Source organism: Cibotium barometz, chromosome 6 (genome assembly GCF_041138505.1).
Source record: "Cibotium barometz isolate CiBa-2024 chromosome 6, ASM4113850v1, whole genome shotgun sequence".
In the NCBI taxonomy this organism is placed as follows: domain Eukaryota; kingdom Viridiplantae; phylum Streptophyta; class Polypodiopsida; order Cyatheales; family Cibotiaceae; genus Cibotium; species Cibotium barometz.
In genome coordinates this window covers 23398144-23686501 of record NC_141051.1, presented here as the reverse complement: position 1 = coordinate 23686501, position 288358 = coordinate 23398144, and the positions used below count along the sequence as shown (strand labels likewise).

The 288358-nt window shown below is 40.5% G+C and overlaps 2 protein-coding genes across 2 annotated transcripts; one reads left to right on the top strand and one right to left on the bottom strand.

Moving 5' to 3' along the window:
* Nucleotides 1–178648: 178648 nt before the first annotated feature.
* LOC147637539 (uncharacterized) lies at nucleotides 178649–179699 on the bottom strand. The gene is made up of 3 exons (XM_086798990.1): nucleotides 179379–179699; nucleotides 179102–179301; nucleotides 178649–179009 (listed from the first exon to the last, which is right to left on the bottom strand). The coding sequence occupies exons 1-3, from the start codon at nucleotides 179655–179657 to the stop codon at nucleotides 178649–178651; spliced, it is 840 nt and encodes a 279-aa protein (XP_086655116.1). The 5' UTR covers nucleotides 179658–179699.
* A 37163-nt stretch (nucleotides 179700–216862) lies between these two features.
* Nucleotides 216863–217555, top strand: LOC147637538 (ethylene-responsive transcription factor ERF037-like). The gene has a single exon (XM_086798989.1). It carries the CDS (start codon nucleotides 216863–216865, stop codon nucleotides 217553–217555), a length of 693 nt encoding a protein of 230 aa, XP_086655115.1.
* The last annotated feature ends 70803 nt before the right edge of the window (nucleotides 217556–288358 follow it).

The window sequence follows — 288358 nt, the reverse complement described above, 5'->3', positions numbered from 1 at the left end:
TCAAGTCATTAGCTCTGTGATAGAGGAAGTGGGTGCCAAAAATGTAGTCCAAGTCGTCATGGACAATGCAAAAAATTGTAAAAATGCATCCAGAATCCTACAGCGACAATATCCACATATTTTTCCGGTAGGCTGTAATACTCATAGTTTGAATCTTGTATTAAAAGATTGGTATAAATCTGATGATACCAAATGGTTTTCCTCAATCGTCGACACTGCTCGCCAGCTTGTGAAATTCATGCTCAAGAGACAGAGAGTTTTAGATATGTTTCGACCTCGCATGTCAGTTATGTTAAAGCTTCCAGTGGAGACTAGGTTTTGCACTCACTTTTACACTTTTGAGTCTCTTCTTAGAAATAAAGATGCAGTTTGTGAAACATTTACATGCATGGCATTTCATGACTGGGAGAACACTCAACTTGAAAAAGTGAAAGAGAAAATCAAAGTCTTGAAGGGAGCACTTACGAGAAGAAGTTGGTGGAACAGTGTGATGGATGCATACCATGTAATGATGCCTGTTATGTATGCTGTACAAAGTCTTGATCAAAGAGCGCCTAATCTCGGAAAAGCATGGATGCAATGGTGGACTGTCTAGCGGAGTTTGGAGTGTCCTGAGAAATTAGAGCATTCAGTGGTGGAAAAGCAATGGCGTGTACCATTCTCCAGTAGACAAAGAAAAGTTCTGTTGAAGTACTTTCATGCTAGATGGATTGGAGCGCATTCACCACTGCACAGTGCTGCTTACATGTTAGATCCTGAATATTGGAATATGGATTTGATGTCCAACGTTGAGGTGGTGCAAGATTTTTATAAAGTGGTAAACACTTTCTATAATAATGATGATGATCGTGTACAGTGCATAAAGGAGATGACCTCATTTCGGTTGAAAGAGGGTTTATTTTCCAACTCCCTTGTTCAACAAATGGCTAAAGAGCAACCTGCATGGAAGTGGTGGATGATGAATGGTGGTGAGCATTATGCTTTATTGCGCAACCTTGCGATGAAGGTTCTAAGTTAGTGCTCTTCAAACTCAGGCTCAGAAAGAAACTGGAGCATGTATAAATATATTCATAGTACTATTCGCAATCGACTTCTTGCGGATCGAGCAGATAAACTTGTTTACATGTACTGCAATGAAAAGATCTTGCGAGACATCGAAAGCGAAGAGTATGAAGAAGATATGCCTAGATGGATGTACAATTGTGAAGATGTAGTAGACGAGAACTTTGATGTTGGACGTACGTTGTGCACCACCCTTGAGATAGAAGACAATTTAGACATTGACTTAGATGAGCTTAATTTAGCAGACGAGAGAGTAAACGGTGAAAGAATTTTGGAGCAAGATACTGACATAGAGGAAGAAGTCACTTCATTAATTTAATAAAAAGTACTCGTACAAATGATCATATTTGGAGAAATTATCAATACAAAAGTAGAATTTGTTTTTCTTAGCTCTCATCTTGAAATAAATTGCGAATTGCACTAGGAGTTGCATCTAAAGGTCCTGGTGGTTTATATTCGCTAGCCATGCCGAACACTGTATAAATACCTTGATTTATTGGGACACTGCACAATGCACATGTGGAAGTATTTTGCATTTGTCTCACTAAACATATTAAGTGGTAATAGTGTCCACATGGTAGTATATACTGGCCGCTCCACCCATCGAATACTTTGTAACATACACGACATTGGGGGGTGGAGGAACTTGTAGCCTCAGCAGAAACTCCCACAAGATCAGGATGTATCAAAAAATGAGAGATGTGGTTTCCTTGGCGCACAGGAGCAATACGTGAGGAGATGCTCTGCACATCTTGGCTGATCTTTGTTAGCTGCTCTTGAATCCCTCTATTGGCCGGGGGAGGAGTTGACGCTTGAGTTAATCGGTCAGCTTCTTTCTCCTTCTCTGCTAGCTGTGCCCCTAAGCTTTCTTTGACCTGGTTTAACTCCAGTCCAGCGCCCTCCACCATGAGAGCAAGTTCTTCTCTTGTGAATGTCACTGTCTCTTCACGTATGTCGTGGGTGTTGACAGTGGCCTCTCTGGAGGCGAAGTCTACTGGAGTTTCTAGGATAAAGTGAGCATATAGCATTTTAGCAAAATAGAGTGGAGCGTCGGCGTTATGGAGAGGACGACCGTACACCTCCAAGAAAATGCGCTCGACATTAGTTTTGATATCATTGTGAGTGCAACGAGAAATCTTCCATCTTCCCTTCTTAATCTCGCCATCTGGACATGGCCATATTTCCTTTATCATCTCTGTGGTTACGCGTTTGTTTATGTCTTTCCATTGGGCATAAGTTGGATTTGTCCATTTCGATAACCTGCATGCTGTTCTTGTAGCTTCGCGGGCTGTCAGGCCATGTGCAAGGGCCTTCATTCGCTCGTATGCCTTCTTGGCTAACTCCTGATGCTCGTTCGCTTGCGCCTGCTCCATATCTGCATGAACGTAAATGACTTTAGGATTTTAATGAACTGTAAAGATCAACGTAAGATAAATTGACCATTACTCTCAAAATCTTGAAGTCAAACACTACGAGAGGAGATATGTATTGCAAAGACTCGATGAGAAATATCCACTTGACTCCAAAAACACTTCAAACAATGCTCGCACATCAAATTTTGAAGAGAAAACATAAACTTAAACACCACAAGAGGAGAGAGATGTTGCAAAGACTCAATGAAGAGAGAAACAAAATTTTGAAACATTGGACACATCAAATTTTGAAGAGAGAAACAAAATGCCATTCCTGAAACTTAATCTCTTGATACTGTATCATTACAAAGTTGGGGTGAATGCCACCGATAGCTCTACAAGAGGACGTTGTGCCCTCGTAGGGTCAGTATTTAGTGATCTAAAAAATTCAACTACTTGCAAAATTGATTTTCGCTCATCGCGATTAGGCAGAAACATCCAATTTTTGACTCTATGAATAATAGTATCCATGGTAACTTTGTCATGGGAACTATTATCCATCCACAACTCTTGCACTTTCTGCCAAAAGTCATATAAAGTTTGTAATAAATATCCCAAGGCAAAAACATCAGATGCAGGAGTGTATGCATCTGCCAAAAATGGATCATAAAGCTTTGGGGCTATCCACGGCCGTTTATTTCGCTCTCTGTCTGCGTGGGAGACTGCCTGTGCCACCTTCTCGGGGTTCTTGTCTGCTTCAAAAACAAAATTGAGAGACACCCGTTTTTTGGGCACTCTCAGCAGCAACCCCCAATCGATAATACCTATACGTGGCTTTAGCTCTTTTGTATAATCCAACACTACATTGAAAGGATGTAGGTCGGTATGTACAATACCTGCCATATGTGCTGCCGCTACACCTTCCACCAGGGCATGCATAATATGTGGCATGTTTATTACTACCTCTTTTATTTTTGAAAGTTCTAGATGACCTAAAGGGATATTATCAGGCGGGGGTTGTCTCCATCCTCGATCCAAACGAAAAATGGCGGTGGTGAACTCACTGAATCTGAAGGGAACCTTCAGAAGAGTATCACCAAGAGCGCCGCCATTATAGTACGGGAAAATTGTGATCCATGGAGCCTCTTTTGTAAAGGCAATGCATCGGACAATCGATGGATGTAGCACTTGCATACCCTGCTCTGCCTGGAAGCTCTCGAACTTCGCGCTGCCTTCTCCTTTGTAGTGCTTTCCGCAAAAAGTGATGTGCTCCGGTAAAAATGATATACCTTTAATTGCATACTCTTTTACTGTTCCAAACACACCGGAGCCTATTGTTCATCCTTCGTGAAGAGCTTCGTGCGGGATGCCAATAAGATGTGTGCACATAGAATTGTAGATGGTACGATTAATGACACCTGTACCACTTGCATCTTCCTGATTGGACGTTGCAGCGACGTCCTGGGCAATGCGCACTCTTTTGGGGAGGGACTCTGCATCCAACGCCTTTATGCGCTTGCTCTTGGCTCTTTGCTCGCTCCATACAACGTCCCATAACTGTAGACGTTGCATATTGGCTTCAGGCGGGGCAGCATCTCTAAGATCACTGCATGCTACGCGCATGCTCCCCAAAATGGTTCGTGTTATGTGCTGATGGTTGAAATTTGCTATCTTCTGTCTATCTAGCAGCTCAGCGTTGCCTCCGACACTGTGCATTTTCCCATATTTGGTCTATGAGATCTTGCATGAGTATCTCAGACTCATTGATCTTTTTGACGACATCATCAGTACATTGTGATACTGTGATGACCGCTTCAACGCGAATTGCTCGCAGAACAATTTTGCGCTCTTCGGGAGAAAGCATGTTGATCGTCTTCGTAAATCTAGCAAATAACACTAAACACAAAAAAACAGAATATCAAACATTACTGAAATAAACATCAAGCAGACGTGAGAGAACAGCAACAAGTATATCAATATCGTCAATGTTCATACAAAAACGGAATATCAAATAATTTTAATGAACTCAACATCATCCAATACATCATCAAACGTGAGAAAACAGCAATAAGTGTATCATTACTTATCAATGATCAAACAAAAACAGAATATATCAAACAACATTACTGAACTCAACATCATGCAATACATTATCGAACGTGAGACAACCGCAACAAGCGCATTATTACTTACGAAGTGTATACATTATCGAATGAGAGAGAGAGAGAGAGAGGGGGAGGAAGAGAGAGAGGTGTGACAGATAGAGAGAGGAAACATTAAATGATATTTTTTATAGTTTTGTGAGTTCCTAAAGAGAGAAAAATAATGTTTTGTAATCCTAAAGCACTCCTCATCTACATACCTATCGTGATAGAGAGAGATGTGAAGTGTATCATGAGAGAGAGAGAGAAAGAGTTGTGAAGTGTATCATTGCGAGAGAGAGAGAGAGAATTGTGAAGTGTATCATGAGAGAGAGAGAGAGAGAGAGGAGAGGAAGAGAGAGTTGTGACAGATAGAGAGAAGAAACATTAAATGACATTTTTAATGTTTTTGTGAGTTCCTAAAGAGAAAAATAATGTATTGTTTTAATTTTTAAGTAAATAGAGGGAGAAAAAAGAAATTATTAAGAATTATGTATATTTTAAGAGAAATAAAAAAAATCATTATCTACACATCTATCGTGTTGTGAAGTGAATCATGAGAGAGATAGAGAAAGAGTTGTGAAGTGTATCATGAGAGAGAGGGGGGTAAGAAGAGAGAGATTCATATTTTTCGAGTTACGAATCACGATATTATAAAATAAAACGTTTAGACAATATGATGTAAACTTTGATCCATGAAATACTAATGCCGCGTTAGCAACCAAGTATCGCATGGATCAAACACAATAAAAACAATACAAGTCAAATCAAACAAATTTACGACATTTATTCGACCGCGTTAACGATCATATGCCGAAATACGCAAGCAAATTTACGACACTTTTTTGACTGCGTTAACGATCAAATGCCGCAATATGCAAAAAACATTTTATGCACTAGCGGACGACACCAACTTGCCGTGTTAACGACAAAATGCCGCCCGATTCTATGGGAATACCAATAGGATACGAACATACACTGGCCACGTTACCGACCATATGTCCGCATTTGACAAAGGGAAGGGAAGGGAAGGTGACATCGCCATAACGATACTATGCTTGCCGCGTTACCGACTAGTACCGCTACGGCGTGTCATACTTACCATAGGACACAGACTAGCCGCATTACCGACTAAGTGCCCCAGGGTAAGCACCATTCCGAAGAATGGCCTTACACACACACCAGTCGTGTGGCGGGCCACCCAAATCCTGCCGCGCATTGCGACAATGGGCGGCTGCCCGCACGAACTCACCCACACACACATCTCTCGTGTGGCGGACCACCCACATCCTGCCGCGCATTGCGACAGTGGGCGGCTGCCCGCACGAACACACCCACATACACACACACACACACAAGTTTTCATTACCTGTGTATGCTGTCAGCAATGAAATCCCAAAGGGCCCCCCGGGCCCATATATATAGAAAATTGTACCCCACCGGGCTATATGACGACCCCGCAGGGACCCGCCGGGCTTTGATTTATCCCGGCGGGCCCGCCGGGTATAGCAAAAGCCCGGCGGGATTTTTCCCGGTTACCAGGTCGCTTGCCACCGGCTTTTTTGAGAACATGTTAATAACATGTTCACACATGTTATTAACAAAAAAAATTTTGTGATCACGTGAATATAAAATCAGAGCTACTAGTCAGAGGCCAAAATGGTCGATTTTGACTTCGGACAACCAAGTCCAAAGTCAAAGAGCTCGATGTTAGTTTTTCGATGAGCCTTAGAGCATCTTCATCAGATATACGATTTAGGATATACGGGCCTCTAAACAGGGGTTTTTTGGCCGACAGATCCCTTTTCACACCGACGGACTTCAAGGGTTGTATAAATTTTATATTTTATTTATTTATTTTTTTCAACGAAATGCTAGTTTCGTGAAATTGCACAAAATGGTTCACGCCGTGAACCGGACTTCACAAAATATTAAATTCGATAAAAAAAAGGTTCTGTGAACTCTAGTTCCGTGAAGTTGTAGAAAATGGTTCACACCATGAACCGGACTTCACGGAATATTAAATTCAATTAAAAAAAAGGTTCCGTGAACTCTAGTTCCGTGAAGTTGTAGAAAATGGTTCACGCTGTGAATCGGACTTCACGGAATATTAAATTCATTTTTTTTTCACGTGCGGTTCCCTAGGACGTAAACCTTTTGGGCGTGAACTCAGGTTCTATGAAGTTGCAGAAAATGGTTCACGCCATGAATCGGACTTCATGGAATATTAAATTCGATTTAAAAAAAAAGGTTCCGTGAACCTTTTGGGCATGAACTTAGAACTTAGGTTCTGTGAAGTTGCAAAAAATGGTTCATGCCGTGAACCAGATCCGCTTCACGGAATATTAAATTCGATTAAAAAAAAGGTTTCGTGAACCTTTTGGGTGTGAACTTAGGTCCCGTGAAGTTGCAGAAAATGGTTCACGCCGTGAACCGGACTTCATGGAATATTAAATTTGATTATTTTATTTTATTTTATTTTTTGCACGGTTCCTAAGGATAAATCTTTTGGGTGTGAACTCAGGTTCCGTGAAGTTGTAGAAAATGGTTCACATCATGAACCACAGACTTCACAGAATATTAAATTCGAATTGTTTTTTGGAGTCTAGTGGGAAATACGAATTTTCTTTTTTGGGAGGGATATTTTTTGAATTTAAAATGAAAAGGATATGGGCATTTTTTCAAAAAGGTAAGTGGGAATAAAAAAAGTCAACCTTTTAATGACACCCCTTACACCCTTCAATGACTCCCAAAATCGACAAATTGATAACTCATGAGCATCTACTCATTGAATGCTCATGAGCATTCAATGACTCCCAAAATAGACAAATTGATAACTCATGAGCATCTACTCATTGAATGCTCATTAGCCTTAATGAGTTATGTAAAAAAGTGATTAAGGATTAATTCAAGATACCAAGGAGTCTAATTAACCACTAATCCCTAATTAATTCACACGATTGAACACATAATTGGATAGAGCAAGGGAATGCTAATCTTTGTGCATCAACAACTATTTAAATTAATCTAAAATAAGGGATAAATTAGACTCTTAATTATGGTCTCCCCTTTTAAGGCAAAATTAAGCAAAGAGAGTCAAATTTCTCCAATTGATGTGATTAGATGTTTTGATGCATCTAGATGCTCTCAAAACACTAATTTCGACTACTCATATGATCAATTTAAACACCAATTAACATATTTTCTATTTTTTGGCCTCTTGAACAAGATTAATCACCCTTAATGACAAAAACCAAACCATTAAGAGAAATTAGTCAAATTCAAGGATTTTTTGATGGTTTTAAGAAATTTTTGGAGAGATTAAGCTACTCCTAATGCTTGCTAACACTCTAATCTAAAAAATTTCAACAACAAAAATATAATTAAACTAAAATTAATGATCTTAAATTTATGTTTAACACTGAAGAGAGCTAACATTCACTAAAAAATTAATGATCTTAAATCTATGTTTAACACTGAAGAGAGCTAACATTCACTAAAAATTGCATTCTATTGCATTGTTTGATGCAATGGATGCAAACTAAGCCTAATACAAACTATGTGTAAGCCCTAAGAACATGAAAAACCGCAAAAACAACAAAGTAATCTAAAAATTAAGCAAAAAACATTCTTTTCAAAAACAAAAAAGAGAGCTATTCTACACCAAATCTCACATAAATCACCATCAAATCCATATCTTTTTCATAGGAAACCATTAATAAAGATAATGGGCGATGGGTAGTATGTAGATTAGAGGAAAAACGATGGAAAAAGCCAAGGGATGGTTCCCCGGCAACAACGGCGCCAAAAATGTTATGGCTCATCCTAACACTCCTTGAAACACATCCAAAAAGAAATTACCCTGGTGAACCACATATGTCGTGAGTGAGGATATTTCCAATGGTCGAGCTTGTAACCCTTGAGGTCTCCAAGCTCTACAACTCCTTGAGAAGCAATTCCACCGTGCCTCCTGCGAGCGTTGTCACACCGTTGCATTGCACTATGGGTACTCGTCCCTTCTCTCACCTCACTTCACTCACACACACTCACTAGCATACTCAATTGCACAATGGGAGAGTCTCTTGTATTATGAGAGAAATTCACTTATATACATGGCCATAAGTGTTCACACTCACTTAAACTGTGGCCAGTCGAGCACTTTAGGCTCATAAGAGGCCTAATGCAATTATAATGACTACTCTCATAATATATCCATGAAGTACATCACTTAGGACTTCATCCTAACTTGTTACCACATGCTCTTGAAGCGGGAATGGTCATAAATACTCCATCACACCATTACGGGCGCTCATCCAAGTTGTAGCTTTAGATACTATTGCTTCATATCTTGAATGTGTGACCCTTTGGTGTATCTACCATGACTCCTTGATGTAAGATAATGTTGGTAGCTCTTGTTAGCCGTAGAACTAGGTAAACATGTGGGCAAAAAAGAAACGAAAGCACCGGCAATGCACCGCTTGATACTTCTTCAATTGCATGATAAAATTTATAGCTTTGTTGAAGTGAAAGAAAATAAAGCTAAATGAAAACGAATTCTATGGTCAAAGGAAGAAGAAGACTTGCTTGTACGTTTGATCATCTCGCCAACATTGAAATGACTGCAAATGTGATATCTAACATTTTCTTGGAATTTTCTACCTCTTCATTGCATAGCTTAAGATTTGACGAGCTACACAGTGTACAGGTAATTAGAGGTTTAGGCGATCCTATGGTTCATTGAGGTTATAGTGATACACTCCTTCTGTTTTCTAAAGTGTGCAAGTGGGTCCTATACCTCATCCATTTGAAAATGAGTAAGGATGTGCTTTATAAGGAATATAGTTTTAAAATCTTGTATGTGATTGCAAAAAAGGCAGATTTAATGAAGCTTATGAGAAAACAAGGGGCCTATTTCCATCTTACTATATATGAAGGGAGAAGAGTTGGTTGACTTTTCTTTGTGCCACTGTGTTATCTTGGACACACTAATGAGCATGGTGAGTGAGCGACGACTGACTAGCGAGCCTACATATTGGACGATCGATACATCATGGCCTCAGTTGCTGCAATGGTCATCCAAAAGGTAAACTCTCTCTCTCTCTCTCTCTCTCTCTCTCTGTGTGTGTGCTAATTTTTATGCATGTTTTCAAGTTTTGAAACCTCAACAGAGGGGGGGGGGAGAGAGAGAGAGAGAGAGAGAGAGAGAGAGAGAGAGAGAGAGAGAGAGAGAGAGAGGAAGGAGAGAGAGAACAAAAAATAGAGATTTAAATGAAAGGAAGCCCTAGTAGCCCTCTCTTTTAGTCAAAAGGCTTTGGAACACATAGGATTGGTGCGGCATTTGAGGTGATTTCCCACATCTCGGCCAAACATTCTGAGGTGATTTCCCACATCTCAGCCAAACATTCTGAGTCTTATTGCACGACAGGTCAAAAGTGAGTGGGTGCCCATGGAAGCACTTCCAAAACCTTCCTAATCATCATGACCTTTCTAGCATGTTTATCTAGTAGAGGGTTCCCATAGGTACTCTTACAAAACCATCCCAATCATGACCATGAAAATTTTCTTTGTGCATGTTCATGTGCTTCCTACACTCTCCTTTATGTGTGTAGGTTGGAAAATCGATGGGGTGGTGGAAGACAGAGGAGTAGCAACATTGTAGTGCAGACACGTACAAGGAGAAGGGTGTGAGAAGGGAAGCGTCATCTCTTTGGTTACTCCACTTTGTTTTTGGATTGCACAACCTTCCTCTTTGTTTTTGTTTGGTGGATAGTTTATAAATAGCACGTTGCCATAGTTTTGTTAATAAAGGTGATTTTCCACCCCAAAAAAAAAGAACATTAGCATTTCCTACATTAGTAATAGTGGTTGGGCCAACTTGGAAAAGGATTTTTTTTAATTTTCTCCACGTTTTGTTTTATACAAAAAAACTACTAAGGGGGTAGCATTACAAGAAATGCAACCCAAAAAGGTTGTGTGCGTGTTCGTATATATTTATATACATACATATGTATATATATATGTATGCATATTTATGCATATGTATGATCATAAATAAGTAATAGATTATATATTTGACTGTGTGTTTATCTGTTTAATACAATGGTTCTCTAACCAAATTATATATATATATATTCAAATTTTAAGCCAAATAATCCTTTCAATAATGTTAATAAACTCATTTCCTTAACCTTTTTTTGTTTTAATGTCAACCAACTCATTTCTTAACCTTTTTTAATTTTTGATATATCTTTATAGCACTGAAAACAACCAAAAACAATCTCCACCTTAGTTCAAATTTTAGTTCTTCACATATAAGGCATAAATATTTGTGTGTGTGTGTGTGAGAGAGAGAGAGAGAGAGAGAGAGAGAGAGAGAGAGAGAGAGAGAGAGAGAGAGAGAGAGAGAGAGAGAGAGCTTCATATTTCACATTGAGAGATTTCTTCATATTTTACATTAACAATAACTTAAAGAATTTAAGACGGCCTACCTTTTGTACTGAATGTAAGGGATAACATGTAAAATAAAGTAAAGAATGTTTTGGAAATGGACCAAAGAAAAATGAGATTATATTAGAAGAGGAGTTTTTACAAGGGAAGTAACATGGAAAAATGATTGTGATGTAGAGTTTGAGATCGAGGTGGTTGAGTGATTGGCTAGATTGTGTTTCTTGTCGCTGATGGGTACGCTTATAAGAAGCGGTGAAGGGGGAGGGGGGTGGGAAATTGCAGGGGGTGATGAATGGTAGGCCGAATTGAGTGTAGCAGAATGAATTTTATAAGGAAGGTGCTAATTCGTTTGGTATGAGCATGTAGAGAATTGAATGACCTGACCAATAACAGTAGTTGGTTCCAAATTTTGCATTCATGCTCTTATTATTTGTCCATATGTGGTCTAAAGTTGATTGGTGCAATGTGGCAATGTAATGTGTTGTGTCATGTTGTGAGTAGTCAAGAAAGATGTGAGAGATGCATATGTATTTGTTGGCTTTAGTGCGTCAATGATGAAATCACCGATGAGGACAATTTGGTGTTGCATGCTGAATTTTTGGAAAATGACTTGTAGTAGTCAATGAAGAGCGCGAGGAGATGAGGTCAGTGATCGGTAAATTGTTGCTATTTGAAAGTGTTTGTTGGTATGGAAAATGACTTGTAGTAGTCAATGAAGAGCACGAGGAGATGAGGTCAGTGATCGGTAAATTGTTGCTATTTGAAAGTGTTTGTTGGTATGGTCAATGAAATCAGCAGCAAGTGCCAAGATGTTGTTTTGTTCTTGCCTATGGGATCATTGCACTTTCAAAACTGGATCGTAATAAATTGCAAGATCGTGGGCACCGGTTGAGGTGATCACATTGAAATTTCCAAGCTTGATTCTTTCACCGTGCATGCAATCTTGTTTCTTGGAAGCATAGAATGTGTGATGACATCAACGATTTGTCGCAAAGTATGTTGTCTTTGTGTTGTCTTAAGGAGACTGTGTTCAAGGATTGGGTGATTGTGTGCGAGTCTTTGAAAAGGTCTAACTGATTCTAGAAGCATTCCCATCTTCTTTCGGCTTGGAAACATTGAGTCTCTAGCCGAACGCTCTCATCAATCTTTATGTGTGTGTCTTGTATGGGTTCTAACAAGAATAAGTTGTTTGGGTCTTTGATTCTTGAGAGAGCTGTGTACACCAATCCATGGCCATGGATTTTTTTTGGACTAAATTCCAACTTTCCATCATGAGCCCTTGAGACCTGTGTATCATCCTTGCTAATGCAAGCTGTATTGGGAATTGCTTTCTTGTGATTATATTCAAAGCATTTTTACAGGTCTATTTGGAATTCTTTTGCAACTATATGCAATGGTGTCCATGTATACGAGGTATTGCATGTGTGTATAAGTGTCTTGACTTGTACCTCGATTTTTTGTCCTATTTGTTGAGAGGAGAACTTGATCCAAACAAGTGGGGTTGAATATTGCAAGTTTGAGCTCATGAAATTTCCCTCCGCACCATTCACAAGCCCGTCTCCAATGTCATGGTTTTCGGCACATAACTCAATGGTCATATTTGGCTTCAATTGGAGGACTTAGTGGAGTCTTGCGATTGCTTGAGGCTCATGTGGTATTTGTACTTTTCTACTGCATGTTTGGTGTCATATAACGATTGCCACAAGGAGACGAGGCTCTCCTAAATTTTGATGATACACTTTGTCATTATGCTTATTTTTGTCGTCATTGGTGTAGAAGAGGTGGGCTATATCATTTTGTTAAGGAGGTGCTCTGCAAAATGTAGCATTTAGGTAATGTAAGTCCATGTCTGCATGAGTGCTTGTTCTTATTCTATTGAGAATGTTTATGAAGGTTGGATCATGTTGTCTCATAGTGGTTTTTATCTCGTAGCACCTTGGTGTTGTTTGCCAATATGTGGGTGTGAATGCTTCTAGCAATTGTGATTATGGCTTGAAAATCCACGAATCACGAACCAGACTTGCTTGGAAAAGATCACCACCACACATAATGACATCAACACCACCAAATGATTTATCGTGCATGTGCTTGATACAATGTAATCAATTATCAGCAAGGCTGAGAGTTCTAGATCCAATGAGGGAAATCTCATCAAATACAACTAGTTTGAGATTCTTGTAATGTGTGGACAAGATATCTAGTTTTTCTGTGGATAGACTTGCAAGTGTATTTGTGAGTAATGGTAAGTGTAATGCTGAATGTATTGTTCTTCCACCTATGCTGAATGTATTGTTCTTCCACCTATGTTGAATGTATTGTTCTTCCACCTATGTTGAATGCAGCCTTTCCCATGTAGGCCATAAGCAGGGTTGTTGGGGACTTAACATCATCCCCTGCTGAATAGACTTAGTGTAATGCCGCAAAAGACCTTGTACAATGAGCAACAGTGTGAATGTCTTTCTTGTGCTGCCTACTCCGCCAATCAAGAAAAGATTGAGGGATTTTGTTGGTTGTGGCCTCTTTCGGAGCATGACATCATTGAAGATTAATCACTCCTCATCATTTAGTTTTTGGAGCTGTTCATAAAATGTTGCATTGGGCATGAAGATGTAGGTTTTTGGGACTCTAAGGTCTTTTTTTTTGGGGTGGGTTTGGAACATCAAGTGCAATGTCATAGTGCTCTCTTTCATTTTCTGTGCTAGGGTGTTTAGAAGAGGTTTAGAATTTGAGCTGGATGCTTTTGAACAAGACCTGCTGCATTCATTCTCATCTTGTATTGTTGATGGCTTGTTATACTTTTGCATGTTGCTAAGAATAATGTTAACATTTGAGGTGTAGACATCATGCCAAGACCCATAACCGTCGAAGCTTGAGAGCTCATTATTTTGGAATGGGAAGAAAAGCAAGTATTGCTCTCGATAGTGATTCTCGGGGACTCTTTCCTTGTTGTAGTTTATGTACCACACTATTCTTGGTTTCTTTTGTATTTTGTGTGTTCTTCAGGTTGTGTCAAAGAGTGTCAAGAAATTTGCAAGGCATATGTTGGAGAGATGTGAAGTTCTTCTAGTGTATTTCTTAATCGAGTCAAGGAAAAATATTTCAGTGCTATCCTCTAGCAAGCATTCTTCTCTTTGAAGTCAGGAGAAGTGTGCAATGTCTCAAAGTCTCTATAGCCTATCTTAGAGGCCAAAATTTGCTCTATATTGGGGTCGCAGGTGATATCTCTTGTTGTGAGGCTAGAACCTTTCAATTTGCCTTTGCGTAGTCGAACCCAAATTGATGATAGCACTTTGTTGACCATGATTTTCACAGTTTTGAAGAATAAAATTTTTAATGTTTAAAGCAAACTGTCTATCACTATGCGTCAACTCCCATTTTGTTGTCAATTGGTAGTTTTTCATTGCGTACTGATGGTAAGCATAGTTCTTCACAATGTGTATCCTTGAATAGACTCAAAGGTGGAAAGCCTTCACATGGCATAACGTGAATCATTGAATCATTCATGTCTACAACTTGATGTGAAGAGTAGAGTCCATGGATAAGGTAATCAGAAAAGGGCTCGTCATCTTGCCCACCATCAATGTGTTCATCATTGTGAAGTTCGTTATTTTCAAGGCTTTGTTCAATGGCTATCATGTGTGTGCCAACCAATTATTATTGAGGGAAACGTTGTTCGCACAATAAAGAGGTTAGGGAGTAATGCATTCAAGGCTAACATTGTTATTAGAGGGCCAATAGAGCCACTCATGTACGAATGATTGTAGGACAACTTTCCCTTGATTCCAACCAATATGGATCCTTCAAACTCAAGAAAGCGTGGAAGGACACATTGAACTCTCTCTAGATCGGCCATCACATAGACTATTGTGCCACACAACCCTAGTTGTCCATTGTGTGTGAGGCATTGCCCTAATGAGAATTTGCTGGTTTTTGAGTATCCATGCCTACATTAATCTATTTGTTAATTACCCACTAATTACATCTTAATTATTTGCTAATCACTTTGTTAATGATGTTGATTCTAGTGTTTGATCCACCATAGCTCATCACAATGCTCAAATTTTAACATGGTATCAGAGCCATGCCTAGAATCCATCAGATTTATGAGCCCATTATCTAATTAATTAGGATTAGATAATTAGGAAATAATCAAAATTTTAGTTATTTTTCACTTCTTCTCTGTACCCCCAGCCAGTGGAGGAGTCCATTCACCTTGCACACTCACAATTAGGGCAAACCCTTCTAGCATATGGTAGCCACTTCAATGCTCTTCAAGCCCATCAACTCCACGCAGCAAACCGTCGAAGCGTTTAGGAGAATTCGTGATTTTTGCTGGCGCCTTTTTTCTGAGCTGTTTTTGACATTACTACTTCCACAGATCAAAGGTCTCTAATTCCTCCTAGCCCAAGGTGTTTTCAAGCAATCCCAACTTGGTCCATTCAAGGGTGAAGGGGAACAGTTAGAAAAAACAGTGGAAAATAGATCGAGGCAATGGAAGAATATTTTGATGTAACCAGTTATAATGAGAGGAGCAAGATGGCTCTCACTAGATTAAAAATTGTGGAAACATCCAGAGTCGCATGGAGGAACCATTGCGAGCAAACCGTCTCGACCGAAATACCCAGACCTGTCAGATCTTAAAGCTTACCTCAGGAAGAGGTTCTATCCTCTGGGGGCTTCCTGGAAACCAAAATGAATGAGTTCTTGGAATTGAAGCAGGATAGCCGGACAATTGAAGAATACCATCAGGCATTTTCCCTTCTCCTCAAATATTCTCCACTTTTGGATAAAGAGCAGCTGATGCCCAAATTCATTCGAGGGATGAACGAGCCATTGGACACTTTGGTGAAAAATGCCAAACATGTCTCAATGGGGTTGATGCTATTAGAATGGCTAAGGACTTTGCGAAAGCATTTGTTGTCAAGGTCCCACCAAAGCCTGCACCCTCAAACTTTAAAAGGTTCCAAACCCCGGGAAGTGCTTCAAACTTTCCCTTAGAGAGAACAGGTGTTTTGGGTGTCAGGGTTTTGGTCACCAGCTTAAAGACTACCTGACTCCTACCATGTCAAGAGGACAGGGAAGTCAAGGACCCAGAGTGCAGAGACCAGCCCCTTCATATTAGTCAAATCACCGTCTCGCCAAAATCAGGGCAATCCCAGGAAGAATCCAGCTCAACCATCTGCCTCTATTCAAAGTAATCTCAGAACTCCCTCCCAGAACTGGGGTAACCAAAGAGAAAGAGTTTCGCCCCAATCTGCAGCAGCCAAAGCAGTTATTACGATAGCAGAAGTAGTGGAAGAGAAAAGAGGTCAGATTTATGCCGCAATTGAGAACCAAGGGCCAAATCATCAATTCTCTTTCATCCATACTCCAGATGAGTATAAGGGTAAGCCATTTAAGCTTTTGATTGATTCAGGCAATACTCATTCATTTATTTCCCCAAGATGCTTGCGTAAGCTAGTCTTAGATCAGTAATCAGGGAAACCGATGCAAGTTGAATTGGCCAGTGGGAAGATTCTTTTCACTCACCATGAGACAGATCGTATTCAGTTTAATCTAGATGGGAATGTTATGAGTGCTAGTTCAGAGTCCTACCTTTGGGAGTTTTTGAATGGATTGGCTCCACAAAAATCAAGCTAACATTCACTGTCACAATGGAACCATTTCCTTCTGTGACCTTCACGGGAACAAAGTTTAAGGAACTTGAATTTCCTGATCCCCAGATCTGCAATTAGTAAAAGCTTCTAAGTTACTGAAAGGACTTAGAAAGAAGCAGCTCATTTATGTTGTCAAAATGAATCTGGTAGACACAAAGTTAAAAGCTAAAGAACCATAATGGTTAAGTGAGTATAATGATTTATTCCCAGTAGAGTTAACAGAGATGCCTCCAATTCGGGAAGTAGATCATGTGATAGAATTGACCCCCGGAGGAGCTCAGCTAGTAGCCTAGCGCACGTACAAAATGCTAGTCCCTGAAGCCATTGAACTCTATAGTTTGGATTTTCACATGTGTGGGTCTGTAAACATCCTGCCCACGTGTATATGGTTCACGTGAAGTCGTATGAGGCCACTTCATATGAAGTCATACTGTCACATGTCAATGCAATGGTCAATTATATTGCCATGTGTCTGCGTACTAACTTACACATGTCGAGGTACTGCCATGTGTCCACTGGTCGGCTAGTCGTACTGCCATGGGTCTACGTAGTACTGACTTGTACATGTGTCAAGGTACTGCCACGTGTCCCACTGGCTAGCTAGTCATACTGCCACGTGGAACTCATAAGTTTGCCAAGAGTAGTAAAAAAAGGGTGAGCCAACATTTTTCAAAGTTCTTTACCACATTCAAGTAAGATCAAATACCCAACATGTGGTACATTATGGAATTGTACCTATGTTTTGGCCTTTTTAATGTCAAAATATACTACATGGAAGGACGACACGATATGAAGAATCTAGTTATAACATATTGCACTTATCGCGTCGTCTTTCCATATGTTATATTTATATAAGCTCTTAAGATGTCTGACCTTTTTAATGTCTTTTTTTTAATAGGTGTATACACGATAGATGATCAAGAGAATATTTGTATTACCGTGTGACTATTGCTCCATCCTCATCTTGCAAAAAGATACACCTTATTTAGCATGATGACTGCTTATAATAAATTGATGTTGATAATAGTGATAATATTTTTGTTAGGTTTAAACTAACCTGGTCTTGAAGAATTACATTGTATCATTGTGTGTGCCGATAGAATGTGTTGAAGAGCTCTCGTAATGCATTTGTTTTTGTTTTCCCACCACCATGTCGAGTTCTACAAAAATAGTTGATATACGGGCAACATACTGTGATTTCTCCATGCCTTGAGTGTTCCATGTAGCAAGAGGCCCTTGGTTCTTCATAAAATATGGGCTATGCGCAAACAAAATATGCTTCACAAAAAGGAAAAAAGAAAATATTAATAGTCAATCGATATATGATTAATTAGTCAATAAATGAATTACATGAATATCTTACCAAGTAGAAGGTTATGTCCAAACCTTGCCCTTAACCCAAGAGGTGTATCTTTTAGTTTGGGTTTTTTGGAGTGCATGTTCCTCTAATATTTTGTTATTTTGTCTAAGCTCTGTCACCTCTAACTCATTTACATGTTGAGTTTGTGATAGCACAATGTTTTCAAGTCCTTTAATAGATTGTTTGTGCACACCAAGCATAGTTTCAGCCATGTGTTTGAGTTCGTGCTTGGTTTTTATCGCGTGAAAATGAGAAATAAGGCACCTTTGGCTATTTATAGTTAAAATTTAAAGTTTGGCCTTTTCATGCTAGAAAAAAAAATTACAGTTTGCAAAAATATTAAGATTTCAAAATTTACATAAAGATTGGTTAAAAAAGAGCCTGCTACAAAATTACAAGCATGTCATCTAATCTAAAATGTTATGTCTTCATTTTTTGCCCCTCTTGTGACATTTACTTCATGTTGATCGAGTCCATCTCCTTGTTGACTTGAAAGCTTGTCATTGCCTTCACCTCGATCCTGAAACTCTTACCCCTCACACGCATCAAATCAGAGGCTATTTTCCCATATACTCAGTTCATCTTCAAGCTCTTCCACATGCCTACTATGTGTTGGTAGGGCTATGCACCTTACTGCTCTGCTGAAAATTCAAGGTCCCCCATTTGCCATGATTCTGAGACCATGGTTGTCCCCTCCTTACGCTTTCCCAATCTGTAAAAATATAGAAAGTGGCTCAATAACCAGAAAGTGTAAGGGTTAACTCTAGACATGTAGTGGAATCAGATATACCTTTCTTCTCATCAACTTGAAACTTGACTCTTCCACATTGTCAAATCCCATGATGCTAAAGTGTTGACGCAGGTCTGCTAGGCTCCAATGCTTGCTTGCTGCCACTCGCTCATGGAATTGGCATGGAATTGAACATGTGCACAAAAACATGTAAAGGACAAAACCAATTTAGCCCTACTGACCTAGATGCCTTTGAAAACTTAAGTGATGTCTTGATATCACTTACCATCTTAAACTTTAAGCATAAGATGGTCCAAGCATCAGGTTTGGGCCATTTGGGATTGTTAAGAGGGGGGTTGGGGATCTCTTCTAGCTTGCCAAATAAACTTGGTTTTTTATCTACAAAATATGAGTGAGAAAAGAAAAAGATATTGTTCTGTACAAGATCACTTGGGCTTTAAGATACAAACATTGCCTCTCCAATGGATGCATGCATAGCATAGAAAACTCCAGTGAGGCTTTAGAGTGGTTGTTCCTCAACATAATTAGAGGGGAAAATATTTGCAGCAGAGAGACATAAGAAAATGGAGAATTATAAGAAAATTTGAAACAAAAAATCCAATATTAGCATGTTGTTAAAGCTGTGTTTATGTTACACTGACAATTTGAAGGAAACCTTGGTTGTTGGCCTTGAATGTACAGGTCTCCAAGGGTATACACATGTTGCACTATGGCAACCAGTCCTTCCTTCTTAGTATGCTTGAAGCCTTGTAGCCGCCCCTTCTAATGATGTAGCATATTCCCTAGTTGACGCACTCGATGTGGTCCCTTAGAGCTTGGCTGCATGTAGACCCAAGCCCCAACCCTGAATCTTGTTGGAGCCCAAACTCCATTCTCATCTCTTGTGTTATGTAGTACAAGCTCTTCCACCTTCTCCCTAGGTCTTCTCACATTACTGGAAGAGGCCATGGTGGTAAGAAAAGAGAAGAAGGGAAAAGAAAAGCTTGTTCTACAATAGAAGAGTGGAGAGGAGAGAAAGTTCAGGGTTTTCAGTGCAGCAATGGAAATCTTAAAAGAGGGTTAGAGTTTGAGAATAGGCTTCCTGAACCTAGAGTAGACTAAAGAGGGATAGAGTTTCTGCAGTAATGGAGAGGGAGGGAGCTTGAGAGAGAGAGAGAGAGAGAGAGGGAGCTTGACAGAGAGAGAGAGAGAGGGAGATTGAGAGAGAGAGAGAGATTGAGAGAGAGAGAGAGAGAGAGAGAGAGAGAGAGAGAGAGAGAGAGAGAGAGAGAGAGAGAGAGGGAGAGGGAGCTTGAGAGAGAGAGAGAGAGAGAGAGAGAGAGAGAGAGAGAGATTGAGAGGGAGGGAGCTTGAGAAGGAGGGAGAGCTTGAGAGGGAGGGAGATTGAGAAGGAGGGAGAGCTTGAGAGGGATGGAGTTTCTGCAGCAATGGAGAGCTTAGAAAAGGAACAAAGAGGGAGAGGGAGCTTGAGACTGAGGGAGTTTGACAAGGAGGGAGAGCTTGAGAGGTATGGAGTTTCTGCAGCAAAAATGGAGAGCTTAGAAGAGGAAGAAAGAGGTTCAAAATGAGCTTTCCAAACCTAGAGTATGTTGGGGGGAAGTTTGAGAGGGAAAACACACTTTTGGGAAAAACTTAAAAATTTTCAATTTTTAGGGTTTTTCATCTGCGCTATTCTAGGTGGGGGGACCTCTAAGTTTGGGCCCAAGAGGTAGGGGGAAAAGAGTAGTAATTAGGCCCCATTAGCAAACCAAAGCCTAGGCCCCCTAGGGTCAAAGAAGTCAAAAATGTGCACCCAGCCCTCTTCCTATTGGTCCATTCCTAATCAAAAGTTAATCCAAGAGGCCCTCTTTGGATCCAAAAATTTCCTAATGGAACTAAACTATCCTTCACCTGATTAAACCAGAAAGAAGGAAAACTATTACAGACTTAACTTGAAGAAATCAACGCATTTTTCTTAACCAAAATCAAGCACAGCCGCCGTTTATCTAATCATTAGAGAAGTCTTGAGGTTTTTATTTAACTACTCGAGTTCTAATGCGTATTCCTATTATTCAGTTTCATTATTAAAACTCCAACCATTGGAATCGGTAGAACTAGACAAATACTCACCCGCCCATAATTGAATGCCTTTCTTAACTTTTGCTTTCGAATACGGATACCCACACTCCTCTTTAAAACTTTAACTTATAAAACAATCCATTGACAAATAGTTATTGGTTACAGATGTCATAATTTAAAATTTTGATCAGTCCCTTGTTTCTCAAAAAATAGTATCACTCTGGACTCTCCGTTGTTGAGACCAGCTGGTCACCAACGAGATCCATTTTCAGATTACAATAATCATTCGTTCATCATACATAGCTTCCACGACATATGCACGGGTGTCCTAGGCATCGCGAGCCCGAGCATCGCCTGGTCAGAACCCTCCAGGATCCTCCTTAGGTGTCCTGGCACTTCACTCAGGGACTGCTTCGTCGGCCCTCGTCCATCGTACAGGAAGATCATACAGGAAGCGCACCATTTTAACCGTATCGAGGCTGGTCAAGACCTGGGCAAGCTTTGCGCATGAGCTATCCTTTGAATACTCCCCTCCGCCAGCTGTTGCAACCGACCTTCCCTTAGAAAAACACATACCAAATGCTCCCTCCAGAATTCTGGTGTAAGACAGTCCTTTAAGAAAACAGGGTTTCTATGCAAGTTTTTAGTTTGATTTTCTTTTGAATATAATGAGTACATCTTAAACCAGTATCCCCAAAACTTCTTGATCGAATTTCTAAATTTCATAAAACAGAATTCCTCGAATTCTGTAACCTTGATCCACAGATCAGTTCAAAGGTCTCAAACTTAGTTTCAGATTTGGCGGGAGATTTGAGAGTATTTTCCACAACTAGCCACATCTTCTTTTCTCGAAACTGACGAGAGAGTTTGGTCTTGGTCATAGTCTGATTCAGGGTTCGAGTCTGATAAGATTTTTCCTGAACTATCTTTCACGAAAAGAGGTGATATTTCAGTTACTATTTTACTGAATTTAATTCATTGAATATTCACTTAGCTGATTTATAAGTTAATCACGAATTTCGATGAGGAATAAACTTATCATTTATTTGAATATTTCAACTTCAATAGATTTTCTGAATTTTCTCTTTACAATCCCAGTGAATATAAAACAAAAGAAATTTCTCTCTTAGAGTATTTACTTATTCATTTATCAAATACTCATAGAAATTAAACATAGAATTAAAGAGAATTCTAATTTTGATATAAAAATTCTTTATGCATCTATTTATGCATAAAAATCAACGTCAATGGGAATGACACTTTTATATAAAAGAAAATCCTTTTATGCATCTATTTATGAATAAAATAATTTTTAATAGGAATAACACTTTTAGAATAAATAGAATTTCTTTATGCATCTATTTATGCATAAAAATCAATTTTTATAGGAATAATGCTTTTATAACAAAAAAATTCTTTATGCATCTTTCTATGCATAAAATTTAAATTCAATGAAAATAACACTTTTAGAATAAAAAAAATTCTAATATGCATATTTCTATGCATAGAAATTAAATTCAATGAAAATAACACTTTCATAATAAAAAAATTTCCATTATGCATCTTTTTATGCATAGAAATTAAATTCAATGAAAATAAAACTTTAATAATAAAAAATTTTTCATTATGCATCTTTCTATGCATAGAAATTAAATTCAATGAAAATAACACTTTTATAAATTTTTTTTTCATTATGCACATAGAAATTAAATTCAATGAAAATAACACTTTTATAATAAAAATTTCCATATATGCATCTTTTTAGGCATAGAAATTAAATTCAATGAAAATAACACGTTTATAATTAAAAAAAATTTCCATTATGCATCTTTCTATGCATAGAAATTAAATTCAATGAAAATAACACTTTTATAATAAAAAAATTTCCATTATGCATCTCTCTATGCATAGAAATTAAATTCAATGAAAATAGTAACTTTTATGATTTTAAAAAAATTCATTATGCATCTTTCTATGCATAGAAATTAAATTAAATTAAATAATTAATATCAGTGATATCCATGCATATTCATAGGTGAATATGTACAAGGAGTAAACTAGAATATTTCTTTTAGAATGCACAAACGGTGGGAATTACTCTTTTAGAATAACATAAAATAAACTTTCTTTTCCATAAAATTTGTTGTTCTGTCATATTTGCCCATAATTTTAGAAATTTGTACGGCCGTATTTCTGTATGAGTATTTTTGTATGAGTCACTCAGTCTGTATGTGAGTACTCTTGTTGGAAGAGACTCATTGAGTCCTTGGGCCACCCCCTTCCTAGACTAGTTAGTATGTCCAAGGTGTGGGCATCCAGGAAAGGGTTGGTACTTTGTGGGAATGTTAGGTAAGGGACCAAAGCCGGGGTGTAAAACCCGATGACACACTTGGTATAGGCATAGCCAATGGTATTGGGAGGTGCATTTGTGAAATAGATCTTAATGGCTCGAAGATGTCAGCCATTGGGTTTAGTCCTTGTGTGATCCCTGGCAATCCCTTTATCGTGGCCATGTTGGAGTATATAAATGCTTCTTAATGAGCAACCACAAATTTTTCTTTTCTTTTTATATTCTCCCACAGCCTGTTTACAGCCTCAAGAGGCTTGGTGTACTCTTTGTTTTAGATCAAACGGATGTCCGTTCACCCTAAATAGCTTAGGCGCTACACACGTGAACCTTAGAGATAATTTTCCAAAAAAAGCGTATGATAGTAACTTCCCAGATGGAAGAGGAGGTCCTAAAACCTATTTTCCATCATTGTCTCAAGATGAAAAAAATTTTCGAGAAAATTTTCCCTGTTTCGCAGCACATTTTTTAGGATGTTTCAAAATGAATTTTGAAAAACTCTGTATGAGGGAGTTGTAGTATTTTGGAGTACTACAACTTTGTTTCCGTGAGTCGTCTGTGATTTTATCGATTAGACCTTCAAAAAGTAGCCAGAATATGACTCGTCGTTGTTTTCACGTTTTTAACGATTTTTTGTTATTTTTGGGTTGTTTTTTACCTCGATTTTCGGGTCGAATTTTGAGGCTGCTAGTCAGAGGCCAAAATGGTTGATTTTGACTTCAGACAAGCATGTCCTAAGTCGAAGAGCTCGATGTTAGTTTTTTGATGAGCCCTAGAGCGCCTTCATTGGATATACGATTTAGGAGATACGGGGCTCCAAACAGGGTTTTTTTTGGCTGACAGATCCCTTTTCACGCGACGGACTTTAAGGGCTGTATAAATTTTATATTTTATTTATTTATTTTTTTTGACATGAATGCTAGTTCCGTGAAATTGCAAAAAATGGTTCACACCGCCGTGAACCGGACTTCACGGAATATTAAATTTGATTTAAAAGAAAAGGTTCCGTTAAGTTGTAGAAAATGGTCCATGCCGTGAACCGGGACTTCACAGAATATTAAATTTGATTTAAAAAAAAAGATTCCATGAACTCTAGTTCTGTGAAGTTACAGAAAATGGTTCACGCCATGAACCAAACTTCACAAAATATTAAATTGAATTTTTTTCACTCGCGGTTCCCTAGGACGTAAACCTTTTGGGCGTGAACTCAGGTTCTGTGAAGTTGCAAAAAATGGTTCATGCCATGAACCGGACTTCACGGAATATTGAATTCGATTTAAAAAAAAAGGTTCCGTGAACCTTTTGGGTGTGAACTTAGGTTCTGTGAAGTTGCAAAAAATGGTTCATGCTGTGAACTCCGCTTCAAGGGGAATATTAAATTCGATTTTTTAAAAAGAGGTTTCGTGAACCTTTTGGGCGTGAACTCAAGTTTCGTGAAGTTACAGAAAATTATTCACACCGTGAACCGGACTTCACGAAATATTAAATTTAATTTTTTTATTATATATATATATTTTTGCACGATTCTCAAGGACGAATCTTTTGGGTGTGAACTCAGGTTCCGTGAAGTTGTAGAAAATGGTTCATGTCGTGAACCACAGACTTTACGGAATATTAAATTCGAAATTTTTTTTCGAGTCTAGTGGGAAATACGAATTTTCCTTTTTGGGGGGAGTATTTTTTGAATTTAAAAATGAAAAGGATATGAGCATTTTCCCAAAAAGGTAAGTGGAAATCAAAAAAGTCAACCTTTTAATAATGACACCCCTTAAAAAAAGTCAACCTTTTAATAATGACACCCCTTACACCCTTCATAAATGACTCCCAAAATCGACAAATTGATAACTCATGAGCATCTACTCATTGAATGTTCATTAGCCTTAATGAGTTATGTAAAAAAGTGATTAAGGATTAATCCAAGATTAATTCTTTCACTAATCTTTTTCTCTTTTACACTAATCAAGAACTCTAATTAACCACTAATCTTTAATTAATTCACACAATTGAGCACATCATTCGATAGAGCAAGGGAATGCTAATCTTTGTGCATCAACAACTGTTTAAATTAATCTAAAATAGGGGATTAATTAGACTCTTAATTATGGTCTCCCCTTTCAAGGTAAAATTAAGTAAAGAGAGAGTCAAATTTCTCCAATTGATGTGATTAGGTGTTTTGATGCATCTAGATGCTCTCAAAACACTCAAAAATTTGACTACTCATATGATCAATTTAGACACCAGTTAACATATTTTTTATTTTTTGGCCACTTCAACAAGATTAATCATCCTTAATGACAAAAACCAGTCCATTAAGAGAAATTAGTCAAATTCAAGGATTTTTTGATGGTTTTAAGAATTTTTGCGAGAGATTAAGCTACTCCTAATGCTTGCTAACACTCTAATCCAAAAAATTTCAACAACAAACACATAATTAAACTAAAATTAATGATCTTAAATCTATGTTTAACACTAAAGAGAGCTAACATTCACTAAAAATTACATTCTATTGCATTGTTTTTGATGCAATGGATGCAAACTAAGCCCAATACAAACTATGTGCAAGCCCTAAGAACATGAAAAACCACAAAAACAACAAAGTAATCTAAAAATTAAACAAAAAACATTCTTTTCAAAAATAAAAAAGAGAGCTATTCTACACCAAATCTCACACAAATCACCATCAAATCCATATCTTTTTCATGGAAAACCATTAATAAAGATAATGGGCAATATGTAGATTAGAGGAAAAGTGATGGAAAAAGCCAAGGGATGGTTCCTTGGCAACGGTGCCAAAAATGTTATGGCTCACCCTAACCCTCCTTTGAAACACATCCAAAAGGAAATTGTCTGGTGAACCGCAACTGTCGTGAGGATCTTTTCAATGGTCGAGCTCTTCACTTGCAACTCAAGGCTACAATGCATCTATTGAAAGTGTCAAAAACTTGAACCAAATTGAGGCTCATATGATATTGATCAGAATACCTTTTTGCACAAATTTGTGAGCTCACACACAATGGACAGAGCTGGGGTTTTGTGGCACAATAGTCAATGTGATGACCGATCTAGAGAGAGTTCAATGTGTCCGTCCACGCTTTCTTGAGTTTGAAGGATCCATATTGGTTGGAATCAAGGGAAAGTTGTACATGAGTGGCTCTGTTGGCCCTCTAAGAACAATGTTAGCCTTTAATGCATTACTCCCTACACCACTTTATTGTGCGAACAACGTTTCCCTCAACAATAATTGGTTGGCACACATGATAGCCCTTGAACGAAGCCTTGAAAATAATGAACTTCACAATGATGAACACATTGACGGGCAAGATGATGAGCCCTTTGTGATTACCTTGTCCATGGACTCTACTCTTACATCAAGTTGTAGGCATGAATGATTCAATGATTCACGTTATGCCATGTGAAGGCTTTCCACCTTTGAGTCTATTCAAGAATTCACATTGTGAAGAACTATGCTTACCATTAGTATGCAATGAAAAACTACCACCTGACAACAAAATGGGAGTTGACACATAGTGATAGACGGTTTGCTTTAAACATTAAAAATTTATTCTTCAAAACTATGAAAATCATGGTCAACAAAGTGCTATCATCAATTTGGGTTCGACTATGAAAAGGCAAATTGAAAGGTTCTAGCCTCACAACAAGAGATATCACCTACGACACCAATATAGAGCAAATTTTGGCCTCTAAGATAGGCTATAGAGACTTTGACACATTGCGCACTTCTCCTGACTTCAAAGAGAAGAATGCATGCCAGAGGATAGCACTAAAATATTTTTCCTTGACTCGATTCAAAAGTACACTAGAAGAACTTCACATCTCTCCAACATATGCCTTGCAAATTTCCTGACACTCTTTGACGCAACCTGAAGAACACACAAAATACGAAAGAAACCAAGAATAGTGTGGTACATAAACTACAACAAGGAAAGAGACCCTGAGAATCACTACCGAGAGCAATGCTTGCTTTTCTTCCCATTCCAAAATAATGAGCTCTCAAGCTTCGACGGTCATGGGTCTTGGCATGATGTCTACACCTCAAATGTTGACATTATTCTTAGCAACATGCAAAAGTATAACAAGCCATCAACAATACAAGATGAGAATGAATGTAGAAGGTCTTGTTCAAAAGCATCCAGCTCAAATTCTAAACACCCTAGCACAGAAAATGAAAGAGAGCACTATGACATTGCACTTGATGTTCCAAACCCACCCAAAAAAAAGACCTTAGAGTCCCAAAAACCTACATCTTCATGCCCAATGCAACATTTTATGAACAGCTCCAAAAACTAAATGATGAGGAGTGATTAATCTTCAATGATGTCATGCTTCGAAAGAGGCCACAACCAACAAAATCCCTCAATCTTTTCTTGACTGCTGTGGTGGAGCAGGCATGGGAAGACATTCACACTATTGCTCATTGTACAAGGTCTTTTGCGGCATTACACTAAGTCCATTCAGGACGATGTTGAGTCCCCAACAACCCTGCTTATGGCCTATATAGGAAAGGCTGCATTCAACATAGGTGGAAGAACAATACATTCAGCATTGCACTTACCATTACTCACAAATACACTTGCAAGTCTATCCACAGAAAAACTAGATATCTTGTCCACACATTACAAGAGTCTCAAACTGGTTGTATTTGATGAGATTTCCCTCATTGGATCTAGAACTCTCAGCCTTGCTGATAATTGATTATGTTGTATCAAGCACATGTATGATAAACCATTTGGTGCCGTTGATGTCATTATGTGTGGTGATATTTTCCAAGCAAGTCTGGTTCGTGATTCATGGATCTTCAAGCCACAATCACAATTGCTAGAAGAAATCGCACCCACATATTGGCAAACAACACCAAAGTGCTACGGGATAAAAACCACTATGACACAACATGATCCAACCTTCATAAACATTCTCAATAGAATAGGAACAAGCACTCATGCAGACATGGAATTACATTATCTAAATGCTACGTTTTGCAGAGTACCTTCTCAACAAAATGATATAGCCCACCTCTTCTACACCAATGACGACAAAAATTTAGCATAATGACAAAGTGTATCATCAAAATTTAGCATCAAAATTTAGGAAGCCTCATATCCTTGTGGCAATCGACATATGACACCAAACATGTAGTAGAAAAGTACAAATACCACATGAGCCTCAAGCACTCGCAAGACTCCACTAAGTCCTCCAATTGAAGCCAAATATGACCATTGAGTTATGTGCCGAAAACCATGACATTGCAGACGGGCTTGTGAATGGTGCGGAGGGAAATTTCATGAGCTCAAACTTGCAAGATTCAACCCCACTTGTTTGGATCAAGTTCTCCTTTCAACAAATAGGACAAAAAATTGAGGTACAAGTCAAGACACTTATACACACATGCAATACCTTGTACATGGACACCATTGCATATAGTTGCAAAAGAATTCCAAATAGGTAAAAATGCTTTGAATACAATCACAAGAAAGCAATTCCCAATACAGCCTACATTAGCAAGGACGATACACAGGTCTCAAGGGCTCACGATGGAAAGTTGGAATTTAGTCCAAAAAAAAATCCATGGACATGGATTGGTGTACACAGCTCTCTCAAGAATCAAAGACCCAAACAACTTATCTTGTTAGAACCCATACAAGACACACACATAAAGTTTGATGAGAGCGTCCGGCTAGAGACTCAATGTTTGCAACAGTCTCCTTAAGACAGCACAAAGACAACATACTTTGCGACAAATCGTTGATGTCATCACGCATTCTATGCTTCCAAGAAACAAGATTGCATGCAGGTGAAAGAATCAAGCTTGGAAATTTCAATGTGATCACCTCAAACCGGTGCCCACGGTCTTGCAATTTATTACGATCCAGTTTTGAAAGTGCAATGATCCCATAGACAAGAACAAGACAACATCGTGGCACTTGCTGCTCATTTCATTAACCATACCAACAAACACTTTCAAATAGCACGATCACTGACCTCATCTCCTTGCGCTCTTCATCGACTACTACAAGTCATCTTCCAAAAATTCAGCATGCAACACCAAATTGTCCTCATCGGTGATTTCAACATTGACACACTAAAGCCAACAAATACATATGCATCTCTCACATCTTTCTTGACTACTCACAACATGACACAACACATTACATTGCCAACCACATTGCACCAATCAACTATAGACCACATATGGACAAATAATAAGAGCATGAATGCAAACTATGGAACCAACTACTGTTACTGGTGAAATCATTCAATTCTCTACATGCTCACACCAAATGAATTAGCACCTCCCTTGTAAACTTCATCCTGCTACACTCGATTCGGCCTACCATTCATCACCCCTTGCAATTTCCCACCCCTCCCCCTTCATCGCTTCTTATAAGCGTACCCATCAGCCTCCAACAACAATCCTACAAGAAACACAATCTAGCCAATCACTCAACCACTATACATCACAATCCTTTTTCCATGTAACTTCCCTTGTAAAAACTCCTCTTCTAATATAATCTCATTTTTCTTTTGTCCATTTCCAAAACATTCTTTGCTTTATTTTACATGTTATCCCTTACATTCAGTACAAATGGTAGGCCGTCTTAAATTCTTTAAGTTATTGTTAATGTAAAATATGAAGAAATCTCTCAATGTGAAATATGAAGGTCTCTCTCTCTCTCTCTCTCTCTCTCTCTCTCTCTCTCTCTCTGTCTCTCTCTCGCTCTCTCTCTCTCTCTCTCTCACACACACACACACACACACACACACACACACACACACAAATATTTACGCCTTATATGTGAAGAACTAAAATTTGAACTAAGGTGGAGATTGTTTTTGGCTGTTTTCAGTACTATAAAGATATATCAAAAATTAAAAAAGGTTAAGAAATGAAACAAAAAAAGGTTAAGGAAATGAGTTTATTAACATTATTGAAAGGATTATTTTGGCTTAAAATTTGAATATATATATATATATATATATATGAAAATAGTAGGTCTTGGTCTAGGACTCTAAAGTAAAGAAGCCCCTTTGAAATCCCACTCTCTATTTAACTTATATCTCTCCTTACTCTTTCCCCTATAATGCCTACCTTTCTCTCTCTCTCTCTCTCTCTCTCTCTCTCTCTCTCTCTCTCTCTCTCTCTCGTGTGTGTGTGTGTGTGTGCATGTGCATATTCATTTTTCTTACATTCTTTCTTGAGATCCCAATCAGTTCCTCATTATATTTTTTTCTATCTCCTCAATCCTACATTTTTTAAAGAATCTTTTCATGGTTCAATAGTTACTAATGGATGATTTTAAATTCTAGCTTGTGCAAATAATTGTTAATACAATTTTGTTAGAGAACCATTGTATTCAAACACGAAAACACCATCTTTTTCATCATGAGCATGTCTTAAACAGATAAACACACAGTCAAATATATAATCTGTTACTTATTTGTGATCATACATATGCATAAATATGTAAACATATATATATACGTATGTATGTATATAAATATATACGAACACACACATAACCTTTTTGGGTTGCATTTCTTGTAATGCTATCCCCTTAGCAGTTTTTTTTTGTATAAAACAAAACTTGAAGAAAATTAAAAAAATCCTTTTCCAGGTTGGCCCAACCACTATTACTAATGTAGGAAATGCTAATGTTCTTTTTTTTTTGGGTGGATGTGCTATTTATAAACTATCCAAAAACAAAGAGGAAGGTTGTGCAATCCAAAAACAAAGTGGAGTAACCAAAGAGATGACGCTTCCCTTCTCACACCCTTCTCCTTGTATGTGTCTGCGCTACAATGTTGCTACTCCGCTGTCTTCCACAACCCCATCGATTTTCCAACCTACACACATAAAGGAGAGTGTAGGAAGCACATGAACATGCACAAATAAAATTTTCATGGTCATGATTGGGATGGTTTTGTAAGAGTACGTATGGGAACCCTCTACTAGATGAACATGCTAGAAAGGTCATGATTCGGAAGGTTTTGGAAGTGCTTCCATGGGCGCCCACTCGCTTTTGACCTGTCTTGCAATAAGACTCATAATGTTTGGCGGAGATGTGGGAAATCACCTCAATTGCTGCACCAATCCTATGTGTCCCAAAGCCCTTTGACTAAAAGAGAGGGCTACTAGGGCTTCCTTTCGTTTAAATCTCTATTTTTTGTTCTCTCTCTCTCTCTCTCTCTCTCCCCTCTGTTGAGGTTTCAAAACTTGAAAACACGCATAAAAATTAGCACAAAGAGAGAGAGAGAGAGAGTTTTTACCTTTTGGATAACCATTGCAGCAGCTGAGGCCATGATGTATCGGTCGTCTACTATGTAGGCTCGCTAGTCGTCGCTCGCTCACCATGCTCATTAGTGTGTCCAAGATAACACGGTGGGACTTCATACCAGCTATAGTGCAGTTGACAATCTTGGAACGCTTCATGTCAAACTGTGCATCGCTTGATCTCCCTACTATTTTTTGGAGCTCTCATGGAGGCAAGTAACGAAGTCATGGAGGCTTGTATATCGGCCATGCTCTCCACCTTGAACAAATTATTCATGGCTAAGTCACCACTCGGTAATGTACCGAGATCACTCTCATGGAGGCAAGTAACGAAGTCATGGAGGCTTGTATATCGGCCATGCTCTCCACCTTGAACAAATTATTCATGGCTAAGTCACCACTTGGTAATGTACCGAGATCACTCTCTAAAATGGCTAAGCCCGCCATGCTCTCGCATTGCAGTCAGGTAACGAAACCCCTCTCTCTCTCTCTCTCTCTCTCTCTCTCTCTCTCTCTGTGAATTTGCAAGTGGACTGCATCGTGTGGCCAGACTTCTCTTCGCCATCCAAAGCATCCTTAAGGCTGTAGAGGGGCATCCTTCAATGCTGCGAAGGATCTCCTTCTCCTTCACATTTTCTACCTCTCTTGTAGTAGTAACACACTTTATTTGGGCACCCAAAATTCCCTCTCTCCTTCGCGTGCGTGATAAAATTCTCTCTCTCCTTCGTGTGCGTGATAGGGGTTTTAGGGTTTTGATTTTCAAATGGGCGCGGTCTTCTGTGGACTCATTAATAGGCATTACAGGGTTTTGATTTTCAAATGGACGAGGTAAGGAGAGTGTAGGAAGCACATGAACATGCACAAAGAAATTTTTCATGGTCATGATTGGGATGGTTTTGTAAGAGTACCTATGGGAACCCTCTACTAGATGAACATGGTAGAAAGGTCATGATTCGGAAGGTTTTGGAAGTGCTTCCATGGGCGCCCACTCGCTTTTGACCTGTCTTGCAATAAGACTCATAATGTTTGGCGGAGATGTGGGAAATCACCTCAATTGCTGCACCAATCCTATGTGTCCCAAAGCCTTTTGACTAAAAGAGAGGGCTACTAGGGCTTCCTTTCGTTTAAATCTCTATTTTTTGTTCTCTCTCTCTCTCCCTCTCTCTCTCTCCCTCCCCTCTCCTCTGTTGAGGTTTCAAAACTTGAAAACACACATAAAAATCAGCACACAGAGAGAGAGAGTGTGTTTACCTTTTAGATGACCATTGCAGTAGAGCTGAGGCCGTGATGTATCGGTCGTCTAATATGTAGGCTCGCTAGTCACTCGCTCACCATGCTCATTAGTGTGTTCAAGATAACACGGTGGGACTTCATACCACTTATAGTGCAGTTGACAATCTTGGAACGCTTCACGTCAAACTGTGCATCGCTTGATTCCCCTACTATTTTATGGAGCTCTCATGGAGGCAAGTAACGAAGTCATGGAGGCTTGGATATCGGCCATGCTCTCCACCTTGAACAAATTTTTCATGGCTAAGTCACCACTTGGTAATGTACCGGTATCACTCTCTAAAATGGCTAAGCCCGCCATGCTCTCGCACTGCGTAATGAAACCTCTCTCTCTCTCTCTCTCTCTCTCTCTCTCTCTCTCTCTCTCTCTCTCTCTCTCTCTCTCTCTCTCTCTCTCTCTCTCTTTGGATTTGCAAGTGGACTGCATCGCGTGGCCAGTACTTTAGCGAGGCATTGGTGGCCTGCATGAGCGGCACGGGCGATCGTTTGTACACGACTGCATATCCAATAACATGCCATCGGTGGCCAAACTTCTCTTCGCCAACCACATCATCCTTAAGGCTGCAAAGGGGAATCCTTCAATGCTGCGAAGGATGTCCTTCTCCTTCACATTTTCTACCTCTCTTGTAGTAGTAACACACTTCATTTGGGCACCCAAAATTCCCTCTCTCCTTCGCGTGCGCGATAAAATTCCCTCTCCTTCGCGTGCGTGATAGGGATTTTAGGGTTTTGATTTTCAAATGGGCGCGGTCTTCTGTGGACACAATAATGGGAATTACAGGGTTTTGATTTTCAAATGGACGAGGTTTGCAGGGCAGTAATCAGGACTCTCCTCTGTCTAGCCACTTCAGTCCAGTGGCTCTATCCTCTGTCTCTCTCTCTCTCATCCTCACTCTCTTTCTCTCTTCATTAATGAGTATGCAATGCCTCTCTGGAAGCGTTTCGACGTCTCTCTCTCTTTTTCTCGTTTTTAGGCTATCACTCTCTTTTTTTCTCTTTTCCTCTCCATTAAAAAGTAAAATGTCTCTTTGATTTCTTGGACAATGCCTCTTGCTCTATCTATTTTTTTTCTATGATTTAAAAAAAAGTAGTTTAGCGAGGGGAGCCTATAGGGAGAAGATAGGAGATGCCTAAAAATGAAGACATGTGGCACAAAGAAAAGTCAACCAACTCTTCTCACTTCATATATAGTAAGATGGAAATAGGCCCCTTGTTTTCTCATAAGCTTCATTAAATCTGCCTTTTTTGCAATCACATACAAGATTTTAAAATTATATTCCTTATAAAGCACATCCTTACTCATTTTCAAATGGATGAGGTATAGGACCCACTTGCACACTTTAGAAAACAGAAGGAGTGTATGTTCACATATAACCTCTATGAACCATAGGATCGCCTGAATCTCTAATTACCTGTACACCTGTGTAGCTCGTCAAATGAGCTAAAATGATTCTTTGTGTACAATGCAAACCGATTATGTTATACTTTGGAATATCATGAGAAAAGGGAACGAAGATATAAATAGTTATTTGTTTTATTTAAAAAATGTACCAAGTATTTTTCTTCTTTATGAGTCTATATCTAGTCCATTGGAGAAGCCAATAATACCTTGCCACCAAAAAACATTAATTGCTATCCAAAGCTCATAAAGATATGTTAACTTGGGTTGCATTTTACACCCATTTCATTGATCTGAAAGATTTCCATTGGAGGAGAGCCCTTGGATATGCAAAGAGCCTTTTATGGAAGAACAAACAAGGTAACATGCCATGCTCTTTCTTGGCATGGGAAAAGGTTTGTAGGCCCAAGAGGGCAAGCATGCAAGGTATCTTGGATATGGAGGCACATGCCATCGCTAGGTTGGTGAGGCTGTTAGGGGGAGCTTTCTTTGTCAGTCTCAGCCATGGGCTATTATGCTTGAGGAACTCATCGAGTTCATGAATCTAAGGTGTCATGGCAAGTGGAATGGGCTCACGTGACCTGGATAGACAAGATTTTCTCCCATACGATGGTTCGTTGCAAAGGCATGCCTTATGCTAGGTTTTTAGTGAATGATTCGAAGGGGAGCATGAAACATCTAGATAAGTTGCAAGGATCATCAAGGTTTACACGAGACTCCCTTCTAACATATAATGTATGGTGGTTGCCCTTGTTTAACCCCCCTATCACTCCTCAATACCCAGTAAGCCAGAAGATAGTAATCGGGGGGGATCAGATAGGTGGTGGCTTTTGGGCTGGTCCCTTTCTTGGCTAGAGGAATGCCAATCGCTAAGCCGTGATGTTTGGAGTAGTATAGAGGGTTGACAAGGATTCCTTGAGGCAAGTGCTTAGTAAATTGACTTTGACTTCTCTACAAATCAACACAACCTTTTCAACGATCATATGGATGATTCGGGTTGGGTTGATGGAGTCCCCTTAGGGGTGAAAAAACCAAGGACATTTATTGCTAATGTAAGGAAAGAAGAATTTCCTAGAATTTAATAAGATATGGAGAGTCAAATGGGGTGATAAATGTTGGATAGCTAGATGTAGGAGACTTTGGGAGAGCTTCCTTCACACGCCAAAACATTTTAATGGAGGGTTTTAGTAGGGGCATTTGCTGCTCATTTCATTGACCATACCAACAAACACATTCAAATAGCAACAATTTACCGATCACACTGACCTCATCTCCTCGTGGTCTTCATCGACTACTACAAGTCATCTTCCAAAAATTCAGCATGCAACACTAAATTGTCCTCATCGTTGATTTCAACATTGACGCACTAAAGCCAACAAATACATATGCATTTCTCACATCTTTCTTGACTACTCACAACATGACACAACAAATTACATTGCCAACCACATTGCACCAATCAACTATAGACCACATATGGACAAATAATAAGAGCATGAATGCAAACTTTGGAACCAACTACTGTTATTGGTCAAATCATTCAATTCTCTACATGCTCACACCAAACGAAGCTCTCTCTCTCTCTCTCTCTCACACACACACACACACACACACACACACACACACACACACACACACAAATATTTATGCCTCATATGTGAAGAACTAAAATTTGAACTAATAGTTCCTCATTATATTTTTTTCTATCTCCTCAGTCCTACATTTTTTAAAGAATATTTTCATGGTTCAATAGTTACTAATGGATGATTTTAAATTCTAGCTTGTGCAAATAATTGTTAATACAATTTTGTTAGAGAACCATTGTATTCAAACACGAAAACACCACCTTTTTCATCATGAGCATATCTTAAACAGATAAACACACAGTCAAATATATAATCTGTTACTTATTTGTGATCATACATATGCATAAATATGCAAACATATATATATATGTATGTATGTATATAAATATATACGAACACACACATAACCTTTTTGGGTTGCATTTGCTACCCCCTTGGCAGTTTTTTTTTTATAAAACAAAATGTGGAGAAAATTAAAAAATTCCTTTTCCAGGTTGGCCCAACCACTATTACTAATGTAGGAAATGCTAATGTTCTTTTTTTTTTTGGGTGGATGTGCTATTTATAAACTATCCAAAAGCAAAGTGGAGTAACCAAAGAGATGACGCTTCCCTTCTCACACCCTTCTCCTTGTATGTGTCTGCGCTACAATGTTGCTACTCCTCTGTCTTCCACCACCCCATCGATTTTCCAACCTACACACATAAAGGAGAGTCTAGGAAGCACATGAACATGCACAAAGAAAATTTTCATGGTCATGATTGGGATGGTTTTGTAAGAGTACCTATGGGAACCCTCTACTAGATGAACATGCTAGAAAGGTCATGATTCGGAAGGTTTTGGAAGTGCTTCCATGGGCGCCCACTCGCTTTTGACCTGTCTGGCAATAAGACTCATAATGTTTGGCCGAGATGTGGGAAATCACCTCAAATGCTGCACCAATCCTATGTGTCCCAAAGCCTTTTGACTAAAAGAGAGGGCTACTAGAGCTTCCTTTCGTTTAAATCTTTATTTCTCTCTCTCTCTCTCTCTCTCTCTCTCTCTCTCTCTCTCTCTCTCTCTCTCTCCCCTCTGTTGAGGTTTCAAAACTTGAAAACACGCATAAAAATTAGCACAGAGAGAGAGAGAGAGAGAGAGTGTTTACCTTTTGGATGACCATTGCAGCAGCTGAGGCCATGATGTATCGGTCGTCGAATATGTAGGCTTGCTAGTCAGTCGTCGCTCGCTCACCATGCTCATTAGTGTGTCCAAGATAATACGGTGGGACTTCATACCAGTTATACTGCAGTTGACAATCTTGGAACGCTTCACGTGAAACTGTGCATCGCTTGATTCCCCTACTATTTTATGGAGCTCTCATGGAGGCAAGTAACGAAGTCATAGAGGCTTGGATATCGGCCATGCTCTCCACCTTGAACAAATTTTTCATGGCTAAGTCACCACTTGGTAATGTACCGTGATCACTCTCTAAAATGGCTAAGCCCGCCATGCTCTCGCACTGCAGGTAACGAAACACCTCTCTCTCTCTCTCTCTCTCTCTCTCTCTCTCTCTCTCTCTCTCTCTCTCTTTTTGGATATGCAAGTGGACTGCATCGTGTGGCCAGTACTTTAGCGAGGCATTAGTGGCCCGCATGAGCGGCACGGGTGACCGTTTGTACACGACTGCATATCCAATAACATGCCATCGGTGGCCAAACTTCTCTTCGCCAACCAAAGCATCCTTAAGGCTGCAGAGGGGCATCTTCAATTCTGCGAAGGATCTCCTTCTCCTTCACATTTTCTACCTCTCTTGTAGTAGTAACACACTTCATTTGGGCACCCAAAATTCCCTCTCTCCTTCGCGTGCGTGATAGGGGTTTTAGGGTTTTGATTTTCAAATGGGCGCGGTCTTCAGTGGACCCATTAATGGGCATTACAGGGTTTTGATTTTCAAATGGACGAGGTTTGCAGGGTAGGAATCAGGACTCTCCTCTGTCTAGTCACTTCAGTCCAGTGGCTCTATCCTCTATCTCTCTCTCTCTCTCATCCTCACTCTCTTTCTCTCTTCATTAATGAGTATGCAATGCCTTTCTGGAAGAGTTTCTACGTCTCTTTCTCTTTTTCTCGTTTCTAGGCTATCACTCTCTTTTTTTCTCTTTTCCTCTCCATTAAAAAGTAAAATGTCTCTTTGATTTCTTGGACAATGCCTCTTGCTCTATCTATTTTTTTTCTATGATTAAAAAAAAAGTAGTTTAGCGAGGGGAGCCTATAGGGAGAAGATAGGAGATGCCTAAAAATGAAGACATGTGGCACAAAGAAAAGTCAACCAACTCTTCTCCCTTCATATATAGTAAGATGGAAATATGCCCCTTGTTTTCTCATAAGCTTCATTAAATCTGCCTTTTTTGCAATCACATACAAGATTTTAAAATTATATTCCTTATAAAGCACATCCTTACTCATTTTCAAATGGATGAGGTACAGGACCCACTTGCATACTTTAGAAAACAAAAGGAGTGTGTGTTCACTATAACATCAATGAACCATAGGATCGCCTAAATCTCTAATTACTTATACACCTGTGTAGCTCGTCAAGTGAAGTAAAATGTTTCTTTGTGTACAATGCAAACCGATTATGTTATACTTTGGAATATCATGAGAAGGGAAAGAAGATATAAATAGTTATTTGTTTTATTTAAAAAATATAACAAGTATTTTACTTCTTTATTATGAGTCTATATCTAGTCCATTGGAGAAGCCAATAATACCTTGCTGCCAAAGAACATTAATTGCTATCCAAAGCTCATAAAGATATGTTAACTTGGGTTGCATTTTTACACCCGTTTCATTGATTTGAAAGATTTTCATTGGAGGAGAACCCTTGGATATGCAAAGACCCTTTTATGGAAGAACAAACAAGGTAACATGCCATGCTCTTTCATGGCATGGGAAAAGGTTTATAGGCCTAAGAGGGCAAGCATGCAAGGTATCTTGGATATGGAGACACATACCATTGCTAGGTTGGTGAGGTTATTAGGGGAATCTTTCTTTGTCAGTCTCAGCCATGGGCTATTATGCTTAAGGAACTCATCGAGTTCATGAATCTAAGGTGTCATGGCAAGTGGAATGGGCTCACGTGATGTGGATAGACAAGATTTTCTCCCATACCATGGTTCTTTGCAAAGGCATGCCTTATGCTAGTTTTTTAGTGAATGATTGGAAGGGGAGCATGAAACATCTAGATAAGTTCCAAGGATCACATCAAGGTTTACAGGAGACTCCCTTCTAACATATAATGTGTGGTGGTTGCCCTTGTTTAACCCCCCTATCACTCCTCAATACCCAGTCAGCCAGAAGATAGTAATCGGGCGGGATCAGATAGGTGCCCGACTTTTGGGATGGTCCCTTTCTTGGCTAGAGGAATGCCAATCACTAAGCCATGATGTTTGGAGTATAGAGGGTTGACAAGGATTCCTTGAGGCAAGTTCTTGGTAAATTGACTTTGACTTCCCTGCAAATCAACACAACCTTTTCAACGATCATATGGATCAAGGATTCGGGTTGGGTTGATGGAGTCCCCTTAGGGGTGAAAAAACCAAGGACATTTATTGCTAATGTAAGGAAATAAGAATTTCCTAGAATTTAATAAGATATGGAGAGTCAAATAGGGTGATAAATGTTGGATAGCTAGATGTAGGAGACTTTGGGAGAGCTTCCTTTGCACGCGAAAACATTTTAATGGAGGGTTTTAGTAGGGGCATTCGAGTATCATAGTTTCAGGTAAGAAATTTGGCCTCAAGAGTCTCCCCAAGAAGGCGCAAGGCAAGGAGGGAGGACCGCTGGCAGTGTAGGGTTCACAGAGGGAAGCAATGATCTCTTTAGGTTCATCAAGTTCACCTGTTTGATAGAGGTTTGGACTTCCACAAATCTACTACTACATGAGGGTGTTAGGGATCAAGGCATAAATTTCCAGAGGGTAATATTCCAGGTAAAGGGTAATATTCAAGGGCTGATATACAAGTAAACCAGTGGAGTTTGGAGTCAATGGGAACTTAGGTGAGAAGGGTGTTGGATTAGAGTCACGTTAGAGATGGGTTCTAATTTTGGACACACACACACACACACACACACACACACACACACACACACACACACACACACACACACACACACACACACACACCCACACACACGCACGCACACCCACACCCACACACACACACATGCCAAAAATGAAAAAAAAGGGCCACGTAAGGATTGGATTAAGTTTCTTAATAAAAGTCATTTAACTAAAATAGTAGAGACAAAAAGCTATATTAAATGCCTCTTTTTCACCTATATTTAGAGGGTAGTGTCTTTAATACGTTGACCATCATCTTCCATTACTGGCTCCTAAATAATTCCAGCTCATTGTTGAGTAGGCTATGATAGCATCATGCTGGGGTTGATGGCCTCCCATGGAAAGATCATTAGCTTGGGTTTTATTATGATTACTGGTTTTTATCCTTACCACCCTTTCTTCCAATAGACGATAGGAACAGTTGCTTTCCCAAGTGAGGGTGATAAAAGTAAATGAGAGGGTATTCTCCTAATTGAACAAATGAAATAGTTTTAAAGTTGATGGTGTCATTATAATTTCATCAAGCATGCTAGTGCATAGCATACACATTAGTGTTTGCATAGTTCACCCATTTGGTTCTCAATCAAGAAAAGAATAACCTTGATGCCTCAAAGGTTTTTTAATAGACAGCCCTGTCCATCCGCCGCTAGGCATTGGTTCAAATGGACAAGATCCCCTGCCCACCTTATTTAGCATGTGACTGTTTATAATAAATTGATGTTTATAATAGTGATAATATTTTTGTTAGGTTTACACTAACCTGGTCTTGAAGAATTACATTGTATCATTGTGTTTGCCTCTGATAGAATGTGTTGAAGAGCTCTCGTAATGCATTTGTTTTTGTTTTCCCACCACCATGTCGAGTTCTACAAAAATAGTCGATATACGGGCAACATAGTGTGATTTCTCCAGGCCTTGAGTGTTCCATGTAGCAAGAGGCCCTTGGTTCTCATAAAGTATGGGCTATGCGCAAATAAAATATGCTTCACAAAAAGGAAAAAAGAAAATATTAATAGTTGATCGATCTATGATTAATTAGTAAAAAAAGGAATTACATGGATCAAAATATCTTACCAAGTAGAAGGTTATGTCCTTATTCCCCCATGCAGCAACAATTGTTTTTACAAGAGTGTCGATTGTTGTTTTAAACTAACTTGCATAATCTCCTTCAGCGCTTTTCTTATGTAATTACAGTTTTATAAAATTGTCTAACTCTTTCCAAACACTCACGCAAAGATTTACCATCATTGGATCACTAGATTGGTTAGTTGTGTGCTCACATACATTCCCATACTGCTAGAACCTGTGTGTTCTCTCATAGTCCCTTTGGCTCCTCCCATTGACACATCTATCAAGGGATGCAAGATAACATGAAGTACGAAACTCAAGCTTATTTTGGAACCCCCAAAAGTAAGCATGTACAATGAGCCCATACTTTCTAGTGATGAAGCACAAGTCCAACCCTAGAGAATAACCCTGGCATAATTTTGAAAATAGATTCGATCCAGTGTTACCAACGGCGGCAGGCCTAGGGTTCAAACCTTGGCAACTATAATAAATAATCTCTATTACAGAAAGGGATTAAATTTGGGGGCACTGAAAATGTATGTGTGAATGAGCACGCGTTTGTGTGTGTGCGTGTGTGTGTGTGTGTGTGTGTGTGAGAGAGAGAGAGAGAGAGAGAGAGAGAGAGAGGTGGGAGGGGGGCTTTTGGGTTGGACAAAGGAGGTGGATGCCGCCACACCTAGAGCTAGGTTTTTCGTTCAAGTTTTGAAAAGTTGATGCTACCAGTGCACGGCTAGCATCTCTGATTCATAACGTGTCATTTAGTCCCGTGGAGAAACCCTAGTAGAGGCCCACTAGTACGTGAGAATCTTGAGGGATGGCTTGGAGCCCCCTCATCGACAAATGTGGGGTTGTGGAGGATGCACAGGTGACGATCAATTTAATAATAATAATTCAAAATGTTGCCACTTGGAAGCTAGAACGTAATGGTTGGGGAGGGAGGGGAAATGCCATGTCCACTTTCTCAATCGAACATAGCCGGACGTGAAAGGAAAAAAACGTGAAGAAAATGGCCCAGGCCCAAAAAAGAAACATAGCAAAGGGGAGTTGGAGATGCTCTTCTTCAACATCTACCTTGGAGTTGGCTGATGTGCTGTGGGGCTGTCGCCAATGTGCGCCCCATTTTTGGTATGCCACATGCCATTGCAGAATGAATTATCGAGCACAAGCTTCCATCTGCTATATCGGTAATTGTTTTTCCTATGGCTATGATCAAGGTGTGGATTTGCCTATGACTTTGAGTGAATAGAAAATGATCTTTTGTTTGTAACCTTGCAAATTAATTATTGTGCATGCAACATAAGAAGTAGAATGATTTCTCTTCGAGATCGAGATTAAAGAACAATGTGGAAAGCTATAGCAGGCAATCCAAACCAATAGGGATGCTAATAAATTTAAATTTAAACCAACTGCTCTACTTGCAAAAGCACTCTCATTCCCCTACTGCTCTACCTGGCTCTACTTGCATGATCGGACAACTACATGGCATCGTTAGATATGTAAAACAGTGTCCGACCATGGGGTTTTTGGAATGCATCCTGTGGAAATAGATGTCGACCCTCTGAATCATCAAACATTACCACATGATTTTGTAACTACTTTACCTTTGGATCATGATTTGATGTGTGCTACATGGCGCTTGATAATTACAAGTGAAACTACTATACGTGATTGAGAATTGCCAATGCCAGATTGATGTAATCACGTAAAGTAGGCATTAATGTGCATGAAAATATTTGGGTTGAGAGCAAAAAGTGTACACAAAAATATAAAAAAATATATGAGCTTTATTCAGCATATATATAGTTGGGATTTTCACATGTGTGGTCTGTAAACATCCTGCCCACGTGTATACGGTTCATGTGAAGTCGTATGTGGCCAGTTCATATGAAGTCATACTGTCATATGAACTCATACTGTCACATGTCAATGCAATGGTCAATTATATTGCCATGTGTCTACGTACTGACTTACACATGTCGAGGTACTGCCATGTGTCCATTGGTCGGCTAGTCGTACTGCCATGGGTCTACGTACTGACTTACATGTGTCAAGGTACTGCCATGTGTCCCACTGGCTAGCTAGTCATACTGCCACGTGGAACTCGTAAGTTTGCCAAGAGTAGTATAAAAAGGGGTGAGCCAACATTTTTCAAAGTTCTTTACCACATTCAAGTAAGATCAAATACCCAACATGTGGTACATTATGGAATTGTACCTATGTTTTGGCCTTTTTAATGTCAAAATATACTACATGGAAGGACGGCGCGATATGAAGAATCCAATTATAACATATTGCACTTATCGTGTCGTCTTTCCATATGTTATATTTATATAAACTCTTAAGATGTCTGACCTTTTTAATGTCCATTTTTTTTAATAGGTGTATACATGATAGATGATGAAGAGATTCTAGTCTTGGAAGAAACAAATGCAGAAAGACTTTTCGGTGAATCCACAGTCGCTCTCACTAAACCGACTTGAATGTGAATGGTAGTTCAGATTAAGTCTTATTTACAAGCAACAAGTGTAGAAAGTAGGAGACTATTGCCTTGGGTTGATATAGCATATGCTTTATGAAGTTGCTTTGTACTTCATTCATCCAGATAAGATTGACTAATCTTCAATCGTTTGATATAGAAGCAAGTAACAATTTCATTGAAGCACTAAGGGCACTGTCTTAAAAAAGCTAAAGAATAGGAAAGGACTCTTGCAATAAAAGAATAATTTGAAGATGTTCAAGACATACCTTGGATATGATAAGCTCCAACATAATGCGGAAGATATTATGTTGCTAGAGAAGCAAGAAGCAATATGCATATTTGGATATGGTCCAAGGTTATAGGGGATCAAGGGCAAGGTATTCTTTATGTTATGCAACTATGCTAAGGCAATTCTTAATCTAAATACCCGTGCTCTTGGAGACTATGCACGCCAAAACTTGCTTCAATATAGAGGCAAGCTACCAAAGGAAGACAACTTTGAAGAGGAGAGTGTGTTGTCCAAGGAGAAGAGTGTTCCGCCCAAGGAAGACAATCCCGAAGATGAGGAGAAGAAGGGAAAACAGGAGAAGAGAAGGAAAAGAAGATGACTATTTTAAAGGAACATGAGAACTTATATTAGCAAAACTTGTACTACTTGTATTTATAATTTTTTGCTTGATTACATAGTGTACGCTACTAATTTGGTGCTGCAAGCCTAATGTTAACATTTTATAATATTTGTAGCACCGTGTGACTATTGCTCCATCCTCATCCTGCAAACACTAAGGAATGATAGTAATCTCCTAAGACGGTGATGGTTACCCCATAAGAATTAAGGCATTGATCTGAAGGTACCCTCACTAATAACCCAGAGTCCTATGAGGATCCTATGTAGGGATAGTTATCCAGAGTCCTACGAGGATCCTATATAGTGATAGTTAGCTTCTTGGTGTTTTTGTGTTTTTATTTTTTATTTTTTATTTTTTTATTATTGGTTTCTTCTTCTGATTCTTTTTTGGGTTTATTTTTCACCTATGATTGAGTTAACGTCACTAAAATATAAGTGGGAGTACTTCACATACTGCATCAGCATAATTTAAGGTCACTCACTCACGATGGGCAAGTAGGAACATTACTAAATATAAGAAAGAATATGACCTTAAAGTTTCCCTAAGTGGAACTTAGAAATAAATTTTTACCCAATCATATAGCCTTTTAGTTATATGAATGCATGTAATGATGTGCAAGAATAATTTCAAAGTTGAGAGTGAGTTAGGATACACCTGAGCAAGTGGTATTATACGGTCCATATTGAGGTTGAACATCCACTACAAGTTGTAAATCTGGATCTGGTCACACGATTTCACCTAATAACCTTTAAATCAAACTCATCATATATCCATAGTTTGTAATTGTGCTCCAATTTGACTTGACTAGGTTGATTTTCCCCCTCATTTGGGTTTACTTCATCTATATATGTTTGTCCTTTGGTATACTAGGCAATGGTCTAAGTGCATCCTCACTATGATATGGCATGGGTACTATAGGTAAGTAAGCTAAGTAGCTACCATGAACTAGGTTATCAACAAGGAAAGCACCCACCATGCTCCATAAGGAACAAGGAGTCGATAACATTACAAGAAATGATGTACAAGAAATGATGGTGTAAATCCATAAGTTCTTGCTCCATAAGGGACAAGGAGTCGATAACATTACAAGAAATGATGGTGTAAATCCATAAGTTCTTGCCCTCCTCTCGTGCTCTACAAGTTATTCCTTGTAGTTCTATCTTGGTAATGTCCTCCCACTAGGTGATGTACACTCATGTGATTTGTTGTGGTGTGTCTCCTACCATGGACTGCAATAGTCCTATCCAATAGCGCACCTAAAATAAGTTCAACAGTGCCCACCCTCACTCTCTCTCCCTCCCCTCTCCTCTGTTGAGGTTTCAAAACTTGAAAACACGCATAAAAATCAGCACAGAGAGAGAGAGAGTGTGTTTACCTTTTAGATGACCATTGCAGTAGAGCTGAGGCCATGATGTATCGGTCGTCTAATATGTAGGCTCGCTAGTCACTCGCTCACCATGCTCATTAGTGTGTCCAAGATAACACAGTGGGACTTCATACCACTTATAGTGCAGTTGACAATCTTGGAATGCTTCACGTCAAACTGTGCATCGCTTGATTCCCCTACTATTTTATGGAGCTCTCATGGAGGCAAGTAACGAAGTCATGGAGGCTTGGATATCGGCCATGCTCTCCACCTTGAACAAATTTTTCATGGCTAAGTCACCACTTGGTAATGTACCGGGATCACTCTCTAAAATGGCTAAGCCCGCCATGCTCTCGCACTGCGTAATGAAACCTCTCTCTCTCTCTCTCTCTCTCTCTCTCTCTCTCTCTCTCTCTCTCTCTCTCTCTCTCTCTCTCTCGATTTGCAAGTGGACTACATCGCGTGGCCAGTACTTTAGCGAGGCATTGGTGGCCCGCATGAGCGGCACGGGCGATCGTTTGTACACGACTGCATATCCAATAACATGCCATCGGTGGCCAAACTTCTCTTCGCCAACCACATCATCCTTAAGGCTGCAAAGGGGCATCCTTCAATGCTGCGAAGGATGTCCTTCTCCTTCACATTTTCTACCTCTCTTGTAGTAGTAACACACTTCATTTGGGCACCCAGAATTCCCTCTCTCCTTCGCGTGCGTGATAAAATTCCCTCTCTCCTTCGCGTTGTCGTGACGTGGGCGGTGTCGCTGGGAAAGTACGAGACTTCTTGCTGTGAGAGTGGCTTCCAAAATCCCAGCAAGGAAACAAAATAGATAGCTCCTCAAGGAGCGTAAGACATCACCATTTTTGTTGACATGTACATGTGCCAATTCACTTCAAAACATTTCCAAATTCAGCTTGATGATTGCACACAAATTGTGTACCAAGTGCTTGTCCCTTTCCAAGCATAGATTCACTGGCTCCTCTTTCCAAATCCCTCAAACCAATCACATGTAGGCATAACATAACCTTCAAATATTTCCAACATACATGTGACCATTTACATTCCATACATCCAGTGTCATCAATTCCATCATCTCATGATGTTCTTTATCACCTGAAAGCCTGCCTTTAAATTCCAACAACTCACAAACAAAAGACGATATATGGCATAACTATAACATGCTCACATGATTTTAAGAAATTCCATGACTTGCATTCCAGATCCACTAGGGTAGAAACAAAATCAAATTTACCAGAATCCTTGTTGCATTTTCTGATACTTTGATTCCACGTATTTTGATGCATTAATATCACAACTCTTCATATCAAGTCCTTCTTGATTTACAAAACCTTTAAAGGTTTATTGACTTTTACGATTTTTCAAATCGTAGGTAGGTAGGATAGTGAAATAAAGTAAAATTAAATCATCACTTATCTGAAGGTAGCAAGGCGATTTTCACTTGATTTTTATTAACTCCCATACAACGCTTCGCTGCAGGCCGTGAAGGGCAGAAAACATGTATTTGTTGAAAATCCCATCACACTGGATAACACTCAATTAGCTCTTTAATTCTAACTCCTACATGCCATGAACAGTAATGGCCTCCTCGATTTTATTCACTCTGGTTAGTTGGCGGACTGGTTCGCTCTTTTTTCTGCAGACCCCTTTCTGATATGCGCTCCCCCCCCACACTCTGGTTTTTCCTTACTTTCCCGCAAGGAGTTCGGCGAACCATCACCTTTTGCAGCTATCTTCACGCATTTCCCCTCTTCGAAAATACTCATGCGCCACCTTTCCTTTTTTATTGCTTTCGATTATTTCTCCTTTTTGATGCCACGCAAGCTGTCCTCGTAATATCTCTTATTATAATCTACATTCAGTAAGGTATGTGATGCTCCTAACATTGGCATCAAGGCAAGCTTTCCAATACAAGGTTGATCATCCAATTGTGTCTCCCGCATCCGATAAAGACTTCGGCACTCTAATGCTCCATTGGATCTCCATTGCTCTTGATGCCTCCATGGTTTATAGTGTCATCATATCGACCATGTGATTTGTAGAATCCCCCAATTGTTCACTCAAATATATCTCCATGTCTTCGTAAATGCATTCCCTTGTGCATTGGCATGCCCTCATGTTTGCACTCCCATAAGAGGTATTCACTGACATCGATACCATAAAGAAGATACCATGAGGTCCGAGTAACAACAGAACCATCACCACCACACTCACATACAAAAGCTTCGAGACCTGACTCAGCCTCAGCTCATCTTATTGAACCTCATCTACAATATGAACATATGTACATGGCATCATATAATGACTCGTCATAGCACTTAACCCCATGCATCTAGATTTGCATTTGATAGTCTCATATGCATGGTTTCACACCATAGACGTCGTGCCATGGCACGACATCCACCCCCTCTAAACCTGCACATCCTCTGGTATGTGCCAAATCATCATCAAGATCCACATATAACTGGATGTCGTCTTCATCTTCTACATTGTTAGGAAAATCATTCTCTTCCTCTTCGGCCATATCCATGTTTTCACTATCAAGCCTCTCATCCTGAGTTCCCTGTGAATCAAAAGGATTTCTGTCAAGCCTTCTTTTAAACACCTTGATCCTTTTGCCTGCTACAAGATTCTTTATCTCTGTTCCATCAAGCTCACACAGGGTATACGTGGCATTTCCATGCACATGCTTGACAATGTAAGGGCCAAACCATCTTTTTGTAAATTTTCTTTGAACAGTGAACTGGTTGTCAAGGCTACTATCATACATTAGGACCCAATCACCTTCTTCAATAGGTTTTGGCTGGAGTCTGTGTCTTCTATCAAATCTTTCTTTATTTTTCAACCTTGCATCTTTCAAGCGAGCTTTAGCAAGCTCTACATCTTCAAGCCTCCTCTCCAACTGCCTTATTCGCAATGCAAGGAGGTCTTCCCTGCTCAATCCTTCCATCCAGGGCAATACATTCCAAGTTGGAACTACTTCTTCAACTGGCATTATTGGCTTCTGACCATACATTAATTCTGCAGGCATGTATCCTGTCACTGAGCTATGAGTTGTACGATCAGCCCACAAAGCATATGGTAGCAGCCTTGGCCACTCTCGCATTCTTTCTCTGCATGCCTTAGCCAAAGCTTTAATGATTGGAGGATGTCCTTGCTCACTTTTACCATTGCCCTCAGGATTGTAAGCACATGTTAGAGGGACAGTTTGATGCCAATTCTAGAGAAGAATTCCCTTGCTTCTTCAACATCTAGCTCACCCCTATCAGCTGTTACTTTCCCAACACAACCATACCGACAAATCACATCTTCCAAGAGAAATTTGCATACTGTTTCTGTACTCTTTGTTCTAAGAGCACGCCCTTCTACCTGATTTGTCAAATCTTCTCTTGCAAGTGCTATGTACCGCATCTGCCAAATTCCAAAAGGCATTGTAACTAGATCCACTACCCATTTGTAGTGCATGGCAGGTGGGTAGGTTGGTTGCAAGCCATCACGATGCCGCACATTTGAGTACATTTGGCATACCATGCATGTTTCCACATATTGGGAAATATCCTTGTACATTCCTTTCCACCAATATTTTTCCTTTATTTTGGTAAAGGTGGCCCACACACTTCGATGTCCAGCCCAGAGACTCTCATGGAATTCTTTCACAAGCTTCCCTTGAGTCTCTTTATCACATATGACTCTCTGTGGCATAGCATTCCTTTGCTTAGGATGCTTCCAGAGGTACCCATCCTTTAGAAAATAACCATATGCTTTTCTGCGGATCCTCTTAAATTCTGAGTCAGACCAATTTTCTTGTCTTGTCAGAGTGCTCAAGTATTGACCAATAAGCAACCAATCTCCTTCATACATTTCCTCAGTAAAAGACTCAAGTGCATTTGATAGGCAAATATGGTCCCCCTTTGCATATGCAGTAGTGTAGAACTTTGTACCCACATCATCAATGTCACTAATCATCTCTTTTTCATCTTCATACCTGGCTCTTGATAGCATATCTGCAACTGGATTATCTTTTCCCGCAATATGCTCAAACTCAGGATTTAGTGACTTGATATAGGCAATCCACCTAAGCATAGCAATATCTGGAGTGGTACAACTTGCTATCATCCCAAGAAGTGGCAAGCAATCAGTTTCCACAAGTACAGATGCCCCAATAAGATATTCTTTTTCACATTTTAGAGCAGTGACTATTCCCCATAACTCTCTCTTGATCTGTGGATACTTTCGTTGTCGAAAGCTTAATACCTTTGCTCCAAATCTGATTACATACCTGTGATCATCCTCATCATCTTGCCCTACTGCCCATTCTATCCCAGTAGGACTAGTGTCAACTGTAACAATCACAGGCCTACCACACTCATAATCTGCCTTCCTTAGAGTAGGTGATGATTGAAGCAGATATTTCAGCTTCCGCATAGCTTTAGTATGTGCTACATTCCACAAAAATTTTTGATTTTTCCTCAAGAGTTGATAAAGAGGATCTGCTACATGCGCATAATGTGGGATCCAAATAACATAAAAGACACATGCGCCAAGAAATCTCCTCAGCTCTGTAACATTAATGCATATCTCTTTCATTCTTTGTATTGCATCTATCTTGGCCGGACAAGGTCGGCGTCCATTAGTACTACAAAGATGTCCCACTATTAGCACTTCACCAACCCCAAACACTGATTTCAGTCCAGACAAAGTAAGATTCACTTCTTCAAGCCTGGATAGAATCATATCACAATCCTTTATATGATTTGCCACAAACTTGCGGCACCCCTTTGAATCCAAATCCCCATCTTTGTCTTTCTCATCACAGCCTTTTATTGGCACATCATCCAGAAATGGCATAGTTATTTGTGGTATGAAGTCTCGTAAGACTTTATTCATTCCATTCATCATATGTGCCACTGAGTTGGTGGCTCCCTGTGGTAAGGTACACATCCTTACTAATCCCAAAGGAGTTCTCATTGTGGTCAAGTCCCTGCTTTGTATATCCATCTGGAACTGATCATATCCCGAATACAGATCACCCATAGAGTATATAGCTTTCCCTGCAAATGCTTCTGCAAACTCATCCACAATCGGACCTGCTCCCACATTCTTGATTGTGACTTTGTTTACAGGTTGCATGTCTTGAATAAAGCGCAATGTCCCATTTTTCTTTGGCACAGTAAACCATCTGTTGGAATATGGAGCGCATGATGGCTCCAAGATTCCCATCCTGATCTTTTCTTTTAGTAATTCCATCAGCTTTGGCAAGAGAGCCTTTGGTATTGGAATTGGCCGCAGATTCCAGGGCACATGTGGAACAGTAAAGATCACCATTGGTGCTATTACACTTGGATCAACACAGCCTATTTCATGCGGCTGAAAAGCAAAGGCTTTCCCATGTTTTACAAGCATCTCCTCAAAGCATTCCCTTTCAACTGGCAACAGAAAATCCCTTTCACCAATCTTCAGCTCTTTTAAAGTTTCCTGTGTAAACTTATGCCCAATTTTCTTCAGATCTCTGAGAGTTGGTTGCATAGAAGCTTCATCTATCTTCTCCTTGCTTCCTGGTGGCAAAGGCAAGGCAACTGGTTTCACCTTCTTTGCAACTGTTTTGTACTTTGTATCAACATGAGCATCCATCTCACAATTCATGTTTTTACATTCCACCCCCTCAAATTCCCGGATTATATCATACATCTCCACAGATGACACCTCTATCATCTCATTTCCACCTTGTAAGCATGCTCTTCCCATATCAAAAAGCACATCCATAGTATCTACAAATGACACCTCATCAAGCACCCCTGAAATAAACTCATTCTTCTCCAAAAGACCACACTGCTCAAGACTTTTTTGTTCATTTTGTACATGTCTACACATGCCACGCTTCAAATCCTTGCTTTTTACAAAGACCAGTGACCCATAGCTAGAGAATCCCTGAAAATTTGCTGAAAAGTTATTTACATTGATTGAGTCCTGCGAGAACTCATTTTTCCTTGTACCATTGGAATCCCGCTTTACAATTGGCACCTGGCCAAAATCCCTCATCTCCCTGTAATTCATGAATTCTCTATTTATCTTTGGGAGTGACTGTGCTCGAAGAGACTCACAATTCCTTTCATGGTTAATGCAAACTGTCAAGAACTGAACAGCTTTCTTGCCATCTTTACTCCTTATTCTTGCATATGCCGAGCCATCATCCAAAACCTTTGTTTCCATCCTTACAGCTGTAATGTAGGGTTGCCCAAGGATGAGGGGATACGATGACATCTCCTGAACAAAGAAGTTCTGATCATCTTTCACATCCCCTATAGTTACCCTTACATTTGGACATGCTGCATAGAGCTCTCCAGATGAGTTATTAGCTGCTTTAATCATCCACCCATGATCTACATCCATTGGCCACTTACATTTGTTGTAGAGATTTTTAGCCATAAGATTTATTTCAGACCCATGATCGATTAGAGCAACATATGGCTCTTCCAAATCACCTATCTTGACAAGGGTTTCAGTGGTTGCTCTTGCCCAGTGGCTCCTGGAGTAATGACTCTTTGTAAGAACTTCTTTTTCATCATCCTCTTCCACAAAGCGCACTTGTCGTGCCCCATCAGCAGAGTGATTACATTCCACCACATTTTCTCTCTCTTCCTTTTGCTGTACCTATACTCCATGAGTCTTGGAAGTGCTTGCCTCCCTTTGTGATGGAATAGATTCAATTATGGACTGCCTTTTCCTTCGTATAATATCAATTATCTCATCATGAAATTCTTTCTTTGCAATCCCCAAGACTTGTGTAAATTCCACCCTGCTGTTTAGAATCCTCTCTTCAAGCACCTTTTTGAGATCTGTTGCAGCTTCAATATCAGATTGAAGCTTCTAGAGTGGACTTTTCCCTTTACCCTTCTCCTTCTCATGCTTCATTTTTGCTGGCACTTCTTCCATTGATACTTCCTGTGGAGGTTTGCTATGCAGTGGAGGCATATGTGATGGCCCAGGATCCTTCTTTTCACTTCCACGTGTAACTCTTTTTGATGGCCCTCCTTCCTCATTTTCCCTTTTACGCTTCTCCTCTACCTGTGCCTCATTATTTTGGCATTTAGCAATGTAGGCATGAACAGATAAAGAATCCACAGGCTCCTCCCAGTCTCAAGACGTATACAGTCACCTGCCTCATGTAAAGCTTGCTTTGACACCTTCTTTGACGCAATTAATTCCATTGTTGATGGCCAAAAATTTTCATTCTCATAATCTTCATCATTCTCAGATCCTTGCTTTGATTGACCAGCCTTTAATCCATAGGTTGCTGCCTCAACCATAGAGATGGCATGACTAGCAGCCATATCCTCAACCAGCTTTTTCATCCCTCCTTTCCCAAAATTTGTACTCAATGGAAGACCAGTCTCTGTAAGGTGGATTTTTCCATCTTTGAAAAACACAAGTTGATTTTTAAGGGCTTCTTTATAGGTAGCACAATCTTTCTTTGCATGTTCTGGGTCATCACACCATATGCATCTGTATGTAAACCCTTCTTTGCTTTGAGGCCTTTGCATAGAGGCCTGCCCTAATGGTAGCCCCTTTTCTTCAATCCTGGACATCTTCAATTTTAGGTCTCGCATACCCTTAATAAGCTCATCCATCGGCCCTTCTACCTTTGGGATTGTAGCAGCTGGTTTTGGTAGATTCTCAGGGATAACAGCAGTCATAGGAGTTGCCGAGCTCATCACCATTTTATCCCTCCTTCGCTGCCGCTTTGCTAGCATGGTGATCGCATCCTCAACATCATTCCAATCACTCTTTAGTCCCTGCTCTGTATCCTTATCCTCAAGGAGAATTTCCAGTTTCTCTTGGAGATCTTTCCCAGCTGCTTGTAAGAAGAGCTCTGTTTTTTCTCTGTCCAAAGTTGTGCGCTCTATCCTTGACAGCTGGGCATAGCGCTTCTCAAACTCTCTTAGCAGCTCTGTGGTGGCAGAAATTCCCATTTTGGGTTTTGTGACCCATTCCAAGAAAGTTCGTTTGGTCACTCGCTCGGAATCCTCCATGAAATATTCGTCCTTTAAAGCAAGCTTAAACTCCTCCCAATTTTTGCCACCATGTGCTGTCTGCAATCCTCTTATGCGCTCTCTTATTTCAGGAACACATACTAGCTCAAAGCTTCTAACCATATCCTCCTCAGTCACCCTGTTTAGCTCCATTTCCTTTATGTAATTGCGCAGGTACTTTGTGATATTCTTTCCATCAAATTGATCCACCTTTTTCACAATTGATTGCAGTGCTTTGGTCGTGGAAATTTGTCCCCTCTCAGCAGCTTGCTGCTGTTGCATGTACATAGTAAACATCTGAAACATCTGCATAACTCCGGGGTCAAAATGAACCCCCTGACCCTCAGAATTCTCAGCCATAGCTTCCCTGTATATTTCACCACTCTCACCCTAGCAGTTTCACGTCGGGTTCACCAAAGAGCTGTCGTGACGTGGGCGGTGTCGCTGGGAAAGTACGAGACTTCTTGCTGTGAGAGTGGCTTCCAAAATCCCAGCAAGGAAACAAAATAGATAGCTCCTCAAGGAGCGTAAGACATCACCATTTTTGTTGACATGTACATGTGCCAATTCACTTCAAAACATTTCCAAATTCAGCTTGATGATTGCACACAAATTGTGTACCAAGTGCTTGTCCCTTTCCAAGCATAGATTCACTGGCTCCTCTTTCCAAATCCCTCAAACCAATCACATGTAGGCATAACATAACCTTCAAATATTTCCAACATACATGTGACCATTTACATTCCATACATCCAGTGTCATCAATTCCATCATCTCATGATGTTCTTTATCACCTGAAAGCCTGCCTTTAAATTCCAACAACTCACAAACAAAAGACGATATATGGCATAACTATAACATGCTCACATGATTTTAAGCAATTCCATGACTTGCATTCCAGATCCACTAGGGTAGAAACAAAATCAAATTTACCAGAATCCTTGCTGCATTTTCTGATACTTTGATTCCACGTATTTTGATGCATTAATATCACAACTCTTCATATCAAGTCCTTCTTGATTTACAAAACCTTTAAAGGTTTATTGACTTTTACGATTTTTCAAATCGTAGGTAGGTAGGATAGTGAAATAAAGTAAAATTAAATCATCACTTATCTGAAGGTAGCAAGGCGATTCTCACTTGATTTTTATTAACTCCCATACGACGCTTCGCTGCAGGCCGCGAAGGGCAGAAAACATGTATTTGTTGAAAATCCCATCACTGGATAACACTCAATTAGCTCTTTAATTCTAACTCCTACATGCCATGAACAGTAATGGCCTCCTCGATTTTATTCACTCTGGTTAGTTGGCGGACTGGTTCGCTCTTTTTTCTGCAGACCCCTTTCTGATATGCGCTCCCCCCCACACTCTGGTTTTTCCTTACTTTCCCGCAAGGAGTTCGGCGCCCCATCACCTTTTGCAGCTATCTTCACGCATTTCCCCTCTTCGAAAATACTCATGCGCCACCTTTCCTTTTTTATTGCTTTCGATTATTTCTCCTTTTTGATGCCACACAAGCTGTTCTCATAATATCTCTTATTATAATCTACATTCAGTAAGGTATGTGATGCTCCTAACATTGGCATCAAGGCAAGCTTTCCAATACAAGGTTGATCATCCAATTGTGTCTCTCGCATCCGATAAAGACTTCGGCACTCTAATGCTCCATTGGATCTCCATTGCTCTTGATGCCTCCATGGTTTATAGTGTCATCATATCGACCATGTGATTTGTAGAATCCCCCAATTGTTCACTCAAATATATCTCCATGTCTTCGAAAATGCATTCCCTTGTGCATTGGCATGCCCTCATGTTTGCACTCCCATAAGAGGTATTCACTGACTCAGCCCATCGATACCATAAAGAAGATACCATGAGGTCCGAGTAACAGCAGAACCATCACCACCACACTCACATACAAAAGCTTCGAGACCTGACTCAGCCGCAGCTCATCTTATTGAACCTCATCTACAATATGAACATATGTACATGGCATCATATAATGACTCGTCATAGCACTTAACCCCATGCATCTAGATTTGCATTTGATAGTCTCATATGCATGGTTTCACACCATAGACGTGCCATGGCACGACAGCGTGCGTGATAGGGATTTTAGGGTTTTGATTTTCAAATGGGCGCGATCTTCTGTGGACACAATAATGGGAATTACAGGGTTTTGATTTTCAAATGGACGAGGTTTTCAGGGCAGTAATCAGGACTCTCCTCTGTCTAGTCACTTCAGTCTAGTGGCTCTATCCTCTGTCTCTCTCTCTCTCATCCTCACTCTCTTTCTCTCTTCATTAATGAGTATGCAATGCCTCTCTGGAAGCGTTTCGACGTCTCTCTCTCTTTTTCTCGTTTTTAGGCTATCACTCTCTTTTTTTCTCTTTTCCTCTCCATTAAAAAGTAAAATGTCTCTTTGATTTCTTGGACAATGCCTCTTGCTCTATCTATTTTTTTTCTATGATTTTAAAAAAAGTAGTTTAGTGAGGGGAGCCTATAGGGAGAAGATAGGAGATGCCTAAAAATGAAGACATGTGGCACAAAGAAAAGTCAACCAACTCTTCTCACTTCATATATAGTAAGATGGAAATAGGCCCCTTGTTTTCTCATAAGCTTCATTAAATCTGCCTTTTTTGCAATCACATACAAGATTTTAAAATTATATTCCTTATAAAGCACATCCTTACTCATTTTCAAATGGATGAGGTATAGGACCCACTTGCACACTTTAGAAAACAGAAGGAGTGTATGTTCACATATAACCTCTATGAACCATAGGATCACCTGAATCTCTAATTACCTGTACACCTGTGTAGCTCGTCAAATGAGCTAAAATGATTCTTTGTGTACAATGCAAACCGATTATGTTATACTTTGGAATATCATGAGAAAAGGGAATGAAGATATAAATAGTTATTTGTTTTATTTAAAAAATGTACCAAGTATTTTTCTTCTTTATGAGTCTATATCCAGTCCATTGGAGAAGCCAATAATACCTTGCCACCAAAAAACATTAATTGCTATCCAAAGCTCATAAAGATATGTTAACTTGGGTTGCATTTTACACCCATTTCATTGATCTGAAAGATTTCCATTGGTGGAGGAGAGCCCTTGGATATGCAAAGACCCTTTTATGGAAGAACAAACAAGGTAACATGCCATGCTCTTTCTTGGCATGGGAAAAGGTTTGTAGGCCCAAGAGGGCAAGCATGCAAGGTATCTTGGATATGGAGGCACATGCCATCGCTAGGTTGGTGAGGCTGTTAGGGGGAGCTTTCTTTGTCAGTCTCAGCCATGGGCTATTATGCTTGAGGAACTCATCGAGTTCATGAATCTAAGGTGTCATGGCAAGTGGAATGGGCTCACGTCACCTGGATAGACAAGATTTTCTCCCATACTATGGTTCTTTGCAAAGGCATGCCTTATGCTAGGTTTTTAGTGAATGATTCGAAGGGGAGCATGAAACATCTAGATAAGTTGCAAGGATCATCAAGGTTTACAGGAGTCTCCCTTCTAACATATAATGTATGGTGGTTGCCCTTGTTTAACCCCCCTATCACTCCTCAATACCCAGTAAGCCAGAAGATAGTAATCGGGGGGGATCAGATAGGTGGTGGCTTTTGGGCTGGTCCCTTTCTTGGCTAGAGGAATGCCAATCGCTAAGCCGTGATGTTTGGAGTAGTATAGAGGGTTGACAAGGATTCCTTGAGGCAAGTGCTTAGTAAATTGACTTTGACTTCTCTACAAATCAACACAACCTTTTCAACGATCATATGGATGATTCGGGTTGGGTTGATGGAGTCCCCTTAGGGGTGAAAAAACCAAGGACATTTATTGCTAATGTAAGGAAAGAAGAATTTCCTAGAATTTAATAAGATATGGAGAGTCAAATGGGGTGATAAATGTTGGATAGCTAGATGTAGGAGACTTTGGGAGAGCTTCCTTCACACACCAAAACATTTTAATGGAGGGTTTTAGTAGGGGCATTTGCTGCTCATTTCATTGACCATACCAACAAACACATTCAAATAGCAACAATTTACCGATCACACTGACCTCATCTCCTCGTGGTCTTCATCGACTACTACAAGTCATCTTCCAAAAATTCAGCATGCAACACTAAATTGTCCTCATCGTTGATTTCAACATTGATGCACTAAAGCCAACAAATACATATGCATTTCTCACATCTTTCTTGACTACTCACAACATGACACAACAAATTACATTGCCAACTGTCAGGCGTTTTTCTGAGTGGTCTTTCGGGCTCGTGTACATATAAATGCGTGGCGTGTGTAAGAATTTGGCCGTGAAATGCCTGGCCAGGTGTTCAGTGTGGATGGATTTGGTTTTGGGCTGGTTGCAGGCTTGTCCGGTGAACGGTTTGCTGGGTTGATTTAAGCTACTCGGTCGTCTTGAAGTGTGTGGGCGTCCCAAAGAAATGCATGGGCACTAGCCGGTTTGTTTGAAGGTGTGATAGCATCGGGGCAATTAAAGATGGCATTTGAAGAGGTGCATGAGCAAATAAAGATTTAAGGGGCTATGTGTCATGGGTATTGGTGTGAAAAGGTTGGGGTGGCCGTCTCTTAGGTAAAATGAAATATATATAATATTATATGGCCAAAAAGGTAACGTGGGCGTGGAGCGCTGAAGGGCTGCCAACGCAGCGTTCCAGAAGCTAGCGAGCTGGTGGAGTCGGCGCTGCAGAAGAAAAGGGAGGCCGTCGTACTGAGTAAGGGGGGCTCTCTAGTGCAACTGGGGGGTTCCCAGGCGAGCTGCAGTTTCGAGCCAGAGGGGGCGCAGCTGTGGTGGCCGTCGTGTAGCAGCTGGAGACGCTGTTGTGGAGAGGCTGACGGGCTAGAGAAGCCAGTGGCTATGGAGCGCAGCTGGTCAGCGCAGAAGTGTGGGAGCCTCCCAGGTGAAATGACAGATGGTGTAAGGCCATCGTGTACAGAAAGCTGAAGTGAAACGCAGCTGGTCAAGGAAACTGGCGGCTTGCAGAGAGCAAGAGGGCGCAGCCAGGTGAGCGCTGTGGCGTGGCCAAGTCGCCTTGGGGTGTGGCTGGTGTAGAGGCTGCCTATGAGCAAGACAAGCGCAGTTGACTCTTGTGAGTGGATAGAGCCAAGGGAAGAGCTGCAGCTAAGGCAGACTGGCTAACAGTGTTTGAGAGAAGCAAAGAGGCAGAAGAGCTGCCTTGATGAGGAAAACCGTGTGGGCTGTAAGTGAGGAGGGCTTGCGTGTTGGAGAAGGCAGAGGCTGGTGGGGCGCTGCCTGTAGATAAGAGAGCGGGTGCTGGCATCAAAGGGAGCTGCTAGCGAGGACAAAAGGGATGCAGATAAGCTGCAAGTGACAGGTTGGCTGGTGTGGGCCGCCTAGAAGACAGGACAGAGGACAGAGTGGGTGCCGAGTGAAGCACAGAGAGATTAAGTGTTGCTGCTTGGTGGTGGGCCGGTAGCAGGGCAGATAAGCTGCCTGGGTTTGTTGCGGGCTGACAGAGGATCAGCACAGAGACAGAGAGAGAGAAAGAGATGATGGTGAGCTGCTGCTGACGACACATGCAGAGGTGATGGGTCGCAGAGGACTCGAGGGTTAGCTGGTGTGGGCGCCTTCTGGAGCGAGAGTGGCCGGGTTCATTCTGATGTGATTGGTACAGCAGGCAGGCGAGTTATGTGGTGATCAGGGATGTGGTGTATCCTCGGCTGACAGGCCTGAGTGAGTGTTTGGTGGGTTGTGTGAGTAAAGCTTCTGTGTCGGGAGAAGCTTGTATGAAATTGTGATTTGGAATATATTGCTGGGTGTTTATCTTTGTCTATGGTGCCCCTGTTTTTGGCTGTCTGTCTGGCGTGGGTTGGGTGGTGAGTGCGAGAATTGTTCCAGCCGGTGGCTGGTGGTGCCCCCGTTCGTGTGTGTTATTCCAAGTTTGCGAGGTGGAAGGGCTGTAGAGGCAGGCTTTTCTTTCTTTTTTTCACCTCACATCTTTCTGGTGCCCCCACTGAGGATTTCTCAAGGATTGTGTCAGCTGAGGAGTGGCTCTGGCGTTGTTCTTTGCCTAGAAGGGCGTGTGTTCCACTGAGGAGAGCTCAGGGATCGTACAGGTTGTCATGATGTGGTCTTATCCGGAGTTTCATGGCCGGAAGGGAGAAGATGTGTGTGACTTTTTGGAGCAGATGGAGCTGGCATGCATTAGCAACCATGTGACGGATGAAGAGCAGGTTTTGAGATTGATGAAGATTTTCTTGAAGGGAGATGCCCGAAGTTGGCTGAAGGGTTTTGAAGCACAGGATGCTAGTGTCTTGACCTTGGACAGGTTGAAAGAAGGCCTTTTGGAGCGTTTTCAGCAAGTGGAGGATCCTAATGTGCTTTGGCAGGAGCTGAGCGTCTTGAGACAGGTACATGGGCAATCACTGGACGATTTTGTGAAGGTATTTACATGTTCGTGGAGTAAGTGGTGTATGACATTGAAGCAGGAAGTTCCTCCAATGTTTCTGAAGAAGAGTTTGTTCATTGATGGTCTGTTACCCCATTTGAGAGTCAGGGTTGAGTTGAAGAATCCCAGGTCATTTGATGATGCTGTTAGGGTTGCTAGGGAAAAGGAAGGCAAGGTTTTAAAGCAGATGGAGATGGGTATTTATCCATATGAAGGTGTTGTGTCTGTGAGGGATAAGCAGGTGAATTTGGTTGAGGTGGGTAAGAGTCCTATGCAAAGTCTGATTAGACAGGAGCCTCAAAGGCCGAGACAGGTGCAAAGGGGTATGTTCTATTTGCCTTCTGATTTTTTTCCAAAGTCTTTAAAGCATGTGCAGGTGGATGAGAAGCAGGTGAAGGAGACTGTTGCAGATGAGAAGTTGCCAGTAGATTCTTCTTTGGATGGGGAGGTCATGGCTGTACATGACAGTGATTTGGATGATATGCATGCACAGGGAAGCAAAGAGGATGATGTCTTGGGATTGGCTGATGATAAGAAGGAAGAGGAGCTGGATACAAGATGCTTTGAAGATGGTTCTTTGTCGGATTCTACAAGGGAGGAGGATGGGGTAGAGACTTCTGATGAAGTGAGAACGGTTTGTGATGCGGATGTGGAGAGCGTGGAGGAAGATCCTATCATTATGGATTTTCTGGGACAATTGGATGATGATATGGTACCTGCAATGAATGGAATGGATGTTCTTCCATTGGATGCATTAGGTGCTGAGGAGTCTTTGGACGATGATACCAGGGGGGTTGGCAGCACTGAAGAAGGTATGCATGAAGATTTGGCTGATGAAGAGCGTTGTGAGGAGAGTAGTGTGCCTGAGGATGATATCTGGGAAATTGCTAGCCTGGATGAGCAGGAGCCAGAGATAGAGATGGATGCAGATATGGCTGAGAGTGTAGCAAAGGCTACTTTACGTATTGCTGAAATGCTGAAGGCAAAGTGCATGGATAACAAGGGTTTTGAACCGGTTGAACTGAATGATTGTGGAGAGATGCCTGAAGTACAAGAGCTGGAAGTGCTGGTGGACACTCCCATTGGAGAGGATCTGGATTTTGGTGTGGAGAAGGGTCAAGATGCTGGAACCTGGCCTTCACAGGTGTTGATGGATGGGATGCTTAATGCTGGAATGCCACGGGTTTTGAAGACAAGGAGGTTTGTTGTGGGTGAAGTGGACGTGAATGATTTTCTGATGCATATGGTGGATGTTTGGTGTGCAGTGATACAGCCATGGTGTTTGATGGATGCTGGGGAATGGGATGGTGAATTGCTGTTTCCTTTTGATCCTGGTGGATAGCTATTGGACTATGCTGAATGCTGCTGAGCATGAATGCTCTAGCAGATGGGGGGGTGGCAAAGTATGTCAGGCGTTTTTCTGAGTGGTCTTTCGGGCTCGTGTACATATAAATGCGTGGCGTGTGTAAGAATTTGGCCGTGAAATGCCTGGCCAGGTGTTCAGTGTGGATGGATTTGGTTTTGGGCTGGTTGCAGGCTTGTCCGGTGAACGGTTTGCTGGGTTGATTTAAGCTACTCGGTCGTCTTGAAGTGTGTGGGCGTCCCAAAGAAATGCATGGGCACTAGCCGGTTTGTTTGAAGGTGTGATAGCATCGGGGCAATTAAAGATGGCATTTGAAGAGGTGCATGAGCAAATAAAGATTTAAGGGGCTATGTGTCATGGGTATTGGTGTGAAAAGGTTGGGGTGGCCGTCTCTTAGGTAAAATGAAATATATATAATATTATATGGCCAAAAAGGTAACGTGAGCGTGGAGCGCTGAAGGGCTGCCAACGCAGCGTTCCAGAAGCTAGCGAGCTGGTGGAGTCGGCGCTGCAGAAGAAAAGGGAGGCCGTCGTACTGAGTAAGGGGGGCTCTCTAGTGCAACTGGGGGGTTCCCAGGCGAGCTGCAGTTTCGAGCCAGAGGGGGCGCAGCTGTGGTGGCCGTCGTGTAGCAGCTGGAGACGCTGTTGTGGAGAGGCTGACGGGCTAGAGAAGCCAGTGGCTATGGAGCGCAGCTGGTCAGCGCAGAAGTGTGGGAGCCTCCCAGGTGAAATGACAGATGGTGTAAGGCCATCGTGTACAGAAAGCTGAAGTGAAACGCAGCTGGTCAAGGAAACTGGCGGCTTGCAGAGAGCAAGAGGGCGCAGCCAGGTGAGCGCTGTGGCGTGGCCAAGTCGCCTTGGGGTGTGGCTGGTGTAGAGGCTGCCTATGAGCAAGACAAGCGCAGTTGACTCTTGTGAGTGGATAGAGCCAAGGGAAGAGCTGCAGCTAAGGCAGACTGGCTAACAGTGTTTGAGAGAAGCAAAGAGGCAGAAGAGCTGCCTTGATGAGGAAAACCGTGTGGGCTGTAAGTGAGGAGGGCTTGCGTGTTGGAGAAGGCAGAGGCTGGTGGGGCGCTGCCTGTAGATAAGAGAGCGGGTGCTGGCATCAAAGGGAGCTGCTAGCGAGGACAAAAGGGATGCAGATAAGCTGCAAGTGACAGGTTGGCTGGTGTGGGCCGCCTAGAAGACAGGACAGAGGACAGAGTGGGTGCCGAGTGAAGCACAGAGAGATTAAGTGTTGCTGCTTGGTGGTGGGCCGGTAGCAGGGCAGATAAGCTGCCTGGGTTTGTTGCGGGCTGACAGAGGATCAGCACAGAGACAGAGAGAGAGAAAGAGATGATGGTGAGCTGCTGCTGACGACACATGCAGAGGTGATGGGTCGCAGAGGACTCGAGGGTTAGCTGGTGTGGGCGCCTTCTGGAGCGAGAGTGGCCGGGTTCATTCTGATGTGATTGGTACAGCAGGCAGGCGAGTTATGTGGTGATCAGGGATGTGGTGTATCCTCGGCTGACAGGCCTGAGTGAGTGTTTGGTGGGTTGTGTGAGTAAAGCTTCTGTGTCGGGAGAAGCTTGTATGAAATTGTGATTTGGAATATATTGCTGGGTGTTTATCTTTGTCTATGGTGCCCCTGTTTTTGGCTGTCTGTCTGGCGTGGGTTGGGTGGTGAGTGCGAGAATTGTTCCAGCCGGTGGCTGGTGGTGCCCCCGTTCGTGTGTGTTATTCCAAGTTTGCGAGGTGGAAGGGCTGTAGAGGCAGGCTTTTCTTTCTTTTTTTCACCTCACACCAACCACATTGCACCAATCAACTATAGACCACATATGGACAAATAATAAGAGCATGAATGCAAACTTTGGAACCAACTACTGTTACTGGTCAAATCATTCAATTCTCTACATGCTCACACCAAACGAAGCTCTCTCTCTCTCTCTCTCTCTCTCTCTCTCTCTCTCTCTCTCTCTCTCACACACACACACACACACACACACACACACACACACACACACACAAATATTTACGCCTCATATGTGAAGAACTAAAATTTGAACTAACAGTTCCTCATTATATTTTTTTCTATCTCCTCACTCCTACATTTTTTAAAGAATCTTTTCATGGTTCAATAGTTACTAATGGATGATTTTAAATTCTAGCTTGTGCAAATAATTGTTAATACAATTTTGTTAGAGAACCATTGTATTCAAACACGAAAACACCATCTTTTTCATCATGAGCATATCTTAAACAGATAAACACACAATCAAATATATAATCTGTTACTTATTTGTGATCATACATATGCATAAATATGCAAACATATATATATATATGTATGTATGTATATAAATATATACGAACACACACATAACCTTTTTGGGTTGCATTTCTTGTAATGCTACCCCCTTAGCAGTTTTTTTTTGTATAAAACAAAACGTGGAGAAAATTAAAAAATTCCTTTTCCAGGTTAGCCCAACCACTATTACTAATGTAGGAAATGCTAATGTTCTTTTTTTTTTTTTGGGTGGATGTGCTATTTATAAACTATCCAAAAACAAAGAGGAAGGTTGTGCAATCCAAAAACAAAGTGGAGTAACCAAAGAGATGACGCTTCCCTTCTCACACCCTTCTCCTTGTATGTGTCTGCGCTACAATGTTGCTACTCCTCTGTCTTCCACCACCCCATCGATTTTCCAACCTACACACATAAAGGAGAGTGTAGGAAGCACATGAACATGCACAAAGAAAATTTTCATGGTCATGATTGGGATGGTTTTGTAAGAGTACCTATGGGAACCCTCTACTAGATGAACATGCTAGAAAGGTCATGATTCGGAAGGTTTTGGAAGTGCTTCCATGGGCGCCCACTCGCTTTTGACCTGTCTGGCAATAAGACTCATAATGTTTGGCCGAGATGTGGGAAATCACCTCAAATGCTGCACCAATCCTATGTGTCCCAAAGCCTTTTGACTAAAAGAGAGGGCTACTAGAGCTTCCTTTCGTTTAAATCTTTATTTCTCTCTCTCTCTCTCTCTCTCTCTCTCTCTCTCTCTCTCTCTCTCTCTCTCTCTCTCTCTCTCTCTCTCTCTCTCCCCCTCTTTTGAGGTTTCAAAACTTGAAAACACGCATAAAAATTAGCACAGAGAGAGAGAGAGAGTGTTTACCTTTTGGATGACCATTGCAGCAGCTGAGGCCATGATGTATCGGTCGTCGAATATGTAGGCTTGCTAGTCAGTCTCGTCGCTCGCTCACCATGCTCATTAGTGTGTCCAAGATAATACGGTGGGACTTCATACCAGTTATACTGCAGTTGACAATCTTGGAACGCTTCACGTGAAACTGTGCATCGCTTGATTCCCCTACTATTTTATGGAGCTCTCATGGAGGCAAGTAACGGAGTCATGGAGGCGAACAAATTTTTCATGGCTAAGTCACCACTTGGTAATGTACCGGGATCACTCTCTAAAATGGCTAAGCCCGCCATGCTCTCGCACTGCAGGTAACGAAACACCTCTCTCTCTCTCTCTCTCCTCTCTCTCTCTCTTTGGATTTGCAAGTGGACTGCATCGTGTGGCCAGTACTTTAGCGAGGCATTAGTGGCCCGCATGAGCGGCACGGGCGACCGTTTGTACACAACTGCATATCCAATAACATGCCATCGGTTGCCAAACTTCTCTTCGCCAACCAAAGTATCCTTAAGGCTGCAGAGGGGCATCCTTCAATGCTGCGAAGGATCTCCTTCTCCTTCACATTTTCTACCTCTCTTGTAGTAGTAACACACTTCATTTGGGCACCCAAAATTCCCTCTCTCCTTCGCATGCGTGATAGGGGTTTTAGGGTTTTGATTTTCAAATGGGCGCGGTCTTCTGTGGACCCATTAATGGGCATTACAGGGTTTTGATTTTCAAATGGACGAGGTTTGCAGGGTAGGAATCAGGACTCTCCTCTGTCTAGTCACTTCATTCCAGTGGCTCTATCCTCTGTCTCTCTCTCTCTCTCATCCTCACTCTCTTTCTCTCTTCATTAATGAGTATGCAATGCCTTTCTGGAAGCGTTTCGACGTCTCTCTCTCTTTTTCTCGTTTCTAGGCTATCACTCTCTTTTTTTCTCTTTTCCTCTCCATTAAAAAGTAAAATGTCTCTTTGATTTCTTGGACAATGCCTCTTGCTCTATCTATTTTTTTCTATGATTTAAAAAAAAGTAGTTTAGCGAGGGGAGCCTATAGAGAGAAGATAGGAGATGCCTAAAAATGAAGACATGTGGCACAAAGAAAAGTCAACCAACTCTTCTCCCTTCATATATAGTAAGATGGAAATATGCCCCTTGTTTTCTCATAAGCTTCATTAAATCTGCCTTTTTTGCAATCACATACAAGATTTTAAAATTATATTCCTTATAAAGCACATCCTTACTCATTTTCAAATGGATGAGGTACAGGACCCACTTGCATACTTTAGAAAACAATCACTATAACGTCAATGAACCATAGGATCGCCTAAATCTCTAATTACTTGTACACCTGTGTAGCTCGTCAAGTGAAGTAAAATGTTTCTTTGTGTACAATGCAAACCGATTATGTTATACTTTGGAATATCATGAGAAGGGAAAGAAGATATAAATAGTTATTTGTTTTATTTAAAAAATATAACAAGTATTTTACTTCTTTATTATGAGTCTATATCTAGTCCATTGGAGAAGCCAATAATACCTTGCTGCCAAAGAACATTAATTGCTATCCAAAGCTCATAAAGATATGTTAACTTGGGTTGCATTTTTACACCCGTTTCATTGATTTGAAAGATTTTCATTGGAGGAGAACCCTTGGATATGCAAAGACCCTTTTATGGAAGAACAAACAAGGTAACATGCCATGCTCTTTCATGGCATGGGAAAAGGTTTATAGGCCTAAGAGGGCAAGCATGCAAGGTATCTTGGATATGGAGACACATACCATTGCTAGGTTGGTGAGGTTATTAGGGGAATCTTTCTTTGTCAGTCTCAGCCATGGGCTATTATGCTTAAGGAACTCATCGAGTTCATGAATCTAAGGTGTCATGGCAAGTGGAATGGGCTCACGTGATGTGGATAGACAAGATTTTCTCCCATACCATGGTTCTTTGCAAAGGCATGCCTTATGCTAGTTTTTTAGTGAATGATTGGAAGGGGAGCATGAAACATCTAGATAAGTTCCAAGGATCACATCAAGGTTTACAGGAGACTCCCTTCTAACATATAATGTGTGGTGGTTGCCCTTGTTTAACCCCCCTATCACTCCTCAATACCCAGTCAGCCAGAAGATAGTAATCGGGCGGGATCAGATAGGTGCCCGACTTTTGGGATGGTCCCTTTCTTGGCTAGAGGAATGCCAATCACTAAGCCATGATGTTTGGAGTATAGAGGGTTGACAAGGATTCCTTGAGGCAAGTTCTTGGTAAATTGACTTTGACTTCCCTGCAAATCAACACAACCTTTTCAACGATCATATGGATCAAGGATTCGGGTTGGGTTGATGGAGTCCCCTTAGGGGTGAAAAAACCAAGGACATTTATTGCTAATGTAAGGAAATAAGAATTTCCTAGAATTTAATAAGATATGGAGAGTCAAATAGGGTGATAAATGTTGGATAGCTAGATGTAGGAGACTTTGGGAGAGCTTCCTTTGCACGCGAAAACATTTTAATGGAGGGTTTTAGTAGGGGCATTCGAGTATCATAGTTTCAGGTAAGAAATTTGGCCTCAAGAGTCTCCCCAAGAAGGCGCAAGGCAAGGAGGGAGGACCGCTGGCAGTGTAGGGTTCACAGAGGGAAGCAATGATCTCTTTAGGTTCATCAAGTTCACCTGTTTGATAGAGGTTTGGACTTCCACAAATCTACTACTACATGAGGGTGTTAGGGATCAAGGCATAAATTTCCAGAGGGTAATATTCCAGGTAAAGGGTAATATTCAAGGGCTGATATACAAGTAAACCAGTGGAGTTTGGAGTCAATGGGAACTTAGGTGAGAAGGGTGTTGGATTAGAGTCACGTTAGAGATGGGTTCTAATTTTGGACACACACACACACACACACACACACACACACACACACACACACACACACACACACACCCACACACACGCACGCACACCCACACCCACACACACACACATGCCAAAAATGAAAAAAAAGGGCCACGTAAGGATTGGATTAAGTTTCTTAATAAAAGTCATTTAACTAAAATAGTAGAGACAAAAAGCTATATTAAATGCCTCTTTTTCACCTATATTTAGAGGGTAGTGTCTTTAATACGTTGACCATCATCTTCCATTACTGGCTCCTAAATAATTCCAGCTCATTGTTGAGTAGGCTATGATAGCATCATGCTGGGGTTGATGGCCTCCCATGGAAAGATCATTAGCTTGGGTTTTATTATGATTACTGGTTTTTATCCTTACCACCCTTTCTTCCAATAGACGATAGGAACAGTTGCTTTCCCAAGTGAGGGTGATAAAAGTAAATGAGAGGGTATTCTCCTAATTGAACAAATGAAATAGTTTTAAAGTTGATGGTGCCATTATAATTTCATCAAGCATGCTAGTGCATAGCATACACATTAGTGTTTGCATAATTCACCCATTTGGTTCTCAATCAAGAAAAGAATAACCTTGACAGCCCTGTCCATCCGCTAGGCAGTGGTTCAAATGGACAAGATCCCCTGCCCACCTTATTTAGCATGTGACTGTTTATAATAAATTGATGTTTATAATAGTGATAATATTTTTGTTAGGTTTAGACTAACCTGGTCTTGAAGAATTACATTGTATCATTGTGTTTGCCTCTGATAGAATGTGTTGAAGAGCTCTCGTAATGCATTTGTTTTTGTTTTCCCACCACCATGTCGAGTTCTACAAAAATAGTCGATATACGGGCAACATAGTGTGATTTCTCCATGCCTTGAGTGTTCCATGTAGCAAGAGGCCCTTGGTTCTCATAAAGTATGGGCTATGCGCAAATAAAATATGCTTCACAAAAAGGAAAAAAGAAAATATTAATAGTTGATCGATCTATGATTAATTAGTAAAAAAAGGAATTACATGGATCAAAATATCTTACCAAGTAGAAGGTTATGTCCTTATTCCCCCATGCAGCAACAATTGTTTTTACAAGAGTGTCGATTGTTGTTTTAAACTAACTTGCATAATCTCCTTCAGTGCTTTGCTTATGTAATTACAGTTTTATAAAATTGTCTAACTCTTTCCAAACACTCACGCAAAGATTTACCATCATTGGATCACTAGATTGGTTAGTTGTGTGCTCACATACATTCCCATACTGCTAGAACCTGTGTGTTCTCTCATAGTCCCTTTGGCTCCTCCCATTGACACATCTATCAAGGGATGCAAGATAACATGAAGTACGAAACTCAAGCTTATTTTGGAACCCCCAAAAGTAAGCATGTACAATGAGCCCATACTTTCTAGTGATGAAGCACAAGTCCAACCCTAGAGAATAACCCTGGCATAATTTTGAAAATAGATTCGATCCAGTGTTACCAACGGCAGGCCTAGGGTTCAAACCTTGGCAACTAAATATAATAAATAATCTCTATTACAGAAAGGGATTAAATTTGGGGGCACTGAAAATGTATGTGTGAATGAGCACGCGTTTGTGTGTGTGTGTGTGTGTGTGTTTGTGTGTGTGTGTGTGAGAGAGAGAGAGAGAGAGAGAGAGAGAGAGAGAGAGAGAGAGAGAGAGAGAGAGAGAGAGAGAGAGAGAGGTGGGAGGGGGGCTTTTGGGTTGGACAAAGGAGGTGGATGCCGCCACACCTAGAGCTAGGTTTTTCATTCAAGTTTTGAAAAGTTGATGCTACCAGTGCACGGCTAGCATCTCTGATTCATAATGTGTCATTTAGTCCCGTGGAGAAACCCTGGTAGAGGCCCACTAGTACATGAGAATCTTGAGGGATGGCTTGGAGTCCGATATGTTTGTCGGCATAGCCCCCCTCATCGACAAATGTGGGGTTGTGGAGGATGCACAGGTGACGATCAATTTAATAATAATAATTCAAAATGTTGCCACTTGGAAGCTAGAACGTAATGGTTGGGGAGGGAGGGGAAATGCCATGTCCACTTTCTCAATTGAACATAGCCGGACGTGAAAGGAAAAAAATGTGAAGAAAATGGCCCAGGCCCAAAAAAGAAACATAGCAAAGGGGAGTTGGAGATGCTCTTCTTCAACATCTACCTTGGAGTTGGCTGATGTGCTGTGGGGCTGTCGCCAATGTGCGCCCCCTTTTTGGTATGCCACATGCCATTGCAGAATGAATTATCGAGAACAAGCTTCCATCTGCTATATCGGTAATTGTTTTTCCTATGGCTATGATCAAGGTGTGGATTTGCCTATGACTTTGAGTGAATAGAAAATGATCTTTTGTTTGTAACCTTGCAAATTAATTATTGTGCATGCAACATAAGAAGTAGGATGATTTCTCTTCGAGATCGAGATTAAAGAACAATGTGGAAAGCTATAGCAGGCAATCCAGACCAATAGGGATGCTAATAAATTTAAATTTAAACCAACTGCTCTACTTGCAAAAGCACTCTCATTCCCCTACTGCTCTACTTGGCTCTACTTGCATGATCGGACAACTACATGGCATCGTTAGATATGTCAAACAGTGTCCGAACATGGGGTTTTTGGAATGCATCCTGTGGAAATAGATGTCGACCCTCTGAATCATCAAACATTACCACATGATTTTGTAACTACTTTACCTTTGGATCATGATTTGATGTGTGCTACATGGCGCTTGATAATTACAAGTGAAACTACTATACGTGATTGAGAATTGCCAATGCCAGATTGATGTAATCACATAAAGTAGGCATTAATGTGCATGAAAATATTTGGGGTTGAGAGCAAAAAGTGTACACAAAAATGTACAACCCCCTTCTCATCATGGAGCATGTAGAAATTATCTCAAAATTCAATGGTGATGGTTTTTTACATGGCAAAGTAACACCATATACTTACTTATACGTAAGGGTCTTTGACACCTAACTCTATGAAAAGAGTGAAAATTTTTGAAGGAACAATCAATAAACATCTTCACTTCCAAGATGCTATCATTGTGGAAAACTGGGTCACATAAAGAGAACAGATGTTGCAAGATGCACAACACACACGTTGGGTACACTCTCTCCCATTTGCTTGATGGCTCATGCTTTCAAGCAATTGTATTTAGATATATTATGAGCTTTATTCAGCATATATATAGTTGGGATTTTCACATGTGTGGTCTGTAAACATCCTGCCCACGTGTATACGGTTCACGTGAAGTCGTTTGTGGCCAGTTCATATGAAGTCATGCTGTCATATGAACTCATACTGTCACATGTCAATGCAATGGTCAATTATATTGCCATGTGTCTACGTACTGACTTACACATGTCGAGGTACTGCCATGTGTCCATTGGTCGGCTAGTCGTACTGCCATGGGTCTACGTACTGACTTACACGTGTCAAGGTACTGCCATGTGTCCCACTGGCTAGCTAGTCATACTGCCACGTGGAACTCGTAAGTTTGCCAAGAGTAGTATAAAAAGGGGTGAGCCAACATTTTTCAAAGTTCTTTACCACATTCAAGTAAGATCAAATACCCAACATGTGGTACATTATGGAATTGTACCTATGTTTTGGCCTTTTTAATGTCAAAATATACTACATGGAAGGACGGCGTGATATGAAGAATCCAATTATAACATATTGCACTTATCGTGTCGTCTTTCCATATGTTATATTTATATAAACTCTTAAGATGTTTGACCTTTTTAATGTCCATTTTTTTTAATAGGTGTATACATGATAGATGATGAAGAGATTCTAGTCTTGGAAGAAACAAATGCAGAAAGACTTTTCGGTGACTCCACAGTCGCTCTCACTAAACCGACTTGAATGTGAATGGTAGTTCAGATTAAGTCTTATTTACAAGCAACAAGTGTAGAAAGTAGGAGACTATTGCCTTGGGTTGATATAGCATATGCTTTATGAAGTTGCTTTGTACTTCATTCATCCAGATAAGATTGACTAATCTTCAATCGTTTGATATAGAAGCAAGTAACAATTTCATTGAAGCACTAAGGGCACTGTCTTAAAAAAGCTAAAGAATAGGAAAGGACTCTTGCGATAAAAGAATAATTTGAAGATGTTCAAGACATACCTTGGATATGATAAGCTCCAACACGGAAGATATTATGTTGCTAGAGAAGCAAGAAGCAATATGCATATTTGGATATGGTCCAAGGTTATAGGGGATCAAGGGCAAGGTATTTTTTATGTTATGCAACTATGCTAAGGCAATTCTTAATCTAAATACCCGTGCTCTTGGAGACTACGCACGCCAAAACTTGCTTCAATATAGAGGCAAGCTACCAAAGGAAGACAACTTTGAAGAGGAGAGTGTGTTGTCCAAGGAGAAGAGTGTTCCGCCCAAGGAAGACAATCCCGAAGATGAGGAGAAGAAGGGAAAACAGGAGAAGAGAAGGAAAAGAAGATGACTATTTTAAAGGAACATGAGAACTTATATTAGCAAAACTTGTACTACTTGTATTTATAATTTTTTGCTTGATTACATAGTGTAGGCTAACATTTTATAATATTTGTAGCACCGTGTGACTATTGCTCCATCCTCATCCTGCAAACACTAAGGAATGATAGTAATCTCCTAAGACGGTGATGGTTACCCCATAAGAATTAAGGCATTGATCTGAAGGTACCCTCACTAATAACCCAGAGTCCTATGAGGATCCTATGTAGGGATAGTTATCCAGAGTCCTACGAGGATCCTATATAGTGATAGTTAGCTTCTTGGTGTTTTTGTGTTTTTATTTTTTATTTTTTATTTTTTTATTATTGGTTTCTTCTTCTGATTCTTTTTTGGGTTTATTTTTCACCTACGATTGAGTTAACGTCACTAAAATATAAGTGGGAGTACTTCACATACTGCATCAGCATAATTTAAGGTCACTCACTCACGATGGGCAAGTAGGAACATTACTAAATATAAGAAAGAATATGACCTTAAAGTTTCCCTAAGTGGAACTTAGAAATAAATTTTTACCCAATCATATAGCCTTTTAGTTATATGAATGCATGTAATGATGTGCAAGAATAATTTCAAAGTTGAGAGTGAGTTAGGATACACCTGAGCAAGTGGTATTATACGGTCCATATTGAGGTTGAACATCCACTACAAGTTGTAAATCTGGATCTGGTCACACGATTTCACCTAATAACCTTTAAATCAAACTCATCATATATCCATAGTTTGTAATTGTGCTCCAATTTGACTTGACTAGGTTGATTTTCCCCCTCATTTGGGTTTACTTCATATATATATGTTTGTCCTTTGGTATACTAGGCAATGGTCTAAGTGCATCCTCACTATGATATGGCATGGGTACTATAGGTAAGTAAGCTAAGTAGCTACCATGAACTAGGTTATCAACAAGGAAAGCACCCACCATGCTCCATAAGGAACAAGGAGTCGATAACATTGCAAGAAATGATGGTGTAAATCCATAAGTTCTTGCTCCATAAGGGACAAGGAGTCGATAACATTACAAGAAATGATGGTGTAAATCCATAAGTTCTTGCCCTCCTCTCGTGCTCTACAAGTTATTCCTTGTAGTTCTATCTTGGTAATGTCCTCCCACTAGGTGATGTACACTCATGTGATCTTGTTGTTGTGGTGTGTCTCCTACCATGGACTGCAATAGTCCTATCCAATAGCGCACCTAAAATAAGTTCAACAGTGCCAACATAACTGGGACACTACATACCACATGCGATGCTCAGAGGTAAAACATGGTGGTGCAAGGGGATGGAATAGTAGGTGGAATAGGTCCACAAAGGAGGATCCACAACAGTGCCAACATAACTGGGACACTACATACCACATGCGATGCTCAGAGGTAAAACATGGTGGTGCAAGGGGATGGAATAGTAGGTGGAAGGGGTCCACAAAGGAGGATCCACAACATCTCTCCCCTAGTGGTAACGTGAGTGGATTTGGAAAGGAGGAATCCTTAGCTTCCCTTGATAGTACCGTTCTTCCAAAAAATCCAGGTCCAAGATAGGGTCACTTGTATCAATCCATGAAAAGTTCATGCTCACGGTCTGTAGTTATAGTATATTCTTACTTCATTCTTTTGTTTTTGACATGTTCTCTTTCTCATTATCTTTAAAAAAAATAAAAATTTACAAGGTTAGTTGGATTTTTAGTATATGTATAGGTGCTATATTATTGTACATGTTAGTGTAAGCTATATTGTCATAGGATAGCTTTTTCCACAGGCTTCCTCTTTATATGTACATGAGCTTTTTAGTATATATGTATAGGTGCTATATTATTGTACATGTTGGTGCTATATTGTCATACGATAGCTTTTTCCACAGGCTTCCTCTTGATATGTACATGAACTTTGTCAGAAAGTAGGGAGAAAAATGTGAAGGGTAAAAGTAATGATATTAGCATAAGTCCACCCCTTCTTGCTTTCTATTATACCTTGACCTTGCGGAAAGTATTGTAGGTTTTCTGTAACTCTCCCTTCCATCTGTGCTCCATCAGTGATTGTTGGTAGGAGCACCCTTTGTTACTTGTTGTGGCATGTCACTTTCCAATTGTCATGGGGTGGCAAAGGGCTATCATAAGACTGGATGGAGCTTATGGAATCTTAGAGAGGTGTTGACATTGATGCAAGAACTTGTTGAGTAGCAGGCCTTTTCTCAAGTACTGGGTTCTCTTGAAGTACTTTTAAAAAAGGGAGGTTGAGTAGGCATTGAAGAACTTGTAGAGGCCTCATGGGAACTAGAGGATTTATTGGATTCTCCTTTTCTTAAGGGGCATGCCATCTTTTGAACAGCTTTTGAAATCTAAATCTTGTGGGATGTTGGCAATGGAGGTATATCAACTTGTTTTCCCTTGTCTTCTTTGGCATTAGGGTTGGTAGAGAGACTGTTGATTGGCCAATTGTTGTGTCTATGATTGTTGAGGCATTAGGTAAAATATGGACTCTCATTTTTGCCCCTTAAGGATTTCCACACCTTCTCTCTCTAGAGAAATGGGCTTATGGTGAAATTTTTGCAAATCAAATCAAAAGTTGGCGAAGATTACACAATTGGAATCTCCTCATCGAGACCTTTCCAATGATATATAGTATGATGGAAAATTTTGATTATTCAAGAAGTCCCCAAATTGGTGATGACATGGCATCATGCCATATCATCAACCAATTTGGGGACTTCTTGAATATTCAAAATTGGTTATCATGCTATATATCATTGGAAAGATCTCGAAGAGTAGATTCCAAATTTCCAAACTCCATTCACTTTTCAGTTTATTTGCAAAAATTTCATAATGAGCCCATTTTTCTAGAGAGAGGAGGTGTGGAAATCCTTAAGGGGAAAAAATGAGAGTCCATATTTTGCCTAATGCTATAGACATGTGCATCTTCTTCAACACCCAAATCCATGTCTTACCCTTGTAGTAGCCTTGAGCTTTAAGAAGACGAGTTGGAATCCATCGAGATGTAACCTGTGGTTTGGATTTATTTTTGTTGCAAACGAGTCCTTCAAAGTGGAGAGGCTTTAGGGACCCACTTAAGTGTAGGTTGTGGCTTTCTATGCTGATTCCCTAGTGGTAGTTGGTTTGGTATGGAGGTAGATGCAAATGTGGAGCTTGAAGATAAAGAACCTTCTGGTAGTGAAGTGGATGTCCATGGGGAGGGCACGATATGGGATCGTGTCAATGTTGAGGCTTTGTTATTTGCAACATTCAAATGCTTGTTGTTGCTGATTGGAGGCAATGTTCGTGGATTGTAAAAGTGTAGCGTTAGAATGTTTTGCCATTGTGACACTCGTTGTTGGGCCGAGCCAATTCCACATTGAGCCGCTATCATTCAGGTCCATCCAAGAACGACATGTTCTTTTAAAGTTCTTAGGCATGACTAAAATTCTAACAAACCAAGTTCCCGTTATCACCATAGATGATAGTTCTAAGCAAACCAAGTACTTTGGTAATTTTGGAACTTATACCCTCTATTCTCATGTTTGACTTTTCAAGTTGAGGTTTAACCAACTAATTCCCTGTAGCAAAGGGGAGTAGATTGTGACTAGCACCTGTGTCAAGCTTATCATTATAAAACACTTTACAATACTAGGAGCTAGGCAACTTAATGGGTTTTTGAGAGCTGGAATGTGATTCTCCATGTTTTCGATTACCTCTCCAACATAAGCTTGTGCAATAGTTCTAAGGTTTTCTTCTCAATGTTATTGAAGTTGGGCTCATCTTTCCCTTGCCTCCTTTTGGGATTGGATTTTCTTTTGAGAGACCCTTTCCTTGGTGGCTTTCTTTGTTGAGATATCGAGCTCATCTAGTGAGGCGGTGGACACTGATGACCCGCCTGGGGGGGATAGGTCCCACACTTACACCACTGGCATGGTTGCTGAGATCATGGGTGATATGCGGCCAGTGGGATGACAGGCTCTGTGACAGCCATTCTTGAGACTGGCATAGTTATAGCGCCAACTCATTTAGTTGGGTTCACACTATAGAGAACCCTAGTATGTATTTGGTTGAGTACCTTTTCATATTGTGTGTACTCTTATCTTTGTATATGGTGTGTTGAGTGTTGTGTGAAGAAGAAGAGGATTTTCAGTCTCTCACCTTGTGTGTTTTCTTTTAGGGTTTTGTGAGTGTGTGTGTGCTTGCAAGAGCTCAAGCTCTCTTCTCCCCTGCATCTTTTCATTCTTGTCATGAGAATCACGTAAGAATTTTTTGGTAAGAGTTCCATAGTATTTTTCAAACTTACTACCATTAAGGAAACTGACAGTTTTAACTCCGTCAAGAGTCTCAACACGTATACTCAACACGTATAGTACCTCGTGGAGTAACTTCACAAACCATAAATGGTCCCTTTCTAGTACATTTAAGCTTCTCCTTCTCAATGTGGACCCCATACACAAGTACAAGATCTCCTACCTCAGTCTCCTTATCCTTGAGATTTTGGTAAAACCACTTCTTTCTTTGGTCCTTTTTTGTCAGCATGTTTTGAACTACAATTTGTCTTTTCTCTGTAATTTGTTCTAAAATAAATAACCAGTCAGCCAAGTCATTACCATCAAGCTTTCCGCTTACAACTACCCTTAAGCTAGGGGTCATGAAATCAAGACATTCCTATCTCAAGTCCATACACCATCTGAAATGGTGTTCATCCAATTGCAGCTTTGTATGATGTGCAAATAGGCCCATAAAGCTTAGACTCCTAGCTAGTGCATCGAGCCTCAATATTCTTTATCAATATGGAAATAAGAACCTTGTTGGTGCTCTCTACTTGGCCATTTTCCTGTAGGTAATATGGCATTGACTTACGGCAGCACGGTGAGTGATCATGAATGTGTTAGTGAGATTTTTTATTACATTGAAATGCTTACCTTGATCACTCTCACTAGCTCAAATGGACATCCAAAGCAGGTAATGACGTTCTCATAGATACACTTAGGAGTCTCCATGGCTGCTTTTTGTTAAGCTCTTTCTTAAACCCATTTGGTTATATAATCTCTGGAAACAATGTTGAAGCGTGCTTAAGTGCCACGTGCAGTAGGACTAATAGGGCCAATGAAATATAAGAACCATTTTTCAAAAGTTTACTTGACTTTGATAGGATGCAGTGGCATCATGTCCTTCTTTTGTGGCTTTGCATAATGTTGGCACTCGTCACATCCCTTGACCAAATAGTGCATAATCTTTAAATGGCATAGGCCACCAATACCCCGATTGGAGTATTCTTCTTGTTATAACGTGGCATGTAAAGTGTCCACCACGAAATACCCCTTGGTGTGCTTGTTTAATGATGTATAAGCATTCATCCTCCCTCAAGAAGCGTCATAACATGTCATTCTCACCTCATCTATAAAAAGTTCTAGCAATAAATTGGTAAGGTGCACTCTCTTTTAGCAAATTTCTTGCTAAATCTTTCCTCAATTTCTTTTCTTTCTTCTGGTGGAAAACGATTAGCTAAAAAGTTAACAATTCTCTCACTCCATTCATGAATAGTCTCAACCTTGAATAGTGTAGCATTCGATAACTTGTCATCAACCCCAATTGGTGCTTTGCCATTGGGTATGCAAGAAATAATCTGCCAATGGGGCTGGCATGTTTCTTGCTAGGCCTCACAACCATTGTAGAATCGAACTAAAAAATAATCAATAACCACCTTGTGATCCTTCTCATGGAGCATTGTTTGTTTACTAGATACAAAAAGGCTTGATGATCAACAGAGAAAATACATTTGTTAGCAAGAAGGTAATGCCAAAATTTCTTTACAGTATAAACCATTGATAACCCTTCTTGGTTAGTGGTGGTGTGATTGATTTTAGCTTCACCGAGTTGCCAACTTGCAAAACTAATATGATAGTCCAATTTGTGCTCCCCTAGCTATGCTAGGACACATCCAATTGCGAAATTAGAGGCATCAATGTGTACATGAAAGATGAGATCCCAGTTAGGTGTTTAAAAGATTGGAGCACTGGACAAGGCTTCCTTCAGTGCATCATAAGCTTGTTGACACTCCTCAGTCCATTTAAATACAATCAATAGCTTGTACAAAGGACAAGCTATTTTTGCATAAAAAAGAATAAACCGATGGTAGTAGCCAACATGGCCCATGAATCTTTGGTAGTTTTTTGGTGGGGGTAATTCCAAGATGACCTTGACTTTGATCTCATCAGTGGGGAAATCCAATTTTTGGACACTATATGCCCAAGAATAACTTTGTGTTTCACCCAAAATTGGCATTTATAAGGATTTAAGGATATGCAATAAAATTGACATCTTTCAAACACCCTTTCTAGGCATGCTAGGTGATCTTTACAAGACCAATGAATGCACAAATCATCCAATAAAGCTTTGGGAAACATTCTCAACAAGTCCTTAAAAGCACTATTCATAAGTCTTTCAAATGTGACTCGTAACGATTAGATCAAATGGTATAACTCTGTAAGCATATACACCATGCTTAGTGACAAAGGTTGTTTTGGCTTGGTCCTTAGGTGCGATCAAAATTTGATTATAGCTTGAGTATCCATCCAAAAAGATATAAGCCTCCTTGCTCGCAACTCGTTCGATCACATGTTCTGAATATGGCAAGGGATAGTGATCCTTGTGTGTGGCAACATTCACTTTCTTGTTGAGATCAACGCACACTCTACGTTTTCCATTCTTCTTGGACACAACCACAATGTGTGAGACCCATTCTGAGTGTTCAATCTCAAAGATGAATCCACACTCAATGATTTTATCGATCTCTTCCTTAACAATGCTTGCATATTTGGAATTCATTAGGTAGGGTTGCTATTGGATGGGTTTAGCTTCAAGTACCATGGATATGGTGTGTTGTACCACCTCTACAACAACTCCCTTCATATCGTGGTATGTCCATGAAAAGCAATACCATTACTCCTTCAGGAGATCTACCAGTTTAGCCTCTTCGCGAGACTTATTTAAGTCCTTGGCTATGTAGTTAGGCTTAGGAGCGTCTCCTAGTTCAGCCAAGTCTACTTCCTTGACCTCTGCAGGCCCATTATAGACTCCTCAACTCTGATTTATGGGGTTATGTTCGGCATTATTAAACACTAGCTTGTGTTCCTCTATGGTGTATTAATTGTAATGCTCAATGCTGGATGCAAGTTAGGCTCATTTTTCAGCAACTTCAGCTACAATCTTATCCTCTCGATCGTTCCTTTTGTGCAAGTTCATGATTTTGTTTCCTTCTAGCTAAGGGACTCGATTTTGATTCATCAGAGACTTCTACCTTAGCTCTATCGATTGGGGTGGTGTATAGTACTTGACCTTTTGTAACTCCTCTTCTCAATCGTCTATAAAAATTTGATGTAAGTCAACTGCACCCATGTACTAGAGCCATTAGAGGCAATAGTTATTCTTTCTTGCAACCTTTTATGAAGACTCACTGCATAGCATTTACATCTCTGCCATCTTCAAAGATGCTCCTTGGCATCTTAACAAAAGTTGTCCCTTTCTTCATATTGGGAATCTGTAAACAGAGTTGGAGCTATCCGCTCACCACTATTCGTGCTTCAGCTTATGTCATCCCATGTGGACTCAAGCTCACTATAACAATTCCCCTCAGTAGTATGAGAAGGTAGAGCACGAATCATTTGTAGGGGCATGACCTTAGGGAGCTCCTCCTCATCACCATTCGGAGGTGTAACCCATGTAGATCCTCTAGCTCTCTAGCTATCAATTGTAACCATCATATGTATCCAATTTAGATCATGTTTAGGCTCAATAGCTTGTTTTTTAGCATTTTTATAAGGTGGGTCCTTCCCTACATCGGTCTCTTCTCTGCAAAGCATAGGAGTATTGAAAAGGGTTTGAATGGATGATAGTATCAAATCTCTCATCGAATATCCACCACTAACCATTTGATGTACGTGACTAGCACCAGGTCTACTTTAAGGATTGAGTCATCAAATTGTAGGTAGACATGGTTTTTGGACCAATCATGGACCCTTTTATCTTCCCGCATAAATCCTCTCCCTAAGATCATTTTATAAGAATCGAGTTGCATGGAAAATTCCATGACAAATGAACATATGTCTCATCCGATGTTTCAACACCTTGATCTTAAGATTGTATAACATCCCCATTGGTTTCATAATAGTACCATTAACCATTTCTACCACACAATGTCTACTTGACTTCAAGCCAGGGTTCAAGCTAGGGTTCAGCCATTTTTCCCAACATTTTTTGGTGATTATACTGAGTTCCACACCACCATCGAGGACTCCCATTACTGTGATGCCCTTGGCAGCGGGCGATGGTGACTCTGTAATAGTAATGCGTTGGATTCATCACCTTCAAAATATTAACCCAATTTATTCAATGGAATTTTGACCATTGATTTGGTGTACTCATCCTCTACTTGGGTTCTTGTGAGTTTCTACAAATGGTGGTAGTCCTATGTTGAGTTCTCCATTTAAAAGAGCTTTCAATGCTCTGAAGAGTTTGAGATCTCCACACAAGTATGTAGTCATTGTCGTTTTTGTTTCAAAAGCCATGAACAATAAATATTAGGGATGTTCAAGGGAGTACCATCACCTCTCTACCATATGAGGGTGCCACCTCTTGAATGGGTTCACGATTCTCATACTCAAACATTCTCTTAAAGAGTTGAGAATCCATGCTTGGGACAAGTGTGTTCTCACTGACCTCAAGGATGACACTAGGTACATCCAAGGGTTTCTGGGTTACGATTGGCCTTAGGTTATTTGGATGCACAATGTCAAAGATGTTCACTTGTTTTGGTCTTGGTTCTAACTCTCTCTCATGAGTATGTGTGACCATATCCCTGAGCTCATAAAGCTGTTCCAACTATTTTACAGGGTTAGTATATGAACTAAGTTTCTCTTTTATTGGTTTCTTAGGGGCTTGAATACCTTTCTTTTTGGCCTCTTTAGTTTTTGTTTGAGTGTCTCTAGCTTGCTCAGAACGAGCATGTGTGTCCACCACTGAATCTAAATCCTCATGAATATCATTCATGTAGATTGGTTCGTCAGCAGAGCAGGTGTTTCCAAGTTCACTTGTTTTATTTTCTTCGTTCTCCCGCCTTTTATATAGATTTCTTTATTCTATGACCCCTCTTATTTTTGGATCCTCATACTGAAGTAGCTTTGTTTTCTACTTTCTTTTCCACAACATGTGTGTTTTGAGCCATGAGCCTCATTATTCCATTTAGAGACAGGTTACGATTTCTCAAATTTCATCTCTAAGTTTGTCCACCCACTCCAATCATGTTGAGAGGTGTGATGGTAGGACCATTCTGTTGATTTACAACCACCACTTTCATTGGGCAATATTTGATCCAATGATCTCTGCCACAATGATTACAAGTTGCAGGTATCATGATGGAAGATGCAACTTTAGTTTCTAATGGGACACTTAGAGACTCGGTGTGGTCCCTTACAATGATAGCAATGAAGAGGCATTCTCTTGAGAGTAGAGTTGATGTCTCGACCTCTTCCTACTTGCAACTAGCTAGTATACTGGTTTGACTTCACCTCTTGCATTTGACTATATGGTAGTCAAGAAAAAGCTACATGGAGTCCAGTGACATGTGAGGAACTGTCCAAGTCAACCTCATAGTCTAAACACTCAAAAGCTTTCTCGAAACCTATTTAATTCAATGGTGTGATCCTAGAGGGTGGAATTTAAGGTTCCAAAATTGGTGGAGGTAATGACACATTCTATGCATTGTAAATCTCACTTGCTAGGTTGTTGTGTCGTTTGATCAGCATTGGTTGATGTTCCTGTAGAGCATTATGGCTTGTGGTGGCTAAAGCCAACTATTGAGGACTACAAGCATTAGAAAGGGTTTGTATGCAACATTGTGAAGCCTTATGACCATAACATCCACAAAAAGTACAATTACCATTATAGTGTGCCCTTAGGACTAGACAATCACTGATCGAATGTCCTTGTTGGAAGATTGAGCACCATTGAAGCTCTCTCCTTGGGTACATATGTACGTTTTCTGGGGCTCTATTGGCCTTCATTCCCTCTTGGAGTGCCTTCATGAAATATGTGAAATTCATCTCCGCTAAAGTTTTGCCTTTAGCAAAGGGGTTTAGATGTAGAAGTGTTATGTCCCATAACTGCGGAAGTAATAGATTTAGAACCCAATTCTTTAGCTCCTTTGACCATTAGACTATCTTCTAATTGGATGGCATTTGTTGTGACTTCATCCCATGTAGTGATCCCTTTTTAAGCCATTATAGATCATTTCATGGTTACGAACATGGATGAATCTATCCAAAAATTGATTACTCTAATAGCGTCCATGTGGAAGGCAATGAGAGTTCAAATGCTTGAGATGGCTAATGAAATCTCTTACCGACTCCTCTTCTTCCCTCTCAGCTTTATGTAGATGTGAAGCTAAACCCCATAAGACTCCTTTACACACAAATTTCTTCAAGAACAATCTCCTAAGAGTGATGAAGTTCAAGCGTTCATGGACCTTGAGAGTTCAATACCAATCCCAGTTTTACCGAGCTAATGTTAGACTAAAGGCACTAGTCTTGGAAACCTCATTTTGTTCTCCTAGAGCCTCCTCACACACTTAAATCAAATACTTCCAAATGTCTCCTAGGATCACCGTGTCCAATGAATTTACGAGTTAGCTTGGCTATCTAGGTAGCCTTTCCATGGCTATGTTGATCACAATCTCTCACAATAGGCACTATGCCACTCTGCATGCTACCACTCTTCCTAAGGCATGTGAAAAAGCAACTGGGTCTATGGGTAAAACTGGTGCTAGCATAACATGAGCATTGATAGGAGTAGGTGGAGGTGCAACATGTGGCACTACATGAAGATGCATTGGTGTAAACCCTGGTGGGGGTAGATGTGCTACATAAGATATGTGTCGTATTGGCACCCCAATAGGTGCTTTAGTCATGTGGCCATTAGGCGTAGTCGATCGCACAATACACACTCACTCTAGGGAAGGGATGTTTCATGGGTGTAGTAGAATGAGATGTGACCCTCTAGGAATGGTAATACTAGATATGTTAGGCATAGGGGCTCCATGTGTGAAGTGGTATTGGTTACCATGGTGGTAACCATGGGCATGTGGCTTAAAGGTTATTTTGCAACAGTCATAGGTGCCATAGTTGGTGGTGTGGTGCTTGTTACTAGATGAGGCAATATACTAGTATTGTCTTGGGTGGGGGAAGTTCTAGGATCTAATAAGGTGAAGCTCATGCTGGAGTCCCTGTAGCATGGCCTTGTTGGTTAGAAGATGTGGGTTGGCATGGTATAGCCGGGTGATGCTATAAAAGTAGGAGCCACTAGGCTCATAGGAGGTGTTACCATTTTGCTCATTGTGGGTATTCTTTCTTTGGATGTCCCGGCTTGCACCATAGATCTGTGGATCCTTTCATGTTCAATGACCCTATGTATGTAATCACAGAAATACCTTGCAATTGTTCCTCCTCTATTGCGGCCCCAGATATTGATTGGACAATCCCTTCCCAACTAACACCATAAGCCTAGCTGGCAAAATCCACAGGAGTCTATGATGATGCATCATACTCCCAATCATTTTTGAGAAGATATTGATTAATAATCAAGTTGTAAGCCTAGCTCTTTCCTCCAGGTAGAGGCAATTTTATTGCTTATGTTGAGACTGTACTTGCGTAGTTCTACCTTGGGACTCGTTTTGGAAGTACCCGACTGTTTGGGCTACTAATCGTGTTGTTGTGCCAATTGTAAAATTTCTTTATCCTTTGCTCTAGTAGCCTACACTTCTAATGTCCTATCATCAAGTATAAGTACTTATGCAGGGGGTGGTTCCATGGTCACAAGTGTAGAAAGAGTTGTATGGAGGGGTAATGATGAGAGTACAAGAAATGTCTCTCTGGAGTTTACCTAAAAACTTCTTCATCATATGATCTATATGTAGTAATATTTGGTTCAGAGGTAGCGGTTGAGGCCGAACCTCTGAGGTAGCTAGTTACGCTGTCAAATAGACTGGTAGCTGGTGAGAGGCTTGTTTAGGGTTCTCACTTCTTGGGAATGGGGATCCTTACAGTGACTCAAATCTGATGAAGTATCACTGGCTGCTGGTGCAAGTCCTTGTACAATGTTGAATTGGGTTCCGACCAAAAGTCCTAAGCATAGTGTAGGTTGGTATGCGCCTAGCTCGATAGATGCGCTATCGTCTAAATAGGCTTCTAATACATGCCCAGATCATAGATGCATGTGCATATAGGGTGTGGGAAGGTCGTGCAAATACCTTGGATAAAAACATTTTTTTATTTTTTATTTTTTAAAGTATTTTTTGATTTTTTTTTGGAATATCGAAAGTTTTTTCAAAACACATTTCTAGTGTTTCTTAACCTCTCTGGCCCAAAAAATAGTATACTTTTGTTGGGTCAGTCAAACGGTACGGGCGCTGGCTCCCATTCTTAAGGAAGCACCTTAACTATGTAAAAATGTAAAATTTTGGGGTGTCACACAAGTTGCGTCAACACGATCATAATAGCCTAAAATATATATTAGCTAAGTTTGTGCGTGTGCTTTTCAAAAAAATTATAAACTCATTTTGTTAACCCTCGAACCTTTTCTTTTCCTTTTTTTCTTTTTCTTTTTATTTTTTTCTTTTTATGTTTTTCGGTTTACTTTTTAGAGTTTCAGTTTTTTGTTTTACGGAAAAGGGGTTTTCCTAGAATCTTCGACTTGGGACTAGCATAAAAGCCTACATGCATTAAATGCGGACAACCACTTAAAACAGAGTTTTGTACTTTTTTGGCTAGTGGCCTAAAAGCTTGCACACATTAAATGCGGCCAGCCAATCAAGATGTCTCAAATTAAAGAGGGGATTAAGCATAATTACCTCACGTTAATTACACTAATGCAAAAATGCAAAATGTGTAGAAAACACAAATTTCTATGTGTTGCAAATCCTCCCCTAATTTCTAATTTCTAATACGTATGTATACACAGTCACACACATGCATATGGAGGGTGTGTGTGTGTGTGTGTGTGTGTGTGTGAGAGAGAGAGAGAGAGAGAGAGAGAGAGAGAGAGAGAGAGTTTCTATGTGTGTGAGAAAGTGTGTATGTGAGGTGCACGTGTATGTGTGTGAGAGGGTTGTGTATGTGCGCATGATAAGAGACATAGAGAAAATGCATGTGAGAGACACACACAAATATATGTATGTGAGAGCATCATACATAGACACATGCACACGTATAGGCATGCACACAAGCATACATACACGTGTACACAAATACACACGCATATACAAACATGCACACATGCATACACACACGTGTACATAAATACACACAATCACACACACACACACACACACACACACACACACACACACACATAGATACACACACACTCACTCACACTTGCACACCAGTCATACACTTGTATACACACATACATATGTATGTATATATGCATACAAGTAAAAACTGCATATCATAGAACATGCAAGTTACCTACTTATATTCACCTAAGTAACTATGAATCTATACTTTTCAACCTTGGTCATTTTGATCTTTCACACCTTTCTTCTTGTTTTTTGGGTTAAACATGTGTGTGTGTGTGCACCATGTGTGTACATAAAGAAAAAGTGTAAGGACTAATTAAATATTATCACACTTCATAATATTCTATTTACTATCTCAAATTGGGGCATTTGTTGAGGTCAAATACAAGGGCATCATGCTTAGTCCATGCCTCTTTCAGTGCCTTCTCTAGTGTAAGTACAAGAAGGCAGATAAGTAGTGACCATGGCTAGATCAAGAATTTTGCCATAATATTTGTTGATGAAGTTCTTCATACAGAGAGTGGCATCTCTATGGTGGAAGTGGTGTAGGCCTTCTCTAGTGTAAGTTTAATAAGCTTGAAGAAGTGGCAAATAGCGATCATGGCTAGATTAAGCACTTTGCCATAGTATTTGTCGATGAAGTTCTTCACATAGAGAGTGGCATCTCTGTGGTGGTAAGTGGTGTAGGCCCTTCAAAGTATGGGTAATTATATGAGTGGCTAAGCTTTTTTATTTGCTTTGGTCCGAGACCACTAGCGCAAAGGCTCAAAATGTACATGGAATCAATCATGACCTCCCTTGGTGTGCCTATGTAGATCTCCCAATCCTTGGGATCCTTAAGATATGGTTTTTGTCATTATCACTACAATCCCATGTGGTCATCTCCCATGATATCATTATCACTACAATCCCATGTGGTCATCTCCTATGTAGATCTCCCAATCCTTGGGATCCTTAAGATATGGTTTTTGTCATTATCACTACAATCCCATGTGGTCATCTCCCAAGATGGCATAGCCCCTTTAAACTTATTTTTATGTGCTTGGGGTGATATGCCTTCCACTTAATAAAGAGCTTTTGCATGTACTAGTTTAGGAGATATATCTCGATGGTATCACGAGTGTTAAGATTGTTATGACAATAGTTGCCTTGAGAGATTAACTCCCAAGGGTGCAGAGGCTATGTTAGTTGTTGTTCATCATAAAGTAGAAGAAACATGATTGGATTAGCATGAGGAGGTTGTTGGTCTTCTTCAGTGGAAATGGTGGCTCCTGAGATTCAGAGCTCTTACACTTCATGTATGAGTGGCTAGTTGATCTTACCAATTAATTATTTCACTTGTTGGGGTAGGTCGAGGAATGTGGACTCAAATTCCATAGCATGATTGGATTAGCATGAGGAGGTTGTTGGTCTTCTTTAGTGGAAATGGTGGCTCCTGAGATTCAGAGCTCTTGCACTTCACTTATGAGTGGCTAGTTGATCTCACCAATTAATTATTTCACTTGTTGGGGTAGGTCAAGGAATGTGGACTCAAATTCCATAGCATCCCTTGAGTTAATTCCCTCGAGTCAATGGTATAGAAAAATATTAGGGGCTAGCTGGTGTAAAGGAGTAGAGGGTGGAGGGTTGGTGGTATGAGATGGAGTTTAGATTAGGAGGGAGGTGGTGGAGGAGGTGGAGGAGGAGGAGGAGGAGGAGGAGGAGGAGGAGGAGGAGGAGGAAAACCTTGCTAAGCTGGTGCATCTAAAGGGGAGGGTTCGTCATCAATATCTTTAGGAGCCTTTTCCTATTTGTATTGATCCTTTAATAATCTTTGGCTTTGTCGTTCTTTTTTTCATCTTCTTCTTATTTGTTTTTTTCTTCTTCTCCAACCTCATCTTTGTTGTAAATGTAGGCCATGAAGGCCCTGCTTCCTTGACTTCTCTTTTAGATAATTCCTTGGGAATACACCACATTGTCTTCTCAATGGTGGCATTGTCAATCCAATTGATGTGCTAAATGTGCTTATATATTATTTGGTAGAGCCTTAGGATGCCAGTAGAAGGATATTGGGTTTGTCTAGTGCTACAATAGATGTAAGTGTCTAATGCAGTGCCTGATATGTTTGCATGACAAACTCTAGAGAGGCTCCATAAAAAGTGGGATGGGTTGGGAAAAGCATTGATGAAGGTAGATCTCGCCTTCAACAAAAGCATTGGAATGGGTGAGGAGACCATGTACCATTCTTCATTATAGCATCATATTCACTTTGCATTGCAGCCAACCAATTTTTTGATTTTTGTGCCTCATCAAATGAAAGAGGTTCTTCCTCTTCACACATACTAGACACAGCCAAAGCATAACAATCTGATGCATAAGAGGCATGCTGAAAACCTGAACGAGTACGACTAGACATAGGTGCATCAATTTTACTATCACGCAAGGTTTGCACCAGCCATTTAGGCATACCTCTAGCCTGCTCATTTTCAGCCCTATCCTCATAGATTACATCCTGTAAATCTGCATCAGAAATAGGATGATCTATGATGTCATTTGAAATCTACATAGGCTGAATATTTGCCTCATTAGGACTTACATTTGAATTCTCACCTGTAAACAAAGGCAACAGCGTATCAAATACATCCCGTGAGCTCACACCTGTCTCTTTGGTACATGATAACAAAGGCTGTACAGCATCTTCCACAAAAACAACATCTCGACTAATCAAGATACGCTTTGACTACGGATGATACAATATGTAACCCTTTCTCTCAGCACTGTAACCAACAAAATGCATTTGACAGCCTTATCATCCAATTTTTTGCGTTGTTGCACAGGCACTAAAGCATAGGCCAAGCAACTAAAGACACGCAAGTGACTAATAGAAGGCTTCCTGCCATGCCAAGCTTCGTATGGAGTAATAGACTGCAAGGCCTTATTGGGACACCTGTTGAGTACATATGCAGCACACATGACAGCCTCAAGCCAAAATGCATGTGGCAAAGCTTGGCTCTTGACCATACATCGTGCCATCTCCATAAGTGACCTGCTTTTTCTCTCAGCAACACCATTTTGCTGAGGGGTATACGGCACTGTACATTGGTGTTTTATCCCACGACTAGCCAGAAATGCATCAAACTCTTTAGACATGTACTCCCCCCTGCCCTCACACCCGCGGTGCTGTGCCCTCACACCCCGGTGCCGTGCCCTCACACCTCCGAGCCGTGCCCGAACATCGATCAGAACGGAGGGTGCCCACACTACAATTGGATACATTTTCAACCATAAGCAAAAACTGTTTGAAGCACAAAAACACTTCGGACTTTGCCTTTAGTGGATATACCCATGCATGCCTTGAGTAATCATCAATGAAAGTCACGAAGTACGTGTTTACCAAATGACGGAGTTTGCATAGGCCCACATACATCACTATGTACAAGTTGCAATTTGCGAGTGGCCCGCACAGAACCATCCTTTGGAAATGCAGAACGCTGCATTTTGCCCAAAATACAGCCTTCACAAACATGTTTCAATGGTGCCTCAAGAGGGGGCAATGAAGCAACCATATCAAATTTCTGCAAACGCAGCAAACTAGCAAAGTTCAGATGACCAAAACGAGCATGCCATAGTTTTGCATCTGAAACTGCCTTTTTATCAAAAACTGCATTTGCTGAATCTTCCACACACTTGTCATAAGAATTGAGCCTATACAACCCACGAAACAAGGTGCCAGATACAATAATCGTATCACCAGAAGTCAAATCATGAACAGTACATCTGTCATCCACAAATTTGACTACAAGTCCAAGTCTAGCAAGTGCAGAGACAGATAATAGATTCTTTTTTATCCCTGGCACATACAAAGCATCTGAAAGTGTGAAAGCACTGCCATTTGCAGCAGTAAGCATAATTTTACCAATGCCCTTCACTGGGTAAGAAGCATTATTGGCACATGTGACAGTATTTTCACCATTAGGGACAGTTTCAAGAGAAGTGAACATATCACGATACGAGGTAATGTGCTTTGTAGCACCACTATCAAAATACCATACATGAGAGTCAATAGAAACTACCAAACATGCATCATGTACAGATGGGTCATACTGGCAATACACGCTAAACGCCCATTCTGTATCCTGCACAACATTTGCAGAATCTGAATTTGTAGAAGCATCCGCTATTGTGGCTGCGTTTCTCTTTCTTCTTTGCCTCTTTAGCCTTTAGCTTAGGGCAATTCTTAATGACATGATCATTTGCCTTACAATAGTTGCACCTGATCTTTTTCTTGCCTTTATCAAGAGCCTTCTCAGACTTATTGTTGCTACCTATGGAAGGAGAAGAAGTTGTAGACCTATTAATAGGAGAAGAAACAGTGGAAGGGGCTGCCTTACCACTTCTTCTCTGCTGGGCAACAATAAATGCCTGATCAACTGCACGCTGCCTAGTCCTGTTTTGCCTGGACTACGCTTCTTGTAAGAGCTTGTTGACTAAAGTATCATACTTGACAACATCCGGTCTGTCCTCAGTGACAAGTCTCCACGTGGAAGCAAAAGTCTGATATGACTCAGGTAAAGCATCAAGAACAGTCTGTACAAGAGAATGATCAGATATACTCACCTGCAGAAATCAACTGTTCCTTGAGATCTTTAATCTCAGCAAGAAAAACATTCATGTCATCATCTTCCTGCATAATCTTCGATTCTAACTCTTTACGCAGGTAAGAGATTTTTGCCTCGTTGACCTGCATACAAACCAGCTAGAATATCCCAAGCCTGTTTTGCTGTTTTAGCTGAATGAATATGTGGGGTGATGTTACGTTTGACAGAAAGTGCAATCAAGGCATGAGCCTGCGCATCTTTACCATCCCAATGAGCTTGTTCAGTAGTGGGTAAAACAGCAGCAACAGTAGAGCTGCTAGAACCTGCAAATCCTCAACAAATCCTACATCCACAGAACCTGGACGTACATCCATACCTTGCACAATGTTCCACACTCCTTTTGCAACCAAAACATGCTTCATCATGTATGCCCAAAGTGGGTAGTTGCTGTCTCCATCCAGTTTATCATCAGCAGATAACATGCGAAATACATCATTGCTGTTATCAGCCATGGCCATTAACTGAAACTGATGCAAAAGCTACCTGTAATGAAGTAAAGACTGAACAGAAAACAACTCGTGCTATGTAGCACGGTCCACAATAGAATACGTATGCCTATTTTGCAGAAAATTGCACTGTCAAAATTTCTGCAGAAAATGACGAAAACACATGTGCAGAACTTGAAGTGCAAAAACGGAGCCCGAAACGACCTCAGATTGCGATTTCTGAGAATGCCAAGCCCTATGGGCTTATTTGCAGAGTTTAGGGACCTGCAAGTGCTCGTGAAAGCTCACCTCAATCGGAGAACATGAGTCGGAGGGTGCCGGCGGTGTAGCCCTGGGAGCCGATGCCTGCTCTGATACCAATTGTTGGAATTAGGGTTGCAGGAAAGCACACAAAGCTTGGAGAAGAAGAAGCAAGAATGCACACAACACAAAGTGTATTAGATTGTGTCAATGTACAAAAGATAAGTTAGCCCTAGAATGATGGGCGTGTATACAAGCCGGGGGAAAAAACCTCCTAAAGAGGGAAAAAGTGCCGCGGCGGTCCTAAGTGTGTTCACACACATCACTGCCTATATATATGGCAACAAATCTAAGGCCTAAGCATGTACCAGTCTGGCCTCCCTCAAGAAGTTCATCATTTCACTACAAATTTGTGATGATAGTGGAACAATAATATCTTTAATTCGGTTTTTTGTAAAACTCCCATGGGGCTTATAGATCCATTGGCCATCTTCACTATAATATCCATTCATTTTAGAGCTAGTTCACCCTATTTTTCTGAGCATCTCTTGGTGTTAATGCGCACACCTTCTCCACCATCTAATATCATATTAGTTTCCTAGTACCTGTTGTGATAGATAGGGATGGCTCCATTTCTATCATCATTCTCAAAATAATGCCCTAGCTGGTTTACTAGGATTTTTATGAATTTGGGGGTATCACTCTCTTCCCTCAAATGCTATTAGGTTTCGATTATTGGTTTATTTCCTGGTTTCACCCATGGTTCTATAGTTCCTTCAACCCATTCTTTTACATCTCTCCATAGGGTAGGATTGTTATGAAGCGGGCATAATAGGCATTTTTTCCTCTCATGATAAGAATGTTGTCAAACTTGCTACATCTCATTGTTCGTAAGTGACTTTGCTATCCCTTACCACGTGTTTGATCCCATTTTTCATATCGAGGAGTATACACCTCTTCTATTGTTTAAAACATTCACTTCATGAGGTCATTCTCTGACTCATTCAGGGAGTTAAGCCCTTTATTGTTAAATTATCTCTGAAATATCCAATTCCCTTTTCTTTCTTCTCTAGGGTACATGTGGTTTCAAGGGTTTATTTATTATTTAGGTTTTCCTCACTTTTTACTTGGGCTTCCCGAAGCAATCCCTTAGTTGTTTCAAGTTTTTCAAGTTTTTTTCCACGTTAGGATATTCTCCCACACCTTTTGGTGTTGTTGGCCTTTTTAAGGCCATTTGTTTAGGGACAACTTGTATAGGGGCATGCTTTCTTGACTCGAACCCATTGATCTTGTTTCTATTGTCCCTTTATTAGAATCATCTTGGATTAGGACCATTGACTCACCCTTGCCTTATCCTTTTTGGTCTTCTTCTCCTACCAAGATAGGAATCAGTGGACTGGTGAACATCCACCTTGTCTTTGTTAATCTAGTGGGCCTTATCAGTTCTCACATTACCATTGTGGGGGGTTGGCTATGTTGATAGAGAGTAGAGTTGGTCTAGCTACTGGCACTTAATGCTAGCATGGGCTAAGCACCATATCTACACATGGATATCTTATGATTTCCAAGTCATTTACAATGTGTATAATAGAGCAATGTTCTAGGTCATAGATGTGGGCATTCATTGCTTGTATCATTATGCATATTGAACACCAAACTAACTCCCTTCTTGTGGTTAAAGGCATTCACTGCTTGTATCATTATGTCTACATATTGAACATTAGACTAACTCCCTTCTTGGATAAATGTATGCATTGTTGAGAGGTTCCTTACCTCTTTTTAGATTGTATAATAGAGCAATGTTCTAGGTTATAGATGTGGGGTTCATTTCTTGTATCATTCTGTTTGCATATTGAACATCAGACTAACTCCCTGCTTAGAGAAAGGTATGCATTGCTGAGAGGTTCTCTAGCTATCTTTTTAACAATTATTGTATGTCCCTAGTATTTGAGTTAGGATGATTTGACACTTGGTATAGTGCAGCTGAATATGGAGTCTTGTTTTCCTCAAGATGGGGTAATTCTAACATGTTATTCTCAAATTATATGGACAATTTGTAGCATGTATGCAATGTGGCTAGTTTACACGAGAGCAGATAGTCATGCATTGTAGGGTCTCGTACTCCTTGTGAAAGTATGATAATAATGGATCATCTTTGAGACTCTCCCAAAGCTTTCACCAAGAGTTCTAGTTCTTAAGGTGAGAGACTTAATCCCTCAATGACTTATGCTCTTGTTGCTTGATGTTGTACAGATGTTCCACTGGGCTCCCCACTTATCACCGCCACTTCTAGAAAAGCTCGGCACAAAGACATTCTTATGCCTTGTGAAATTAACTTTATCTTCTAGCTTGAGCATCTTATACCACGGTGGATGTGCCTTCCCACCTAATACTAGGGAAAAATAATGGATCTTGGTGAGCTCATTGATGTGTTCACATGTTTCACAAATGGACTCAAAGAATTCCAAATGTTGGATGGGATCTCCATCTCCACTGAACCTTTGCATTAATTTAGCTATATGATACATCTTCATGGGGTTCTGCCTTGAGGCACGAGTGTGAGGGATTTAACAATTATCTGGGGTAGTTGTAGAAGTTAAGGCTGGGACTAGCTCATAGGGTGGTTCAATGAAATATACATTTTCTCTCCCTCTTCCTCTCCCTCGTCTTATATGGATCTCTCTATGATGCTCTTCTGTTTCCGAGTTTGTGGGGAAGGGTGAGATTTCAGTATTCATTACTTCTCACCCTTCGGAAAATGTATGTATACAATTGTTCTTTGTGTTCTTCCACTTTTTTTGAGATGGGTTCTACTACCCCAACTTAGTCAACCTTTGGTTCCTCCTAGATTGGCTCTAGAGGGGGCATTTTCTGTGCCAATGCTTGTTTCTAGTAGGGATTGGGCATGTGACCTAGCCTCTGATATTTCCATCTCTAGAACATTTGGCTCTAGGATCGGCCCTCTTTCTTTGTGTCTTTGTTTAGATAGTTCCCTTCTAGTATCCAATTCTTATTTTGATTAGTTATAAATCTATAAATTTTTGGGCCTCCTTGAACATCTCTACTTCAATCTTTTCTCTTGTGGGGAAAAGGTTTCTTTAGTTCCAGTGATACTCTCTGCATCCCTGTTAATTCTTGAAGTGTAAGAGATTGGCTCTTTATAATATGGTTAAAGGTTTCCCTTTGGACAAAAAGTCTGAAGAGGAGGTGCTACCTGCACCATTCTCTCTCTATTGGGAGTCTTGAAATGTTGCTCATTGCATGACCCTCATCGATAGAGTGAGCCTCTTGATCTACATTCGGCTATATCCCAAATCACCCTTTAGTAATATTCAATGGTGTAGAGGGAGTGAAAATGCTCTCCTCCACTCACTCATTAACTATATGAGTGTCGTCCATGGACTCTTCACTACTAGTCTTCCTTGAATACAGACCTCTAAATAAACACACTTTGTTACGATTTTTTTTTGAAAAAAGAACAAAAGCTCACACATTGGTTTTTCACGTAAAAAAGTAATGTGCTAAAAAAACCAAAAAAATTAAAACCAAGGTAATGGGTATGCCTTCCTCTAGGTTTCCCAAGTACTCACACACCACTCCCTTCACCAAAAATGACACAGAATTGTCAATTTACCAAACATTCCATCATTCTGCTGAAACCTTATCCACATACGACCCATAAAAAAAATTAATGGAACTGAAAATAATGATCGTTAAAACATGTAAGGAAGGAGTAAAGAACTCAAAGGAGTTGGAAGAAGCAAGATAGCACTCCCTGACACTGGTGCAAAAATATTAAAGCTCATTTATAGCCTCACCGCCAGAACTCTACCATTCTAGAAAATGTGAAATAAACAACAATTAGCTGAGGTCTTCTGTGAGGTTAATCTCATATTGAAGGAGAGAGAGTGTTAGTGTAGATAAGAACAATGTTAGTGTTTGAGGAAGGGGACTTACCTTGTTTCTGTCTTCGAATTCATAGCCTGCAAGCTTCACTAGTGTGTTTCTAGCTCCAAGTTCCTGTGCTTTCCTTCTTTTTATCACCACCAAGAAGATACTCCGCGTCCCTGTAAACAAGAACTCACCTCTCTCGCTAACACTCACTCTCACACAATAAGCAAGAGGCACATGTAGCAAGAATCATACACTTTACTCATCTCACTCACTCTCACACAATAAGCAAGAGGCACATGTACCAAGAGTCATACACTTTACTCACCTCTCTCACTCTCACTCGCTCTTACACAATAAGCAAGAGCCACATGTACCAAGAGTCATACACTTTACTCTCAACTCTCTCTCTCTCTCTCTCTCTCTCTCTCTCTCTCTCTCTCTCAATAAGATAAGAGTAAGTATACAAGCACAACTTAATTTGGACAAAATGGGGATCCTAATATACTTAGCTTGGTCATTTGTCAGCTTTTCTTATAATATATACATTTATAGAGTGTCATTTACATAACACCTATTTGGCTACTCCTGTGTATAGTAGGAAGTGCCTTTGTTAAGCCGTTAACACCCATATAAATGAAGCTCAAGTGCTACTCTAATCTCGAACAAGATCATGGCTTGATATAAATTTTGTATAAGCGTTCTATTGGCTATAATAGGCATTGATAATAGGAGTACGCCAATGGAACCAACATTTTATTTACTCCATGTAAGTAGAAAAGTAAAGCTGCTTGAAGTGTCATGCCAAGAAAATCCTCTACGCCACATCCACGAGTCAATAATAAATGCTCAAAAGCAAAGGCTATTATGTCCCTCTCGGCCTATAATACCACATAAACATGTTGTAGTCACACCTTGGGCTATCTAAACATAAGGAACGTTCTCGTAAGGCCAAATAATCTATCATAGCCCATATGCTATAGATGATGTGTATAGTGATACTCTCATTGTCGTGAAACAAGTGGTGAGTGTATGTTGTGTTTGTGCCTATCAATGTTTCATATTGGGATTAATTATAGAGAAGGGTAATTAATTGAAACAACTAATATGTTTACGTTTGTGAGATAGGTGATGAGTAGTGTGTGTCGCACATGGAGGATCTTGTCTATATTATCTTGGAAATATTATTATTTCGTATTATTTTGTTGGCCACGTGCCAAATGATTGTATGCACAACTATTATTAGCTCCTTGGGCTCTTTATTGAATACAATTCTCAAAATACTCATGTCATAGAAGTGGGAGCTACACGCATGAGGGGGGAGATTGCACCCAATAGTGTGTGGGATGGTGATGTTGCTCTATTTCTCTTGTTTTTATGCTATGCTATGCTCTATTATATCAACACAGTGGTATCAAAACTATGGCTACTTACACTTGAACAATCTCACAAAAATCCAAAGGGTAAAGAAGACAAAGACTCAAGAACTCATGGACAAAGCTTAGAAGGTTCATAAGAAATTTCTCAGCCCCACTGGATCTAGAATTGGATCAAGAAATGAGGTTTTAAGCCCCTTTTATGTAGAAAACCATTCTTTTTAAAGAAAATCCACCCTTCTTCTTCCTAAAACCTTTCTTAGTCGGTTATGTGCGTCGATAATAATTAGCTCGTTATAGAGGAGAATTGTAAAAATCGAATATAGATATGTACACATATATATACTAGTACTCAACCTGTGTGTGTAGCTATGGTATGTAAAAGACATTAAGAAGCAAAACGGAGGAATGGAAGCCAAAATACAAAGGGTCAAATGAAGAATCGAAGCCGAAATACAAAGGGTCAAATTGATGCGATTTTTTCCTCTTATTTTAAAAAATCCAAGATTTCTTTTTTCTCTCCTGTCCTTACGCCTTGGTTGTCCATGGAGTGTCCATGGTTAATATGTAAAAGATATCGCTGAACTTGGTGAAATTTAATTAGAAAAAGATTGTGCCTTGGTTGTCCATGGTTAACATATGGGACCAAAATTCTGTTTGCACATTAATTAATTAGTAGAGGCAAGAGGACCTTAGGTTTAATTAATTAACATTTAGGTTAGAAACCGTAGAGACATTTAAAAAAAGAGTAAAATCTGGAACATTCTCATAACCGCCTCAAGGCAAATATAAAAAGTGAGCTGTTGCCTTTTTTGATATGGGCAAAAGGCCGAGAGAGAGAGAGAGAGAGAGAGAGAGAGAGAGAGAGAGAGAGAGAGAGAGAGAGAGAGAGAGAGCACGGCGACGATGAGAGAGAGCACGCTATGTGCATGATGATGAGAGAGAGCACACTATGTGCACGACGATGAGAGAGAGATGAAGCGTTACTTGACTGCGAAGATACAAAATTTTTAAAAAATTCTTTTTTTTGCATAAGGTGAAAACCTTAGTGTATTAATAATTAATTAGCACGGGTACGGGCACTAATTAATTATTAAGACAGTAGCCCCAATAGAGGGAGTAATAGATATCTTTACAAAAAAATAAAATTAAAGTTGGATGATTTTTATTACATGAGAGTCCCGAATACCCACACACGTACGAGTTTAGGAGGTACAAGGTAACACCATACAATGTGATCGAACCTATGACCTTGGGTTACAAGCCATCCACTTTAACCAACTGAACTACCGATTGCTGGTTGGGAGTAATAGATATCGCTGAACCTGGTGAAATTTAATTAGAAAGAGATGACTTAATGTGGGGGTAAGATACTTTGATGTAAAGGTTTTCTGCTGGCTTATATATATATATAATTATTGATCGAAAAAGAAAGCTTAATAGAGAGAGTTTTTTTTTTCATCACGATGAGTACAGAAACTCCACAAGCAAGGCTCGGAAAACGTGGTGCAGACGTCTTCGTCGGGGGGTACGATAGGATCGCACACCGTCACCGCCCACTGGGAGGACCCAGGCAGCCGCTCGTTGGAGAAGGGTGTACTATCCCACGCGGCGTCGTAGAACGTGCTGGGAGCTGAGTGTTGTGGCACGCAAACGGAAATTTCGGAGAGCTGCTGAGCCAGAGAGAGCTCTGCAGAACTGTCGTAGTCGTCTAATCGACCGGATTGCGTGGAAGGGCCATCTGCAATCTGCTCAGATTGGATGCCCTCGAGCTGCGGCTGTGGCCGTTGGCATGAGCTCCCGTCATCACCTTCTTCTTCAGAAATAAAGCTGGAAGGGTAGCCGGGAGAGCCGGAGGGGGCGGCGCCTGACATGGCCGCGCCGGCGGCGATGGCGAGCTCCTGTATCCTGTGGTGCGGGAGGCCGAGAGGGGCGTACGCCGGCGGGTTGTCGGGGAAGTTTAACGTGGCAGAGGGGCCGCGCAGGCAGGTAAACGCCACATCATATGCACGTGCTGCCTGCTCGGCGGTGGCATAAGAGCCCAGCCACAGCCTGGCCCTTGTGTTGGGAAGGCGGATCTCCGACACCCACTTCCCCCACGACCTCATCCGCACCCCCTTGAAGCGCTTGCCACCGTCAGATGGCGATATATCGCGCGGGGGAGAGTTTTCTACGTCCATGATCTACAGAACTCGAGTCCTACCTTGCCTTGAGGTAGCATCCATGTTTGCCGCCTGCTTCGCTTTGGCTTATATACGCCGGCGCTTTCCTTTCCCGCTGCGTCGTTATTGGGCGTTACTCAAGTGTCTGACCAGCAGCCGTCAGCTGTGATGGCATGGACGCGGTCGCATGGACGGAAAAGCGTTGTGTTGAGACTCACGGTCAATTGGTCTCCTCCCGAACCGTGTCCACCGGCCAAAGTCCGGGCCAGCCCCGCCCCACACACAAAAGCACCCACTGGTAGCAGTAGAACTCAAAGTGTCGATCGCCTGTTTCCACTGGAGGCAACCAATGATGTACACCAGTGTTCGAAAAAAACTATTTTCCCAAAAAGTAAAAAACCTTCATCTAAAAATTGTGAAATTATTTATAAAGAAAATTTTCAAATTTTGAAGGTTTTGATTCTACAACCCCTCAAAATCTGCAGGTTTTTATACCCTTATATTTCAAATTTGAAGGTAATTTTAAAAATCTGCACGTGCAAATTACACTATACCCGGGTTTTTTTCGAACACTGGTGTACACTGTACCCTTTTGGCTTGAGGCTTTCAACGTCAAAAAAGCAATGCATCCCTCTTTCTCACACACCCATCTCTTTCTTTCTCTCTCATCTCTCTTTTTGGCACGCGCAAGGCCTTAGTGATCGGTTCCTTATTTTTGGCTAAGGAAAAAGAATCATGAGAAGTAGTGGGCCATTTCCAAGTCTTGTTCATCATGCTTTTTTTTTCATGATGGCTTTTGTGGGTGATTCATAAAAAGTAGTGGGTCGTTTCCAAGGTTAGTTAGGCTTCTTTTTTTCTATTGGTTGAAAGGGTCGCGAAGATTAGATTTAGAGGCTTTATAAAGGGATGCTCCTCCATCGGGAAGCTTCGGCCGCGCGCCCCTCTTGGGCTCGCGCCCCTTCACCCACCTCTTGTGCCTCTTTGTGATGTGAATCAGCAAACCTTCATGGTCCATCAGGAAGCTTCGGTCGCGCGCCCCTCCACCCACACTTGGGCTCGCGCCCCTCCACCCACCTCTTGTGCCTCTCTATGATGTGAATCAACAAACCTTCATGGGCACGCGTCTCTATTAGGGGCGGCGGGCTGATGCTGACTGCTGAGGCTTTCATGCCAATGATGCTTTGATTTGCTAAGCTCCATGGGCCTTCATGCTGATGCATCGGTGTTAGGGGCGGTTGATGCTGAGGCCTTGATGCCTGTGATGCTTTTAATTCACTTCTCCTACTCATTTTGCACAGAGAGAGAGAGAGAGAGAGAGAGAGAGAGAGAGAGAGAGAGAGAGAGAGAGAGAGAGAGAGAGAGAAGAAGAAGAATTTATTAGATCGATTTGTAGGGTACTAGAGGCATGTGTTAATTGGAGCCGGGCTAAATACACGGCCTTAACCTACCACCTAGGTGCCCATTTTTCCAAGAACCTACGAGGCAAAATAAGAAAAGTAAAATTTTTCGAATACTTATTATTCTAGTGACCTGCAAATTGTTTATTGATACGCTTTTGTTTTTTTTTTCTGGTGTAATGTTGTTTTTTCTGTGCAAAAGAAGTCTTCAATGAGACTGCGTGTGAGTAAACGTAGAGAGTGGGTGCATATTTTCGTGGTCGGCTGATTTAATTAGCGAATGTGAGATTTTATGTGTGATTTCTGAAGTCGATTTGTAAATCTGAGGGTAAGGATCATTATTATCAATATTATCACTTTCATTTTTTTTTTCTTGTAAAAAATCTATTTTAGAAGTTGTGTGGCTTTAATCGTGTGAATTTTTCTTCATTGTATTGAAAATGTATATTGAGTTTTCAAGCTTGAAGAAAGTCGCAACTCACAGTCTTCTGTGCTTTGCAAAAAGCAAAAAAAAGAAATGTAATTATTAAATAAATGAAATGAATTATATGAAAAAATTAAAGCACATGTACCCAACTACTATATAAAGAAGTGTCTCATGCTTGTGGGTATTTTGCCTGTGCCAATGAAAAGTTGTTTGGAAATTTCCAACAAGCATGGAGCTCTCCAACATGGATTGTGACAATGGTAAATTTACTTAGTCTTTAAAACATATTTTAATCTTAGACTATTGTGTTAAAAAGCTTAGCTTTTTTTTCTTTATCTAGAAAATAGTTTTGCCACGTCTTCCTCTAAAGCTATTGAGTAGGATGAACAGGGTGTGCATTCTCCCTCAACATCATTAACTTGTGAATGGTGTTTAAAGTCTGATTGTGTGTCCTTTGAAGATCCCCATCTTTCTTGTCCACAAATCGAAGGAATTGTTTCCAAAAGCTCTCAGGAAGAGAGAGGCCAACACTCTAAGCGTAAAGTAAATAGAGAACTATTTGCTGACAAAGGAAAGAAAGGTAAAACCTCTTTCTCCACACTGTCACCTAATCCTTATAAAACCAAATGATGATTTATACTTTGTGCTGCAGTGTGCAAAATTAATGAGGAGCTAAGCAAAGGAAAGTTGATCTCAATTGTTCCTCACACTTTTGCCCAATCTTCTCTATCTCTTATTGCTTAGTATCTCACAAATTACCAATAGCAGCCTTCGTTTTGCTTTTGAGGGTAGGGTACTGAATGTTTATGGTACATTTAAGGCAACAAAGATCATAAGAAGTACTTAAAAGCGGATCTCGTTGATAGGGAGGGCTTTAGTTCTATAACCTTAGTGATTAGTGCAGGGTTTATTCAGAAATTTGTGGACAAAGTAGAAGAAAATGCATGTATCTGCATAGAAGGTGCAAATGTTGTTCCTAAAAGTGCTAATGATGGGGGAAGTGCTCCCTTTTCTTTGTGTGTAGATGTTACTACTTTTATACTCAAGGTTGAGCCCTTTTAAATATCTTTAATATTTGTGCCTGAAATACAAATTCGTAACTACTTTCTTAAAGCATGAAGTGATCCTACCTTGAAAGCTACCATTGGCTTTGTTGTTATTCAAATTGACAAAGTTCAAAAGAGTAGAGGTATTGGTAACTTTGAGCAATTGACCATTGCAGATGGTCCAACCTCAACACTGGATTTAGCAACATGCTTAATTTCTATGTAGTTTTTTTGTAAGTGTCTCACGAGAAGCTTGCATTGCAGCTTACCTTTGTGAACAAGAGGAAAAATGTTTACCATCAAATGGTTGACCAGTTTCGAAGAGGTGAAATTGTCATGTTTGTCACTCAAAACATTGGCATTCGGAAGGAGGTGCCTAACACTCTCTCTATCTTGGACATCACATTATTAACACTTGTTTTTGGAGACAAACGCAAACGCGAGCTTGAAGCTGCCTTCCATGTACAAATATCTAAGATGGGATATGGCAAAGAGGTAAAAGTGAGTGCTTAAATACATGGAAAGAAAATTGTATGTGTATATATCTTACTTGGTGTTCTCATCAGGTTTCTAGAACTTTGGAGATAGCAAACTTCAATGGAGTTTTCATTTTAAATAAGTGTGCAATTTGCAAGCAAACAAAGGTAAATAAGCTCTCGGCGGATGGTGGCTACTACTTCGAATGTGGCAAAGCTGTGGAAATTACTGAGGTGGCTTCTCTTCAAGCTCGAATTGTTGCACCTAGTGGACTAGCTATTGATATGACCTTGATTGGTAAGAGTGTTGATAAAGTGCTTAGGCTTGAAGACTCTCTTGTGAGTCTTTACCAAAAAAATGTTGTTCTAACTAGGGTGTTACTCTCTGAAATTACTCAAGCTCGAATTGTTGCACCTAGTGGACTAGCTATTGATATGACCTTGATTGGTAAGAGTGTTGATAAAGTGCTTAGGCTTGAAGACTCTCTTGTGAGTCTTTACCAAAAAAATGTTGTTCTAACTAGGGTGTTACTCTCTGAAATTACTCAAGTGGGTTCATTTTTGGTTGACAATCAAGGTTGTGTAATTGGTTTTAGCCCAACTCCTTCTACATCCTAGATAACTTGAAATGTAATCTTTTTGTTGGATACCTATCTATCGCCCCCATTGTACTATCCCAGCGGCATAATCACCTCTTTACGCTTCCCAAATGGATAATTGTGAAATAGACTTAAATTTTTTACAGCTCATATTAATTGATTTTCACTTTAACTCAAAGTTTCCATTGAATATGTGTCTTTTCAATACACTTCACTTTATGGTCCAATCAACATTGTGTCTTGAAGAGTTCAAAAGCCTTGTGGTCCAATGGTTGTCTCAAGCTTATGTGGAGAAAGATTTGACTATTTTTTAAACCCTCTCTTCTTTGTTGCATTGCAAAACAATGAAGATTTATCCATCTTTATCTCAAATTCATTCACTTGTGCACACAATGACAAATACTTTGGCTTTAGTAATGAGTGTCTTGGAATTCTTTGCATGTAACTTTAAAGTAAGCATGCACATAGCCTTATACTTTTTTGTGCATAGTGAGTCAAAGTTGATCAATGTGGTGTTATGGCTCACAAACACCCTCCTTGAAACACATCCAAAAAGAGATTACTTGGTGAACCGCAACTGTCGTGAGGATCTTTTCAATGGAAGAGCTCGTAACCCTTGAGGTCTCCAAGCTCTATAACTCCTTGAGAAGCAATTCCACTATGCCTCCCGTGAGCGTTGTCACACTGTCGGCATTGCACTACGGGTACTCGTCCCTCATCTCACTTCACTTCACTCACACACACTCAACGAGCATGCATTAGGGAGAGATTAGCAAGAGCAAGACTCAATTGCACAATGGGAGAGTCTCTTGTATTATGAGAGAAATTCACTTATATACATGGCCATAAGTGTTCACACTCACTTAAACTATGGCTGGCCGGGCACTTTAGGCTCATAAGAGGTGCAATTACAATGACTACTCTCATAATATATCCATGAAGTACATCACTTAGGACTTCATCCTAACTTGCTACCACATGCTCTTGAAGCGAGAATGGCCATAAATACTCCATCACACCATTACGGATGCCCGTCCAAGTTGTAGCTCTTTAGATACTATTGCTTCATATATTGAATGTATGACCCTTTGGTATATCTACTGTGACTCCTTGATGTAAGATAATGTTGGTAGCTCTTGTCAATCCTAGAATTGGGTTAACTTTCCCTCTTCTTATTGAATCGCTCTTTGTTGAATTAGCCACTTGTTGGTGAGGATTGAAAGAATTAAGTTGACTTGCAAGGCTAATATAGACATCTTCACGAAGGATTAAAGATCATTGATTTGTAAAGATGGTAGTGTCGTTTGGAGAGGTTTGTAATTTGAAGGAAAATTCTAGGCGATGGGTTGTACCATTGACCAGGCTTTCGCCCACCATGGCCCCCCCATCTAGAGAGGCACTAAGAAGTTGTCGATGGTGAGGCTTTGGTGCAAATGTTCTCCAGTGCATGAGTATGGATATGTACTCATGAAGCAGCTGCTACATTAATTTAGCCAAAAGAATAGTAAGCAATAAGCTTAACAAATATATAATGGCTATTGAAGATCGTTGGGAAAGTGTTAATGCGTGATATGGCTTAATCTATGATGAGGCTTAAATCGTGAAAGTGCAGGTTCTTAAGTTGTGAGATTATAATTTGTGATTGAGGAACCCGAACTCGTGAGATTACAGGTTTTTTGGCCATGAAGGGATATTCTGTGAGATTGCCTAATCCCGTGAAAGTACAGGCCGAGATGGAATTCCATGAAGTGTAATTCCATGAGATGGAATTCCATGAATTGTAGTTTGGTGAGATTTAATTCCATGAATTTGTAAGCTGTGAAATGGAATTCCGTGAAGTGTAATTCCGTGAGATGGAATTTCGTGAATTTGCAGGCCATGAAATGGAATTCCACGAAAGTTCAAGCCGTGAACTGGAATTCCGTGAGAGGTAATTCTGTGAGATTGCAGGTTTTGACCTCGTGAAGTTGCAGGTTTTGAGCTTGATATTTTTTTGACTTTAATTGATTTTATGGGTCAGCTAGGTCATGACTTGCGAGCAACAGCTTCTTGTGCACTTATTTCTCACATCCAGAGGGGCAACAAGAGCATTGTTATTTTGTCCTTGATGCGCTCATAAGCTTCCATTGTAGACGTGGGTATTGATTCTTGAATTTGTTGCTCAAATGTTATCGAGGCAGTATGTAAGACTACTGATTGTTTGCTTGAATACAAGAGCTCTTATGTTGGTGCTGAATGCACGAGAGTGGTTGAGTGATTTGCTTGTTACTTGGGCCTCCATTTTTGTCGAACTTTAGGTGAAGCTGTTGGGGTTGAAGTTGGTGGTGAGGTTTTCTTCACATTGTTCGTTTTTGGCAACCATATGATGGAATTACCATCATAGTATCCTTATTGTTAAAGCACATGCACAGGCACCCATCTTTGATGAACATTGTAAACTGGTGGCCGATGTGCTTGGTGTTGAGGCTTTATTCTTTGTGCAAGCTTAGGGGACTTTGTGATGCGCTTGGGGACCCAAGCTTTGGTATTTTTTTGGTAGTACCCTTGGGCGTGCAGCAGTGTTTTTGGTACCCACACTTGATGACTTGGTGGAGGCTTTTGTGGACTGTGTTGTGGAGTACTTTTATTTTTCCTTGACCTCCGAGTGCTACGTTGAGGAAGAGACTTTGACTGTTGAGGTACCAAAATTTGATTATAGTAGCCTTGAGCTACAAATAGCTGCTTCTCCACCCACATTTTGATACTATTAAGACACCTTCATTGTGGTTCTCAGGGTGGAGTTTTCTTTTGGGTCGATTTGGAAGGTTTGGGGCCCTGCTTTACTTTGGTTGGCGCTGAGGCTGCAAGTTTGAGACTCATGGGCATTGTTGATGATGATGAGGATGGAGTCTCTTGTGGAGTGGCTATTGATGACGAGGCTTTTGAGCATGTGATTGTCTGCTTTGGTGAGGTTTGTCGATGAAGATGCATAGGCTCTAGGACTTTTCCTTTGAGTTTCTTGTTAGAGATAGATGGTTGGGCTATGGGAACTTCTTTAGGAATAGCCATTGATTGCAAAGTTTTGGCATCGAACTTCATAGGTGAGGATGGGGTTGAAGGAGTACATGCTCTAATGGAGTCGGTTGTTGACGCAGATGGTAGGTCATTGTGTAGAGGGGCTTTTGTGGAAGAGGCTTATATCCTTTTTCGTTCAGCATCATAGATATCCATTAAAGTTGGATTCTCTTCCTTGCAGTATGGTATTGTCAACTTTTTGTCATTGACCATCATGATATGATGACTCTATCTCGCGAGCAAAGCACAGTGGTGCTTAGGCAGTAATAGTCCATTTATGCCCCAAGATCAAATCTACTTCCAACACATACTCAACCACAAAAAACTAACAAGTGAGGGGGCTAGTTTCAATATACATTGTATGTTCAAAGTACCCCAAACATGGAATGTTCAAGTCTTGTGTAAAGGTAATCCTTTTAGGATGTGCTGTTAGTGTTGGTTGACCTAACAAATCCCATAGCTCGAGGGTCATGAGATTATGTTCTCGTGTTGATTAAAGTTGTACTTGAGCTGTGGTGATTTTATTTGAAATTTCCAATCCAACCAAAATCCTAGGGATCTTTTCAGTAAGATATGTTGGAAGTTCCAATTCCTGCAAGGATTCTTTCTCCTATAATAGCAATTGTACATTGCCTGTAGAAGTGTTCAAGGTGACTATTTGCATGGAATCATCTATTGAATACAACGATTCACCTATCCAAGTTCCACCAAGGACGACATCATACTCAAGGGAATCTAGGGTAACATGGAATATGAGTTCCATATCACTATATCAATTGTTTGAGTAGTGTAGTTAAAGTAACTTGGAACTTCAATGTTTTGTCCATTGGCTCCTCTTGCAAGACTATTGTCCATTGGGATAAGTTTAGGTTGTCCTAATGACACCCAAGTGTCTATTGACATGATGTTATGACTAGCGCGAGGGCTAATCAATGCGCGTTTGCGCTTAACATCATTGCCTGTAGGAAGATCCAACCATACCATGATAGAATCTTCCAAAGGAACCACGGGTGTCTTAATTTTTGTTTTAGCTTTAGATCTTGTTTCTGTTTCATATTCCCATTCACTTCCATCCTCTATTTGCTTTTTCAAGAGTACCCAATGCGTACACTAGCACACTTGGCCCTTTGACAATTCTTAATGAGGTCTGTTTGGAAACTTGCGAATCCTCACAGTCCTATTTTATGGAGTTCTTTATGTCTTGGTATAACTCATTTTGAGCCCACTAACCTTATGAGGTCCATGATAATAGAAACACTGAAGTGTTCGATTAAGTGCTTCTTGAGCAGTTTTTACCCTTTGGACTATTTCTGTTTAGTACACGAGAGATGGAGGTTTTGAGTCAATTGTGAATGAAGTGGGACACTTTTTAGTATCATGGTCAAAGGTTTTACAATATATGCTGTTAACCTATGGCAGACATTGAGACGTATTACTTTTTACGTCATATAATTATTTTACGTATTCTGAGTCATGGGTGTTGAAAATACAAGTGAATAGGGTGTGTGTGGGAACAAGCTCTTGGATAGAGGCTTTAAAAGAGGAGATGTAATTGTGAAAGAACCTGTGAAAAGGTGAGAAGAATCTACTGGGAGAGAATAAAGGGTAGCATGAGAGAATTTAGGAGTGTGGAGTTATTCTGGGAGATATTCAGGGAAAAGAGAAGAGGTGGAGAGAATCAGGCAAAAGGTGGAGATATTCTGGGAGTGAATCATGGAGAAATCAATGGGATTTGATGCTTGATGTAAACTCTATAAATTGAGGCAATACCCTAATGAGAATTTGCTAGTTTTTGAGTATCCATGCCTACATTAATCTATTTGCTAATTACCTACTAATTACGTTTTAATTATTTCTTAATCACTTTGTTAATGATGTTGATTCTAGTGTTTGATCCACCATAGCTCATCATTATGCTCAAATTTCAACATGGTATCAGAGCTATGCCTAGAATCCATCAGATTTATGAGTCCATTAGTTAATTAATTAGGATTAGTAGAAAATTAGCAAATAATCAAAATTTTAGTGAGTTTTCACTTCTCCCCTTCACCCCCAGCCAGTGGAGGACTCCATTCTCCTTGCACACATAACATTAGGCTAAGCCCTTTTAGGTACTTATAGTAGACTCATAGGGCTACACACAACTCAAATCTTGTGGCCCAATTCAGCGCAGAACACCGGCGGGAGCTCAATTACTGGGTGCCATTTTTCTAAAGGGAATTGAAGATTTCTTCAAGCTCAGTTCAAATGTTTCTAATTCCTCCTAGCCCAAGGTGTTTTCAAGCATGCTCTACAAGTTGGTGAAGACAGACTTCAATTTCATTAAGTCTACATTGAGATCCAAGCTCTTCATCAAATCTGCAGGTGACTTTGGTAAAACAGAGATTAAGCTTTCAATATTTGGTCAAATCTTGTGTTTCTTGGCTTAATCCTCTACTAGACTCATTGCTATTGATGCCTTTGAAAGCATTTGAGCTCATTTGAAGTGGAAGGCACCAGATCTGGACTCCCCGCATACTCTGTTTTTTGCACACAAAACAGAGCATTAATTTGCTAATCAGTGCTAATCACTGTATTTTGGTGCAATTGAGGGTTCAAATTAACCATTAGGTATCTGATACTGATCCCTATAACTTCAGATTGCAAATCGGAGTTGGTTTGATACTCTAACCATCCCGTACAAATTGGTTACCCTTAATTTAATGTAATTTCTGGTAAAATTGTGCTGATAAAAATGTGAAAATCATTATTTTGCATTTAACCCTTAGTTAATTCCTGTAAATCTCACTCAAATTCAAGATTATTCACAGCCAGAGTTGCATTTGGAATGTGCATGAAAATGAATGCTATACGCATTATGTATTGGGCACATTCCATCAGTGTAAAAATGGGAACAGACACTGCCCTTATCCGAAATAAGGCAAGAGGTAAGACCTCCCGTATATTTTTGGGTTTGCATTGCATAATGACAAAATATAAACATCAAAAACCCAAAGGAACTGTCAGCAAAACATTGAAACATGTTGCTCACATGGAGCAAAATGACCTGACGGACGAGCTCATGGCCCTAGCCATGGAAAAAGAAGAATATCTCTTTCCAAGAAGAGGATCCACACCAAGAAGATCTAAAGGAAGACATGGACACGAGAAGAGAAGCTGCCACAAGAAGAGAAGCTGCCACAAGAAGACTGAAAGAAGAGACGGACACGTGGAGAGATGCTGCCACGAGAAGAAGACTGAAGAAAAGAGAAGATGTGAGGCTCCAAAGAGTGAGGAGCCATGTAAAAATCTCTGAGAGAGAGAGAGAGATATCCCACAACCTAATGTAACCTGCCCCAACAAAGTAAAACCACCTCTGAGCCACCGATGATGTAGGCCACTTGGTAGATGTATGTGTGAGCACTTTAGTCAAGGTCGCGGGCAACTATAGTAAGCCTTGGACACATAAAGAGAGAGAGTGTCAAGGACTATAAGTTTAGGGACTCGAGGCACTGGTTGCAGGCTATCAAGTAAGAGAGAAACTTGATACAGGGTCCAGGTGTGCTGGTCGCGGACTACCAAGTAAGGGGAGGCAAACTTGGTATAGGGTCTAGGTGTACTAGGAGTATTCACTTGAGGGGAGGTGTTGAAAATACAAGTGAATAGGGTGTGTGTGGGAACAAGCTCTTAGATAGAGGCTGTAAAAGAGGAGATGTAATTGTGAAAGAACCTGTGAAAAGGTGAGAAGAATCTACTGGGAGAGAATAAAGGGTAGCATGAGAGAATTTAGGAGTGTGGAGTTATTTTGGGAGATATTCAGGGAAAAGAGAAGAGGTGGAGAGAATCAGGCAAAATGTGGAGATATTCTGGGAGTGAATCATGGAGAAATCAATGGGATTTGATGCTTGATGTAAACTCTATAAATTGAGGCATTGCCCTAATGAGAATTTGCTGGTTTTTGAGTATCCATGCTTACATTAATCTATTTGCTAATTATCTACTAATTACGTCTTAATTATTTCTTAATCACTTTGTTAATGATGTTGATTCTAGTGTTTGATCCACCATAGCTCATCATTATGCTCAAATTTCAACAATGGGCCGCCGGGCTTGTCGGCACCACATGTAAAGGGTAAGGGGATTGGGTGATCGCCGATGAGAGGCGCACCTCGAATTTCATCAGGATAAGGGTTAGGATCGACCGGCCATGTGTGAACGGCTAGGTCACATATAAAAGTCAAATGTAAGCTAAAACCTCTCATTCTCTGAGTGTTGACAAGTGCTCTTGCTTCATCTTCTCCATCTCCTTCTCCAGCGCGCGCGCGCGTGTGTGTGTGTGTGTGTGTGAGAGAGAGAGAGAGAGAGAGAGAGAGAGAGAGAGAGAGAGAGAGAGAGAGAGAGAGAGAGAGAGAGAGAGAGAGAGAGAGAGAGAGAGAGAGAGAGAGAGAGAGTGTAGCAATCGAGCATTGCATGGCGGCACGGCGGCGGTGGCGAGGCAGTAGAGCGGCGGCGGCGGCTCCTTCTTCATCGTCGCCGCGGCACGAGAATCCTTCACGACGGCGGTCTGAGTGGTGAGTGACACACCATTGCTCCCTGTTTTGAGCTTGCTGGTTTCCTGGTTGTGTGCTTGCAGCCATTCGTGGCTCGCACACGGTGCTTGGCAAGTCCCTAGCTCCGACACGTGCGGCAAGAGCGCACATTTTTGGCACCGCTGTCGGGGGGAGTTGCCCTGCACCACCAAGCTCCAGATGCAGCTTGGGTTGCTGTTTGAAGTCTATTTTATCCTACAAGAAAGGCAAAGAGAGGCGTGATTGTGTGTTTGCTGCTGTTCTTCAGTCATTTTTCAGTTCTGCTTTCTTCATTCTCTGCACATTTCAGTTCTGTGTGTTAGCTGTGTTAGAGCAGTAAGTTAGTTAGTGTTAGTGTGTGCGTGCGTGCACGTAGACAGAGGATAGAAGAGCTGCTGCGCACTGTGCTGCTGTGTTGGCAGCCTCAGAGGGCGCCGCAGAGCGGGCGGCTAGCCCTAGGTGCACATGAGCTAAAATATTTTTTAAAAAAATATTTTTAAGTAAAAAAAATTAAAATAAAAAATAAAAAAATTAAATTAATCCAACCCACGTGGAAGGAATTTTTTTATTGAAAAAAAAATTGAAAAAGAAAAAAGCCCCAATCGACCCCGGCCTCGATCTTTTGAAATATATATATATAGGAGAGTGAGCCTCCATAGCTTTCTCTCAAGTGAAAGCTTAAGGGGAGTGAAGCTCTATACATAGTCTACCCCCCCAAGGAGTGGAGTGGGCATGTGGGACAAAGCCTTCACCTTTCCCCCCATAGGCACCCTTGGACTTTTTAATTTAAGCCTCACACCTGTTGAAATATACAAGTGAATAGGGTGTGTGTGGGAACAAGCTCTTGGATAGAGGCTGTAAAAGAGGAGATGTAATTGTGAAAGAACCTGTGAAAAGGTGAGAAGAATCTACTGGGAGAGAATAAAGGGTAGCATGAGAGAATTTAGGAGTGTGGAGTTATTCTGGGAGATATTCAGGGAAAAGAGAAGAGGTGGAGAGAATCAGGCAAGAGGTGGAGATATTCTGGGAGTGAATCATGGAGAAATCAATGGGATTTGATGCTTGATGTAAACTCTATAAATTGAGGCATAGCCCTAATGAGAATTTGCTGGTTTTTGAGTATCCATGCCTACATTAATCTATTTGCTAATTAATCACTAATTATATCTTAATCATTTGCTAATCACTTTGTTAATGATGTTGATTCTAGTGTTTGATCCACCATAGCTCATCATTATGCTCAAATTTCAACATGGTATCAGGGCCATGCCTAGAATCCATCAGATTTATGAGCCCATTATCTAATTAATTAAATTTTTAGTTAGTTTTTCACTTCCCCCTTCACCCCCAGCCAGTGGTGGAGGATCTCTAGCACCTTGCACACATAGAATTAGGGCACAAGCTTCTAACACAAGCTAGCCAACATCCTTGGCTACAAGCACATCAAAACAGTGCAGCAAATCGCGAAGTAAATCAAGAGAAATCGACGATGAAGTCAGTGCTATTTTTTCTGAGTGATTTGCAGATCTTGTGCTCATCAAATCAAATTGCTTCAATTCCTCTTAGCCCCGGGGGTTTTCAAGCATGCTCTACAAGCTGGTGAAGACAGAATTCAATTTCATCAAGTCTACAGTGAGATCCAAGCTCTTCATCAAATTTGCAGGTGACTTTGGTAAAACAGAGATTAAGCTTTCAATATTTGGTCAAATCTTATGTTTCTTGGCGTAATCCTCTACTAGACTCATTGCTATTGATGCCTTTGAAAGCATTTGAGCTCATTTAAAGTGGAAGGCACCAGATCTGGACTCCCCGCATACTCTGTTTTTTTACACAAAACAGAGCATTAATTTGCTAATTAGTGGTTAATCAGTACTAATCACTGTATTTTGGTACAATTGAGGGTTCAAATTAACCATTAGGTATCTGATACAGATCCCTAAATCTTCAGATTGAAAAGCGGAGTTGGTTTGATACTCCAACCATCCCATACAAATTGGTTACCCTTAATTTAGTGTAATTTTTGGTGATTTTATGCTGATAAAATTGTTGTAATCATCTATTAAACACCAGATTGAGTTGTAAAAGGGTAGACACTGCCCTTGAATCTTGAAATTGGATCAAGAGGTAAGACCCCCTTCACATCACCATGAGTTCAGCACAGGAAATAGCCAAATTTAATGGGGAACAGTTTTATACATGGCAGACAAAAACCATGTATTTGCTGATGAGGAAAAATCTGTGGGGATTAGTTGAAGGGAGAGATGAATGCCCAGAGAGAGGGGAAAATGAGTGGAAGAGCAGGAATGAAAAATCATTGGGACTTATTGCACTCAGTTTAAATGATGAAATCATTCATCATATCACAGGGATACAGTGGGCAAAAGATGCATGGGATGAACTCAATAAATTATTTGGTACACAAGCAAAAAATTCCAAGATAAATCTGTTAATGCAATTCTACAAATTGGACATGAAGGAAAGTGAATGTTTAATCACACACGAACAAATATAAAAGCATTAAGCAACAACTGGTAGCTATTGGCAAAAAGGTAGAAGATGATGAAGCATTAGCTGTACTTCTGAAGAGTGTGGACAAAGGAGATTATGAAAACATTGTAGCAACACTAAAGAATGTACCTGAATTGAAGATACACGAGATAGAAGCAGCTTGTGCGCTTTTGTCGCACAGGTCGTAGCTGGGGACTTACCGGACACCGTATGCGAGCCACGAATGGCTACAAGCATACAACCAGGAAGGCAAGCTCAAAATAGAATGCAAAGGTGTGTCACTCACCGCTTAACTGCTGCCTTGAAGGATTCCCGCGTCGCGCAGCCGTGAAGGAGGAGCCGCCGTCATCGCCGCTCTACCGCCTCTCCGCCACCGTGCCGCTACACAGTGCTCGATCGCTCTCTCACTCTCTCTCTCTCTCTCACACACGCAGGAGAAGGAAACCAAAGAGATAAGGCAAGAGCACTCTTGTATTCACAACACATGAGAATGAGGATTTTAGGGTTACATTTGACTCTTATAGGTGACTTGGTCGTTCACACTTGGGCGTCCATACATGGCCGGCCGACCCTAACCCTTATCCTACTGATATCCAAGGTGCACCTCTCATCGGCGATCACCCAATCCCTTTATCCTTAACATATGGTGCCGACAAGCCCGGCCCATGACTCAGAATATTTAAATTAATGACGTAAAATATAGTACGTCTCAATGTCCACCATGGGTTAACATTATTTAAATTAATGACGTAAAATATAGTACGTCTCAATGTCCCCGGCAACGGCGCCAAAAATGTGCGCCTTTGTCGCACAGGTCGTAGAGCTGGGGACTTGCCGGATACCGTATGCGAGCCACGAATGGCTGCAAGCATACAACCAGGAAGGCAAGCTCAAAACAGAATGCAAAGGTGTGTCACTCACCGCTTAACTGCCGCCTTGAAGAATTCCCGCGTCGCGCAGCCGTGAAGGAGGAGCCACCGTCATCGCCGCTCTACCGCCTCTCCGCTGCCGTGCCGCTACACAGTGCTCGATCGCTCTCTCACTCTCTCTCTCTCTCTCACACACGCAGGAGAAGGAAACCAAAGAGATAAGGCAAGAGCACTCTTGTATTCACAACACATGAGAATGAGGATTTTAGGGTTATATTTGACTCTTATAGGTGACTTGGCCGTTCACACTTGGGCGCCCATACATGGCCGACCGACCCTAACCCTTATCCTACTGATATCCAAGGTGTACCTCTCATCGGCGATCACCCAATCCCTTTATCCTTAACATATGGTGCCGACAAGCCCAGCCCATGACTCAGAATATTTAAATTAATGACGTAAAATATAGTACGTCTCAATGTCCGCCATGGGTTAACATGCCCCCCTTCCTGATGTAGATTCCGTCCTCGGAAGCTATGGTATGGTAAGCTCGATAGGGTTGTTGTGGTTGACCGTCTGCAAAATAGGGAAAAGAGTGAAAGTATGCTGGAATTCAAAAGATATAAAGTTTATAAATTCAAGCATGTTAGACCACAATGGATGTTGCTATGAGAACTTAGTTTAAGGGTCACATGAATGAGCTAGTGTAGCAAATTAACAGGAGTTTAAAATTATTGAAAGTAAATCAAGAGTTAGCAAGGTATCAAAGGTTAATCAAGGTTTATAACTGGCCTAAGTCAAGGAAAATAACCAAGCTTAATAAATAAACAGATGACCACACTATGTCTACTCTAAGAACAAGTTAATACCACGAGTCTAGGGACACAAGAAACATTAGAGTTACAGGAGCCTTTTGCCTTTATTTTTTTATGCACGTGACAATTTTTATACACAATGGCGACCTTCCTAAGGCTAAACTAACATCGATTCTGGTACCATGTTTAACACAAGGCATTATCCAGGAATCTATTAGCTCACTTTAGGCAAGGCTACCCCCTACCAACCAAGGCATCGGTCTGGAGTAGAATACTTGTCACGTAGGCTGTAACGCCTGTGACCGACGGCAGACCGGATGGCCATGTCCGGGGTTCAGTGGGAGAGGACGCCCATGCGGAGTTATGGGCGGCCAGGCTAGTGTGGACGGCAGGCCACACACTATATAGCCTGGGGGATGAGGGGCAATCCTCATTCTTCCTCTATGGCTGGGTGGTGAGCCAGAGGCCGTCCCCTCTTGTGGTAATGCCCGTAGTGGCGTTACGGGAATGTAACATTGGTATCAGAGGACGAAAACTCTTCTTAAGGGGGGGGTAATGTCACGTAGGCTGTAACGCCTGTGACCGACGGCAGACCGGATGGCCATGTCCGGGGTTCAGTGGGAGAGGACGCCCATGCGGAGTTATGGGCGGCCAGGCTAGTGTGGACGGCAGGCCACACACTATATAGCCTGGGGGATGAGGGGCAATCCTCATTCTTCCTCTATGGCTGGGTGGTGAGCCAGAGGCCGTCCCCTCTTGTGGTAATGCCCGTAGTGGCGTTACAGGAATGTAACAATACTCCTCGCCTACCAAGTATCAATAAGGCGATAGGCCAACATTGAAGCACATCATAGACTTGTATTGCCATTTATTGTAGGCTTTTTTTTTTAATAAAGTTTCTTTTGATCTTCGCTCCTGAACTAAAATGTGTTCTTACATCCTTTCGACAAGGGTAAAAGCTATGTCCTAGAGGTCAACACACACACAGCCAGGTGTTCAAACATTAAGATGGTTTGACCCTAGACCTAAGACAATCGTATTCCAAGGTTAACTAAAGACGTAATGTTGCCTAGGAATATTTCCAATAAAGTTAAGCTCATTAATGATTTACACTAGCATGCAAGCAACTTCAAAAACTAAGTAGTACATTGACAATTTTCATGTGGTCATGCCTTATAGTTTATGAAATTAATTGAACAGTAAAAACGAAAGAGAGTGGGTATGGAAGAATTACACCTGTAATTGGAGATCTCCTTGATTTGACGAGACAGCTTGCAATTTGATGTAGATATATTTTGATGAACGTTGCGGCAGTCTCAGGACTTGGAAGCGAACCCACCTCAAACTTTTTAACCTGTACAATCAACTAACAAGCACTATACCTCGAGAGGCACATCAGTGTGAAAATTTCAAGACTCGTTTAAAGAATCTAAAAAACTTGAAAACACTAACCTACCTACCAGTCACCACACTACTACTGAGGATACGGTAAGAGGATGTTGTAGAGTCCTGGCTCTAGCCCTAAGGCTAAGCCTCTATCCTCATCATCCAAACAAATAAAGTCAACCTCAGTAGTGCCATGAGTTTCATCCGTCCATTCATCATTATCAGATATTTCCTTTTCATTTTCCCATCCACATAAACTCATCAAGAATGTAACCATGCGAGGATAGTCATCTTGTGGAAAAGGAAAGCATTGGGCTATTGGGGATATTTCCTCTACGGAGTAGGGGTCCGTCATGGTCAATAGGCGAATTAGCCATTCTAATTCTTCAACATTTTCCTCTCTGGCCAGTACATCTATATGATCCCATTCAGTTTCAATAACAGGATAGCACATGTGAAATATCTGAGAAAGGTATAGATGATACCTCTCACCAAGGGTGGGAGTGGATGAAGTGTATGATGATCGTGCATCTGCCATATCTGCAAACACAGATATAGCATCAGTAGGTTTATGACAAGTCAATCTAGTTCCGGATATTTCTCCTCTTTTTGTGCTCTTGCTCTTTTTACTATTTTTTGCTTTTCTTTTCTTTGTTTTTGTTTTTGTTTTTTTGTTTTTTTTAAGTATGAAGCTATATATATACATCCCCTTGAATTTGGCAATTGCATGGTCAGGGGAGAAGGTTAAGGAGGAAGCATTAGAATGTCGAGCGTGAGTACATGCTCCCCCTTTCCTTAGGTAGATCATATTATTTGCAATGATGTTGCAGCCTCTTGGAACCAATTTGTCCAGCGGGTCATAGGTTGTGATGTGGGCAGATAGCTTTTTATGACCCTTGTGGCCACATCCAATTGTAGAGATGGTAGTGTACGCTCCCATTTACGAATGGAGGAAATGGTTTCCGATGATACTATTACAAGGGGAGATGTAGACTCATCGGTTTTTTGTTGGGCGTTGACAAGAGTAGGTGTAGAGCATGTAGAAACTTCTATATGAGTGTGTGCCTGGCATGAGGAGCTAGAAGCTTCATGTGGCTCCCCCCTTCCTGAGCTAGGTGGTAATGATCTATATCGTTTGGGAATCCAAACTAGCTCTGGAAGAAGTGGTGCGGAGCACTCTATTACCTTTCCCTTACCACGGTCTTGAATTGTCATTGGGGTGGCAACAATTGGTTTGCAAGGTTTTACAGGTGATGTAGAGGGATTCACCTTATGTTTAGGGACCCAAATCTGGTCATTCCCCTCGTAGTACCCTTGGGCTACTAATAATTTTTTAGGGATCCATCGCGATGTTACATTGCCCTTTCTCGGGTGGGTAGCTGCTTTTCTTTTACGAGGCTTCTTGGTGGCTGAACGAGATTGAGCAGGGAAAGTAGCTATTAACGAAGCTTTCGGGACCCATTTGTATGTGTTTTTTGGCATAGTAAGCAAAGCTTTAGGGACCACTTTGCCTGTTTCCACTCTTGGCGTTGAAGCGTTAGAGGGGTGGCCAACAATCGAAGATGGTTTTGCCACTGGACCTTGTGATTTTTCATTATCTAATATTTGAGTGGATGACTTAGGTGCGGGATTTTGAGCGGTTAGCAGACCTAGTGTTGGTTCTTGCGTTGTGACTTGTCTGGTTGCCCAATCGATATTGCACTTGGTGGCCATCATCCATTTGCGCCCTAAGATTACAGTCCCTTCCATGGTACCAGCAGGCATAACCAAAAAGCTTTGAATTATGGTTCCCTTGTCATAGGCAACCAGAGTGTGCAGAATTCCTGAGACAGGGGTTTTCTTCTTGTTGATTCCTTGAACTTGGATAGAACTCTTGGATAAAGGTGGTTTTCCCAGTTGACACCACACACCATATGATAGCAAATTGTGTTGAGCTCCTGTATCCAATAATGCATTATACAGCACCTCCTCGTAAGGACTCTGTAACTCAATTGGGTATCTTAGAGGTGGGTCAGATTCCAGTGCATCCTCCTCTGCTTCCTCGAAAAATACTTGCGTAATTCCCAAGTTGGCTTCTCGTTGTCGCCTAGCACGCTGTTGACGTTCTTTGGCTTCGACTCTTGCTTGTATCTTTTTAAGCTCAGCTTGTTCTTTAGCTGCCTTCTTTTGATGGATTGCATGTAACTCCTCTTGGCTCAGGGGGTCATAGTATCTTTTGAATTTACTCCCATTAAGGAATCCAATGGTTTCAACTCCGTCGAGAGTCTCCACTCTGATGGTACCTTGCGGGGTAATTTCACATACTCTATACGGTCCCTTACTAGCATATTTAAGTTTTTTCTTTTCGTTTCACACTCCATACATTAGGACTTTATCCCCAACCTTGATGTCCTTGTCCTTCAGGTGGCGATCAAACCATTTTTTCCTTCTATCCTTCTCCACAAGGGCATTGTATACAGCCAATTGTCTTTCTTCGTTTAGCCGCTCAAGGATATATAGACGCTCTACTAAGGGATTACCATTCCAACCCTCTTGAGTAGCAACACGAAGACTAGGAATGACAAATTCCCACGGCATGACTGCTTCTTGGCCATATACCATTTTGAATGGTGTATAATTAATAGCCACTTTGTACGCAGTACGATAGGCCCATAAAGCTGTCGTAAGCTTTAGATCCCAATCCGTGCGATGAGCTTCGATGATCCACATAGAAAACAAACTTGGTGGCAAGGAGGTAATAACGAAATTTCCTTACTGCATATATCATTGCCAACCCTTCTCGCTCCGTAGCACTTGGTGTAGTTCATCTCAGCATCGTTCAACTGGCGACTGGCAAAGCTAATGGGGTAGTCTAGCTTGTGTTCTCCAGGTTGAGTTAACACACACCCAATAGCAAAGTTTGATGCATCAATATGCACATGGAAGAGTAAATCCCAGTTAGGCATTCTCAAGATTGGAGCACTCGCCAAGGCCTTCTTTAATAGCTCATAGGCACGGTCACATTCTTCGGTCCAAATAAACTCGATGAGAAGCTTATACAATGGTCGAGCTATCTCGACGAAGAATAGAATAAATCTTCGATAATAACCAACGTGGTCCATAAAGCGTTGGACTCCCTTATAGTTGGTGGGTGAGGGTAATTCCAGAATGACCTTGATTTTACTCTCGTCAGTGGAAATCCCATTTTTGGACACTATATGCCCTAAGATAACTCCGTGTTTAACCCAGAATTGGCATTTGAAAGGATTCAATGAGATGCGATATAATCTACACCTTTCAAATATTTTTCGTAAACACATCAAGTGCTCATCCCAAGAGGAATGAACACAAAGATCATCTAAGAAAGCTTCACAGAAGTCCCTTAGATATTCCTTAAAGGCCGTGTTTATCAATCGTTGGAATGTTGCAGGTGCATTGGTCAAGCCAAAAGCCATGACGCGAAAGGCAAACACTCCAAACTTCGTGATAAATGCTGTTTTAGCTTGGTCCTCGACTGCAATTGTGATCTGATTGTAACCCGAGTACCCATCTAAAAAGCTATATGCCTCCTTGCCTGCCACTCTTTCAAGCACATGTTCAGAATATGGCAAGGGGTAATGATCCCTTCTGGTGGCTGCATTAACCTTTTTGAGATCAACGCACACTCTGAGTTTCCCATTCTTCTTTGGCACGATGACTATTGGAGAAACCCATTCTGAGTGCTCAATAGGATATATGAATCCACATTTTACCAGCTTTTCAATTTTCTCTTGTACAATCTTTGCGTACTTAGGATTCATTGGGTAGGGACGTTGCTGGACTGGTTTAGCAGTGCTAATCATTGGAATCGTGTGTTGCACCACCGAGGGTTGAACACCCTTCATATCATGATATGTCCAAGCAAATATGTCCTTGAATTCTTTAAGAAGCTTCGTAAGTGCAGCTTCTTCCGCCTTGGTGAGGTCTTGAGCAATAAAAACTGGTTTAGACTCCTCACCCAGATCTGCTAAGTCTATCTCCTTGACTACCACAGGGCCATCGTAGACACCGCTACTCCCATTGGTAGGCGTTCGTTGGGCTTTTGTGTAGACCACTTTACGTTCCCCTATGGTAAATGATTTGAAATGCTCGGGTGCGGGGTGTAAGTCCACTGGTTCTTGTTGTGCCAGGCTTTTTTCTTTCAATTCCGCCTCCTTTTGTTGTTGAGCCAACTCTTGGTTTTGCCGCCTTCTTGCAGTACGACTTAGTTTTGGCTTCTCTTCGATTTCTAATTGGGCGACGTCATGAGGTTGCGGAATACACCACATGACACTTTGGAGATATTGTCCCCAATTATCAGCTATCTTTCGATGAGCATCAATGGCTCCTACATAACTGAGCCATTCTGCAGTGGATCTTTCCTTGTTTATTGCAGTGTGTACATTAGCTCGATAGCGTTGGCGCTTATGTCTCGTTTTCTTCTTACCAAGTTTTTGATTTTTGTTTCTATCAGATTCGGACTCACTTGGTCGATCTTCACTTTCGGATGAACTGCAGGAGGTCACTGTCCTAGGCCTTGAGCACCTTGCTTCCACATTTGGGTGAATATTTGATTCATTTTTCCCATGAGGCTCAGGGTCAGTTTCTTCTTGAGATTCATACTCAGAGTTGCATTGGTCAGAGTCTTCACTACTTTCAGTGTCGGTGGAGTTTGTCACGTTCTCGCCATCAGGAGTCAAGTGCATAACACCTATCATGTTTATTGGCACTAACGGTGGCATATCTTGCCCCTCAGGTGTTACCCAACTTGTGCCTCTATTTCCCCATGTGTCTATGGTTGCCGCTAGGTGTACCCAATCCACGTTATCCGACTCAGTCATACCCGGTAGAACATCCATATAAGGAGAATCTTTGCCATCATCAGTCTCTTTTTTGCATGTATAGCAATACCTTAATGGGGCGGAGTGAATAGTGGTATCTGATCGATTATCAATGATAACCTTGCTTCCTAAAGGATGTGCACGACCATTCTCAAGATCAACTCGAATGACAGAGTCCTGGAATTGTAGGTAGACATGGTTTTTCGACCAGTCATGTACCATTTGTGCTAAACCTAACAAAAATATTATCACTATTATCAACATCAATTATTATAAGCAGTCATCATGCTAAATAAGGTGTATCTTTTTGCAAGATGAGGATGGAGCAATAGTCACACGGTAATACAAATATTCTCTGGATCATCTATCGTGTATACACCTATAAAAAAAAAGACATTAAAAAGGTCAGACATCTTAAGAGCTTATATAAATATAACATATGGAAAGACGACGCGATAAGTGCAATATGTTATAACTAGATTCTTCATATCGTGTCGTCCTTCCATGTAGTATATTTTGACATTAAAAAGGCCAAAACATAGGTACAATTCCATAATGTACCACATGTTGGGTATTTGATCTTACTTGAATGTGGTAAAGAACTTTGAAAAATGTTGGCTCACCCTTTTTTTACTACTCTTGGCAAACTTATGAGTTCCACGTGGCAGTATGACTAGCTAGCCAGTGGGACACGTGGCAGTACCTTGACACATGTAAGTCAGTACTACGTAGACCCATGGCAGTACGACTAGCCGACCAGTGGACACATGGCAGTACCTCGACATGTGTAAGTTAGTACGTAGACACATGGCAATATAATTGACCATTGCATTGACATGTGACAGTATGACTTCATATGAAGTGGCCTCATACGACTTCACGTGAGCCATATACACGTGGGCAGGATGTTTACAGACCCACACATGTGAAAATCCAAACTATAGAGTTCAATGGCTTTAGGGACTAGCATTTTGTACGTGCGCTAGGCTACTAGCTGAGCTCCTCCCAGGGGTCAATTCTATCACATGATCTACTTCCCGAATTGGAGACATCTCTGTTAACTCTACTGGGAATAAATCATTATACTCACTTAACCATTATGATTCTTTAGCTTTTAACTTTGTGTCTACCAGATTCATTTTGACAACATAAATGAGCTGCTTCTTTCTAAGTCCTTTCAGTAACTTAGAAGCTTTTACTAATTGCAGATCTGGGGATTAGGAAATTCAAGTTCCTTAAACTTTGTTCCCGTGAAGGTCATGGAAGGAAATGGTTCCATTGTGACAGTGAATGTTAGCTTGATTTTTGTGGAGCCAATCCATTCAAAAACTCCCAAAGGTAGGACTCTGAACTAGCACTCATAACATTCCCATCTAGATTAAACTGAATACGATCTATCTCATGGTGAGTGAAAAGAATCTTCCCACTGGCCAATTCAACTTACATCGGTTTCCCTGATTACTGATCTAAGAATAGCTTACGCAAGCATCTTGGGGAAATAAATGAATGAGTATTGCCTGAATCAATCAAAAGCTTAAATGGCTTACCCTTATACTCATCTGGAGTATGGATGAAAGAGAATTGATGATTTGGCCCTTGGTTCTCAATTGCGGCATAAATCTGACCTCTTTTCTCTTCCACTACTTCTGCTATCGTAATAACTGCTTTGGCTGCTACTGCAGATTGGGGCGAAACTCTTTCTCTTTGGTTACCCCAGTTCTGGGAGGGAGTTCTGAGATTACTTTGAATAGAGGCAGATGGTTGAGCTGGATTCTTCCTGGGATTGCCCTGATTTTGGCGAGACGGTGATTTGACTAATATGAAGGGGCTGGTCTCTGCACTCTGGGTCCTTGACTTCCCTGTCCTCTTGACATGGTAGGAGTCAGGTAGTCTTTAAGCTGGTGACCAAAACCCTGACACCCAAAACACCTGTTCTCTCTGAGGGAAAGTTTGAAGCACTTCCCCGGGTTTGGAACCTTTTAAAGTTTGAGGGTGCAGGCTTTGGTGGGACCTTGACAACAAATGCTTTCGCAAAGTCCTTAGCCATTCTAATAGCATCAGCCCCATTGAGACAAGTTTGGCATTTTTCACCAAAGTGTCCAATGGCTCGTTCATCCCTCGAATGAATTTGGGCATCAGCTGCTCTTTATCCAAAAGTGGAGAATATTTGAGGAGAAGGGAAAATGCCTGATGGTATTCTTCAATTGTCCGGCTATCCTGCTTCAATTCCAAGAACTCATTCATTTTGGTTTCCAGGAAGCCCAGAGGATAGAACCTCTTCCTGAGGTAAGCTTTAAGATCTGACAGGTTTGGGTATTTCGGTCGAGACGGTTTGTCTCGCAATGGTTCCTCCATGCGACTCTAGATGTTTCCACAATTTTTAATCTAGTGAGAGCCATCTTGCTCCTCTCATTATAACTGGTTACATCAAAATATTCTTCCATTGCCTCGATCTATTTTCCACTGTTTTTTCTAACTGTTCCCCTTCACCCTTGAATGGACCAGGTTGGGATTGCTTGAAAACACCTTGGGCTAGGAGGAATTAGAGACCTTTGATCTGTGGAAGTAGTAATGTCAAAAACAGCTCAGAAAAAAGGCGCCAGCGAAAATCGCGAATTCTCCTAAATGCTTCGACGGTTTGCTGCGTGGAGTTGATGGGCTTGAAGAGCATTGAAGTGGCTACCATATGCTAGAAGGGTTTGCCCTAATTGTGAGTGTGCAAGGTGAATGGACTCCTCCACTGGCTGGGGGTACAGAGGAGAAGTGAAAAATAACTAAAATTTTGATTATTTCTTAATTATCTAATCCTAATTAATTAGATAATGGGCTCATAAATCTGATGGATTCTAGGCATGGCTCTGATACCATGTTAAAATTTGAGCATTGTGATGAGCTATGGTGGATCAAACACTAGAATCAACATCATTAACAAAGTGATTAGTAAATAATTAAGATGTAATTAGTGGGTAATTAACAAATAGATTAATGTAGGCATGGATACTCAAAAACCAACAAATTCTCATTAGGGCAATGCCTCACACACAATGGACAACTAGGGTTGTGTGGCACAATAGTCTATGTGATGGTCGATCTAGAGAGAGTTCAATGTGTCCTTCCACGCTTTCTTGAGTTTGAAGGATCCATATTGGTTGGAATCAAGGGAAAGTTGTCCTACAATCATTCGTACATGAGTGGCTCTATTGGCCCTCTAATAACAATGTTAGCCTTGAATGCATTACTCCCTAACCTCTTTATTGTGCGAACAACGTTTCCCTCAATAATAATTGGTTGGCACACACATGATAGCCGTTGAACAAAGCCTTGAAAATAATGAACTTCACAATGATGAACACATTGATGGTGGGCAAGATGACGAGCCCTTTTCTGATTACCTTATCCATGGACTCTACTCTTCACATCAAGTTGTAGACATGAATGATTCAATGATTCACGTTATGCCATGTGAAGGCTTTCCACCTTTGAGTCTATTCAAGGATACACATTGTGAAGAACTATGCTTACCATCAGTATGCAATGAAAAACTACCAATTGACAACAAAATGGGAGTTGACGCATAGTGATAGACAGTTTGCTTTAAACATTAAAAATTTTATTCTTCAAAACTGTGAAAATCATGGTCAACAAAGTGCTATCATCAATTTGGGTTCAACTACGCAAAGGCAAATTGAAAGGTTCTAGCCTCACAACAAGAGATATCACCTGCGACCCCAATATAGAGCAAATTTTGGCCTCTAAGATAGGCTATAGAGACTTTGAGACATTGCACACTTCTCCTGACTTCAAAGAGAAGAATGCTTGCTAGAGGATAGCACTGAAATATTTTTCCTTGACTCGATTGAGAAGTACACTAGAAGAACTTCACATCTCTCCAACATATGCCTTGCAAATTTCTTGACACTCTTTGACACAACCTGAAGAACACACAAAATACGAAAGAAACCAAGAATAGTGTGGTACATAAACTACAACAAGGAAAGAGTCCCCGAGAATCACTATTGAGAGCAATACTTGCTTTTCTTCCCATTCCAAAATAATGAGCTCTCAAGCTTCGACGGTTATGGGTCTTGGCATGATGTCTACACCTCAAATGTTGACATTATTCTTAGCAACATGCAAAAGTATAACAAGCCATCAACAATACAAGATGAGAATGAATGCAGCAGGTCTTGTTCAAAACCATCCAGCTCAAATTCTAAACACCCTAGCACAGAAAATGAAAGAGAGCACTATGACATTGCACTTGATGTTCCAAACCCACCCAAAAAAAAAGACCTTAGAGTCCCAAAAACCTACATCTTCATGCCCAATGCAACATTTTATGAACAACTCCAAAAACTAAATGATGAGGAGTGATTAATCTTCAATGATGTCATGCTCCGAAAGAGGCCACAACTAACAAAATCCCTCAATCTTTTCTTGATTGGCGGAGTAGGCAGCACAGGAAAGACATTCACACTGTTGCTCATTGTACAAGGTCTTTTGCGGCATTACACTAAGTCTATTCAGGGGATGATGTTAAGTCCCCAACAACCCTGCTTATGGCCTACATGGGAAAGGCTGCATTCAACATAGGTGGAAGAACAATACATTCAGCATAGGTGGAAGAACAATACATTCAGCATTGCACTTACCATTACTCACAAATACACTTGCAAGTCTATCCACAGAAAAACTAGATATCTTGTCCACACATTACAAGAATCTCAAACTGGTTGTATTTGATGAGATTTCCCTCATTGGATCTAGAACTCTCAGCCTTGCTGCTGATAATTGATTACATTGTATCAAGCACATGCACGATAAATCATTTGGTGGTGTTGATGTCATTATGTGTGGTGGTGATCTTTTCCAAGCAAGTCTGGTTCGTGATTCGTGGATTTTCAAGCCATAATCACAATTGCTAGAAGCATTCACACCCACATATTGGCAAACAACACCAAGGTGCTACGAGATAAAAACCACTATGAGACAACATGATCCAACCTTCGTAAACATTCTCAATAGAATAAGAACAAGCACTCATGCAGACATGGACTTACATTACCTAAATGCTACATTTTGCAGAGCACCTCCTTAACAAAATGATATAGCCCACCTCTTCTACACCAATGATGACAAAAATAAGCATAATGACAAAGTGTATCATCAAAATTTAGGAGAGCCTCATCTCCTTGTGGCAATCGTTATACGACACCAAACATGCAGTAGAAAAGTACAAATACCACATGAGCCTCAAGCAATCGCAAGACTCCACTAAGTCCTCCAATTGAAGCCAAATATGACCATTGAGTTATGTGCCGAAAACCATGACATTGCAGACGGGCTTGTGAATGGTGCGGAGGGAAATTTCATGAGCTCAAACTTGCAAGATTCAACCCCACTTGTTTGGATCAAGTTCTCCTCTCAACAAATAGGACAAAAAAGCGAGGTACAAGTCAAGACACTCATACACACATGCAATACCTCGTATACATGGACACCATTGCATATAGTTGCAAAAGAATTCCAAATAGACCTGTAAAAATGCTTTGAATATAATCACAAGAAAGCAATTCCCAATACAGCTTGCATTAGCAAGGATGATACACAGGTCTCAAGGGCTCATGATGGAAAGTTGGAATTTAGTCCAAAAAAAATCCATGGCCATGGATTGGTGTACACAGCTCTCTCAAGAATCAAAGACCCAAACAACTTATTCTTGTTAGAACCCATACAAGACACACACATAAAGATTGATGAGAGCGTTCGGCTAGAGACTCAATGTTTCCAAGCCGAAAGAAGATGGGAATGCTTCTAGAATCAGTTAGACCTTTTCAAAGACTCGCACACAATCACCCAATCCTTGAACACAGTCTCCTTAAGACAACACAAAGACAACATACTTTGCGACAAATCGTTGATGTCATCACACATTCTATGCTTCCAAGAAACAAGATTGCATGCACGATGAAAGAATCAAGCTTGGAAATTTCAATGTGATCACCTCAACCGGTGCCCACGATCTTGCAATTTATTACGATCCAGTTTTGAAAGTGCAATGATCCCATAGGCAAGAACAAAACAACATCTTGGCACTTGCTGCTCATTTCATTGACCATACCAACAAACACTTTCAAATAGCGACCTCATCTACTCGCGCTCTTCATTGACTACTACAAGTCATTTTCCATACCAACAAACACTTTCAAATAGCAACAATTTACCGATCACTGACCTCATCTCCTCGCGCTCTTCATTGACTACTACAAGTCATTTTCCAAAAATTCAACATGCAACACCAAATTGTCCTCATCGGTGATTTCATCATTGACGCACTAAAGCCAACAAATACATATGCATCTCTCACATCTTTCTTGACTACTCACAACATGACACAACACGTTACATTGCCACATTGCACCAATCAACTTTAGACCACATATGGACAAATAATAAGAGCATGAATGCAAAATTTGGAACCAACTACTGTTATTGGTCAGGTCATTCAATTCTCTACATGCTCATACCAAACGAATTAGCACCTTCCTTATAAAATTCATTCTGCTACACTCAATTCGGCCTACCATTCATCACCCCGTGCAATTTCCCACCCCTCCCCCTTCACCGCTTCTTATAAGCGTACCCATCAGCCTCCAACAACAATCCTACAAGAAACACAATCTAGCCAATCACTCAACCACCTCGATCTCAAACTCTACATCACAATCCTTTTTCCATGTAACTTCCCTTGTAAAAACTCCTCTTCTAATATAATCTCATTTTTCTTTGGTCCATTTCCAAAACATTCTTTGCTTTATTTTACATGTTATCCCTTACATTCAGTACAAAAGGTAGGCCGTCTTAAATTCTTTAAGTTATTGTTAATGTAAAATATGAAGAAATCTCTCAATGTGAAATATGAAGCTCTCTCTCTCTCTCTCTCTCTCTCTCTCACACACACACACACACACACACACACACACACAAATATTTATGCCTTATATGTGAAGAACTAAAATTTGAACTAAGGTGGAGATTGTTTTTGGTTGTTTTCAGTGCTATAAAGATATATCAAAAATTAAAAAAGGTTAAGAAATGAGTTGGTTGACATTAAAACAAAAAAAGGTTAAGGAAATGAGTTTATTAACATTATTGAAAGGATTATTTGGCTTAAAATTTGAATATATATATAATTTGGTTAGAGAACCATTGTATTAAACAGATAAACACACAGTCAAATATATAATCTATTACTTATTTGTGATCATACATATGCATAAATATGCATACATATATATATACATATGTATGTATATAAATATAAACGAACACGCACAGAACCTTTTTGGGTTGCATTTCTTGTAAGGCTACCCCCTTAGAGCCCCCTTAGCAGTTTTTTTGTATAAAACAAAACGTGGAGAAAATTAAAAAAATTCCTTTTCCAAGTTGGCCCAACCACTATTACTAATGTAGGAAATGCTAATGTTCTTTTTTTTTTTGGGGTGGAAAATCACCTTTATTAACAAAACTATGGCAATGTGCTATTTATAAACTATCCACCAAAAACAAAGAGGAAGGTTGTGCAATCCAAAAACAAAGTGGAGTAACCAAAGAGATGACGCTTCCCTTCTCACACCCTTCTCCTTGTACGTGTCTGCACTACAATGTTGCTACTCCTCTGTCTTCCACCACCCCATCGATTTTCCAACCTACACACATAAAGGAGAGTGTAGGAAGCACATGAACATGCACAAAGAAAATTTTCATGGTCATGATTGGGATGGTTTTGTAAGAGTACCTATGGGAACCCTCTACTAGATAAACATGCTAGAAAGGTCATGATGATTAGGAAGGTTTTGGAAGTGCTTCCATGGGCACCCACTCACTTTTGACCTGTCATGCAATAAGACTCAGAATGTTTGGCTGAGATGTGGGAAATCACCTCAGAATGTTTGGCGGAGATGTGGGAAATCACCTCAAATGCCGCACCAATCCTATGTGTCCCAAAGCCTTTTGACTAAAAGAGAGGGCTACTAGGGCTTCCTTTCATTTAAATCTCTATTTTTTGTTCTCTCTCTCCTTCCCTCTCTCTCTCTCTCTCTCTCTCTCTCTCTGTTGAGGTTTCAAAACTTGAAAACATGCATAAAAATTAGCAGAGAGAGAGAGAGAGAGAGAGAGAGAGAGAGAGAGAGAGAGAGAGAGAGAGAGAGAGAGAGAGAGAGAGAGAGAGAGAGAGAGTTTACCTTTTGGATGACCATTGCAGCCAACTGAGGCCATGATGTATCGGTTGTCCAATATGTAGGCTCGCTAGTCAGTCGTCGCTCGCTCACCATGCTCATTAGTGTGTCCAAGATAACACGGTGGCACAAAGAAAAGTCAACCAACTCTTCTCCCTTCATATATAGTAAGATGGAAATAGGCCCCTTGTTTTCTCATAAGCTTCATTAAATCTACCTTTTTTGCAATCACATACAAGATTTTAAAATTATATTCCTTATAAAGCACATCCTTACTCATTTTCAAATGGATGAGGTATAGGACCCACTTGCACACTTTAGAAAATAGAAGGAGTGTATCACTATAACCTCAATGAACCATAGGATCGCCTAAATCTCTAATTACCTGTACACTGTGTACCTCGTCAAATCTTAAGCTATGCAATGAAGAGGTAGACAATTCCAAGAAAATGTTAGATATCACATTTGCAGTCATTTCAATGTTGGCCGCCCGTAATGGTGTGATGGAGTATTTATGACCATTCCCGCTTCACGAGCATGTGGTAACAAGTTAGGATGAAGTCCTAAGTGATGTACTTCATGGATATATTATGAGAGTAGTCATTATAATTGCATTAGGTCTCTTATGAGCCTAAAGTGCTCGACTGGCCACAGTTTAAGTGAGTGTGAACACTTATGGCCATGTATATAAGTGAATTTCTCTCATAATACAAGAGACTCTCCCATTGTGCAATTGAGTATGCTAGTGAGTGTGTGTGAGTGAAGTGAGGTGAGAGAAGGGACAAGTACCCATAGTGCAATGCAACGGTGTGACAACGCTCGCCCGCGGGAGGCACGGTGGAATTGCTTCTCAAGGAGTTGTAGAGCTTGGAGACCTCACGGGTTACAAGCTCGACCATTGGAAATATCCTCACTCACGACATATGTGGTTCACCAGGGTAATTTCTTTTTGGATGTGTTTCAAGGAGTGTTAGGGTGAGCCATAACATTTTTGGTGCCATTGCCAGGGAACCATCCCTTGGCTTTTTCCATCGTTTTTCCTCTAATCTACATACTACCCATCGCCCATTATCTTTATTAATGGTTTCCTATGAAAACGATATGGATTGGATGGTGATTTATGTGAGATTTGGTGTAGAATAGCTCTCTTTTTTGTTTTTGAAAAGAATGTTTTTTGCTTAATTTTTAGATTACTTTGTTGTTTTTGCGGTTTTTCATGTTCTTAGGGCTTACACATAGTTTGTATTAGGCTTAGTTTGCATCCATTGCATCAAACAATGCAATAGAATGCAATTTTTAGTGAATGTTAGCTCTCTTCAGTGTTAAACATAGATTTAAGATCATTAATTTTTTAGTGTCTCTTCAGTGTTAAACATAAATTTAAGATCATTAATTTTAGTTTAATTATATTTTTGTTGTTAAAATTTTTAGATTAGAGTGTTAGCAAGCATTAGGAGTAGCTTAATCTCTCCAAAAATTTCTTTAAACCATCAAAAAATCCTTGAATTTGACTAATTTCTCTTAATGGTTTGGTTTTTGTCATTAAGGGTGATTAATCTTGTTCAAGAGGCCAAAAAATAGAAAATATGTTAATTGGTGTTTAAATTGATCATATGAGTAGTCGAAATTAGTGTTTTGAGAGCATCTAGATGCATCAAAACATCTAATCACATCAATTGGAGAAATTTGACTCTCATTGCTTAATTTTGCCTTAAAAGGGGAGACCATAATTAAGAGTCTAATTTATCCCTTATTTTAGATTAATTTAAATAGTTGTTGATGCACAAAGATTAGCATTCCCTTGCTCTATCCAATGATGTGTTCAATTGTGTGAATTAATTAGGGATTAGTGGTTAATTAAACTCCTTGGTATCTTGAATTAATTCTTAATCACTTTTTTACATAACTCATTAAGGCTAATGAGCATTCAATGAGTAGATGCTCATGAGTTATCAATTTGTCGATTTTGGGAGTCATTGAATGCTCATGAGCATTCAATGAGTAGATGCTCATGAGTTATCAATTTGTCGATTTTGGGAGTCATTGAAGGGTGTAAGGGGTGTCATTAAAAGGTTGAATTTTTTTATTCCCACTTACCTTTTTGGAAAAATGCCCATATCCTTTTCATTTTAAATTCAAAAAATATCCCTCCCAAAAAAGAAAATTCGTATTTCCCACTAGACTCCAAAAAACAATTCGAATTTAATATTCTGTGAAGTCTGTGGTTCATGACGTGAACCATTTTCTACAACTTCACGGAACCTGAGCTCACACCCAAAAGATTTGTCCTTGGGAACCATGCAAAAAATAAAATAAAATAAAATAATCAAATTTAATATTCCATGAAGTCCGGTTCACGGCGTGAACCATTTTCTGCAACTTCACGAGACCTAAGTTCACGCCCAAAAGGTTCACGAAACCTTTTTTTTTAATCGAATTTAATATTCCATGAAGCGGATCTGGTTCACGGCATGAACCATTTTTTGCAACTTCACAGAACCTAAGTTCTAAGTTCATGCCCAAAAGGTTCACGGAACCTTTTTTTTAAAATCGAATTTAATATTCCATGAAGTCCGGTTCATGGCGTGAACCATTTTCTGCAACTTCATAGAACCTGAGTTCACGCCCAAAAGGTTTACGTCCTAGGGAACCGCACGTGAAAAAAAAAATGAATTTAATATTCCGTGAAGTCCGATTCACGACGTGAACCATTTTCTACAACTTCACGGAACTAGAGTTCACGGAACCTTTTTTTTAATTAAAATATAATATTCCGTGAAGTCCGGTTCATGGTGTGAACCATTTTCTACAACTTCACGGAACTAGAGTTCACGGAACCTTGTTGCTCATTAAGAAGCATTTAGGTACAACATGGCCATGATAGAGGGATTGCCAGGGATCACACAAGGACTGAACCCAATGGCTGACATCTTCGAGCCATTGAGATCTATGCCACAAATGCACCTCCCAATACCATTGGCTATGCCTATAACAAGTGTGTCATCGGGTTTACACCCCCTATCACTTCGATCCCAGTGGGATTTGGTCCCTTACCTAACATTCTTACAAATCCTAGAAGTACCAACCCTTTCCTGGATGCCCACACCTTGGACATACTGACTAGTCTAGGAAGGGGGGTGGCCCAATGTTTCAATGAGTCTCTTCCAACAAGAGTACTCACATACAGACTCAGTGACTCACAGAAATACGGCCGTACAAGTTTCTAAAATTATGGCAAATGTGACAGAATAACAGACCCTGTTCAATTCATTCAAATGTTTGAACAGAGATACGGCCGTAAAAATTTCTAAAATTATGGGCAAATATGACAGAACAATAGACCCTATTCAATTCATTCAAATGTTTGAACAGAGATGTGAAGCCTTTAGAAATCCCAACTATCCCACCAAGGTACATGCGTTGAACCTATGCTTAGAGGGAAAAGCTAGTCGATGGTTCATCACATTGATGCCTACGAGATCAAGACCAACTTCAAAACCTTGAAATCATCCTTATACATGTTTTTTCCAGACAAGGTAATCGTTGGAGTGCAACAACAGAACTATATTCAATTGATCATCAAACCAAATGAATCCATTAGAGATTTTATCCTTTGGTAAAACTCTTGGACTCACGTTGTTAGTCATGGGAAAAATTAAACGATGTTCAATTAAAGAGATGTTTTATGATGGACTTGAAGAATAATAGCTTACACAACTTAATCATTGTACCCAAGATGGAAACATTCGATCAATGTTGTAAAGAAGCAATACGTTTCTAAGATGACAACATGCTAGAAGATCATGCTACAAGATGTTCCTCATCCAAACCGAATGAACCAATGGCAAAAGAAAGATCGATCTCAGAATTGACATTCCCAAAATTCTATGTAGCCTTGCTTAAAACCTTACAACTAACATCTTTAAGAGAGGATGAAACCTTCAAAACCAGACATCCTTAATGCCTCTACAATTGAGAAACGAAATGCCTTGTGTTGAGTGCAATCACTATGACCATCCCAATCCTCATTGTGCATACAAGGCACCTGTTCTTCTATAGTGCATATGTGCACTCTTGCCGCACGTGTCGGAGCCAGGAATGGCTACTGCAAGCACACAACCAGGAAACCAGCAAGCCCAAAACAGGGAGCAATGGTGTGTCACTCACTGCTCGGACCGCCGTCGTGAAGGATTCTCGCGCCGCGATGAAGAAGGAGCCGTCGTCGCCGCTCTACCACCTCGTCGCCGTCGTGCCACCACCACGCAATGCTCGATCGCTACACACACTTTCTCTCTCTCTCTCTCTCTCTCTCACACACACACACACACACACACACACACACACACACACACACACACTGGAGAAGGAGATGGAGAAGATGAAGCAAGAGCACTCCTTGTATTCAACACTCATAGAATGAGAGGTTTTAGGTTACATTTGACTTTTATATATGACCTGGCCGCTCACACATGGGCGCCCACACATGGCCGACCGATCCTAACCCTTATCCTGATGAAATTTGAGGTGTGCCTCTCATCAGCGACGATCACCCAATCCCCTTACCCTTTACATGTGGTGCCGACAAACCCGGCCCATGACTCAGAATACGTAAAATAATCATATGATGTAAAAAGTAATACATCTCAATGTCCGCTATAGGTTAACATGCCTCCCTCCCTGATGGTAAGCTCGACGGGTTTGTTGTGGTAGACTGTATCTGTAAAACAAGGAAGTAAAGTGAAAGCACATTTTTGGCGCCGCTGTCGGGGAGTTGCCCTGCACCACGCTCCAATTTGCAGCTCGGCTGCTGCGAGAAGTTTAATCTACACTGTAGGAAAGCGACTGTGTTTTTGTTGTTAAGGTGTTTCTGTGTTTTGCAATTTGTCTGCTGCGTTTCTGTTTCTTTTGTTATATTTTCGCTCCGCGTGTGGGCGTGCGTTCTGTTATCTGGTTTCTGCGAGTGAGGGATTTCTGAATCCCCAGATCTGTGCTGTGTGTGCGAACTGCGCCGCGGACAAGGCTGAACCCTAAGGAAACCATAGAAAACTTATCTCACAAAAAAAAAGAGAAAATAAAATTATAAAAAATAAAAAAGAAAAAATTAACTTTTATTTTCAAAGAAAGAACCGAACGTGTGGAGAGGAAAGATTTTCTAATTGGAGAAATTTTTTTTGAAAAGAAAGAACCCCAATTGACCCACGACCCCGGCCCCGGGGTCTCGGTCTTTTGATATATATGTATAGGAGAGTGAGCCTCCATAGCTTTCTTTCAAGTGAGAGCTTATGGGAAGTTGTGCCCTATATGTAGCCCACTCCCCAAGGAGTAAAGTGAGCATGTGGGATAAAGCCCTCACCCTTTCCTCCACAATCAAATAGGCTTTTGCCCCTTCCCCCCAAGGGAAACGGACTGTTTTGAGGATTATAGGAGCTCTAGATAGGCGAACACGGTGCTGTAAAGCACACTAGGACCCTTTAAATGATACGCTCGTTTCGAGCTATCACACGCCCTAGTCCAGGTTCGACCATAAGTAAGGGGGTCAAAAACGAGTTAAAAACAATCTAAAAACAAGTAAAAACGAGGTGCAAAACACCTAAGAAACCACTTGTGTGAGTTTCAAGGGTAGTTACCAATGCACGTAGGGTACCCACGTCACATGCATCTACGTTCTGGTCGGGTGCTAGAGTCTGAGCCACTAGAAAGCGTTTCAGTCTACGCAGGCTCACACCATCCCTCCACGTTGGCATCTTGGCCTTCGGCTGGAACCCAAGGGAGTGCAACCCAAGATCCACGAATAGTGGATAGTGACTCGTCCTCTGACTCAGAAGCCATGGAAGGGCACCCTACCAAGAATCCTGAGGAGACAAGCCAAAACATGCCAGTGTGGGTCCCACAACCCGGATCTAGCATGTTTAGTCGTCTAATAGAGACCTTTAGTAGAGCTACACGCTCTAAACATGCGACAAGCGAAGTAAATTGTGAGATCCCTGTTCCCACCGAGCAACGGATTCACGATACTGGCAGCGGAAGTAGCACTCCTCGCGCGGGACAGGGGTCCCACATTCGGGGCCTCGCCCACGGATATCCGGACAAGAGACTAATCTGTCGGTTTGTCCAAAACCAAAACTGGAAAAACTCCCTTTACTCGGAAAGCATGGGCGATTCCACCAGGATAACTCTTTACTCTAACGTAGTCAAGATCATTACGGATCAACTGATCTGACTGCACCTTTAACGGTACTTGGTCAAATCAAGGTAGAAACTTGCACTTGGATCATTGGGATCAACGCTTTTTTCCCCATCAAGAGGCACAGCCGTTGATTCCTATCCATAGAACAATTTCTATCCGGGATTTACTTTATCTATCGTAAAAACAAAGTTGAGTCTCGATTTATGGATCCATCAGTCCAGCCTAACCCCATCCAATCCCATGGGTTAGCCAACCGCCCAACCACTGTAGTGATGGGATCCAATTTGGAATTTGGTTAGGTTTTGTCCCGGGTACCAAGGAAAAGAGTTCCAAGGCCCCCTAGCCGGAATTTCATGCAAACATAAAACTAGCCACACCACTTACACACCCAATATGAAAATTGCCTTTTTCTTGGCATCAGCTAACTTTAAAACAATCCTTTAATGAAACCATAGTACCACTGATCACAATCTCCCAATTTATCCAGTTGATTCATAATTTCCCATCATTCCTTCATTAGAGTATCTATGGCATCATTGGCAACTAGAACGCTCACCACCTGTCCACACAGAGGCCGTTTCCATAGTTCCTAGCCCATAATACTCGGCAATATAATCACTTATCAAGATGGACTCTCGTTGAAGATCAGCAAGATCAACCAACAGATCCATATAAAAGAGCCATGGACTCATCCGTTGAGGACCAGCAAGGTCAGTCAACCAGATCCATGCCCGGTTTCACAAAACAACTCTTACTCCTTGTTCCAATATCTTCCTCGACGCACGCGTGGGTATCCTAGGCGACCCAGAGCCCGAGCACCGTATGGTCAGCACCCTCTAGGATCCTTCGCAGGTGACCTAGCGCTTCACTCATAGGCCGCTTCCTTGGTCCCTCATCCACCGTACCGGAAGCTCACCATTTTAATTGAACCGAGGCTGGTCAAGACCTCGGTCGACCTTGCTACGCGAGACGTCCTCCATTGACTCTCCGTCAGCAGTTGCAACTTTATCAGTTAGGTCTCCACGACCTTAATCACAAGACGGTCAAAATGCTTCCCCAGCATTCTTGACATAAAACAGCCATTTACAAACAGCATTTACAAACAGTTTACAAATACAGTTTCTATATTAACTCTCATTTTTCCACATTATCCCTCATTAATCCACATTACTTATTCCACATTCCATGTATATGTGTACTCATCCAATCACCTCCTTTTCCATCTCTTCACTTCAGATTCCTTCACATCACATATCATATATTCACATCCATATCCACATCCATACATCCACTTCCACATCCACATTCACATCCATACATCCACATCTACATGCTTATCTCCATTTTCACATCCTCATTTATACATCCACATCCCATATCCACATTCATACTTACACATCCATATATCCACATCTACATCCACATACATACATACATCCACATCCACATTCCACATTCACATCTATACATCCACATCTACATTCACATTCACATACATCCACATCCACATTCCCATACATCCACATCTATACATCCACATTCCACATTCACATCTACATTCACATTCACATACATCCACATCTACATTCACATTCACATACATCCACATCTACATCCACATACATACATACATCCACATCCACATTCCACATTCACATCTATACATCCACATCTACATCCACATTCACATACATACATCCATTTTCACATTCTCATTTATATAACCCCATATACTTTCACATCTAATCTTTTACATCACATCCATTCTCGCCCTATCACAACCCATATACATCTTATCCTATCACATACACTTCTTACCTCATCCCCCCATACACATCTTAATTCATCTTATCACATCCTAACTTATTTCATAAGCATCTTATCACCTCTTATCACACCTCTTATCACATCCTATCACTTTCCATACGCATCTTATCAATTCTTATCACATCTCATACACCTCTTATCACATCTTATCACATTTCATATCTTTTTTTAAAAAAAAAAGAGAATTCTTTTATTTGATATAAGATTTCTCTACACATTTATTTATACATAAATTCCATTTAAGGAGACTAACACTTTCGAAATTAAAATCAATCTTTTATGCATCTTCTTATGCATGATTTCAATTTGGTAGGGAATTATACTTTTAGAATAAAAGAATTTCTCTTATGCATCTAAGTTAAGCATAAAATCCATTTATGAGGAAAATCATACTTTTAGTATAAAAAGAATATCTTTTATGCATACCTATATGCATGAAATCCAATATGATAAAAGTAACACTTTTGATATAAAAATTTTTCCTTTATGCATACCTCTATGCATGAAAATTAAAAATGATAAAAGTAGCACTTTTGATATAAAAATTTTCCTTTATGCATACTTCTATGCATGAAAATTAAAAATGATAAAAGTAACACTTTTGATATAAAAATTTTCTTTTATGCATACTTTTATGTATGAAATAAAAATGATAAAAGTAACACTTTTGATATAAAAATTTATCCATTATGCATACTTCTATGCATGAAAATAAAAATGGTAAAAATAATACTTTTGATATAAAAATTTATCCTTTATGCATAATATTAAAATTCAATTTCTCCATGATTATAATGAAATTCTTTCAATTAATCTAGGATGATGATTCCTAGAATATGGTAGGAAGTCCTCTTTTTATGCTTTGAATGAAAATTTTTTTATGCATAATTTTTATAAAAATTTTGCCATAGCTCCGCTGCCTATGACTGATAAATCTCAATTTTTCTAAGGGATAAAGCTTATCATTAAGGAAATAATTAAAATGATTCTCTAATTGGATCCTCAATCCATAATGGATTGAATCATCAATATACATAAACTAAAAGCATAAGAAAAAGCCATTAATTTGGCCTCAAGCATAGCTTTATCTTGGGTTAAGGAAAAGCTTTATGAAAAGCTTGATTTGGATTGAGAATGGGTCATGAGTATGACCATTTCTTGAGTGAGAGAGAGAATTTACATAAGAATCATTAGAATTTAAACATAAATGAAAATTAACTTCAATAGCATTTATTAAATTATGTAACTCTTCACTACTATTCAAACTTCAATAGCATTTAAAAAAAAACCATACCAATTAAACTTCTCAAGCTTGAGAGGGGTTGAGAAGAGAGAAACATTGAGAAATTATAGAAAGATGAATATTCACTAATTACCTTACAACTTGCTTGATTCTTTGTTCACGGTAGAGGCCCCCAACCAATCAATTGGTTAAGTATGTTGATGGAGCCACTAATGGGGATTGAAGAAAGAGGGAAGCTCCAAAAACTAGTGAATTATTAAATGAATTCACAGTTCTTGGCTTAGGTGGAGTAGAGTAACGATGCATAAACACTATATATTTTTCAACAAGGGTGAGGCTTCTATTTATAGGAAAAATTGAGCTCCTAACCAAACAAACTGATTCTAGAATTTTCTAAATCAGTTTGGTCAATATTTGACCATTTTTAGGTCAGTTAAGCTAACTTTTTGAAACTAGACTTGAATGAGGAGAGAGGAGAGATGAAATATCTCAATTTTTATGAGTTTAAAACTCATTCAAGCATGTGAAATATGCACCTCCTTTAAAGAACTCCCCTTCCTTACATATGTCATATTTTTAATATTACTCATAGTTTTTTACTAATAAACCTTGTACATTTTCAACTCTTCATCTTATGTGAAATATGCACCTCCTTTAAAGAACTCCCCTTCCTTACATATGTCATACTTTTAATATTGCTCATAATTTTTTATTAATAAACCTTGTACATTTTCAACTCTTCATCTTATGTGAAATATGCACCTCCTTTAAAGAACTCCTCTTCCTTACATATGTCATACTTTTAATATTGTTCATAATTTTTTATTAATAAACCTTGTACATTTTCAACTCTTCATCTTATGTGAAATATGCACCTCCTTTAAAGAACTCCTCTTCCTTACATATGTCATACTTTTAATATTGCTCATAGTTTTTTTTTACTAATAAACCTTGTACATTTTCAACTCTTCACCTCATGTGAGCATTTACTCATTTTTGGGTATTTTCTTTTTACAAGTTGGATTTATCTCCTCCCTACACATGGATTGATGCTATTGGTCCATAGGAACCTTAATTGGACCATAGTCTAAAGATTTCTGAAAATCTAGACCCTTAGGCTAAGGTTCTTTATAGCTATTTTCAATTAATTCCAATTGCACATTGGAAAATTCTTTTTGAATTTCTGTTTCAGGGGAACTCATCTGAATTAGAAGAGATATTTTTCTATCCAAAAATATTCAAAATCTGAATATTCTCTCTCTAGAATATTTTTCTCTCTCTAGGCTAAAACAGATAGAAACAAGGTCTTTATATTTCTGAAGAGGGATTGATTACAGGGAAAGATACTAGACATCAAAAAAGGGGGTGGGGGAGGAATCTTACATAAATGAGGAAGGAGGGGTAGTAGATTCGCCATTCACATCTTATGTAGACCCTACCCTCCCAAAGAGTGTCCATGTGGATATTCTACCCACTTCGTTTAATGAGGGCCCTACTGAGCTACCACATTACGATGCTCTTCCTAAAGTAGAGGTCCCTAGAAGCCAATCCATAAGAAGTGACATTGCGTCTACTTCAAGAGAACCGTTTGGCACACCAAGTCTAGATGGGATATTTCTCAATGAAAATTGGGAATATGATCTACACATAGAGACTCTAACTAACCTATACACAGGTTACACATACCATGTGGGTTGGTTAGAAGTCCTACGATCTACATCTAGCGCCACTAATCTAGAGGAGCAACAACACATGATATGTGAGGTGATTCATAGAATTATCCAAATTGAGAGGCAAAATAGGGGAGTGAACTTAGTTTCCACTGGCCCTATGAGATTTTTGGATACGGGCAAGGCCAAACAACCAACCCTATCACAATTGGAGACTCCCTCGGTGAGTCCCATAGACCCTTCGTATGTTGTTTCGCCTGGAGTCTCAATGCAGGTTGAGCCCACGAGCAGTAACTTCAGCTTTCCAACCTTGGCTCAACTCTCCATTAAGGAATCCACAATGCCTACCCCAATGATGAGCATGACAGAAAGCGCACCTGTTACCACTGTAGTTAGTACGACACCGCTACCTAGTGGAACAGTACCTACAACAGTGCGTGCCAGTGTCTATCGACCCTCTGTACCTATCGCTACTCATGCTTATGTAGCTCCTACGCCTCTTAGTATGCCAATGGCGTATGCTCCACGACCGTCTTATCACCACCCTTATCCAAGAGGAGCTAGGCCTAGCTACATATCATATCCTACGTCATTTGCCAACATACTCAGACCAACGCCAACTCCTATCAGCCAGGCTATCCCAGAAGTACCTCCACCAGCTATGCCTACTCACCTAGGTGATCTCGCAGCGTTTGCTCAGATGATTGGACGATCTATTGCGGAAAACATGCGGGGTATGCCTGAGAGAGAACCTAGAAGCAAGGCAGTACAAGTGGCTAAGCTCACTCAAAACTTCAGTGGTAACGAGGATGTTAGGAAGCACATTGAAGTCTTTGAACACATGTGTGATTCCTTGGAAGAGCACAATGAGCTGCATAAGTGTAAAGCCTTAGGCTTAACCTTGAGTGGGAAGGCCGGAGATTGGTATCGAACCTTAAGGGTTGAAGAGCGCACTCACTACCCCACTCTCAAGAGATTGTTCTTGAAAGAATACATACGCGAGGGTGTGCTTTGGGGGGTAGCATCTCAACTTCAAAAAGCTGAACGCGAGGAAGGGGAGTCAGTGAGAGACTTTATAAGTCGATTGAAGCATCTAAATTCTCGCTGCACTCCTGATGAACGCTTCAATAACAACCAACTCCTCGATAGATTCATCCGAGGATTGCGCCACGAGGACATTTACAATGGCCTAGTCATTAGAGGTCTTACAACGTGGGAATCAGTCACTGCCAATGCAATCCAGTTAGAAGACAACTTGATGATTGCAGGTAAAAAGGTGTCTTCAGAAACAAAATCCGTTAGTTCGCAAGTATCTGGGCACGAGCCAATGACAGTAAAACCTATTGCCAAGGAGCCCAAGATATCTAAAATGTCTGTGGACCGACCTTACTAAGGCTCTCCAAGAATACTTTAGGGGTAATCGAGCTCCCCAGAATAACCATATGTACCCAAGGAGAGAGCAACAATGGTGTTCGGTGTGCTTAGGACCACATAGCACGAGTGAATGTCCCACATTCAGAGTCAAATTCAATGGGAATTGCAATGCATGTGGTAAGTACGGCCATCAATCTAAGGATTGCCTAGTACTTAAGCGAATGTTGGCAAATCAGGCACCACTAGCCTGGTCAAACACACCTCAAGAACCCGCGCTAATGCCTGCACAACCTGTCGAGCAATCGTCACAGCACATAGTTCCAAGGAATCCGAATGTAGTCCAGTCTGTGCCGTTACCACCGCCAGTGCTAGGACCACAATCTCCACATCCCAAGGATTACCCCAATAAACCAGATGGGTTGTGAGTCACATAGTGCGTGTGGGGATTATGAAGAGGAGATAGACCCCACTGCTCCATACGGGATTGATACGTTTGAAATGATTCCCCAGTACTACATGGAGGATCATTTCGGGCAAGTCAAGCCTGTATATCAAGCGGTTGCTCTTGCCACAAGAGGGCAAAACCTTAATACCATGGCGAGGAGACCACCTCTTCAATGCTACGATTGTGGTGGACCGCATCGTGTAGCGGAGTGCCCTAATAGGCTACAGAAGATCGCTACTCAAATGCAACCAAATCAAGGGAGCACATCGGGAATGCCAGTACTTACATGTAATCGTTGTGGCATAGATCATTTGATCGCTCAATGTCCACATAATCCTAATGCACCCAAGATTACGCCATTGAACTTGGTTGAGGTCACCAACCAAGCACGAGGAACCACACCCGTTGTACCCGCGAATGTAGTTACACGGTCAATGCTTCAAAATCAAAACTACATTCTTGAAGAGAGGGATACTGCATCAATCGCTCAGGCAAAGAAAAAGAAAACACGACGGAAGAGATCGCTTAATGCCATGAGCTCCAAGCCCAGTTCAAAGACTAACATAGGGACAGGAGACGACCCCGTGTATATGAATGATCCTGAAGATGATTCCGATTCAATAGAAACCATGGGGACCAAAGCCACTACCTTAAGGGAGGAACCCACTCGGGAGCTCAACGAAGGAGAATCAAGCGAGTACATAAATAAGGGAAAACAGAAGGAAACTTCCTCGGCCCCACAACCAAGTCAGTTAATGCCCTCTCGACCACCCAAACTGACTGAGACTCCCCAAGACAAGCCACGTGGGCCAAAAACCCTCAAGAAAAAGATTGGAACTTACCCAAACCCAGTTGAGGAGATTGAACAAGTGCAACACTTAAGGGGTTTGGTGGAAGAAACACAAAGAGAACTGGAGCCAAACCCGAGAAAAATCAAAATTCCAGACACAGTGTTTCCTACACAAGTTCAGCCTCACCGGAACCATAAACCGTTAGCTATACCTAGTATCATTCGGGAAGAAAGTGAGGATAGGACATCCGGAAGTGGGCAAACACCCTTCTTGCTGGAAAGAATGTTTAGTGAGGAAATGCCTGACCCCATCGAAGAGGAAGTGATTCCATCTTCACCAATCCCTAGTCAAGGGGCGATGTCTCGAAAAGTACCGTTGAATGTGTCTAAGCTAATGGATTTCATGTCCTCTGAGATCAGAACCACGATCATATCCAAATTATACGGAGATCCTGAGCTATTCTTAGCCCTTCGAGCATTTCTCAATGGAGAACTAAAGGCGGGGCTACCACAATTTGCAAATATGGATAGACCTGACACGCTTCAAGATGAAGGGGAGCATTGGGATCTACAACCCAAATTAGATGAAGATTCGGTCGTTGAAATACCTGTGAACAAGTTGGGTCAGTACTTTGAAGGGGACGAATCTAATGCCACCCTCCCCATTACTACCAAGGGATTAACTCTAAAGGGAATCCTTGATGGTGGTGCTGGAGTGAGCATTGTGACTAAAAACTGTTGGGAATCCATGGGAAGACCTCACCTCGAAGTCACAAACATAGTGGTTAAGATGGCAAACGGAACCATAGCTAAACCTATTGAAATGTTAAGGGACCTCAAGATCAAGGTCCTGGGATACAAGGTAAAACATACCTTCATTGTAATGGATTTCTCCAAGCATCCTATGTCATATCAAATGATCTTAGGACGTCCTTTCATAACCTGGTCTTGAAGAATTACATTGTATCATTGTGTTTGCCTCCGATAGAATGTGTTGAAGAGCTCTTGTAATGCATTTGTTTTTGTTTTCCCACCACCATGTCGAGTTCTACAAAAATAGTTGATATACGGGCAACATAGTGTGATTTCTCCATGCCTTGAGTGTTCCATGTAGCAAGAGGCCCTTGGTTCTTCATAAAATATGGGCTATGCGCAAACAAAATATGCTTCACAAAAAGGAAAAAAGAAAATATTAATAGTCAATCAATATATGATTAATTAGTCAATAAATGAATTACGTGAATATCTTACCAAGTAGAAGGTTATGTCCAAACCTTGCCCTTAACCCAAGAGGTGTATCTTTTAGTTTGGGTTTTTTGGAGTGCATGTTCCTCTAATTTTTTGTTATTTTGTCTAAGCTCTGTCACCTCTAACTCATTTACATGTTGAGTTTGTGATAGCACAATGTTTTCAAGTCCTTTAATAGATTGTTTGTGCACACCAAGCATAGTTTTAGCCATGTGTTTGAGCTCGTGCTTGGTTTTTATCGCGTGAAAATGAGAAAGAAGGCACCTTTGGCTATTTATAGTTAAAATTTAAAGTTTGGCCTTTTCATGCTAGAAAAAAAAATTACAGTTTGCAAAAATATTAAGATTTCAAAATTTACACAAAGATTGGTTAAAAAAGAGCCTGCTACAAAATTACAAGCATGTCATCTAATCTAAAATGTTATAATGTCTTCATTTTTTGTCCCTCTTGTGACATTTACTTCATGTTGATCGAGTCCATCTCCTTGTTGACTTGAAAGCTTGTCATTGCCTTCACCTCGATCCTGAAACTCTTGCCCCTCACATGCATCAAATCAGAGGCTATTTTCCCATATACTCAGTTCATCTTCAAGCTCTTCCACATGCCTACTATGTGTTGGTAGGGCTATGCACCTTACTGCTCTGCTGAAAATTCAAGGTCCCCCATTTGCCATGATTCTAAGACTATGGTTGCCCCCTCCTTACGCTTTCCCAATCTGTAAAAATATAGAAAGTGGCTCAATAACCAGAAAGTGTAAGGGTTAACTCTAGACATGTAGTGGAATCAGATATACCTTTCTTCTCATCAACTTGAAACTTGACTCTTCCACATTGTCAAATCCCATGATGCTAAAGTGTTGACGCAGGTCTGCTAGGCTCCAATGCTTGCTTGCTGCCACTCGCTCATGGAATTGGCATGGAATTGAACATGTGCACAAAAACATGTAAAGGACAAAACCAATTTAGCCCTACTGACCTAGATGCCTTTGAAAACTTAAGTGATGTCTTGATATCACTTACCATCTTAAACTTTAAGCATAAGATGGTCCAAGCATCAGGTTTGGGCCATTTGGGATTGTTAAGAGGGGGGTTGGGGATCTCTTCTAGCTTGCCAAATAAACTTGGTTTTTTATCTACAAAATATGAGTGAGAAAAGAAAAAGATATTGTTCTGTACAAGATCACTTGGGCTTTAAGATACAAACATTGCCTCTCCAATGGATGCATGCATAGCATAGAAAACTCCAGTGAGGCTTTAGAGTGGTTGTTCCTCAACATAATTAGAGGGGAAAATATTTGCAGCAGAGAGACATAAGAAAATGGAGAATTATAAGAAAATTTGAAACAAAAAATCCAATATTAGCATGTTGTTAAAGCTGTGTTTATGTTACACTGACAATTTGAAGGAAACCTTGGTTATTGGCCTTGAATGTACAGGTCTCCAAGGGTATACACATGTTGCACTATGGCAACCAGTCCTTCCTTCTTAGTATGCTTGAAGCCTTGTAGCCGCCCCTTCTAATGATGTAGCATATTCCCTAGTTGACGCACTCGATGTGGTCCCTTAGAGCTTGGCTGCATGTAGACCCAAGCCCCAACCCTGAATTTTGTTGGAGCCCAAACTCCATTCTCATCTCTTGTGTTATGTAGTACAAGCTCTTCCACCTTCTCCCTAGGTCTTCTCACATTACTGGAAGAGGCCATGGTGGTAAGAAAAGAGAAGAAGGGAAAAGAAAAGCTTGTTCTACAATAGAAGAGTGGAGAGGAGAGAAAGTTCAGGGTTTTCAGTGCAGCAATGGAAATCTTAAAAGAGGGTTAGAGTTTGAGAATAGGCTTCCTGAACCTAGAGTAGACTAAAGAGGGATAGAGTTTCTGTAGTAATGGAGAGGGAGGGAGCTTGAGAGAGAGAGAGAGAGAGAGAGGGAGCTTGACACAGAGAGAGAGAGAGAGAGGGAGATTGAGAGAGAGAGAGAGAGATTGAGAGAGAGAGAGGGAGATAGAGATAGAGAGAGAGAGAGAGAGAGAGGGAGAGAGAGAGAGAGAGAGGGAGAGGGAGAGCTTGAGAAGGAGGGAGAGCTTGAGAGGGAGGGAGATTGAGATGGAGGGAGAGCTTGAGAGGGATGGAGTTTCTGCAGCAATGGAGAGCTTAGAAAAGGAATAAAGAGGGAGAGGGAGCTTGAGACTGAGGGAGTTTGACAAGGAGGGAGAGCTTGAGAGGTATGGAGTTTCTGCAGCAAAAATGGAGAGCTTAGAAGAGGAAGAAAGAGGTTCAAAGAGGAAGAAAGAGGTTCAACATGAGCTTTCCAAACCTAGAGTATGTTGGGGGGAAGTTTGAGAGGGAAAACACACTTTTGGGAAAAACTTAAAAATTTTCAATTTTTAGGGTTTTTCATCTGCGCGATTCTAGGTGGGGGGACCTCTAAGTTTGGGCCCAAGAGGTAGGGGGAAAAGAGTAGTAATTAGGCCCCATTAGCAAACCAAAGCCTAGGCCCCCTAGGGTCAAAGAAGTCAAAAATGTGCACCCAGCCCTCTTCCTATTGGTCCATTCCTAATCAAAAGTTAATCCAAGAGGCCCTCTTTGGGTCCAAAAATTTCCTAATGGAACTAAACTATCCTTCACCTGATTAAACCAGAAAGAAGGAAAACTATTACAGACTTAACTTGAAGAAATCAACGCATTTTCTCCCTCCAGAATTCTAGTGTAAGACAGTCCTTTAAGAAAACAGGGTTTCTATGCAAGTTTTTAGTTTGATTTTCTTTTGAATATAATGAGTACATCTTAAACCAGTATCCCCAAAACTTCTTGATCGAATTTCTAAATTTCATAAAACAGAATTCCTCGAATTCTGTAACCTTGATCCACAGATCAGTTCAAAGGTCTCAAACTTAGTTTCAGATTTGGCGGGAGATTTGAGAGTATTTTCCACAACTAGTCACATCTTCTTTTCTCGAAACTGACGAGAGAGTTTGGTCTTGGTCATGGTCTGATTCAGGGTTCGAGTCTGATAAGATTTTTCCTGAACTATCTTTCATGAAAAGGGGTGATATTTCAGTTACTATTTTACTGAATTTAATTCATTGAATTTTCACTTAGCTGATTTATAAGTTAATCACGAATTTCGATGAGGAATAAACTTATCATTTATCTGAATATTTCAACTTCAATAGATTTTCTGAATTTTCTCTTTACAATCCCAGTGAATATAAAACAAAAGAAATTTCTCTCTTAGAGTATTTACTTATTCATTTATCAAATTAAACATAGAATTAAAGAGAATTCTAATTTTGATATAAAAATTCTTTATGCATCTATTTATGCATAAAAATCAACGTCAATGGGAATGACACTTTTATATAAAAGAAAATCCTTTTATGCATCTATTTATGAATAAAATAATTTTTAATAGGAATAACACTTTTAAAATAAATAGAATTTCTTTATGCATCTATTTATGCATAAAAATCAATTTTTATAGGAATAACGCTTTTATAACAAAAAAAATTCTTTATGCATCTTTCTATGCATAAAATTTAAATTCAATGAAAATAACACTTTTAGAATAAAAAAAATTCTAATATGCATATTTCTATGCATAAAAATTAAATTCAATGAAAATAACACTTTTATAATAAAAAATTTCCATTATGTATCTTTTTATGCATAGAAATTAAATTCAATGAAAATAAAACTTTAATAAATTTTTTTTTTCATTATGCATCTTTCTATGCATAGAAATTAAATTCAATGAAAATAACACTTTTATAATTTTTTTTTTCATTATGCACATAGAAATTAAATTGAATGAAAATAACACTTTTATAATAAAAATTTCCATATATGCATCTTTTTAGGCATAGAAATTAAATTCAATGAAAATAACACGTTTATAATAAAAAAAAATCCATTATGCATCTTTCTATGCATAGAAATTAAATTCAATGAAAATAACACTTTTATAATAAAAAATTTTGCATTATGCATCTCTCTATGCATAGAAATTAAATTCAATGAAAATAGTAACTTTTATGATTTAAAAAAAATCCATTATGCATCTTTCTATGCATAGAAATTAAATTAAATTAAATAATTAATATCAGTGATATCCATGCATATTCATAGGTGAATATGTACAAGGAGTAAACTAGAATATTTCTTTTAGAATGCACAAACGGTGGGAATTACTCTTTTAGAATAACATAAAATAAACTTTCTTTTCCATAAAATTTGTTGTTCTGTCATATTTGCCCATAATTTTAGAAATTTGTACGGCCGTATTTCTGTATGAGTATTTTTGTATGAGTCACTCAGTCTGTATGTGAGTACTCTTGTTGGAAGAGACTCATTGAGTCCTTGGGCCACCCCCTTCCTAGACTAGTTAGTATGTCCAAGGTGTGGGCATCTAGGAAAGGGTTGGTACTTTGTGGGAATGTTAGGTAAGGGACCAAAGCCGGGGTGTAAAACCCGATGACACACTTGGTATAGGCATAGCCAATGGTATTGGGAGGTGCATTTGTGAAATAGATCTTAATGGCTTGAAGATGTCAGCCATTGGGTTTAGTCCTTGTGTGATCCCTGGCAATCCCTTTATCGTGGCCATGTTGGAGTACATAAATGCTTCTTAATGAGCAACCACAAATTTTTCTTTTCTTTTTATATTCTCCCACAGCCTGTTTACAGCCTCAAGAGGCTTGGTGTACTCTTTGTTTTAGATCAAACGGATGTCCGTTTGCCCTAAATAGCTTAGGCGCTACACACGTGAACCTTAGAGATAATTTTCCAAAAAAAGCTTATGATAGTAACTTCCCAGATGGAAGAGGAGGTCCTAAAACCTATTTTCCATCATTGTCTCAAGATGAAAAAAATTTTCGAGAAAATTTTCCCTGTTTCACAGCACATTTTTTAGGATGTTTCAAAATGAATTTCGAAAAGCTCTGTATGAGGGAGTTGTAGTATTTTGGAGTACTACAACTTTGTTTCCGTGAGTCGTCTGTGATTTTATCGATTAGACCTTCAAAAAGTAGCCAGAATATGACTCGTCATTGTTTTCATGTTTTTAACAATTTTTTGTTATTTTTGGGTTGTTTTTTACCTCGATTTTCGGGTCAAATTTTGAGGCTGCTAGTCAGAGGCCAAAATGGTTGATTTTGACTTCAGACGACCATGTCCTAAGTCGAAGAGCTCGATGTTAGTTTTTTGATGAGCCCTAGAGCGCCTTCATTAGATATACGATTTAGGAGATACGGGGCTCCAAACAGGGTTTTTTTGGCTGACAGATCCCTTTTCACGCCGACGGACTTCAAGGGCTGTATAAATTTTATATTTTATTTATTTATTTTTTTGAAATGAATGCTAGTTCCGTGAAATTGCAAAAAATGGTTCACACTGCCGTGAATCGGACTTCACGGAATATTAAATTTGATTTAAAAGAAAAGGTTCTGTGAAGTTGTAGAAAATGGTCCATGCCGTGAACCGGGACTTCACAGAATATTAAATTTGATTTAAAAGAAAGATTCCATGAACTCTAGTTCTGTGAAGTTACAGAAAATGGTTCACGCCGTGAACCGGACTTCACAAAATATTAAATTTAATTTTTTTCACTCGCGGTTTCCTAGGACGTAAACCTTTTGGGCGTGAACTCAGGTTCTGCAAAAAATGGTTCATGCCATGAATCGGACTTCACGGAATATTGAATTCGATTAAAAAAAAAGGTTCCGTGAACCTTTTGGGTGTGAACTTAGGTTCTGTGAAGTTGCAAAAAATGGTTCATGCTGTGAACTCCGCTTTAGGGAATATTAAATTCGATTTTTTAAAAAGAGGTTTCGTGAACCTTTTGGGCGTGAACTCAAGTTTCGTGAAGTTGCAGAAAATTATTCACACCGTGAACCGGACTTCACGAAATATTAAATTTAATTTTTTTATTATATATATATATTTTTGCACGATTCTCAAGGATGAATCTTTTGGGTGTGAACTCAGGTTCCGTGAAGTTGTAGAAAATGGTTCATGCCGTGAACCACAGACTTTACGGAATATTAAATTCGAATTTTTTTTGAGTCTAGTGGAAAATACGAATTTTCCTTTTTGAGGGGGATATTTTTTGAATTTAAAAATGAAAAGGATATGAGCATTTTCCCAAAAAGGTAAGTGGGAATCAAAAAAGTCAACCTTTTAATAATGACACCCCTTAAAAAAAGTCAACCTTTTAATAATGACACCCCTTACACCCTTCATAAATGACTCCCAAAATCGACAAATTGATAACTCATGAGCATCTACTCATTGAATGCTCATTAGCCTTAATGAGTTATGTAAAAAAGTGATTAAAGATTAATCCAAGATTAATTCTTTCACTAATCTTTTTCTCTTTTACACTAATCAAGAACTCTAATTAACCACTAATCCTTAATTAATTCACACAATTGAGCACATCATTCGATAGAGCAAGGGAATGCTAATCTTTGTGCATCAACAACTATTTAAATTAATCTAAAATAGGAGATTAATTAGACTCTTAATTATGGTCTCCCCTTTCAAGGTAAAATTAAGTAAAGAGAGAGTCAAATTTCTCCAATTGATGTGATTAGGTGTTTTGATGCATCTAGATGCTCTCAAAACACTCAAAAATTTGACTACTCATATGATCAATTTAGACACTAGTTAACATATTTTCTATTTTTTGGCCACTTCAACAAGATTAATCACCCTTAATGACAAAAACCAGTCCATTAAGAGAAATTAGTCAAATTCAAGGGTTTTTTGATGGTTTTAAGAATTTTTGCGAGAGATTAAGCTACTCCTAATGCTTGCTAACACTCTAATCCAAAAAATTTCAACAACAAATACATAATTAAACTAAAATTAATGATCTTAAATCTATGTTTAACACTAAAGAGAGCTAACATTCACTAAAAATTACATTCTATTGCATTGTTTTTGATGCAATGGATGCAAACTAAGCCCAATACAAACTATGTGCAAGCTCTAAGAACATGAAACCACAAAAACAACAAAGTAATCTAAAAATTAAACAAAAAACATTCTTTTCAAAAATAAACAAGAGAGCTATTCTACACCAAATCTCACACAAATCACCATCAAATCCATATCTTTTTCATGGAAAACCATTAATAAAGATAATGGGCAATATGTAGATTAGAGGAAAAACGATGGAAAAAGCCTAGGGATGGTTCCTTGGCAACGGTGCCAAAAATGTTATGGCTCACCCTAACCCTCCTTTGAAACACATCCAAAAGGAAATTACCTGGTGAACCGCAACTGTCGTGAGGATCTTTTCAATGGTCGAGCTCTTCACTTGCAACTCAAGGCTACAATGCATCTATTGAAAGTGTCAAAAACTTGAACCAAATTGAGGCTCATATGATATTGATCAGAATACCTTTTTGCACAAATTCGTGAGCTCACACATAATGGACAGAGCTGGGGTTTTGTGGCACAATAGTCAATGTGATGGCCGATCTAGAGAGAGTTCAATGTGTCCGTCCACACTTTCTTGAGTTTGAAGGATCCATATTGGTTGGAATCAAGGGAAAGTTGTACATGAGTGGCTCTGTTGGCCCTCTAAGAACAATGTTAGCCTTTAATGCATTACTCCCTACACCTCTTTATTGTGCGAACAACGTTTCCCTCAACAATAATTGGTTGGCACACATGATAGCCCTTGAACGAAGCCTTGAAAATAATGAACTTCACAATGATGAACACATTGATGGGCAAGATGATGAGCCCTTTTGTGATTACCTTGTCCATGGACTCTACTCTTTACATCAAGTTGTAGGCATGAATGATTCAATGATTCACGTTATGCCATGTGAAGGCTTTCCACCTTTGAGTCTATTCAAGAATTCACATTGTGAAGAACTATGCTTACCATTAGTATGCAATGAAAAACTACCACCTGACAACAAAATGGGAGTTGACGCATAGTGATAGACGGTTTGCTTTAAACATAAAAAATTTATTCTTCAAAACTGTGAAAATCATGGTCAACAAAGTGCTATCATCAATTTGGGTTCGACTATGAAAAGGCAAATTGAAAGGTTCTAGCCTCACAACAAGAGATATCACCTACGACACCAATATAGAGCAAATTTTGGCCTCTAAGATAGGCTATAGAGACTTTGACACATTGCGCACTTCTCCTGACTTCAAAGAGAAGAATGCATGCCAGAGGATAGCACTAAAATATTTTTCCTTGACTCAATTCAAAAGTACACTAGAAGAACTTCACATCTCTCCAACATATGCCTTGCAAATTTCCTGACACTCTTTGACACAACCTGAAGAACACACAAAATACGAAAGAAACCAAGAATAGTGTGCTACATAAACTACAACAAGGAAAGAGACCCTGAGAATCACTACCGAGAGCAATACTTGCTTTTCTTTCCATTCCAAAGTAATGAGCTCTCAAGCTTCGACGGTCATGGGTCTTGGCATGATGTCTACACCTCAAATGTTGACATTATTCTTAGCAACATGCAAAAGTATAATAAGCCATCAACAATACAAGATGAGAATGAATGTAGAAGGTCTTGTTCAAAAGCATCCAGCTCAAATTCTAAACACCCTAGCACAGAAAATGAAAGAGAGCACTATGACATTGCACTTGATGTTCCAAACCCACCCAAAAAAAAGACCTTAGAGTCCCAAAAACCTACATCTTCATGCCCAATGCAACATTTTATGAACAGCTCCAAAAACTAAATGATGAGGAGTGATTAATCTTCAATGATGTCATGCTTCGAAAGAGGCCACAACCAACAAAATCCCTCAATCTTTTCTTGACTGCTGGTGGAGCAGGCATGGGAAGACATTCACACTATTGCTCATTGTACAAGGTCTTTTGCGGCATTACACTAAGTCCATTCAGGACGATGTTGAGTCCCCAACAACCCTGCTTATGGCCTATATGGGAAAGGCTGCATTCAACATAGGTGGAAGAACAATACATTCAGCATTGCACTTACCATTACTCACAAATACACTTGCAAGTCTATCCACAAAAAAACTAGATATCTTGTCTTGACCTGGATACCCTGATCTTGCCTAATTTTAACATTTTATAATATTTGTAGCACCGTGTGACTATTGCTCCATCCTCATCCCCTGCAAACACTAAGGAATGATAGTAATCTCCTAAGACGGTGATGGTTACCCCATAAGAATTAAGGCATTGATCTGAAGGTACCCTCACTAATAACCCAGAGCCCTATGAGGATCCTATGTAGGGATAGTTATCCAGAGTCCTACGAGGATCCTATACAGTGATAGTTAGCTTCTTGGTGTTTTTGTGTTTTTATTTTTTATTTTTTATTTTTTTATTATTGGTTTCTTCTTCTGATTATTTTTTGGGTTTATTTTTCACCTACGATTGAGTTAACGTCACTAAAATATAAGTGGGAGTACTTCACATACTGCATCAGCATAATTTAAGGTCACTCACTCACGATGGGCAAGTAGGAACATTACTAAATATAAGAAAGAATATGACCTTAAAGTTTCCCTAAGTGGAACTTAGAAATAAATTTTTACCCAATCATATAGCCTTTTAGTTATATGAATGCATGTAATGATGTGCAAGAATAATTTCAAAGTTGAGAGTGAGTTAGGATACACCTGAGCAAGTGGTATTATACGGTCCATATTGAGGTTGAACATCCACTACAAGTTGTAAATCTGGATCTGGTCACACGATTTCACCTAATAACCTTTAAATCAAACTCATCATATATCCATAGTTTGTAATTGTGCTCCAATTTGACTTGACTAGGTTGATTTTCCCCCTCATTTGGGTTTACTTCATATATATATGTTTGTCCTTTGGTATACTAGGCAATGGTCTAAGTGCATCCTCACTATGATATGGCATGGGTACTATAGATAAGTAAGCTAAGTAGCTACCATGAACTAGGTTATCAACAAGGAAAGCACCCACCATGCTCCATAAGGAACAAGGAGTCGATAACATTACAAGAAATGATGGTGTAAATCCATAAGTTCTTGCTCCATAAGGGACAAGGAGTCGATAACATTACAAGAAATGATGGTGTAAATCCATAAGTTCTTGCCCTCCTCTCGTGCTCTACAAGTTATTCCTTGTAGTTCTATCTTGGTAATGTCCTCCCACTAGGTGATGTACACTCATGTGATCTTGTTGTTGTGGTGTGTCTCCTACCATGGACTGCAATAGTCCTATCCAATAGCGCACCTAAAATAAGTTCAACAGTGCCAACATAACTGGGACACTACATACCACATGCGATGCTCAAAGGTAAAACATGGTGGTGCAAGGGGATGGAATAGTAGGTGGAATAGGTCCACAAAGGAGGATCCACAACATCTCTCCCCTAGTGGTAACGTGAGTGGATTTGGAAAGGAGGAATCCTTAGCTTCCCTTGATAGTACCGTTCTTCCAAAAAATCCAGGTCCAAGATAGGGTCACTTGTATCAATCCATGAAAAGTTCATGCTCACAGTCTGTAGTTATAGTATATTCTTACTTCATTCTTTTGTTTTTGACATGTTCTCTTTCTCATTATCTTTTTTTAGGATGTTTCAAAATGAATTTCGAAAAGCTCTGTATGAGGGAGTTGTAGTATTTTGGAGTACTACAACTTTGTTTCCGTGAGTCGTCTGTGATTTTATCGATTAGACCTTCAAAAAGTAGCCAGAATATGACTCGTCGTTGTTTTCATGTTTTTAACGATTTTTTGTTATTTTTTGGGTTGTTTTTTACCTCGATTTTCGGGTCGAATTTTGAGGCTGCTAGTCAGAGGCCAAAATGGTTGATTTTGACTTCAGACGACCATGTCCTAAGTCGAAGAGCTCAATGTTAGTTTTTTGATGAGCCCTAGAGCGCCTTCATTGGATATACGATTTAGGAGATACGGGGCTCCAAACAGGGTTTTTTTGGCTGACAGATCCCTTTTCACGCCGACGGACTTCAAGGGCTGTATAAATTTTATATTTTATTTATTTATTTTTTTGACATGAATGCTAGTTCCGTGAAATTACAAAAAATGGTTCACACCGTCGTGAACCGGACTTCACGGAATATTAAATTTGATTTAAAAGAAAAGGTTCTGTGAAGTTGTAGAAAATGGTCCATGCTGTGAACCGGGACTTCACAGAATATTAAATTTGATTTAAAAAAAGATTCCATGAACTCTAGTTCTGTGAAGTTACAGAAAATGGTTCACGCCGTGAACCGGACTTCACAAAATATTAAATTTAATTTTTTTCACTCGCGGTTCCCGAGGACGTAAACCTTTTGGGCATGAACTCAGGTTCTGTGAAGTTGCAAAAAATGGTTCATGCCATGAACCGGACTTCACGGAATATTGAATTCGATTTAAAAAAAAAGGTTCCGTGAACCTTTTGGGTGTGAACTTAGGTTCTGTGAAGTTGCAAAAAATGGTTCATGTTGTGAACTCCGCTTCAGGGAATATTAAATTCGATTTTTTAAAAAGAGGTTTCGTGAACTTTTTGGGCGTGAACTCAAGTTTCGTGAAGTTGCAGAAAATTATTCACACCGTGAACCGGACTTCACGGAATATTAAATTTAATTTTTTTATTATATATATATATATTTGCATGATTCTCAAGGACGAATCTTTTGGGTGTGAACTGAGGTTCCGTGAAGTTGTAGAAAATGGTTCATGCCGTGAACCACAGACTTTACGGAATATTAAATTCGAATTTTTTTTTCGAGTCTAGTGGGAAATACGAATTTCCCTTTTTGGGGGGGATATTTTTTGAATTTAAAAATGAAAAGGATATGAGCAATTTCCCAAAAAGGTAAGTGGGAATCAAAAAAGTCAACCTTTTAATAATGACACCCCTTAAAAAAGTCAACCTTTTAATAATGACACCCCTTAAAAAAGTCAACCTTTTAATAATGACACCCCTTACACCCTTCATAAATGACTCCCAAAATCGACAAATTGATAACTCATGAGCATCTACTCATTGAATGCTCATTAGCCTTAATGAGTTATGTAAAAAAGTGATTAAAGATTAATCCAAGATTAATTCTTTCACTAATCTTTTTCTCTTTTACACTAATCAAGAACTCTAATTAACCACTAATCCTTAATTAATTCACACAATTGAGCACATCATTCGATAGAGCAAGGGAATGCTAATCTTTGTGCATCAACAACTGTTTAAATTAATCTAAAATAGGGGATTAATTAGACTCTTAATTATGGTCTCCCCTTTCAAGGTAAAATTAAGCAAAGAGAGAGTCAAATTTCTCCAATTGATGTGATTAGGTGTTTTGATGCATCTAGATGCTCTCAAAACACTCAAAAATTTGACTACTCATATGATCAATTTAGACACAAGTTAACATATTTTCTATTTTTTGGCCACTTCAACAAGATTAATCACCCTTAATGACAAAAACCAGTCCATTAAGAGAAATTAGTTAAATTCAAGGGTTTTTTGATGGTTTTAAGAATTTTTGCGAGAGATTAAGCTACTCCTAATGCTTGCTAATACTCTAATCCAAAAAATTTCAACAACAAACACATAATTAAACTAAAATTAATGATCTTAAATCTATGTTTAACACTAAAGAGAGCTAACATTCACTAAAAATTGCATTCTATTGCATTGTTTTTGATGCAATGGATGCAAACTAAGCCCAATACAAACTATGTGCAAGCCCTAAGAACATGAAAAACCACAAAAACAACAAAGTAATCTAAAAATTAAACAAAAAACATTCTTTTCAAAAATAAAAAAGAGAGCTATTCTACACCAAATCTCACACAAATCACCATCAAATCCATATCTTTTTCATGGAAAACCATTAATAAAGATAATGGGCAATATGTAGATTAGAGAAAAAACGATGGAATGGTTCCTTGGCAACGGTGCCAAAAATGTTATGGCTCACCCTAACCCTCCTTTGAAACACATCCAAAAGGAAATTACCTGGCGAACCGCAACTGTCGTGAGGATCTTTTCAATGGTCGAGCTCTTCACTTGCAACTCAAGGCTACAATGCATCTATTGAAAGTGTCAAAAACTTGAACCAAATTGAGGCTCATATGATATTGATCAGAATACCTTTTTGCACAAATTCGTGAGCTCACACACAATGGACAGAGCTGGGGTTTTGTGGCACAATAGTCAATGTGATGGCTGATCTAGAGAGAGTTCAATGTGTCCATCCACACTTTCTTGAGTTTGAAGGATCCATATTGGTTGGAATCAAGGGAAAGTTGTACATGAGTGGCTCTGTTGGCCCTCTAAGAACAATGTTAGCCTTTAATGCATTACTCCCTACACCTCTTTATTGTGCGAACAACGTTTCCCTCAACAATAATTGGTTGGCACACATGATAGCCCTTGAACGAAGCCTTGAAAATAATGAACTTCACAATGATGAACACATTGATGGGCAAGATGATGAGCCCTTTTGTGATTACCTTGTCCATGGACTCAACTCTTTACATCAAGTTGTAGGCATGAATGATTCAATGATTCACGTTATGCCATGTGAAGGCTTTCCACCTTTGAGTCTATTCAAGAATTCACATTGTGAAGAACTATGCTTACCATTAGTATGCAATGAAAAACTACCACCTGACAACAAAATGGGAGTTGACGCATAGTGATAGACGGTTTGCTTTAAACATAAAAAATTTATTCTTCAAAACTATGAAAATCATGGTCAACAAAGTGCTATCATCAATTTGGGTTTGACTATGAAAAGGCAAATTGAAAGGTTTTAGCCTCACAACAAGAGATATCACCTACGACACCAATATAGAGCAAATTTTGGCCTCTAAGATAGGCTATAGAGACTTTGACACATTGCGCACTTCTCCTGACTTCAAAGAGAAGAATGCATGCCAGAGGATAGCACTAAAATATTTTTCCTTGACTCAATTCAAAAGTACACTAGAAGAACTTCACATCTCTCCAACATATGCCTTGCAAATTTCCTGACACTCTTTGACACATCCTGAAGAACACACAAAATACGAAAGAAACCAAGAATAGTGTGGTACATAAACTACAACAAGGAAAGAGACCCTGAGAATCACTACCGAGAGCAATGCTTGCTTTTCTTCCCATTCCAAAATAATGAGCTCTCAAGCTTCGACGGTCATGGGTCTTGGCATGATGTCTACACCTCAAATGTTGACATTATTCTTAGCAACATGCAAAAGTATAACAAGCCATCAACAATACAAGATGAGAATGAATGTAGAAGGTCTTGTTCAAAAGCATCCAGCTCAAATTCTAAACACCCTAGCACAAAAAATGAAAGAGAGCACTATGACATTGCACTTGATGTTCCAAACCCACCCAAACAAAAAGACCTTAGAGTCCCAAAAACCTACATCTTCATGCCCAATGCAACATTTTATGAACAGCTCCAAAAACTAAATGATGAGGAGTGATTAATCTTCAATGATGTCATGCTTCGAAAGAGGCCACAACCAACAAAATCCCTCAATCTTTTCTTGACTGTTGGTGGAGCAGGCATGGGAAGACATTCACACTATTGCTCATTGTACAAGGTCTTTTACGGCATTACACTAAGTCCATTCAGGACGATGTTGAGTCCCCAACAACCCTGCTTATGGCCTATATGGGAAAGGCTGCATTCAACATAGGTGGAAGAACAATACATTCAGCATTGCACTTACCATTACTCACAAATACACTTGCAAGTCTATCCACAGAAAAACTAGATATCTTGTCCACACATTACAAGAGTCTCAAACTGGTTGTATTTGATGAGATTTCCCTCATTGGATCTAGAACTCTCAGCCTTGCTGATAATTGATTATGTTGTATCAAGCACATGTATGATAAACCATTTGGTGCCGTTGATGTCATTATGTGTGGTGATATTTTCCAAGCAAGTCTGGTTCGTGATTCATGGATCTTCAAGCCACAATCACAATTGCTAGAAGAAATCGCACCCACATATTGGCAAACAACACCAAAGTGCTACGGGATAAAAACCACTATGACACAACATGATCCAACCTTCATAAACATTCTCAATAGAATAGGAACAAGCACTCATGTAGACATGGAATTACATTATCTAAATGCTACATTTTACAGAGTACCTTCTCAACAAAATGATATAGCCCACCTCTTCTACACCAATGACGACAAAAATTTAGCATAATGACAAAGTGTATCATCAAAATTTAGCATCAAAATTTAGGAAGCCTCATATCCTTGTGGCAATCGACATATGACACCAAACATGCAGTAGAAAAGTACAAATACCACATGAGCCTCAAGCACTCGCCAGACTCAACTAAGTCCTCCAATTGAAGCCAAATATGACCATTGAGTTATGTGCCGAAAACCATGACATTGCAGACGGGCTTGTGAATGGTGCGGAGGGAAATTTCATGAGCTCAAACTTGCAAGATTCAACCCCACTTGTTTGGATCAAGTTCTCCTTTCAACAAATAGGACAAAAAATTGAGGTACAAGTCAAGACACTTATACACACATGCAATACCTTGTACATGGACACCATTGCATATAGTTGCAAAAGAATTCCAAATAGGTAAAAATGCTTTGAATACAATCACAAGAAAGCAATTCCCAATACAGCCTACATTAGCAAAGGACGATACACAGGTCTCAAGGGCTCACGATGGAAAGTTGGAATTTAGTCCAAAAAAAAATCCATGGACATGGATTGGTGTACACAGCTCTCTCAAGAATCAAAGACCCAAACAACTTATCTTGTTAGAACCCATACAAGACACACACATAAAGTTTGATGAGAGCGTCCGGCTAGAGACTCAATGCTTGCAACAGTCTCCTTAAGACAGCACAAAGACAATATACTTTGCGACAAATCGTTGATGTCATCACACATTCTATGCTTCCAAGAAACAAGATTGCATGCAGGTGAAAGAATCAAGCTTGGAGATTTCAATGTGATCACCTCAAACCGGTGCCCACGGTCTTGCAATTTATTACGATCCAGTTTTGAAAGTGCAATGATCCCATAGGCAAGAACAAGACAACATCGTGGCACTTGCTGCTCATTTCATTAAACCATACCAACAAACACTTTCAAATAGCAACAATTTACCGATCACTGACCTCATCTCCTTGCGCTCTTCATCGACTACTACAAGTCATCTTCCAAAAATTCAGCATGCAACACCAAATTGTCCTCATCGGTGATTTCAACATTGACACACTAAAGCCAACAAATACATATGCATCTCTCACATCTTTCTTGACTACTCACAACATGACACAACACATTACATTGCCAACCACATTGCACCAATCAACTATAGACCACATATGGACAAATAATAAGAGCGTGAATGCAAACTATGGAACCAACTACTGTTACTGGTCAAATCATTCAATTCTCTACATGCTCACACCAAATGAATTAGCACCTCCCTTGTAAACTTCATCCTGCTACACTCGATTCGGCCTACCATTCATCACCCCTTGCAATTTCCCACCCCCTCCCCCTTCATCGCTTCTTATAAGCGTACCCATCAGCCTCCAACAACAATCCTACAAGAAACACAATCTAGCCAATCACTCAACCACTCTACGTCACAATCCTTTTTCCATGTAACTTCCCTTGTAAAAACTCCTCTTCTAATATAATCTCATTTTTCTTTTGTCCATTTCCAAAACATTCTTTGCTTTATTTTACATGTTATCCCTTACATTCAGTACAAATGGTAGGCCGTCTTAAATTCTTTAAGTTATTGTTAATGTAAAATATGAAGAAATCTCTCAATGTGAAATATGAAGGTCTCTCTCTCTCTCTCTCTCTCTCTCTCTCTCTCTCTGTCTCTCTCTGTCTCTCTGTCTCTCTCTCTCTCTCTCTCTCACACACACACACACACACACACACACACACACACACACACACACACACACACACACACACACACACACACACACAAATATTTACGCCTTATATGTGAAGAACTAAAATTTGAACTAAGGTGGAGATTGTTTTTGGCTGTTTTCAGTACTATAAAGATATATCAAAAATTAAAAAAGGTTAAGGAAATGAGTTTATTAACATTATTGAAAGGATTATTTTGGCTTAAAATTTGAATATATATATATATATATATATGAAAATAGTAGGTCTTGGTCTAGGACTCTAAAGTAAAGAAGCCCCTTTGAAATCCCACTCTCTATTTAACTTATATCTCTCCTTACTCTTTCCCCTATAATGCCTACCTTTCTCTCTCTCTCTCTCTCTCTCTCTCTCTCTCTCTCTCTCTCTCTCTCTCTCTCTCTCTCTCTCGTGTGTGTGTGTGTGTGTGTGTGTGTGTGTGTGCATGTGCATATTCATTTTTCTTACATTCTTTCTTGAGATCCGAATCAGTTCCTCATTATATTTTTTTCTATCTCCTCACTCCTACATTTTTTAAAGAATCTTTTCATGGTTCAATAGTTACTAATGGATGATTTTAAATTCTAGCTTGTGCAAATAATTGTTAATACAATTTTGTTAGAGAACCATTGTATTCAAACACGAAAACACCATCTTTTTCATCATGAGCATGTCTTAAACCGATAAACACACAGTCAAATATATAATCTGTTACTTATTTGTGATCATACATATGCATAAATATGTAAACATATATATATACGTATGTATGTATATAAATATATACGAACACACACATAACCTTTTTGGGTTGCATTTCTTGTAATGCTATCCCCTTAGCAGTTTTTTTTTGTATAAAACAAAACGTGAAGAAAATTAAAAAATTCCTTTTCCAGGTTGGCCCAACCACTATTACTAATGTAGGAAATGCTAATGTTCTTTTTTTTTGGGTGGATGTGCTATTTATAAACTATCCAAAAACAAAGAGGAAGGTTGTGCAATCCAAAAACAAAGTGGAGTAACCAAAGAGATGACGCTTCCCTTCTCACACCCTTCTCCTTGTATGTGTCTGCGCTACAATGTTGCTACTCCTCTGTCTTCCACAACCCCATCGATTTTCCAACCTACACACATAAAGGAGAGTGTAGGAAGCACATGAACATGCACAAAGAAAATTTTCATGGTCATGATTGGGATGGTTTTGTAAGAGTACCTATGGGAACCCTCTACTAGATGAACATGCTAGAAAGGTCATGATTCGGAAGGTTTTGGAAGTGCTTCCATGGGCGCCCACTCGCTTTTGACCTGTCTTGCAATAAGACTCATAATGTTTGGCCGAGATGTGGGAAATCACCTCAATTGCTGCACCAATCCTATGTGTCCCAAAGCCTTTTGACTAAAAGAGAGGGCTACTAGGGCTTCCTTTCGTTTAAATCTCTATTTTTTGTTCTCTCTCTCTCTCTCTCTCTCTCTCTCTCTCTCTCTCTCTCCCCCCCCCCCTCTGTTGAGGTTTCAAAACTTGAAAACACGCATAAAAATTAGCACAGAGAGAGAGAGAGAGAGTTTTTACCTTTTGGATAACCATTGCAGCAGCTGAGGCCATGATGTATCGGTCGTCTACTATGTAGGCTCGCTAGTCGTCGCTCGCTCACCATGCTCATTAGTGTGTCCAAGATAACACGGTGGGACTTCATACCAGTTATAGTGCAGTTGACAATCTTGGAACGCTTCATGTCAAACTGTGCATCGCTTGATCTCCCTACTATTTTTTGGAGCTCTCATGGAGGCAAGTAACGAAGTCATGGAGGCTTGTATATCGGCCATGCTCTCCACCTTGAACAAATTATTCATGGCTAAGTCACCACTTGGTAATGTACCGAGATCACTCTCTAAAATGGCTAAGCCCGCCATGCTCTCGCATTGCAGTCAGGTAACGAAACCTCTCTCTCTCTCTCTCTCTCTCTCTCTGTGAATTTGCAAGTGGACTGCATCGTGTGGCCAGTACTTTAGCGTAACATGCCATCGGTGGCCAAACTTCTCTTCGCCAACCAAAGCATCCTCAAGGCTGTAGAGGGGCATCCTTCAATGCTGCGAAGGATCTCCTTCTCCTTCACATTTTCTACCTCTCTTGTAGTAGTAACACACTTCATTTGGGCACCCAAAATTCCCTCTCTCCTTCGCGTGCGTGATAAAAATTATCTCTCTCCTTCGTGTGCGTGATAGGGGTTTTAGGGTTTTGATTTTCAAATGGGCGCGGTCTTCTGTGGACTCATTAATAGGCATTACAGGGTTTTGACTTTCAAATGGACGAGGTAAGGAGAGTGTAGGAAGCACATGAACATGCACAAAGAAAATTTTCATGGTCATGATTGGGATGGTTTTGTAAGAGTACCTATGGGAACCCTCTACTAGATGAACATGCTAGAAAGGTCATGATTCGGAAGGTTTTAGAAGTGCTTCCATGGGCGCCCACTCGCTTTTGACCTGTCTTGCAATAAGACTCATAATGTTTGGCGGAGATGTGGGAAATCACCTCAATTGCTGCACCAATCCTATGTGTCCCAAAGCCTTTTGACTAAAAGAGAGGGCTACTAGGGCTTCCTTTCGTTTAAATCTCTATTTTTTGTTCTCTCTCTCTCTCTCTCTCTCTCTCTCTCTCTCTCTCTCTCTCTCTTCCTCCCTCTCTCTCCCTCCCCTCTCCTCTGTTGAGGTTTCAAAACTTGAAAACACGCATAAAAATCAGCACAGAGAGAGAGAGAGTGTGTTTACCTTTTAGATGACCATTGCAGTAGAGCTGAGGCCATGATGTATCGGTCGTCTAATATGTAGGCTCACTAGTCACTCGCTCACCATGCTCATTAGTGTGTCCAAGATAACACGATGGGACTTCATACCACTTATAGTGTAGTTGACAATCTTGGAACGCTTCACGTTAAACTGTGCATCGCTTGATTCCCCTACTATTTTATGGAGCTCTCATGGAGGCAAGTAACGAAGTCATGGAGGCTTGGATATCGGCCATGCTCTCCACCTTGAACAAATTTTTCATGGCTAAGTCACCACTTGGTAATGTACCGGGATCACTCTCTAAAATGGCTAAGCCCGCCATGCTCTCGCACTGCGTAATGAAACCTCTCTCTCTCTCTCTCTCTCTCTCTCTCTCTCTCTCTGGATTTGCAAGTGGACTGCATCGCGTGGCCAGTACTTTAGCGAGGCATTGGTGGCCCGCATGAGCGGCACGGGCGATCGTTTGTACACGACTGCATATCCAATAACATGCCATCGGTGGCCAAACTTCTCTTCGCCAACCACATCATCCTTAAGGCTGCAAAGGGGCATCCTTCAATGCTGCAAAGGATGTCCTTCTCCTTCACATTTTCTACCTCTCTTGTAGTAGTAACACACTTCATTTGGGCACCCAAAATTTCCTCTCTCCTTCGCGTGTGTGATAAAGATCCCTCTCTCCTTCGCGTTGTCGTGACGTGGGCGGTGTCGCTGGGAAAGTACGAGACTTCTTGCTGTGAGAGTGGCTTCCAAAATCCCAGCAAAGAAACAAAATAGATAGCTCCTCAAGGAGCGTAAGACATCACCATTTTTGTTGACATGTACATGTGCCAATTCACTTCAAAACATTTCCAAATTCAGCTTGATGATTGCACACAAATTGTGTACCAAGTGCTTGTCCCTTTCCAAGCATAGATTCACTGGCTCCTCTTTCCAAATCCCTCAAACCAATCACATGTAGGCATAATATAACCTTCAAATATTTCCAACATACATGTGACCATTTACATTCCATACATCCAGTGTCATCAATTCCATCATCTCATGATGTTCTTTATCACCTGAAAGCCTGCCTTTAAATTCCAACAACTCACAAACAAAAGACGATATATGGCATAACTATAACATGCTCACATGATTTTAAGAAATTCCATGACTTGCATTCCAGATCCACTAGGGTAGAAACAAAATCAAATTTACCAGAATCCTTGCTGCATTTTTTGATACTTTGATTCCACGTATTTTGATGCATTAATATCACAACTCTTCATATCAAGTCCTTCTTGATTTACAAAACCTTTAAAGGTTTATTGACTTTTACAAATTTTCAAATCGTAGGTAGGTAGGATAGTGAAATAAAGTAAAATTAAATCATCACTTATCTGAAGGTAGCAAGGCGATTTTCACTTGATTTTTATTAACTCCCATACGATGCTTTGCTGCAGGCCGTGAAGGGCAGAAAACATGTATTTGTTGAGAATCCCATCACTGGATAACACTCAATTAGCTCTTTAATTCTAACTCCTATATGCCATGAACAGTAATGGCCTCCTCGATTTTATTCACTCTGGTTAGTTGGCGGACTGGTTCGCTCTTTTTTCTGCAGACCCCTTTTTGATATGCGCTCCCCCCCCACACTCTGGTTTTTCCTTACTTTCCTGCAAGGAGTTCGGCGCCCCATCACCTTTTGCAGCTATCTTCACGCATTTCCCCTCTTCGAAAATACTCATGCGCCACCTTTCCTTTTTTATTGCTTTCGATTATTTCTCCTTTTTGATGCCACGCAAGCTGTCCTCATAATATCTCTTATTATAATCTACATTCAGTAAGGTATGTGATGCTCCTAACATTGGCATCAAGGCAAGCTTTCCAATACAAGGTTGATCATCCAATTGTGTCTCCCGCATCCGATAAAGACTTCGGCACTCTAATGCTCCATTGGATCTCCATTGCTCTTGATGCCTCCATGGTTTATAGTGTCATCATATCGACCATGTGATTTGTAGAATCCCCCAATTGTTCACTCAAATATATCTCCATGTCTTCGTAAATGCATTCCCTTGTGCATTGGCATGCCCTCATGTTTGCACTCCCATAAGAGGTATTCACTGACTCGGCCCATCGATACCATAAAGAAGATACCATGAGGTCCGACGAGTAACAGCAGAACCATCACCACCACACTCACATACAAAAGCTTCGAGACCTGACTCAGCCTCAGCTCATCTTATTGAACCTCATCTACAATATGAACATATGTACATGGCATCATATAATGACTCGTCATAGCACTTAACCCCATGCATCTAGATTTGCATTTGATAGTCTCATATGCATGGTTTCACACCATAGACGTGCCATGGCACGACATCCACCCCCTCTAAACCTGCACATCCTCTGGTATGTGCCAAATCATCATCAAGATCCACATATAACTGGATGTCGTCTTCATCTTCTACATTGTTAGGAAAATCATTCTCGTCCTCTTCGGCCATATCCATGTTTTCACTATCAAGCCTGTCATCCTGAGTTCCCTGTGAATCAAAAGGATTTCTGTCAAGCCTTCTTTTAAACACCTTGATCCTTTTGCCTGCTCTACAAGATTCTTTATCTCTGTTCCATCAAGCTCACACAGGGTATACGTGGCATTTCCATGCACATGCTTGACAATGTAAGGGCCAAACCATCTTTTTGCAAATTTTCTTTGAACAGTGAATTGGTTGTCAAGGCTACTATCATACATTAGGACCCAATCACCTTCTTCAATAGGTTTTGGCCGGAGTCTGTGTCTTCTATCAAATCTTTCTTTATTTTTCAACCTTGCATCTTTCAAGCGAGCTTTAGCAAGCTCTACATCTTCAGGCCTCCTCTCCAACTGCCTTATTCGCAATGCAAGGAGGTCTTCCCTGCTCAATCCTTCCATCCAGGGCAATACATTCCAAGTTGGAACTACTTCTTCAACTGGCATTACTGGCTTCTGACCATACATTAATTCTGCAGGCATGTATCCTGTCACTGAGCTATGAGTTGTACGGTCAGCCCACAAAGCATATGGTAGCAGCCTTGGCCACTCTCGCATTCTTTCTCTGCATGCCTTAGCCAAAGCTTTAATGATTGGAGGATGTCCTCGCTCACTTTTACCATTGCCCTCAGGATTGTAAGCACATGTTAGGGACAGTTTGATGCCAATTCTAGAGAAGAATTCCCTTGCTTCTATCAGCTGTTATTTTCCCAACACAACCATACCGACAAATCACATCTTCCAAGAGAAATTTGCATACTGTTTCCGTACTCTTTGTTCTAAGAGCAAGCCCTTCTACCTGATTTGTCAAATCTTCTCTTGCAAGTGCTATGTACCGCATCTGCCAAATTCCAAAAGGCATTGTAACTAGATCCACTACCCATTTGTAGTGCATGGCAGGTGGGTAGGTTGGTTGCAAGCCATCACGATGCCGCACATTTGAGTACATTTGGCATACCATGCATGTTTCCACATATTGGGAAATATCCTTGTACATTCCTTTCCACCAATATTTTTCCTTTATTTTGGTAAAGGTGGCCCACAAACTTCGATGTCCAGCCCAGAGACTCTCATGGAATTCTTTCACAAGCTTCCCTTGAGTCTCTTTATCACATATGACTCTCTGTGGCATAGCATTCCTCTGCTTAGGATGCTTCCAGAGGTACCCATCCTTTAGAAAATAACCATATGCTTTTCTGCGGATCCTCTTAAATTCTGAGTCAGACCAATTTTCCTGTCTTGTCAGAGTGCTCAAGTATTGACCAATAAGCAACCAATCTCCTTCATACATTTCCTCAGTAAAAGACTCAAGTGCATTTGATAGGCAAATATGGTCCCCCTTTGCATATGCAGTAGTGTAGAACTTTGTACCCACATCATCAATGTCACTAATCATCTCTTTTTCATCTTCATACCTGGCTCTTGATAGCATATCTGCAACTGGATTATCTTTTCCCGCAATATGCTCAAACTCAGGATTTAGTGACTTGATATAGGCAATCCACCTAAGCATAGCAATATCTGGAGTGGTACAACTTGCTATCATCCCAAGAAGTGGCAAGCAATCAGTTTCCACAAGTACAGATGCCCCAATAAGATATTCTTTTTCACATTTTAGAGCAGTGACTATTCCCCATAACTCTCTGTTGATCTGTGGATACTTTCGTTGTCGAAAGCTTAATACCTTTGCTCCAAATCTGATTACATACCTGTGATCATCCTCATCATCTTGCCCTACTGCCCATCCTATCTCAGTAGGACTAGTGTCAATTGTAACAATCACAGGCCTACCACACTCATAATCTGCCTTCCTTAGAGTAGGTGATGATTGAAGCAGATATTTCAGCTTCCGCATAGCTTTAGTATGTGCTACATTCCACAAAAATTTTTGATTTTTCCTCAAGAGTTGATAAAGAGGATCTGCTACATGCGCATAATGTGGGATCCAAATAACATAAAAGACACATGCGCCAAGAAATCTCCTCAGCTCTGTAACATTAATGCATATCTCTTTCATTCTTTGTATTGCATCTATCTTGGCCGGACAAGGTCGGCGTCCATTAGTACTACAAAGATGTCCCACTATTAGCACTTCACCAACCCCAAACACTGATTTCAGTCCAGACAAAGTAAGATTCACTTCTTCAAGCCTGGATAGAATCATATCACAATCCTTTATATGATTTGCCACAAACTTGCGGCACCCCTTTGAATCCAAATCCCCATCTTTGTCTTTCTCATCACAGCCTTTTATTGGCACATCATCCAGAAATGGCATAGTTATTTGTGGTATGAAGTCTCGTAAGACTTTATTCATTCCATTCATCATATGTGCCACTGAGTTGGTGGCTCCCTGTGGTAAGGTACATATCCTTACTAATCCCAAAGGAGTTCTCATTGTGGTCAAGTCCCTGCTTTGTATATCCAGCTGGAACTGATCATATCCCGAATACAGATCACCCATAGAGTATATAGCTTTCCCTGCAAATGCTTCTGCAAACTCATCCACAATCGGACCTGCTCCCACATTCCTGATTGTGACTTTGTTTACAGGTTGCATGTCTTGAATAAAGCGCAATGTCCCATTTTTCTTTGGCACAGTAAACCATCTGTTGGAATATGGAGCGCATGATGGCTCCAAGATTCCCATCCTGATCTTTTCTTTTAGTAATTCCATCAGCTTTGGCAAGAGAGCCTTTGGTACTGGAATTGGCCGCAGATTCCAGGGCACATGTGGAACAGTAAAGATCACCATTGGTGCTATTACACTTGGATCAACACAGCCTATTTCATGCGGCTGAAAAGCAAAGGCTTTCCCATGTTTTACAAGCATCTCCTCAAAGCATTCCCTTTCAACTGGCAACAGAAAATCCCTTTCACCAATCTTCAGCTCTTTTAAAGTTTCCTGTGTAAACTTATGCCCAATTTTCTTCGGATCTCTGAGATTTGGTTGCATAGAAGCTTCATCTATCTTCTCCTTGCTTCCTGGTGGCAAAGGCAAGGCAACTGGTTTCACCTTCTTTGCAACTGTTTTGTACTTTGTATCAACATGAGCATCCATCTCACAATTCATGTTTTTACATTCCACCCCCTCAAATTCCCGGATTATATCATACATCTCCACAGATGACACCTCTATCATCTCATTTCCACCCTGTAAGCATGCTCTTCCCATATCAAAAAGCACATCCATAGTATCTACAAATGACACCTCATCAAGCACCCCTGAAATAAACTCATTCTTCTCCAAAAGACCACACTGCTCAAGACTTTTTTGTTCATTTTGTACATGTCTACGCATGCCACGCTTTAAATCCTTGCTTTTTACAAAGACCAGTGACCCATAGCTAGAGAATCCCTGAAAATTTGCTGAAAAGTTATTTACATTGATTGAGTCCTGCGAGAATTCATTTTTCCTTGTACCATTGGAATCCCGCTTTACAATGGCACCTGGCCAAAATCCCTCATCTCCCTGTAATTCATGAATTCTCTATTTATCTTTGGGAGTGACTGTGCTCGAAGAGACTCACGATTCCTTTCATGGTTAATGCAAACTGTCAAGAACTGAACAGCTTTCTTGCCATCTTTACTCCTTATTCTTGCATATGCCGAGCCATCATCCAAAACCTTTGTTTCCATCCTCACAGCTGTAATGTAGGGTTGCCCAAGGATGAGGGGATACGATGACATATCCTGAACAAAGAAGTTCTGATCATCTTTCACATCCCCTATAGTTACCCTTACATTTGGACATGCTGCATAGAGCTCTCTAGATGAGTTATTAGCTGCTTTAATCATCCACCCATGATCTACATCCATTGGCCACTTACATTTGTTGTAGAGAATTTTAGCCATAAGATTTATTTCAGACCCATGATCGATTAGAGCAACATATGGCTCTTCCAAATCACCTATCTTGACAAGGGTTTCAGTGGTTGCTCTTGCCCAATGGCTCCTGGAGTAATGACTCTTTGTAAGAACTTCTTTTTCATCGTCCTCTTCCACAAAGCGCACTTGTCGTGCCCCATCAGCAGAGTGATTACATTCCACCACATTTTCTCTCTCTTCCTTTTGCTGTACCTGTACTCCATGAGTCTTGGAAGTGCTTGCCTCCCTTTGTGATGGAATAGATTCAATTATGGACTGCCTTTTCCTTCGTATAATATCAATTATCTCATCATGAAATTCTTTCTTTGCAATCCCCAACTAGTGTAAATTCCACCCTGCTGTTTAGAATCCTCTCTTCAAGCACCTTTTTGAGATCTGTTGTGCAGCTTCAATATCAGATTGAAGCTTGTAGAGTGGACTTTTCCCTTTACCCTTCTCCTTCTCATGCTTCATTTTTGCTGGCACTTCTTCCATTGATACTTCCTGTGGAGGTCTGCTATGCAGTGGAGGCATATGTGATGGCCCAGGAGCCTTCTTTTCACTTCCACGTGTAACTCTTTTTGATGGCCCTCCTTCCTCATTTTCCCTTTTACGCTTCTCCTCTACCTGTGCCTCATTATTTTGGCATTTAGCAATGTAGGCATGAACAGATAAAGAATCCACAGGCTCCTCCCAGCCAGTCTCAAGACGTATACAGTCACCTGCCTCATGCAAAGCTTGCTTTGACACCTTCTTTGACGCAATTAATTCCATTGTTAATGGCCAAAAATTTTCATTCTCATAATCTTCATCATTCTCAGATCCCTGCTTTGATTGACCAGCCTTTAATCCATAGGTTGCTGCCTCAACCATAGAGATGGCATGACTAGCAGCCATATCCTCAACCAGCTTTTTCATCCCTCCTTTCCCAAAATTTGTACTCAATGGAAGACCAGTCTCTGTAAGGTGGATTTTCCCATCTTTGAAAAACACAAGTTGATTTTTAAGGGCTTCTTTATAGCTAGCACAATCTTTCTTTGCATGTTCTGGGTCATCACACCATATGCATCTGTATGTAAACCCTTCTTTGCTTTGAGGCCTTTGCATAGAGGCCTGCCCTAATGGTAGCCCCTTTTCTTCAATCCTGGACATCTTCAATTTTAGGTCTCGCATACCCTTAATAAGCTCATCCATCGGCCCTTCTACCTTTGGGATTGTAGCAGCTGGTTTTGGTAGATTCTCAGGGATAACATTAGTCATAGGAGTTGCCGAAGCTCATCACCATTTTATCCCTCCTTCGTTGCCGCTTTGCTAGCATGGTGACCGCATCCTCAACATCATTCCAATCACTCTTTAGTCCCTGCTCTGTATCCTTATCCTCAAGGAGGATTTCCAGTTTCTCTTGGAGATCTTTCCCAACTGCTTGTAAGAAGAGCTCTGTTTTTTCTCTGTCCAAAGTTGTGCGCTCTATCCTTGACAGCTGGGCATGGCGCTTCTCAAACTCTCTTAGCAGCTCTGTGGCAGAAATTCCCATTTTGGGTTTTGTGACCCATTCCAAGAAAGTTCGTTTGGTCACTCGCTCGGAATCCTCCATGAAATATTCGTCCTTTAAAGCAAGCTTAAACTCCTCCCAATTTCTGCCACCATGTGCTGTCTGCAATCCTCTTATGCGCTCTCTTATTTCAGGAACACATACTAGCTCAAAGCTTCTAACCATATCCTCCTCAGTCACCCTGTTTAGCTCCATTTCCTTTATGTAATTGCATAGGTACTTTGTGATATCCTTTCCATCAAATTGATCCACCTTTTTCACAATTGATTGCAGTGCTTTGGTCGTGGAAATTTGTCCCCTCTCAGCAGCTTGCTGCTGTTGCATGTACATAGTAAACATCTGAAACATCTGCATAACTCCGGGGTCAAAATGAACCCCTTGACCCTCAGAATTCTCAGCCATAGCTTCCCTGTATATTTCACCACACTCTCACCCCAGCAGTTTCACGTCGGGTTCACCAAAGGGCTGTCGTGACGTGGGTGGTGTCACTGGGAAAGTACGAGACTTCTTGCTGTGAGAGTGGCTTCCAAAATCCCAGCAAGGAAACAAAATAGATAGCTCCTCAAGGAGCGTAAGACATCACCATTTTTGTTGACATGTACATGTGCCAATTCACTTCAAAACATTTCTAAATTCAGCTTGATGATTGCACACAAATTGTGTACCAAGTGCTTGTCCCTTTCCAAGCATAGATTCACTGGCTCCTCTTTCCAAATCCCTCAAACCAATCACATGTAGGCATAACATAACCTTCAAATATTTCCAACATACATGTGACCATTTACATTCCATACATCCAGTGTCATCAATTCCATCATCTCATGATGTTCTTTATCACCTGAAAGCCTGCCTTTAAATTCCAACAACTCACAAACAAAAGACGATATATGGCATAACTATAACATGCTCACATGATTTTAAGAAATTCCATGACTTGCATTCCAGATCCACTAGGGTAGAAACAAAATCAAATTTACCAGAATCCTTGCTGCATTTTCTGATACTTTGATTCCACGTATTTTGATGCATTAATATCACAACTCTTCATATCAAGTCCTTCTTGATTTACAAAACCTTTAAAGGTTTATTGACTTTTACAATTTTTCAAATCGTAGGTAGGTAGGATAGTGAAATAAAGTAAAATTAAATCATCACTTATCTGAAGGTAGCAAGGCGATTTTCACTTGATTTTTATTAACTCCCATACGACGCTTTGCTGCAGGCCGCGAAGGGCAGAAAACATGTATTTGTTGAAAATCCCATCACTGGATAACACTCAATTAGCTCTTTAATTCTAACTCCTACATGCCATGAACAGTAATGGCCTCCTCGATTTTATTCACTCTGGTTAGTTGGCGGACTGGTTCGCTCTTTTTTCTGCAGACCCCTTTTTGATATGCGCCCCCCCCCACACTCTGGTTTTTCCTAACTTTCCCGCAAGGAGTTCGGCGCCCCATCACCTTTTGCAGCTATCTTCACGCATTTCCCCTCTTCGAAAATACTCATGCGCCACCTTTCCTTTTTTATTGCTTTCGATTATTTCTCCTTTTTGATGCCACGCAAGCTGTCCTCATAATATCTCTTATTATAATCTACATTCAGTAAGGTATGTGATGCTCCTAACATTGGCATCAAGGCAAGCTTTCCAATACAAGGTTGATCATCCAATTGTGTCTCCTGCATCCGATAAAGACTTCGGCACTCTAATGCTCCATTGGATCTCCATTGCTCTTGATGCCTCCATGGTTTATAGTGTCATCATATCGACCATGTGATTTGTAGAATCCCCCAATTGTTCACTCAAATATATCTCCATGTCTTCGTAAATGCATTCCCTTGTGCATTGGCATGCCCTCATAATTGCACTCCCATAAGAGGTATTCACTGACTCGGCCCATTGATACCATAAAGAAGATACCATGAGGTCCGAGTAACAGCAGAACCATCACCACCACACTCACATACAAAAGCTTCGAGACCTGACTCAGCCTCAGCTCATCTTATTGAACCTCATCTACAATATGAACATATGTACATGGCATCATATAATGACTCGTCATAGCACTTAACCCCATGCATCTAGATTTGCATTTGATAGTCTCATATGCATGGTTTCACACCATAGACGTGCCATGGCACGACAGCGTGCGTGATAGGGATTTTAGGGTTTTGATTTTCAAATGGGCGCGGTCTTCTGTGGACACAATAATGGGAATTACAGGGTTTTGATTTTCAAATGGACGAGGTTTGCAGGGCAGTAATCAGGACTCTCCTCTATCTAGTCACTTCAATCCAGTGGCTCTATCCTCTCTCTCTCTCTCTCTCTCTCTCTCTCTTCATCCTCACTCTCTTTCTCTCTTCATTAATGAGTATGCAATGCCTCTGTGGAAGCGTTTCGACGTCTCTCTCTCTTTTTCTCGTTTTTAGGCTATCACTCTCTTTTTTTCTCTTTTCCTCTCCATTAAAAAGTAAAATGTCTCTTTGATTTCTTGGACAATGCCTCTTGCTCTATCTATTTTTTTTCTATGATTTAAAAAAAAGTAGTTTAGCGAGGAGAGCCTATAGGGAGAAGATAGGAGATGCCTAAAAATGAAGACATGTGGCACAAAGAAAAGTCAACCAACTCTTCTCACTTCATATATAGTAAGATGGAAATAGGCCCCTTGTTTTCTCATAAGCTTCATTAAATCTGCCTTTTTTGCAATCACATACAGGATTTTAAAATTATATTCCTTATAAAGCACATCCTTACTCATTTTCAAATGGATGAGGTATAGGACCCACTTGCACACTTTAGAAAACAGAAGGAGTGTATGTTCACATATAACCTCTATGAACCATAGGATCGCCTGAATCTCTAATTACCTGTACACCTGTGTAGCTCGTCAAATGAGCTAAAATGATTCTTTGTGTACAATGCAAACCGATTATGTTATACTTTGGAATATCATGAGAAAAGGGAACGAAGATATAAATAGTTATTTGTTTTATTTAAAAAATGTACCAAGTATTTTTCTTCTTTATGAGTCTATATCCAGTCCATTGGAGAAGCCAATAATACCTTGCCACCAAAAAACATTAATTGCTATCCAAAGCTCATAAAGATATGTTAACTTGGGTTGCATTTTACACCCATTTCATTGATCTGAAAGATTTCCATTGGAGGAGAGCCCTTGGATATGCAAAGACCCTTTTATGGAAGAACAAACAAGGTAACATGCCATGCTCTTTCTTGGCATGGGAAAAGGTTTGTAGGCCCAAGAGGGCAAGCATGCAAGGTATCTTGGATATGGAGGCACATGCCATCGCTAGGTTGGTGAGGCTGTTAGGGGGAGCTTTCTTTGTCAGTCTCAGCCATGGGCTATTATGCTTAAGGAACTCATCGAGTTCATGAATCTAAGGTGTCATGGCAAGTGGAATGGGCTCACGTGACCTGGATAGACAAGATTTTCTCCCATACGATGGTTCTTTGCAAAGGCATGCCTTATGCTAGGTTTTTAGTGAATGATTCGAAGGGGAGCATGAAACATCTAGATAAGCTGCAAGGATCATCAAGGTTTACAGGAGACTCCCTTCTAACATATAATGTATGGTGGTTGCCCTTGTTTAACCCCCCTATCACTCCTCAATACCCAGTAAGCCAGAAGATAGTAATCGGGGGGGATCAGATAGGTGGTGGCTTTTGGGCTGGTCCCTTTCTTGGCTAGAGGAATGCCAATCGCTAAGCCGTGATGTTTGGAGTAGTATAGAGGGTTGACAAGGATTCCTTGAGGCAAGTGCTTAGTAAATTGACTTTGACTTCTCTACAAATCAACACAACCTTTTCAACGATCATATGGATGATTCGGGTTGGGTTGATGGAGTCCCCTTAGGGGTGAAAAAACCAAGGACATTTATTGCTAATGTAAGGAAAGAAGAATTTCCTAGAATTTAATAAGATATGGAGAGTCAAATGGGGTGATAAATGTTGGATAGCTAGATGTAGGAGACTTTGGGAGAGCTTCCTTCACACGCCAAAACATTTTAATGGAGGGTTTTAGTAGGGGCATTTGCTGCTCATTTCATTGACCATACCAACAAACACATTCAAATAGCAACGATCACACTGACCTCATCTCCTCGTGGTCTTCATCGACTACTACAAGTCATCTTCCAAAAATTCAGCATGCAACACTAAATTGTCCTCATCGTTGATTTCAACATTGATGCACTAAAGCCAACAAATACATATGCATTTCTCACATCTTTCTTGACTACTCACAACATGACACAACAAATTACATTGCCAACCACATTGCACCAATCAACTATAGACCACATATGGACAAATAATAAGAGCATGAATGCAAACTTTGGAACCAACTACTGTTACTGGTCAAATCATTCAATTCTCTACATGCTCACACCAAACGAAGCTCTCTCTCTCTCTCTCTCTCTCTCTCTCACACACACACACACACACACACACACACACACACACACACACACACACACACACACACACACACACACACACACACACACACACACACACACACACACACAAATATTTACGCCTCATATGTGAAGAACTAAAATTTGAACTAACAGTTCCTCATTATATTTTTTTCTATCTCCTCACTCCTACATTTTTTAAAGAATCTTTTCATGGTTCAATAGTTACTAATGGATGATTTTAAATTCTAGCTTGTGCAAATAATTGTTAATACAATTTTGTTAGAGAACCATTGTATTCAAACACGAAAACACCATCTTTTTCATCATGAGCATATCTTAAACAGATAAACACACAGTCAAATATATAATCTGTTACTTATTTGTGATCATACATATGCATAAATATGCAAACATATATATATATATATGTATGTATGTATATAAATATATACGAACACACACATAACCTTTTTGGGTTGCATTTCTTGTAATGCTACCCCCTTAGCAGTTTTTTTTGTATAAAACAAAACGTGGAGAAAATTAAAAAATTCCTTTTCCAGGTTGGCCCAACCACTATTACTAATGTAGGAAATGCTAATGTTCTTTTTTTTTGGGTGGATGTGCTATTTATAAACTATCCAAAAACAAAGAGGAAGGTTGTGCAATCCAAAAACAAAGTGGAGTAACCAAAGAGATGACGCTTCCCTTCTCACACCCTTCTCCTTGTATGTGTCTGCGCTACAATGTTGCTACTCCTCTGTCTTCCACCACCCCATCGATTTTCCAACCTACACACATAAAGGAGAGTGTAGGAAGCACATGAACATGCACAAAGAAAATTTTCATGGTCATGATTGGGATGGTTTTGTAAGAGTACCTATGGGAACCCTCTACTAGATGAACATGCTAGAAAGGTCATGATTCGGAAGGTTTTGGAAGGCTATAGTTAAATTTCGGGGTGGTTGCGAGCGTGGAGTTTTTGGCCAGCTTATGTGGCCAAAAACCAGCGTGGCCACGCTGGCACCTACCCGCTGGCACCTACCAATATCGCATTGAATGCGGCCAGCGTAGCAGCAGCGTCTTGACGGCCACCGACGGCCACCGCTTATCACCCGACGTTTTATTTTTTTCTTGTGATCAGAGCCTTCATGTGGCGTCAATTAGAGGACTAATTAACACGGACGCGTCATTAGCTGATTACAGCCTGCCCGTCAGCCACAACCCAAAGCACAAGGGTTCTTCGCCAGCCAAAATAGTCATCCTTCCATAGGCCCTATTTTCTCCTTAATTTATTGGACCATAATAAATAATCATAGTCTCCCAATAATTTTGTATTGATTTGCATGCTTAACTTTCAATTTACAGCCCCTCATAGCTATGTACATGCATAGCTTTGAATTAGAACCTTACCCTCAGGTGGCTGTCAGGCCCTATTTTCTCCTTAATTTATTGGATCATAATAAATAATCGTAGTCTCCCAATAATTTTGTATTGATTTGCATGCTTAACTTTCAATTTACAGCCCCTCATAGCTATGTACATGCATAGCTTTGAATTAGAACCATACCCTCAGGTGGCTGTCAATGTACACATGTAAACCACTTAGCCCCCACCCTACTGGATTTTCTTTTGTGGAATAATGAATTCATTTTGGTGGAATAAAGAAATGATTTAGATTTGAAAATGCAAAGTCATGATTAACTTTGTTACTCTCAACATGATGTGCAATAATGTGCATGTATAGACAATAGTACGATACAAAGTAAAAGGTGACAATCTTGGGTGTTGGTTTACTATAACAAACAAACATAGGCACTATAGATCATGAGTATGGTGCTAACTAGTTTTTTATTAATTAAATAGTTCACCAAAGCGTGAACCTTAGAAAAAAAAATTTAAGCTAGGGAGTGTAATTAAAGTGGTGAGTGCAAATGGAAAAGTCTAGAGCCTTCTAGATCGTCGCCACTCCAACTTCGATGAGAGGGAGAGGGAGGCCGGGGCAAGGGAGAGAGAGGAAGGTTGGGGTGAATGGAACAAGAGGAAGGTTGGGGCGAGGGGGGAGAGAGAGAGAGAGAGAGAGAGAGAGAGAGAGAGAGAGAGAGAGAGAGAGAGAGAGAGAGAGAGAGAGAGGGCTTGAGAGAGAGAGTGAGAGGTTGCATGTCTTATCTTTTACAAGTTCAAATATGACTCTTGCTTTCCAAAAATGAAGATAACTACAACTTTTTTTAGGCTTGAAAGTTAGCCTTGTAAGGTAATATAAAAAAATTAAAGTCTACTATAGAGCAAGGTAAAATAATTATTCTTTAATGTGCACATGTTTCTTATTATACAATGCCAACTTTAATTCACGTGTATGCATGCCTTCGATAACACTCCTCTTTGTCTGTATCTCACAAACGCAACGTTAGTTAGCCAATTAATTGTTAAATTCAATCAATCCTAACAAATACACTACAACAAAAAGAGGGGTTAGCAACGGTTATAGTGTGGCTTTTATAAAAAGGATTTTTATGGTTCAGATCAGTTTTCAATTTTCAGAATGTAGACAAGGGAGATAGAGAGAGCGTACATTGTACATTACCAAACCTTAGAACAACAATTTGTAAATCACAATAGAGAGCTTATATAGATTTGAAAATCCACCTTCATGTAATATGGGCTTCATGATACAATGGTTATACATTCATACATATAGATGCCATCATGTAATCTGGGCGTCATTGCCCTCTAGCTCGATTGTTGCTTGCATCGACTCTTTAACTGCACGTGCATCCAATTTGGCTTGCATGGAGGGGCGTCTACCCTTAACTGTAGCAATGAAGGAGGTGCCAACTTGATTGCCATCCATTGTTTTGCGCTTCTTCCTGTTGATTCCTTTCTCAATGAAAGACTTTGCTCTCTTCAAGCTATTCCCAAAGCCATCTCTAGTTCGTACAAAAGACTTTGCAAGCTCAATGCCCTCCTCTCTTTGTGCTTTCAATGTATGTAGTTGCCCAAGTGTCTTCTTCATGCTAGTGGTAGCCTCATGAATAAGCTCGGCATCATCCTGCACAAAATCCACAAGTTGTTGGAAAGTGTCATGTAAATGATTCAAGCTTGACCTCTTTGTAGACTTTGAAGATGCAGCCTCACAATTGTGCCCTTCCTCCAAGCTCGCATCATCCTCAAGTGGCACTCCGATGTTGAGGTCATCAGGCTTAATCTCAAGTAGTCTCCTCGGGACCATCTCCAAGGCACTATCTTCATACATGCTCACACAATGTGACACCATACCTTGCTCCTGAACACCGGCCATGAGCATCACCTTGATTTGATGCTTGCATATGTTGCCAAGCTCGGACCAATGGCATGTACAACATGCCCATTGACAATCTGAGTTGTAGACAGTGTACACTTGGTTTGGATTGGAGAGGCTTCGGACATAAGCATCTGCCTTCATGTTGCTACCAATGAATGACACATAATCATCTGGAATTTTGAGAGCTCGTTCACGCGAGCTCTCCACTACCTTCTCAATGGCATTGTTTCTCTTAAATCCACCTTCCTTCACAACTTGTATGTACCAATAATGAGGTACACAAGCTGTGGTTAGCTTGTAAAGAAGCCAATCCACTCGATGCCCCACCATTTTCTTAGAAGATCATAGAAATCTGTACTTCAAAACTCCATGGTACGCCTCGATTGCACCATTCGTGTCTTGATTGGAATGTGGCAATGTCCTTGTCGCACGCACCCACATGTCTAACATAATGAAGACTTGTAAGCATATATGACCATAAGAGAACATAGCACATTGGGAACACATTGAAGCAAGAAAAATAGCTCATAGTCACCTATTTTATACTGCCACTGCATTTCAAAGTAGTGGAGGAACTCCTTCTCACTTTGAAAATCTTCCTTGAACTTGCATATCATTTCCCTAGCTTCATCCTTGGTGAGCTCATATGAAGACGAGGACCCTCCCCGCATATTCATGATGTTACCAAGCATCCGAAACATGGCCGCACGTGTTGGCCAATCTTTCACCTTTCGAATGAGGTGTTTTAGCCAACACCTACGTACATGCCACAAGCACAAGTACACCGGCAAATTGAAAACGACCCTGCGAGTACAAATCCAAGTATTGAGGGTACAAATCCAAGCAATGGTCATAAAGCATTGTCCAAGCACCATGCATTATGTTAGGAAAATTACCTTAGTGCATCAATTTCTCTCTCCGCATCATCCACCATGAAAGCATTTGGCTGCCACGATTTATGGTGATCAAGCATGCGATCTCGAAACTTTGTCAACCAATATCGCACAGCCTCAAAGGTGGCACTTGAGGCAAGAACCCACGCAATTGGGATGCCATTGCGATGTGTGTCAAATACGAGAATTGTATACAAATGGAACTACATCATTTTAGGTATAGTAAGTACAAGTACCTTGACTTGAACATGGCAAAAAACAGACAAGAATTGAAGCATACCTTGTACTTGTTCGTTCCAAATGTGGAGTCCATAGCCAACAAATTTCCATTTCCGAACTTGTCACAAATCTCTCTTTGCCATGGGGTTTGGATCCCTAAAAAGAATTCCTTCTGTACTTGAAGATTTTGCTCCTGGTAAACAAATATCATATCCGCATTTTGTGTACACCATCGCCTTGTACTCTCTGCATCATCATCATGTAGTTGATATGTCTCCATAGCATGTTTCCTTTCAATATTGAGTATATCTTGGAGCAATAAGTAGTCATCCCTCACCATTGGACATTTGGGCTCTTTGCTTTGTCGTATATGCAAACTTTGAATGTGTGCATTGAAAACTTGTTGTGGAGTAAAGCCCTTGAACAACAAGTTAGAAACCCAAACTTTTTTTTCCAATGAAATCCATGGAGAGAGGAGAAGAAGGGTGTTTCCCTCATTCTTACAAGGCTCCCCATGGCAGATGATATCTTCTTTATTTGTGTGAAAGGGATTAATATAAGATATAACTGCGATGCTAGGATCCAAGTATAGACGATTCACCATGAAATGGCATTGACACCCTCGAATGCGCTGTCCTGCTGCCTTGGGTGGCCGCCTTGGCTTAGTCCCTTTCTTGATCAAATTGGCATTTAATTTAGTAGAGGCTTTTACGCTGTCTTCATTGATGGTAGGAAAACCATGTAACTCCCCATCGTCAAGCTCATTTTCATGCACATTACTCTTGCACTCTACATCTTTTCCACCCGATTGTTCATGCACATGGCATACACGTTTGGAAGCACAACGTGTCCCAAAAGCACACCAATATCTATTGGCAATGATAATTGGGTATAAGTCTAAAGCCTTGCATGCTAATCATTTAAATAAGGTAATGGAAAATAAACACTTACATGGTGCTCTCAAGCCATGAATCCTTGAATGGCCGTATTAGCGAGCCTGGTGTGCGATGATGGTGGGAGTACCTCGTAAACGTTGTAGGGAAGTCAGGATTTTGTGCTTCTCTGTTCACAAACTCGCCAACATGAGCCCATGGAATACGAGCTTCCCTTTGCACTTTGTACTTCGACCTTTCATTGTGTACCAGTCTCCATTGTATTCCGGAAACATCAAAAAGACCATGCGTGGGAACAGGGGTGCCCATCGATTGTTGCTAAATGAGCTAAAATAAACCAGCTAGTGCCGCATCCACCAGTGCCCAAGTCTACCTCAATCGCATTATGGGCGGCTGCCGGAGGCCCAATAAGCAGCTACGGCCATCGTGAGAATCTGTTGCTTCATGCAGTTCCTGGTATGAGAACCTGCTGTAGTCAAGCAGAGGAAGAATGTCACGCAAAGACGGAAGCAGCTGTAAAAGTAAATACCTTAAACCTGGCCGACCTTCGCAGTCTTCATTTCTATAGTTGTGAGTAAATTTACTAAAGTCCATTAATTAATACTTTCGATAAAGGGTGGGAAAAAAATCACTTTCTTCGACTCACTAAACATCAATAATTTCATTTTGATTGAGCTTAATTCTTTCGACACGATTAAGCAAGGTTGTACTTTTAGGTAGGCTTAGGCAGGAACCATGTATAATTAAGCTTGATTATACATGATATCCGCGTAAGCGTGCCTAAAATTGCTCAGAAGACATGTATAATTAAGCTTAATTGTACATGGTTTTCTGCCTGGACCTTCCTAAAATTACAACCTTTGCAATAATTTGTATGATTGTAGGGTTAAGAGATTAGGAAGTCGAATGACCTGGGAGGGGGACGAAGAGGACGTCGGTGGCCGTCAAGACGCTGCTGCTACTGAGGCCGTCAAGACGCTGCTGCTACTGTAGTCGAATGACCTGGGAGGGGGACGATAGCCGGGTTAATGGGATATTTCGATGCTTTTGCTATTGCGCCGCTCTTTCCCGAGCTCAACCTTGGGAAATGCAACTTTCACGAATCACGCCTGCATCCGCCAATATGCATGCACCAACATGCCTACGTGAAGAGGAGGGACGGGCGATGTTGGGAGTGTAGTAGGCTTTTGCTCTCTCTGTTGCTTAGTACACGGGATAGTTGCGGCCGTGTTCAGCCCTCTTCGAATCGGAGAATTTCAAGGAGCGGGAGAGCTACCAAGAACTTCTGAAGTTCCTTCTGCTGCTGCTGAGGATCGATGGGGTGAGCTGCATTCGGTTCGATGCGCTGTGCATAAATCAGACAGGCGAGGAGGAGATTAATCACGAGATACAGCAAACGGGTTCCTACGATCAGAGGAGCTTGGGCTGTTACGTTGTGCAGCACGGCATAGGCAAAGGGACGTCGGTGGCCGTCGGTGGCCGTCAAGACGCTGCTGCTACGCTGGCCGCATTCAATGCGATTTCGGTAGGTGCCAGCGTGGCCACGCTGGTTTTTGGCCACATAAGCTGGCCAAAAACTCCACGCTGGCAACCACCCCGAAATTTAACTATAGCCATTTTAGAGAGTGATCCCGGTACATTACCAAGTGGTGACTTAGCCATGAAAAATTTGTTCAAGGTGGAGAGCATGGCCGATATCCAAGCCTCCATGACTTCGTTACTTGCCTCCATGAGAGCTCCATAAAATAGTAGGGGAATCAAGCGATGCACAGTTTGACGTGAAGCATTCCAAGATTGTCAACTGCAGTATAACTGGTATGAAGTCCCACCGTATTATCTTGGACACACTAATGAGCATGGTGAGCGAGCGACGACTGACTAGCGAGCCTACATATTCGACGACCGATACATCATGGCCTTAGCTGCTGCAATGGTCATCCAAAAGGTAAACACTCTCTCTCTCTCTGTGCTAATTTTTATGCGTGTTTTCAAGTTTTGAAACCTCAACAGAGGGGGGGGGAGAGAGAGAGAGAGAGAGGGAGAGAAAAATAAAGATTTAAACGAAAGGAAGCTCTAGTAGCCCTCTCTTTTAGTCAAAAGGCTTTGGGACACATAGGATTGGTGCAGCATTTGAGGTGATTTCCCACATCTCGGCCAAACATTATGAGTCTTATTGCCAGACAGGTCAAAAGCGAGTGGGCGCCTATGGAAGCACTTCCCTCTAAAATGGCTAAGCCCGCCATGCTCTCGCACTGCAGGTAACGAAACACCTCTCTCTCTCTCTCTCTCGCTCTCTCTCTCCTCTCTCTCTCTCTTTGGATTTGCAAGTGGACTGCATCGTGTGGCCAGTACTTTAGCGAGGCATTAGTGGCCTGCATGAGCGGCACAGGCGACCGTTTGTACACGACTGCATATCCAATAACATGCCATCGGTGGCCAAACTTCTCTTCGCCAACCAAAGCATCCTTAAGGCTGCAGAGGGGCATCCTTCAATGCTGCGAAGGATCTCCTTCTCCTTCACATTTTCTACCTCTCTTGTATAGTAACACACTTCAGTTGGGCACCCAAAATTCCCTCTCTCCTTCGCGTGCGTGATAGGGGTTTTAGGGTTTTGATTTTCAAATGGGCGCGGTCTTCTGTGGACCCATTAATGGGCATTACAGGGTTTTGATTTTCAAATGGACGAGGTTTGCAGGGTAGGAATCAGGACTCTCCTCTGTCTAGTCACTTCAGTCCAGTGGCTCTATCCTGTGTCTCTCTCTCTCTCATCCTCACTCTCTTTCTCTCTTCATTAATGAGTATGCAATGCCTTTCTGGAAGCGTTTCGACGTCTCTCTCTCTTTTTCTCGTTTCTAGGCTATCACTCTCTTTTTTTCTCTTTTCCTCTCCATTAAAAAGTAAAATGTCTCTTTGATTTCTTGGACAATGCTCTATCTATTTTTTTTCTATGATTTAAAAAAAAGTAGTTTAGCGAGGGGAGCCTACAGGGAGAAGATAGGAGATGCCTAAAAATGAAGACATGTGGCACAAAGAAAAGTCAACCAACTCTTCTCCCTTCATATATAGTAAGATGGAAATATGCCCCTTGTTTTCTCATAAGCTTCATTAAATCTGCCTTTTTTGCAATCACATACAAGATTTTAAAATTATATTCCTTATAAAGCACATCCTTACTCATTTTCAAATGGATGAGGTACAGGACCCACTTGCATACTTTAGAAAACAAAAGGAGTGTGTGTTCACTATAACGTCAATGAACCATAGGATCGCCTAAATCTCTAATTACCTGTACACCTGTGTAGCTCGTCAAATGAAGTAAAATGTTTCTTTGTGTACAATGCAAACCGATTATGTTATACTTTGGAATATCATGAGAAGGGAAAGAAGATATAAATAGTTATTTGTTTTATTTAAAAAATATAACACTACAAGACAATGCTGCCATACACGCGTTTCATACACGCGATAAATTACGAACGCGTGTATGGTTGCGCTTGTATTTGAATAAAATCGGGCGCGTGTATTTTTGCATTTAAACTCGCGTGTATATTTGCATTTATCAACGCGTGTATAAACGCGTTTATATACACGTAGTAATACACGCATAAATACACGATAATATTCACGGGGTAATACTCGCTATTGTACACGGATAAATACACGCTACTATACACGGATTAATACACGCATGGCAGAGAAAAACTGAAAAAAAACTGAATTCCTTTACAAAATTAAAAACTATTTTCCTTAAACCATCTCATAGTACATTACAGTATACATCATTACACAATCCCACTACATGCATTTACAACAATGAAATATATTCAAAAATAAATCATGCATATGAGATGATAGAAATGTCATCAATTTAGAACATACAGTGACGGATTGGTTAGGGTTCGATCTCATCTTCAATAAGATCCATCCTTGCCAAACGATCAACATCAATATCCATTTGATCAATTGGTAAGGCTACGATTAAATTTATTCCACTATCGATATTCTGTACTCCATTGATAATGGTATCGATGTCCTGATCATCCTCATCAACATCACCATCATCCTCAATGGTAGGGTCATTCTCATGATCATGAGAAATGGCATACTCATCCTCATTATCATGATCATCTCTTATTTCTTGATCATCGATCACAACATCTTCAATGGCATGTTCGACGTCATCTTCATTGCGGCTTGTTACATCCTCCATATGCTCCATATCAGTGAATGTATTATACATCACTTTGGAACGTGGTGCAATAGGGATGACGTACCACCATTTGATGTCATGCACCATTGGTAGATAGATAACCTACTCAAATACACACAGTACAGTAATTAATTAGCATATCAAAAGTCAAGGGGTACGCTGTCGTGCCACGGCACGTCTATGGTGTGAAACCATGTATGTGAGGCTATTAAATGCAAATCCAGATGCATGGGATTAAGTGCCTGTGTACATATGGGATGTATGGCGTGTGGAGGGTTTTGCTTTTAAGGGCGTCGCCAGGTGTTAAGGGTTGACGGTATTGGCTTGAGCTTGTTGGCAGCCTGTCGGGTGAGAGGTCAGATGCTGGAGAAGATGTCAGCTGCTCAGTCATCTTGAATTGTGTGCGTGTCCAAATGATGTGGGCACTGAAGGTTGTGTTTGAAGGTTGTGGAAGCAAGGGCAATAAAAGATAAAGGGGGCCATGTGCCATGAGATTGGTGTGAAAAGGAAATAACATGGTGCTTTTTTTCTTCCAAATAAATAAAATAAAGTAAGAATTTACATGGCCTTCTTCTGGAAAGGTGGCGTGAAGGCCTAATGGGCTGCCAACTCGCCATCTAGAAGAGGGGGTGGAGAAGCGAGAGGGGAATAGGAAGCGGCAGCTGCAGGCGATAACTGGGGGGGGCGCCAAACTGACTGCAACAAAGAGAAGCAGGTCCTTGTGACAGTGGGAAGAGCCTGGCTAGGGGTTTTGGAGAGTACAGGCGACAGCTGGCGAAGAGGGAGGACCAGCCGAAGGCGCTCTGATGCGTGGCTAGAAGCAGAAGCACTCGGGTGATCGAGTAGAGGAATGGTACAGCGTGGACAGAGCCTGGCTAGTGGGTTTGCAGAGTACAGGCGACAGCTGGCGAAGAGGAAGGACGCCGCCTGATAAAGAACACGGAGGGAGGAAAGAAGATGGCTTGGGTAGACTCTGGAAAGTGGGAGGGACGCTGCAGGCAACCAGGGACTGGAGGCGGTGCCTATCAGAGGGGCTGCAGGGAGAAAGGAGGGGAGCTGCAACTGGATAGGAGGGAAGAGCAGAGGGCCATGTGGAGCTGCTGGGGACTCGCTGGCGCAGCTGCAAGAGAGACCCAAAAGAAACATTAATGGTGGGGTGTATTCGGTGCGCTGTGGATGACTGAGGGCCGCTGGTGTGAAGGGAACCGGACGGGCTGAAGCTGCAGATATACGGGAAAGACTCTCTGCACAGGGCAGATAGACACAGGGAGGCCGCTTTGGTCAGAGGGGAGAGTCGCCTGGGCAGTCACACGGCGAAAGAGGGAGAGAGCCCCGTGTCTGTTTGAGTGGCGAGCTGCAGCCACAGGCGCTGCAGAAAAACAAGAAGAGGGTGGCAGTTCAATTACTGAGTAGAATTGTCATTTATGAGCTACATGAACACAATGACACCAAAGAAAGCCATCATGTTTGTGCAGAAATCAAAGGAGACCTTGATTGTAATCTCCTTGTTTTAATCTCAGATCATATTACATTATGTCAGGAATCAAGCTTGCAGCTTTTTAGCTTTAATGGAAAAAAGGACAAGGATTGGCATTTAATCTCTGCAATTCGGCATGTCAAGTTATGTGGAGGACCTTGTGGTGGTGAAGGTTAGCTGGTTGGACTAAAGGATGGCTCAATTGTGAGGATCTGGATCAATAACCTTTTTCCTCTTTGTATATATAGTCATACAAGTGCCATATGGTTTTTCTTGGGTTTTGGAACCATAAGATGGTTGGTTTGGTCATGTATATGAGGTGTCTATGTTGGCCTTGATTTTATAGTTTTGTTGGATGTTGAGCCTCTGATGCTCCATGATGGCCATGTATATCTTTCATGTGAATACCATGAGGTGATGTCCCTTGAAGAGCTAACTGTTTTGTTTCCTTGCGGGATTTTGGATGCAACTCTCACAGCCAGACACCCAGTGTGTTCCCAGCGACACCGCCCACGTCACGACAGCTTTGGTGAACCCGACGTGAAACCGCTGGGGTGAGAGTACGTAGAGATTGGGACTGCAAAAAGCCATTAGTGAGCAACAAGGCCTTCACAGTGCAAAAAGTGATGCTTTGCTACAACCTCAAAAAGATGCAATGGGTGAACTGTGCAAGTATAATCTGATTTCCTTGGGTGCAGACATACAGGGTCCTATAATCATACCACATGATGTATGTATGCCTATGCTTGAGGAGACACATTTGAAGGGTATTCCTCAGGTGTCGTATCATATGTGTGAAGAACAGCAGGAACCAATGCTTCTTGCTGAAAGCATGATTGCAGAGTTTGAAGGTCTAAGACAAGAAGAAGATGCTATCATTACTGCATTCTTATCTGGTTATGATGCTTATAAGCAGGATGATGTACATGAATATGCAGACGGGCCACAAGTATGTGTGATTGATTTAGAGGGGGTGAGTGATATGGGTGATTCCAACAGTGATGTTGCTTCTGAAGCTGGTTGCCAAGGTTCTTTGGATTTGGGTTATTCTGGAATGCTAACAGGGTGTTCCAACAATAAACAGGGTGATGCTATGTCATCAGTGTCAGGGTTACCTTGCAACCACATTTGTGAGCAACAATCTCGAGCTTGGAAGCCTGTTTATGATGATGATTTGGAGAGGGAAATTGAATCTGTCTTTTTGGATCATGCAGGGTTCAATGACATACAGATTCAAGGCTACTCGGGTGAGGGACCCATAAATCTAAGCCCATCTGCAGACAGGTATCAAGATAACATGCAGGATATGCCAAGTGTGGTCACAGAGCCTCATGAGGCTGCATATGAGCAACCAAATGGATATAGCTATGGGGGTATGAATGTTCATGATAATCAACATGTGGGATTGCAAGATAATAATGGCTTCAATGCGATTGATCCTGGATTGGATGCTATCTTAGATGATGCATTAGATGATTTCATGGTATATAATAGATCCCCATCAGCTTTGGACTCTTCTATGCTTGATGCTAGTCAACTGTTGGTTGCAAGTGAGGATATGCAGGTGTTATGTGAGCCAAATGATTGTGATGAGATTGATTCAGATCTGGAGGCTATTCTCGATGATGCCTTATTGGATTTTGTATGTGTTGATGCTTCCCCGTCTTTGGATGAGAAGAATGAATGTTTATCAGTGGGTGAGCTGGATCCGGGCACAGTAGATTTGGATGGGATGTTACCAAATGTGTGTTCCATGCTGTTAATGCAGTTGTTATTTGGTGTGGCCATACAATATGTGGTGCAAAGGCTTCAAACATGGCCTGAGGAAAATTTTGAAGCAAATCATTTTGAAGAGCATTCCACTTTGAATGATGAGGGTAATTATGCATATGCAGGGAATCTAAGCGAGGATAGGGCTTCATATGAGCAAAGGATATGGCACATATGCCAAAAGCGATTGGTATTTGATCCAGGTGGGAAAGCAGAACCATTCAGATGTGATTGCTGATGCTTGTACATATACCAATGTTGGTGTGTAAATAATGCGTGGACACTGAATTTCAGGACCTGTGTGGCACATACCAGAGGATGTGCAGGTTTAGAGGGGGTGGATGTCGTGCCACGGCACGTCTATGGTGTGAAACCATGTATGTGAGGCTATTAAATGCAAATCCAGATGCATGGGATTAAGTGCCTGTGTACATATGGGATGTATGGCGTGTGGAGGGTTTTGCTTTTAAGGGCGTCGCCAGGTGTTAAGGGTTGACGGTATTGGCTTGAGCTTGTTGCAGCCTATCGGGTGAGAGGTCAGATGCTGGAGAAGATGTCAGCTGCTCAGTCATCTTGAATTGTGTGCGTGTCCAAATGATGTGGGCACTGAAGGTTGTGTTTGAAGGTTGTGGAAGCAAGGGCAATAAAAGATAAAGGGGGCCATGTGCCATGAGATTGGTGTGAAAAGGAAATAACATGGTGCTTTTTTTCTTCCAAATAAATAAAATAAAGTAAGAATTTACATGGCCTTCTTCTGGAAAGGTGGCATGAAGGCCTAATGGGCTGCCAACTCGCCATCTAGAAGAGGGGGTGGAGAAGCGAGAGGGGAATAGGAAGCGGCAGCTGCAGGCGATAACTGGGGGGGGCGCCAAACTGACTGCAACAAAGAGAAGCAGGTCCTTGTGACAGTGGGAAGAGCTTGGCTAGGGGTTTTGGAGAGTACAGGCGACAGCTGGCGAAGAGGGAGGACCAGCCGAAGGCGCTCTGATGCGTGGCTAGAAGCAGAAGCACTCGGGTGATCGAGTAGAGGAATGGTACAGCGTGGACAGAGCCTGGCTAGTGGGTTTGCAGAGTACAGGCGACAGCTGGCGAAGAGGAAGGACGCCGCCTGATAAAGAACACGGAGGGAGGAAAGAAGCTGGCTTGGGTAGACTCTGGAAAGTGGGAGGGACGCTGCAGGCAACCAGGGACTGGAGGCGGTGCCTATCAGAGGGGCTGCAGGGAGAAAGGAGGGGAGCTGCAACTGGATAGGAGGGAAGAGCAGAGGGCCATGTGGAGCTGCTGGGGACTCGCTGGCGCAGCTGCAAGAGAGACCCAAAAGAAACATTAATGGTGGGGTGTATTCGGTGCGCTGTGGATGACTGAGGGCCGCTGGTGTGAAGGGAACCGGACGGGCTGAAGCTGCAGATATACGGGAAAGACTCTCTGCACAGGGCAGATAGACACAGGGAGGCCGCTTTGGTCAGAGGGGAGAGTCGCCTGGGCAGTCACGGCGAAAGAGGGAGAGAGCCCCGTGTCTGTTTGAGTGGCGAGCTGCAGCCACAGGCGCTGCAGAAAAACAAGAAGAGGGTGGCAGTTCAATTACTGAGTAGAATTGTCATTTATGAGCTACATGAACACAATGACACCAAAGAAAGCCATCATGTTTGTGCAGAAATCAAAGGAGACCTTGATTGTAATCTCCTTGTTTTAATCTCAGATCATATTACATTATGTCAGGAATCAAGCTTGCAGCTTTTTAGCTTTAATGGAAAAAAGGACAAGGATTGGCATTTAATCTCTGCAATTCAGCATGTCAAGTTATGTGGAGGACCTTGTGGTGGTGAAGGTTAGCTGGTTGGACTAAAGGATGGCTCAATTGTGAGGATCTGGATCAATAACCTTTTTCCTCTTTGTATATATAGTCATACAAGTGCCATATGGTTTTTCTTGGGTTTTGGAACCATAAGATGGTTGGTTTGGTCATGTATATGAGGTGTCTATGTTGGCCTTGATTTTATAGTTTTGTTGGATGTTGAGCCTCTGATGCTCCATGATGGCCATGTATATCTTTCATGTGAATACCATGAGGTGATGTCCCTTGAAGAGCTAACTGTTTTGTTTCCTTGCGGGATTTTGGATGCAACTCTCACAGCCAGACACCCAGTGTGTTCCCAGCGACACCGCCCACGTCACGACAACGCGAGCTTAGATATATATGTACATGAAACACATTAGTAAAAAAATGCATACCTGCTCACATTGTTGTGGCAATACGAGCCTATCTTTCTTTGTTTGCCAGAACTTTGTAGAGTCAATAGTTACATATCCACTTGCATGGCGTTTTATCGTTGCATCAGGCCCTTTTTCCACCACGTTCATTTGCCATTTGACATCCAAAACATACACAAAGAAGCGACGAAAGTCAAGCCTAAATATGTCTTGGATTATGCCACAATAATCATCCATTTTTCCATTAGCTCCCTCAAAGCTACTAATGACACCGCAATCTTGTGTATTTCTCTTTTCATCAATTCTTTGTGTTCGAAAATGCTTGCCTTCACACCATATAGCATTGAACATAGTGCACTGGACCAAAATAGAAGCAATATTTGTGTAAGCAATGTGAATAAATATTAAAAGCAAATCACTTACAACTAATGCAAAACATTAGTTCTATGTACCTTTGACATGCATCCTCGTGCATCCTCCCATTCTTCCGCCGTGATATGCAGCCCCTCGTCGCTCTCTGCTCTCTCCATTTCCTCATGCAACCAATCAACATGGATATCATTCGGAAGTGTTGCTAGATGCTTAGGGTACGCCTTCCGAGAGCCATGTTGCCTCCGAAAGAGAGCTCTTTCTGCTTGCCTTTTTGTCTTTGCATCCTCATATCTTGTAACCCATCTGCTCATCACATCACTATTAAGGATACAAGTGAAATTGAGATCATCAATCAATGTTCTGTCAATTACTTTACTCTGTCCTTTTCCTTGAGGCACAATAGAGGTCATCCTCAAGTCCTCTTCATTGGTCCATAGTCGTGGCAAAGAGCTGTCCACCTGACCAAGAAATTCTGAAATATATACAAGAGACTCTTGTATCAACCAACCCTCGGCCATGCTTCCTTCAGGCCTTGCACTTTGCCTCACAAAGTCTTTTAAGGTCTTCATGAAGCGCTCTAGGAAGAACATCCAACGTGCATGCACAGTACCACATAAAGCAATTTCGTCCACTAAATGCACAATGAGATGTAGTTGACTTGTGAGAATGGTTCGCGGAAAAGTCTCCTCTACCAAACAAACCACCTCCACTGCCATAACACACGCATCATCCAACGTGGCTGGATCAATTGCTTTGGAACTAACATATCTGAAAAATAAATAAATAGTACGTTATACCTCATGCACGTTCATTTTGCAAGGTATAATGAAGGGTGATCTGAGCATGGGTTTTCCATACCTCACAAGCTCGCCCATCTTATAAATACATTTTTTCATGTATTTTATCATAATCCAGTCCTCCAAGAGATGTCACATAGCGCCTCGCTATGTCTCTTGAGGTGGGTAGTCTATTTTCCTTTGGAAGCATGTTTGATAATAGCCTGCATCCAATATCATCAATTATAATTAGTCTTAAATCCTAAACCTTAAACCACTAATTCAAATTTGTAAGTTAGAATGCTTACTTCAACAATGCGTCAAGACTTGCATTGCTCCATCCATAAACTGTTTGTATATTAAGTAGTTCAAGTGAAGCACGTAAAACTGAGAATGTGCACCCTTCAAACACCGGTGTCGATGAAGCCTTATAAAGATGCTCTTGTTCCATATCATCGTCGTCCATACCTTTGGGATCATCCTTAAAAAGATTCCGCACCATATCATCAAGCACCTCCTCTTCCACAACTTCGTGGGGTGCAGGGCTATTGTCGTCCCTTTCCCACTTATCTCTGACAATAGATCCCGAAGCTCCAGCATCATCTCGTCGACGCTTTACGTGCTCTCATCGCGCGTAGGGTACCATGTTAGGGTGTGGTACTGCATCCTGCTTCAATTTATCAAATTATATGTTACAACTCTATTAATTTAATTTGGATACCATGAGTCATTTGAATACCATCAATTTACATCTACTCACCTCTAAACCTGTTTGATTCCATTCTCCATACATGGAGATGTGATTCAAGGTAATTCGACGTGCTCGTACAATGCATCCTTGACATCGATTACACATACATTTGATCCGTTGTCCCAACCACACATCGCGATTACGATGACGCATTGTCTCATCTTCCCCAGAACTGCTTGAAGAGGTTGATGACATCCTGTGTACAAATCAGAAAACACAAAATCATTATATGTTTTTAATGAAAGCACAAAATCGCGTGTATTCACGCGGCTATCTCCTAAAAATTGCGTGTATTCACGCGGCTAATTCCTAAAAAGCGCGTGTATTCACGCAGCTACTTTCTGCAAAACGCGTGTATAAACGCAGCTAAAATCACATACACGCGAATATACCCGGGTTTATAAACGCGAAAATAAACGCGGCGGTATGTTTAAACTAAAAATAGCCCGCCTTCCCCAAATATAGATTTTGAACTAAGAAATCAACAGTGCATGCGTTTTCGCCTGTTTTCGCCTCTTCCAACAGCAAGGAGGGAGCAGAGAAAGGAGCACACACACGGGAGAAGGAGGGAGCAGAGAAGGAGCAGAGAAGACTCGCTTTTTCAGAGGTGAGTCACTTTGTCATGTGCCTTGTCTCTTTTGTCAGATTTGTTTACTTTGCTCTTTGCTCTTTGGGTTTGTCTTTTTGCACACGATTGGGTTACTGCATCCTGACAGGGGCGACAATGGCTGGTCCTTTTATAAGGACATTCTGTGTTTGTCGGGGGGTCGGTCTTTTCGAGAAAATTTTTTCGCAGGTCGCGTGTACGAACGCGTGTAGAAACGCGTGTAAACTGTCTGCAGAGTATGTTCACGCGAATATACACGCGTTTCTGGACGGGTGTATACACGCGTTTTTTGACGGGTGTATACACGCGTTTCTGCAGACAAAACTGCGGCGTTTCAGATTTCATGATTTGCAGGCAACTGACTTGAATGATGAAATTTGTGTGAGTCAAGAGACAGCCCATGATGTACATGAAGATGTTTGTTGCAGGTTCTTTATGGATATTCCAGGTTCTTTATCCGATCCATTTGCGTACAGCAATTGGTTGATGGAGATGATGAATCACTTTGGGCGCCAACCTGGTCCGGTTGAGCTTACAGAGTATATGTATGCCCATCCCCCTCCTTCCCTGCCTGGTGTCTATACCCCTACCGCGAGGATCCAGGGCACTCCAGTGCCATCTATTCCTCCGAGTCCGACGAGACGGCATGCAGCTTCTCCTCTTCCACGTCCACCGAGGAGACATACCTCGTCCCAGACACACTCACGTACACCCTCACAGCCACCATCACGTGCTCCCTCAGAGCCACCGTCACGTCAGGGCTCACAGCCACCGTCACGTAGACAATCCCCCAGTCGTGACTCCACCCGCAGCAGTAGGAAGAGTGGGAGTGGAGGATGCGGTGGGTGCTTTGGTGGGGGAGGTGGGGGAAGTGGGGGAGGTAGTAGGGCACGCGGTGAGAGAGGAGATAGAGAGAGAAGAGTTAGAGGAGACAGTTCGGAAGAGGAGGAGATGAGAGAGATAGAGAGAGTAGTCTGCTATGATGTGACGGATAGGGGCGGGATAGTGATGGATGCGAGGGGGAGGGAGGTAATGGAGTACATGCGTGGGGTAGTATCAAACTCATATAGAAATTGTTTTATTAAATTTAAAGATCAAAATAGCCGATTAGTTGGGGAGGTGATAGAGGCTGTACATAGTCGGTACCCCAATCCCCCACATGCTACATTCTCGGATGTATGGGGAAGGACGCGAATAAGGGAGATCTTAAGTAATAAAAGATCTCACCTTAAAAAACTCGCGTACGATGACCGGCTAAATGTAGCTGCGGGTGGCTATCCTGCCGAGAAACCTGCCACTGCGCACAAACGCGAGTGGAAGGAGGCAAAGAAACGAGCAGAGGGTGGCGTGAAGAGCAGGCAGCATGTGGAGGCACGACGGATCTAGATGGAGACCATTGGATCTTCGCATTTCGGATCTGGCGGCGTCGAGTCATGGGAGGCAGAGTTCGTAAGTATCCTGCCACTTTATTTGATTGTTTACTTAATTCATTGATTCTATGATTGTTTTAATCTTACAAATTGTGTTGATTATGATACAGCGACGGGTTACGGGGAGGAAGCCCACAACCCACGATACTGCGTATGCTCGCCGGCATAGCAGACGTGACACGTGGGCCATCTTCAGAGCCGAGGGACGTATTACGGACGCGCAGTTTGAGATGGCCATGAGACCATACGGTCGACAGGTACTTGAAAATTCGTAACGAATGGTTTTGGTTTATTGAATTGCATATATATATACTTATATACTATATATTACTTGAACAGGCACAAGCTGCTGATGATCCACCGGCCGCCGCTGCAGAGGGTGGACGTGAGCACTACTCCTCGGACATTCCGACCGATGTGAGCTCATCTGAGCATGGGGGGAGCACCGAGTCATCATCTGGGTCTGAGTAGTACTCAGACTTGTAGTATCACATTCCATATTGAGGATGTGATTGTATATATTTTTTTGTAAACTCAAGCCATGGGCTACTTCGAGATATGGACTCCCTTGTATACATGTATGAAATTTTGATAGTAATATTGAATTGATTGATCGATAGTATTACATTCATGTCTGTCTTGAATCGTGTAATGACAATGTATGCATTCATGTCGTTCTTGTCTTAATCTCCCTCGTGCATATGTTCTTCGTGGATGGTCTAATGGGATGGTCTAATGCACCAAAAACCCTAAACCAGAGAGTGCTATTGGGTGCTGGAATGCTGGAACAGTATTCAGGCACCAAATAGCACTCTCTGGATTTTTTTTTTTGCTCTCTGTTCGCGTGTATAAACGCGTCAGAACTGCTAAAACACGCGTGTATCGGCGCGGATACCCTGGAAATTACGCGTGTATTAACGCGTATAAACTGGCAATCACGCGTGTATAAGGGCATCTAAATTAAAGAAACGCGTGTATAGACACAGGTATAAACGCGTATGGGACATTGGAACTGAACAGGATGCGGCTATACACCCGTGTATAAGTGCGTCTAATATAAGAAAAAGCGTGTATAGCCGCGTGTATCAACGCGTCTGTGTAAAAAACGCGGCTACCCACCCGTGTATACGCGCGTCTGAGTGGTACTATACACGCGGTTTTACACGCATGTCTCTGGCCGCGATGATACACGCGCTGATACACGGGCCCGCTACTTTTTTTCACAAGTCATTTTTAGCGGCTAAGAGCGCGGGTATGAGCCCAATCCCTTGTAGTGTAACAAGTATTTTACTTCTTTATTATGAGTCTATATCTAGTCCATTGGAGAAGCCAATAATACCTTGCTGCCAAAGAACATTAATTGCTATCCAAAGCTCATAAAGATATGTTAACTTGGGTTGCATTTTTACACCCGTTTCATTGATTTGAAAGATTTTCATTGGAGGAGAACCCTTGGATATGCAAAGACCCTTTTATGGAAGAACAAACAAGGTAACATGCCATGCTCTTTCATGGCATGGGAAAAGGTTTATAGGCCCAAGAGGGCAAGCATGCAAGGTATCTTGGATATGGAGACACATACCATTGCTAGGTTGGTGAGGTTATTAGGGGAATCTTTCTTTGTCAGTCTCAGCCATGGGCTATTATGCTTAAGGAACTCATCGAGTTCATGAATCTAAGGTGTCATGGCAAGTGGAATGGGCTCACGTGATGTGGATAGACAAGATTTTCTCCCATACGATGGTTCTTTGCAAAGGCATGCCTTATGCTAGTTTTTTAGTGAATGATTGGAAGGGGAGCATGAAACATCTAGATTTAAGTTCCAAGGATCACATCAAGGTTTACAGGAGACTCCCTTCTAACATATAATGTGTGGTGGTTGCCCTTGTTTAACCCCCCTATCACTCCTCAATACACAGTCAGCCAGAAGATAGTAATCGGGCGGGATCAGATAGGTGCCCGACTTTTGGGATGGTCCCTTTCTTGGCTAGAGGAATGCCAATCACTAAGCCATGATGTTTGGAGTATAGAGGGTTGACAAGGATTCCTTGAGGCAAGTTCTTGGTAAATGACTTTGACTTCCCTGCAAATCAACACAACCTTTTCAACGATCATATGGATCAAGGATTCGGGTTGGGTTGATGGAGTCCCCTTAGGGGTGAAAAAACCAAGGACATTTATTGCTAATGTAAGGAAAGAAGAATTTCCTAGAATTTAATAAGATATGGAGAGTCAAATGGGGTGATAAATGTTGGATAGCTAGATGTAGGAGACTTTGGGAGAGCTTCCTTTGCACGCCAAAACATTTTAATGGAGGGTTTTAGTAGGGGCATTCGAGTATCATAGTTTCAGGTAAGAAATTTGGCCTCAAGAGTCTCCCCAAGAAGGCGCAAGGCAAGGAGGGAGGACCTCTGGCAGTGTAGGGTTCACAGAGGGAAGCAATGATCTCTTTAGGTTCATCAAGTTCACCTGTTTGATAGAGGTTTGGACTTCCACAAATCTACTACTACATGAGGGTGTTAGGGATCAAGGCATAAATTTCCAGAGGGTAATATTCCAGGTAAAGGGTAATATTCAAGGGCTGATATACAAGTAAACCAGTGGAGTTTGGAGTCAATGGGAACTTAGGTGAGAAGGGTGTTGGATTAGAGTCACGTTAGAGATGGGTTCTAATTTTGGAGACACACACACACACACACACACACACACACACACACACACACACACACACACACACACACACACACGCACACGCACACGCACACCCACACCCACACCCACACACACACATGCCAAAAATGCAAAAAAAGGGCCACGTAAGGATTGGATTAAGTTTCTTAATAAAAGTCATTTAACTAAAATAGTAGAGACAAAAAGCTATATTAAATGCCTCTTTTTCACCTATATTTAGAGGGTAGTGTCTTTAATACGTTGACCATCATCTTCCATTACTGGCTCCTAAATAATTCCAGCTCATTGTTGAGTAGGCTATGATAGCATCATGCTGGGGTTGATGGCCTCCCATGGAAAGATCATTAGCTTGGGTTTTATTATGATTACTGGTTTTTATCCTTACCACCCTTTCTTCCAATAGACGATAGGAACAGTTGCTTTCCCAAGTGAGGGTGATAAAAGTAAATGAGAGGGTATTCTCCTAATTGAACAAATGAAATAGTTTTAAAGTTGATGGTGTCATTATAATTTCATCAAGCATGCTAGTGCATAGCATACACATTAGTGTTTGCATAATTCACCCATTTGGTTCTCAATCAAGAAAAGAATAACCTTGATGCCTCAAAGGTTTTTTAACAGACAGCCCTGTCCATCCGCTAGGCAGTGGTTCAAATGGACAAGATCCCCTGCCCACCTTATTTAGCATGTGACTGTTTATAATAAATTGATGTTTATAATAGTGATAATATTTTTGTTAGGTTTAAACTAACCTGGTCTTGAAGAATTACATTGTATCATTGTGTTTGCCTCTGATAGAATGTGTTGAAGAGCTCTCGTAATGCATTTGTTTTTGTTTTCCCACCACCATGTCGAGTTCTACAAAAATAGTCGATATACGGGCAACATAGTGTGATTTCTCCATGCCTTGAGTGTTCCATGTAGCAAGAGGCCCTTGGTTATCATAAAGTATGGGCTATGCGCAAATAAAATATGCTTCACAAAAAGGAAAAAAGAAAATATTAATAGTTGATCGATCTATGATTAATTAGTAAAAAAAGGAATTACATGGATCAAAATATCTTACCAAGTAGAAGGTTATGTCCTTATTCCCCCATGCAGCAACAATTGTTTTTACAAGAGTGTCGATTGTTGTTTTAAACTAACTTGCATAATCTCCTTCAGCGCTTTGCTTATGTAATTACAGTTTTATAAAATTGTCTAACTCTTTCCAAACACTCACGCAAAGATTTACCATCATTGGATCACTAGATTGGTTAGTTGTGTGCTCACATACATTCCCATACTGCTAGAACCTGTGTGTTCTCTCATAGTCCCTTTGGCTCCTCCCATTGACACATCTATCAAGGGATGCAAGATAACATGAAGTACAAAACTCAAGCTTATTTTGGAACCCCCAAAAGTAAGCATGTACAATGAGCCCATACTTTCTAGTGATGAAGCACAAGTCCAACCCTAGAGAATAACCCTGGCATAATTTTGAAAATAGATTCGATCCAGTGTTACCAACGGCAGGCCTAGGGTTCAAACCTTGGCAACTAAATATAATAAATAATCTCTATTACAGAAAGGGATTAAATTTGGGGGCACTGAAAATGTATGTGTGAATGAGCACGCGTTTGTGTGTGTGTGTGTGTGTGTGTGTGTGTGTGTGAGAGAGAGAGAGAGAGAGAGAGAGAGAGAGAGAGAGAGAGAGAGAGAGAGAGAGAGAGAGAGAGAGAGAGAGAGAGGTGGGAGGGGGGCTTTTGGGTTGGACAAAGGAGGTGGATGCCGCCACACCTAGAGCTAGGTTTTTCGTTCAAGTTTTGAAAAGTTGATGCTACCAGTGCACGGCTAGCATCTCTGATTCATAATGTGTCATTTAGTCCCGTGGAGAAACCCTGGTAGAGGCCCACTAGTACATGAGAATCTTGAGGGATGGCTTGGAGTCCGATATGTTTGTCGGCATAGCCCCCCTCATCGACAAATGTGGGGTTGTGGAGGATGCACAGGTGATGATCAATTTAATAATAATAATTCAAAATGTTGCCACTTGGAAGCTAGAACGTAATGGTTGGGGAGGGAGGGGAAATGCCATGTCCACTTTCTCAATTGAACATAGCCGGACGTGAAAGGAAAAAAACGTGAAGAAAATGGCCCAGGCCCAAAAAAGAAACATAGCAAAGGGGAGTTGGAGATGCTCTTCTTCAACATCTACCTTGGAGTTGGCTGATGTGCTGTGGGGCTGTCGCCAATGTGCGCCCCCTTTTTGGTATGCCACATGCCATTGCAGAATGAATTATCGAGCACAAGCTTCCATCTGCTATCGGTAATTGTTTTTCCTATGGCTATGATCAAGGTGTGGATTTGCCTATGACTTTGAGTGAATAGAAAATGATCTTTTGTTTGTAACCTTGCAAATTAATTATTGTGCATGCAACATAAGAAGTAGGATGATTTCTCTTCGAGATCGAGATTAAAGAACAATGTGGAAAGCTATAGCACGCAATCCAGACCAATAGGGATGCTAATAAATTTAAATTTAAACCAACTGCTCTACTTGCAAAAGCACTCTCATTCCCCTACTGCTCTACCTGGCTCTACTTGCATGATCGGACAACTACATGGCATCGTTAGATATGTCAAACAGTGTCCGACCATGGGGTTTTTGGAATGCATCCTGTGGAAATAGATGTCGACCCTCTGAATCATCAAACATTACCACATGATTTTGTAACTACTTTACCTTTGGATTGATGTGTGCTACATGGCGCTTGATAATTACAAGTGAAACTACTATACGTGATTGAGAATTGCCAATGCCAGATTGATGTAATCACGTAAAGTAGGCATTAATGTGCATGAAAATATTTGGGGTTGAGAGCAAAAAGTGTACACAAAAATATAAAAAAATATATGAGCTTTATTCAGCATATATATAGTTGGGATTTTCACATGTGTGGTCTGTAAACATCCTGCCCACGTGTATACGGTTCACGTGAAGTCGTATGTGGCCGTTTCATATGAAGTCATACTGTCATATGAACTCATACTGTCACGTGATGGTTACCCCATAAGAATTAAGGCATTGATCTGAAGGTACCCTCACTAATAACCCAGAGTCCTATGAGGATCCTATGTAGGGATAGTTATCCAGAGTCCTACGAGGATCCTATATAGTGATAGTTAGCTTCTTGGTGTTTTTGTGTTTTTATTCTTTTATTATTGGTTTCTTCTTCTGATTCTTTTTTGGGTTTATTTTTCACCTACGATTGAGTTAATGTCACTAAAATATAAGTGGGAGTACTTCACATACTGCATCAGCATAATTTAAGGTCACTCACTCACGATGGGCAAGTAGGAACATTACTAAATATAAGAAAGAATATAACCTTAAAGTTTCCCTAAGTGGAACTTAGAAATAAATTTTTACCCAATCATATAGCCTTTTAGTTATATGAATGCATGTAATGATGTGCAAGAATAATTTCAAAGTTGAGAGTGAGTTAGGATACACCTGAGCAAGTGGTATTATACGGTCCATATTGAGGTTGAACATCCACTACAAGTTGTAAATCTGGATCTGGTCACACGATTTCACCTAATAACCTTTAAATCAAACTCATCATATATCCATAGTTTGTAATTGTGCTCCAATTTGACTTGACTAGGTTGATTTTCCCCCTCATTTGGGTTTACTTCATATATATATGTTTGTCCTTTGGTATACTAGGCAATGGTCTAAGTGCATCCTCACTATGATATGGCATGGGCACTATAGGTAAGTAAGCTAAGTAGCTACCATGAACTAGGTTATCAACAAGGAAAGCACCCACCATGCTCCATAAGGAACAAGGAGTCGATAACATTACAAGAAATGATGGTGTAAATCCATAAGTTCTTGCTCCATAAGGGACAAGGAGTCGATAACATTACAAGAAATGATGGTGTAAATCCATAAGTTCTTGCCCTCCTCTCGTGCTCTACAAGTTATTCCTTGTAGTTCTATATTGGTAATGTCCTCCCACTAGGTGATGTACACTCATGTGATCTTGTTGTTGTGGTGTGTCTCCTACCATGGACTGCAATAGTCCTATCCAATAGCGCACCTAAAATAAGTTCAACAGTGCCAACATAACTGGGACACTACATACCACATGCGATGCTCAGAGGTAAAACATGGTGGTGCAAGGGGATGGAATAGTAGGTGGAATAGGTCCACAAAGGAGGATCCACAACAATGCCAACATAACTAGGACACTACATACCACATGCGATGCTCAGAGGTAAAACATGGTGGTGCAAGGGGATGGAATAGTAGGTGGAATAGGTCCACAAAGGAGGATCCACAACATCTCTCCCCTAGTGGTAATGTGAGTGGATTTGGAAAGGAGGAATCCTTAGCTTCCCTTGATAGTACCGTTCTTCCAAAAAATCCAGGTCCAAGATAGGGTCACTTGTATCAATCCATGAAAAGTTCATGCTCACGGTCTGTAGTTATAGTATATTCTTACTTCATTCTTTTGTTTTTGACATGTTCTCTTTCTCATTATCTTTTTTTTAAAAAAAAATTTACAAGGTTAGTTGGATTTTTAGTATATGTATAGGTGCTATATTATTGTACATGTTAGTGTAAGCTATATTGTCATAGGATAGCTTTTTCCACAGGCTTCCTCTTTATATGTACATGAGATTTTTAGTATATATGTATAGGTGCTATATTATTGTACATGTTGGTGCTATATTGTCATATGATAGCTTTTTCCACAGGCTTCCTCTTGATATGTACATGAACTTTGTCAGAAAGTAGGGAGAAAAATGTGAAGGGTAAAAGTAATGATATTAGCATAAGTCCACCCCTTCTTTCTTTCTATCATACCTTGACCTTGCGGAAAGTATTGTAGGTTTTCTGTAACTCTCCCTTCCATCTGTGCTCCATCAGTGATTGTTGGTAGGAGCACCCTTTGTTACTTGTTGTGGCATGTCACTTTCCAATTGTCATGGGGTGGCAAAGGGCTATCATAAGACCAGATGGAGCTTATGGAATCTTAGAGAGGTGTTGACATTGATGCAAGAACTTGTTGAGTAGCAGGCCTTTTCTCAAGTACTGGGTTCTCTTGAAGTACTTTTAAAAAAGGGAGGTTGAGTAGGCATTGAAGAACTTGTAGAGGCCTCATGGGAACTAGAGGATTTATTGGATTCTCCTTTTCTTAAGGGGCATGCCATCTTTTGAACAGCTTTTGAAATCTAAATCTTGTGGGATGTTGGCAATGGAGGTATATCAACTTGTTTTCCCTTGTCTTCTTTGGCATTAGGGTTGGTAGAGAGACTGTTGATTGGCCAATTGTTGTGTCTATGATTGTTGAGGCATTAGGTAAAATATGGACTCTCATTTTTGCCCCTTAAGGATTTCCACACCTTCTCTCTCTAGAGAAATGGGCTTATGGTGAAATTTTTGCAAATCAAATCAAAAGTTGGCGAAGATTACACAATTGGAATCTACTCATCGAGACCTTTCCAATGATATATAGTATGATGGAAAATTTTGATTATTCAAGAAGTCCCCAAATTGGTGATGACATGGCATCATGCCATATCATCAACCAATTTGGGGACTTCTTGAATATTCAAAATTGGTTATCATGCTATATATCATTGGAAAGATCTCGAAGAGTAGATTCCAAATTTCCAAACTCCATTCACTTTTCAGTTTATTTGCAAAAATTTCATACTGAGCCCATTTTTCTAGAGAGAGGAGGTGTGGAAATCCTTAAGGGGAAAAAATGAGAGTCCATATTTTGCCTAATGCTATAGACATGTGCATCCTCTTCAACACCCAAATCCATGTCTTACCCTTGTAGTAGCCTTGAGCTTTAAGAAGACGAGTTGGAATCCATCGAGATGTAACCTGTGGTTTGGATTTATTTTTGTTGCAAACGAGTCCTTCAAGGTGTTTTACTAGTAGGTTGGAGATTAAAAACTAGTGGAGAGGCTTTAGGGACCCACTTAAGTGTAGGTTGTGGCTTTCTATGCTGATTCCCTAGTGGTAGTTGGTTTGGTATGGAGGTAGATACAAATGTGGAGCTTGAAGATAAAGAACCTTTTGGTGGTGAAGTGGATGTCCATGGGGAGGGCACGATATGGGATCGTGTCAATGTTGAGGCTTTGTTATTTGCAACATTCAAATGCTTGTTGTTGCTGATTGGAGGCAATGTTCGTGGATTGTAAAAGTGTAGCGTTAGAATGTTTTGCCATTGTGACACTCGTTGTTGGGCCGAGCCAATTCCACATTGAGCCGCTATCATTCAGGTCCATCCAAGAACGACATGTTCTTTTAAAGTTCTTAGGCATGACTAAAATGCTAACAAACCAAGTTCCCGTTATCACCATAGATGATAGTTCTAAGCAAACCAAGTACTTTGGTAATTTTGGAACTTATACCCTCTATTCTCATGTTTGACTTTTTAAGTTGAGGTTTAACCAACTAATTCCCTGTAGTAGCAAAGGGGAGTAGATTGTGACTAGCACCTGTGTCAAGCTTATCATTATAAAACACTTTACAATACTAGGAGCTAGGCAACTTAATGGGTTTTTGAGAGCTGGAATGTGATTCTCCATGTTTTCGATTACCTCTCCAACATAAGCTTGTGCAATAGTTCTAAGGTTTTCTTCTCAATGTTATTGAAGTTGGGCTCATCTTTCCCTTGCCTCCTTTTGGGATTGGATTTTCTTTTGAGAGACCCTTTCCTTGGTGGCTTTCTTTGTTGAGATATCGAGCTCATCTAGTGAGGCGGTGGACACTGATGACCCGCCTGGGGGGGATAGGCCCCACACTTACACCACTGGCATGGTTGCTGAGATCATGGGTGATATGCGGCCAGTGGGATGACAGGCTCTGTGACAGCCATTCTTGAGACTGGCATAGTTATAGTGCCAGCTCATTTAGTTGGGTTCACACTATAGAGAACCCTAGTATGTATTTGGTTGAGTACCTTTTCATATTGTGTGTACTCATATCTTTGTATATGGTGTGTTGAGTGTTGTGTGAAGAAGAAGAGGATTTTCAGCCTCTCACCTTGTGTGTTTTCTTTTAGGGTTTTGTGAGTGTGTGTGTGCTTGCAAGAGCTCAAGCTCTCTTCTCCCCTGCATCTTTTCATTCTTGTCATGAGAATCACGTAAGGATTTTTTGGTAAGAGTTCCATAGTATTTTTTAAACTTACTACCATTAAGGAAACTGACAGTTTTAACTCCGTCAAGAGTCTCAACACGTATACTCAACACATATAGTACCTCGTGGAGTAACTTCACAAACCATAAATGGTCCCTTTCTAGTACATTTAAGCTTCTCCTTCTCAATGTGGACCCCATACACAAGTACAAGATCTCCTACCTCAGTCTCCTTATCCTTGAGATTTTGGTAAAACCACTTCTTTCTTTGGTCCTTTTTTGTCAGCATGTTTTGAACTACAATTTGTCTTTTCTCTATAATTTGTTCTAAAATAAATAACCAGTCAGCCAAGTCATTACCATCAAGCTTTCTGCTTACAACTACCCTTAAGCTAGGGGTCATGAAATCAAGACATTCCTATCTCAAGTCCATACACCATCTGAAATGGTGTTCATCCAATTGCAGCTTTGTATGATGTGCAAATAGGCCCATAAAGCTTAGACTCCTAGCTAGTGCATCGAGCCTCAATATTCTTTATCAATATGGAAATAAGAACCTTGTTGGTGCTCTCTACTTGGCCATTTTCCTGTAGGTAATATGGCATTGACTTACGGCAGCACGGTGAGCGATCATGAATGTGTTAGTGAGATTTTTTATTACATTGAAATGCTTACCTTGATCACTCTCACTAGCTCAAATGGACATCTAAAGCAGGTAATGACGTTCTCATAGATACACTTAGGAGTCTCCATGGCTGCTTTTTGTTAAGCTCTTTCTTAAACCCATTTGGTTATATAATCTCTGGAAACAATGTTGAAGCGTGCTTAAGTGCCACGTGCAGTAGGACTAATAGGGCCAATGAAATATAAGAACCATTTTTCAAAAGTTTACTTGACTTTGATAGGATGCAGTGGCATCATGTCCTTCTTTTGTGGCTTTGCATAATGTTGGCACTCGTCACATCCCTTGACCAAATAGTGCATAATCTTTAAATGGCATAGGCCACCAATACCCCGATTGGAGTATTCTTCTTGTTATAACGTGGCATGTAAAGTTTCCACCACGAAATACCCCTTGGTGTGCTTGTTTAATCATGTATAAGCATTCATCCTCCCTCAAGAAGCGTCATAACATGTCATTCTCACCTCATCTATAAAAAGTTCTAGCAATAAATTGGTAAGGTGCACTCTCTTTTAGCAAATTTCTTGCTAAATCTTTCCTCAATTTCTTTTCTTCTGGTGGAAAACAATTAGCTAAAAAGTTAACAATTCTCTCACTCCATTCATGAATAGTCTCAACCTTGAATAGTGTAGCATTCGATAACTTGTCATCAACCCCAATTGGTGCTTTGCCATTGGGTATGCAAGAAATAATCTGCCAATGGGGCTGGCATGTTTCTCGCTAGGCCTCACAACCATTGTAGAATCGAACTAAAAAATAATCAATAACCACCTTATGATCCTTCTCATGGAGCATTGTTTGTTTACTAGATACAACAAGGCTTGATGATCAACATAGAAAATACATTTGTTAGCAAGAAGGTAATGCCAAAATTTCTTTACAGTATAAACCATTGATAACCCTTCTTGGTTAGTGGTGGTGTGATTGATTTTAGCTTCACCGAGTTGCCAACTTGCAAAACTAATATGATAGTCCAATTTGTGCTCCCCTAGCTATGCTAGGACACATCCAATTGCGAAATTAGAGGCATCAATGTGTACATGAAAGATGAGATCCCAGTTAGGTGTTTACAAGATTGGAGCACTGGACAAGGCTTCCTTCAGTGCATCATAAGCTTGTTGACACTCCTCAGTCCATTTAAATACAATCAATAGCTTGTACTAAGGACAAGCTATTTTTGCAGAAAAAAGAATAAACCGATGGTAGTAGCCAACATGGCCCATGAATCTTTGGTAGTTTTTTGGTGGGGGTAATTCCAAGATGACCTTGACTTTGATCTCATCAGTGGGGAAATCCAATTTTTGGACACTATATGCCCAAGAATAACTTTGTGTTTCACCCAAAATTGGCATTTATAAGGATTTAAGGATATGCAATAAAATTGACATCTTTCAAACACCCTTTCTAGGCATGCTAGGTGATCTTTACAAGACCAATGAATGCACAAATCATCCAATAAAGCTTTGGGAAACATTCTCAACAAGTCCTTAAAAGCACTATTCATAAGTCTTTCAAATGTGACTCGTAACGATTAGATCAAATGGTATAACTCTGTAAGCATATACACCATGCTTAGTGACAAAGGTTGTTTTGGCTTGGTCCTTAGGTGCGATCAAAATTTAATTATAGCTTGAGTATCCATCCAAAAAGATATAAGCCTCCTTGCTCGCAACTCGTTCAATCACATGTTCTGAATATGGCAAGGGATAGTGATCCTTGTGTGTGGCAACATTCACTTTCTTGTTGAGATCAACGCACACTCTACGTTTTCCATTCTTCTTGGACACAACCACAATGTGTGAGACCCATTCTGAGTGTTCAATCTCAAAGATGAATCCACACTCAATGATTTTATCGATCTCTTCCTTAACAATGCTTGCATATTTGGAATTCATTAGGTAGGGTTGCTATTGGATGGGTTTAGCTTCAAGTACCATGGATATGGTGTGTTGTACCACCTCTACAACAACTCCCTTCATATAGTGGTATATCCATGAAAAGCAATACCATTACTCCTTCAGGAGATCTACCAGTTTAGCCTCTTCGCGAGACTTATTTAAGTCCTTGGCTATGTAGTTAGGCTTAGGAGCGTCTCCTAGTTCAGCCAAGTCTACTTCCTTGACCTCTGCAGGCCCATCATAGACTCCTCAACTCTGATTTATGGGGTTATGTTCGGCATTATTAAACACTAGCTTGTGTTCCTCTATGGTGTATTAATTGTAATGCTCAATGCTGGATGCAAGTTAGGCTCATTTTTCAGCAACTTCAGCTACAATCTTATCCTCTCGATCGTTCCTTTTGTGCAAGTTCATGATTTTGTTTCCTTCTAGCTAAGGGACTCGATTTTGATTCATCAGAGACTTCTACCTTAGCTCTATCGATTGGGGTGGTGTATAGTACTTGACCTTTTGTAACTCCTCTTCTCAATCGTCTATAAAAATTTGATGTAAGTCAACTGCACCCATGTACTAGAGCCATTAAAGGCAATAGTTATTCTTTCTTGCAACCTTTTATGAAGACTCACTGCATAGCATTTACATCTCTGCCATCTTCAAAGATGCTCCTTGGCATCTTAACAAAAGTTGTCCCTTTCTTCATATTGGGAATCTGTAAACATAGTCGGTTTTCACCACTATTCGTGCTTCAGCTTATGTCATCCCATGTGGACTCAAGCTCACTATAACAATTCCCCTCAGTAGTATGAGAAGGTAGAGCACGAATCATTTGTAGGGGCATGACCTTAGGGAGCTCCTCCTCATCACCATCGGCGGAGGTGTAACCCATGTAGATCCTCTAGCTCTCTAGCTATCAATTGTAACCATCATATGTATCCAATTTAGATCATGTTTAGGCTCAATAGCTTGTTTTTTAGCATTTTTATAAGGTGGGTCCTTCCCTACATCGGTCTCTTCTCTGCAAAGCATAGGAGTATTGAAAAGGGTTTGAATGGATGATAGTATCAAATCTCTCATCGAATATCCACCACTAACCATTTGATGTACGTGACTAGCACCAGGTCTACTTTAAGGATTGAGTCATCAAATTGTAGGTAGACATGGTTTTTGGACCAATCATGGACCCTTTTATCTTCCCGCATAAATCCTCTCCCTAAGATCATTTTATAAGAATCGAGTTGCATGGGAAATTCCATCACAAATGAACATATGTCTCATCCGATGTTTCAACACCTTGATCTTAAGATTGTATAACATCCCCATTGGTTTCATAATAGTACCATTAACCATTTCTACCACACAATGTCTACTTGACTTCAAGCCAGGGTTCAAGCTAGGGTTCAGCCATTTTTCCCAACATTTTTTGGTGATTATACTGAGTTCCACACCACCATCGAGGACTCCCATTACTGTGATGCCCTTGGTAGCGGGCGACGGTGACTCTGTAATAGTAATGCGTTGGATTCATCACCTTCAAAATATTAACCCAATTTATTCAATGGAATTTTGACCATTGATTTGGTGTACTCATCCTCTACTTGGGTTCTTGTGAGTTTCTACAAATGGTGGTAGTCCTATGTTGAGTTCTCCATTTAAAAGAGCTTTCAATGCTCTGAAGAGTTTGAGATCTCCACACAAGTATGTAGTCATTGTCGTTTTTGTTTCAAAAGCCATGAACAATAAATATTAGGGATGTTCAAGGGAGTACCATCACCTCTCTACCATATGAGGGTGCCACCTCTTGAATGGGTTCACGATTCTCATACTCAAACATTCTCTTAAAGAGTTGAGAATCCATGCTTGGGACAAGTGTGTTCTCACTGACCTCAAGGATGACACTAGGTACATCCAAGGGTTTCTGGGTTACGATTGGCCTTAGGTTATTTGGATGCACAATGTCAAAGATGTTCACTTGTTTTGGTCTTGGTTCTAACTCCTCTCATGAGTATGTATGACCATATCCTTGAGCTCATAAAGCTGTTCCAATTATTTTACAGGGTTAGTATATGAACTAAGTTTCTCTTTTATTGGTTTCTTAGGGGCTTGAATACCTTTCTTTTTGGCCTCTTTAGTTTTTGTTTGAGTGTCTCTAGCTTGCTCAGAACGAGCATGTGTGTCCACCACTGAATCTAAATCCTCATGAATATCATTCATGTAGATTGGTTCGTCAGCAGGTGTTTCCAAGTTCACTTGTTTTATTTTCTTCGTTCTCCCGCCTTTTATATAGATTTCTTTATTCTATGACCCCTCTTATTTTTGGATCCTCATACTGAAGTAGCTTTGTTTTCTACTTTCTTTTCCACAACATGTGTGTTTTGAGCCATGAGCCTCATTATTCCATTTAGAGAGAGGTTACGATTTCTCAAATTTCATCTCTAAGTTTGTCCACCCACTCCAATCATGTTGAGAGGTGTGATGGTAGGACCATTCTGTTGATTTACAACCACCACTTTCATTGGGCAATATTTGATCCAATGATCTCTGCCACAATGATTACAAGTTGCAGGTATCATGATGGAAGATGCAACTTTAGTTTCTAATGGGACACTTAGAGACTCGGTGTGGTCCCTTACAATGATAGCAATGAAGAGGCATTCTCTTGAGAGTAGAGTTGATGTCTCGACCTCTTCCTACTTGCAACTAGCTAGTATACTGGTTTGACTTCACCTCTTGCATTTGACTATATGGTAGTCAAGAAAAAGCTACATGGAGTCCAGTGACATGTGAGGAACTGTCCAAGTCAATCTCATAGTCTAAACACTCAAAAGCTTTCTCGAAACCTATTTAATTCAATGGTGTGATCCTAGAGGGTGGAATTTAAGGTTCCAAAATTGGTGGAGGTAATGACACATTCTATGCATTGTAAATCTCACTTGCTAGGTTGTTGTGTCGTTTGATCAGCATTGGTTGATGTTCCTGTAGAGCATTATGGCTTGTGGTGGCTAAAGCCAACTATTGAGGTCTACAAGCATTAGAAAGGGTTTGTATGCAACATTGTGAAGCCTTATGACCATAACATCCACAAAAAGTACAATTACCATTATAGTGTGCCCTTAGGACTAGACAATCACTGATCGAATGTCCTTGTTGGAAGATTGAGCACCATTGAAGCTCTCTCCTTGGGTACATATGTACGTTTTCTGGGGCTCTATTGGCCTTCATTCCCTCTTGGAGTGCCTTCATGAAATATGTGAAATTCATCTCCGCTAAAGTTTTGCCTTTAGCAAAGGGGTTTAGATGTAGAAGTGTTATGTCCCATAACTGCGGAAGTAATAGATTTAGAATCCAATTCTTTAGCTCCTTTGACCATTAGACTATCTTCTAATTGGATGGCATTTGTTGTGACTTCATCCCATGTAGTGATCCCTTTTTAAGCCATTATAGATCATTTCATGGTTACGAACATGGATGAATCTATCCAAAAATTGATTACTCTAATAGCGTCCATGTGGAAGGCAATGAGAGTTCAAATGCTTGAGATGGCTAATGAAATATCTTACCGACTCCTCTTCTTCCCTCTCAGCTTTATGTAGATGTGAAGCTAAACCCCATAAGACTCCTTTACACACAAATTTCTTCAAGAACAATCTCCTAAGAGTGATGAAGTTCAAGCGTTCATGGACCTTGAGAGTTCAATACCAATCCCAGTTTTACCGAGCTAATGTTAGACTAAAGGTACTAGTCTTGGAAACCTCATTTTGTTCTCCTAGAGCCTCCTCACACACTTAAATCAAATACTTCCAAATGTCTCCTAGGATCACTGTGTCCAATGAATTTACGAGTTAGCTTGGCTATCTAGGTAGCCTTTCCATTTCTATGTTGATCACAATCTCTCACAATAGGCACTATGCCGCTCTGCATGCTACCACTCTTCCTAAGGCATGTGAAAAAGCAACTGGGTCTATGGGTAAAGCTGGTGCTAGCATAACATGAGCATTGATAGGAGTAGGTGGAGGTGCAACATGTGGCACTACATGAAGATGCATTGGTGTAAACCCTGGTGGGGGTAGATGTGCTACATAAGATATGTGTCGTATTGGCACCCCAATAGGTGCTTTAGTCATGTGGCCATTAGGCGTAGTCGATCGCACAATACACACTCACTCTAGGGAAGGGATGTTTCATGGGTGTAGTAGAATGAGATGTGACCCTCTAGGAATGGTAATACTAGATATGTTAGGCATAGGGGCTCCATGTGTGAAGTGGTATTGGTTACCATGGTGGTAACCATGGGCATGTGGCTTAAAGGTTATTTTGCAACAGTCATAGGTGCCATAGTTGGTGGTGTGGTGCTTGTCACTAGATGAGGCAATATACTAGTATTGTCTTGGGTGGGGGAAGTTCTAGGATCTAATAAGGTGAAGCTCATGCTAGTATGCTCTGGAGTCCCTGTAGCATGGCCTTGTTGGTTAGAAGATGTGGGTTGGCATGGTATAGCCGGGTGATGCTATAAAAGTAGGAGCCACTAGGCTCATAGGAGGTGTTACCATTTTGCTCATTGTGGGTATTCTTTCTTTGGATGTCCCGGCTTGCACCATAGATCTGTGGATCCTTTCATGTTCAATGACCCTATGTATGTAATCACAGAAATACCTTGCAATTGTTCCTCCTCTATTGCGGCCCCAGATATTGATTGGACAATCCCTTCCCAACTAACACCATAAGCCTAGCTGGCAAAATCCACAGGAGTCTATGATGATGCATCATACTCCCAATCATTTTTGAGAAGATATTGATTAATAATCAAGTTGTAAGCCTAGCTCTTTCCTCCAGGTAGAGGCAATTTTATTGCTTATGTTGAGACTGTACTTGCGTAGTTCTACCTTGGGACTCGTTTTGGAAGTACCCGACTGTTTGGGCTACTAATCGTGTTGTTGTGCCAATTGTAAAATTTCTTTATCCTTTGCTCTAGTAGCCTACACTTCTAATGTCCTATCATCAAGTATAAGTACTTATGCAGGGGGTGGTTCCATGGTCACAAGTGTAGAAAGAGTGGTATGGAGGGGTAATGATGAGAGTACAAGAAATGTCTCTCTGGAGTTTACCTAAAAACTTCTTCATCATATGATCTATATGTAGTAATATTTGGTTTAGAGGTAGCGGTTGAGGCCGAACCTCTGAGGTAGCTAGTTACGCTGTCAAATAGACTGGTAGCTGGTGAGAGGCCTGTTTAGGGTTCTCACTTCTTGGGAATGGGAATCCTTACAGTGACTCAAATCTGATGAAGTATCACTGGCTGCTGGTGCAAGTCCTTGTACAATGTTGAATTGGGTTCCGACCAAAAGTCCTAAGCATAGTGTAGGTTGGTATATGCGCCTAGCTCGATAGATGTGCTATCGTCTAAATAGGCTTCTAATACATGCCCAGATCATAGATGCATGTGCATATAGGGTGTGGGAAGGTCGTGCAAATACCTTGGATAAAAACATTTTTTTATTTTTTATTTTTTTAAAGTATTTTTTTGATTTTTTTTTGGAATATCGAAAGTTTTTTCAAAACACATTTCTAGTGTTTCTTAACCTCTCCGGCCCAAAAAATAGTATACTTTTGTTGGGTCAGTCAAACGGTACGGGTGCTGGCTCCCATTCTTAAGGAAGCACCTTAACTATGTAAAAATGTAAAATTTTGGGGTGTCACACAAGTTGCGTCAACACGATCATAATAGCCTAAAATATATATTAGCTAAGTTTGTGCGTGTGCTTTTCAAAAAAATTATAAACTCATTTTGTTAACCCTCGAACCTTTTCTTTTCCTTTTTTTCTTTTTCTTTTTCTTTTTTTTCTTTTTTTCTTTTTATTTTTTAGTTTTTATGTTTTTCGGTTTACTTTTTAGAGTTTCAGTTTTTTGTTTTACGGAAAAGGGGTTTTCCTAGAATCTTCGACTTGGGACTAGCATAAAAGCCTACATGCATTAAATGCGGACAACCACTTAAAACAGAGTTTTGTACTTTTTTGGCTAGTGGCCTAAAAGCTTGCACGCATTAAATGCGGCCAGCCAATCAAGATGTCTCAAATTAAAGAGGGGATTAAGCATAATTACCTCACGTTAATTACACTAATGCAAAAATGCAAAATGTGTAGAAAACACAAATTTCTATGTGTTGCAAATCCTCCCCTAATTTCTAATTTTGTCTCGATTTCTCCACATAAGGAGTCGAAATTGGATAAATACTATGCTAGGAAACCGATTTTGTGGTATATTTAACCCAATTCTTTCAATTTCATATTCAATTGACTTTTTCTTTTCGAAATAAAAAAAACAAGAAATGTAGAAAACCAAAAATTGAATTCATAGAGTTAATCTAAATGCACAAATCATAGAACTCGCTGAAATTGAGGAAGATGATGAAATTATAAAACATGTAGAAATTAAAAAAATTGTAGATTTAAAAAACAATGCCAACAATGCCACAAAATGGACAGATTTTTAGAAATTCATTTCTACCATTCTTGAAAAAATATAAATATAAAAAAAATCAATCGTACACACACACGCATTCAAAATGTATTGTGACTATGCGGTGGGGCTATTTCCTAGTAGAGGCGCTACTTATGGAAAGCCCTTGTACCATAAAAAGAGTGCAAGATTAAACCAAGGTCATGGGGCTTTGCCCAACCACACTCGAGAGCATAAAATAACTCAACCAAGAAGCTAATATTCCATAACCTAGCTCTCACAATTGCATGGGCAAGATGTGTCACTCACCTTGTGCTGAATACTTGCGCTCAGATTCTCGTAGGAGATGATGTTGCCATGCAGCCACACTCCAAGGGAAGCTTGACCCTCCTCTCACTCAATCTCTCTCTCTCTCTCTCTCTTTCACATACGCAATGAGGATATAATAGCTCTAATTGAACTAGGCAAGAAACACACACACAAGAGAGCAAGAGAGTAGAGGAGGAAAGCACTCTATCAGTTACATAAGAGAATGAATGGTGAGAATACAAATTGACTTATCTTGGTCCCCCGCCCTTCACACCTTGACCTGCCATACTTAAAATATAGGTCCATGGCTTTCCAAGGCCGCCTAGGCTTGTGCAAACATTTAATCTAAGCATGCAATCTCCATAATTAATCCCGTGGTGCGCCTTTCATAGACTAGCAACGACGATCCCACACATAAAATATACAATATACAATATTTAATGTCAACGGCCAAATGAAGTGACGATTGCCAATGGATGGTATTGACACTGAAGAAGTATCCAATGAGAGGTTAACACCACTAACATTACAGCTAGCTAGTTGTTGTGCTCTCCACTCTCTTTTTCATTCATGAGCTATCCTCTTTCTCTCATCTTCTTAAGCCTCATGAGCGAGATTCTTATTAGATTTATATCTCGACTTTGTGAGCCCATTCTCTCTAAAATGCTATGAATACTAGAAAATAGGATATGATTGAAGGAAATGAAGATAGAAGTGAGTGCATTTGTAGGAAACAATACTCTCTTATCTTACATTGTATGGATAAGAAAGGATATGATTAAATGAAATGAGGATATAAGTGTATGCATTTGTAGAAAACAACATTCTCTTATCTTACACATTGTATTGGATATTCTAATTCATAAGATAAGACTTTCCTTATTCAATTGGATGATTATAGATTGAAAAATATTTTTTAATTAAATATACATGCTACCTTGGTTATACTTCAAAAATGGAGAGGAATTTGATGTAATATATATTTCTCAAAAATAAAATAATATTTAAAAATAAATAAAGTCTTTTTAAAAGAAAAAGATAAAATATATTTCTTTTAACTATAAAATAATATATTATTCAATTTGCCTATGTTATTTATTTTTTAAAAATATTTTTTTAAAATTAATAAATAATTTCAAAAGTGTACCTTTAAATTATATATTTATATTACATAAAATAATAAATACAAAATTTAAAAATAATATTTAATTCATGTATATTTTATTTAAAAAATAGATTTTATAACATTATTTTATATACATATGCATGGATTATATATAAATTAAATATATATATTTCACATGTATGTGAAATTATGAATGAATGTACCCATGCATGGGGTGATGTGACATGAAAACTCGAGTTCATAACATGGCATGTGATATTGCTCACGTGGAATACATGTGTGTGACATGTGGCACCATCTCAAGATGATGTGATATATCCATGATGGATGTTTTGATGACATGGACTAATGATGTGGTAATGTCAATAAGGTGGGAGCTCTCCCTACTTGATGATGTGTTAATGCATGTGACATGGCATCTGGAGATGGCATGCCATGTCATCAATAATGTGGTGGCATGCCATATCATTAATGATGAGGTGGCATGCCATGTCATCATTGATGAGGTGGCACATTGAGATGGGACATTGCTTGCTACATTACCTAACCTAGATTACCAAGTCTAGCTAGGTTGGATTTAGGCTTGGAAGGGAAGAAACTACTAAAATAGAGCCATTTTCACATAAAATGGATGAAAATAGATTGAAATTAATTCTTCATAGACTCACCATGATTATGACTACTTTCTCACATAAAATTATTATATAATCACATAAAAATAAAATTTTATAATTAAATTACTAATTATGTTCAACATCTTCAAGACTTTGAAGTAAATTTCTAATACAGATCTTGAAAAATCTAACCATTAAAAATGAAATTTGAGCATTTGGCCATGTTGTTCTCATAATTACCTATCCTTGGGCCATTTGATCAAGATAAAATATATAAATTTGGTTATAAAGATATGTTGTATAAAAAATACTCCTGTTGTATACCTTAAAAATCTATAATAATTAATTTACAAAAATTACATGCAAAAAATTTCTCAAAAAATCAAGTTAAGATCATTATTACATACCTCTCTTGCATGCAAAGTGGGGATGGAATGGGAGTTAAAACAAGGAAGTTATTAACAATTTATGATCATGTTGTCTACCTTTTTAAATTCGGAATATGCTATGTACACTATATTTGTGACATAGGAAATTTGGTGTTTAAAATTTTTAATTTTCAATCGAACCATATATTTAAGTGCATGTCTAATGATGTGATATTTCATTAGAAGAGCTCAATGTCAAATTCTTTTGCCAAGAGGGTGAGATTATCCAATTTCAGTGGAAAAATGATTGTTTTTTGCTACAAAAAATCTTCAAAGGTGAACCAAAGTGAGGACCCTTATTGTACAACCACCCCTATGTTTTAGACCCTACGTTGATGTATATGGCATAGATCAATTATTATATTCTATCTCTCTTTGATATTGTATGATAATCCTTGTCATTATGCTAAATATCGATAATGGTTGGACCTATTCTTGAATTGTCTCAACTACTTTTCATTGTTTTTAAATTTCTATGGATTCAAAAATATTAAAAATTTATGAACTTCACATATCATAAATCAAGTATGCTAGTCCATGTTGAATCCCATGTGTCCTTCACGTGAACATGATAACAAAGTCTATATATAATTCATCAATTATGTAAGTACACACACATTGATACACCAAGAAGCCCATGTGTACTTGATGTGAACACAATAACAAGTTGCATATACAATTTGTCAATACAAAAGTACTGAGAAAAGGGAGAGAGAGAGAGAGAGAGAGAGAGAGAGAGAGAGAGAGAGAGAGAGAGAGAGAGAGAGAGAGAGAGAGAGAGAGAGAGAGAAAAATGAATTGAGGTGTCAGAAGAGCAACAATGTTGCTTTCATTGCTTAACAATGTTCATGGTTGCTAAGGGATTAAAATAAGTATCGAATCATTAGTACATGGTCTATATGTAGTGAATGTACTTAACACATTAAAAACACATCACATATGATGCACTCATATGCATCTTTATCTTTAAGTTGGTTCTTGTACTAGTTTCAGGCATTAAATGAGCATTAGAAAAAGTCATATAATGTGCTTTAAAGTTTGTGTAGTATAGCAACTGATGTTAATAGCTATTTTGTGGCAATATATTATTGGCTTCTCTTCATGCTAGGAGTAATATGCAAAACTCCAACGGACAATACATATGCGAGATATGGAGCCAAAAAGGGTTTCATAAAAAGTAAAAGGGCTTCATAAGAAGTAAATTACTTGGTCACATTTTTGAAGTAATTATAATGACTTTTTATCTCCTCTTTTCTCACCCATCTAATCTATTTAAGGCACGAAGATAACATTTACACCAAAGAAAAGAGCCGCCTAATTAGCAAGTTGCAACGACAGCTGGTGGCCGGTGAATTCTGCCTGGAGTCTGAACACAACGCTTGTGTTTCATCACAGATGACGTCGTTCTTGGCTGCTGGTCAAGCCACGGCACGGAGAAACGGCCGACAACAACGCAACGGGCGGACGGGAAAGCACGTTTTTGACCCTTTTGAACGTAATTAACTTATAATTTCTTTTTTGGAAAGACGGAAAAAGACTACATGAAGCTGATGATTATGGGAAAACACCGTAAGTTTTGATTTGCAACGGATGATTACCGCAGGGCTGCACGTCAAAAAGCAACCCTAGCCGACGTACATAAGCTTGTGCAAAGCAGGCAGCAAAGATGCTACCTGAAGCAGGAGTTTAGGACTGTAAATCATGGTAGAAAACCCTCCTCCACGCGATATATCGCCTACTGAAGGTCGCAAGCAGTTCAAGGGGGTGCGGATGAGGTCGTGGGGGAAGTGGGTTTCGGAGATCCGCCTGCCCAACACAAGGGCCAGATTGTGGCTGGGTTCCTATGCCACCGCCGAGCAGGCGGCACGTGCTTACGATGTGGCGGTGACCTGCCTGCGTGGCCCCTCTGCGTCGTTAAACTTCCCCGACACCCCTCCTGCATACGCCCGTGATCGCAGCCTCCCGCACCATCGGATCCAGGAACTCGCCGCCGCCGCGGCCGGCGCGGCTACCTCAGCCGACCCTTCCTCTCCCGGCTCTATTTCGGAAGGAGAAGCTGACGGAAACTGCTACCTGGAGCCGCTCACGGTCGACATCCAAGCGGGGCAGATTGCAGATTGCCCTTTCATGCAAGCCAGTGAATTAGACTACGACATTCCTGCGGCGCCCTCTCTAGCTCAGCACCTGTCGGAAAGTTCCGTTTTCTCGCCACAATACTCAGGAGCGCCCAACACGTTCGACGATGTCACGTGGGATAATATAACACCCTTCTCGAACGAGCGGCTGCCCGGGTCCTCTGAATGGGCGGTCACTGTGTGCGATCCCATCGTACCCCTCGACGAAGACAACTACACCACATTTTCGGAGCCTTCCTTGTGGAGTTTCTGTGCATGAAAATACTATCTCCATGAAAGTTCTCTCTCTATCACCGAGCACTATATGTAATGACCTCTCTATCACCGAGCGCTATATGTAAGTTCTAGCGCAATGTAATTTGGCAGTGAATATCAGACCAGGGTTTTCTACTCAACGAGCAGTAAATTCTTCTCAACGAACTAATTATTGTGCGCACGTATCTCCTCACTTCGCTGAGCTTTTGCGCATTCACTAAATAGCAAATCTCAAAGAGAACGGAGAAATTTTCCAAATTTTTAGATAGACTTCTTAGATAGAGGGGCTTTGCATTAGGGGAAATTCCTGCTTTAAATTGGCCCTTTAAGGGCTTTCTCTCTCTTTCTAAAATCTAGGAAAAGCAAGAAAAATAATATTATTATATTGGGTTTCTCTCTCTTCTTTCAAAATGAAAATTTACATTTTTTATAATTTTTAAAGAGATTTAATACTTTTTTATGCTTAAATTCTACGTAACTTCAACTACTGTGAGTCAAAATTCATAAAAGTGAAAAACTAGTACTCTATAAAGTAAAAAAAGAAGTACGATAATAATTCTGACATAAGTAACTATGTAACTTCAAGTACAACATGGAATTCAAAGATGTCAATTGAAAAAAGTGGCAGTTTTAAAATACAACTCGAATATTTCTTGAAGCAAACTTAGTATTTTGAAAGTTTTTTTTTTCAACGCATATAAACACACTTAAGTTCTATTCTAGTGCATTTTCACGAAGTTATGGTAGTGTTGGGAGAGTTTTCCTCATTTAATAGCCACCCTTCTAGCCCAACCTCCATTTGAATTTTCCTCCATTCAAATTTTCAATCTCTCAAGCAAGCCTTTAAGCTTTCACTTGAATCTCTCAAGTAAGCCTTTAAGTTTTCACCTGAATCTCCTCTTTTCTCACATACTATTTATCTATGCACAACAATGAAGAGAGAATTTATTTTTTGGTGTCATCAAAGTGGAGCCAAAAAGTCATATTTGCCTTCATTAATTTTCTATACCCAATTCCTCTACTGCAAGGAAGTGTTATTGCATCAAGAAGTGTTTCTACAATGCTCAATGGAGGTATGGATATGTTTAGAGGGCATTAATTTTATGCTATTTCAAATGCAATTCTCTGAAATTAATGATAACATTTTATTACACATATTTTTGCAAAGAAAGGAGTCAATTACAGTTTCAGTATTGTTTTATGGTTCATTGAACATTAGGAACAATTCTAAGAAGCGATTTATACATGTGAACCTGGATGATGAGTATGCTCCTCTCTATATGAGATCAATAGAGGCTTCTAAGTTCAACCTTTATATAATGCAAGAGACCGGGGCATTAGGGAGAAAGCATGTTGATATGTGGGTAAATGGATCAATTTACCCACTCAATAGGATCTTCTAATATAGAAGGCCCATTGGAATGAGGGGGACTAAGGTTTCCCCAGCCATGCTTAAGAAAGATAGATTTATTGCCATCTTGAAGAAAGGAAGTCTTAGGCTAAAGCTGGACCTCAAGAAGCCACAAACATTTTAATGATGTAATTTTACCAAAGTAAAGGAGAAAGAGTGGAAGATGCAAAGATTACGTCAAATTGGCATGGAGACAAGACATAAGGTAGAGTTTAGAGTTGAGGAGAAACCCAGATTATTGACTCGAGAGGTTGTGCCAATTTCGAGTGAACAGATATCTCAAGTGGTTTTGCTAGGCTATTTGAGGATGATCAATTGTAGAAGGACACGCATGGCTTGGTGAGCATGATGAAGAATATGAGCATAAACATAGTTGGTGGTAGTGGTGGGGTAGAGGAAGACGAAGAGGTTATGCTAGAGGACCTTATATGGGATTAGGGGTCTATCCATTTAAGAACCATGAGTAGAATGCAGGAAGAGGAAGAGACATGTATGGTGGCAGAGGAATGGAACAATATCAATGTTATAATTGTAAGGGTTTAGAAATATTCTTCTATAACCAAGACACAAAGTTCAAACCTTCGCAAATTTCTTCTTGAAAGCTTTCCAAGTGGCTGCATCTCATCCACTCATGTTCAGTCCCATACACCAGTTTCGCAGCTACTTCTTTAGGAAGTTGAATATGAGATACAAAAGGGATCGAGTTTCCTTCAATGCTAGTATGTAGTTCAAACTTCTTCTACATCCTTGTATGATTGACGAGTCTTACTGATCATCCCACTGTGAGACTATATGAAAATGCAAGAAAATTATTCAATATTAAGATGATGTGTATTCTTTGGATTTTTGAAAGAACCTAGCAATGTTTAACAGGTTTTCAGGGATAAAATATTTGTACTTACTCAAAACAGGTTGGCGCCTCCTCTAAGATAGTGACCCCTCAACCTCTGTCACATAGATTTCTAAAATTTTTAATCATATTAAGTTAAGTTTGAATCATATTTGGATAGAGCATGAAGAATAGACCAATTTTTCTTTTTATAGCTCGTCAATTTGAGCTGCGGATCAAAAGTTATGGTCATTTTTTGACACCTTTAAGAAAGTCACTACAAAGCGATTTGGGACATCCAACAAGATTGTGACCATCTACTCGCCTTGTAGTGATTCTGGTTTATTTTCACATATAAGTTCTCCATAATGTAATATTCTTTGACACCCTTGAGAAAGTCACTACAAAGCGATTTCGGACATCTAACGAGATTGTGACCATCTAATCATCTTGTAGTGATTCTACTTTATTTTCACACATAAGTTCTCCATAATGTAATATGACACCATTTCTTTGACACCCTTGCGAAAGTCACTACAAAGAGATTTGGGATATCCAAAAAGATTGTGACCATCTAGTCATCGTGTAGAGATTCTACTTTATTTTCACACATAAGCTCTCCATAATGCAATATGACACCATTTCTTTGACAACCTTGATAAAGTCGCTACGAAGCGATTTGGGACATCCAATAAGATTGTGACCATCTAACTACCTTGTAGTGATTCTATTTTATTTTCACACATAAGTTCTCCATAATGTAATATGACACCATTTTATTGGCATATCTCACTAGTAAAAATGATTTCTTTGACATATTTCCAAAATTATTGGGCTGAAAGTGCAAATGAGCAAATGAGTTGACAACACTCTAATTGAGTCCCCTTCTCTGCTAACGCTTTTGCCAATGTTATAGTGATTTGAAAATTTTACCAAATAACTGTAATGTGATAGGGGTCATCATGTCCAATTATTGGACCCTTATCGCGTCATAGTGAGTTTGTTTTCCTAGTCTTTTGGCAACATTATGCACCTAAAACTTTTGACAGTGTTATAGTGATTTGTAAACTTTGGAATCTAATTCTCCCCTAATGCTTCCACTAGTGTTGTATTGATTTAGAAACTTTTCCAATTTCACTACAATGTGATAGGGGTTGTCATATCCAATTGTTGGATCCTTTCATGTTGTAGGGATGAAAAGATGTAGGGGAGAAGAGAGCTTGAGCTCTTGCAAGCACACACACACTCACACAAATCCTAGAAGAGAACACACAAGGTGAGAGGAAGAAAATTCTTCTTCTTCTTCACACAATAAAAGAGGTCTACAAAGAAGATAAAATGACTAACACACTTAATAGAGTATATAGAAGCGGTCCATGGTGTGGACACACTAAGAGGAGTGGGCAGATGTGGACTAGTCAGTGTAGTCCAACTATAGAATCTCTGGCAAAGATATGTCGGTGCCAGTTACCAAACTCGCCAGTGATGTAAATGTCGAACGGTCATGCAGGCGCCTCGTGAGTGTCATCTCATGTTAAGCTTGACATCTAACCACTCCCCCTCAAGCTCAACTCCAGCTCATGAACTCCAAGCATATCTTGAAATCTGCGGAGCTTCTCAACTCCCAAGGCCTTCATGAAGATGTCAGTGACTTGATCCTGTGTGCTGACATAGGCCAAGTCGATGTCCCCTACCAAGAATCTCTCCCTGAGATGAAGTGGTAATGTACCTCAATGTGTTTCGTCCGCGCATGGAAAAGTGGGTTCCTCGCCAACTATATACTTCTAAGATTGTCATAATATATGACAACCTTTCTATCCACATGCAACCCCAAATCAACAAGTAGCTTGTATAACCAAGCTACCTCACATGCTTCCACCGTAGCTCCTTTGTACTCTGCCTCTGTGCTCGACAAGGCAACTGTAGGCTGCTTCTTGCTACTCCATGTCACAGTAGCACTCCCTAATGAAAACATAAATCCATTGGTATATCTCATGTTTGAGTTGCTACCTGCCCAATCTGCATCTGTGTACCCATATAGCTCTAATGGTACACCTGATGCATAAAACAATGCATAATCAATAGTGGTCCTCAAATACCGAAGTGTGTGTCACACACTGTCAAGATGTGGTTTGTGCGAAATCTGCATAAATTGGCTCTCTATGCCAATAGTGTAACTCAAATCTAGTCTGGTGATCGTGACATAGATCAAACTCCCTACAATATTCCTGTACTACATAGTGGAATCCTCCAACACATAACCTACATCTGCACTAAGCTTGCCATTTTGATCTAATGGCAAACGAGATTGGCTTACAATCAGCCATCCCATACTTGGACAACATGTCCAATACAAACTGTCTATGTGACAGCCAAATATCCTCAGGTGTGCGAATAACCTCAATTTCCAAAAAGTAATGGAGATCTCCTAAATCCTTCATCTCAAACTTCCTTTTGAGAAGACTTTTTACATGCTCTATCTCATCCAAGTTGTCACCCCCCCCAACAATAAGATCATCAACATAGATGGTGATGATCACAATACCTTGCGCACATACAAAGAGTGATTTGCATCTGCTATATGAAAACCAATAGTGACAAGATACTCAACAATCTTGTCATGCCATGCTCGTGGACCTTGCTTCAGCCTATACAAAGCCTTACGAAGCTTACATACGTACTCTGGGTGACCTTTATTCTCAAAACCTAGTGGCTGATACATATACACCTCTTCTTGCAAGTCACCATGCAAGAAAACATTTTTTACATCCATCTGATGTAAAAACTAGCCTTTAGCTACAACCACCGCAATCATAACTCTTAGAGTTGCCATCTTTGCAACCGGGGCAAATGTCTCTTCAATCCCAGGTGTTTGCGCATATCCTTTGGCTACCAATCTAGCCTTGTATCTGCTTATGCTACCATCACTGTTATGTTTCACCTTATATACCCACTTACAGCTAATAGCTTTTTTGCCTTCAGGCAATTACACCAAATCCCAAGTCTCATTTCCATACAATGCATTTATCTCCTCATCTATAGCTTTCTCCTACTAACACACATTTCTAATAGCCTTATCAAAACATGTGGGTTCTACAACCTGCACAACTTTTACAATATAAGCATAGTGATGTGTCACATAACCATCATAAGTCAACCTCTGCATAGGATTTTTGACTCTTCCAGATCTTTGTAACTTTGCATTCATGGCTTCCATAGCCTTCTTCACACCAGGTGTCCTCATTGTTGAAATTCAAGCTCCTCAGCAAGGCTCATCTTTGAGCCGCTAGACTCTCCACCATCAACAAGAGAATGCCTTGCAGAAATATTTGGCATACCAAGGGGCTCAACCATTTTCTCTTTGCCTTTATGTGATGTACCAACTACATTTCCAAGACTGGTTATATGACGCAGCCTGCCATTCCATGGTCGATCAACAGAACCACTGGATGAGGACTCTCCTGGTCCACTCAATGACTGTGATTGCTGACTTGCATTCTGTGCAACCACATTTCCACTTACATTAACCCCCAACAACATCTTTTTTAGCACCATACCAGCTACTCATCTCATCAAATATAACATCCTTGCTTACCCTCAATTCATGTGTAGTAGGATTATAGCATCTATATCCCTTTTGCTCAAGAGAATACCCAATAAACACGCATTTTTCTGCCTTTGGATCCAGCTTAGTATGCAACTCATCTGGCACATGCACATATGAAATACATCCAAAAACTTTCAAGTGAGACAAATTAGGTTTCCTGCCAGTAAACTTCTCCTCTGGTGTTACATCATGTATGGCTGTAGTAGGAGTCTTGTTCATGATATAAACTGTTATATAGACACAGCCTCAGCCCAATAGCTATGTAGCATATTCTTCTATGCCCCATCAATGCTCGTTCTATCTCTGCAATGTGCCTGTTTTTTCGCTCAGCAACTCCATTTTGCTGTGGAGTGTATCTACATATAAATTGTCTCTGAATGTCATTCTTTCGCAAGAATTTAGAGAGCTCATTGGAGAAGTATACTCCCCCTCCATCTGACCTTAGGCACTTCACATGCTTTCCTATGTGACCTTAGGCACTTCACATGCTTTCCTATCTATTTTTCAGCCATCACTCCAAAATTTTAAAACTGAGTAAACACTTCACTCTTCTCCTTCATGAAGTACACCCACATTTTCCACATCAATGAATGTTATATAGTACCTACAACCACCCATAGACATAGCCTTCGCAGGACCCCATACATCTAAATGCACAACATCTAGTACATTCCTACTCATATTTCTGTCATGTGGAAATACATGCTTTGTTTGCTTTCCAAATTGACATGCTTCACATACTTTCTGCATACCTTCAACTTTAAACTTAGGCAGCCCTATCACAGTTTCTTTAGTCTGCATAAACTTTATTCTTTGCACATTTACATGCCCAATTCTCTCATGCCAACTCTTGAACCATTTGCAAACATTGCAGTACTCACTTCAGGCATATTTACATTCAATGTAAACATTCTACCTACTCTGTTGCCTTTTGTAACCAACCAACACTTATCTTTAAAGTCTTCTACATAACATCCATCAGGGTTAAAGCAGACTTGCAAACCTTGCTCAATCATCTGGCCAACATAAACTAGATTCTTTGTAATGTTCAGAACATGAAGTACGTCTGCAAGGTACTTCACATTACCATCCTGCATAGTCAATGGCACATCTCCAACATGGGCAATCGGGTGAGCAGTGGCATTCCCTGTTTCAACAAAACCTGATCTTTCAAGACTCTTCATTTCCTTGAGCCACTCACCATGGCTTGTCATGTGGTTCGAAGCACTTGAATCAACATACCATACATAATCTTTACATGCTGATGCATCCTTTCTAGACATAACATTAACCACATGTTGCATAACAAAAAACCTCTCATTATCCTTATTATTTCTACCAGAGGATGCATAATTGTTTTGTTGCACTTTTCCTTTTTGCATGTCACTCTGCTTCTTATAGCAATCTGCTTGCACATGTCCAGGATTACCATAATAAAAACAACCTCGTGTGTGATTATGTTACCTTTGCCTATTACCACACGACCTCTTTGACTCCCCCTCCTCTAAACTGGCCTCTTCCACCCGCGTGTTGTTGTTATTACGAATCCTAGGATTGTTGCTGCTGCTGCTAACCATAATTCTAATTACCCGTTCGACCACCTCCTTGGCCACGTCCACGACTCTTGATCTTCACCCAAATTCTTCTCTTCAATGATTATCATTGACACCAAATCTATGAAGTCGGGAATATTCTATTCTCTTTCTCTTGTCTTTTCAATTGCATAGTGGCATAATGATTAAAAGCTAGTTCTCTATGTAATTGGACTGTTTGCAAAGCCAATAATCTTTCTCTGTAACAATTGATAGGTTCATGTCCTTCTTCAATCAGAAACTTCAAAGCTGGAATTTCTACATCAATAGGTATGAGTGCTTCTTTCCCATAAACTAAATGAAATGGTGAGAATTGTGTGCCAGATTTCACCGCAACTCTGTATGCCCATAATACACGATTCATCTCTACATCCCAATTTTTGACATAACTTTCTGTCATTTTAGTCATCATCAACTTAAATTCACCATTGAATTTTTCATTCAAACCATTGCATTGAGGGTGATAAGGAGTGACATACTTGTGGTTGATGTTTAGTCTTCTGCATAAGTGGTCAACTACCTCTCCTCGAAATTCAGGACCGTTGTCTGACAATAACTCCAGAGGAATACCAAATCTGCAGCATATATGTTCATACACAAAATTAGCCACTTCCTTACTATCTACTCTCTTCATCGCCTTTACTTCTGCCCATTTTGATAGGTAATCCACCATAGTAAGCATATAACACTTCCCTCTGGCCGTCCTGGGAAATGGTCCAACTGCATCCACCCCCCCACCTCTCAAAAATGTCATATACCAGCATGATATTTCTCGGTTCCATTTTTAAGATTCTTTTCCCCATTCTCTGGCACTCATGGCAAGACCTGCACCAGTGTTGAATATCCTTCTGGATGGAAGGCCATACATAACCCTCCAATAATATCTTCTGCAAAGTGATCTTAAATGCATAATGACCTCCACAAGCTCCCTCATGATTTGAAGATAGAATATGATATATTTCTTTCCTCCAGGGAATTCTTCTCAATACTTGATCAGCTCCTTGCATGTATAATTCATCCCCAATCATAACATAATGCTTACTCTTCTTGATAAAATGATACTTTTGGCCTTTTTTGAGCTCCTCAGGCAAGCGACCTGAGAGTAAGTAATCCACCACTTTAGACAGGTATTCTCTCCCCCTGTATAATGGCTCTTCAATTTTTGCAATTACTAGGTCCTGATCAATTACCTCCTGGGCTAACTCATGTGCAATATGATTGTCCTCCCACCGCACATGTTGAATACTCCATGCTGTAAAAATTGACACATCAGCCTTCTAACATCGACCACACATCCTTTTAATCTTGGATTCTTTGCCCGCCAACTACCCAAGACCTGCTTCACTACTAACAGGGAATCTCCTTTTATAATTAGCTTTTGAATTTTCTGTTTTAGAGCAGCTTGCAGCCCCTTAAACAACACTGCGTATTCAGTCTCATTATTACTTTCGACTTTCAGACGTATTCCATCTTTTAGAATCAACTCGCCTTCTAAATCTTGGATTATATAACCCCCGATGGCCTGATGTATACTCCTCTTATACGAACCATCAAAGAACAAGACATGAGCTCCGGGAATGATAATTTGTTCCTCTTTTTCTATCTTTGAATCCACTTCCTTCACCAGGATCGGGCCTTCCTTATACGTCAGAAGATCTGCCTTGCAAGTATCTTCAATTAAAAATGAGAAATCATATTCTTGAAGCTCCACCAACCATCGCATCATACCTTTTGAGAGCAAAGTACCATTCACCAACTGAGGGAGAAGAGTATAGTTCGTCAGAACCACAAATGGTCTCATCAGGAGATATGACCTGAACTTCCTGCAAGCATATACCAGACTTGACAAAACCAATTCAGCCTCTGTATATTTCCTTTCTGCTTCCATCTTCACTCTACTTGCATAATATACAGGTTTCATGTATCTGGACTCATCCCCTCTCTGCATTAAAATTGCCCCAACCACATCCGGACCAAAAGATGGATTCACATAAAAGACCTGGGAGAAATCTGGGGCTTTTACACTGGAAATACCTCCCAATACCTCCTTCACTTTCTCAAACACTTCCTCGCATTCTTCATTCCATTGCAATGGTTCTTTCTTCATGGCCTGTTGAAGAAGAGGATAAAGCAATTGAGATACTAAATGAATAAATCTCACCATATACTTTACCTTCTGGACAAAAGTCTGCACAACTGCCTGGACGTTAATGGTGCAGATAATAATATAAGAGCTTTTATTTTCTCTGGATCAGGTTCAATTCCATTTTGAGATATCATATGACCCAACAGCTTCACTTTTGAACATCCTAAATGGCACTTTTTAGGATTCAACTGTCCACCTGCATCATCCATTTTAGAAAATACTTGCTCCAATTTATCGCCATACTCCTTTTGAGAACTATATACACATAAATCATCCAAAAAAGCTCTCACAAAATCATCTGTAAGAGGTGCAAGTACTCTATCAGTATTCCTCTGATACCATGAGGGCGCATTTTTCAAACCAAATGGTACTACTCGCGATAACAATAGCAACCCCACGGTGTAATGATAGTGGTTTTAGCTTGGTCTTTCTCAGCAATTGAAATCTGAAAGTACCCAGAGAAGCCATCGCATACACTATATCTCTCGTACCCAGCCACCTTGTCTAAAATGTCATCAATGAATGGCAAAGGATAGTGATTGCTTTTTGTTGCAGCATTTAGAGGCTTGTAATCAATACAAACTCTCCACCCACCTGTATGCTTTGGAGTAATTATTGACCACTGGATTTGCCCAATCTGAGTGATCTATTGGATAAATTAATCCTGCCTTTAATAATTTACTCAACTCTTCTCTCAACACGGGCAATGGCTCTCTATTTATTCTTCTCAACTTTTGAAATACTGGCTTCACACCCTCTTTCAATACTATAGGCATTGGTTCACATTTGAATCCTCGGATCTCTTCATATGAGGTAATGAACAAATCTGGAAATTTATGTATTACCTTCATATATTCCTCTTTTTCCACTGACTGCAAACTAGGATTCAACATACCCTGTAATAGCTTCTCTTTCTCTGCATTGGGTGGTGGAGGCTGCATCAGACTGTCCATATCTTCAAGTCTACTCTCTTCTTCCTCCTTTGACATCTCTTCAGCTTGCATTATATACTCATCTTGCTCTTTCACTAAAAATGATACTTGACTTTCACCATCAGAAGTAGAACTTTCTATCTCAGTTTCACTATCTGTATATTCATCAACACTTGTTTCTTCAAGCTCAGTCTCCATTTCCAGCTTGCTACTCATATTGAACTTCCTGGCTCTTCCTCTCTTCTTATGTACAGTTATAGTACCCTTCCTCCAATTTTGGATGGCACCCACCTGTCTAAGCCAAGGCCTACCTAAAATCAGCGGATAAGCTCCCAAACCAGCCGGCATAATATGGCAATTTATGCTGCAAATCACACCAAAAGCAGTCACTGGTACTCCTGTACATATACCCAGACACTTCACTTTTGCATGATTTGCCAATCGAAGTCTAAAATCTGAATTAGCATTCAACTTTAACCCCAATCTCTCCATGCAGGACTGAGTCATTATGTTGATTTGTGCACTGCCATCCACATATGCTTCTCCAACACTCACACCTCCACACCAAGCATCAACCAATGGACAGATATCAGGAAGATCTTCCACAGACATCAACTCCATTTCACCTTTCATGGGCTCTTGCTCATTTGCTTTCATCGGATTTGCCAACCTCTTCCACTCTCTCTTGAGCTTCGGACATAATCCAAGCAATTGGGCGAAAGTTATATTGGCTGCCCTTCCTTTTAAATCACCCATCAGGGTGTATTCTTCTTGACCTTGACCGATACGGAAATCTGAAGTTTTATAGCATCTTCTTGGCTTTCTTTTCTTCTTCTCTAGTTGAGGGCTGATGTCAAATATCAAGCTAAGAGCCGGTCCCTTTCCTTTATCTTCTTGTTTAACTCCACTGGTAGAGGTCTAACTTGGATCTTTTACCTCAATACTGTGATCTCCTGATCTATCATTAGTTCTTTGCATCACGGGATACATTTCACCACCCACCCTGGGCGGTTTATCACATTGAGGGCTGATATGTCCCCACTCCCCTCAATTCCAGCATTTGACATTGCTTAAATAATAGCCTCGTTCTCTCCCTGATCCTCCCATATTTCCTTCACCTATTGGCAAAATATCCCTTCTATTATTTGGAGCACCCCGGCTTCTTCCCCTTCCACCTGCTTCCATCCAATTCAAACTTAAAGACTTCATGAGTTCCACTGCATCATGAATGTCTCTCTTCAAAAAGTATCCTCCTGTTCACGAACAACAGTAGCTTCTCTTTCAGGATGCATACCCTCAATCTCTAGCATCTTCACAAACTTCTTCGGCTCTTCCTGTATTCCCAGCTGCCTCAGACGCTTCACCTTCCACTCCTTCTCTCGAGCAACTCTGACAGCTTCCTCAAAGCTATCCAGATTCTTCAGCTCCACCTTCAGACGGAGGGTTGGCTCCAGACTTGGCTCCAGACCAGCCACAAACCGGTCTCTCTTTATCATCTGCAGGGGTACTTTAGGAATCAAAGCCTCACACCATAGACTCCACAGTCTACCAAACTCAATCAAATACTGATCCACATCCTGTCCATCCTTCTGCTGAATTTTACACAACTCTTTCCACACATCATTCGGGCTTCTTACACGGGCAAACTATGTCAAGAATGCAGCTCTAGCTACACGGTTCTCAGGGTCCTGTTGATGGCTAGAAACTTGCTCCCCTGATGTTGTGCACACTTCTGCTCATGCCCCAACTCCTTGAACATCAACAATAGCTAAGCAAGAAACCACGCATGCAATCTTCCGGCTTGTAGGCCACCGAGCAAGTCTTCCCCCTCTAAGGCTTCTCCCCTGCTCCACACAAGATCTTTTGGCCACTTGATTGGCTCCTGATTTCTTCAAAATCAGCTTAGCCTACTCCTCAGGCTCTAAAACACAGTAAAACAGGCCGCTTCTCCTCCTAGCCTCTGCTAGTAGCAAATACAGCACAAAAAAAAGCACACTTACCTCTTTCCTTTGTTCCCGCAAACCTCCAGCGTGGCCCCAATTTTGGTCGCCCTACTTCTCTGGTCTCCTGCCCACTGGAATCTCTGAATTTTGATTGTCCTTCATGATTGAAATGCAGATACTGGCCCAATCTTGCCTTCCGTATAGCCTCTTCTCAGCAAATTCAGCAACCTCTGCTCGTAATCTGCTCTCCAAGCTCCCTAGCAGCTCCACAATCGATCTCCTCTGCATCCACAGCTTCACAGTTCCTCCAAACTAAAAAAAAACGGGCGCCTACTTCATCGCCACGCCAAAAACTCCTCCAAATGAGCTCTCGCAGGCTCCCGTAGTGGGCGAGTTCTCTAGGAGGCTTCTTGAGCCTTCCTGTGCTGACACTTGGCATGCATGCCTGCCACTTGTTCCAAATCAAGCTCTTACTGACACACAGGTGTCCAGTCACACAGCCCACCATCCATGTCACAGGGTACCTTAATCCCTCTTCAAAAACCTTGGAAATTGTGCCAAAACCTTTTCATTTTCTCTTTTCACTTTCTCTCTCTTGTACCATTGAATTTTATCTCAACCAAAACTCAAAACTGACTCAAACTGATTACATATTCCTGAAGCTAAGTATTCTGCACATTATATACACATCATCGGTCTCTCTTTTTATCCACACAATGTGATAAGAATCCAACAATTGGACATGATGACCTCACTTATATTATAGTGATTTGGCAAAGTTTCCAAGTCACTACAACTCTAACGGCCTTTTTTCTTTAAAGAGAGAAATATTTTGGACCAACAAGAAGAGAGCCCTAGGAAAACAAAATCACTACAATGGGATAAGGGTCCAACAATTGGATATGATGACCCCTATCGTGTTGTAGTGATTTGGTAAAGTTTCCAAATCACTATAACGCACTAAGGGTCCAAAAATTGGACATGATGACTCGTAATGTATTGTAGTGCTTTGGGAAAGTTTACCAAACAACTCTCTTGTTATGTTGTCAAGCTCAACATGAGCTGACACTCACAAGGTGCCTGCATGACCGTTTGACATTTACATCACTCGCGGGATTGGTAGCTGGCACCGACATATCTTTGCGAGAGATTCTACAGTTGGATTACACCGACTAGTCCACATCCGCCCAATCCTCTTAGCGTCTTTTGTTGTGTGAAGAAGAAGAAGAATTTTCAGTCTCTCACCTTGTGTGTTCTCTTCTAGGGTTTGTGTGAGTGTGTATGTGCTTGCAAGAGCTCAAGCTCTCTTTTCCCCTACATCTTTTAATGGTATTAGAGCCAAGTTCATGCTAAGGACTGAGCAGCAAGGAAGATAAGTACAGGAAGTGGTATAAGGGTAAGAACTTCATCTACTCTTCCCCCTTTGTGTTGGCTACTACACCCTTATCGAGAGTTCTTTGGGAGGCACCGGCAAATGAACTCTGATTGAGGAGCTTTCTTTATGGGAGGAGAGCTATAGGGAAAGTATACCATTTATTGGATAGAGTTGTTTGCGCCAAAAAAGCATATCGGGTGCATCTGGACCTCTGTTTTTCAGTTCGCAGGCATTCACGGGCACTACGGGTAAGTTTCGATTGTCTGCAGAACTCTGTTTTTTGGATATGTAGGAAGGGTGATTGGTTGTCCAGACACTGTGTGTGCTGCTGCAAATAGGTCTTAAAGTTTCCATTGGGTGTATGTATGGAAATTGAGGTCACTGGTTGTTGTGATAGTTTGGGTGTAGTATAGTACCGTTGCAAAAAATACATCAATTTGTGCAGGTCAAATAAGAGTGTTGTTTTTTGGTAAATTTGTGTTATAGACAAGATGACAAATGATAGAATAAACCAAATTGTTACAGAGAATCTTGACAAGAACAACTTCCATGCTTGGAGATTTAGCTTGATCGATTTCCTGATGGGAAAAGGTTACTGGGACTACATTGAAGGTGAACATGAGGAGGCACCAGAGATACCAGAGATTAATCCAGCTGCTCCAGTTGTAAAAGAATTCAAGGATTGGAATCAAGGAGCAAGGAAAGTCATGTATTGGCTTTCTATTAGCATACATGACACTATGATTGGGCATATACAGGATACCAAGTCACCTAAGGAGGCATGGGACACCTTGGTGAAGCTGTATGAAACTAACACCAAGGCACGAAAGATTCAGTTGAAGAATGAGCTTCAGACTATGGAAAAGAAAAATTTGTCTGTGAATGATTATTCTTTGAAGATCAAAGACATAATCCCTTGCATTAATTGGTGTTTCTATTGATGATGGGTGGAAGTATATCTACGTGATCTCGAGCCACAATACAAGCCGTTAAGGAGGTGAAGAAAAAAGAAATTGAAGAAGGTGATCTGGTTCTCAGGTATAATAGCAAGCTGGACACTACATTTCATACTGCATTTCAGACAAAGTGGGAAGGTCCATACAAAGTTGAGAAAAAGTTTGATAATGGAAGCTATCAACTTACTGATTTAAATGGAATGAAGCATAAAAGAAGAGTGAATGGTCTACGATTAAAGAAATATTTTTCTCGGTTGATGTTAGCCTTGAAAGAAAAAGATTGGGAAGCTTATGATGCATGTCAGGAGGTTGTGGAGAGTACAGAGGAAGATCTGAATATCACATCTTTGTTTGTACAGCTGCTGGACATGAATGTCTCAGTAGAAATAGGGGGTTGCTAAATATGTGTGGACAAAAACAGAGACCGATGATGTGTATATACTGTGCAGAATACTAAGAGCTTCAGGAATATGTAATCAGTTTGAGTTAGTTTTGAGTTTTGGTTGAGATAAAATTCAATGTACAGGAGAGAGAAAGTGAAAAGGGAAAATGAAAAGGTTTTGGCACAATTTCCAAGGTTTTTGAAGAGGGATTAAGGTACGCTGTGACATGGATGGTGGGTTGTGACTGGACACCTGTGTGTTAGTAGGAGCTTGATTTGGAACAAGTGGCAGGCATGCAGGCGAATGCTAAGTGTCAGCACAGGAAGGCTCAAGAAGCCTCCTGGAGAACTCGCCCACTCTACGGGAGCCTGCAAGAGCTCATTTGGAGGAGTTTTTGGCATGGCGATGAAGTAGGCGCTTGTTTTTTTTGAGTTTGGAGGAGCTGTGAAGCTGTGAATGCAGAGGAGATCGACTGTGGAGCTGCTGAGGAGCTGCTACGGGAGCCAGGAGAGCAGATTGCGAGCAGAGGTTGCTGAATTTGCTGAGAAGAGGTTACGAAAGGCAATATTGGGCCAGTATCTGCATTTCAATCATGAAGGACAGTCGAAATTCAGAGATTCCAGTGGGTAGGAAACCAGAGAAGTAGGGCGACCAGAATTGGGGCCATGCTGGAGGTTTGCGGGAACAAGAGAAAGAGGTAAGTGTGCTTTTTTTTGTGCTGTATTTGCTGCCAGGAGAGGCCAGGAGGAGAAGCGGCCTGTTTTACTGTGTTTTAGAGCCTGAGGAGCAGGCTAAGCTGATTTTGAAGCACTCAGGAGCCAATCAAGTGGCCAAAAGATCTTGTGTGGAGCAGGGGAGAAGCCTTAGAGGGGGAGGACTTGCTCGGTGGCCTACAGGCCAGAAGAATGCATGCGTGGTTTCTTGCTTAGTTGTTGTTGATGTTCAAGGAGTTGGGGCATGAGCACATCAGGGGAGCAAGTTGCTAGCCATGAGATCAGGAACCGTGGAGTGTTAAGAGTGGGCTACTGTGGCTGTGGGATAGTTGGAAACAAGGAGCCTTGGAGGTCTATTGCCGCGTTTTGCTGAGAGCTGGTTGAAGCACTTCTTCACATCATCAAGGCTAGCCATGTTATATGTTGTGTGGTGGCTGTAAACAGAGATATGCTCTCATGAGGTATTAGATACAGAGATCTCTTGGTTGGAAGCATGGGAGTCTCCTGCATCAACCGGGAGTAGACTGTGTGTGATGGAAGAAGGAAGGCTTGGCAAAAAATTCAAAGAGGGAGGTATGCTATCTACATGAGATGAGTTGGTGGGATAGGAGAGGATGTAAATGGCTAGCCCACTGCCATAAAAATGGAGAGTTGAGGAGGGGGAAAAGTAAGTGATCACAGAGTGGAGAGGTTGTGAGAAACCTTGGAGGCTGAGGACTTGCTCAATGAACGTTGATAATGTGTTGCTACTGAGAGGATGCGCATGAGGATGGGTTACTGACGAGTTGCTCAGGAGCCATGGAGTTGGTGCTGCTTGGCGACTGAAAGAAGAAGAGAACCCTTGAAGAAAGGCTGACAGACTTGCTGGAGGCTGTGGCCAGTGTGTCAAGTTTAAAGTGAAGAGGGAGCAAGAAGCAACAGCATGGGCTGTCCAGAAACGCAGAGGAGAAGCCACAAGAGGAGTTTTGGCCAGGAAAATTGCTAAATTTTGAGAATTTCAGATCTGTTTTGGGTGTTTTGAATTGCTGTATTTTTGTGGAGGTGTTCTCGAGGTGTTGCAGGCCAGGAGCAAGAGGAAAAGAGGTGTTTTTTGAATTGTTGAATAGTTGGCTGTAGCAAAACAGCTCAGTAAATGGAGCTGAACTGGAAGAGTTTTGTGTAGTTTGTTTGCAGTTACATGCAATACAGTGGACTGCTTTGAGGTTGAATTGTCTAGCTCTGCTGTAGCAAAGGAGACACAGTGTTTGTAAGAGTTTTTGGGGCTGTTTGTGTTGTAATAGTTTGCTGTCCTGAAAATACAGTTTTGTAAATTTGAAGAAAAGCTTTGAGGATAGCCCACCTCAGATATGTATCTTGTTTTGGAGTTTGGTCCGGACATTGAAGAACTGTACTTAAAGATGGTTCAATGTTTGAGGTCGTTTATTCTGAGAGTGATGCAGGGTACTGGTCAGTCATAGTTCATATCGTTGAGGGGGAGTGGCTCATTATGAATGGGTGTTAGATGATGATGGTTCTGAGGATGTAATGGATGTACAACTCTATAAAGACGAAGACTTGAATTGAAATAAAGTTTTGTACATACTCTTGGGTCTGGTGTTCTGGGTGTGTTTGTATCAGTGTGTGGAAGTGTGACACCCTATAAAGGCATATATAGCTATACCGCTTCCGTGTCATCAACGTTGTAGTGATTTGGAAAACTTTGATAAATCAATACAATGTGATAGGGTTTGTCATATCCAATTGTTGGAACCTTATCGCTTTGTAGTGATTTGGAAAGTTAGCCATATCATTACGATGTGATAGGAGTCGTCATGTCTAATTGTTGGGCCCTTATCACATTGTAGTGATTTTGTTTTCCTAGGGCTCTCTTCTTATCGGTTGAAACTCTTTCACTCTCTAGAGAAAAATGCCTAAAATTGTTGGACCCTTATCATGTTTTAAGGATTTTGTTTTCCTAGTATTTTGGAAACATTATGTACTTAATGCTTCTACCAGTGTTGTTATGATTTGGAAACTTTGGAGTCTAATTCTTCCCTAATGCTTCTACCAGTTGGGGCCTCCTTTTTAAGACAGTGACCCCTCAACATCTCACACATCAATTCAAAATTTGTAATTCCTATTAAGTTAAGCCTCGTCTGTCCCAGCTCTTTTTTTTCTAATGTAGACATAGTAAAACTAACATAACTACATGTCCATTTCAGAATCATGGACAAGTGTAATGTAAATAAAACTTGATAAATTTTAAAAAAAAAGGACAATTGCAATTCATGGTTTTAGGAATGTCGAAATTCAATTGCAATACTTGGAAGAGTTACATAAGTGTATGATTCCAAAAAGCTCATATACAAAATAAAGTGTAATGAAAAACTATGGAGCTAGGAGCTACATTGAGGGGGTCTACATCTCATGCATTGCGATTGTTATTGTTCCTTGCAGCTCCCTTTGCTTCTCACATTTCCATTGCTTCTTGCTTGGACATTAGCACCACCGTTTCTAGTCACATGATCCTAAAACACAATAAAACTATTACAAGTGAAAATCAGTTTTACAAAAACAAAGAGATTTAGGGTTTAGGAATGTACTTACTTGTCATGCTTACCAACCATGTCCTCCAGTAATAACAATATATTCTTCGTCTTGCACCCTTTTAAATAGAGCTTCCGAACTCCATTGTAATGCACTGCTTCAAGCTATAGACATACAAATAAATTAACATTTTAGAAAGTTACTTTTTAAGATAGCCTTCTTTAATTAAAAGATAAGATACAATTTGAGGCTAATATATACTTACAAATATCGTTGGGATATCAACTCCTCCTTCACGTGTAACATTGCGCCGCAAGTTATTTGCCATCTATCCAAGAAAAAGCATAAATACTTAAAAATCTTATACATGTGGCCTTATGCATATATCCTTATGCATATGGCTAATATATAAGGCTAATGCATAAGGTACCGGAATGCACAGGCATCTATGGGCATGCATTGGAAGCTACTGCATGCATAGGTAGCTATGGGGATGCATAGGTAGCTACCGACATGCATTGATAGCTTATCGGCATGCATAGGCATCTATTGGCATGCATAGGCAACTACCGTCATGCATTGGTAGCTACCGGCATGCCTAGGATGAAAGATCCTTGCCCCCTTTGTGCAATGAATTCGGGGGTGCTAGCATCGGAAGTAGCACTTCTTGCACAGGGCAGAGCCTCTCACTTGGGGCCTCACCCACCCCACGGATATCTGGACAAGAGACTAATCCCTCGGTTCTTCCAAAACCGAACCCAGAAAAACATCCCTCTCCCAAAAAGCACTGGCGATTTCTCCATGATAATTTTATTCTAACGTAGTCAAGAGCCTTAACTAACCAAACTGATATGACCGAACCTGTAAGTCACATGGTCAGATCAAGGAAGAGACTTGCACTTGGATCATAGAGACCAAGCTTTTTTCCTCATCCAGAGGCACAGCCATTGATTCTTTTCCATAGAACAAAGACTATCCGGGATTTACTTCATCTAACGTACCATAACAGAATTTAATCTCATTTTAGGGATCCATTAGTCTAGCCTAACCCCATCCAGTCCCATGGGTTAGCCAACCGCCCAACCACTGTAGTGATAGGATCCATTTAGGAATTTGGTTATGTTTTACCCCGGGTACCAGGGAAAAGAGTTTCCAGGCCGCCTAGTCGCGCTTCAAGAAAACTTCAAGATAGTCACACCACTTACACACCCACCAATATGAAACTGCCTGTTTCACAGATTCAGCTGTCTTTAAAACAATCTTTTAATGAAACCATAGTATCATTGATCATAATTCTTCAAAATATCCAAGTTTAATTCTAATTTTCAATCATTCCTTCATCGGTGTACCTATGGCATCATTGGCAATGGAACGCTCACCACCTATCCACTCAGGAGCCTTTTCAATAGCTCCTAGCTCATAGTACCCATAAATATATTCACTTATAAAAATCTAGATCGACTCTTCGTTTGAAGATTAGCAAGATCAACCAACAGATCCATATAAAAGAGCCATGGACTCATACATTGAGGACTAGCAAGGCCAATCAACCAGATCCATGTCCGAGTTCAGAAAACAACTCTAACAACTTGTTCCATTTTCTTCCTCAACGCACACATGGGTATCTTCGGCGACCCAGAGCTCGAGCACCGTATGGTCAGCACCCTCTAGAATCCTTCACAGGTCAAGCGCTTCACTCATAGGCCGCTTCCTTGGTCCCTCATCCACCATATCGGAAGCTCACCATTTAAATCAAATCGAGGCTTGTCAAGACCTCGGCCGACCTTGCTATGCGAGACGTCCTCCATTGACTCTCTATCAGCTCTTGCAACTCTATCACTTAGGTCTCCCACGACCTCATTCACAAGATGGTCAAAATGCTTTCCCAGCATTCTTGACATAAAACAATCATTTAAAAACAAGTCATAAAAAATAGTTTCTAACAAACTCTCATCTTTCCACATTGTTCCACATCATTTCTCGTTATTCCACATTCTTCTAAATCAATTCACTTTGCTTATTCCACATCCAGTCATAATCTATTCCCATCATCCTTCATTCATTCTCATCCAATCATATCATATTACATCTCATCACATCTATCCACATCACATCACATTCATCCACATCACATCTCATCACATCCAATTACATCTATTTAGATCCTCATCACATCACGTCACATCCATCCTCATCACATCTACCCATATCCACATCACATCACATCACATCACATCACATCACATTACATCTCATCACATCTATCCACATCACATCACATTCATCCACATCACATCTCATCACATCCAATTACATCTATTCAGATCCTCATCACATCACGTCACATCCATCCTCATCACATCTCATCCATTCACATCTACCCATATCCACATCACATCACATCACATCACATCTCATCCATTCACATATCATCATATCACATTCACATCGCATCACGTCAGATATCATCACATCACATTCACATCCATTCACATCTCATCGTATCCATCACATTCATTACATCCACATCACATCACATACATTCCATCCATATTACATCACGTCCACATCTATCCACATCACATCTCATTCATTCCATCCACATTACATCACATCCACATCTATCCACATCATATCTCATTCATTCCATCCACATCTATCCATATCTCATCACATCCATTCACATCTCATCTCATTCATCCACATCCATCCATTCATTCACATGCACATCTATCCACATCCATTCATTCATTCACATTCACAACTATCCACATCCATCCATTCATCCATTCATCCATCCATCCATCCATCCATTTATCCACATGCACATCTATCCACATCCATCCATTCATTCACATTCACATCTATACACATCCATCCCTTCATTCACATTCACGTCTATCCATATCCATCCATTCATCCACATGCACATCTATCGACATCCATCCATTCATGCACATGCACATCTATCCACATCCATCCATTCATTCACATTCACGTCTATCCACATCCATCCATCCATTCACATTCACGTCTATCCACATCCATCCATCCATTCACATGCACATCTATCCACATCTATCCACATCCATCTATCCATTCACATGCACATCTATCCACATCCATCCATTCTTTCACATTCACATCTATTCACATTTAGTAACATTTTCTACTTTCGATACTGATGGGACTTTTTCTAAATTTTTGCCAATTCCTTGGCCTAGGTAAAGGTACTTTTTCTTGATGGATATTTTCATATTCTTTCTCAAATTTCTCAAGTGAAATATATTCAATATTCTTCTTTTGAGTAAAAGATTCATGGGATTTACAAAAATCAATTCTACCCATATTTTCCAATAAAATTAATAATGTTCAAAATTGCACTTTTGATAAATACTCATAATTTGAATTATGCTAAAAATTTCTCTTTTACCATTTAATATCTTGGATCTCAAATATCATGGAAATTCCTCTTTTTTGCATAAAATAAATTTATCAAAAATTCATCTTTTACCATTTAATTACTTGGATCTCAATTATCATGGAGATTTCTCTTTTTGCATAAAATAAATTTATAAAAAAATTCCTCTTTTACCATTTAATTAATTATCATGGAAATTTCTCTTTTTAATTTACTCTTTTCTCATAATCAATTACTTATCCATAATTATAAAATTATTTCTCATGAATATGATGAAATTCATTCTTTTTGCATAGGATGTCCAATCCTAGAATATGGTAGGAAGTCCTCTTTTAGAATTATGCATAAAAATAAGATATGTATTATTTTCTAAATTTTTTTCCATTGCTTCACTGCTATTACTAATAATTTTTAATTTTCCTAAAAAAGAATAAGACATTGCAATAAAATTATGATAGAAGATCTATTTATAAACTTAAATCCAAATTATGGAATTAAAACATAAATTTAGTCATAATCATAATCTTAATTATGATAAATCTACTAGATTAGGCTATTTCTACTATTCTTCTTTTTCCAAAATGATAGGATTTATCTCTTTCACATTTATAATCACTTAAAGTAGTTTTTTAACTCCTTATAAGAATTTACCATAATTTTAATATCATAAAAGCATAAAAACCCATTTTCTTAACCTCTAGCTTAACAAGCTTAGACTTTGATTTTGAATTAAGAATTTATCAATGAGAAGCATTCATTTGCTAAAGAATTAGTCATAGGAATGACTATTCTTTTCGGAGAGAGAGATATACATAAAAAGCATTCTAATTAAGCATAGAGATTAACTTTTTTGTGATTAATCATTAAAACTCTTAAGGAAAGCTTGGTTTGCATTAAAAACAACTAATTAGAAAACTTCTCAAGCTTGAGAGCGGTTGAGAAGTGAAATCATTTGAGAATATTAACAAAAACTATAAAATTACTTCTTACCTCAAGGTTTGGCTTGCTTCTTTATCTAGAAGTGAAGCCCCCAACCAATCAATTGGTTTAGAAATCTCCAAGAATTGTTGAAGAGAGAGTGAAGCTCCAAGTTTTGCAAAATTAGAGGATTTTTAAGAGATAGTAAAAAATATCATTATTTTAATGTAATACTAGCATGGTATAGTTCACAAACTTTTTTACAAAAGACTCAGGATCTATTTATAGGTGAGGGAGGCCACTAACCAAGTCCAACTAGGTTCTAGAATTTTCTAGGTTCAGTTTGACTCAATTTGGACAAGATTTGGACCAGTTTGGCTCCCTTTTTTATTTGGTTTGATCCAGGAGAGAGGAGAGATAAAAACATCATAATTGTTTTGAATTAAAAACCCTTCCACATGTGTGAAATAGGCACCTACCGCAAGAGTCCCCCTCTCCTTACCAAGGTGTCAAAAATATATCATTATTTCAAAATATCTCATTTTTTTAAAGTAATATCTCATAGTTTTTAGCTAATAAACCTTGTACTCAGTCAACTCTTCATCTTATGTAAACATTTACTCATTTTTGGGTATTTTCTTTTATTCTTTTGGATTTATCTCTTCCCCACACTTCGATTAATCCAATTGGCCCATTGGAACCTTAATTGGACTATAATCCAATTTTTTTTGAAAATGTACACCCTTAGGCTAAGGTCTTTTATACACATTTTCAATTAATTCCAAATGCACATTGGAAAGTTTATTTTGAATTTCTGTTTCAAGGGAATCCATTTTAGACACTAGGAGGATTTTTATATCCAAAGATATCCCAATTTTGGATTATCTCTCTCTAGCATTTTCTCTCTCTAGGCCAAAATAGGGTAAAACAAGATCTTTCTTCCATTTCAGAGAGGGAAATAATTTCAAGACCAAAAGGGGAGGTTCTTACACCTTTACACCTCAAAAGCTGGAGGGAGGAATCTTACATCCTACCCCACTAAAAAATGCGAGATGTCCTCATCTCGCAGCAGCTGGAGGATAAACTCTTTCACCTTAACATCCAACTGATTGTGGGGTTCCTTATAGTCTAGTCAACCCACGTAGAATCTTGGGATAAATATCCCTTCTACAAGAAGAACATACAGAACTCATTACCAAAGAATAATTCATTCATATTCTTAACACAGTAATGGTCCATCAAACCAAAAATTCCATCAGACCCTGAACATTCCTCCACGGGAATTTCAGTTATGCAGGTTCTCAATTTGTCATCCCTTAATTAGAGCCACTGGATCAAAGGTCAAACAGTAGCAATTTGTCTCAGCACAATCCACAAATCTCATAGTGATTTGGTGAAGTCATAATCGTCATTCCATTTACTAACATCATCACTAGGATTCGTCCCATTCATCCTCATTGTGGCTTTGTTCAACTTATCTTCTTTCAACCAAAATTCAAGAATCATCATCTTTCAATCAGAATCCAAATCAACTCATGAATTCTCAACTAGAATTCTAAAATCATATCAACCAACATTCGAATTCATCATCTGGATAGCATTTTTGCTAATAATTTCAAGATCTTAGATTTACTCGTATATATATTGTCAGTAAAGAGCTGCAGATATACCCACGGTATATACAGGTAGTCATGGTCCTTGGAGTTATAAAGTAAATACCATCATATCTAGGCCTCAAGCAAGTCAGGGATTTCATACAATTGTGGTACTTCCATGTGAAGACCCAATTACCAATTTATGAATCTTTATTCTGAATGTCAATTTATATGAATTTCATCACACAATTACAATGTTTTATTGGTACTTCATAAATTTTTGACATTTCTTGCTTCTTGGTTGATCCACTTTAGCTAATTCGCTTTGATACCAACTGAAAAACCCCTGCCTCCTCTGCGCAAAAAATTCGGGGGTGCTAGCAGCGGAAGTAGCACTTCTTGCGCAGGGCAAAGCCTCTCACTCGGGGTCTCGCTCACGTATATCCAGACAAGAGACTAATCCCTCGGTTCTTCCAAAAGTAGAGGATTTTCAAGGGATAATAGAAAATATCATTATTTTACTATAATACTGGCATGGTATGGTTCACAGATTTTTTTACAAAAGACTAAGGATCTATTTATAGGTGAGGGAGGTCACTAACCAAGTCCAACTAGGTTCTAGAATTTTTCAGGTTCAGTTTGACTCAATTTAGACAATATTTAGACCAGTTTGGCTCCCTTTTTTTATTTAGTTTGATTTAGGAGAGATAAAAATATCACATTTTTTTAAATTAAAAACCCTTCCACATGTGTGAAATAGGTGCCTACCTTAAGAGTCCCCCTCTCCTTACCAAGGCGTCAAAAAATGCATCATATCAAGGTGAGCATTGGACATACAAGAACAAAATGACCCCCTCTCGACCATAGGATAGATGACAAGGTAGGTAGCCTTTATAGATTAGGCTTTTACAAAAGTGATGAGTTATAGGGAAATGCGGTTCACTCCCAATTCTAGTAAGCATGATTCACTCCTCAACTAGAAGAGTTTCTTATCATGTGAGGAACTTCCAAAATTCCCCTCAACCTTAGTAACATCTTTGGTACCATCTCTTCCATAGTGGTTTCGTGCACCACCCTTGTTGCTCCTTAGCTTTGATGAAACCATCTTCTTGCAAAAGATAATCTTCAATATCTCCTTCTAATCATGCTAGCTTCCTTAGTCTAGCTGCCACATAGACTAACACAAGGCTGCCACCCATGTTTCAATAGCTTATGCACGTGCTTCTCAATATGCTTCTTGCTTCCACCTTCCACTTCATCATGATGGACAAATACATACACCACTGTGAACATTGATTTAGGAGAGGTCTTACGACTTGTTTATCAACACAAGGGCAGTGTCTAACTCCATTATAATACGGTGGATGACTTCCATGCATATGAGTTCATTAAAAAAAAAAGGATCAGATCTCATGCTTGATGCCCTGAATTGCTTTGTTTCAGAAATTGTGCATACCTTGCACTTCCCAAGCAATAATAGCAAAAATAATTTCTTCCTCCGCTTGCCTCGAGCTTGAAAGAAATGAGAAAAAACCTTTATGTGCTTGGTTGAAAACCACTTGGAAACCTTAGACCGAAAGGTTTAAAGAAAACCTTGTAGAAAGGTTTTAACAAGAAAAACTTAGAAAGGTTTCAAAACCTTGGACGAGATTGGTTTTTTTCTCTTTAAAAAGCCTTTGAAAAAACCACAAAGGTTTTAAAAACCTTTGAGATTGCGTTTTTTCTTTTTTCTTTTCTGTTGAAAAACATGCGACTGTGTTTTTGTTTTGATGCTGATGTTCGCTTGCGATGATGCGTTGTTGTTGCCGAGCTCTGTTGCTTTACAGAGATGGTGTTGTGTTGCCGAGCTGCTACTTAGCTCATGTTACTTGTTGTCATTGAAGCGTTGCTTGTTGCATTGCCTGTGTTGTAGCAGCCCAAGGTGTTGCTTACCGTAGCAACACAGCTGTTGCACAACCGGTTGCTCAAGACGGCTGGTGCAGATCTAACAACGGAATATAGAGAATGGACGAACTTCGACGACGACGGAAAAACACACGGAAAGCGACCAACGGAAAAAACACATGGCTGTGTTTTTTTTTTCTCTTTCCTTTGTCTTCAACCTTCTTGTTTGTGAAGCTATGGAAACAATAGCTTAGAAACTTCAAAAGACTCTCATACCTCTTCTTCACGGCTCCAAAGCTTCAAGGAGATCATGGACGGAGAACAAGGACATAAATTTTTGACGAAAATTTGCTTTTTCTTCTTCTTCTTCTTCTGCTTCTTCTTCTCCTCTTGTTGAAGCTCTTTTGTTGCCTCCTTTATTGACGCCTTTTTGCTTCTCGCCTTCTTCTACCACCGTCCTTCTTGATGAGGATGTGAATGGCTTATGATAGTGAGAGAGAGAAAATGGGATTGAAGGGGAACTTAGCCTTTGCAAAGCTCTGATACCATGTCAAAATAATGGGGGGTATGCACAACAGAAGCAATAGTTGATGGCAAGATAGAGCAACATATATGAGAGAGAGCAAGAACAGCGACTCCAAAGTTGGCTTAACCTTCACCTTCAAGTGTTGTGTTACAAAAAGTGAGGCCTCCTGCCCTTTATATAGGGTTCACCAAGGGCTAGGGTTGGGCCAACCCTAGATCCCTTTTCCACCCACATGCCCATTTTATTTGGGTTGTGTTCACACCTACATGGCCTCTTTCTCTCACCCTTTATCACTTGTACATCATATATTTCAACAATACATTCTTGTTTGAAGTACACAAAGGCCTCAAGATCGGTTGATCTTAGCTGGGCATGCCCTGTGCATGTGTTTGCCCACATATTTTGGGCTATTACATACTTGCACACGAACGCCAACAATGTATATGTGCAAGGTGGTAGACGTTGAAGAGATTGTCAATTTTCTTGGCCAAGGGTGGGACATTGTGGAGGAGGAGCACAAAGGAGAGAATTTTAGGTGCAATGTAGTGCATTCCAGTGTCTCCTTTCGCGAGCTCGTATCACTTTGTGTACTTGTTTCTGTTACGAGCAGTGGATGAGGAAGAAGGGTGCATGGATACTCTTACAAGCTCAAGAGGAGGTTGTAGAGCCTATATATCTCTCTATAGGCCTACCTAATGTGGAGGTAGAGATTGTCTAAGCAAGTAAGCATTGGAGCCTTTTGAACGTCCATGATCACCTATGCAATTTGGGATTTGAGGGAATCAATAACTCTTGCTTCAATGTGTAGGGTAGGAAGGTAAGGATTGTTTGACATTTAAACCTCTGTATTTGCTCACCCCTTTCTGGAGTCACTTATTGTGTTTGGGTGTTTGGATAGGTTGGAAGGAGGATGGAAGAAAACACCATGGTGTCCTTGGATTGGGGGACAGATGATGTCACCTTAGTTCAAAGAATCTAAGCTATGAGTGTCCATATTGGAAAAATTTTGTAATATCCCTCCATCAGAGTTTTGTATAAAAAAATATTTTTTGAGATACTTCGGTATTTAAAATATGTTGTCTGGTCCAGTGTGAAATGGCCGCTATCTTGTATAAATAGTACTTTGAAGGCCTTATGTGTCATTTTCACTCATTCTTAAGAGCACAAGGCACCTCCACACTTGAGCTTCAGAGCACAAGGCATCTCCACACTTGAGCTTCAGAGCACATGCCTGTCTATAAACACTTCATGAACTTCCTCTATGAGAGTGAGTTTCCAAAGGCCACACACTTGCACATAATGTTCACTTGCGAGATGGATTGGATCTCCACACTCCGCCTCTATGAAGAATTATTTGTGGACACATTATCTTACATGGACACCCACATCAAGTGGCACTCTGTCTCTTTGGCCAATGATGATAGATTGTGGGTGCCCTCCAACATCCTAGAATACATCAATCACAAAGGCCCTTCCAAAAGCGGCTTAGAAGATTTGAAGCAATGGCAATGAAATCTGGACACTTCCTAGAGCTTGACAAGAAGCAAGTACGTAAGCTCAACAGAGGTGCCATTGGCCATCGCTTCCTATCATGGTTGGCCTGCTTTGTGTTCTTTCTTTCAGTAGGAGAGGAGGTCAAAATGTCGTAACTATGCCTTTTAGGATTCATCCATGACAAGGAAGAGCTTTAGAGTGCAGCGTATACAGGTGTAAGTGAAAGCCTGATTGTCAAAATAATTTTCAGGAGGTGCGCTAGGGCTTGCATAAAATCCGTCCCGCTTTGAGGCCAGTGGAAATGGCACAACAATTGAAGATGAAGATGACTCTTTCCCCCTTCGTGAGATAGAGATTGACTCTCTATGTTGTTGGGTTGTGGGAGGGGGGGAGGAGGAGTTCCAAGTGGAGAAACAAAGTGCATCCTGCGCAATCATGCCTTGGACATCAACTCCAACACAAAATATCGACGAGACCAATTCCAACATTGACTTGGAGCGAAAGTTAAATGTCACTGAGGAGGAGTTCCAAGTGGAGAAACAAAGTGTATGCTGCACAATCATGCCTTGGACACCAACTCCAACACAAAATATCGACGAGACCAATTCCAACATTGACTTGGAGCGAAAGGCTGATGCAGACGAAGATGATAAGCAAGAGAGGGTGATACGGATGGACAGTTATGCTATGCGGGGTAGGGGAACGCGTGCTACTACAAGACCATATTCGGCTCTTCGCCACTATATCGGACACCTCCCACCTCTAATGACTTTGTGATTATTTACAAAGAATTCACACCCAAACTTCCCCCTTTTTGCATTAAAGACCTTCTCAAAGCACCTCAACGTGGTGGCTACTATTGGCCATGCGATCAGTTTTGTAATCCTAGTTAAAAAGTCATTAGTCATGAGACCACTTTTGGGAGCGGCTATAGACTCAAAGTGCTTGCCCAATTAGGAATTGCCAAGTCACTTGGCCATGACTCACCTTGGGAAATTGCCACTGCTATTCTAACCGGTGAGCTCCCCATAGCTAAGAAGCGACAAACCTCTCTTGTAAAGAGTATTTCTAAATCCCACATGTAAATTTTTATATCAATATAGTGTTGAAAGGCGCTTTTAAGTACATGTGGTTTTTAATGTAAAAAAGAGGAGGGCCACAAGGGTGCGAGAAAGGGCTATCCGGGGGCCCCGCATAGGGCATTTTTGCACCCTTTTAGCCATAATGAAAAAATATTTGCCATTTAATTTTAATTGGTTTTCAAGTGAAATAAACATGTTTTCCCTTGATGACATGGTCTCGCAGAATGTGTGTAGTCTTTGTAAGTGACTCATTGAGAGAATCTTTGTAAGTACGTGTTTTTCACTCATTCTCAAGAGCACATTGCTCACTCCCTTTGCTCGATGATGTAAATTTTCCCAATCCCACATGTAAATTTTTATATCAATACAATGCTGAAAGTGGCTTTTAAGTACATATGATTGATTTGTAATCTAGAAAATAGGAGGGCTAGAAGGGTATGAATAAGGGATGTCCAGGGGCCCCGCATAGGGCATTTTTGTACCCTTCTTGCCATCATGAAGAAATATGTGCCATTTAATTTTCTTTGGGTTGAGTTATCATTTTTTATTCCCCTTTTCTCTTCGCGAATACGGTGGGCCAATTGCACATCCTTTACCATTATGGTGACCTGCTTTGCATGGATGGCACACAAGTTGGTGTCCTCAAATAGATTAACAAGAGACGCTTCAGCGGCTTCCTGCAAGGCCTCAAGGGTTGCATCCGACATTCCATATTGTATTCCCATAAAATTTCTCAGAAACGTGCCCTTTGGATGAGAAGCTCTACGGACTTCTAGTAATGTCGTATCTCTTAGAAAACCCTATACCATGATCGTCTCCTGTGGGCATGGCAACGAGGAAGACGTTCGACGGGACGTGGTTGTAGATAGCAGGTGAGGCCTGTAAATAGGTTGACTTCCTTTTGTTTCTTTTCCGGGCCGGTGCTTCTTCCTCTTGCTCCCCTTACTGCTCTTTTTGTTGCTCTTGCTCTTGCTCATGTTGTTGCTCTCGCTATTGCGTGGTGATGTGTGGCAAGGTATTTGCTCTTACCGATTGGGGGGTTGGGAATCTCCATGTGTGCCCATGTAGGCTCCCCCAGTCGGTGTCGGTGTCGGTGTCAGTGTTGGTGTTGGTGTCAATGTTGGTGCTATCTTCTATGCCGTAATTCACCAACTTTACATGTTTGCTTGGCTGGGATGAGCTGGCTTGCTCTGTCAATTTTTTCTTGAGACTGCAGTTGTAATGCTCCAAATTCTGGTTTGGGCGTGTCGTTCTTGGGTCATCTTCTTCACTGTTTGCCTTGTATGCGCCATGGTGAGGAGGAGGGTAAGGATGGGAAGGCTCTCGTTGGTTAAGGAATGGGAAAAAGTAAACGTCGACCTTTACTTATACAAGAAAATGCCATCATTGCAATAACCCTAAAAAAACCTCATTTTAAGAGGTCCCTCACGCGTGCAAACAAATTGTATGCATGCTAAATGTATGTTGAGTTGCATGGGGTATCATTCGAATAAGCGTTCACTGGAGAGTATTGAAAAAAATCAAGGACATTTTTTATTGGTCCGGAAGGGTGCAAAAATAGCCTATCTGACCAAATTGCACAGTGAATTCTTGCACCCTTCTGGACACTTATCTCACAAAGCATCAAAACACAGGAATATGTGGAATACAAAGCATGTCATATCTCAAAAATTAACATCTTTCGACTTCTTCGAGTATTACAAAGCATCGTAAATCGTTGGGATACAATTCAAGCCATTAAAAAAACTATATTTGAAGGTATTACAAAGCTTCCTCCGCTACCAATCAAACCTAGTAAGGGAAGTATATCAATCTAATGAAATTCGTAATGACGCATGATTTCACGGTCCTCAAAACCAAGAGGGGCTCCAAAAACCACAACATAATTTGCACCATAGACTGCCGGTGCTTTGCAATGTTCCTAGTAAACCACAACACCCTCGTGCTATCTGCTTGTAGTATGGAGGAGTCATTACGTGGCCTCTTGCTCGTTAGCATGGAAAAATGAGCCCTGCTGATACTACATACAAAAACAAAATTCTCAATCATGATAAAAGAGGAATTCCCACTACATTTGGAATTCCATCAATTGGATGGGAAAAGAGAAATTCCTATCACATTGGAATTATGGGATAATTTATTTAAATTCAAAGATGAATTTTTAGATGAATTTATTTATCTATGAGAAATAATTAAACGTTAAAAGAGGAATTCTTATTACATTTGGAATTCCATCATTTGGATGGGAAAAGAGAAATTCCTAGTATATTGGAAATATGGGATAATTTATTTAAATTCAAAGATGAATTTATTTATCTATGAGAAATAATTAAATGTTAAAAGAGGAATTCCTATAACATTTGGAATTCCATCATTTTGATGGGAAAAGAGAAATTCCTAGTGTTTTGGAATTATGGGATAATTTATTTAAATTCAAAGATGAATTTTTAGATAAATTTATTTATCTATGAGAAATATTTAAATGTCAAAAGAGGAATTCTTATGACATTTGGAATTCCATCATTTAGATGGGCAAAGAGAAATTTCTAGCATATTGAAATAATGGATATTTTAATTTAGATGAATTTATTTTATGAGAAATAATTGATGGGAAAAGAGGAATTCCCATGACATTGGAATGTAAATAATTAAATGCAAAAAGAGGAATTCCCATGGTAATTGGGATCCAAGAAATTAAATGGGAAGAAGAGGAATTTTTAATATAATTCGATTTATGATTATTTACCAAAAGTGAAAATATGGGTAGAATTGATTTCTACAAATCCCATGAATTCTTTTATTCAAAAGAAGAATATTGAATATAATTCAATTGAGGAATTGAGAAGGAATATGGAAATAGTTGTCATCACAAAAAGAATCTTTAAATAGGCCAAGCAATTGGCAGAAATTTAGAAAAAGTCCTATTATCAGTATCAATCTAGAAAAAGCTATTAAATAGGAATAGCATGTGTGAATGGATGTGATAATATGTAAATGGGATGTATGGATGTAGATGCATGGATGTGGATATGGATGTGGATGTGGATGTATGGATGTGGATATGGATGTAGATGATGTGGATGTATGGATGTGAATGTGGATGTGGATGTGGATGTATGGATGTGGATATGGATGTAGATGTATGGATGTGGATGTATGGATGTGAATGTGGATGTGGATGTATGGATGTGGATGTATAGATGTGGATTTGTATGTGGATGAATGAATGCGGATGTGTATGTGAAGAATGGATGTGTATGTATGAATGTGGATGTGTATGTGTATGTGGACAAATGAATGAGGATGTGTATGTGAAAGGATGTGATGTCTATGTGAGTGAATGGATGTGATGTCTATGTGAGTGAATGGATGAGATGTAATGTGATGTGAATCGGGATGAGAATGAATGAGATGTGATGTCATGTGAATCAGAATGTGAATGAATGATATGGGATGTGAATGGATGATATGTGATGTGAATGAATCGGATGTGATGAGATGGAAAATAATGTGACTGGATGAGAATGGGTACATATATGAATTGGATGTGGATTGAGTAATATGAAAGACGAGAGTTCATTATAGAAACTATATTTGTGACACCTATTTGTAAATGATTGTTTTATGTCAAGAATGCTGGGGAAGCATTTTGACCGTCTTGTGAATAAGGTCGTGGAGACCTAACTGATAAAGTTTCAATAGCTGATGAAGAGTCAACGGAGGACGTCTCGCGCCCTCAAGGTTTAACTAGGTCCACCTTCTTAATGTTTGCAGGTCCTTCAAAGACCTTTGCCACCCACCACTGGTGGGTTGTCACCCATGGGACCGTTTTGCCTTATCACTTTAAAGAACCTATCCCCTATGTTATAGTTTCCAAAATTCTCAAGAACTCTGCAGAGCTTTCATCATAGCCTTGGCTTCTTGGTCCTTCATTGCTAGTTCTTGGTTCTATTTTCACCTAGTTGAACGACTAGGTTTCATTAGTTCTTGAATCAGAAGGGATATTAGATTTACTTAAGAAGAAATGTGTTTGTACATGTGATCCTTCCCCATCCCTATTTGGTTTCTAGGATTAAATTAGCATTTCTTGGGTTTCAATAGCTCCTAAGTAATAGAGCTAGTAATGGTCAATTTTGATCTTGAGGGATTCCTTAGCCAAAATCTTGATGGGTTTGACTTTCTTCTTCTTTGAGTCTTTTTCATGTTTGCATATAGTTGTGTGAACTATGTGTGACTTTTCAAAGAGAATTAGAGATGACGGAGCTCTACTAAGGTATCTTGTTCTCTTTGTAAGAAGCTATCAATTCTTTAGACTCAATTTTTGGTATAGTCTAACAGGGTTCTCTGGATCCAAAATATTTCATCATCATCACAAAAGAAAAGCCTCGTATTTTATGTATCGTATCATTGTTGGCTAGGATGTGCAAAAAAATATCATCTTCTCTAGGTTTGGGAAAGCCACTCGTGGGGTTCACCTAAAATATGTAAGTATATCACATGAGTAAAAATCAAGGGATTTTTCAATTCAAAATTTAAGATAAGTTTATAGAAGGGTTTTTTTATCGATTTTGGAAAAAAACCCGTAAGTCCATAAAGAAAAGGGGTCATTTTATTCATGAAAAATTCTCAGGTAAGGGGTTTTTAAAATACACCTTGAACGCATGTGATACATAGGGTTTCTTACTAGTGTACCCCCGAGAAAAGCCACTTGCATTAAAATTCAATTCAATAGATGGCATACCATTAATTTGGACTTTTTCAAAAAGGCAAACACTCCTAGATTCATCCTCTAGAGTCCTTTATATAGTGACAGAATGTGCATTCTCAATAAGAGGCTTTGTCACAGGGTGGGTGACTCCAATTTGTGAGGTTGACCTTCATAATGATCTCTTTTTGCATAGATAGATGTGGTCATTTCCCCAGTTACAGTGTGGAACATCCTAAGATGTCTCATAAATGGCCTTCCCAATATCACACCATAGATTGTAAGTTGTTGCGGACCATCCCTAAGATTTCTCGTAAATGGCATTTCCAATATCACATCATCATACATTGTGGGTTTTTAAAGTCCATGATAGCAAAGATGTGATCAAAGGTAAGTCCACATAAGCTCAACTTGTTGATCCTAACCACGCCAATGGGCACGATTGGATTTTCATGGGCCAGCTTCTTGATGTTTAGGATAGTGGAATCCAAAGTTGTTCTTCGATTTTTTTTTTTGCCTAGGTTGACTCCATCTCCCCCATCTAGGAGTACTGTAGATGTTACGCTTTTTAGTTCCATGAACAAAGGTAGCATTAACCTCCTTGCCTGCAAAGTACTTGTCAAACTTGTTGACATGTACATCTTTAAAAGTTGTACTAAGATTTTCATAATTATTACGCTCCTCAGACTCTATGCTTGACATGTCTAGAGGTTCTTGGTCAAATATTGCATCCATCCACTCTCTTATATCTCACAAAAGACCTAGATCTATTGATAGGAACTCACCCAATGTGAGTGTGATTGGAGAAAACATTACCATGCTCATTCCTAGCATATTTTTTGGTCTCTTTTCTTGGCCAAAGACAAGCGCTCTCATTAAACTCACCCAATGTGAGTGTGATTGGAGAAAATATTACCGTGCTCATTCATATCATATCTGTTTATCTTTTTTCTTGGCCAAAGACAAGCGCTCTCATTGAAGTTATTTCTCCTTGCACCAAATATTAGGGGAGAGTCTTCAAGGAGTTTGGTCTGGAACCTTTGATTGAATCATATCGATGGTGGAGAAGTATAGGCTTTGGATTTCTCCTCAAGGTAGTCAATTAGATGATACTCCTTGGTGTTTGATTTTTTCCTTCATTAGGGTTCTTCCCCCTTGTTATCTTAGCATCAAAATTTGCACTGATCACTACATCATTGGGTTGGGTCACAAATTATGATTTTTTGATGCGAATCTTTAGCGGAGACAACACACCAACTTCAATTATAGGGTCAAGGACTATCTTGGGAATGGATTTTTAAGGATATGGGAGGATTAGGCCTAGTAGTCCTTCTAATTGGAATTTTGTCTCCTTCACTAGGTCTTGTGTAGCTTTGAACCTAGTCTTCTCCTCAATGGGGTTGGGATATTGTGTTAAGTTCTTTGGAAGGTCCTAGAGTCCATTACACCACTAAGTTCTTCCAACTATAGCTCTTTGATCCATGTCCATAATTTCATCTCTAGGTGCTTCCTCTGATGAAGTAGATGACTGAGTTTCCCCATCATCACTCCCTCTGATTACCATGGTAAAAACTAAGATGCTGCCATGCATATATAAGCGTAGGTGGGTTGGTGATTATTCCTTCTATATAAATCTAAAATTATAGAAAATGTTTTTAAAAACTACCCTAAAATGTCCAAAATTAGGCCAAGATTTCTAAAACTCTTCAAAAGGGTCAAAATTTGGGCGAATGTTTTAAGATGTTAGTCCCCTTGTTTTGGAAAAACTTTAAAAAATAGCTAATTGTTGAAGATTAGCCCTTATATTTTTCCTTGATGATTACACTACCCTCCTTCTTCACTCTAACCATCTATCTTGTTTTGTGACTTTGATTTCGTAAGCTGTCTCATCTTTCTCTTCTTCTATGTCTTCGATATTTTTAAACATGTGTGTAAAACCTTATCACTTTGTTGTTCTCATCAACATTCTGTACTCTCTTGGCCTTAGCCTACAAAATGGAGTCAAGACCATTGCATTGGCAATGTCATCAAAGAACCTTTTTCTCTTACGGCACTCAGCATGTTCAATTGAGTGGGTCTATGATCACTTCCTAGGGGAGATTTGTTAGGGAAATCATGAATGATGTTTTGCTACAACTTAGATGCACCATCATGACAATGGTGAGATGCTTTTCACAGCTGTGCTGAGACTCGATAGGGGAAAGTCTCCCTTTTGAGGTGTGCACCCCCATAAGTATAGTAAGATAAAGGTTGCCCATGGGGTTTTAGAATTCCTCTCTCGTGCCTCATCGCTCATTAGTTGCCCATGACCATAGGTTCCAAAGGTTGACATCTTGAAAATGGGTCCTAAGGTATTGTCAGGCATCCTTACAAAATCAACATTCCATCCTATATTGGATATTAGGTAGGAGGTATCTAGGTGTTCCTTCTAAGTGGTTTGGTTGTGGCATATATGTATCAGTGAAACCTCTATGAGCAATCCTTCCTCAATGTTTCTCATGGGTGTCACTCCACAAGCTATAAGTTGAGGTCCAAGAATAGGGGCAGGTGTCTTAGGTATTTAAGAATTACTTAGGTACCCACTCCATGTGGAATAACGAGTGCTAAAGGTTGGGTGGGTGTAGGAAGAGCTGGTGCATGCATATCACAATTTATTGGATTGTACCGATAATTTTAGGTATCATGATTAGTGTATCTTCTATAGTAACCACACCACAATCATGTCTTTCCTCTATTGAATGAACACTCATTACCAGTGTGATTGCCTTGATAGTAAGGACACCATGTTCCCTCTCTCCTCGAGTAAGCTCTGAGATCCCTAGGAAGCACTTTCTAATTATTCTTGAGAATAACAACATTCATGTCCTTGACACTCATTTTATCCGATATCTTGCTCTACTAGAGGTAGTGATATATTGAGGGGCTTGTCATGGTGTTCTCGATCTCTCCGACGCTTTCATGCTAGACATATTATTTTCAAAGTCAATGGCATCTATGCATCACTCGTTAAAAGGTTGTTCACCTGTTGAAATAAATTTAGTTGTGCAAGTTTTGATCCTTCAAGGAAACAACAAATTAATCAAGGTTGACATGGTTTATCATCAACTGAGTAGTAGTAAGAGTAATAATATTTTATGCATTGAATGCATTCCTGCACTCACTCAATCCTTTAATGTTTGACATTCTTTAGCTAATGGAAATGTCTCGACTTGGGTCCAATAATTGAGAAATGTCTCGACTTGGGTCCAATAATTGAGAACTCTACCCTAAAATAATTCTCTCTGCGAGAGGACGGCAATATAAGTAGCCTTATAAGGGGGCTTTAGGGTTTGGAACCATCGCCCAACTGCTCCATTGAGAGTTAGTCCAAAAGCTAAGATTTGAGTAGGTTCATCTCACCTACTCCTTTGCACATTTTCTCTCAAAAATAAAATGATCAAAAGGGTCATGTGTGCCATTATACTTTCCATCGTACTTGTTCATAAATGTTTGAAGTTGTTGGGCCTTGGATTAATATTATTTTTGAGATTCTCTAGGAGAAACATGTGTCATGCTCATACTTTATTAATCTATTCCCATAGATTTTGCAAAGGCTAGCATTTCTGGGGATATCCCTACTGGGTCAAGAGAAGCCATGTTCTGGTGGAATTAGAGGGTTATTGACCTTGATAGTTTGTCATACACAAGTGAAGATTTCATAAAAACATCAATGTCTACAAATAGACCCATCGATGAATGTTACTTACTAGTGGTCTACTACCCCTAGCTTCAAGAGTAACAACCCCACTCCCAAGTGGGAAAATTTTGACCTTCAACATTGATATTCTCCCTCCTCTACTAGATCGGAGGCATCCCTATAGAACCTTGCTTCTATAAGAATATGGCACAACGAAAAGAGAGATAGCAAGACAAAGAACAATAGACAATGCAAGAGATACACAATGGAGAGAAGGTAAATGTTTTTATTATACCAAAGAGTTACAAGTGATGGTGTTGTCCACCCATGCGCTCTCAAGTAGAGCTTAGATGGCGATCTAGACAAAATTAGATGGAGGATGTACTAAGTATAGAAGGGGGTACTCAGGAGCATTGGATTCCTTAGCTCATGGAAACCATGTCCATATATAGTACTATAGGTGTTGTGGTAGATGCGTATACAATGAGGGCGGTTACATTGTACTACAAACACGGTCACTGCCTGCATATCAAGAACGTGGCCCAATGACCACCATAGTCCCACTAGTGATGGACTTGGTATCCGATGGAATATTCTAGGAAATATTCCTCATACCATTGCCCCAGCTAACGCTCGTACCCTAACCATCTTCTAACCATCATCAATGGTCACAATAATGACACCATCGACGTGGGTTCCCACTAAAGACATATGCACCATGGCTATCATAATGGGGCCTAACAAATGTGCATTATACATGATAGTGAGATACATGCTTAGAGGTTGGCATTGAGTGTATACTAACACTTGGACGCTTGGGGATGCCAAAGACGAGGAATTAGGAGATGATACCATTTATCTCTCATGTGAGGATACCTCTTAATTTTTTAGTGATGACTATGATAATGCTAATGGTTTTTATTGATATCCTAGATTATCATACACACATAGAGGGCCTTGCATATGAGGATATAGTTCATGGGTCCGATCACATATATAGATGCATGGGATCATGCCTTCTACTTTTTGAATGGAGCTATGTGGGGTGATGATGGTATGGTTTCCCATTTGATCCTACATGAGGCTGACCTGGAGATGAGTTCATTTGGCTCCCATGGGTGTCTACATGATCCTATGTTATTAAAAGCTGCGATATTCATCTTTGGGCGCATTATATGCCATTTGAGATGTATGGTGGATGATTATATGGCATGAAGCTCAGATGCACCTATGACACACCTTTGTCTTGGCCTATAAGATGTTTCTTTTGTGCCAAGACCATTCACATTCTGACCATGAGTTATGGTTACATTCGGTGGACACCACGGTTGTTAGATGCACATTATGGTCATGAGGATGGACTTACAAGTTTTTCCTTTGACCTAAGAGCTACCACATCAACATTCGAGGTCTGTGATGTGCACCATATCTATCCATTTGACCCAGCAAGACTATGTCACTAACATTAGCTCCTTATATTTTCCATTCGATCCAAGTGGTTCAAGAGCCATTGATTTGGACTCTACATGGTTTGGATTTGCACTTGTATGGATTACCGCATCTTCGGGGTGACACTCATATCTTTCCCATTTAATTGTAGAGGATACCCGACTAGCATCATCATCGTTGATAGGAGTCCTTTATCTTTTCCATTTGAACCTGGGTGTGCCATGAGATTCATGTATTGGTATTGATGCTCTGCAATGGTGACATTTGGTCATGTATTTAGCTTTTTATATATGGCCTTTGTATTTGTATATATGTTCACACTACCCTTTGATTTCAAGGATGAAATCGTTGTAGCATGGGATGGTTTTTAATGAAGGGATTTTAGTGTGCACATATATATGGGGGTGGGGCTAGGCACATGGGGGCTTAGGGGCATTTAAACATATGTTGTGTAGGGCATATGGGGCCCTTGGGACTATAAAATGCACCAACACTAGGATATTGTACCTTTGGACACTTTTATACCTTAATGACCTTTTGACCCCTTTTGATACCTTTTGATACATATGACCATTTGGTTATCTTCTTGCCTAGAGCAAGCTTCCCTAGTGAGCTTGTCCTTTCTTGAGATTCGAGGATGGTGACCTACACCCTTGTTGTCTACTTTAGGTATTGAGTGGGACTACACCTTTTTTATGTACTCCAAGTATTGAGTGGGCCACTATCTTGCACTAAGATTCTCATGAGAGATACCCCTTTATACCATACAAACTCTTGCGTAACAAGAGGGTCCCCTTTTGGTGGTTTTATAGTTATAGATCCAGTGGAGAGGGATTTATTGGAAACTCTATATGCTCTTGTCTTAAGCCACCCACCCTTGGTCTAAGATTATTCTCGTGTGGAAGTGCCAACATTTTACACCACATTACTAGGGCATACGACCATTCTATCAACAAGTTTGTGACTACCTCAAATGTCTCAATTTAGCCACAAGCCTTTGGACATCTTGAGAAACCAAGCAAAGGCACCATCACATCAAGACCAAATTAGGAGAAACCAAACCTTTGAGAGTGTTAATGACACTCACCCTCAGGTTGGACTCATAGGAGACCTATAATACCACGTTTCATACGAAGAAGTAGCATGGATGTTCCTTCACCAAGGATGGCTACAATGCCTCAACAAACACCACCACCTATCATACCATTTGTACCGCCTATAATATCTAGGTGATCATAGCCTACTTTGCGTATACATGGGTGATTCCATACATGCACGAGAGTATGGGTTACATTGTATTGATTTATTATGTTTTATATGGTTATTTATATTTTTAATCAATTAATTGATTGGCATAGTTGATGTAAGTGTAGATCCTTGGCTTGGATAATGGAGATTAGCTGGTGGTGGTGGTCAAACAATGGTTGAGAGTTGTAGTAAGCACAATTGTCCTACCTTATTCTATATCATGGATAATGTATTTTTCATCTGTAAATTTAACATTAAGACCCCCCCAACGAGAGTGGGAATTGAATACAGATTTTTCTTTTTACCTAGAACAAAAAGTACATTTTAAAAACAAGCATCATCACCACTAGTAGTAGAGAGTCCAATCTCACCAACACCTTTGACTTGATGAGAGAATTTGTTAGCACATGTGACCATCCTACATAGATTCCATATTATTGATAGAAAAATCTTTGAGGAGTAAAGTGGTTGCACTCACTCAAATATGAATCTTGGTTGGGATAAAGCTCTAAACAATCCTAAAAAGTGAGAAGCCTTCAAGGACAACATTTACAGAGTCCTCTTGCTTGGCACTTTAGTTTTCTAGGAAAAACTGGTAGAACCTTTGTTAGATTCCTTCTTCTTCTTTAGTCTACAATTTATAGCATTGTTCAAGTGCATGGCCATGCTTCTTGTAATAGTAGCAAGTAACCTCCTTTTTCTTCTGTGAATCATCCTTAGTGTCAAAAGCGTTTTTAAAAATTATTCTTGAAAATATTAGGGGATGAGAGATTTCTTGAGCCCTTGTAAGCACACTCACACTCACACAACAATGGATAACACACACACACAAAAAGACAATATTAAGGAGTTTAGGAAAATTCCATTACTTTGGAATTTTACTTTCCAATCTACTTTTTGGTGTATCTTGAGCATACCAATTCCAAAGTTATCGGAGAATGTGGATTTAGAGCCACGATATGTCACGTGAGGGGGTTTTGACAAAATCTTAAAAGGGTTCACCGTGTCCCCCCTTTTTTGATCTTGCAAAATGCAAATTTGGAATTTACCAATCTCCCTAATATAGTCTTCAAAGATAAAATTTTGAAATCTTCTTCTTCTTCTTCTTACTCTTTAAAAAAAATGTTAGATATCCGTAACGCTGCTTCTACGGGCGTTACCACAGGAGGGGACGGCCTCTGGCTCACCACCCAGCCATAGAGGAAGAATGAGGATTGCCCCTCATCCCCCAGGCTATATAGTGTGTGGCCTGCCGTTCACACTAGCCTGGCTGCCCATGACTCCGCATGGGCGTCCTCTCCCACTGAACCCCGGACATGGCCATCTGGTCTGCCGTCGGTCAGCCCCCCTTAAGAAGAGTTTTCGTCCTCGAAAACAAACTGGGGAAACCTTTTGGAAATTGCACTGCGGCGTTCCCAGGTTGTCACCTCCTCATCCCTATCTGTCCATTTAACAAGTACCCCTCTCCTGGTACACTTTATGTCGGGTTTGTCTGTGTCACGATACTCTAGAATCTTTTCAGGTTCATGTGGTATCTTTGGTGGCTCTATCAAGTCCACCAAAATCTCTGGAGAAACTGCGTTCTCTAACCCGTGAACTGATTTCTTCAGTTTAGTGACATGGAAGACAGGATGGACTTGAGAACTCTCCGGTAACTCAAGTTTATATGCTACGTCCCCAATCTTCTTAAGGATTTTAAAAGGACCACAATATCTCGGAGAAAGTTTATCACACTTTCCTGTTTTCATGGTTTCTGACTGCGCAAGAACCTTGAGGAATACAAAGTCACCTTCTGCAAAGGTCACCTTTCTACGTCCTTTATCCACATAAGTTTTAGCGCGATCCTGAGCGCGAATGCTCTCATGTGCGGCTCTGAGCATATCATTCATATCTTCAAGGAAATCCTTGACAGATTGAATCTTCTCCTTTTCTAGGGCTACAGCCATCGGAGATCTCGGCTGGAATCCATACATTAACATGAATGGTGTAAATCCAGTCGTCGTTGAGTGTTTGGAGCTGTTATAGGCAAACTCCAATAAGGGCAAGTAATCTTCCCAATTAGATTGCTTCTTACTAACATAAGAACGCAACATATCCTCTAGAATTTGGTTAACTCTTTCAGTTTGACCATCAGACTTCGGATGATCTGCCGTACTCATACTCAGAGTAGTATCCAACTTTTTGAAGACTTCCCTCCAAAAATGACTGTTGTGAACTTTCTATCTCTATCCGACACTATATCTGTGGGCAGGCCACATAGCTTGTAGAGATGTTCAATAAAGAGTTTTGCCAACTGTGGCGTTAACAGTTTTCTTCGTGGCGATAAACTTTGCCATTTTAGTTAACCTGTACCACCTACACCAAGTCATTCCCTCGGGTAAACCAACAATGAAATCCATGGAAATGCTTTCCCATTTCCCTTGAGGAATCTCCAGCGGATGGAGTAGTCCTCCAACCTTAAGATGTTCATGTTTATTGACCTGGCACTTACTGCATTTCAACACATAAGTCTGGACGTCCTTAAACAAACTAGGCCAATAAAACTCTCTTTTTACTAGTGCATAGGTCTTCTGAATCCCAGGATGACCCGCACTTGGACTATCATGACTTTCTTTAAGAATGTGGGCCCGAAAGTCACCAATAGTTGGTACACATACTCTACCCTTGTAGAGTAAGTACCCGTCGTCAATGGAGTAATTAGCATATTTCTCCCCCCGACGAAGTTTATCACTCCCCTTTGAAGCCGTGGCAGTCAAAGGTGATGAAGGGCCTACGTCAGAACTCTCCGGCTCCAAACTATACCCAGAAGACACGGCTAGTCTCTCCGAACTAACTCTCGCTTCCCTTCCCGTTGCACCTTCGACCAGTCTCTCCGGACTAGCAACATGTGTCAACGAGGGAGGTGGTCGTGTCTATGAAGAAGTGCGTACGCGTACAGCTCGCCAGACCTCTGTAAAAGATGGATCATGCTCACATAAACCACGTAGTGACTCCAAGAAATCATTCTTGAAGACTGTGAAACTAAGTTCATTAATTTGTGGCATGCGACTAAGTGCATCTGCCACCACGTTATGCTTACCTTTCTGGTAACGTATTTGAAGGTCAAACTCCTATAGAATCTCCGCCCACCACCACCGAGCTTTTCTACCCTTCAGTTCATTTTGACTTGAAAGCCATTTCAGACTTTCATGGTCCGTCCGGACCTCAAAAGTAGCACCATATAAACAGTGTCTCCACTTTTTCAGTGCATGAACTATCGCTAGTAACTCTCGCTCGTAAGCCGAGTAGTTACGCTGCGCACGATCTAACTTTTTACTCTCAAATGCAATTGGGCGTCCCCTTTGCATAAGTACGGCCCCAATGGCCTCATTACTAGCGTTTGTTTCCAAAACAAACGGCTCATTTGGATCGACAATAGTCAAAACAGGTGCAGTTGCTACGGTCACCTTGAGCTTATCAAAGCTGTTCTGTTGCGTCCCCCCAACTAATGTTTTTAGTTTTTGACCTTAAATAACTGGTCAGTCAACGGGACTGCGATCTTCGCGTAGTCCTTTACATACTGTCGGTAGAACCCCGACATGCCAAGAAAAATCTGCAGTTCCTCGAGATTCTTCGGCGCTGGCCTATTAAGAATAGCCTCTACTTTTTCTGGCTCCATCCGCGTACCATCGGCGGATATAAGATGGCCAAGGTAGTGAATTTCTGTTTCAAAAAATTCACATTTGCTTTTCTTTGCAAATAGTTTGTGCTCTCGCCAACAACTCGAACACGAGACGCAAATGCTCTATGTGTTCTTTCTGTGTCTTACTGTACACAAGAATATCATCTAGGAAAACTACTACGAATTTTCCCAGATATGGACATAAAATGCTGTCCATCAGTGTCATAAACGTCGCTGGAGCATTGGTTAGCCCAAATGGCATAACCAAAAACTCAAAATGCCCGAAACGGGTCCTAAATGCTGTCTTCGCAACATCTTCTGCTTTTATTCTAACCTGATGATACCCAGATCTCAGGTCTATTTTTGTAAAGTATCTCGATCCATAGAGTTGATCAAACAACTCATCCATGCGTGACATTGGATACTTGTTCTTAATCGTTATCTGATTAAGAGCCCTATAGTCTATGCACATCTGCATAGATCCGTCTTTCTTCTTTACCAGAAGAATAGGCGATGCCCACGGACTTGAACTAGGCCGAATAAAGCCTTTGTTCAAATATTTCGTTAATTGTTTTTCCACCTCCTGTGCCTCGGAGTGGCTTAATCTATAAGCAGGTTTGCTTATAGGTTTTAATCCTGGCATAACTTCGATGCCATGGTCTACTTCTGTAGATGGTGGTAAACCATCTGGTAAATCATCAGGAAAAACATCCTGAAATTCCTCTAATAAATTCATTAAAGTATCTACGTACTTTTTCTTTAATGTCTCATTCACCTTGGATTTTTTCTTGTTTGAATCACATGCATGCCAAACAGGGTTTTCAAACAGTGGGTCTTGTCCAAGGTTATTTTGTTTTCCTTGTTTGTCTACGCAAACATCATTTATCGTTTCATCTACAGAAACAGAATTCAAAAGAGGGTAACAAGCATATACCTCTGCTATCTGGTCTCTGCGGACCGCTGTACACAGCTCCATGGAGGAAATAAGTGGTGTGGCAGGGATAGTACGGTCGCCCTGCAGGGTAATGACTCTACCTCCGTGCTAAAAACATAGCGTATTATGTAAGCAATTCCGAGCTAGACTAGGGCCCAAGCCATACAGCCACTCCCTGATATACGTCTGCTCTGGCTAAGTGCATGACCTGAAAGTCAAGCGGAGCCTCGTAGTCCTGCATAGATAATGGGACCCCCAATACTACGGTATTCCATACCGTTTTGTCATATCCGTTGGCTAGGCCAACAGTATACTCATGATCACTCTGGGTCTCAGTCAACCCCAACTTCTTGACTAACGAGTAGTTCAAGAAGTTGTGAATAGCTCCATCATCAATAAAAACAGTGACTCTACGGCTACCTATGATGCCATACATGCGCACCATGTCATGCGGACCTACAGTAGGCTGCCACATCGCTGGTGTCACTGAACAAGCGTGATGCTCATCACAATGACACACTGTCACCTCTCTGAACTCTGCGGAACTGAGAGGGAGTCTTTGCACTGTATGCAACTGCCTAGAAGATTTACCATCTTTTTTCGGCTCGTTGCCACTCGTGCTGGCTTTAGGCTTTGGACACTCAGCCTTCGTGTGCCCTACTTCATTGCAATTAAAGCAGCGATTTTCCTTTTGCGCTTTAATATACTGCTCTTTCTTTTGGATTTCGCTGTCTCTTTTCTTCTTGGATGGTCGCGGTTTTTTAGACCAATGACCACCCTGTCCTTCCTGGTCCGTCCTATCCTCTTGTTTATCATTGCGGAACCCTTTTCTTTTGAGGCCTGACCTCCTCTTTTCACTACCCTCGGCCCTGCTAGAACCACCACGCGCACTACGGCACTTGATGTCATCAAATATCTGCGCATATTTAATTGCCTCTGCTAAGTCTTTAGGCTGTAAGGGCTCTACGTACTCAAGGTAATCATCTTTGAGGCCTCTCTTAAAGCCTCGCAATGTTTGGAATGCATCGATTCCCTTTAGCTTGAGTACTATCTCCCTATAGTCTGAGATGTATTGAGTTAGGGATTTGTTCTCCATCGAGCACTTGTCCCATAACTCCCAGCTTCTCTCTGCCTCATTAACAGGCAAAAATTCTTTTCGAAACACGGTTTCAAACTCCGTCCAAGTGGCAGGACGAGTTGTCAAACTTATCCACCACTTGTACGCTTTGTCGGTTAATGAGAGGCTAGCCTCTACGGGCTGTATACGGCTAGGCTGCTGTCGCAGCGCGTGCAAATATGACCACTTCGCTAGAAACATATTGACTGAGTCCTTGTTTCTCTCCTTCTCCTCGCCACCAAAACTAGGCGGCTTTAAGTCTTTTAATAACGACGAAGCTGTCTCGCTCTATGGACGACCCTGTAGGTGCATCGGTCTGTACTCCTGTAACCACTGGCGAGGCTACGCTCACCCGTGCCGCAGGAGCTCGGCTACCTCGAGGAGTCGGAGTACTAGCTGAGGCGGCTGTCAGTGCATCTAACCGTGTGGAGATGCTCTGTAGTAATATCGTGACTAAATCAGCTTGGACTGTACCCATATTGTTTAGTTTGGCATTAAGATAGTTAAACAGTCCACTAGAGAGCTCCGTCTCTGTCAGGACGTCAGCAGGGTCCAATAGGTCATAATCGTCGTCGTCATAATCCAAGAGGTCCTCCTCGGTCCCCTCGGTGACAACGGTGTTCATGTCCTCTGGCTCGTCGTCGTCATAATCCAAGAGGTCCTCCTCGGTCCCCTCGGCGACAACGATGTTCATGTCCTCTGGCTCGTCGGCCAAAAAGGGGCCATCTGCCAATGCGGCCGCCGCTGCGGGCTCGCTGGGTCCTAAGGAGGGGTCAATAGACGAGGAGGGCGCTGGCGGATCACGCGTGATCGACGAGCGCACTCCGGACCAAACAACGGTCGGGCGTGTACAGCCTGACAATTCGGTCGGGGTCAAACCCGCGACCGAGGACGAGACCGAAAAACCTAGAGAAGTAGAAGAAGGTGGGGACACACTACGCCTAGCAGACATCTTTAATTCTTGCAAAAAACAATGCGAGAACTCGAAAATTACTAAAAAAATGCTAATAAAATGAGCAGTGGTGGAGAGAGAATAGTCACCCCCCTACGGTCGCCTGTCGATTTGTGTTGCGCTGCGAGCCTCCAGACAGCGCCGCTTCTCCGGGATGCTCCGATCCGAGAGAAAAAATGCCTGCAACTCATAACAAAAATAAATGTTTGTTCGGGAAGCTGTGCCTGAAACAATCGGTTATCCCTTGTTGGGATTATCCCTCCCGAGCCGAGAGAGGATCCGTGTGAATATACTTTCATTTTTAATTTTATTAAAAATGAATAATCAAAATGTATAAAAAATAAATGATTTTTTATTTTTTTATTTTTCTCTTTTTCCTTTTCCTCTGGTGGCCACCTGCTGCGCTGGTTAGCTGCTTGTGGTGGCTGGCCGTCGGCTGCTCTGGTGGCCGCCGCCTGGCTGGCCGCAGCCCGGTTGGCCACCGCCGTCGCCGCCTGGCTGCCCGGCTGGGCTGGCCACCTAGGCCTCTTGTGCCTGTGCTGGCCGCCTCAGACTCTTCGCCCCGCTTCAGACAACGACCACCACCCCCTTCAGACGACGACGTTGCATTGCTAAGCAAGTCGTCTAGCCTGGCTGGCCTGGCTGGGCTGGCCGTCTCACAACCGAGAGGACGATTATCTCTGACGGCGCTTCTTCGGCTATGGAGAGAGCTTCAACGGCAGCTGAATTGGAGAGTTTCTAGCGCCGACCATTCATCGTCGTCGGCCACTGAAAGACACTTCGCCAAGCTCCGACGGGAGGTCGAACGTCAGACAAGCTTCAACGCAGTCGTGGGGCTGGCCTTTGCCGTGGGGCTGGTCTTCGCCCCCCCACCCCCACACACAGTATTGCGATTTTTCTCTACACCTCACGAGATTGTGTTTGCACAGACAAACTTCAATTTCGAAAGGGAAAAAAAAAAACGAAATAGCTTACCTGCGTTTTTGCTTGCTGTGTGTGACGGGGAGAGAGAGAGAGAGAGAGAGAGAGAGAGAGAGAGAGAGAGAGAGAGAGAGAGAGAGAGAGAGAGAGAGAGAGAGAGAGAGAGAGAGAGAGAGTTCTTCCCTTCCAAATGTCTTGGCCACCTCCCTCCACACACTCCATTGTGGAGATAAGGATGAGGAGATGAATGGTTGAAAACCATTGAGTGGGCTCCGGTCCCCCGGTCACGCGCGGACCCTGACGACCCCATCGAACCACGCTCTGATACCAGTGTTAGATATCCGTAATGTCGCTACGGACGTTACCACAGGAGGGGACTCACCACCCAGCCATAGAGGAAGAATGAGGATTGCCCCTCATCCCCCAGGCTATATAGTGTGTGGCTTGCCGTCCACACTAGCCTGGCCGCCCATGACTCCGCATGGGCGTCCTCTCCCACTGAACCCCGAACATGGCCATCCGGTCTGCCGCTGTCGGTCACAGGTGTTACAGCCTACGTGACAAAAAAGCTACAAAAAAGAAGTGAAATCCCAACATAAGTACTAGATACACAATCCATATCTTGAATATGCTAAATAAGTGAGATGGCAAGATAATATGCCATAGCTCGGTTGGACTAAGTAGGTGTAGTTCATCTATAGAATCATGTGGAGAAGGACTCTTGTGTCAGCAGAGCAGGCAGGCTACCAAACACGCGAATGGTGTAAATGTGGAATGGTTACCCAAGGCATCATGAGTGAGTGGTGTCATCTTGTGTTAAACTTGACATCTCAACACTCCCCCTCAAGATCAATTCCATATCCAAGACTCCAAGAATAGTGTGGAATCTACAGATCTTCTCTACTTCCAAGTCCTTTGTGAAAATGTTAGCTACCTAATCCTCTATGTTGATGTACACGAGATCAACATCTCCTATCATCGTCGATACCTTCTCTCATATGAAATGATAATGTACCTCTATGTTTTTGGTCCATGCATGAAACAATGGGTTCTTGGCCAATTGTATGCTACTAAGGTTTTCACAACAAAGATGACAACCTGCGTGTACACCTTAATGATGGTGCACCCCACTCTTTGTGCTTGCTTGACATCTTGTAGTTGACATGCTTTGGACATACATGCCATTGCTTCCACATGCTTTCCACCTTGACCATTCTCACACAATGATCAAAACAAGGCTGCCACCCTTGCTTAAGTTGTTTGCACATAGATGTTCCTTCAACATGCTTGATGCTTTTCTGCATACCATACCTCCTCCATGGTCAATGAGGGCCTTCTTTAGAGTAATGGTTATGAGGTAGACTTATATGGGAAAGGGAAAGGGAGGGTCTTACCACTTGCCTTATAGATTGGGCAAGGGCAATGTCTACTCCTTGATTACGACAAAAGCTTTTGTGCATGTTGGTTACATGATACCCACCATTAGGGTTTGAAAGTACAAGCTTAATGAAAGTGAGTAAGTGGTTGAGGTAAATGCTCAAACCAATAAGGTACATCATTCTTGGCTCTCAAGAAGGTGAGGGCATGGCTCGTAATGTTGCCTATGCCTCTTACAAAGACAATGCCAAGAGATGCTTAAAAACATGACAAACAACAAGGTAGACCACTTAGTGATGCTATGCTCAACCTTAAAACTCATCTTAGAAGATGAAAATGTTGAATATGCAGCAGAATAACATGCCTTGGGCTTGGGAAATAAGAGCATATGGCTTATGACATGCCTATGCCTCTTACAAACAAGAGCCTCAAGGGTGATACACAAAAACATTAAAGATGAGCCTTTAGTGTACATGTGCCAAACTTTAAACCACTCAAGGAACTGAGTTTGATGATGAAAAACCAGAAAACTTCAACCTCTTTGGCTTATGGGATGAAGACATTGGTTTATGGTTGCACCATTTCTCCTTGGAAGCTTGCCGCCAAGGTAAGCATAGAAGCGGATTGACGATGAAGACTTATAATCTGGCACTTATGGTGTGTGCCCGGCCTCCAATATTGATGAATAAGAGCCTCCTTAGTGTTAAAGACCTCCTCCTTTGATGGTTATGACCATTATTAGTGTTAAGCAACCCTATTAGTGCTTATAAGCACACTTTGAAAAAGCTTTGTGCACTTGAAGATGTTGTTGATGAAGCTTGATGAGAATGAGGCTCATGAATACCTCATGGTGTATGCCCACCACTTCAAACTCAAAATAGGATCAACAACAAGCCCTCACAAGAGCACTTCAATGATTAGAGAAAAGAAGAGGAGATTAGTGAAAAAGAACACTATTATGAAGCTTTTATGCAAGCTTCCATGGCTTCCTCACAGGGGCAGCCTGGCTTTTCTCTTGTTGCAAGCGCTTGGAGCAGCCATTAGGGCTAAAATTTGGACTGTAAGACCTTGAGATTATGGGCTTCAAAAGCCCTAAGCCCACACAGCCTGCAATTGCCTACACACGGCGTATTGCTGTACGACATCCAGCAGTGCACAAAATGGCGTCGGCCAGCTCAGACGGCAATGCCAACAGAGACGGGTTAATTCGTGTGATGAGCAGTACGTCCCTGAGCGCCCAAACGTCCTCTTCAAGTTCTTAGTTGAGAGCTCCCGGAGTTGTTGCCTCCACGAGTTGCTGGAGCTGCTCCACTAGCACGAGGTTCAGCTCCACAAAGAAAAAAATAATAGTGTTGACCTATTCTACACCACAAAAGTGACCTAAGCAACCAAGGCTCTAGATACCATGTTAGAATTTTGTGGTGCTCATGCTAGATCAAAGATGTGGAGGAGAGAGACTCACATAATACAAGAAAATATCTTGCTTATTAAGTTGCTCAAAATACAACTAGGCTTCTTGCTCCATACAAATGTCTTTGGCATGTGCCTTTAAATAGGCTTGCTAGTGGCCTAGGGTTAGGTGGCTCCTTAGGACCATTCACACCCACACACCTTCTACACACCTTCTACACCCTTGTCTCGGGGGGTGCACCTCAAAATATGTAAGTCTACCACGTGCGATCATTAGGTGGGGTTTTTTTAATCCAAAATATTGGGTAAATTTACAGAAATACAATTACAAGTGGGGTATTTTAATTGTACTTTGGAAAAAAAACCGTAAGTTTATAAAGAAAAAGGGGTAGTTTTATTAGCTCAAAATTCACAGATAAGGGGATTTTTAAATACCGCTTGAACGCACGTCGTAGGAGGGGCTTCCATATAGTGGACCCCCCGAGACCCTTGTTCACTAAGGCTCCAAGGCCTATATCTTAATAACCAGTACTAGGAAAAAGATGCAATGTGTAATACTTGTGTTGTCTTCAGACTAATATCACACCCACCCAAACCATACAATCAGTCAAAGTAGAACAAATTTTGAACTCACTCTAACTTGGGGTGACACATGCCAACCTTCCAAGAAAACTCACTCAATCTCCCCTTGAATCACTCTCTCACAAAGGGTACATTCCATAACACAAGAAAAGTGATTAAGAGATTGGGATTAGATATATAGACTTAATGCCATCATTTTGACAAGCTTAATACATAACCTCCCTTCAAAATTGCTTTGGGAACTTCAAGAAAACTTAGACATATGACCCCATTCATCGTGCTTGATAGACTAGTAGGAAATAATCTTATAACAATAATGTCCACGATTTGAAAAAAAAACTTGAGAATGAGTATAGATAGGACTCGAACACTTCTACACCATCATAATCTTGAATGTATAGTAGGAGGAGGACTCATCATCTTCATCTTCAATTCATGTTGTATCCTTGCTTCCACAAGTTTCCCTCATGAAAATATCCACTACAACAAAAAAAGGGGTTGGCGGTGGTTATAGTGTGGCTTTTATAAAAGGATCTGGAAAAGTGTCGGGGTGCAAGCGTCGTGTAAGCACCGCTATAAGCGTCATTATTTTTTGAACACTATAACTGCCGCTATATCCCACACTAATTTTTGCCGCTCCACAATTTTGTCAAAAAACATCAGCATTGCTATTTTTTTCACTCAACGACGTTGATATAAAAATCAGCATCACTATTTTCGCCACTCTCAACCATGTTGTGGAATTGTTTTTTGGAGGGGAATTGGGGCTAATCCCCGGATTTGCCCCCCAAAAAATTAATTCAATATATTGAAGACAGTTCTAATTTGTACAAACAGTTCTATCGCCATATGAAAATACATTTGAAACATAGTAACTCGTGAGATCTTAACTGTATTAAATTCCAAACTTCATAAAAGGCGAGCTACATCCAAAAGGCCATAACAGGCAAGCTACATTGAGTATGGAGTTACACAACATTAAATACAATAGGCCAATCTCTACTCATCCTCCTCCTCCTCCTCCTCCTCCTCCTCGCCTATTGCCTCTTTATCATCTTCCTGTATCACACAAGATTAAGTAATGTTAAAACACAAAATAGATAAATTTCTAAAAGCTTACAAAACCAAAGTAATATAAACTTACAACGGTGGACATAGCTTCATAGTTCAAAGAGACACCCTGTTGTCACAACCATATTTCAAATTTGGCTAAGATCCCATGGCAATAAGCAAAGTTGTATTGCTCACAAGAAGCAAAATGGCCTACCACATTTTCCTACGTTAAACACACATTAAAAAAAGGACAATTTATATAAGATTTAATTCTTTAGAAACAAAGGTTTTGAATACAAAATGTTAAGAGTTCAAATACTTACAAACTTATCAAGGAATGCTGGCCTTTCACCCACCAATCCAAGATGAGAATCTCCTCTTTTATGCATGTGTATTTGACTTGCTTCTCTTTGTTGCTTCTTGAATAGATCAGGATTCTCCTAGTACGTCTTTTTGGTCTTCATCCGATCCTTTTCTGATTGTCTCTAGGCACCTTGATGCCACCACGCTTGATGGCCTTGGCCAATCAATGGTTTCTTGTGACTCACATGACCCCACATATGATCCAGTATCTTAAGGTCATCAAATTGTGAGTCAGGGTGGGGCATAAGAAAATCTGTCTTCAATACTTACAGAATGTATTGCTTTTTTGAATTATCTCTAGTCAATGCCCCAAATGTTTATGAACTCAAGATTTACAAGGTGATGCATGTGTGCTATGACATGCTTATCCTCAATGATCGTCGACCCATATGTCCTTCTCACATGTTAAGGAAGTGTCGTTGGGTCATAGGCATTTGGATTCACCACCTAGACAAGCAAGGTGGATAGTTCCCCTTTTAGATGATAGCTTTTGAGGAATATCCACACGTTCCCCACCACTATTAAAGCCAAAGGAAACTTCTCTTTTACAAGACAAGGATAGTGAAAAGATCAAGGGCTCCCCCTCCACTATAACCACCTACTCACGGATAACCACTCCTAACTTGACTTAACCAACATTCTAAAAGGCCTAAAATAATGCCCCCATGTCTCTATGCATTATGCTCTAAGCTTAAGAGAATAGAAAAATTGAAACCCTGGCACGCAAGGGTGCAAAGCAAATAAATAAGAAAAATAAGAACATTAGAGAGTACGTGCTCACGTTTCTCTATGTAGAAGGAGGGCACAACAATGCAAGACCTAAAAAACATAACATGCAAAAAATATAGCACATTTTTTAGAAAAACAAATTATTTAGTAACACAACTATGCTTGATCTATATGCATGCATGCATACAACCTATGTATGCTCTAATATGATAGAGGATCCCACTTCACAATAATTTCATGACCTCCATACATAGGCTCTATGCATGCATTGAGCCTATGTATGCTCTAATATATGAGAGGATCCCACTTCACAATACTTGCACGACCTCCTTACATTAGCATGCAATGTCACTTCTCACTGAACTCTAACATAAGGAGGTCTAGCAAGCATTGTGATGCATATGTCTATACACATGTAAACTCTATGAATAGAGAGAATACATTATACATAGAAAAATAGAGAATAATAAATATATGCTATATTCATAAGAGATTATAAACATTCAAAAAGCTTATACTCTCAATCCATGCATAGCACTCCACATCAAAAAAGCTTTATGCATAGATTAAGCATTCAAAAGCTTTAAGCTCTATACATAGAGCTTAATGCATGGATTAAGCTTTATATGCATTAAGCTTAATCTATTAATGCATAGATTAAGCTTAATCTATGCATAGATAAGCTCTATGCATAGATTAAAGTCTATGCATAGAGATTAATGCATGCATAGAGCTCTATGCATATATTAAGCTTAATCTATGCATTAATTAAGCTCTATGCATAGAGCTTAATTTGTGCATATATTAATCTCTATGCATTAAGCTCTCTGAATTGAGCTTAATCTATGCATTGATCTCTATGCATAAATTAAGCTCTATGCATAGAGCTTGCATGCATTGAGCTTAATCTATGCATAGAGAGTAATGCATAGATTTAGCTCTATGCATTGAGCTTAATGCATGCATAGATCGCAATCTATGCATTAAGCTCTATGTATAGAGCGTAATCTATGAATTAAGTTGTATGCATAGACCGTAATCTATGTATTAAGATCTATGCATAGAGCTTAATGTATGCATTAAGCTCTATGTATAGAGCTTAATCTATGCATGCATAGAGCTTAATGTGCATAGATTAAGCTTTATCTATATGCATGCATGGAGCTTAATGCATAGATTAATAAATAGATTAAGATCTATGCATAGAGCTAAATGCATAGATAAATCTCTATGCATAGAGCTAAATGCATAGTTTAATCTCTATACATAGAGCTTAATGCATGCATTAGGCTATATATATGCATAGAGATTAATCTATGCATGCATAGAGCTTAATCTATGCATTAGGCTTAAGCTAGAGCATGCATGTGCTTAAGCCTAACGTAATCATAAACCCTGGCCAAGGGTGCAATAATAGGTAGATGAAAAGAATAAATGATTAGTTGAAGGAGAGGATTAGAGGACCTACAAAACAAAAGATTAAACAAAGAAATTATTAGTACAAAACCCTAAAAGATTAATACATAGATATAAAACCCTAAAGAATACAAGCAAAAGAGAACTTAACTCTATATTGTCTAGCTAAAAGAATTGATTAGTGCAAGACATACACAATAATAAAAGGAAAAAGAGTGATTAGCAACACATTTAATGAACTTTACTTACCCAACACAAGAAACATATAAAAGAATAATACACATCCTGACAAGATCTTTTAACATATTAGCCTTAAACTGTCTTTCTTAATCAGTAACCAGCTCCAAAGGAACACGAAAATGACAACAAACCATCTCATAGATGAATTTACACACCTGTTGTGCTTTAGCATTGTTTGTTGCTCTGGCTTTTGGGCCACCTAATTAGGTAGTCTATTGTAGGTGATAATGTAATGCTTTTTGTTTCTAGTTCCTCGAAGAGGTCCAATAACATCCATACCCCATTTATCAAAATCTCCATATCTCAAAATATGCACAAGTGTCCATATCAATAACTTAACCTCATGACATGACTTCTCCATCTCACCCATTGTCTTGCAAATATAATAGACATGCCTCATGTATGATTACTTTGTGCCTTTTTGCATCAAGACTGATCCTACTCCATGCTTTCCCAACAATAAGGCTTAGATAGAATGACTAGCTCCAATCTGGGGGCATTTGTTTGAGACTACAAGCTTGATGACAGCTAGATCTAGGCACGATATGTGCTCGCATGGTAGATAGCAGCATGTGTGTGACAATAAATGGACGCGTACAGCTGGCCGTAATGTGTGGACATTAGATAGGGTTTTTGGGTGTGTGAACACAGTACATTTAGTGTGTGGTGTGTAGTTCTCTTCTATTATGCATTGTGTGAGAGTGGATATGGCTTCCCAGGGTTACACTAATGGATTAGGGTTTGCTCTCTTGTGTGTGTGCTCTCTCTTTATCAGTCTTTTATCATGGTATCAGAGCCTTGGGATCCATAGTTTTGTGCAGCCATCGTAGAATCCTTGAGCTAGAAGAAGATTCTTGGGCACCCATCTTTGATTTTGATCTATTAGGGTTTTGTGAGTGAGTAAAGAAGAGGGAAAAATTCTGTTTTGGAGCTATCCATTAGAGCTTGGAGCTTGGAGCTTGGAGCAAACAGAAACTGGGAGCACACCCCTACTCAACAGATTTGAAAGCTAAGGACCACGGGTAAGCAAAGCTAAACACCCTTGAGCAGATTGCAGGTGATTTGACACAAGCAAAAGCAGGATCTGAGCTGCCCAAAGCAAGTGAAAATTTTAGTTTTTTGCAAGCTTTAATGAAAATCTTGAGAGCTTGATTGGAAGAGGAAAATGCATGTATTAGTTGAAGGGCACATGTATCTAGCATTGATGAATGGAATAGCAATGCATTCTGGTTTTTGAACTACACAAGAACAGAGGATGTATGCAAGAAATTGGATCCATTGGAGGGTCAACCTATGCACATTAGGGTGATTAGGGTATAGCACAAGGTCCCATATCTCATCCCGCATGCTTGACACACTCAACCATGCCATTGTAGAGTAATTAAACCATCAGCAAAGGGGCCAAAAATCAACGCAGAAATCCACTATGGTGGATAAAAATTGAAGCAAGCCCAAATGGATGCACATCATGCATAATGAGCTTAGTAATTGGACCCTACATATGTATGTATCTTTTGATAGAACCCAAAAGAACTAATTTGGGTGCAATGATGCAAAACAAGCTGGATTAAATAGGTTCAGCAGAGCTATAAACTGAGATTAGTGAACAGAACTTCACTAAATTAGCAATTACTCTCTCCTCTTTCAAAATTGGACTGATTCCTCGCATACAGAGTTAGAGCACATTGATACAAAGCCAATGAATGCCTAGGCCTAATATTCAGATGCATATCAAGTGAATTGGAAGTGGATTAGTGCCAGTAATTAACAGTTTAGAGGTTCCTGACCAAAACAGAGAGCTATTTTTGTCATGTACTTGGCACTTTGTGAGCTCGGATGATGTTTATATGCTACATGGAGGATGTATGGATTTTAATGTATATCGTCCACACTTGATTTGATCCTTTCCCAGTGTTTTGGAAGATTGGAAGGCTCGGAAAAACCAATCACAACAAGGCAAAATGCATTGTTTTAGTTGAGCTCAAATGCTATGTGGATGATCTTGTATACATAATACGAGAAAATTAAAGGTTTTTGCAAAGTGGAGGACTGTTTTGGACGCATTTCTCAGAATTTGTGAGCGGCACCAGGTTGTTTTCAACATTTGCAAATAGTGTTTTTGAGTCCAAGAAGTTATCGTCATAAAATTTTTGGGCTGTGTGGATAGCATTGGTGCCGAGGTTTATGTGTGTATGTGCATGTCTGAGTTGATTATTGGAAATCCTCAGTGAACATCATGGTAAACAAAATGAGTGACAGTCTTGATAAAATTATTGTTGAGAAGCTTGACAAGCACAACTTCCGCATTTGGAAGTATGGTATGCCTATGAAACTTGGTGTGATAAGTGATGAGGTGGAGCCAAGGGTTTCCCAATCGAATGTAACACTTGCCCAGCTTACAGCACATCGAAATTAGATAGAGAGAGCCTTCAAAGTTTTGCATTACTTCTCGATATGTGTTACAAACACCATGTTATGCCATATACATGACACACAAAATCCCCAGGATGCATGGACCACTACATCCATGAGATCCCGAAATTGTGGGGACCCAATTTTTTTTTTTGCAATTTATTGATGAAAAACTCCATGTTAGTATATTTGTATATCAAAAATATCATTTTTTACTTAGAAAAATGGATTTGTGTTAAACCTCCAACAGCAAACCTAAAACAGTCTCTCTCTCTCTCTCTCTCTCTCTCTCTCTCTCTCCCCCTTTGAGGATCTCTCTTCTTTATCTTCTTCCTCTCTTAGTTATGGAGCCTTTGCAAGCTGTGTGTGTAGCCCCTTGTGAAGGTGAAAAACGGAAGGTTGATTTACACATTCGTAGTCCTGAAGAGTATGGAAGCTCTAAAAAAACCCATCCTACTGATGCACAATCTGTCCAAGCTCATACGATAGCTAAGGAGAAAAATGTAGATCTTTGGGTTGATGGAGTCTCTATCCAATTGACTCTCCATTAAGAGCCAACTCTCCTTTCCGTGATTTATCATCTTTTATGCAATTTGTTGGTGAATGAGAGCTTGGCTTGTTAGGATACTGCAGAAGATTGACTATAAGTGGAGCTTGGCGAACCCATATTCTCCACTCTCAATTGCAAGCATCACAATTCACCCTTTTACAATGTCAAGAAGGACTTAAAACATCATCAGATAAAATGAAAGAGATCCTCATCACAGAGAATGTGGAGAAGGATGCAAAGATTTAAAGGGTAGAGGAACTTATCAAAACGACTCAAAGCAACGCCAAATGGTGCTTGTGAATACAAAAAAAAGACATTGGTTGGTATAGAATCTCTTGCGTTTAAAGGTGGAGCACGGAAGAAAAGGATTCGTACAACAAAGTAAGTAACATAAACTTTCATTATGCACTTTAAACAAAATAGTCATGATTTGTGTTCTGCGGAATTTTCTACTACAAGAGGTGTGTGGTTCTAACGAAGAGGGATGGAAGGATTTGATCTGCAAAGCCATTCTGAATACCAAGGATATTCTTTCAATTATTATTGACCCTCATCATCCTAAAACACATCAAGATATTGTCAGCAATGTGGTGAGCGAGATTACCACCTCCATCAATTCTTCATCAATTCAACATGCTTGTGATGTGGCTCTGGAATCAGCATGAAAGGGTACTCGATGTGGTCCCTTAGATCTTGGCTGCATGTAGACCTAAGCCCCAACCCTGACTCTTGTTGGAGCCCAAACTCCATGCTCATCTCTTGTGTTATGCAGCAGAAGCTCTTCCACCTTGTCCCTAGATCTTCTCACATTACTGAAAGAGGCCATGGTGGTAAGAAAAGAGAAGAAGGGAAAATAAAATCTTGTTACAACGGAGGAGTGGAGAGGAGAGAAAGTTCAGGGTTTTCAGTGCAGCAATAAAAAGCTTAAAAGAGGGTTAGAGTTTGAGAATAGTCTTCCTGAACAACCTAGACTAGACTAAAGAGGGATATAGTTTCTGAAGCAATGGAGAGGGAGGGAGCTTGAGAGGGAGAGAGAGAGGGAGCTTGAGAAGGAGGGAGAAATTAAGAGGGATGGAGTTTCTACAGCAATGGAGAGCTTAGAAGAGGAAGAAAGAGGGAGAGGGAGCTTGAGAGGGAGGGAGCTTGAGAAGGAGGGAGAGCTTGAGAGGTATGGAGTTTTTGCAGTAATGGAGAGCTTGGAAGAGGAAGAAAGAGGTTCAAAATGAGCTTTCCAAACCTAGAGTATGTTGGGGGAAAGTTTGAGAGGGAAAACACACTTTTGGAAAAAATTAATGTTTTTTTAATTTTTAGGGTTTTTTAATCCGCGAGACTCTAGGTGGTGGGAGACCTCTAAGTTTGGGCCTAGGAGGTAGGGGGACAAGAGTAGTAATTAGGACCCATTAGCAAACCAAATCCTAGGCCCCCTGGGGTCAAAGAAGTCAAGAGTAGGGGGACAAGAGTAGTAATTAGGACCCATTAGCAAACCAAATCCTAGGCCCCCTAGGGTCAAAGAAGTCAAAAATGTGCACCCAGCCCTCTTCCTATTGGTCCGTTCTCCTAATCCAAAATTAATCCAAGAGGCCCTCTTTGGGTTCAAAACATTCCTAATGCTCAAGGCCTCCCATGATGGGAGGCCTTGAGAATTGCAGCCATTGCCATTATTCTTTGAATGGAACCACTGGAATGGTGCCATTCTACCCCTCAAGATGATGGGATGCGAGGCCTTGAGAATGGCAGTGGTGCCATTTTTCCCTTCAAGGTGATGGAAAGCCTTAAGAATGGTACCACTACCATTCTTAAGGCTTTCCATCACCTTGAAGGGCTAAATGGCACCACTGCCATTCTCAAGGCCTCGCATCCCATCATCTTGAGGGGTAGAATGGCACCATTCCAGTGGTTCCATTCAAAGAATAATGGCAATGGCTGCAATTCTCAAGGCCTCCAATTACCTTGATTGAATGGGGAAATGGCACCACTTCCATTCTCAAGGGCACCACTGCTATTGTCAGGACCTCCCATCAGCCTAAAGGGGAGAAAGGGAGTGGTGCAATGCTCAAGGCCTCCCATCCGATCACCTTGAAGGGGTGAATGGCACCACATCCATTCTAGCTTACATCAAAGGAATAATGGAAGTGGTATCATTCTCATGGACTCCCATCTGATCAGCATGAAGGGGTGAATGGCACCACTACCATTCTTCCTTACATTATAGGAAGAATGGTAGCAGTACCATTCTCAAGGCTTTCCATCACCTTGAAGGGGGGGGGGGGGCACCAGTGTCATTCTCCCTTGCATTCAAGGAAGAATAGTAGTAATGCTATTCTCAAGGCCTCCCATCACCTTGATTAAAGGGGATAATGGCACCACTACCATTCTGTAGGATTCCAATACCATTCTCTTAAACGGTAGAATGACACTACTACCATTCTCCCTATCATTCATGGAAGAATGGGAGAGGTGCCATTCTCAAGGCTTCCCATCACCGTGAAGGGGAGAATGGCACCACTACCATTCTCCCCTTTCATTCAAGGAAGAATAGAACTAGTGCCATTCTCAAGGCATCCGATCACCTTGAAGGGGGGGAATGGCAACACTACATTCCCCCTTACATTCAAGGCTGGTTGGCAGTGGTTTTATTCCCCGTTACATTCAAGGGAGAATGGGAGTGATGCCATCCTCAAAGCCTCCATCTAAGGGGAGAATGGCACCACTGCCATTCTCAGGGCCTTCCATCACCTCAAGGGGAGAATGGCACCACTGCCATTCTCAAGGCCTCCCATCCCATCATCTTGAGGGGTAGATTGGCACCATTGCCATTCCATTGGTTCCATTCAAAGAAGCATTAGGGGAAGGTTGAGGTCTATAGGGGCCCTTTAAGATGCCATGTGATTAAAAAGTTATTAAGGAAAAGGGCCAATCATGTGATGCCATGTATACAAAAATGTTGGGTGATTAAAGGTGGTCAAAAGATTCTCTAGAAGATACCTTTTTCTACTTTTTATTCCCAAAAAGTGGGGGGAAAGTTTTTGAAATTTCGGACATCCATAACTTCTACATATGAGCTCAAAATTTGTCGGAGATTAGAGATCCAAAATCTACTCGGTTGAGCTCTTTCCATAGATATGTCACATGATATGGTTTTGCCCACTCAATTTTAAATTCAATTTTGGTGGGAAACTTTGAAATTCAAACTTCTAGCCATTTGAAGAATAAGAAGGTATCTAAAGTCAAAGAAACTTAACATTTTAACAAAAAGTCATTAAAATCATAATATGACAGCTTAAAGGGCCCCTATAGACCTCAACTTTCCCCTAACGAATGGCAGTGGCTGTAATTCTCAATGCCTCCCATCACCTTGATTGAAGGAGGAAATGTTACCACTACAATTCTCAAAGCCTCCCATCACCTTGATTTATGGGGGGAATGTCACCATTACCATTCTTTGGGCCTCCCATCAGCCTAAAGGGGAGAATGGTAGTGGTGCCATTCTCAAGGTCTCCCATCCAATCTCCTTGAAGCGGTGAATGGCACCATTGCAATTCTCCCTTACATTAAAGGAAGAATGGTAGTGGTGTCATTCTCAATGCCTCCCATCTGATCACCTTGAAGGGGTGAATGTTAGTGATACCATTCTCAAGGCATTCCATCACCTTGAAGGGGGGAATGGTCAAAACTATCATTCTCCCTTGCATTCAAGAAAAAATAACAGTGATGTCATTCTCGAGGCCTCCCATCACCTTGATTAAAGGGTAGAATGGCACCATTGCCATTCTCTATGCCTCCCATCCCATCACCTTGATTAAAGTGGGGAATGGGACCACTGCCACTCTCGCTTACATTAAAGGAAGAATGGTAGTGGTTTCGTTCTCATGGCCTCCCATCCGATCACCTTGAAGGGGTGAATGGCACCACTGCCATTCTTCCTCACATTACAGGAAGAATGGTAGTGGTACCATTCTCAAGGCCTTCCATCACCTTGAAGGGAAAGAATAGCAGTGATGACATTCTCAACGCCTCCCATCAACTTGATTGAAGGGGAGAATGGCACCAATGCCATTATGAGGGCCTTCCATCACTTGAAGGAGAGAATGGCACCACTGCCATTCTCAAGGCCTTCCATCCCATCATCTTGAGGGGTAGAATGGCACCACTACCATTCTAGTGGTTCCATTCAAAGAAGAGTGGAAGTGGCCAAGATTCTCAAGGCCTCCCATCACCTTGATTGAAGGGGGAAATGGCACCACTGCCATTCTCAAGGTCTCCCATCACCTTGATTGAAGGGGGGAATGGCACCACTGCCATTCTCAAGGCCTCCCATGAGCATAAAGGGGAGATCTCAAGGTCTCCCATAAAATCTCCTTGAGGGGTTGAGTGGCACCACTACCATTCTCCCTTACATTAAAGGAAGAATGGTAGAACTTATGGAGATCTTTATACTTCGTATACCGCACACTGCATGTCCTCCAGACATGAAAAAGTTACCACAAAGAATACCTCGGCCAACAAGCTTTGTAGGGACATTAAGCCCTGCGGATAGTAGATTCCGAGGAAGGGGGGATGTTAACCCCATTTTGGGGTTAACTTAGCATCTCTCCATTACATATGAGAGATAGCACAATAAGTGTCATGAAATGGCACTCTAAATGTTATAATTATGAGAATAGTTGGCTATGCCATAAAACCCTATATTTCTAAACATTTTGTTCATTTTTAATTAAGTTTTGGATGTCCAAGTGTGAATAAGGGCCATATGTATAAATAAGATTATTCTCATAATGCAAGACACAATCCCCCTTAAATAATATTATTCTCATAATGCAAGACACAATCCCCCTTTGTGCCAGTCTAGTATTATCTTTTTTCTATCTTTCTTATCTATGGTGTATGAGAGAGAGAGAGAGAGAGAGAGAGAGAGAGAGAGAGAGAGAGAGAGTTAAGAAGAGAGAGCTACACTCTTAGTACATGTTCCTTTCATGCTTGTGTTCTTGAGTGTGAGTTAAGGGACGTGAATGTCCTTGTTTGGAGAATGGAAACCTCATGGTGATAGCTTGAGGATAATGGCAACCTCATGATGCTAGCTACCACTAGCAAAGCTTGGAGTCTACCAAGATATGCGCTTGGACCATGCTCAAGGCCTCCCATCCGATCACCTTGAAGCGGTGAATGGTAGTGGTACCATTCTCAAGGCATTACATCACCTTGAAGGGGGGAATGGGCCCACTATCGTTCTCCCTTGCATTCAAGAAAGAATAGCAATGATGTCATTCTCGAGGCCTCCCATCACCTTGATTAAAGGGGAGAGTGGCACCACTGCCATTCTCTATGCCTCCCATCCCATCACCTTGATTAAAGGGGAGAATAGGACCACTGCCATTCTCTATGCCTCCCATCCCATCACCTTGATTAAAGGGGAGAATAGGACCACTGCCATTCTTCCTTACATTAAAGGAAGAATGGTAGTGGTTTCATTCTCACGGCCTCCTATCTGATCACCTTGAAGGGATGAATGGCACCACTACCATTCTTCCTCCTCACATTATAAGAAGAATGGTAGTGGTACCATTCTCAAGGCCTTCCATTACCTTGAAGGGTGGAATGGCACCACTATCATTCACCCTTGCATTTAAGCAAGAATAGCACTGATGCCATTCTCAATGTCTCCCATTAACTTTATTGAAGGGGAGAATGGCACCACTGCCATTATGAGGGCCTTCCATCACCTAAAAGGAGAGAATGGCACACTGCCATTCTCAAGGCCTCCCATCCCATCATCTTGAGGGGTAGAGTGGCACAACTGCCATTCCAATGGTTTCATTCAAGGAAGAATGGAAGTGGCTGAAATTCTCAAGGCCTTCTATCACCTTGATTGAAGGGAAAAATGGTACCACTGGCATTATCAAGGCCTCCCATCACCTTGATTGAAGGGGGGAATGGCACCACTGCTACTATTAGGGCCTCCCATCAGCCTAAAGGGGAGAATGGCATTGGTGCCATTCTCAAGGTCTCCCATCCAATCTCCTTGAAGAGGTGAATGGCACCACCGCCACTCTCCCTTACATTAAAGGAATAATGGTAGTGGTGTCATGCTCAAGGTCCCCCATCCAATCACCTTGAAGGGGTGAATGGTAGTGGTACCATTGTCAAGGCATTCCATCACCTTGAAGGGGTGAATGGGCCCACTGTTATTCTCCCTTGCATTTAAGGAAGAATAGTAGTGATGTCGTTCTCGAGGCCTCCCATCACCTTGATTAAAGGGGAGAATGGCACCACTTCCATTCTCTATGCCTCCCATGCTATCATCTTAAACGATAGAATGGCACCACTTCCATTCTCCCTAAAATTCATGGAAGAATGACAGTGGTGCCATTCTCAAGGAGGCTTCATGTCACCTTGAAGGGGAGAATGGCACCACTACCATTCTCACCCTTTCATTCAATGAAGAATGGAGGTAGTGCCATTCTCAAGGCATCCCATCACCTTGGAGAGGAGGAATGGCACCACTGCCTACCTCTCATACATTCAAGAAATAATAGTAGTGGTTCTAAAGTCAATATTTGATAATTTGGAATAAATATTACACTTTGGGAATCAACTTCTCAATATGGTTTTGGCCATATCTTGAGCATATTAACTCTAAATTTATCGGAGATTATAGATTTAGATTCTAGTACTCTTAAATATATTTCCAATGATATGTCACATGAGGGGGTTTTTGACAAAAGTGTGGATAGGTTCACCCATGATCCCATTTTTCAAATGGGAATGGGATTTCTCCCAAATTATCTAATATGTTGTTTCTATTCTCAGGCATCCCATCATTTTAATTGAAGGGGAGAAACCATTCTAAGGATCACCTATCACGTGAAAGGGGAGAATGGCACCACAGGTATTCTAAAGGCCTCCCATCCCATCACCTTGAAGGGGAGAATGGCACAACTACCATTATCCCTTATGTGCTTTGAATAATGGCAATGGTGACATTCTCAAGGCCTCTCATCATCCTAAAGGGGAGAATGGCACCACTGTCATTCTCTCTTGCATTCAAGGAATAATGGCAGTGGTGCCATTCTCAAGGCCTGCCTGCACCTTCAAGGGGGGAATGGCACCACTGCTATTCTCCCTTCATTCACGGAAGAAGGGCAGTGGTGCTATTCTCAAGGCCTCTTACAACCTAGAAGGGAAGAATGGAACCACTGCCATTCTCCCTTATATTCAAGGAAGAATGGCAGTGGTGCCATTCTTAAGAACTCCCATCACCTTGTAGGGGAGAAAGGCAGCACTGCCATTCTTAACGAATAATGGTAGTGGTGCCATTCTCAAGGCCGCCCATGAACTTGAGGAGGAGAATGGCACCGCTGCCATTCTCCCTTACATTCAAGGAAGAATGGTAGTGGTGCCATTCTCAAGGCCTCCTACAACCTAGAAGGGGAGAATGGCACCACTGCCATTCTCCCTTATATTCAAGGAAGAATGGTAGTGGTGCCATTCTTAAGAACTCCCATCACCTTGAAGGGGAGAATGGTAGCATTGCCATTCTTAAGGAATAATGGCACTGGTGTCATTCTCAAGGCCTCCCATCACCTTAAAGGGGAGAATGGCACCACCGCCATTGTCCCTTACATTCAAGGAAAAATGGTAGTGGTGCCATTCTCAAGGCCTCCCATCACCTTCATGGGGAGAATGGCACCACTATCATTCTTGCCCATGGCGTTTGAGACAGTGGCAGTAGTGCCATTCTCCCCCATTTTAGATTCACAATTTTTGAATGTGACTTTGAATTTTAATTTTAATCCCATTTATCCTCACTCTTCCTCCTTGTTTTGAATATGAGTATGGTACCAATGTTTATCTATTGAATTTTGAATTTCCCTCCTTGGCTGCAAAAACCCTAGTTTCAAAATTTCCCTCCCGAATTCAAACATTGCCTATCCAATATCCCAAATAGTTTCCTCTTGGCATTTTTATCATTTTGGGCCTCTAAACTCAAGTGTGCATATGCAATCCCCACTCACAGGTGCACTTTCTTGTCCCCACTCACAGGTGCACTTTCTTGTGGATTAGTTTTTTAATGTATGTGTGTATGTACGTATGTACATACACATATAAACATAAATAAAGTTCCATAAGATTAGGATTCATTCATATCCATATACTAATTTTAAACTAGATAACTCTAATCTGAAATAATTAAGCACTAATTAAAATAAACTAATAAATACTAATTAGATATAAATATTAATTAAATATGAATTATGGATTAATTAAACTAAACTAATCAAATACTAATTAGATTATAAATACTAATTAAATACAAACTAGAATCTAAATACTAATTAGATTTTAAACTAATTAAAGTAATTAGGGAGAGAGAGAGAATTATTTGTGTGTGTGTGTGTGTGTGTGTGTGTGTGTGTGTGTGTGTGTGAGAGAGAGAGAGAGAGAGAGAGAGAGAGAGAGAGAGAGGGGTGTGTGTAGCCACCTTGAAGGGGAGAATGGCACCACTGCCATTCTCCCTTACATTCAAAGAAGAATGGCAGTGGTGCCATTCTTAAGAACTCCCATCACCTTGAAGGGGAGGATGGCACTACTACCATTCTCAAGGAAGAATGGCAGTGGTGTCATTCTCAAGGCCTCCCATCACCTTCATGGGGAGAATGGCACCACTGCCATTCTCCCCTAGGGCATTATGGAGAATGGTAGTAGCCTCCATTCTCCCCCATTTTCAATTCTCAATTTTGAATATGATTTTGAATTTAAATTTTAACCCCCATTATCCTCACTCTCCCTCCTTGTTTTGAATATGAGTATGGCACTAATTTCTATCCATTGAATTTTGAATTCCCCCCCTTGGATTCCAAAACCCTAGTTTCATAATTTTCCTTCGAAATTCAAGTATTGTCTATCTAATATCCCAAACAATTCTCTCCCGATATTTTCATCATTTTGGGCATGTAAAGACGAGTGTGTGTGTGCAATCGACAATAGTGAAGCTACAATCAAAGGTGCACTTTCTTGTAGTTTGTTTTTTGATGTATGTATGTACGGGTCCATTGCTTCGCCTAGTCCATAAAATTAGGATTAATTCGTATCCATTTATTGATTTTTAGCTTAGCTAACTCTAAATTAGACTAATTAAGCATAAATTAAATTAAACTAATCAACATAAATTAGGTTATAAATAATAATTAAAAATAAATCAGAATCTAAACACTAATTATATTTTAGACTAATTAGTGTAATTAGAGAGAGAGAGAGAGGGTTTGTGTGTGTGAGAGAGAGAAAGAGGGGTGTGTGTAGGTGTTTGAGAGAGAGAGAGAGGGGTGTGGAGAGAATAGTGTGTGTGTGTGTGTGTGAGAGAGAGAGAGAGAGAGAGAGAGAGAGAGAGAGAGAGAGAGAGAGAGAGCCTGCCTGGCGCACTGTCTTGCTGATTTCAACGTTGATATCAATGCTTGTGAATTGTGAAAAATCCTTGGAGATTTCAACGCTGATATCAATGCTTGTGAATTGTGAAAAATCCTTGGAGAGCCTGCACAAAGCTAGAGATGGTTACCACACCAGCAGTGAGTCTATACAACAACAATAACAACACAAAGAAGAAGAAGCCAACACCAGGAATGGGTGGTGTGGTCCATCACCATCTTAGCGAGCACAGCGTGTCTCTGCGTGTAGTAGTTAGTGCACAAAATTGGTAAAGTTTTCCAAAAGAAATGAAAATTGGTAAAGTTAGCGCAAATTAAATCAGACCTACATTCTTGAGCAAATAATGAGGAGGTTGAACCATCGATGAAGTCGCGATTTCGAAGGCTTTTGTGTTGTGTGTTCATGGTCGTGCTAATTGCGTACTGTGTTAGGGCTGAAGAGGAGGCATTGGAGGGGCGTAAGCTGGCTGTTGGAGATGAGATCTGGGATCAAGACATGGAGGCTACAAAGCGTGCCTAGGTCATGGCGTGCGCCCAATTGCTCCCTCATGATACAATTTGCTTAGCTGTAGAGCTGCGCTAATTGTGGCGGCCAAAAAAGCATTAGGGCTAGCTAAGCTTACTTTAACTATGTTGATTAGTTTAATTAAGGTTAGTTTAACTAAGATTGGTTTAACTAAGGTTAGTTTAAACTAGGAGCTATTAAGGCCTCCCTCTCCTACAATCAAATTATTATCATTCTACAAATTTATATGCAATCTACAATCAAATAATTATACCAACTATTATGCATAAATAATTTAGATATGTTTATATTAATTTATCCTAAGGTAAGGTAAATTTAAGGCCTATTAATTCTCTAGTTTTGGGCATGTGCAAAGAATACTCCATATTAAAAAATTAATCCTATTCCTAAGCCTAGATTATTTCTAGGCTCTAATTATAGTAGAGGGATCAATTTACGCTGAATTATTAATTGTGTACATAGAACTTATGATAATTAATATCATAATGTCTAAACTTACATTCCTACAATTATTTTCATAAAGAATTGAAAATTTAAAATACCTAGTTTTAAACACCAATAAAAAACAAGAAAAATGCATGAAAATGGCTAAAAATGAGATATAAATGTTGAAAGTATCTCTAGGCCTATCTTTAATGCTTGGAGTAGATGCCTTTGGGTGCGATGAGGGCCTGCACACTCCCTAGAAGAACATGATTTTTTATAGATCTTCCCTAAGTGACCACAATGATAAATAGAAATTGACTGTAGTTGCTTATGACAAGTATTGGGCACTGAAAATAATAAAATGGACCTCCCTTCCTCCAAGATAAAAGTGAATTTCTTTATTTATTGGTGGTGGTTATACATGAATAGGGTGATAAAGAGCCTCTATATGTGCGTGGACTACTTGAATGGATGTCAAGCCATACCTACTATGCATTTTATGTAAATTGTAGGATTCGGGGGCTAAACTCCACCCTTGAATTTTTTAATCTAATGGTGTTGTATGCACGACTCGTTTTTTGCATAAGCCATAACCAACTATCACTAAATAAATACCATAGATAATTTAACTACCACACCTACCAACCAAAATCCATTAGTTTTAGCTAAACCATGGTTTTCTAAGCCTTACCAAAATAAAATCTTTACCCTATAAATTAAGGTGCACCGACACACAATAGTCCTTATTTATTAATTTATTTTTCCATGGAAACACTTACAATTTTAGTGTCAATATTTTTAATTAAATATTGGTGTCAACCCAATTAAATTTTATTTTCTTTTTCAATTGGTTTTACTAGTTTTTCCTTTTGACCTAGATCAAATGTATGTGTGCACATACATGTGGGTTTTTCACATTATTTTAAGTATATGAACCCTAATAACTCTAGTAAGGTTAGTTTAAACTAGGAGCTACACGTGGGTCATTTGCTCCCTTAGATTTAGGGAAGAATGGTAGTGGTGAATTCTCAAGGCCTCCCATCACCTTTATTAAAGGGAATGGCACCATTCTCATTCTCGTTACATTTGAGGAAGAATGGTAGTGGTGCCATTCTCAAGGCCTCCCATCACCTTCATTGAAGGGGAGAATGGCACCACTACCATTCTCCCTTACATTCGAGGAAGAATGGCAGTGGTGCCATTCTCAAGGCCTGCCATCACCTTGATTGAAGGGGCGAATGGCACCACTTCCATTCTCCCTTACATTCGCTAAAGAATGGCAGTGGTGCCATTCTCAAGGCATCCCATCACCTTGAATGAAGGGGAGAATGGCACCAGTGCCAGTCTCCCTTACGTTCGAGCAAGAATGGTAGTGGTGCCATTTTTCCACAAGCTTGATCTATGAAAAGCAGAATGGCACCACTGCCATTCTCCCGCAAATTTGATAGGGATAATGGGAGTTGTGCCAGTCTCCCTAATACATTGAAATGAAAGAAAGGGAGAATGCCATTCCCTTTCAAGTAATATAAGAAGAACAGAACCACTACCATTCTCCCCTCTCATTAGCCTTTCAGCTTTGATTGAATGGTACTGCTATCATTCCCCTTGCTTACATTGTTTGGAGGGTAGAATAGCAATAGTGCCATTCTCCTCGTAATCAAATGGATGTATTTGAGTGGTTCCATTCTCAAGGGCTCCCATCACATTCAAGAATGAATGACAATGGTTCATTTCTCCCACCAACTTGATGTGTGTCAAGTAAAATGGCACCACTGCCATTCTCCCTTACATTCAAAGAAGAATGGTAGTGGTGCCATTCTCATGTCATCCCATCACCTTTAAGGGGGGAATGGCACTACTACCATTCTCCCTTACATTCAAGGAAGAATGGCACCACTGCCATTCTTAGGCCCTCGCATCACCTTAAAGGGGAGAATGGCACCACTGTCATTCTCAAGGCCTCCCTTCCCATCACCTTCAACGGTCGAGGGAAACCATAAAATTCTCCCTTACATTAAAGGAAGAATGGCAGTGCTATGAATCTCAAGGCCTCCCATCACCTTGAAGGGGAGAATGGCAGTGGTGCCATTCACCCTTAGATTGAAGGGAGAATGGCACCATTGACATTGAAGGGAGAATGGCACCACTTCCATTCTTAGGGCCTCCCATCAAATCACCTTGAAGCGGTCAAGGGAAACCCTAGAATTCTCCCTTATGTGTAAGGAATAATGGCAATGCTACCAATCTCTCAAGGCCTCCGATCACCTTGAAGGGGAGAATGGCACTGGTGCCAATCTTAAGGCGTCTA

Excerpts from the sequence above, each read along its gene's own strand:
- LOC147637539 (XM_086798990.1), bottom strand. The coding sequence starts at position 179,657 with ATGGTGAGGGATGACTACTTATTGCTCCAAGATATACTCAATATTGAA. Across the intron at positions 179,302-179,378 it reads TTGGAACGAACAAGTACAAG|TTCCATTTGTATACAATTCT; the intron begins GTATGCTTCAAT and ends AAAATGATGTAG. Across the intron at positions 179,010-179,101 it reads AGAGAAATTGATGCACTAAG|GGTCGTTTTCAATTTGCCGG; the intron begins GTAATTTTCCTA and ends TTGTACTCGCAG.
- LOC147637538 (XM_086798989.1), top strand. The coding sequence starts at position 216,863 with ATGGTAGAAAACCCTCCTCCACGCGATATATCGCCTACTGAAGGTCGC.